This window comes from Helicoverpa zea, chromosome 2 (assembly GCF_022581195.2).
Source record: "Helicoverpa zea isolate HzStark_Cry1AcR chromosome 2, ilHelZeax1.1, whole genome shotgun sequence".
NCBI classification, from domain to species: Eukaryota; Metazoa; Arthropoda; class Insecta; order Lepidoptera; family Noctuidae; genus Helicoverpa; species Helicoverpa zea.
In genome coordinates, this window is record NC_061453.1 from 3,078,493 (window position 1) to 3,355,837 (window position 277,345).

General features: G+C 36.6%; 13 protein-coding genes and 2 long non-coding RNA genes across 17 annotated transcripts in view; 5 read left to right on the forward strand and 10 right to left on the reverse strand.

Annotated features, from left to right (window-relative positions):
• The window catches only part of LOC124643914, a 14,923-nt gene extending 9,626 nt beyond the window's left edge, over window positions 1–5,297 (forward strand). Inside the window, exon 3 of the long non-coding RNA XR_006985987.1 lies at window positions 5,051–5,297. This is a non-coding gene — a long non-coding RNA (uncharacterized LOC124643914). The remainder of the gene's footprint in view (window positions 1–5,050) is intronic.
• Window positions 5,298–12,440: 7,143 nt separating this feature from the next.
• On the forward strand, window positions 12,441–14,134 carry LOC124641569 (deoxynucleotidyltransferase terminal-interacting protein 2). Its single transcript, XM_047179685.1, has 4 exons — window positions 12,441–12,652; window positions 12,875–13,239; window positions 13,406–13,570; window positions 13,870–14,134. The coding sequence occupies exons 1-4, from the start codon at window positions 12,565–12,567 to the stop codon at window positions 14,110–14,112; spliced, it is 861 nt and encodes a 286-aa protein (XP_047035641.1). The 5' UTR covers window positions 12,441–12,564; the 3' UTR covers window positions 14,113–14,134.
• A 337-nt stretch (window positions 14,135–14,471) lies between these two features.
• LOC124641570 (estradiol 17-beta-dehydrogenase 8) lies at window positions 14,472–18,017 on the reverse strand. The gene is made up of 7 exons (XM_047179701.1): window positions 17,829–18,017; window positions 17,145–17,282; window positions 16,584–16,774; window positions 16,209–16,314; window positions 15,828–15,912; window positions 15,415–15,530; window positions 14,472–15,052 (listed from the first exon to the last, which is right to left on the reverse strand). Exons 1-7 carry the CDS (start codon window positions 17,869–17,871, stop codon window positions 14,967–14,969), a joined length of 765 nt encoding a protein of 254 aa, XP_047035657.1. The 5' UTR covers window positions 17,872–18,017; the 3' UTR covers window positions 14,472–14,966.
• Window positions 18,018–18,358: 341 nt separating this feature from the next.
• Window positions 18,359–20,167, reverse strand: LOC124643253 (mitochondrial cardiolipin hydrolase-like). The gene has a single exon (XM_047182152.1). It carries the CDS (start codon window positions 19,965–19,967, stop codon window positions 19,335–19,337), a length of 633 nt encoding a protein of 210 aa, XP_047038108.1. The 5' UTR covers window positions 19,968–20,167; the 3' UTR covers window positions 18,359–19,334.
• Window positions 20,168–20,467: 300 nt separating this feature from the next.
• LOC124642069 (paired box protein Pax-6-like) lies at window positions 20,468–23,817 on the reverse strand. The gene is made up of 3 exons (XM_047180370.1): window positions 23,700–23,817; window positions 21,280–21,788; window positions 20,468–21,007 (listed from the first exon to the last, which is right to left on the reverse strand). The coding sequence occupies exons 1-3, from the start codon at window positions 23,713–23,715 to the stop codon at window positions 20,534–20,536; spliced, it is 999 nt and encodes a 332-aa protein (XP_047036326.1). The 5' UTR covers window positions 23,716–23,817; the 3' UTR covers window positions 20,468–20,533.
• A 7,289-nt stretch (window positions 23,818–31,106) lies between these two features.
• LOC124640388 (seminal metalloprotease 1-like) lies at window positions 31,107–34,476 on the reverse strand. The gene is made up of 6 exons (XM_047178146.1): window positions 34,330–34,476; window positions 33,808–34,029; window positions 32,557–32,666; window positions 31,837–32,047; window positions 31,473–31,609; window positions 31,107–31,251 (listed from the first exon to the last, which is right to left on the reverse strand). The coding sequence occupies exons 1-6, from the start codon at window positions 34,445–34,447 to the stop codon at window positions 31,153–31,155; spliced, it is 897 nt and encodes a 298-aa protein (XP_047034102.1). The 5' UTR covers window positions 34,448–34,476; the 3' UTR covers window positions 31,107–31,152.
• Window positions 34,477–36,743: 2,267 nt separating this feature from the next.
• On the reverse strand, window positions 36,744–42,869 carry LOC124641209 (high choriolytic enzyme 2-like). The gene is made up of 6 exons (XM_047179225.1): window positions 42,718–42,869; window positions 40,784–40,993; window positions 40,166–40,275; window positions 38,936–39,146; window positions 38,102–38,238; window positions 36,744–37,038 (listed from the first exon to the last, which is right to left on the reverse strand). The coding sequence occupies exons 1-6, from the start codon at window positions 42,833–42,835 to the stop codon at window positions 36,784–36,786; spliced, it is 1,041 nt and encodes a 346-aa protein (XP_047035181.1). The 5' UTR covers window positions 42,836–42,869; the 3' UTR covers window positions 36,744–36,783.
• A 1,291-nt stretch (window positions 42,870–44,160) lies between these two features.
• On the reverse strand, window positions 44,161–49,831 carry LOC124643086 (low choriolytic enzyme-like). The gene is made up of 6 exons (XM_047181934.1): window positions 49,682–49,831; window positions 49,250–49,465; window positions 46,472–46,581; window positions 45,648–45,858; window positions 44,922–45,058; window positions 44,161–44,509 (listed from the first exon to the last, which is right to left on the reverse strand). Exons 1-6 carry the CDS (start codon window positions 49,827–49,829, stop codon window positions 44,237–44,239), a joined length of 1,095 nt encoding a protein of 364 aa, XP_047037890.1. The 5' UTR covers window positions 49,830–49,831; the 3' UTR covers window positions 44,161–44,236.
• Window positions 49,832–51,198: 1,367 nt separating this feature from the next.
• LOC124643092 (seminal metalloprotease 1-like) lies at window positions 51,199–54,200 on the forward strand. Its single transcript, XM_047181948.1, has 6 exons — window positions 51,199–51,947; window positions 52,232–52,447; window positions 52,726–52,835; window positions 52,924–53,134; window positions 53,381–53,517; window positions 53,860–54,200. The coding sequence occupies exons 1-6, from the start codon at window positions 51,830–51,832 to the stop codon at window positions 54,148–54,150; spliced, it is 1,083 nt and encodes a 360-aa protein (XP_047037904.1). The 5' UTR covers window positions 51,199–51,829; the 3' UTR covers window positions 54,151–54,200.
• Window positions 54,201–55,130: 930 nt separating this feature from the next.
• Window positions 55,131–58,662, reverse strand: LOC124639757 (zinc metalloproteinase nas-4-like). The gene is made up of 6 exons (XM_047177226.1): window positions 58,503–58,662; window positions 57,885–58,100; window positions 57,449–57,558; window positions 57,010–57,220; window positions 55,896–56,032; window positions 55,131–55,489 (listed from the first exon to the last, which is right to left on the reverse strand). Exons 1-6 carry the CDS (start codon window positions 58,618–58,620, stop codon window positions 55,211–55,213), a joined length of 1,071 nt encoding a protein of 356 aa, XP_047033182.1. The 5' UTR covers window positions 58,621–58,662; the 3' UTR covers window positions 55,131–55,210.
• An 873-nt stretch (window positions 58,663–59,535) lies between these two features.
• Window positions 59,536–98,232, reverse strand: LOC124638652 (nuclear hormone receptor FTZ-F1 beta). 3 transcript variants are annotated; one of them, XM_047175649.1, is made up of 17 exons: window positions 97,787–98,232; window positions 75,283–75,768; window positions 70,983–71,098; window positions 69,832–69,967; window positions 69,305–69,489; window positions 68,744–68,912; window positions 68,270–68,405; window positions 67,690–67,828; window positions 67,124–67,254; window positions 66,375–66,586; window positions 64,798–64,934; window positions 64,483–64,563; window positions 63,956–64,180; window positions 63,724–63,860; window positions 63,453–63,568; window positions 62,919–63,073; window positions 59,536–62,544 (listed from the first exon to the last, which is right to left on the reverse strand). In XM_047175649.1, exons 2-17 carry the CDS (start codon window positions 75,386–75,388, stop codon window positions 62,437–62,439), a joined length of 2,289 nt encoding a protein of 762 aa, XP_047031605.1. In that variant the 5' UTR covers window positions 75,389–75,768; window positions 97,787–98,232; the 3' UTR covers window positions 59,536–62,436. The 3 variants fall into 3 exon arrangements, with proteins under 3 accessions (XP_047031605.1, XP_047031620.1, XP_047031612.1); XM_047175664.1 differs by lacking the exon at window positions 97,787–98,232 and adding an exon at window positions 75,895–76,014; XM_047175656.1 differs by lacking the exon at window positions 97,787–98,232 and adding an exon at window positions 75,850–76,005.
• A 1,342-nt stretch (window positions 98,233–99,574) lies between these two features.
• Window positions 99,575–111,029, forward strand: LOC124637336 (ras-related protein Rab-9B). Its single transcript, XM_047173704.1, has 4 exons — window positions 99,575–100,251; window positions 102,308–102,508; window positions 107,076–107,218; window positions 107,595–111,029. The coding sequence occupies exons 1-4, from the start codon at window positions 100,042–100,044 to the stop codon at window positions 107,725–107,727; spliced, it is 687 nt and encodes a 228-aa protein (XP_047029660.1). The 5' UTR covers window positions 99,575–100,041; the 3' UTR covers window positions 107,728–111,029.
• A 289-nt stretch (window positions 111,030–111,318) lies between these two features.
• Window positions 111,319–118,620, reverse strand: LOC124637326 (retinol dehydrogenase 14-like). Its single transcript, XM_047173693.1, has 5 exons — window positions 118,196–118,620; window positions 116,274–116,509; window positions 113,814–114,053; window positions 113,461–113,533; window positions 111,319–112,127 (listed from the first exon to the last, which is right to left on the reverse strand). The coding sequence occupies exons 1-5, from the start codon at window positions 118,481–118,483 to the stop codon at window positions 111,957–111,959; spliced, it is 1,008 nt and encodes a 335-aa protein (XP_047029649.1). The 5' UTR covers window positions 118,484–118,620; the 3' UTR covers window positions 111,319–111,956.
• Window positions 118,621–119,092: 472 nt separating this feature from the next.
• On the reverse strand, window positions 119,093–226,878 carry LOC124641613 (serine/arginine repetitive matrix protein 2). The gene is made up of 11 exons (XM_047179768.1): window positions 226,585–226,878; window positions 175,408–175,551; window positions 173,186–174,942; window positions 131,079–131,176; window positions 128,458–128,668; window positions 127,457–127,608; window positions 126,632–126,840; window positions 125,788–125,892; window positions 123,380–123,558; window positions 123,094–123,217; window positions 119,093–122,700 (listed from the first exon to the last, which is right to left on the reverse strand). The coding sequence occupies exons 1-11, from the start codon at window positions 226,697–226,699 to the stop codon at window positions 121,484–121,486; spliced, it is 4,311 nt and encodes a 1,436-aa protein (XP_047035724.1). The 5' UTR covers window positions 226,700–226,878; the 3' UTR covers window positions 119,093–121,483.
• A 9,787-nt stretch (window positions 226,879–236,665) lies between these two features.
• Window positions 236,666–237,544, forward strand: LOC124640886. The gene is made up of 3 exons (XR_006985609.1): window positions 236,666–236,784; window positions 236,873–237,060; window positions 237,340–237,544. It is a non-coding gene; the product is annotated as an uncharacterized LOC124640886 (long non-coding RNA).
• Window positions 237,545–277,345: the final 39,801 nt, after the last annotated feature.

A 277,345-nucleotide genomic window follows, 5' to 3' on the forward strand; every position in this document is an offset into this window, starting at 1 on the left:
GGTACACCATACATACGGGTATGATGAACAACTGAACGGCTCTCGTGATTTTTGCAAATGAGACGGCATGGTAATGGCGTCTTCAGTTGGTTAAGTTATCTAAGGTTTCAGTTGGCGCTCGTTTAATGTAGTAATGAACACATGCATATTTGATGTTGCATGTTTTCTCGGTTTCAAATATTTTTTATTGACATCTAGGTTTTTAATTGTTTTATTTTTTCGTAGTTCGAGATTGCAAACCCATATTGGCTTAAATTTAAAAGAGAGTCTGGAGACTATGGACAGACCGGGTATGAGAATTAACTAAAGAAAGATGTTGCATTTAAATACGAAATACTTTTTTACAATCGTGAGTTCTACTTCCACTGTCTAATCTAAGGGTTAGACGGACAAACTTCTATACTTCTTCAATAGCTTAGAGTCTGAAAAGCCTGATAAGCAGTCCTTCTAGATTAGGCCTAGATATTCGTAAGTAACTTTATGACCCTATGTACCTACAGGCAATAAATTATCATACATTAAAATTCAATTGGGAAGCCAACCGATGATGTAGATTGCATTTTCTGACATAATTCGCCGAGTCAGTAAATGGCATGTGTCAAAATGTTGTTGAATAAGAACGTTTTGAATTTTATTTACGCCGATAATTTCGAAAATTGGAATTAACAGTTTATCGATTTTAATTTTCCTTTAATCAACTTCCAATATTTTATCGATATTAATTGGTGCGTAGATTTGGTCATTGACTTTTCTATCCATTGATATAGGACCAAATTGAGCTAGAAACTGCATGAAAAATTAACGCTGCATAGGCAGATTTTATTTTTACGTGGCGTATTGAAAAAGGACGACACTGGAAAACGTCCTTGACCTGTCTATTTATTTTTACCGCAACCTTGTCACAACCAGATCTCCAGCGTACCTGACAATGTAACGAGACCAGACGGGACAAACACATAGCTATACAGCTCGAGCCGCCCTTGTGTGCGATGCACACAGACGCCGAGGAAATAGGGAAAGAAAAAATGTTTCCCATAAATCTTAAAGTAGCTAAATAAGAGTAGGTAAGTACCTATTAGATTTTAGATTAAAGGTACGATATGTTAGTTTATAAGCATATAATAGTACCTACATATATAATAAAAAGTCGTGGTGGCCTAGTGGGTAAAGGACCAACCTCTCCAGTATGAGCGGGTTCGATCCCAGGTCAGGCAAGTACCAATGCAACTTTTCTAAGTTTGTATGTACTTTCTAAGTATATCTTAGACACCATTGGCTGTGTTTCGGATGGCACGTTAAACTGTAGGCCCCGGCTGTCATTGAACATCCTTGGCAGTCGTTACGGGTAGTTAGAAGCCAGCAAGTCTGACACCAGTCTAACCAAGGGGTATCGGGTTGCCCGGGTAACTGGGTTGAGGAGGTCAGATAGGCAGTCGCTTCTTGTAAAGCACTGGTACTCAGCTGAATCCGGTTAGACTGGAAGCCGACCCCAACATAGTTGGGAAAAAGGCTCGGAGGATGATGTTAGCTTATAAGCGTATCGCGAGTTGCGATACCTACTTCTGACGCCGGGATACGCAAGCCCGATTCTCGCCATTAAAATTGAGAAATCAATGACAAGTGTGAAATGCATATCGATTTTTACTTTTTATACTTAAGTACTGTTATTTTGTTTCATTCACCCCAGTAGTTTACGTTAACTTTTTCCGACGAGCATTTTGCACAAAAGGCTTTTTAAATGACGCTAATGAGCACTAAGAAGAGTTTCTGACTATCAAGGAAGTGAGGCCACAGCAAACATCTAGTCTTTCATAAAGTTTAAACAGCCATTTACTTGCGGTTAACTCGTATGAGTTGCTACCATGTTGCTACCCAGTTACTACTTGAGAACATTGCTCATTGTGGTGTTGCGTCTATTATCAACTTTGTTTAACACCCCTTTTGGGACTAATTTGGCAAGATCTTATATACTTTAATGAAACTATTGTACATAATGTGTGTTGTGTTGTTAATTAATGTTCGCTAGATATTATTTAGCTTTAGAATTTGACATACACATATTTTGTCATAAACATTTTGGTAAGTAGGTGTACTACTTAGTACCAAACTTAACGAAGTTTACGTTCACGCCCACGGAGTAAGGACTAAGGACCTATGCTTAGGGTCTTGTAGTGAAAATTCTGACGTGTATTAATTAGGTACAAAATAGAATAGAAACTACCAGGCCCGCCGTAAGCGTTCGTGCAAGGCGTGCACCGCACGCGGGCGGCATGACCTAGGGGGCGGCAAATCGAGCGACTTATCATATAATATTTAAATTATTATTAAAAAAACAAAATACCCGACTGCACACTAAAAAAAGAGTAAAACAAGCCCCACAATAATATTTAATTTATAAATATTGATGGAAAGCATCGCAGGCGGGGACCAACAGAGGCTTATTTATAGTCATTTCGGTTGTGCACCATTTAGCAGAATTTTCGTTGGTGGCGGTCAAGGTGGTCCCCGCCTGCGATGCTTTCCATCAATATTTATAAATTAAATATTATTGTGGGGCTTGTTTTACTCTTTTTTTAGTGTGCAGTCGGGTATTTTGTTTTTTTAATAATAATTCTTTTATTTATAACTTTTTAGCTGTTTTTATTTAACGAAAATGTTGTAGATGTAGAAGACTATGTATATGTAAGTACCATTTTAAATTATTTCGACGACATTTGGCTTTAGATTACGAGTGATGTTACTCCGCAACATAAATTTACCGCCAATCTGGACTGTTGGTAGTGAAGAAGAAAAAGAATTAGGTGAGTCATTACTGCTGAAGACCGTCAACGACGTGTGCCCTTATGCGTGTGCCCGCATTCGGGCTGTATACTCGAGCATATCCCCCTCCGCACCGCGCCGCGCGCCGCATGCCAGGCCACGCCCTATCTTTTTGCTTGCTAACGCATGAGTTGCTTTGCGTTGACGCAGAATTAACATGTTCCCGTGGGAATTTTGAGAAAAAACGTATCCTATATTAATTATTACTCCCGTGATTGAAATGAATCTAATGATACCGCATACATATTTTTTTAAAGGGAAATTTAGAAAAAATATCCCGTGGGACTTTTAGGATAAAATGTATCCTATGACACTCCCGTAATCAAGACAAATCTAACGATACCTCATACATCAAAATCCATCAAGCCGTTTAGGCTACAGGAGGTCACAAAGGAACAGACATACATACATACTTACATACACTCGAAAAACATTACCCTCCTTCTTTGGCAGTCGGGTAAAAATACAATATCTTTTTACCAATTATTTCATGTCATATTTCCGAACACAGCAATAGCGCTAAGAATATTACTTACACTGCCGGTTTCAGTGCATTTGTTGAAGGGCACGCCACCATCGTGGCGGTAACTCCCCTCTTTGAGGAGTGGCTCGGGAGGAGTCATGGCGCCCTCACGTACCGCATGACGCAGGTCCTCACCGGACACGGTTGTTTCGGTAGGTACCTGCACCGAATCGGTTGTGAGGAGGCGCCCGGGTGTCACCATTGTGCGGACAGCCCCGAGGACACGGTGGACCACACAGTCCAGGTGTGCCCCGCATGGGAGGGGCACCGCCGGGCCTCGTCGAGGCTTTGGGCGGCGGCGACCTCTCGCGTCCGGCCCTGGTTCAGGCCATGGTCCGGGGCGAGAGGGAATGGGATGCCGTCGCCTCCTTCTGCGAAGCGGTCATGCTCGAGAAGGAGGAGGCGGAACGCCAGAGAGTTGGCACCTCTCATCCCGGCCGCCGCGCTGGACCAGGTAGACACCATGGGCGCCGAGTGTCGCGAGATGACTCCCGGCCACCGTAGGCGTGGATCCGTGGGCGGTGAGTGCGGGTGGCTCATCGTCCCTCTGTCTACTTAGACGACAGACCCGTGTCGACGGCGCGCGTTGTTCCACGCGCTCCTCAAAGAGATGTCAGCAACCCACCACAACTGCAGGTTGTTCGAAAGAGATACCGCGGCCCTGGTACATAAAAGGCCTATGACGGAACACGACGGTTTTTAGTCAGTCAATTAATTACTGACGTTGCTACTGCTAGGCTCGTGTATTTTGCTTACTTCCATTGTATTATGTCCTACGGTATTTTATTGTGGGGGGCAGCGGCGGACGTAAATTCAATATTTGTACTCCAGAAAAGGGCAGTTCGTGCAATTTATGGCCTCGGCCCTCGCGAGTCACTGAGAGAATTATTTAAAGAAATTGAAATACTTACACTTCCTTCTCTTTATATTCTAGAAAATATAATGTTCGTACGCAAAAACTTAAATCAGTTTGCTGTTAAAAGTGATATACATTCCATTAATACAAGAAACAAGCACAAATTAGTAGTTCCGAGATTCAGATTAACGAAATCGAATAAATCGTTTTTAGGGAACTATGTCCGTTTTTACAACAAGCTGCCTAAGTGTGTAACCGATCTCACGGATATAAAATTTAAGAACACTGTGAAATCCACCCTAATTAAAAAAGCTTATTATAAAATTCAAGACTTCGTTGACGATAAAGATATTATATGAAATATAATAGAAAGTGTTGAATCAATGATAAAATTAAATAATACAACAAATTGCAAGTTTATCATCTGTGCCTTACCATATTCTAAAAATTTTACTATAGAACAAAATCAGTACATATTTAATTTAAACCTATTAATGTACAATATAACTAGGCAATACAATAATAGAATAATGTACTTTGATACAAATAAATTTATAAATAATTTTGTAGTGACAAATGATACAATGTATCTAAGTTTTTATTATAAACGACAAATTGCTATATTGATAGCAAATAATATACAAATTGACCCGGGTTCTACTACGGTAACCTCTTCTTTTAATAATATTAGTAGTTCTACTAATACAACTATTGATACACCTGATAGTTTAAACTACATGGTGCGACAAAGGGTGGGCCACATCAACTGAATGTTGTACATCAAAACATTCAGGGCCTTTCCGGCAAGGATTTAGAATTAAGTTTATTCATTGAACATTATATGGTACAAGTTGTAATGACCTGGGTTCTAGGTGGCTGGATGTTGGAAGATAAAGAAAAGTTCTACCGGAGATTTAACACAATTATTTCCTTTAATACAATAGAAATGGTGACCAATCAGGAAATTTTAACTTATAACAGAATTATTTAACTTACATGAACTAAAACTAAACATAAAAAAGTAAATAAAACAATAATAACAATATACTAACGATTTCACAAATTAAACTAAAGTGGCCACCACCAAGAAACAAAAAAGAAAAAAAGAATACATTAAAAATAAGTATCTCCAACTGAGACTCGAACTCGAGACCTGAGTTCGGCTGTCCGAGGCAATGCCGCTAGGCTAGCTAGCCAGTTGAAGACCGTGCCGAAAATGATGCTCTGTTTGTGAGTATTACTTCGAATCGAAGTGCCCTTTTATCTCTCTATCAACGCGGCCGGACAATAAGGGCGTTTCCTTAAGCTGAGAACAAAACGGGCATGGTCAGCATTGCAAAGTAAAACATCAACTGTCCAGCCTTCACTACGTAAAATATTTGCAAACACTTACCCCGTTTCTCACACTATTCGCACACACCTCACAATATTTCACCATGCAATTTTAATTGAACGTCATCGCGAGCCTTGTAACGCCATCTAGTCATAGACTCGCGAATCCATTATCGATCATTACAAAGTAATGTGCATAACTGAGCACTGGCACAGAAATAGTGAAATAATATTCCTTAATAACAGTAATTATTCAGTACCTACAAAGTTCATTCGTTAGAAAGGAAGCCATCCATGGTGGCTCTCTTATAATTGTAACTAATAATTTAAAGTGTAAGGAACGTTCAGAAATAGTAAAATTATCAGTCGAGCGCAATGTAGAATTATCATGTGTTGAACTGGAGCAGTTTGTTATAATTTGTGTATACAGGCCTCCTTCAGGTGATTTTAACACTTTTGAATCAGTAATGGAAAATTCTCTCTCTAAACTTAATTCCACTAGTAAATCACTTTTAGTTTGCGGTGACTTCAATGTTAATATTTTAGAATCATCTTCTTTAACTACAAGGTTGCTAAACTTATTTAAATCATTTAACTTAGTAAATTTATTTCTAGAACCAACTCGAATTACGGCAACCTCGTCAACCTGTTTAGATAATATATTTACTAATTGTAGCGCCACAGAGACTCTGATTACCAATGGCCTAACTTCCGATCATTGTGGTCAACTGGCACGGTTTCCTGATAAAAAGAATAAAATCCAGCGGGAAATAACATGTCGGCCCTTAACAACCAGTCGTTTTAATAGTTTTAAAAATAATATTAACGCGAAACTAGACAATGAAATATTAAATAAAAACAATCCCCATTTAATGTACGGAGCACTATTTGATATAATAAAATACGAATTTAATTCTAGTTTTAAAACCAAAACGCTCGTACTAAAAGAAACGGCTAACTTCAATGAGTGGGCTACCCCCGGCATTTACAAGAGTAGAGTTAAGCTGTATGAGTTGTATGAAATGAAAAATTATAATTTTGATGAAAATTTTATTAGATTTGTTAGGAATTATTCTAAATTGTTTAAAAAAGTTTGTCATGCGGCAAAATCAATGTATTTCAGTAATAAAATTAAGAATAGTAAGAGTATAATAAAAGCGACGTGGAATATTATAAATAGCGAGACCGGGAAAATCAAACAGCGTGATAATCAGTATAAAATCATTAATGAGAATCAAGTTTATGAGAAAGATTCTGATGTAGCTCGCGAATTTAACACATTCTTCTCTAATATTCCAATCAAGACCACTAGCGGCTTAGACTCCTCTGCCACCAACGCCGAAAAACTTTTACGTAGTAGTGTTAGTCAATGTGAAGCCACATTTACCTTTAGTTATATTTCACCTTATGACATAGTAAGAACCTTCAAGTCATTAAATTCAAAAAAGACAGGTGATTTATGGGGTATCTCTGTTAAAGTCTTAAACTGTATTATTGACGATATTGCGCCCTATTTAGCTCGTATATTTAATGAGTGCATTGACTCAGGTACCTTTCCTGAACTTATGAAATACAGTAAAGTTATACCTCTCTTTAAATCCGGGAGCAAGAACGATCTAGGCAACTTTAGACTGATTTCAATTCTGCCCGCGTTGAGCAAAATTTTCGAAAAGCTAATTTTAAATCAACTCCTCCGGCATTTTAATTCATACAATATTTTACATGCGGAACAATACGGTTTTACAAAGGGTCGCTCCACAACGGATGCCGGAGTTGCTCTACTGAAACATATATTCAGTGCGTGGGAGAAGTCACAGAATGCTATCGGGGTGTTCTGTGATCTCTCTAAGGCGTTCGACTGCGTCCAACATGAAACGCTTACCAAGAAGCTAAAGTACTATGGTATTAGAGACAGCGCACTTAGTGTTATTAGCTCATATTTAAGCGGTAGAATGCAATGTGTTGATGTTAATGGTGTCAAATCTTCCAATCTACCCGTTCATTTGGGCGTACCGCAAGGGTCGATTTTAGGTCCTTTTTTGTTTCTTGTATACATTAATGACTTGCCATATTATTTAAAATCATTGTGTGATGTAGTATTGTTTGCTGATGACACATCTCTAATTTTTAAAGTTGATAGGAATAGAGTAGATTTTGATGACGTGAATTCTTGTCTTTCACTAGTAACGCAATGGTTCACAGCCAATAATTTGGTTTTGAATGCGAAGAAAACCAAATGTATTAAATTTGCTTTGCCCAATGTAAAAAATCTCGGTCCCGGTGTAATTTTGAACAATGAGGAACTTGAAACGGTACATGCTACGACTTTTCTAGGGATAACAGTAGACTCCAAAATTCAATGGGGTGAGCATATAACTGGCATCACGGGTAAATTAAGCTCTGCTGCGTACGCTGTCAGGAAAGTAAGAGCTCTCACCGATGTAGCCACGGCGCGTTTAGTGTACTTTAGCTATTTTCACTGCATCATGTCCTACGGAATTCTTATGTGGGGCAATGCTGCCGATATCGAGAATGTTTTCGTACTACAGAAGCGCGCTGTCCGTGCTATATACAAACTTGGTGCTAGAGTCTCCCTTAGGGAAAGATTTAAGGATATTGGTATTCTGACTGTGGCGTCTCAATACATTTATGCCAATATAATATACGTAAGGCAAAACCTAGATTCATATAGTAAAAACAGCGACGTACATCATTTTAATACTAGAAATAAACATAAGTTAACCGCACCTAATTATCGTCTACATAAGGTGCACGGTTCATTTGTGGGGCTTTGTGTACGCGTTTATAACAGAATTCCGGTTCATCTGTTGGAATTAACGGACAGTTCTTTTAAAAACAAAATCAAAGAAATTCTTGTTAAAAAGGCATATTATAATGTTAATGATTATTTCACAGATAAACGCAGATGGCAGCTCTGAAGTGGAACAAAAGTGCTTTATTTTATTTTGTATTTTTCTGTGTTTTAAATTAATAATTGAGAAAATTGGATTGTATAATTGTAAAATAAATTAATAATAATTAAATTGTATAGACAGCTGTGTTGCTGGGAAGTTTGTTCTTCACCGCTTCTTCTTTCCAGCCATAACACTAGGAAGTGGTGAAAGGGGGGCGTTTTGGGGGTGCTGTCATTCTTGTAAAATCTTGACGTTAAAAAGTGCTAATCGTATTAGCCTATTTTAATAAATGATTTTGACTTTGACTTTGACTTGACTTTGACTTTGACTTTGACTATGGCGATAACTCATCTCTCCATGTGTGGCTTCCCTGGCAATTAAACGTCTTTTTCTTTTCTCTTTGGATTGTATTGATTCACTGTTATCTTTCAGTTGCATTGTATAATTTTATCAGCTTACTATTTTTATGTTTATTGTTGTGAGAATATTTGTGAAAATTTTACTTTTAAAAGAGTGTCTATGGAGTTTCTTGCCGGCTCTTCTCCATGAGACCAACTTTTTGGAACCGTGCAATTAATTAATTTGACGTTTCATAGGAGCCTGCAAAGGCCTATTTAAAATAAAAACAATTTGATTTTGATTTTGAGTAAGAGTCTGACACTCCCTCACCGCTGCTAACCCACAGCGGGAAGGGGTCATTTGATGATTTTTGACGTCGTTAAAAAAAAAAAATGAATTTGTTGAAAGACCATTTTCAAAATTAAACATTATTAAAAACTATTTAAGATCAACAATGCTCCAGCAGAGACTAAGTAACTTAGCTATAGTTTCAATCGCGGACGTCAGTAGCGGCGTAAGGGCGGAGGGGCCGGTCTGCCCCTGTACCATGTCTAGGGGGGTGCCATCTCGGTCGGTACATATCTGCACGACCAGGATGGCACGGGCAAAAGGGACCGTCCATGGAGGGTGCTTTTGTAATCTGCAAAGCCTAGGTTCACTAACAGTCGCAGTGCAGGCCCGAGACATGCATCGCCACGGGACTGAGAGAGGTGACACAGTCCGACTGTCACCCCTCTCTTTTCCACCCCCGTCCTTGCCGCACACCCGTTCGTGCCAAAACCACAATAAATTGACTGATTACTTAAACAAATTCCTTAATGTTAGAAATAAGCACATATTTTCATTTATTCTGCGCTTACTTTTGAGTCCTCAATCTAACAAAAAGTTGAGGCACCGAAGTGACAAAAATCACTGGTGCTCGCTTCAGTCACAGTTTCTTTTTATTGGTGCTTAATTTGAGGGTCCTGAAACCAACAATAAAAAAAATACGTTTTTTATAAGCGGTCCCGGTACTTTTGTGACCCAAAACTCAAAATTTCGCGCTTACTGAGTACTTACTTTTAACTGCTTTGGGTACTTTAGTGTCCCATAACTCAAAAAATTTCGCGCTCACGATTCTCGCGGCTTTTTCACTTTACAGTACTTTCTTTTAACTGCATTGGGTACTTTTGTGTCCCATAGCTCAAAAAATTTGGCTGGCAAAAAAAAAGCTGGATGGATAGGTACGAATACGGGGGGGGGACCTCCCTGGACCCCCTCCCCCCCTTATATACGTTTATGGTACATGTACCTAATTAAAAATCATATTTTTTTATAATCTTAACGTATTTTTCTTTTTTTGACAAAACCTGTTATTAATATGTAGTCGTAGGGCGGCATAATCAGTTTTGCACGCGGGCGGACAAACAGCTAGCGGCGGGCCTGGAAACTACTCGCAATAAATAGATAAGTAAATACATATCAAAAAATTATCTCATCATTTCATAAAAATTGAAAATTCCTTAAAAAGGGTTTAAGTTAGGAACGGAGACAGCAAGCTGTGACAAAACACAAAATGTCGAATGAAAAGCCCAGTTCTGCAAAAATAACGTCACATAGCTTAACAGGCAGGCCATTTTGTAGGTTAAAGATACCTAATTTGTTAAGTAGAATTCCTACTAATAGCTCCACCCAAACATAGTCATTATTCAATACAAATGGTGTGATAAATATAAGATTAATGGCGTCTCATAACGAAAATATTCCGCGTACTAAGCGTAGGTTGACCATTAAGGAGAACGGTTATTATACAATGGAATCCGTTTAGTACCTACGACATTGCCTACAAACGATCGTCTACTTTCAGTCTAAGGCTAAAAACTCACGGAGCGATTTTGAACCGTGCCCGCCGCGGTGGCGGAACTGCGTTTTTATTTCCAAACTCACGAGACCGGTTATTTGCGCGGTTACACAGCCGTCGCGGTTGAGATTATCGCCCGCAAACGTGGCGGGCGATGATCGCAAGACGCAAGGCGTGCAGCCTCTGCGCCACTGCGATCGCCGGCCAATCGACCGCGGAGCGTGCGGGCGCAACCCGCCGAGGCTGCGGGTGACCGCGGCTCGCGCGATTCTATTAGTTGCCCGCCGGTGCAGCGGGACCCGCAAACAAACGCGCAGACTGCGGGCGTAAAACGCGTCGTGAAATGTGCTTTAATTTTTTACATGTATATTTGCATTCTACAGAAGCTACGGGCCCGCAGCCGCGGTGGTCGCGGGTGAAAATCGCTTCGTGAGTTCTTAGCCTTAGCAGGGTTCCAAAGATTATGTTTTTATGGAAATGAAATATTTAATACTATGCACTTCTAAACGTACCTCCTTGCAATTTTCCCGCGGTACTGCCTGTACCGAGATAAAATATGGCCTATGTTACTTGCAGAGAATGTAGCTTTTTAATGGTGAAAGAATTTTAAAATCGATTAATTTTTTTTTGAGTTTCAAATAAACAAATCAAAATAAAACTTTTACCTAGATAGGTATACCTAGGAGAAGCGGATATTTTTATATAGGTAGCACTTCTAAATCAAAGGGTTTTATACTAAAAATACCTACCATCCACGTCCCTAAAAATTTTATCTGACATAATTTATAACTTTTATGAGAGTTATGAATTTTGCCAAAGAGGAAATGCGGTTATGATCAACACTTCTGCGAAATACGTTCGACAAAGTAAACCTTTCACAACATGTTTTCTTTGAAGTAATTTAAGTTCATTAAGGTCCAGCTTTGAAAATATGAATAGGAATATGAAAATATACTAGAAATATTAAAAAATAATTTATGAACACAATTCATACACATCAAAAAAATTATTCTGTGTAAAAAAAGTTGCCTCGTATTGTGTCAAACGTACAAAGAAACTAAAACTATTCCAAACAACTACAACAAAAGACGAATACATAACAAAAAGGGGTTATATTTGTCCAAGTGCTGCGTAAGGTCACAAAAGTTGCGAGGGCCACATTACTACCCACGTGGAAACTCAACGCGTTGTAACTCTGTACCCTCGGTTAAGGGTCATTGAGGTCCACTTCCGCGACAATAACGACCCTCCAACACGCCCTTAACGAGGACCCTCGAAAGTAGACCTTGAATAATTAATTCTATAAAGGAAAGTGACGAATGGCGTTTGCAGAAAAATTCGGTTTCATTTTAGATGTATGTTGCGGTGTGTGGGCGTTGGTGACCATTTTTCAGGCGAAAATTAATTATTGTCGTTAAATCTCTCTCCGTTACATACATTACATAAACGATGCGGTCCTTGGCTGCTGCGTGTCCTCGTTCAGGTCAGTATGATACAGCAAACGATATCCTGTGACGCAAAACTTCTGTAACACGTTCGAAATGCAACAAAAACGCACCCAAAAGATTAATTTGTGCAATTACTTAAATGTAAATTATTTTGCGATCGAAATGCAGAGCTCTTCTATTATAAACGATACTGCTCACAGATAGTCAAAATAATAATAATTCTTCAAAAGATTTTTTTAAATAAATAATTCAATAATCTTTTAAGTTTATGTAGAAAGACACATTTTTGAACGACACAACATATTTTTCAGAGTTGGTAACATTTTTTGCAAAACGTCAATCAAATTATCACTGTCAACGTCAAATGTCAAACAAAGTTAAAACTTCAAAATCAAACCACACGCTGTTCTGTTTACAATGGATTTCGAAAACGTGTGTTAAATACAATTTGTTTCTGTAATTCGTTAAAGAGAATCGAAAGTCCAGTCATAATGGACTTTATTGTTGATACTGTTGGAGATGATGATCTTCAGACGAAGACCGAACTTATTGACGAAGCTAACAAACCTTATTTTGTAGGTTAGTACCTGTGTTTATTATCTTCTAAACTTAAGTATTTATTGACTAAAGTTCTTAATATTAAATACACTGTAAATTAATGCCAACAATTCATATTTAATTTGTAGTATTTCGCCTACTTAATTCTGTATCTTAAAATTCCACATTCGTATTTTATGCTCTTTGTATTACTTATTTTGCTTACATTTAAGAGATTTGTCAACCAATATCTGTATCCCACAGACAAAGAAGACCGAGAAGCTGCAATTCTAGAATTATTCAACCAAAAGAAACAAGAATTAGACACAAAGGAAGCTGCAGAAGATGAAGTTACCTCAAAGCTGAAAAACTTAAAGATTGACGGTTTATTTGATGAGTTCTACCAAGATCTTGGATGGTCACAGTCTATAATCATCAAAAAGGAACAGAAAAAGAGGTTGTTCCACTTTGAACAGTTAGATTTGGAGACTGGCAAATTGAAATCCAACCTCGGCGGTGTAGACGTTGAGAAAGAGATGAAAAGCAGTGTTTTGCAGCCCGGTATTGAGAAGGAACATAAGTTGCCAAGTTATAATGTTAGCAAGAATAAACTGAAGGCTATGAGAAGGGTAGGTTTCTTTTAAATTAATTATTATTTGGAAATAACTTCTTTATTTGTTACTCAATGAATATGCCACCAAATTGACTACTACTCAAATTAGTTACATTATAAATATTTCTTACATCCCACAATAACAGTATTATTTATATTAATTTAACTGTAAAACATTACAGAAAGAGCGAGAGAAGACCAAAGGCCCCGGCTGGTTCAACTTGCCCGCACCAGAGGTCACCGAGGAGCTGAAGAATGACCTGCAAGTCCTGAAGATGAGATCCGCCCTGGATCCCAAGCACTTCTACAAGAAGAATGATATGGAAGTGCTGCCCAAGTACTTTCAGGTAAGATAAATAAGACCAACATCTCACTTTACACTAATATATAATCTTATACATTAGAAACTCAAATTCTTTATTGGCTTGTGAGGTCATAACTGATCTAAACAATATTAAGTACAGCTTAAAGGCCATTTTTAGGCTTAATGCATACTATAAATAAAAATCATACACTGGCTAAGCAAATCATAAGCTGTAGTAATATGAACAATTTTGACACATTTTCTATTTCTACAGTTATTACTGGCTATAAGTAGCATTCCTACCCACAAAGCAAGGCTAATGGTTATTTTTCACATTTCCAGGTTGGTCGCATCATGGATTCTCCATTAGACCATGTCAATGAAAGATTAACTAAAAAACAAAGAAAGAGGACCATGGTCGATGAACTGCTGGCCGATGCAGAGTTCCAGAAGTACAATAAGAAGAAATACAAAGAAATTGTTGACGAGAAGAGAAGGACAGAGTATAGGACATTCATGAGAGATAAAAGACAGAAGAATAAAGCTGAGTTAAAGAAGAATAAGTTAAAAGCGAGGAAAGCTTAGTTAATAAATAGTTTATAAAATCTATTTTCGTTTTAATTTAACAGTCACAATTCAAAATTCAAAATATTTGTTGAAAATAGACTCGTATTAACCTCTTGTATGCCGGTGCATAGATATATGCGAGACATAATTGATTTTCTATTGTTTTTTAATTAGCGGCATTCAAGAGGTTAAAGCTTCTTCAATGTGGCTTGAACTGAAACTAATCTCTATCAAACTTATTCACCATCCTTTAATTCAATAAATGTAAATTAAAATCTTAATTTGACTGAATTCTGAATTTGATTTCGTATGGTGATTGTGGGTATGTAAGTACAAAATAGGGAAGAAAAAGGGAACCACTTCATAAAATGAAACAATTTAGTCAACATGCAATCTTTTTTTTAATAACAACAATTTTATTGTATGTATATCTTAGCAATATTCGATATAAAACATTGTAACAGTGTATGTGTATCACAGGTGCAGAAGACAGATTTTCAATTTCATAATTTTGTATACAATTTTATGAAAATATTTTGACTAAACGTTCCAAAATTTTTTAAATTTAACTGAATAACAATATAGGCCTAGACTAGAACTATTGTATATTTTCATATTTGATAACTTTCAATAGCACAGGGTCACAAGGAATATTTATTTCATAATAATATATCACGCTAATTGGACATAGGTAAGTACCTAGAAAAAATCTTACTTAAGTACCAAAATATTTTACTCTTCTATTATTATCCTCTGTGCAATTAAGTTTTGTGCTCTTTGCCTTTCAGGACTCAAAAAACTAATAATGTTTATTATGCCAACCCATAAACCTATTTTTTATATTAATCGTTACCGAACGAAATTCTTCAAATTTAGAACCCGCCAGTGACGTCGACCGACGCTCCAGTCATGAACGAGCTCTTATCAGAACTCAGAAAAGCGATCACTTCTGCTAATTCTGAAAATAAAAATATAGGTAGGTGTTAGGTATATGATCAGGTGCATGTTATGAAAACCCATTTAATTTAGCTTTAGCAAAGTTATTTAGCCATTGTCTGCTACTTTGTACCACACGCAGGTGTAATAATTAATTTATAGTTTGTGCTTTCTTGCTCTTAAATTCCCTATTATGTATTTTCGAAAATTAATAAGTTGTCTGGGTTCAACTCAAATGCTATAAATACGACGCTAGTGTCTACGCCATTACTTTGCAATTACAAGAAAGATAAATTCTTAGTTCTACAATTTTCCGCTATAGTTGACCAATACTCAAGTCTGGCGCGCAATTCGCGGATGTTAACAAAACTTTTTCATACTAACCACTAGGTTGGCCCAGCCTGCCTAAAGGCACCTGTTTCAATATAGCTTGTTGGACTTTCTCGGGAACAGTTTTCACCATGGGAGTATCTATAAAACCAGGGAGCACCACGTTTACCCTGAAATTAAAAAAAAAATACTTTCAGTAATCTATACACTACACTGTAGGGGGAAATCTGCTGATTTTCTGAATCAATTTTGAAGACTATCTCATGGTGTATTATGTAATCTTATCCAGTCTAACGAAGAGGTATTGGGTCGCCCGCGTAACTGGGTAAGGAGGTCAGTTAGGCAGATACTCCTTGTAAAACACTGGTACTCTAGTGTATCTAGGAGCCGACCCCAACATTGTTGGGAAAAGGCTCGGAAGATGACTGCATTATGTTGGACTTGTACACCAAAGTAAGTATACTGACCTAATATTGTATTTCCCTAACTCCTTAGCAGCTGACTGTGTCATGGCAATCACTCCGGCTTTGCTTGCAGAGTAATTTGTTTGTCCTGTAATTTATTGAAATTACATTAAGTATAGGTACATAATGTAGATAAAATTGTTTTTATTAATGTTATCTGTACCCGTAAACTTGAAGCGACATGCTACAAATATATACAGCATAGGTACTTGTAGCATGTAGCTACAAGTTTGGCTTCTGTATGTATGCATGACAATGCAAAATAAACGGTTAAGCTTATTCGTAAAGATAAAGATAAATTATGAAAAAAACAATTTTATCTAGATTACACTTGAATCTTCAGTACTTTAAGCACTATATCAAGATCAATAAAACTTTAGTTACCCATGTTTCCATATTTGCCGATGATACTAGAAATATTTATAATGGAGCCAGGCAGCCCTGCCTCTGTCATCGCCCTTGAGAATGTTTGCATGACTAGAAAAGTACCCTGAAACATGAAAACTAAAAATCAATAAACAGCGAAATGTTATAGGAAGGTCTTTATTCTTCTGGCTTACCAGAAGATATGACTACCTAGTGCTTTTTTGGTATATTTAGGCCTTGATTGATCAATCAACATTGGAACTTTGTCCTGTACTTGGACAAAGTATAACTTAAGTTAATCCAGGTTTAAAACTGGTTTGGTTCTGTATGGAGTCTAGATAACAAACAAAAAAAAATACTCTTTGTTTATTGGTACAGATTAGTCCAAGCTACCTTCAAATTAATGTTAAGCACACTGTCATAATCTTCTTCTGACAGTTTCAGAAGCCAGTTGTCTCTGGTGATACCGGCCGAGTTCACAATTATTGTTGGAGGAGCTTTGTACTGTTTGATTGCAGTTTGCAGTATATTTTGCACTGACTTTGGGTTGGCTACATCTAATTCAACTGCCATATGATCAGCCTCTGAAATAAAGAATGAATATTGGCTGTTTAATTTTTAATTCTTTTCATGCACATTTATAAGTATGTATCCTACATAGATACAAAATGTTTTTAACTCAAAAAAATATGGCAGCATGTCAGTAATAGTTATTTTTCAATTCATATCTATACTAATATTATAAAGCTGAAGAGTTTGTTTGTTTGAACGCGCTAATCTCAGGAACTACTGGTCCGATTTGAACAATTCTTTCGGTGTTAGATAGCCCATTTATCGAGGAAGGCTATAGGCTAGTTTTTATCCAGGTTCGTGCAGAGATTCCCACGGGATGCGGGTGAAACCGCTGGCAGAAGCTAGTTCCACAATATTAAACCAAAACATTTAACAATTTACCATTACTCCCTGAGGCTAAAGCGGTGTGGGTCTTGATAGTTTCCACTGCGGCATCATAATTCCTGTCAGCGGCTATGACAATAGCACCTTCTCTGGACAAGATCTGACATGTTGCTCTACCTATGCCTGACCCAGCACCTAAGAACATAGTTGAAAACTAATTTGATGATAACTGCATCATATTTGAGTTGGAGGTATGACTTACTTCAGTTCGAGGGTATGTTTATTGATTTGTATTTAGTCCACCTGTTACAAAATTGACATGATGCCTTATATTAGAGTATACCAGTGTAACTTTGAAGATTTGGTAGGTACATGAGTATTTCAGCGGCGCCAAGACAAGGCTATGCCTGATTCTTGGGGGCGTGGAAGGTACCTGTGATTAACACTTCAAAAGGTGGTTTTAAAATATTTAGGCGAGTACCTACATGCTCATTATTATAACACTTGACCGCTAGGCATGCTTAGCTCGCTCAGGGTAATAAAGGTCGACTTCTACACATTGATAAGGCATCAGAAACTATAAACATTAGGTAAATCGTACGATTAGAAAACATCTCTAGAAAGTAGGTGAATAAGAGCTTTTATGTCATGAAATGTAATTAAATATGACTAAAATTCTAATCAATGAAGCTGACAATAATTACACTTCTAAAAAAAGAATGAGTTCAGAAATAATCTCACCAGTTACCAACGCCAGCCTTCCTGCAACCATGCCTGCCACCATTTTCGCTAAGTTTATTTAAGTAATTAAGTTTAACAGAAAAACAAACTACGATCGAGCGCTAACCCAGCTTGTGTTTAGAAAGTTTGACTTTGAACTTTCGTTTCTTATCAGTTATCAATACCTATCAAACAACCGTAAACCCTGTTATCATTTGACGTTTACAGATTCGTTCGAAAACGTTAAACACAAATGTTGGGAAAAGCAATAGTGCGTAATGTGGTCTCATGGTTAGTGGTTTATTATCTTACTTATCTCTCAGTTTAACGCAACAAAATACATTTATTTTGATGTAGAATGTGCTTCTATATATGATAAAGAAGAAACAGTTTTTTGCTTGCACCCTGAGAGCTCCGAAACTAATCAACCGATTTCAAATAAAAAACTGTCGGAACGGGAAAGCAAGACTTTTAACGAGTAACTTATAGGCGTAGTACCTAGTACCCATGGGACGTGGGTAAACTGCTATTGATGAAATAAAACAGTCATGAAAACTAAGTAATCATTTTATTCTTAACAACTAGGTAAAACACAGGTACTTACATGCAAACCTAATTAGCATTTTCTATTAATACCTACTTACAATTAAGAGTATTAATTAACGAATAATTTTAGATTCTTTGAATCCTTTATAATGTTACAAAAGGCCATGTTTTGCTTTCCATGAAGTTAGTAGGTACTTAATTTTTGCCTCTAGGTACATACTTGCCTACCACTAAAATTAATAAACTAAGTACCTATAACAATTGGTAATTTTATGTGCCATTAAAATATTAAAAAGTTATTTTTGGACAAGCAAACAAGACAGCTTTGTTTATGCTTAGACTGAGTTAATACTACAACACTGCTAAGCAGCATTTTTTTTTATAAAATATAAAATTTACTGATCACATTCAAAACATACATTATTTCAAAACAATTTGTCTCTTCTTTGAAAGGAACAGCAAAATAATGTTAGTCTGAATGAATTATAATTATTTACGTTATCTATCTATACTAATATAACATGGAAGAAAAAAATAATTCTCTATACCCAAAGGCTCTGAAATAACAGAGCTGATTTGATAAATGCTTTCACTGTAGGAATGCTACAATATTCCTGAGTAACATAGGGCTATATTTTACTAGGGTATGGGAAGAAAATCCCTGGAACAAAGGTGAAACGGCTGGTTATTGCTATAATGACACTTCTTGCTTACACCTAATAAATTAATGAAACAGAAACCAATAATTAATACTTAATTACTAAAAATAATTGAAATTCTAGCGAACTAACTTATTAATTATTACTTATATTACAGTGTTATAATAAATGTGCGCATTTAAAAGTACTGTTTTGTACACAACATTTAACAGAGGATCAACATACAGTCAACCAAGAAAGAAATTAAAAATATAACATGCATAATAAAAGTATGAACAACAGTTTTACTGTTATTTCAAGAAATTCCATGATATGGCAAACACTAATCAACAATTGGCTTGAATAAAATCCAAAGCCTTTCAAATTCTCTTCTGTATTGTTCTACCAATTCCTTTTGTGAAGTCACTAAGCAATCTTCAAAGTTGCCGCACAACGCTTGGTTAGTCCAGTTCAGGGAACCGGCCATCACAAATGGCAATACTGAGGGATCTTCACTTAACATGTCTGCTAAACAAAACTTGTGGTGCATCAAATTCGTCGACTTCATCCAACGTACCGGTATGCGCTGCTTTTCTAACCTTCTTACACTTGACCCAGATGAAAACGCCATATCAGCATCTAGTATCACCCTTATCCTAACTCCTCGATAGTGCAACTTTAGTACAGCGTTTGTTATGTCCATATTAGTCCATACATACATACAGATATCTAAAGTATGACGAGGCTGGTTCAAATAATACAATAATCTATCCATACTTTTTGATATCATGCAGCGCGAATATTTACTCTTTTTAACTTCTTCCACGCCGTAAGAGAACATTATTACTTCCTGGATTTCTTTTTTCTTGCATTTCTCCGCCTTTTTCTTCTTTGTCAAGTAATTGTATGTTACACGGGTAACGAATGCTAATGATAATAACAGAAACAAAGTTTGGCTGTAACTTTTCAGAGACATGTTTATATTTTCATATCATCTGAATTAAAAAACACATTGACACGTTAGATAACTTATTGAATCTTATTTACTTGAGATTCTTGGATGGTTATCTGTAACTTTATGTTATCAGATATCAAAGAAAATTAGGTTTTAATCGGCAATCAGATTTTGAGTTTTACCATTTGCCCAGCAGTTTTGCAATGTTTACGGCATGGTGACATTTGATTTGACAACGTCAAACTTTCGTTTGTCAGTAGTTCCCGCTTCGCCGTTTTGTTTTCTCGAAATCAAAAAGATTATTTTTCGTTACTATTGATAAATTAACGTAACCGGTATTCGTTGCTTTATAATTGTTTGCTGCATTATTAATTTTGCTGTTTATATAATTATATTTCTAAATGTGGAATGTACAGCTCAAATCAATGTCTTCGTAACAACTTCATAATATTAGTTTATCTATATGCTAGACGCATAAAACATAATATGCTACGGAACAGGTGAAAATAAAACGACGCATAATTCAATTAAAGTTTAATTTATAAAATATTATATTTACAAAATATTCAAAATACCTGTCTGCTTTTTCATAACGTTATGTTGTTGATAGTGAAATCATGAGGTCTTAATCTTAAGTTTAAATTATAAGAGCTGTGATGTGCTGGTTGCAGTGACCCACTATATCCACCTATGAGTCCACAGGATCCATACCCATTGTCGGTGGTACCTCCATACCCTACTACACTTTGTCCCATCAGGCCATTAGAGTTTGGAACGTACTGTCTATTGCCAACATTCTGCATCATTAGCGAATAATCATTTTGGTATAGCCCTGTGTTACTAATTGGGATCCCTAGGTTCAAGTTCAGATTGTTAGCTTGAAAGTGATGTAGCCAAGGCTCCTTGGAGTTGCGTGCAAAGTCTTGCCTGGGGTCTTGGTGGGGAATGCCAATTGGAACGGCGATAGGCTCTGGTGAACCCTGGCTAGTTGAGCTTCTATGTGTCGACATTGCTGATCTTTCGTTTCTTCGGAATTTCGCTCGACGATTTTGGAACCATACCTGTGAATGATATAACGAGAGTTATAAACTTGGGGATCACTTTTGGCATTATTTTTAATGTCAGGAAACTTTGACAAATGTCTTTGTTATTTCTAGGTGGGTAGAGCAATGCGAGATCTTGATACAAAAGGTTCTGATTTTGACAGACACTATAAATAATATGACAGGGCCGAGGTGTCGCGCTTAGCCAAACCGAGCGTAAACGCGCGGCAAAGTCTGCTAATGAAAGCGCTCTTATATACTTGTAACGTTTAAAACGTTGTTATATTTACCTGAACTCTAGCTTCAGTCAAATTGACCCTCGCAGCTAGATCTTCCCTAACAAACGCGTCTGGATAATGAGTCTTTTCGAACACCTTCTCCAAAGCCGCCAGCTGCTGACTGGTAAACGTAGTCCTATTCCTCCGAGGCTTCTTCCTATCATCAGATTTCACGTCCCTTTCTTCCTCAGACTCTTTTTGATCCCTCTCTTTGGTACCTTTGTCTTCGTACTTCCTCCTCATGTCTTCGTAAGCTAGGTAGTCGACTGGTTTCATGTATGGTCTTTGAAGGTCTTTTGGGTACCATGTTAAGTCATTTTGGTAGCTCGTGTCGTACGTGCTGTTTATCTGCCGTCCAGCTGTTAGGTGATGGAGTCTAAGGAGACTGTCCTCGTGGCACTTGATCATTTGGAACAGGTTGTGGTTGTTCTCAGGATAGCTTCCAGGGGTCACGTTGTAGGTAGGAGTCTGGGCTTTCGGATCGTAGTTTTTCGTGATTGGTTGCCGTGTGTTTGGAATATCTGTGAAAAAAGAGTGTTGTTAGATAAGTGCAACATCTGTGATTTGCAGGATTTAATCTGATTTATTTTTGAGTTGCCGATGATTCTTATGAAATGTTATTTTATATAAACCTGTCCATATACGTAATGACATGTTTATCTTCCAACAAAAAGCTTCAAGCTCCCGAAAACAATGTACCTAGGTATCTCTGTGTCCCAGAGTTTAAGTTTATTAGAATTACCCTTACCTACCCATAAGTAAAGGTAACTTTAATTGAAACTCAGTTCTTATTCAAGAACTGTAACAGATCCATGTTAAATAAAATTGATTTCGCTTTTAATACTTTAAGTAGGCATATTAATTGATCCTAAACCGATAAGGGCCTATCATTTCGCATCAAAATAACAGCAAAACAAACGTACAGTCGTCGTTTGTTTCACACACACACGCACACGCCCCGGCGGCTAACTTCTATAGGCTGTTGTTGTAGCCGGCGCTCGCGCAACCCTATCGGTTACTGCGCACGTGGAAACTGTTGCTCATGCTGAAGTGAACTTGTGAAGGTTAAGGAGGTACTCATGATAGGTACTAGGGTACTGTTGCTATAAGTTTGAAGTTGTGAAGTTAGAATGGACTACTCATAAGGTGGCAACGGGGAGCTAATAAAAAAAACTATAAAGTAAAGGCATCCGGCCGTGCGTGCTCTCGTTGTGGCGGCATATTGGGCTGACATAGTGTAGTCTCAATATATAACATGTCATCGACACGAAAGAAGAAGAAGAAGGCACCTAAATTTTCCTTCATCAATATCTACGATAATGAAAGGTTTTTTTTATCGGATAGGCTCCTGAATTACAGCACCGATTTAGATAATTCTTTCACTGTTAGGAAGCTACACTGTCTGCGCTGGACATGGGCTGTTTTATTCGGGTATGGTACTAAGTTTGCTTAGTAGGGACGCGGGGGAGATCGCGTGGAACACCTATGAAGATATGAAAGGATAATTATTCAGCGATTCGGGTGGAGCGATATTATCTACCTACTCTTCTTAGACGACAAGCCTCATTTGTGCGAATCGTCTACAATTTTTTTTAAATTAAAATCTCGATTCGCACTTTCATGCTAATTGGATTTACTAGGTACATAAAGAAAAGTGACTAACTACATAAAGAAAGACATTTCTCATAAAGAGTTTCCTCAGCCAAAGTTTAGTATAGGTAATTCTTAGTGGTGGCTGCCTGATAACAAGTAGGTATGCTCTTTTTCAAATCAAATCAAATCATTTATTTTGCAAACATGGGTGGTAAGTACATAGATGTTACAATAAAATATAAGTTCTCCATATTTTGCCGGCAATGGGCATGCAAATAATAAAACAATGGTTTTTATTATTAATAATTTCAATCAGAATAGGTATACCAAAGAAATGAAAGTCCCAACACTTCAAATTAAAATACACTAATAAATGTCATTAACGAATAAATAAATAAATAATAATACCAACCAATGTCAAAATTAAATTACATACAAAATTATTATTTATATAGGGTTCAATCAAGTCTTTGGTTTAGATGCAAACTTATCGATAGAAATATCCTAAATACACATTTTCGTACCTATTACTTATGTCTAACTCCTCTACCTAATACCCAATTGTGAATTTTAGAATACAAAAGCATATTTACAGTTCCCAAACTTTTACACCCGAAAATCGGGTCGTGCTCATTGAAGATGTGAATTATAAAACTGCTAAAAATAAATATAAGTATTTATTTTTACTGCACTGAGTATGCAACATATATCTTTAATTATTCAAGCAATATGTTTAATTATTAGGTTGTACTAAAATTAATCATTAAACTGAAATTTTGCTCAAGCGCTGTAAAACATCCTTCCATCTATTTCGATAACTGTAAGGCGTAGAAACTTACCTTTATTTTGCTCCATAACACACGTTTTTGGCACACCAAATTTTTAGAAAAATCGAATTTTAAATTAATTTACTCAAATATTTCGTAAACACTGTCACACTTGTTTTGTATCAAACCCCTCGCCGTCCACTCGGGCGCCGATCGAACGCGGCCAAACCGAATAATTGTTATTAATTCGCCCTCTTATTGAATTACTTTATTTAATTAAATAATTCGACTAACTCATACTAATGTGCGAACTAATGGAGTCTGTGCCGCGATCTGGCTGCTTTGCTACTTCATCTCAAAAACAACATGTGTGTTGAGACAAAAAAATACTGCAACGTCCCTCTTTTGAACACACCCATTGAAAAAGAAACCAGATTTTCACCTCTATGCCTTCAGGAATAGATTTCAAATCTTGAAACTGAAGATTTCATGGTGCCAAAGGAAATTAACACTTTATGATAACACCATGAAGATTAGTTTTGTATTGGTTGTCAAAAGTGGGAGTTTCACAAAGTTCTAATTTTGAATTTGTTGTAAAGGCCGCAAGGCGTGGTTAGCTATGGCCCGCCTGTTACGAAAAAAAAGTTAAATATTGAGAGCGGGAAACGATTCAGGCAATAATTGACACGTCAACGTATATTATTTATAGCGTTCGGGAGAAAATGAACATAAAGTTTTTAAGTAATTGGATGTGATAAGTTTATGTTGTTGAAATGTTGCGGTGCGGATGTGGAAATTGGGTTTTTATTACATGAACGGAAGCTTTGGGGGTCAGTCAACATAGTCTGTCTAGTCATCTACAATTCTTAGTAGATAAATAATACAAAACCTGGACAACAGCTTTATATGAGGTATGTATATCTTTTCAAGTGTTAGTATTTATTTATTTAGCCTACAGGTAGTATAGGTACATGTAGGTGTTCGTACTGCTTGCATAGTTTTCGCCTAGTCTGCCATTTTCATTTAAGCGATCCATTACAAATTGAAGGGTGTCAAGAAATTATACTGCCAATGCTCACCCATCTTGATTTTAGCATTTAATTGTCCACGTGTAGCCTCATCATCTCCACAAAATGATTGGAGCAGACAGCTTCTTGGCTTACACAGTTCTGGCATCAATTTGCAGCTATCTATTTGTTTCTAAACAATATATTGGTTATGACAATCCATTTTAGACGTAATGGCGTCCAGACCGATTATATTATCGGTCATGGCGGCTATTTTCGCTAGGACATATTATAGTGCACAAGCATTTGCACTCTGGTGTACTTTATTCCTTCACTCTCATAGCCCGATGGGAAACGACCGGACAGAGATTGGGCGCAGAATCCACATTAACAGGTACTGAACTTCCGACTATGCGCTGTTTCATAAAAGTTATTGAAAACATGAAAAAATATGAGTACTTAGATAGCCTATTGAGTAGAGGCCGGAGAATCATGCCAGAAGCTCAGTTGAGAGATCCATTGCACTGCTACGAACTATAATAGTTACTTTGTTAGTAATACCTACTCTTGGAAGTACCTACCTACTTATGATTAATGAACAATGTTTTTTTTTTTTCAAGTAAATTATTTTCCGACCTCTGCCCAAGTAAGTAGCTAACAGTAAGCTTTGAGTCCTCTAGTCATCAGGGTCTAAAAAAGAAGACTTAATAAATATAAATCGCAATCAATTTAAACATATAATTTCACTATTCTTCAAAATAATAAATTAAATTTATTTACATAAGTATTTGTACTAAATTCATGTGTAATTCCGTAGTCATCCCGGCGTACCTTCCTGTCTGCCCGGAATAGAACCGGCGACCCGTCGCTTCGAATTAGTGTGAAACGTTGAAAAACGCCCGAAGCGTACCGTAACGCACCACGGACGCTGCCAGATGCCATAGAGTAGTGTACAGCGTTTATTTTCTGAGAAAGACTAAAACATTATCAAAAACTTTATCATTTGAACCTGTTCTGAATTCCGTTCACTAAAACCAATAAAAGTCCTATACTGTTCTCTCGTGCGCAGCAACCTCGAATACGCTTCTGAAGTATGGAACCCACAATACGAAATATACAAATCTCGCATTGAATCTGTTCAGAAAAAATTTTTACTTTACTTAGATTACAAAGCCAAGCAATTTTCTGACGACTATGAGCACCGTTGTAAGCGATACCACTTTTTACCACTTGAATTAAGGCGTAATATTAATGACATATGTTATTTAACAAATATCGCAAATGGCTCTGTTGACTGCCCCGAACTGCTGAGCAAAATATTTATTCGTACCAATCAAAACAAATTACGAAAACGGCCTCTACTGCAGGCACCACACGCATCAACAAATTATAGGGGTAATGCCTTCTGCATACGCAGCGTTACAGCTTTTAATAAATTGCCATCTCACCTGGATATTGATCTATTCTGCACTAGCGCACAAAAGATAAGAAAATTTTTGAATACGGACTATTTTGATGGGAGACGCATGTAGTTCATTTACCTGTTTCCTGCTAAAATGTTCCCATCCTCCTATTCCTACTTGAATTAAGTATAAAAGTGAAGCAAGTGAAACACGTTTGTTTGTTAAAAATATGAACTTAATATAATTCTGTAAACATGTGGAAGCTTGTCATTAGCAATTATTTTATATACTTTGTTAAATAATTGGTGTAATTAGTCTGTAAGCTTTCTTTAAAACAAAATAAATAAATAAATAAATAAAACAGAAAAAAAAAACAAGAGAAAATGGAAATAACCCTTTGTTTTGGTAAGTACATGTAATAAAGTAAGTAATTATTTTCTTCAGACTTATCTAAGTACATACTTACAATGTATCAAATATTCAAAGTTGAAATCGCAGCGTAGAAGAATTTCACTGAAAAAGTTTCAAAGCAGTATAGACATTTTTCCCATTTTCCCAGCTAGATGATTGGTATCCGATGAAAGACGGTTTTGTACTTCATTATTAAAAAGAAAAGCCTGCATATATATTGATAAAGTAGGCTTGATAATTGAACAGGTGCGCTCACTCCATTCATAATTATAATCACGATTTTATGAAATAATACGATACGATCAATGGCACTCTATTCCTAGACCTCCAGATAATTCGAAACAGCAACGTTTTATGAATTTATATCAAAAATAAGTACCTAATAAAATAATTATTTTCACGACTTTACGAGTCGCGATTTCTTTGAATCTCTTGAAGTATTTACAATATGAAGACGTATTTAATTGATTATTTACAAGGAATACACATTCTGAAATCAAAAACAAAATATTAAAACGTGGATTCCTTTGAAGCAAACGTTCTATATTCAAATGCAAGCGCGCCAAGGTGTCATGGCGGCCATAATTGGGGATGACAGTTGTTGGCGGCGACTGGGAGCATGCGCGGTGCGGCCGAGACAGCTCGTTTGCGCCTGAGCATAACGAGACCGTACTAATCTCGTCTTGTTCTTCAGTAATATTATAACTGATCGACACTAAAGAGAAACGTAATTTAATTTAAGAATTTATTGCTGCTATTTCGCCTAGATTATTGTTTGTCAGAATAGTTTCGTTATTCATAACTTTGGCTATATTTCAGTCTTCATAACCTCGGATTTCTAAGAATTTGTTCACATTTATCCATTTTCAGAAAACTCTGTCACTTTGATCATCAAGTCTTACTGAAAACCTTAACAGAACTTCATCAATGCCATTTGCCACTCAATATCTATAAACAGCGGCCCGATTCTTCTAAGTTAATAATGTCAAAATTGAATAGAAATTGAATCGCAATAGCAGTTTTACATTATATTAGTAGTAAAAAATAGCGGAATGCCACATACGCTTCAATTGTGATTGGATCTCAGTCGAATGTGAATCGTATGTCGCTTAAGTAAAATTAGGAGAATCGGGCCCCTGATTATCAAACTCTTTCGATTTAACTTTAATTAGAAAAGGACAACACTACCTCTTTCTTTTTTCGCCCCAATTAAAACAGCGACCAAACCAAAAATAAACCACTTTGCCAATAAATCATAAACGCCGTTCATTTCTGAAAGCGCGACTCAGAACTGCAATAATAATTAATTTCGCCACGGTGTGGTCTAGCCTGACATATACGTGTTCATTTTAAAGGGATGGCGGCTCAATAACCCGTGAACAGAAACATTTGTCACCACATCATCCGGTGTGGTAGCCATGGTTGTACAAAAAGTTTGGACCTCCCCGTGAATGAGTATGTGGGACTATTTAGGGAATATTCAGAAATATGTCGATTGAGATTTTGCTAATTGATAAAAATCGCAACAAGTTTGGAATTTTGCTTTTATTGCAACATTTAATGTCTTTGTGCTTACCTACTGGCCAATGAGCACACTTGCCTTACCTGCAATGACCATTAAGTAGACAAATACTTTTACTTTCAGAATATTTTTGTCAAAGATTGCGATCACAATCAAAACTTCCATTTTAAACTTATACATCTCTAACGTTTCGTCCTAAACCATGGCCAAAATATGGCGCCTACAATGCGCGCGCGCATGACAATTACCTCAAATCAGTGGAGCCATTACTCACGTCGCTTCCACGCAACAGTTGGTCCCAACGATTAATTAACGATACAATTTTAGCACTTACACGAAAAATACTAAAACAATTAAACGTTGGACGCAAATAGAAATTTAATTGATGATGGATTACCGCTCCAATTTGAAGCGAGACTAAGCTTTGCTAAAATAAAAACAGCTATTTTGAGTATGTTTAGGAATGCTACTTTCTTTGTATGCTTTGTTCTAAAGCATGAAGCAAGTAATTTCTTAAGAACCGCTCTTGAGCTTTTGGTTTAAAAAAAATGCAGGTCGCTAGAAATGTATGTAGGTAAGTATGAACCTTAGCGAAACCTATTGCACTTTTTCAGCCAATGCATACAAGGCATCTGAAAACTCAAAAATATTTTGTCACAAAGTAATTTATCACCGAAACATAATTATTGGTTGCGGCCCATCGCCGACCACTCTACTGTTGACGTGTTCGCTAAATTAATGGGCTCCGGCGCTAACGAGTCGTGCGATTCGCTGCGTGTGCGCATCCGGAAGGATGCCTGGGAGGTAGGCGCCGGAGAAAAAAACATGTAGTCAAATAAGTTTAAAAAATATTTTAGCTAAATATGGTTATATTGTGTTATTGAAAACCAGCTGTATCAACCACTCATAGATATCAATTGGCAAAGCACTTTGGTCTCAAACTCTGGGAGAAAATCACTGTATAAAAAATGGACTACTTTTGAATGATATACATATGTTTTTTTTTAATCATTAAACTGGCCTCAGTAAAATTAAGTATGTAGGTTTACATAGTTTAGAAACGTAAAAAATCCTGAAAATCGTCGTAAACAGACTTATGATAAAGGAGAACCGCCTGGTCTTCAGATGTTAATGACATAGTAAGCAAGCAACAGGATAGTTATCTTAAACCGAATATTGTTTAACTGAAACCTGTCACAATACATTATCCCGCCAGTCCCGTAATGCTCGTAAACCTACAAATAATTTTCAAGATAAAAATAATAGATAATCAGATATTTCCTCAGGAAATTTGTAATTTGTGCCCGTAATTATAATTAGAAACATTCGTACGAAAATAGTTCGTTCTTTGACGGCTTTTAACTTTTTTACGTCGATGATGTCGTTAAACTTTGACACTTTTTTACGGACATACTTATCGTAGTTTTTTTCCTCTAAGTGCCTGTCAATGTATTTCGTAAAAATCTGGTAGTGTCTATCCGTTTGTTCGACGCCGATATCATTCTCCTGGGGTTTTAAGTCATCTTCGTTATTGACGTGCCCTTTTTTGGCAACTCCTGTATCGTTTTTTGTGGTAGTTTTATAAAGATAAAATTGTACCTACGTCTGAAAAAACTTAAACATGCCAAATAGTTTTTTGAGTACTGAACCGTTCTTTGCACTGCTTTTTTATAAAAAAAATTAAAATGATTAACTATTGAAGAGTCTTGTTATGGCAAATTAGCAACATCTGGCATCTGGCAACTAACTTTTTGCATATTATGGAATTTCGCACTGCGACTTACGGCCAGTTTCTTCATCAAAAGTTTAAGTTAAAGTAATGTCTAAAGTAAAAGTAACGGTCAAATACGTTTTTTCAAGGCTAAAGTGACAGCAAAAATAAATTGACTTTTAATTTGACCGTTACTTTTACTTTAGACATTACTTTGACTTTTACTTTGGCTTTAACTTTTGATGAAGAAACTGGCTGTTAGACGTATAAAAAGTCATACTTAGTATAAAAAAGTTGATAGTTGCCTCAACTTAAAGTTGTTCCGTGGCACTTTATGCATAGCAATGAATTCAAGACTCAGCAATCATCATTACAACTTAAAAAACTTTTTCATCCTAGTAACACAATCCTTCGGCATGTTCCGTCGGCTTTCCGCGAATCTTCGTAAATAGCCGACCACCGCCGCGCCTTCAGTGGCGGTATCGTAACGTATCAGTTTCCAACTCCTGCGCATCACTGACGGCGTCACAGCTGTCAACAGCCGCGTCACTAGACCGTGACCTGTCAAGGTTTCGTGTCTGGATAGGCTAATTTACGTAAATGAAAAATAATAAAAAGTAACAAAATATTCTACCTAAGTTGCGCGTCACAAAGAAATCACTTTTAAGCACCCTATGTTAAAAATAATGAAATACAATGAACTGATTCAACAAAATTCATTACAAAGGTTTGCTGTACTTTCTTGATACTGAAACCTAAATCAGCAATAACCGACATCCAAAGCAATTAAGTTCGCCATCAAAACATGAACATTATAGCCGACTTCAGCACTCATTCATTCTTGTAGTTAAAACCTAATAAATCTGATTAAATCAGCGCCCGTTGCGTTTAAATCTCAACAATTTCAAAGAGTCGAAATTTGTCCTGACAAAATTTAGTGCGACAGTGTTTGGCCGGCGCGAGCGCATGATTCGTCGAGATCAAAGCTTGAGACGCACCGTCATGTGTTCCCGACAACATGTAGGTCGCCGAAACCCCTCGGGGGCACTTACAAAAAGTTAGCTTGTATGTTTTGTAAATAATATCTTATTGGTCTGCGGGTTTCTTCTGCTTGTAAGGATCTCGTCATGAACGGCGGCTCCGTTATTTTTGTGCACTTTTTATTCAGTAGCTAGTAACTTAATAAACCCGTTTTTTTATCAAGTTTCTAGAGTGTGATGTGTTTTTTTCAAAATATTAATCAATGGTGGACTGTTTTAAATAACAAAAGAGTATTAAAAAAAAAAAAAAAACATTTTATTAAAAACGTAAAAACTGGTTAAGTATATTAAGGGTAAGTTGCACGATTTAACGATAACCAAATCATAACCATCAACTGAAATGTTTCCGTTATCGATTTAGTTAGATAAATGGTGTAACTCAGCGTTTAAGTTAAGATTATATTAGTTAAATTAGTCCGTTGTCTTGAAGTTCAGTCCCATGCGCCTGGGCAGTTGTAATATCTGTTGATGCGAAGCCAGTCCTTGTCAGTGATGTACTGTCGTTGACCCATGTCGTTCATAACGCTCCTCTGTAGGAAAGAAATAAAATAATGCAGTAATTCAGTAAAAACACATACACTTCAGTAGGTTTGGCTAGGATTATTAAAAAGGTCATGAAAAGAAAAAGAACACAAATATCCGCTTTTAGAATCTTCTCTTTTTTGGAGATAAAGTTATCAAAACCAAGTAAGTACAGAACGGTGCTGTAAGTATAGAAAAAAAACTAGTTGATAATTTTTTGAATACGAACCTCCCTTGGCACAATTGTAGGTGCACCGTTAGCCGTGAACGAGTAAGCTCCGTAGTGCATACAGCTCACGTAGTCGTAATCAACGCCCAAGTTATCCACTCTCGATTGGCCGTACAAATCGAAATTGTGTTCACTTCCTAAAAAGTAATAGAAATAGCATCATAGATGTGTATAGATGGAAAAGTAAAAAAAAAAGTAGATGGAAAGGTAATAAATATGTTTTTGTTTTTTCAATATGACATCAATCATGATAAAAAAACCTGTGGAATAAGCAATGTTCTAGAAAGATCTTCTAAGTTAAGGCTTGGGCAACAATAATTTTGTTAGAAAGTGAGTGTACGCCACAAGTAAATGCTGAACCTACCTGGTGTAATGTTCTGTTCATTGATCTGAACGTAATCATTCCTGTTGTAAGTGGTGTGCATATGCAAGAAGCCGAGGATGTGCATGAATTCGTGCACGATGGTCGCGTGTCTGAAGCAGCCGACGCCCACAGACTCGCGTGCAAGGTTCATCTGGTGAGCTCCTCGAGATGGCCTGTAGCCTACGTTTGCGTAGCAGCCGCTTGGTTCACCCTGGAAGAATTATGATGATATAGGTCGTGATAAACTTAATGACAGGTATAAACCGCAAGACACTGACTACGAAACCATTTTTAGTTATCAGCGGCCGACGGAAATCGACAAGAGTTAGGAGTATGGGCAACTTAGAATTTATGCATCATAAAGTTGTGGAATAACAAGGTACATATACCAAAAGTGATAAATGTTACGTTAACACCAATCAAACAGAGTGCAACAGAAGAGATTCGAATATCTAACGATGAAAGGTCAGATTCAATTAGTCCATCTTTTGTCATTCAATAATCTAATCCTTTTATGTGGTTTTTATTACTAGGATTGCATTAAACCTTATTTAATTCCAACTGATTCACTATCAACGTATCGTTAAATACATTAATCCTGTTTATATATTACTTAAGCTTGTATTTCATATTTGTGGATTTATGTCATTTCGTTTGGCTTACTTTTAATTCCTATTATCTCTAGCACTTGTGTATTCACTTACTATGATTTGTACTTACGGTAATTTTAGCGTAGACGGTGTCCGATGCAGTTTTATATCGGAATTTCACGCAAGTGTGTGCTTCAATGTCCCTAGCGGCATCCCAAATTGCTGCTTTCTGTGCATCATCTGCGAATTTCAATTTTAAGGTAAGTTTTTGCCTAATCAACAAACCGAGTTTCGAAGGGCACGATTAACTGTAGGTCCCGACTATCACTTGAACAATTTTGTCAGTCATTACTGGCTGTCAAATGTAAGTCCGGCGACCAGTCTTACCTAGGGTTATTGGGTTGCTCGTATAACTGGGTTGGGTAGGTCAGATAAGCAGTGGCTTCGTATAACATTGGTACTCAGCTTCATCCGGTTAGACTGGAAGCCGACCCAACGTAGTTGTGAAAAGGCTAGGCAGATGATGATGATCTTTGCCTAATCATGCATAGAATATCATCTGATCTCATAAATATGATAAAATGATCAATAGATTTACGGATAAAGGACGTTTTAATACCCGATAGCGAGATAGACTTGTCTAACAATGCATTTTATTTTAGGTATTTTTGATTCTCCTATTGAGTGCATTTTATCTAGCATATCATCTTCGATTGTATTTGTAGTTATAAATATATAGGTACGATTTTATCTCTATACTTTCTTTTGTTTATGAATTTAATATTGTCTGATCCTCGTTGATTCCTTTTGATAATCTTTTGACAATATGAATCAGTGACCTATTTATTGTGGTTACAACGACCTTTTGTTTTTATTTTTGATCTTGAACGAGTTTATTATGGAGGACTTGTGTTTTCGATGTATTGTTTGGTATTCTAATAAATAACCTTCCAATCTAATTGGGTTAAAGCTAGTTATTTCAATATCTTTGTCTATTTTATGACCCCGCTAGGATCATAAACTAAACACTCAACTATGACTAATTTAACTTGAAAAGGTAATAAACTATTTTGCAAGTTAGTCATGCATTCAAATCTAATGAAATTATGATGAAATTTTACTAACAATACCCAATAATTTTATTTCATTGCCCCAAAAAGACAGACACGACCAATATTAAGAAATTGCCAATACGGTGCCGTTTATTTCAAACGTTTTTTTATTTGTCGTAATTTATTTGGATTTAGGATACGGTGAAGAAGAACAAAGTGAGCAAACATGGACTTAAAATCTGAATCAGGCGTTGTGATAACCACTCAAACTTTCTCTTTACAAAAGAGGCTATTGCCCTACAGTAGAACACTAAAAAGGTTTTACTCACCGAACCATCCATCAGCAAATTCAAAAATGACCGTATTATCAGGCCAGCTAGTGATCGAAGAGGAACTATAGGCAGCCCTTCCAACTGCATACTCTTGCAGCATGACCTCATAGTCTTGCTCATCCAGGACTATATCTCCTTGGTACTTGCCGCTCAGTTCTTCATCATTTACGTTGGGTAGAGCCTTCTTTCTTGCTAGGAATTGCTCGCGATTTCCGTTACCTGTTCAATAAAATTACAAATCTTTTGAGAAAGTTAGTTATTTTTGTGAGTTACTTGGAAGTCTTGAAATTAGCCTGTAAGTTCTGGGTTATGAGATAAACAGTTTACAGGTGTCCGTATAATTTAATGAAAGGTCCTTAAAAAAATATGTATTTTGATCTGTATCTTTCAGTACAAGATGGAAATTCTTAATCCAAAAAAATATTTGCGTGTTTCTTTGTTTCATTTTTTTAGAATTGTAAGACAGTTCAGTTCAAAAATATTAAATAGTTAAAAACAAAAAAAAACATTTTGACTTACCTTTCCGAATCCCTTCCAGAAACTGCCTGAAATCTTCAATGTCCTTTCTGGTCCTTACAACGGCTGGACTGGCGGCAACCAGTCCTACCGCGACAAAAAACAATAACAATCGCAACATACTATGTGTAATGTTCCCGATACTATTGTACACAAACCTCCAGAAATACTAGCCTTATATTGAAACAATTATCTCCCTCTATATAGATAACATCTAGATTTTATCAGTTTACAACTCAAATATTGTTTGGTGACTCCGATTTTGAGGTGCAATAAAATCTATTATTTTTCGTGTTTATGGCGTTATTTTTATCTGCAACTGACTGGTTCATTAACCGAAATAATATTATTAAGAAACCATTTCATCGATAAATATTATTTTGGGTACTAAATATAATATTTATCTTACCTTTGACCCGGAAGCATAAATTTTTGTTTTGTAATGATGTCGTGTCCGAGACCGGAATAGTTGGAGTTCAGTTAAAGGTACATTGAGCAATAGTCGGTTAGAAACTCAACATTATGAAGATGATGAATGGGGCAATCTACTACCGAACTTTATCAACTAGTTAACCAACCGATTAATAATAACTTTCTCATGTAAATCGACAGGCTTTTAAAATATACAGAAGTATTATAATTAACAATCATTTATTTCAGAAAAAATAATATTTCCTATTCTTCTGACTTGAAGAAATATTTCCTTGATTTTGAGAATCTGTACCTTTTTGTTCATCTTTATTCGTTTAGGTATGTACATAATTTTGATCAAATCCCGAAAAACAAGTATTCAGATAATTTCACAGAAACCTGAACTAGTCACCAAATTATCTCGGCTTATTACGTTTCTGTTTATTTTTAGTCACTGGGAAATATAATGAAAACAATGCCTGTTGCCGTCGGCGTGCCAGCCGTACTTGAACCAAATGGTTTGGCACGCGACGATGGCAAGAGACCAGACGGCATGTCGCTATTTCCGTGGAAGATGGGTAGGACTTTAGTGTGGGACGCGACCTGCGTCGACACTCTTGCGCCATCCCATCTTCCTAGAACTGCGTGTTGTGTCGGCTCCGCCGCTTCACAAGCAGAAGACCTCAAACGGCGCAAATATAGTAGCCTTATCGGGAATTACATGTTTGAGCCGTTTGGGGTTGAAACTCTCGGGCCGTGGGGTCCGAGTGCTCACGCGCTTGCAAAGGAAATTTCTAAGCGCCTTGTTGACACTTCTCGTGACCCAAGGGCTGGCTTTTATTTCGCACAGAGGTTGAGCATTGCCATCCAACGTGGCAATGCTGCCAGCCTTCTGGGTACATTACCCGGTGACAGCGATGAGGAGCAATTTTTTGATGCTATGTATTAGTTTTAAGTTGTATATATAAGTTTATTTTTAATTTTTAAAATTAATGTAAATATTATGTAAATATTTGAATTAAATTCGTGCGAATATGAAAAATGAAAACAATAATGTTTGTTATTTTAGTAAATATTTATTTATAAATGTAGGTCATAGATTCTAAGATTATAATATCTAGATTGAGATTTAATGATTGATACAAATCTTTGCAATGCTTTATCGTGTCAACAGATATTAGATATTCTTTTTTTCAGCGGCTTCCCCGGTACCCGAGGGAATTACTCCGTGCGCCTGGATATAATTATAAAGTGGCCTAAAGAGAAACGACAGAATTTTCTAAATTCATCTAGTAGTCCCTGAGATTAGTGCGTTCAAACAAACCAATAGTCGCTTTGGTTACAACCAGTATGTATTGTAGTACACTACAATACATAATTTAACGATAGTTTACTTGACATAATTGGAATAGTTTGGAATTCATCATTATCTTCTTGCGTTTCAGGCTGTAAAAACGTATACCCTAATTTATCTCAATGATGACATATCATCCAGGAAAATGTCAGAATGCCTTCGACAGTCATCGTTACAACAACTATTCTCTTACATTGTAAATGACGAAAGTTTTTCCCGGAATCGACTATTTTGTACAGTTGTACAATAAATGTTATAACACAGATAAAGCCCTTGCTTTCAAAAATAGTTTTTAGGGCTGCCCGAATATTTATTCCTGCATTCCTGTACCGACTTTTTTAAAATTCACTATTAATCACTTTGTTTTTTAAATACCTTGTAGATTAGAATCTTTAGTGTTATTGATTTCATTAAACATATGTATATCGTTATGTATGTGTATTTTTGCCTAACTAACTTATGTGAGATGCATTGTATAGAGCTTTTTAACAAAACACCTTGATAAGATTGCTTTAAAATGTATTTGAAAATATAATGCGGTATGTAGTTTCATTTTGACACCTCACAAAACGAACACATACAGTCACAGCAGCATTAAACAAGAAATATATCTGATCAACAAAGATTTTCAGTAAATAAATGAAATACAAGGTTTTATGGAAAAATCAGTCTATTTATCGGTAGATCATAGTTTATTGGGCGATTTCAACGACGTTTACACTCTCAGGTATGATGTCTTCTTGAGGCAATTCCTCAACGGCTTCTTGTGGCAAGTCCTCAAGTGCAGCGTCCTCTTCAACCTTGTATTCATGCTCATAGGTTCCCTGGGAGAGTTCCTCAGCATTGATGGGAGTGCTCCAGGCTCCAGGACAGTTGTAGTGCCTGTTGGCCCTCAGCCAGTCCCAGCCGGTCACGAATTGCTGTTGACCCATGAGACCGTTGTCGTTCTGGAATAGACAAAAAAGGTAAATAAGATTTTTCTCACTATAAGAGAAAAATGTTTCTTCATTCTGCAACCTACAATTTTAGTAGTCTTACTAAAGGAAATCATCTCAGGTTGAGCAACTGGATCTTTTTGTTACAAAGGCAATAACTTTCATGTTATTCCTTGAAACTTGTGGTCTTGTTTACGAAAAGTTGCAAAGAGAAGTTGGGATAACAATATGATCTAAGTTCTATAACAGATCAATGTTTAATGTAGAACCTTTTTTACTGGACATAAGCTTTTCTGGCCCTTTTGTAGCCCTTCTGAGCCAGAAAAAGGGACTTTTTGTACCCTTTTTTTTTTTTAACGACGTCAAAAATCATCAAATGACCCCTTCCGCTGTGGGTTAGCAGCGGAGAGGGAGTGTCAGACTCTTACTGACTAAAAACCGTCGTGTTTCGTCATGGGCCTTTTATGTACCAGGGCCGCGGTATCTCTTTCGAAAAACCCGCAGCCCTTGGCCTTGCCCTGGCCCTGCTGGGCCCCGCTGGGGTTGCTGACATCTCTTTGAGGAGCGCGTGGAACAACGCGCGCCGTCGACACGGGTCTGTCGTCTAAGCAGACAGAGGGACGATGAGCCACCCGAACTCACCGCCCACAGACCCACGCCTACGGTGGCCGGGAGTCATCTCGCGACACCCGGCCTCATGGTGTCTACCTGGTCCAGCGCGGCGGCCGGGATGAGAGGTGCGAACTCTCTGGCGTTCCGCCTCCTCCTTCTCGAGCATGACCGCTTCGCAGAAGGAGGTGACGGCATCCCATTCCCTCTCGCCCCGGACCATGGCCTGAACCAGGGCCGGACGCGAGAGGTCGCTGCCGCCCAAAGCCACGACGAGGACCCGGCGGTGCCCTTCCCACGCAGGGCACTCCTGGACTGTGTGGTCCAGGCTGTCCGCACAGTGGTGACACCCGGGCGCCTCCTCACGACCGATTCGGTGCAGGTACCTCCCGAAACAGACTTTCAAGGCGCATTTGAAGTCTGTAGAACCTAGATCTCAAAAGTAGGCTTTAATAATGATACTTACGTAGATAGGCAGCATGGTAGGTTGTCCGTTGATGCTGAAACCGTATCTACCGTAGTGCATGTTGCTGGCATACTCGTAGGGCAGGCCCATGTTGTGAACGATGTTGGTTCCGTACTTCTCGAAGTTGTGTTCCATACCTGGCATAGAGAAATTAGGTTAAACATACTTTTTGATGAATTTTCTACACCTTAAAAATCTAATTCATTAAGTGTATTATTGGTCTCAATGAAGTTTGAATTACTTTATTATGAATGAGAAATTATTGGAAATAAAACTGTCATCACGCAAATATGGCAAAGGTTATCAATTTACGATCGAAAATACCAAAACTTATCAGTTATCTAAATTATTTTATTAGTTTAATCTATCTTAATCCGTATAGCATAATTCTATAAACTTTTGTTGTCTGCGGCTTTCTTTCAAAGTCTTTGATGTTTGAAATCGTTGCCAATTCAGGAAAGTACATTGTACTTAATCATTTTATAGGGTCGTCACCGCGCCAATTCGTCAGTGGTCATAAAAGGTTGATTCATAAATCAGCCCATTTCCGTAATGTTTCGTGACTGCTGATAAACAAATACATGAGTTTAGTGCAATGTCGTCTATAAAATAGTAGATTTACAGCAGAGACAGAAAGGTTCACTACCATCGGAAAAGTAAAGGAGTTTTATTTTGTGTTCCTGTGTCATAGGCGACTGTTCCATGTATGATCTAGTCAGTATCTGACACATTAGTAATTCATTATGCATCATAACCATTATTTCGTCTGTTATACTTTAAGACCGCAATTGTCTAAAATAAAGGAACAACTAAATAAAAAAGAAACATATTCACCTGGCCAAACATTCTGCCACAAAATGCGGACATAGTCGTCCCTATTGTAAGTGGACTGCATATGCATGAAGCCGACAACATGAAGCCATTCGTGGATGATGACGGTATGGGTGAAGCAGCCCTGGCCGGGGTTGGCACGAGCCAAGTTCAAGGTATGGACGCCCATGCTCGCCCAGTAGCCCACGTTGGCGTAGCAGCCGTCGGATCTGCCCTGCAATTGATAGAAAAAGGCTTAAAAAATGTGGCCAACATTTTAGGAGCGGAATTGACACAAAATCTGTGCTTTCATTCTTTTTGAGAGGCTTGTATCTCGAGTTGGAAGTGATATTCGAGCACTACGATTACGATCATGATAAATAGGTACCTAGTCCTTTTTTGAATAGCCTTTTCCTGTGGATGACAATATGCTATCCATCCGTTGTTTTTCAACTGGAGATTAATGGCAATCCATTAATGTTTATGAATGGTAAAATGTATTACATCGACCTCTTTCTTCATTTCTTTATGACAATGCTGACTGCTTTGTGTCGTGGTGATTAGGCAAAAATAAAAAAAAAATCATGACCGTTCTAGAATTTGCTAAATTTCAATAAGTACGTCAGTTTTGGATTTTATTGCGTTTGATCATTATGATAAAGACAATAAATAATTAAATAATAATTTATTGTCTTTATGTTCATATCTTAGGCACCCACACAACTCGGGTCAGTATGTACCAAGATTAACCACGTTACTTGATCGTTTGATAAATTCTGTTTATCATATTGTATCTAATCGTTTGCTAGCAAATAATCATAAACCTTCAAATTAAGATAATAAAGCAAATAAATTCTTTAGTTCAAATGAAACGTCATTATTATATTCACCAGTTTCTAGGTAATAAGGCACCTCGCAATCCATTCATTTTTTTTTTTACGAAAGTTACTCCCCTTTTGATTTTACGAGGATTATAATAATTACACTTTTCGGGCTTGAAACTACTTATCTACTGAAAAAAACGTAAAATGAACTCTGGATGTAGATATTAAGTAGGTATATTTCAAAACTGATTCTATTGTAAAAAGCCGATTGCTTTTTGTTTTCTTATACACTGTGGCTGAAGACCATGGCATAGAAAACAAAATGACGAGTGGAGATGTCATAAGGTAAAATCTCCTAAGAAAATAGCGTGACCAAAATGCTCCAAAGTGTTCGAAGAACGTCAATGAATATAATATTATTAATACTTACGGTGATCAGGACATATACATTCTCCCACCATTCCCTGCGGCGGAACCTCACGCAAGTCCTCGCTGAGATCTCCCTCATGGCAGCGTAGATGGCGTTAATTTGTGCGTTTGCTGAAAAATTACAAAAGAATTTTGTTAAGAAAAGTTTCTCTATCGCATCGTATTAACATAATTTACCTACACTTCGTGTATGACACAAAGTCTTAGATCGAGAGCCACTGACTGCCAGACCTTCGTTATTTTATAAAGGCTGAAACTTTGTGTGTGCATCTACCTTACAGCAGGTAGGAACGATAGACTACGGTTGCTTTGGAAGATTTTTAAAATTAACCTAACCTATCCCAACTTATAACTTTTTACTGTCTTAGTTTATATTTAAAATGACATCAATAAAGACCACGTTTACGTTTTCTATGACTGCTTAAGTTGTTTATATTGTTAGCGACATTAACGTTTTATCTGTATAATCTCACTTTGAAAAACTTCAATTTGAGACAGATTCATGGTAGTGCAAGTTTTAACCTTAGTGGTTTTTGGTTGTATTGTCAATGTGATAAATTAAAAAAATGCATATAAAACAGATAATAGAGTCGTAATGTTTGTAATACTAAAAACTTACTGAATTCATTGTTGAACTCGTAGACAATGGTATTGCCGGGCCACTTGGTGTTAGGCCAGATGTACGCGTTCCTGCCCTCAGCATACTGCTGCAGCATGAGCTCAGCCTGCTCATCATTGAGGAGGATGTCACCCTGGAACTTGCCGCTGTTCTCCCATACGGAAGCTTTGGGGTTGGCCAGCATACGGGACTCTATGCGGATTCCATCATCTGGAATTGAGAAAATTTTGTTCTATAGTTCTATCTACATTCTACCTACTATAGTTTTACCTACCAGCTGTTACATTCGCGTCTGTGAAAACTACTACCCGTACTCGGATAAAATATAGCCTACTATTGGGGTTACCCGCAATTTTTTTTCCTCTTCATTATGTTAGCATAGAAGTAAGTATTCATAGATTAGGAGACCATCAAAGCGGTAACACAATTTTCTAGGATAACTTTAGTCATTTAGGTAATGTATTTTTGTTTCGTTAAATACTAAGTAGATATATACGACTTTTTTTAATACACAAATACCCAATAACTTTATACAGACGGGATTAATGGCGCGTGCCTGAAAGACATGTGCCTAGTGCACAATTAATTAAGCACCTGCCAATCGTCTCGGATTATAATTTTGATTATTTTACGTCGCACGAAATTCTTATCTTCAAAGAGAAACCAATGCATATACAATGCATCACGTTTTTCATTATCAACATTAGGTAACTACTCTTGATTTTATTGTTTATCATTTTTAATATCATGATTAACTGCTCAAATCTGAGGAGGATTATGTGAAGTTAAATGAATATCTGTAGATAGGCAGAGGTCTCAAGATAATGGTTTTCAAAAATTATTGATAAGACCTTGATATGCATAGGTCCGTATGCAATTATTTTGAATTCTTCCGGATTTCTAAAAGTGTAACAGGGTTCTTGAAATCAAAATGTGATCAACAACTGAGCGGACGCAGTTTAGTTAAAACATTATGTACCAAGGACGTAAAAAATAGCAGTAGTAGTACTTAGTAACAATATAAGAAATATACGTTTCTAAGTTTATTTAGACACCGACACAGATATTTAATTATTAAGTAATTCAGCTCAATGCGCATCATCTAATTGCAAACATATACTTAAGTCAACAAAACATCGACATGCTAAATATGTCGACCTTAATTCTTATCTAGATTTATCTGAAGCGTTTTTTTACATATAAAATCCTCCAATCGCGTCTGTTCGTCTGTCAGTTTTAGCTATTCACACCTACAATATATTGTAAAGCTGAACAGTTTGTTTGCTTGCACACGCTCTCAGGAACTATGAGTCCTATTCGAAAAAAACGTTCATTGAAAGATAGCTCATTTAAATGCATTTACTGAGGAAAGTTTTAGGCTACTTTTTATCTCGGTACATGAACCTACAAACTTTTTGTCGGCCGATAGTTTTTTTGGGTTCATAACTCAGTATAGAGATGAATTTTTAGCCGGTATCAGACCGACTGAAAACTTCGATTGGAATCATCGACGGCTCCTAAGTATACTGAGTCAACTAACAAATTTTGCGAATTGCACTTTTTTGTGTATTAACACAAATAGCAATAACAATATTGTAAATACACAAAAAAATGCAATTCGCAAAATTTGTTAGTTGACTCAGTATACTTAGGAGCCGTCGCAATATTTTCTTTAAAATATTTTTGTTGAACACCATTGGGTTAATTGCCAGCCGACTGTTTAGTCTGCAGTGCGCTAAGTTCCCACGGGATTTATTAGGACTACAACGAATATATTTTTACAATGAGATTTGGATATACTTTGTCAATCAGTTTTATTTGCTTTAAATCGATTCTCTTTGATAGTCGTCCACTTTTAATACCTGTTGAACGGCAAAACCGCGAAATTAACAAAACTCGTAGGGCATGAACAGAAATTAAGAATGACCACAAACCTCGTCTGCTCCTTTCCAGGAAAGCCCTGAAGGATTCGATCTGATCCCTGGACCTGCTGACAGGAGGACCAGCCAGGGCACACCCTACCACTGACAACAGCACTATAGTAGACCACATTTTGGAATTTCCACATACCACACAAATCTGTTTTATATACGAAAATTACTATCTCAATAATTACCTAATTACCGATACTAGGAGATAATTTTGATAATTACAATTAATACATTGGGTTTTTGGTAGATAAGTTGTTTTGTTGATTATTAAGGGTTAAAGAGTATTTCCCAGGGTTATATGCACTTGAGCAGATAAAGGATTGTTTTTCACTAGGCTATCATTGAAGCCATGGAAATCATAGGAGTATGCAGCAATTTTAGCCTCAGGTTAGATATAGGTACATAGCAGATCATCCTATTAGCACAGCTATTAGGGGAATTGCATAGCTTATGCCACCGTTTATTGTCTTTGGTGTAAACCGTCATCTCGAACAAAGTTTGATGTTCTATATGCAGTACTAAACCTGGTATTTTTTAATGCCGAGTTTTTTAATAAGGTGGCTTATGATTTAACCAAGTAACAACGACGAACTTTTCCCTCATCAACTATTTTACACATTTTTTGGATAACCGTTAGATGGGCTAGGATAGCCAGTTTTAAGGATCTGACTGACTTCTGAACACTATTAAACTATTACAAATATTCACTATTTTTGATGCTCCTGACCATATCCCATTTTTATTTGCTGTCGGCGCAGCATGTTTTCTTCATCCATACTCTTCCGTCTGCCGTCATCTCACAAGTAATATTCTTTCTAGCTATGTCGACTTTCAGACAATCCACTTCACCATCTTCTTCACAAGTTTCCATTCGGTTTCAGTTATGCATTTGTATTTTTTTTTTTGACACAGTTACTACATTAATTATATTATCCTCTGTGTCTATACATAGGTATCATATTTATTTCTCTCATATATTTTCGTCAACGCAATATTTTCACAATTGAAAAAAATCTAAAAGCCGATTAAGATACTTAGGTTTTCTCATAAAAGCTGATAAAATTTTACAAAATGCCGAGGAATTCGCTAAATTTATTTTATAGACTTAATCAAATAAATATGACTTGAAACTGTGTTGAGAATTACCTACAACTATGCATAATATAATAAGCAGAAGTTATCTAGTATGTGTATTTAATTCTTTGTTTTGATACAGATAAATGGCTGATTAATTTTGTGGTAATTAATTTAAAATTATATCTTAATCTTAATATCCTGTTTTTTTTTATATATTGCTGGATACTACCCTAATTAGATTCCGTTTAAAGAACAATCAAATGCCATTTAATCCATATATTTGGGTTAAGTTGAGCATTTCATAAGGCATAAATTTTCCGCTTAAGTTTAGAAGGAGACAAAAATCACAGACGTCCAATAATAAAGGAGTGCCATTTTTGTATAAATATATTTTCAACATTTTGCTTCATAATTTAGTCAGTGAATCAATTCCTACAGCCTGTTTTTATTGGTCCTGAGGCGCTTCCTCGACTACAGATACTTTTTCAGCTTCAAAATCTTGAGGCATATCAGCAGCGAGTACTTCTTCTTGAGGTAAATCTTCATCAACATCTCCTTGTGACATTTTCTCGAGTGCAGCATGATTTGCTCTTCCCTGTGAGAGTTCATCAGCATATACGGGAGTTTCCCAGGCCCAGGGACAGTTGTAGTGCCTGTTAACTCTCAGCCAGTCCCACTCCGTCACGTAATCTACCTGACCCATGAGGCCGTCGTCATTCTAGAAGATTAGAAAGATCTAGAATTATTTGAGCACAGTCAACAAAGTACCGGTATGTAATTTATGTACATATTTATCCTCATCCCACTCATTCCAGTTACGTGGATGACACGGCACTCGTCGGAAAGAATGGTCAGTTGGTATACTTTTTATCACGTTGCTTCCATGCTTCAAACAGCTTGCTTTATGTAACTGTGACAGAATAGGCCAGACGATAAGCTCTTGAAGATCGGCACCGGCTACCAGCTTATAGCTTTCTTTCAGTACATGACGACGACGCGTCGACGGTTGCAGTTACCTCTGCCGTTGGGAATATGCCGTTCGTGTGTAAGAGCTCTTAGCTAGTATCATAAATTATATTGCCATAATAAAGTACACAGTCTGTGGTTAGTATAAAATTAACATAACTTACATAGATAGGCAACATTGTAGGTCTTCCGTTGGCGGTGAAGCCGTATCTATCATAGTGCATGGTGCTAGCGTACTCATAGGGCACTTCCATGTTATTTACCATGTCGGTGTCGAACTTTTCGTAATTGTAATCACCACCTGCAAGAGATCAGCATAGGTTATTTATTTATATTTATTTATTTGATTTTATAGAAAGTAGTAACGATATAGGTATAGTAACGATTTTGTGCAAAGGAACAATAGAGTCAAAAACTGGTCACTATATTTTTTTAAAGGTTAACTACTTATCAATTGAATCATGATTTACCTGGCAAAATTAAACAGATACTTTTAATTCTGTAATGGCTGTAATCTATACAACGTTTCTATGAACTGATGGCATTTTCTAACTTTGTGAATGGTTGACGTATGGCATACCTATAATCATAGAATACTACAAGTCTTAGTGCCCATGGGTTTAAATTATAGTTAGTTTCATTGTTGTTCAAGATAGATTATTTGCCGTTGCTTCTTTAGACATTTGAAATCAGAGCAAAACTAAACGATTGAAACGCAGCCGAGAAAATGTCATACAGTTAGGAACATTCATTTTCTGCAGTATATTTTGTTTTCATCATACACCACCATGATGTTTTCCCAAGATTTTGGCCTAAGTTTACCTAGTCATAAAATATTGGGAAAGATATTTTTTTTTGCAATCAAGTTAAGAACATCAATTTTCAATCACCTTCTACCATGTTCTCCCACAGTATATGAACGTAGTCGTCCCTATCGTGGGTAGAATGCAAGTGTAAGAAGCCGATGATATGGAGCCACTCGTGAATGATGATGGCGTTGATGAAGCAGCCCTCGCCAGGGTTGGCTTTGCCAATGTTCATGGTGTGCATGCCCATGTCCTCATGGTAACCCGCGGTGGCGTAGCAGCCGTCAGGTCTGCCCTGAAGATGATAAAAGAAGTAAAAATTAAAGAAAAAGAAGTAACTGTTTAATACAAAACGTCCCCCGACACGACAAAATTAAGTTTAGTCTGACATGCTTTAGTTGGTACTTACGTAGTGTTAAAAGTTATTTTTTGCTTTTATAGGGTTCAGCGTTTTTAACCTTTTGTCATAATAATTGCGTATTTTTTTTATTGGTCGGGGGATTTTTAAATTTATAATTTAATTTTTAGTATTTGATGTCATAGCGGCAACAGAAATACATCATCTCTGAAAATTTTAACAGTGTAGCTATCACGGTTCATAAGACATATAGAGACAGACAGACGGAAAGCGAAGTCTTAGTGAGAGGTCTCTTTGGGTACATAGCAAAATCGCTTTTTCAGTCCCTATATCCCTATGTCCCTTTGTATGCTTAAATATTCAAAACTACGCAACCGATTTTCATGCGGTTTTTTAAATAGTTAGAGTGACAAAAGAGGAAGGTTTATATGTATAATAACATACATTAAATTTATCTGTCCTTATAATTACATAGCACTTAATTGGTGGAAATACTCGTACTGTATCCCGTGCGAAACCAGGGAGGATCGCTAGTAATAAATAAACTTACAGTCACTAGAACGTAGTTGCGGTCGAAACGCGTTTTGCGTCGGAATCGAATGCAGGTATGCTCCTCGATCTCTGCCATCGAGGCGCGAATGGCTTGTACTTGGGCTTGAGCTGAAATAAAGCAGAAAACTATGGTTAGCAAAGTAGTGTATCCACTATAAGTCTGTCTTCAATAGATTTTCAACCTTATCACAATAGTGGAAGGTTAATGTTCAAATGGTTAAAGGACGATGGGCGTTTTGTCTCGACCTTCTCTCGTCTCCATCATCAGGTCAGCTCCAAATCTTCACCGTTGCATAGTGTTATCAGAGGTACACCTCATTTTTAAGTTTTTAACCTATGCATGCCTACAATTTTCGAAAGTTTCCCTCGATTTCTCAGGGTTTTCATGATCAGATCCTGACCTGATGGTTATGGGACCACCTGTGAGGTATACACTATCAAACAAAAAAAGAATTTTCCAAATCGGGCCAGGCGTCTTCGAGTCTTCGATGAACATATACAAAACAAAACAAAGATCCCGACGAATGAGAACCTCCTCCTTTTTGGGAAGTCGGTTAAAAAGAGGAATGCACTTTCTATAATTCTTTACGAAAAACTTGCTGTCGATTTTGAAAAAGCATATCCTGATCAAGACAACCACTGTTCCGGTTTTTATTCAGTGTATTTTTCAGATTTTTTATTGTAGGTTTAGAATGTATAGACCCGGTACGGAATGTATTAGTTGGAACACCTCAAAATCTCAAAATTCTGCTCGGATATGTGACATTGGCAAACTAGTACTATACTCCCGTATGTAGTCCAGTTAAATACTATTGCAAGCCTGGAGCCCTAGATACAAAGAAGGCGATAATTTTTCATAATGGATACCATGTTCTTTTACAAAGACGGACGTCGTCGTCACTATTCTTAAATAAAGTAATTTTTGATAACAATAATATTTAACTATGAAATGATCTTCTGATGGAAAATCAGTTGTAAACTATTCTTAATCAGACATATTTTTCTTTATGTTTTGTTAATAATATGTTTCTTTTTCTTATCGTGTGTTGTATTATTAACATCCACCATATTAGCAGCCAGCATCAGTCTTGTATAAAGGTTGAAAAGTCAGGAGACGATGTTAACATGGTACATATTACGACTCAATCTTGCTCCTCAAGAGGTGCTGAGATAATGATGAATTTCTTCTTAAAAAAAGATGAATAGAAATGTTTTGAACTTTTATCAAATCAGATGACGATTGTGTTTCCGTAGTATGACTCCATAGACTATTACAACAACCTTTAGATTATAATAAGTGTATCTCAAACAACGTAAGATGTCTATGAACTGAGTTTAAAATTATCACACTGACGACAAATCCCTCTTAATGAATTTGCATATATGGATGACATACTTGTTTCTATGTCGATTCAATTTTGTTCGTTACTCGGATCGGACAGCTAATTGAGGCAAGCCCCATAGTTTTTATTATTCTTCACGTAAATACCTTTCTAATGATATATCATACGTTACTGTTGGAGCGGGTACCAAATCCCATACAAAGTGCCCATTGTCCGGCAGATTCGGGTGGGTTGACCTGCTGTGTACTTACTGCATATCTAGACACACGGCAGTGTGTCCGCCAAGTTCGAGCAAAAAAAGCGACACACCGGCCGTGGGTTATATTACACGAACCATTTCGGGCCAAATTCGACCCCCCTGTAACTCAAAATCTATTTTATTTACGCATATCAAATTTCCAGTATCTATAGAGACCCCCTCACTTATCTAAAATACAAAATTTCATTAATATACCTATAGGTCTTGAGATATTGACGTCAGAAAATCGCTATTTTTACTATACACTCACTGACTGACTGACTGACTCACTCATCAAAAACCTAGACCACTTCCAATGGTCGTATTGACTTGAAATTTGGCATGGAGGTAGGTCTTTATGTCAAGGTAAAGGGAAAAATCTGAAAATGGCCAAGTGTGAGTCGGTTTCAAAATAATGAAGGTGTCTTATACCCGGTGTAAATTTATACCCCTAAGGAACTAAAACGAACTAAATTTATCTATATTTATATAATATAACTTCGAATGGTCGTACCGATCTGAAATTCGTTACAAAGGTTTTTATTTAGTCAAAGTAAAGTAAAAATCTGAAAACGGCCAAGTGTGAATCACTTTCGAAAATAACGAATGTGTAACTTTGATCCACGAACATAATATATATGATAACTTGTCATGTCAGTCAGTTGGTAAATCTAGTCCATTTAGTTAATCTAGTTCATTTCTTTGTAAGAAACATAGTGCATATTAAAAAATCTGAAAGATAGTATAAATGAGACATTTCTTTAACTAACTTCATCATAAGAAAAACATAAAATAAACAACCTTACAAAAATAAATGAAATCCCACCCAAAACAAAAATGTGAAAGACTGCCAAGTTCGATAATATGGGAATGCTTCGCCTATAAAAGAAGTGAGATCTGAATAAGTACCAAGTTCCATACACATACCTCAGTTAAAAATAGTTACTTTTTAATGATGTTACTTGGCAAGTTTTCATACACCTTGTTATAAACCTACTAAACGCAATGAATCGAGTATTTAATTTTCTATTAAAACTTGCCAAGTAATCATCATTAAAAAGTAACTATTTTTAACTGAGGTATGTGTATGGAACTTGGTACTTATTCAGATCTCACTTCTTTTATAGGCGAAGCATTCCCATATTATCGAACTTGGCAGTCTTTCACATTTTTGTTTTGGGTGGGTAATACTTACTGAACTCATTGTTGATCTCATAGACAACGGTATTGCGGGGCCACTTGGTGTTAGGCCACATGAAGGCGTTCCTGGCTCCAACTCCAGCATACTGCTGGATCAGAACTTCAGCTTGCTTATCAGTGAGGAGGATGTCACCCTGGAACTTGCCGCTGTTCTCCCACGCGGAGGCTTTAGGGTTGAGGAGCATACGGGATTCAAGGCGAAGTCCATCATCTGGAAGGTTTTATGAAAAAGTTATATCTTGTACTTCTAGCTCAATGGCTATAAATGAAGGAAAGGAAACTACTCACTTATCTCGTAAACAAAATAGATCAGCATCCAGTTTTTTGTTGAGGTTAAGGCAATATCACTAAGGAATATGCTCATGTCTAACAGGGGATCACTTTGACCAAACAAGGGAATGACTGAGCACTCTGAATAATTACAAACCTGTCCTGCTCCTCTCCAGATAAGCCCTGAACCCCTCAATGTCCTTCCTGGACCTGGTGACAGGAGGACCAGCCACCGCACACCCAACCAGCGACAGCACCACTATAGCGGACCACATCTTAATTATTGAATGAATTATGCCTATCATCGTCGGTTTATTTATAATGCTTTTATCTTATAATTAACTTAATATCGGATACTCAGATCTTCACTAGATAACGAGTTAAAAAATAATGGTGATAGTTTAAGGAAGGAAGAGCTCGTATTATTCTTAGGATTCCAAGAAATGATTCCAATTAATGACTAAAATTACAAATTCTAATGTGCGAATGTTTATTTATTGCGATTTGGTATGAACTGAAAAAAAAATCTTTTAATCATCCGAATTGAGAACTTGAGGAGGATCTGGAACTGTCTTCCCAAAATGGAAGGTTTTTGCGAGTCAGTTCAAAATGGGACGTCAATCAGAGGGACATCACTACGGAGGAAGTAAAAATGAGATCACCAGCTTTCAGATTCCATTCTACTTTGTGACCTGGGTTTGAAATTTTCTAGTAGCTAGAAAACTTCGAGCTAGAAAATTTCAAACCCAGGTCCTAGAATCCAGTCAAATCTAATTTGAGACCCCCTGCACAGTTATCGCGGTTTGCAACCACTAGACTACCAGGAAGTTTAAAACCATTTTACATAACAATAATCTTTTTACGCGACAGATGTTGTTTATTGGTTACGTAGGTGTATCAGTCACGCTAAATTTGAAAGCCTATCTGTATAAACGATCAAAATTCACAATGAAAATTGAATAAAAATTGTGTAACAAATTGCTTTATCACGATTGGAAAACCCTCAACAAGGAAAACGGATTTTAGGAAGTCAAAATAAATCTATAGATATAGATATAGTTGACGAGTTTGTTTTATTTGTATTTAAGAAAATTCTGGAGCGCTTTAAACACGTTTAGTGTTAGATAGCCCCTTTATGGGAATGTTATGGGAATATTGTATATGTGTGGGCGAAATAGCTCACAGGGAATGCGGTCAAAACCGTTTGCGAATATATAAAAGAAACTCGAGAAAGCTGAACGGATTTTCATGGTTTTTTAGATATTTTGGGTTTTTCTCGTACCCGAAAAGCAGACTATTAATGGAAACAGGAAAAAGTAAAATTCTGATTCCTTGCGGCTAGAGTCGCAATCAAAACTTATCAAGATAAAGTTAAGGTACCTATTGTGTAACAAGTAGCTACCGCCAGCGACTGAGCTTGCTTTCTTTTCGAACTTTCTGAGGTTACTACTTCCTGCACCCGGATACTTGTAGACTACATGTCGCATTGTATGTTCTTAAATTTTTCTTTTCTTCTCGGGTTTTAGTAACTTCCACAAAGCAGCCCAGAATCTAGAAGTAGGTGATTGATACCCTTGCATCGGAGAGCACGTAAATGTTGGTCTGCGCCTGATCTCTCTCCAGTCGTGTCGGATTGCCGTCCCATCGGGCTATGAGAGCGAAGGAATAGTGAGTGCACCTGTGTCTGCGTAAATGCTTGTGCACTATCTTATGTCCTGCGCAGCTCGCTGATCTTCCTTTGTGACAGCAACCACTTTGGCTGAAAATCTGATATTTGGCTGATAACCACCGGTGAAATTGTACGCAGAATTAGATATGTATCAAGACCAAACAAATAAAATTTCTTGGCCGCCAATAAAATGACTCTTTTTACATTGGGGGTAAAATAGATGTTATATTTTGCATTGGGGTTGTGATGAATTACGAAAAACCTGTCGCCGTACTCTATATATTATCTTTACAACTGAAAAAAGAAACTGTGTCTAGGTCCCCATTCACAGGTATAACACATACAGGACAGGGATTGGTGGCTCTTGGTCGACACTAGCGATACCAAAGCTCAGCCGTATTTATTGTTCGTAACAAACAAACACACACATTACAGTAACATTAAAATTTGTCACATGAGTCTGAGTCACTTCTTAGAATTCTTATGATAGTACGACCGAACTCTTCCCTAAACTATAATTACTTTTGTCAATCATTATCTAGTCAAGATCTGAATATCCGATATCGAGTTAATTATTAGATAAAAGCATTATAAATAACCTTAAAACGAGGATGATTGACGCAATTCAATATCGAGATGTGGTCCGCTTTAGTGGTGTTGTCACTGGTTGGATGTGCGGTGGCTGGTCCTCCTGTCACCAGGTCCAGGAAGGACATTGAAGCGTTCAGGGCTTACTTGGAGAGGAGCAGGACAGGTTTGTGTCTTATTCAGAATCTTGAGTCATTACCTCGTTTGTTTACATTGGTCCCCTGTTGGTCATGAGCCTCGCAAAATATTATTGTCATATTCCCTAGCCGTATCGCTTTGTCCTCAACAAAAAAGAGAATATGTCTGATCTATTTTGTTTACGAGATAAGAAAGTAGTTGAATAAAATGGAAACAACATATAATTTAGATCCCCCTACGATACTTTCCTTCGCCTTCAGCCATTGAATTTGACCTAAGGAGTCCAAGATTAATTTTTCAAATTCCTTTCAGATGATGGACTTCGCCTAGAGTCCCGTATGCTCGCCAACCCCAGAGCCTCCGCGTGGGAGAACAGCGGCAAGTTCCAGGGTGACATCCTCCTCAATGACAAGCAGGCTGAACTCCTGGAGTTGCAGTATGCTGGAGTAGCAGCCAGGAACGCGTACATCTGGCCTAACACCAAGTGGCCCCGCAATACCGTCGTCTATGATTTCAACAATGAGTTCAGTAAGTACACCTAATAATGACGTATAATCTTTAGGCATGGTACGTATGTACAATGAAACTAAACCTAAAAAATATTAATAACGCCTTTTATCACTGTTGTGAGATGACTTACATAATGGATGGTTTTATTTTCATCAGCAATTGTCCACAACGAGATGGAATGTGCAACAGTGAGAATGAGTTACTGAAACAAAGCTTAGAATTAACTCTACGCTCATCTTTAATTTTCTAATTCGTGGAATAATAAATTAAATACATACTTTTGTTCCTTATTTCAGCTCACGCCCAAATCATCTCCATTCACTCGGCGATGTTAGAGATTGAGGAGCATACTTGCATTAGATTCCGTCGCAGAACGATTCTGGACCGCCACTATGTTAGAATCACTGTAAGTTTCTTTATTACTACGTTTCCACTGGTTACTACTGGTTACTGGTAGTAAATTTGCATTACTCTTTGTCCGTTCTCCTCTTCAGGGCAAACCTGATGGCTGCTATGCCTCTTTGGGCTACTGGAAGGACATTCCCGTCCACATCCTGAACTTGGGTAAAGCCGCCCCCGGCGAGGGCTGCTTCATCAATTCCATCATCATCCACGAATGGTTCCATATCCTCGGCTTCCTGCACATGCATTCTACCTACAACAGGGACGACTACGTTCATTTACTATGGGAAAACATGAAACCAGGTGAGGCTATAAAAAAATTAGCCCAAGCAAAAATCTAGGATAACAACAATTTCTACTCAAATATACAATAACTAGCGTTCCTGTCTAAGTCAAAACTGTGGGCCCATTGAAAGTATTTAAAAGCTTAAAAGTCTGACCACCAGATTTACTAAGGACCGTCGTGTTACCTAACGTCTGTGTAATAGACATTAAAATACAGTCACTGTATGTAAAATAACCTAGCATAACCGATGATTTTCCTTGCAGGTTATGAATTCGAATTCGAAAGGTTCGAATCCGACGTGGCAGACAACTTGGACCTGCCCTATGAGTACGCTAGCACCATGCACTACGACAGATTCGCGTTCTCCAACAACGGAAGACCTACTATGTTGCCTATCCACGTAAGTTTTTAATTGTATTTCTGTACCAATTAAGGTATCAAAAGGATCTATTCATGGTTATTTTTTTAGTTTTAATGAATTTCCTCCCAGTTTTGTTAAATTGTCAGGACATAGTGGCGAAAGTTTTAGGCTCTTACCAGAATGGATCCGTAATGGCTAACAGCTTTCATCCTGTATAAGGCTTTGAGAACAATCTTTCTGACGAGTATCTTGTCATCCAGGTAACTGGTATGAGTGGTATGGGGAAGTCAGACCGGCAGCCTCTCCATATTAATTAGTGGTAGGTACTTGAATCAATTAACTGTACTCAAAATAATTCTGAACCTTTCCTTAATCTTCTAGACCGACTTCGGTCTCATGGGTCAGTTGGATTACGTGACCGGTTGGGACTGGCATAGGGTCAACAGGCACTACAACTGCCCCCATGCTTGGAGCAGTGAAGAGCACTCATATGAAAGCTATGAACATGAATACAAGGTTGAAGAGAACGCTGCACTCGAAGACGGACAAGAAGATTTAGCTGAAGATTTGCCTCAAGAAGAAGAAGTTGAAGATTTGCCACAAGAAGAAGTATTCGTTGCTGATATGTCTAAAGATTCTGAAGCTGACAAAGTATCTGTAGTTGACAACTAAACCGATCACTCTCAAGAACAACATTATTAAAATAAAGTGATGCATAAAAACTTTTGTTTCGATCTTATGAAGTTTGTAACCCAATCCTTTATTTAAAGACTACACTGATAGATTACGTCTCTTATGCAAAAAAATAAATTATGAAAAATAGGCTTATGATGGGTCGAGAATACAATTTGCTGACAGTACTTATACTACAATACCTCCTAAGTGCATCTGCGCTTTGTAGGCAGTAATCTGAAGGCAGTAATTGTTCAATTATGTATATATAAAATAGAAGCCAGAAAGAGAGAAAAATATACTCCACCCTGAAAATAATTCTCGAAATAAGTGTCTAATGCTATCAAGCATATAGCCATAAAACTATGCAGAAAGTTCTACTAAGCTCATTAACCACATCGTGCTGAAAAACAGGATGTGGCGGCCGAGTGGTGGCGGTGTAATCACCACACAGCACCCAAGGGGTATATTATATGCTTTGCTCCGAGATGGGTATTATAGCCAATTTGGATCCAGCACGCTCATCCATCCGATACAGCCAAAAATTCAAATGCTTTCACATTTTTTAAACTCTGGCTGTAACGACGATATTCAACATTATATGTAAATCCTTAGGTAGGTACACATTATCCCTATGTACCTCTTTATGTACCCCTTATGTATTACCCCTCTGTACGCCCGTATGTACTTCTTCGTATGAAAGTCATCATCTCCCGAGCCTTTTCACAACTATGTTGGGGTTGGCTTCCAGTCTAACCGGATGCAGCTGAGTACCAGCGCTTTACAAGGAGCGACTGCCTATCTGACCTCCTCAACTCGGTTACAAGGGCAACCCAATACCTCTTGGTTAGACTGGTGTCAGACTTTTTGGCTACTGAGTTCCTGTAACGACTGTCAAGGATGTTCAATGACAGCATTATGTACTACTTCTAAGTACTGTATGTTATTCCAGTTAAGTGGTCAAGAATAAAACAAGATATTTTTTATTTCAAGAAAGGTTTACAACATTTTAACGAAATTTTAACGTTAAATAAAAAAATATTTTTTTTTTTAGAAAGACTTAGTTTTCAACTACATATACTTTTTCCTCTTCAAAATCTTGGGGCATATCAGCAGCCAGTACTTCTTCTTGCGGCAAATCTTCAACTACATCTCCTTGAGGCAGATCCTCGAGTGCAGCGTCCTCTTTACCCTTGTACTCATGCAGATAGGTTCCCTTGGAGAGTTCCTCAGCATTGATGGGAGTGCTCCAGGCTCCGGGACAGTTGTAATGCCTGTTGACCCTCAGCCAGTCCCAGCCGGTCACGAACTGCAGTTGGCCCATTTGATTGTTGTCGTTCTAGAAGTTAATGGGAAAAAACAAATACATATATACTTATCTAATACAGAGGAGGACGTAAGGTACACGGTATTTAACTCTGCCGCGGTGAGCGGGAAAATGGATCTCTTGTTTTCTATCTTTATGATAATGACTGATGATGTAGGTATCCACTTAGTCCTTTCACACGAACACCACCCGTACAGTCCACGTGTAAAAAAGTAGTTTGAAATTATAGTTTGATAGTAAAGTTTGATATTCAAGAACTTATGTAAATTGAAGCAGTTTTCGAATTGTAAAACATTATTGTATTTTTGAGTACAAATAAACATAAAAAATAAAATCCTTGTGCGGTATTCGTGTGATCATGTTCGTCATAAAGATTGGCAATGAACAACCTGCTGTTATAGAGAGACTTCTAACTTACGAAGATAGGCAGCATAGTCGGTTGTCCGTTGCGACTGAACCCGAATCTATCGTAGTGCATGTTGCTGGCATACTCGTAAGGCAGACCCATGTTGTGCACGACATTGGTTCCGTACCTCTCAAATGCGTACTCCATACCTGCGAAAGAGATCTCAGCATCATAGTCTGCTCAAAGCCTTGCATTTGGGGCTGCGAGATTATTCGAAAGAGTTACCGCGGCCCTGGTACCTAAAAGGCCTACGACGGAAAATGACGGTTTTTAGTCAGTAACAGTCTGACACTCCCTCACCGCTGCTAAACCACAGCGGGAGGGGTCATTTGATGATTTTTGACGCCGTTAAAAAAAGAAAAACCTTGCATTTGCCACGTAGGGAGTGACTATTTGACATCTACTACCGGTCTCTGGCTTGTAAACCTACACTTTCAAAGATGTATCAATGCCAGCTAACAGCTCTGATCCATGGACCTGTATGACTGTTACCTAGCCACAAGCGCTTACTTATTGTTTTTTGTTCATGTTCTTGTATCTAGTATTCTAACCAAGTAGTAGTCTAACCAAGGGGTATCGGTTGCCCGGGTAACTGGGTTGAGGAGGTCAGATAGGCAGTCGCTTCTTGTAAAGCACTGGTACTCAGCTGAATCCGGTTAGACTGGAAGCCGACCCCAACATGATTGGGAAAAAGACTCGGAGGATGATGTTCTTGTATCTAGTATTACTATTTCCTCAAAAAAATATTGCACAATTTGAAAAGATATTCATCAAACCGATAATTTTAATCCTGTTATCTTTATCTACCACATTATTTCTGTATTTATTTCTGTGAACCGATGACGCCATCTAACCAATTCATGAATGGTTGAAGCACACTATGTATTTACAAACGCAATGTTTCATAAGTGCAATTATTCATTGATAGATCCATATTACAGGGCTTTTAAACAGAAAAAAAACTTCAGTTATGCTATTCATGACCTATTTATACCGCTGCGACTAATCAGGAACATTAAGTTAATGACGCTACGTTACAACTGTTATGTTATTCTTACTTATATGGTTATCAAAGTCCAACGATAACACTTATAATTTTCAAAATTTTCCTTGACCGTTAACTCACCTGGTATCATATTTTGCCACAGCAGACGAACGTAGGTGTCTCTGTTATGGGTAGAATGCATGTGCATGAACCCGATGACATGGATCCATTCGTGGATAATGATAGTATGGGTGAAGCAGCCCTGGCCGGGGTTGGCACGAGCCAAGTTCAGGGTGTGGACGCCCATGCTCGCCCAGTAGCCCACGTTGGCGTAGCAGCCGTCAGACCTTCCCTGGAAATGAGGCAAAAATAATGGTGGTAATTGAATATTTTGAAGAAGATATGAACAGGTACCTATTTTTAATGGGCCCGGCATAGTCCCACCGGGCTCAAAAATCAGGCCGATCAGGTATCGGGCCGATGAAATAATTTATCACGCTAAAGTTTAAATTAATTTGCCATGTAGCTATTTTGTCATTCACATTATACTTGATAAACTCGACAAGTTAATTAAACTTACAGTGACTAAAACGTAGTTACGGTCAGAAGCCGTTCTGCGACGGAACCTGATGCAAGTCCTTGCCGTGATCTCCCTCATCGCTGCGTAGATCGCGTTTATTTGGGCGGTTGCTGAAATAAACCAGAAAGGTACTCTTACACACAAACACATTAAGCGATCAGTCCATGTATAGAGTTTAAGAAGAGTGTAACGTTTTAGAATTCTTTTCTTGTTTGCCACATCTATTGATCCGTTGACTGAATATCAGCAGGCACCCACTACACCCTGCCATATATTAACAACGACTAAATTCAGATACTTACATGATGACAGAGAGGTACATAATACATAACAAGAAGTGGGACGTCTGAAGTAAACTGGGAGCATCCCCATAGTGGTCACAACACAAGATCCGCTATTACAATGATAGGTAGTAGATAAATCAGTTTCAACTTACTGAACTCATTGTTAAAGTCATAGACGATGGTGTTAGATGGCCACCTGGTGTTGGGCCAGATGTACGCGTTCCTGCCTCCTACTCCAGCATACTCCTGCATCAGGAGCTCAGCCTGCTCATCATTGAGGAGTATGTCGCCCTGGAACTTGCCACTGTTCTCCCACGCGGACGCTTTAGGGCTGATCAGCATACGTGAGTCTAGGCGCAGTCCATCATCTGAAAGGCATTTTTATAGGATAGGCTTTTTTTGGACTGTTGTGTGTGAAATTATATTTTTGCTATTGACCTTTGACAGTAATACTATTGGTGGTCATAGATTATAATTTCGTAAAGTGGGGCGGACCCAAAGTGACTAATGGAAATTCTCTTGGCTGTTTATCTAGGAACACTTCGTTAGCCAAACTTTTAATGATGTCCAGATTGCTACAGGCATGCAGGCACGTTGATGACGATACCAAATGCCAGTAACTGTCGCACCGATTTAAAAAATCCTGTCAATGTTGGATAACCTATTTATCAATCAAGCTTTTTGGATACTTTTTGTCCGGATGCGAGTTGTAGCTCCCTCGGGACACGGGTGAAACCTCTGGCGGAAATTAGTTCTGAATAATCACAAACCTGTCCTGCTCCTCTCCAAGTAAGCCCTGAACCCTTCAATGTCCTTCCTGGACCTGGTGACAGGAGGACCAGCCACCGCACACCCAACCAGCGACAACACCACTAAAGCGGACCACATCTTGATATGGAGCCATGTCAATCTTCCAAGGTTTATTTATAATGTTTTCGTGTGTATTATCATAATTAGTTATTTAGTATCGGATACTGAGATCTCTAGATATTAAATCAAAAGTAGGTAGGTAGTTAATTATTTGGGAGGGGCTTATGTACTTAATTGTTTTTGTGTTATAGTTTATACCTAAATTAGAGGTTCTAAGTTGTTATCCGGGTTATTCGGTAGCTCCTCCACAAATTATTTCCAAAGTGATCTAGGAAAAAAATATGAAAAGTATTCCTTAGCGAGCTCAAAAATGGAAATGCGAGTGGAATCTAAATGTCGGTCCTGCGCCTGATCTCTTTACGGTCGTGTCGGATTGCCGTCCCATCGGGTTACGAGAGTGAAGGAATATTGAGTGCACCTGTGTCTGCGCAAATGCTCGTGCACTATAATATGTTCTGCGCAGCTGGCTGATCTCCTTTAATGAGAATAGCCGCCGTGGCCGAAATCGGCCCTGGACGCCATTATATTATCTTGGGTAAAACTGCAGGTGGGTTAGCATTAAAATATCTTTAACATTATTTTTCAGGACCCCTTCCTGTGCTGTGATAATGTGCTACTTGTTTTTCAATACAATTAAATTATCTTAGTAAATATTGATTGATTATTGAGATATACACACAAAACACGCGACATTGCGATACACGAGTGCGATGCATAACCGATAAAGTTAATATCAGTCGCAGAAATAGGATTTTTGTGTGTGTTCATAAATTATCTTACTAAAGTTCAAAGAATTATTTTTTAGACTACTATCAAACACCGATGTTTCTTAATTTCTAATATCTAGAGGAATTTAGGTATGCAGATAATATGTTAAAAGGTACACCATCTGCTCTTCTGATATGTATCGAAGGTATAGAAAAAGGAAAAACATTTTTAAATCAAAATCATATTTATTCATTTTGCGCTATATATAAAAAAATCTTTATAATTCTACAAAATAAAGAAGAATACAATATCACTATAATACTTATGTAATAAAATAATAACAGTAAAACATGGACGCCATACCACTCTTACGCTCCTAGTAATTTTTAATATAAAAATTCTTCGGACCTCACAATCATAATATCTTCATGCCTCACGCACACCAGCTACTTTACTGAATATAAAAATATAATCTAACGTTCTACCATCTTAAATTTATCAGTTCAGTAAAGAGTCTACATAACTATAAATAGATGCCACTTATAAAACCGTATTTATTGGCAAAACATGAAAAGTACAATCACATAAAAAAATCTCAATGAATAAAATAATTTTAATTACATTTTCGAGTGGCACATTTTGACAACGTATTTCAATTCCAGAGTTAGAGCTCTGATATATAAACTAAACTATAATGAAGTACTTGTGCCCGTCTGATACTCTAAACCTATAAACTATGAAAATTATCTTTGTTTACGTCTTTCATGAAAACACAGTTATTGAGTGGAAACTTAGCACGAAAAACTTTCTACCCTATGACTAAGGCATAAGGTTGGAACTTTCAAGAATGGAAATTCATGCTGAGGAGTATTTTTTATGAATTTATAGTATTGTATATTTTTATGTTTTATAACTATAGACTCGAATATTGTTACGTTCGTGCTAACAATAACGTAGGGCTGCAAGGCCTAGACCACGCTAAGATTATCTATTTTCTTATTTCCATCGAAATATAACATTTTAAGCATATAACTTTTATATGGAATGTAAGGCTGCAATGTGACCTAGGCCTTAATAAAAATGTTTTATACTGAATTTATTTTAGACAAATGAAGGCAAGCCTTAAAATCTTTCGATCATTTTATTATTATGTAACCAATTGAAGGCATTTCTAGGCTTTATTTATAAACACTATGTACTATACTTTAATACTAAACTATGATAGACTTATTGAGAATATTTACTTTATAAAAATAATAAGTATTGCAGTAAAGAGAGTTTTGCTCATAGCAATGTCTTATTTTACAAATCGGCAGTGTATGACTGGTTTTACAAGGCTTTTTCAGCCCCGTCGAAAAATAGTGCGACGTAGCATAAAGGTAGCGAAAGAAATAAGTTTTTTTTTTTTTTCATTAAATTCAAAAAAGCATAGGACACTTTATGCTAAGTATTGCACCAACACCTTATTTTAAAAGCGAAGAATTAAAAGTAAACTAAAACTTTCAAACGAACAAAATTTATAACTTAAATACAAAAATGAGTTTTTCATAAAAACTTTCTAATCAATCTGATACCCTGAAGGTTTCACCCTCAGAGAATTCTAGAAAAATATCTACTTTTTAATTGTAAGCTGCACATATCAACAATACTATACACTAATATTAAGTAACATAATCAAAATGGCAATGATTACAAACACCCCGTGCCTTATTAACGGGTAATTATTCATAATAAATAATTATGAAGAAGTTATTAAAAAGTCGTCGTATCAAAACTTGCGTACAATGTTACATACCAAAATAGGTAATCGTTGTAATTTCTCTTAATTTTACCTAATAATATTCACTTGGCATTATCGAAAAATATTTATATCTCCTACAAAGTCCATTCAAATTTTATATTTTTATCAAAAATGCCGGAGGCAAGAGTCTGTACCAACCATAGAGTATAAACGGTTATTTTATGGCCCCTGTTCTTAGTTCAAAATTAACTAGCAAGGTTTATTTATGTACCCACATGAGTAGTAGACAATACCTAAGTACCTACACTTTACGGCCGCTCCCAATATTCAATCTACATATCTATCTAGAGATAGAATTTGTCATTAGCAAGTATTGTCAACCTTCCTATCCCTGGTTAGCAAAACGATACCGATACGATAACGATAACGATAGATACAATATTGGAAGCGATCTTCAGGCATTTTTTATGAATGCATACAAAAACAATTTGTATGAAGAACCAGCCTCACACCCTTTCTAAATTGTATTTATTTAGTAACTTACCTAATCATTGTTCCCTTGGCCTTACAGAGTAATATTTTACATAAATACATATAAAAGCAAACTGTGGCAGTGTGAACTTTATTTATGTCATGTAGTAGAAAAACATTTTAACTAACTGGCAACATTGTATGATGAAATCTACTATTTTTGTCTACCATTCTTGAAATAATGCAACTGAAATGAAAAGCTACTTCGTCATGAATATGAAATAAATAACAGTGTTGCCATGTATTTACATTACTTACTATAATAGTAGAAAAGTTTTGAGTAGTTTTTCTATATGGAGAGCTGAATAAAACGACATAAAAATAAATGCATTATTATAGCTAGATTGGCACTTATTTGATATAAAATGTCAGTTATAATGAAATGATTAATTACATTATTTTTTATCGAATATCATCAATCTGTATAATTAGGTACGTATGATGAATACTTTCCTTTTTTAATCAATTTTACTTAATTTAATAAAAATGATACATGATCTTACAAATTGTTGATGACTTTATAAAATACAGTCTTTTTTGTTTTTAAGGCCAAACAAGATTAGTTTTATGAGTAAGTTGTGTTGTTGACCGCCATTTTGAAAAGTTTTTTTTTATCATATTTTAAAAATATGCATTATTTTTTCAAGCTTTTTTACGGCGGTCACAGATAAAGAGAATAGACTAGCTTTTTTTTAAATATTGTATGGTATAAGAAGGTTAAAAATGTAGGATTGAAACCAACTCGAGCCTATGTCAATGTAGAGAGAATTCACTAATTTTATTGTTGAGCAATGTATGAAGTTGACCTTGGGTCGTTGTGAGGTGACCTTGGAGGTCAAGGTGAGGTGTCAAGGTCAGTGGTCACCGCGCAGCAGTTCCATGAGCAAGTTGAAGCTTGGTCCGTCACCATCTTTGCTTTTGTTGGCTGGGTTTAGCATTTCTTTGCCGACTTGCATGAAGAACTGTGAAAGGAGAAATATGCATCATTAAATGCAATGAAGTCTTTAATTTTTTAGTTGCATTTTTTTATAAAGTCCACTGTTACTTTTGGATTTTTTTGAGGTTATAATGTTATTGCAATTAGTTTCTTTTTACACTCTCAAACAATGGTAAATATTCTTCTTAACAATGTCGTTTTGCCTTTTTTAATATATTAACATTTTCGGGCGCCAGATTGGACCATAGAATGGGCGCCAGATTGGACCATAGAAGGGGCGCCAGATTGGAATCGGCGCCAAAAAGAGATATCCCTAAGTTGCAAAACATGGACGGCGCCTTTAAACAGGTTCGTTGTTAAGCCATATCGAACCTCATTATACAGGTTCTATGTTCTCACCTGACAAGTCCTCTGCAGCTCAGGTATACGCAGCAGTAGTTCTCCGAACTTAGCCGGAGTGCCGGGCGAGTGTGTCGCGATGTATGCCTGGAGAGCAGCTAACGCTTTCTCTTGGGAAGCTCGTACTTTCTCCACTTCGCGAAGATCGGGCGCGTCTGTGATTAGAAGTAAGTTATAATGTTAGTCAGAAAGTTAAGTGTAAATAAATGACAGGTGGATTGCATAGGATTAAAGTAAATAAAAAATATTTTAAGCCTGTCTTAAACATAGCAGTTCTTGGCACTCCGATTAGGAATAACATGTAATTTAACTTACATAACATATTTATATCCTGAAAAATCTGCCTAATCTGAATCGCCATTAGTTTTATAGCAATGCATTGGGCGCCAACATAGGAGGGCGCCGAAATGATTGAAAATCGAATACGAATTTGGGCACTGACTGGGCGTATAATTTAACCTTATTCACATCGTCATTTTGCATTAAATAAATGTTCATCATCTGTTTACATAAGGACAAAAATACTAATCTTACCTGAAGTGAGTAGTACGATGACTTTGAGGGCTACATATTCGTATCTGTCGACTCGAAGCCTTCTCAAGTGGTCGGTGAAGCTCAGCATGCGTTCTATACATGGTGTCAGGCCCAACCTGGAGAAAAAGACAAAAATGTTTGATGAAATCAGTAATTATTTTTTGCCTAAGTATTTGAGACAAGGTTTTGAAACGATGCTATTCATCATGCTTTTCAGGTTATTTTTGATTTTTGACTTATTAGCTGTCAGACTATTGGTCAGACAACTCACTTGGCACTCTGATGCAGCGTGATGCCGCGGCCTCCCCCCACGCGCACCTCGCCCGGCGTGCTGACGCCGCGGTAGCAGCACGACAGTACCAACAGTTCGCACCAGCTGTTGATTAGTAGGCAGATCTGGTCGTCGATCTAGAAGAAAAAAAAAATTATTCGACCCCCTAATTTTTCGAAAATTTAACCAGACCTTAGACACTTCTAAACCACAAAACACAACTAAAACTCACTGAAATATTCTTAAAAAGCGGCAGACTCTTGCACCACTTGACAATCTTGTACAGGCGATGATCAGCAATATTGCACAGGTCGGCTAAGAAGTCAGGGCTAGAGTTGTGTGCGGTGATGCCGCTCGCTGCCAGTAAGGGGTTGGCGGACGGAGACCCGGTGGACTTGCCCAGCCGGCTGAGTTCAGACTCGTTGTACTGCCATAGGTGTTCTACGTCCATTATTTCCTAGAAAATTGGGATGTTTTTTTTTGTGAAATTGAAGAGATAGGGAGATGCTAATGCCATAGGCCTAAGGCTAAAGGCCTATTGCCACCAGCCATTGAAGTCAGAGAAGCATTCAGTCGGATTTGAAAACTTAAGCACATAGCTAGATGCTTTAGCTAACCTTCGCGATAAAAAGAAGATTGGAGTGGAGAACGTTTTATTGTATTTTTATTTACAGGTCAAATAATATTCAAGTTACAGAGCTTCAGCTTGCCACTACATAGCCCACAGAATAAAGGTATATAGAGGTAAATAATAATTACCTGCAGTAATGGTGGTATATCGGGCGTAACTTGACTGTTACTGGATTCCCCTCTGCTACTGTATGATCCGGGACCGTTTACCTGTTAAACAGTATTGAGTTTTTAGTGCTATTTTTCAAGGTGAACAAACATCTGGAAATAAATAAAAAATCAGGGCGCCGGGATTTAACTCATATTTGGGCGCCAGGATGAACATTAATGGGCTCCAGGACGAACCTTAATGGACGCTAAGATGAACCCTAATGGGCGCCAGAAATGACTTTCTTATACACCTAAACTGGTGTCAAAAATTAAGGTTATCCTGGGACTACTTACACAGGTGAGGCTGGAGGCGTGGCGAAGCGTGGCGGGCGCGTGCGCAGACAGCAGTGAGCCTGTTGACGCGGCGCCCGACAGCGAGTACGAGCACTGGTATGTTGACCGACCGCCGCGAGTTCGGTCCTCGCGAATCGCTGGGAACGAAGATATAACATGTAGTGTGACAAAAATATTTTGAATTTAGTTAGGTTTGGTGGCTTATTAATGACACTTTAATATATCTTTAGCGTCAAAAAAACACTACTGAATTCAATTACGTCAAATCAGCCAATTGCCGTCCACTGCTGAACGCAGGCCTCTCATTAAGAACGCTAACCATCCCGGTCATTTAATTACTTGCACCGATTTAATTGTTCAACAAGGCGTCTGTCTATTCATAATAGGCATGATGACAGTAATCAAAAATCATTATAATAAAATAATATATTTATTAAATTAAACTTGAAGCTTGGAATATAAAACGCGCATTGTTTTCTTTATTAATAATGTGATTAATATGTATTTTTATAAAATAAAATTACGAAATTAGGCAATCCGCCATGATATCTTGAACACCAATCAGAGCTCGTGACGTCATTTCTCAAAACAACTCGCGCGAAAGCGCGCGAACGTCATATTTCGTTATTGTGAACTTCCACTGCGATCTTTGTTTTTAATTAATTAATTGTTTATAACACGAGTGGATGGAGCCCGGATTTATCAAGGCAAACAGCGCTAATTTTCCTAGAATTGATATCATAATGCTGGGAAAGTTTTTGGCATCAAATAAAGATTTTTGTTCAGCTGAATTTAGAAATGTTAAAACTTCCATGTAAGTATACTAGTTTAATTAAAAAACAATGAGAGATGAAACCTAACCTCGAAATAGTTATTTACATGATAAACTATGCTAGAATCTAGAGAACTATGTAATAACTTACATCAAAGTGATCTTCACAAAAATAAAGTTGTACCCTGGGCAATATTGCTTTTGAATCTCGCCTTGCAAGTTTAAGCCACTTGTTTCGTATTTTTTTATTGTGAGGAACGTACACAAATAACTTATCAGGAGTTGTTTTGGATGTGTTCTTACACTGGGGGACCCCACAACACCTATGCCCTTTCGAATTCATATTTAATAACACAAAAATCTTAATTATTGCACGAGCGTTGTTTACTTGCGTCTTGTAATTTCAGTCGTGACGTCACAAGTGACGACATGACACTGACAAGCGTTTTCGCGCCGGATTCAAAGTGGACAGAGAAAAATGCAATTATTTGATAAAAAAACTTCGCATTTTCTTAAAATTAATAATTTTTCATATAAAATAGACGTATACCTACATCATACAAAGGAATTTAAAAATTTGTCATCATGCCTATTAAATATCAGACAAGTAATTATCAGATTGACCCACATTTATTTATTTTCAGCTGAAATTGTCATTTTGCAATAATGAAACATCAGAATCTCTCTAATTATTCATACTACTTGGTCTCATTTATCCTCAAGTGAAATTGTTCTTAGAGACTTTAAAAATACAACATCTTTTGACATTAAATAAACTATATACAATTTTATATTTAAAACCTACCTTCCAACTTCATCCCGCATCCAAGGCACTTATCAAACCGACACGCAGGACACTTCTTCCTCGTAGTCACGGTAACGGGACAGTTACCGCCTCTCAAACACATGTAGTTCTTACGATTCTGAACCGTTCGCTTGAAGAAACCCTTGCAGGATTCACACGAGAATATGCCGTAGTGGAACCCACTGATTTTGTCGCCGCAGATTGGGCAGGGGCTGTGGAGGAAATTGAAAATTAATATCTGGGCTTGGCAAAGAAAATAAACTTATACATAATTATAACTCTTTATTAAAAAAAACATTAAAAATAAATAAATAAATCTTTATATAATCTTTGCAAGATTAAGATAAATAAGCTTTGAGACAGTATTCAAGAGTCCATTGTTATTAAATATTACAGTAAAACTTTTTTACTACTATATTGCAAAATAAAAGTGACATTGGGCATAAAGTAAGCCTTATCAACGATTTCTCTTTCTAGATATGCATAAGGCAGAAAATAAAACCCATTTTCTTAAGAACATAGTATGGGCAACTATGAATTACTCAGTAGTGGCTAAGTCGCCGAATCATTCAAAGAGACACGCACAAAATTACACAAGTATATCGATACCGGCTTTCGTGAGATAAAACATCTATGCATAATGTATGTGCCTATACATTTTGTTATATATATGATATGCGTATGTAATACCTATACCTATGTGATATGATAATTAAGTATGTGATGATATTAATTAAGTAGAATTTTACCTGTTAATAAGCTGTTGTCTGCTAATACCCTGGTGATGATGCAGCCGGTCGTCAGGCGCATCAGGCTCGTCGTCATGTGTACCGTCGTATGCAGCCGCCGCTTCACGGTACATTACGTGTGGGTGTCGACCCTGGACAAATAGAAGTTGTTATTTAAACAATTTTATATGGACATCAATTACAAAATATCAATATCATTTATTCAATTGAGAATGAAAATGATTGTTTTACCAAAAACAATCCGGATATTGTTATCGTAACATACATATTTATACGTACGTAATATATATTTGCATTTTAATAAAGAATTATTCAAGTTCAGAAGGATATCTTAATACTATAATGTCTTCAAAGATATCCTGGCGCCCTTGATATAATATCGGATCCCGTCTACGGCCCAATTCATTAGTTATTTTATGTAAAAAGTTACAGTTTTTAAATAATATATATTTATATTATTGTTTTTTAGTAATCTCCATTAAACATTTTACATTTGTGCTTTAAACATTTTGAATGCAATTTTTATCATTATACCAATCAATAAATATGCTATTTATTGCACATACCTGTACCGGAGAATGTGTAGGCGAGAACTCGGAGCTATACGAGTAGCATGAGGAATGCGACGCGTCGCTGTTGTTGCGCGACAACGACGGCGTGTAGTGACGCGACGCGCGAGGCGACGCTGACGGACTGCTGTATACACTGACACAAATATACGAGTTATTAGCTAAGATAGATCTTAAAGTTATGTCAAGTGTGTTTGGTTAGTTAGAAAAACAGGTGCTCGAGTTATGTGAAGGTGGCTTGCGCCAGGTCTGAACAAAGTTTTAGGGCTTTAGGGCCTGTACGCACTGTCGACTAGTCGCTGGTGACCGAGTCGCCAGCGACTGTGACTTTCATTAGTTTAAAAAAGGTGTTACGCACTTGGTCGCCGATTGTTGCCTACGTTTCGGTAGCCGAGGGACTGAGTCGCCGCCGACTAGTCGACAGTGCGTAATAGCCCTTAGGGTCCCGCGACAAGCGCGAATTTCTTCCAAGTCCAACTTTCCTCTGATAACTGATCAACTACACCCGTGCAGCGCGCCGATCAGCTTCTCCATGGCCACTGACTGCTCGTGTATAACTACACAGCACATAAGCTACCTGTGCGTGTACATGGAGTGCACGGCGGAGTCGGTGCTGGCGCTGGACTGCACGCGCGGCAGGCGGCCCAGCAGCGGCGACCCGTGCAGCGCGCCGATCAGCTTCTCCATGCCCACTGACTGCTCGCATTTTAGTTCTACGAAGAGAAAAAGTGTGATGTTGTTAGTCATAACCTAGGTTAAAATACGCCTACTTTTCTGCTTGATGTTTCCCTAAGAATGTCTAATATAATCGCCAAGAATCGCCCTGGAAGGCAGAAGCAGTAGAGGTAGTCAATATGAGATGAAAATCCTCGATTACTTGTATCACGCTTTCATTAGAATTAAATAATGCATTCATTAGAAAGATTCAGCTCTACTGATTTTAGATATGACTCTAAGTTAACTACATCTAAAATTGATTAAGACCGATGAGAAGAGAGAGAATTTAGTCACTGAGAGCTAAAATGCAATACAGTGGACCATGTAGACTCACCAGATAGCTGCGTCTCCTTCTTAATAGTCAGGTTGTGTACTTGATCGAGACCTGTGTGCGGCATATGAGTGGAACCCTGGTCGCTGAGAGCTAAAGACTTGGCACTACTGGTCGGTGAAGATGGCCGTCTCGCAAGAGAGAGGGATGTACCGTCTGTTAGCACTGATATCTGGAACAGGAATTAAGGTATGTTACTATTTGTATTCATTAAAAAATAATAATATTCTCAAGTGTTAGCCTAGTTATGTTAATATTGAGATAACAGTTTCTAGTGTCATCAGGTCAAAAAAAACGGATGTCTTTACGGCAGCGTAATACGAGGAATCGGACTGCAAATATCAGGATGCGTTTCAAAAGACCTTCGGCTTGGTTTACTTTCTGTTTGTTTCAAAGTAAATCATGATATCTAGGTGTGACATTAAGGAAACAAAATACGATAACGACTTTGACTGTTCGTGAAAACCAAAATCTTCAAAGAATAATGACATCATCACGAGCTGTAAGGACCAGAAATATTAACACCAGGACATAGGTCTTCCAAAGTATAATGCGACCTCTTACCCTATTCATGCTGAGACTTCTCTGATGCGGCTGCAAGGGCGCACTGTACTTGAGGTCCAATACTCTTTGCTCGTCTACTCCTTGGAAGCCCTCGGTCTTGACAGGCTCAGTCTTGATGCTCACGTTACGAAGAGTGTCGATGGAGTCCCTCGACGATTGTAGGTCGAGGGAACTGCTGTTGTCGTCTGTAAAATGGGGATTTGATAAGTTTTACGATCATACTTGGACGTCGACGAAATTGGAATTGCAAAGTCTTTTTTCCCAGGTAAGAAAACATGACCCTAATTATAGTGAAATTAATGTCCTAGCAAAAGAGTTCAAATTACTTTCTTATTTGTTTACATAGAACTACATGCATTGAGCAATTTTTAATTGGATATGTTACAAAAAATTTCTTCCTCTGTTACAAATCAACGGAGTATTTTTGGATGTATGAAGAATATAAGAAACTTGATCTATTTAATAAGAAGGAAGATAGATCGATAAACTTGGAAAATTATAATAAATATCTTCATAAAGCTACTGACCATTATTAACACTAGTGTCTATAACCATTTCGGAGTCAGACAGCTCGCCCTCCCAGGACATGGGTCGTTCGCGCTCATTGTTGGACACTTCAGGCGCACCGCTGGATGAACGCTTTTTCTTGTTACGCATGTTCACCTAAAATGAGCAAATGTAAGTCTTTATGTAGAAAAGAAGAACATGTTTGTATCATAAAGCTTTTATAGAACCCTGCTTTTAAATTGCTGGGCTGATGCAGTAGGGACTGCACTTTGCGGTATAGAAGATTTCACAATTGCAAGTCAGGAAAGGTCTACGTTATTTTGGTATGCTCGACTCTGAGAATTTGAAGTTCATTAAGTACTTCATGCGTTTCTTTATGTATGTGATTATGTCCATGTATTTTTCATGCAAATAATCCCTAATTTGTATATGAAAATCCAGTGGATAAGACGCGAGTTAGTCGCGAGCAAGCGCTACTTAATGCACAGACGTACAGAAGGGATCCTCAGTAATTCAATAGTCTGCAAAATAGAAGTGCTTTCGATCTCGTATAAGATGAAGGAGCAGTTAACATTGCCCCACTCGAGAATAAACACTGACTGACTGTATCCGATCCTTCAATGTTTGCAAGTAACAGTTTTATGTATTCCAAAGGCAAAGGTTATTGGAAATGTAAGTGCACTCCTTTTTAGCTTATTATTCAAAGATTGTTGCTTAGGGAGTGAAAAATCTGGATCAATCAATTAAATACTTTGTATTTTTAGGCAGACAAGAGACCACTTTCCTAAGACGAATTTAATATATTGTTAAAGCTATGGGGAATAAAGGCCTACCTCTAGCACTAGACTGGCATTATGCCGATGATATTCATGGATCCTAGCTTATACTGTCCCATTAGCAAAGTCACTGTTACTGTTACAGCCTTTTTATCGTCCCACTGCTGGGCACAGGCCTCCTCTCACACGGAGAAGGATTGAGCATTAATCACCACGCTTACTCAATGTGGGTTGGTTAAATTTATGAATAGCAAAGGCTCCCCCATATTCCGTTATATTTCCTTTTCTTCCCTATATTTTTCCCGAAGGATGCATGAATCTATGTGAATTTTTTGCGAACTTATTTTCTCAGGATAGACGTGTAAGGTTTGGCAAGAGTTAGTATGACATAGTACCTCGTATTGATGTTGTGTGAAATCGATCTTCGAGATCTCGGCGTCAGTGGAATCTTCATCATGAGGCACTGAGGACACACTGATGCGCACGCCGCTCGAACTGTACGAGAATTGACCTGGAAACAATCAATTTATAAATTAGGATATTATTGAGAAGGTTTTTTCGAAACTTCTTTGAGGATTTGGAGAAACTTAGAGGAAATTGGAGGTACAATCAGTAGTGGTGACAGAATGCCCTAATATTTAAATCTCATTATGTGAAACCGAAATTGTTGGAGGAGGCCTTTGCCAATAGGCACGCCGAAGTCAGGGATATATTATAAGAAAAACTCGATGTATATTAGTATTATTATCTTGGAAATAAAGGGCTTTAATATTATTATTATGTGAAACCGTTTACTGTTTGCAATTTATGCTAATATTGCCCATATTTTTTTAAATAGTGTCTAAATTATACCTCTACATATTACACAATGTACACAATTTACTGTTACACAATTTAAATTTTGCTTTACCTAATTGAAGGTCTATATTTTTAAAATTTACATAAAGTATTATAATTTTCGTTATTATTTAACCGCAAATACGCGCTAAATATATTTTTTTTTCATAAGTGAAAGCATTTTTGAGTTCAACTGTACAGACCATACCAAAGCTATAACACAAAGCTCACGTACTGGAATTGCCGAGAAATATATGCAAGCTTATGCTTATAGAACGTGCAGAGCTTTTAAAGTTCTTTGCAAGGGATAATGGAATTCTAAGAATGCAATTTTAAAGTGCGTTTGGCTGTAAGATTTCCGGCCCAGGACATTTCGTACGGGACATTTCTCAATTCTTCGTCGCGGATGGCTAAGGGGTTAAGATGCCTGTTCCTTAAATACGAATTTGCGGGTTTAAATCCCGACAAACTCTTACTATAATAAAACTACGTAGTTAACATCTACTGGAATAATAAATAAGTGAAGGAATTCGCTGATTAACGTGAAGGAATCTTGGATTTTAAATCAGAATTCGTCAATCATGTCTCGGCTCATTTGTGATATTAAAGAGGCCTTTGTCTTGCACTGGGATAATAGATACGACAATATTGATGATAAAAAGACTATTCTATATATATGTAACATGTTATGTTATTACATTGTAGTGCAAAATATTGCAGCAAAAACTAGACATGTTTTCCTCACATGAAAACTGGCAAAGCACTGATATTGCCAATCAGATTATAAAACCAATAATTTGAAAAATTTGCAATCCGGCTCCAGACGGGATATCCGGCTTTAATCATCTGAGGTAGAAAACTAAGAACAAATTGCCTGAAAATGTCCTTAAGCAAAGAATTTTTAAATGATGATCTTCTCCAGCTTTCGATTACCTACTTAATTATTTTTAAATCAATGTTTTAAAAATAATAGTTTTTATATGCTTTTTCACAATTTTCTTTTACAAAAAAAGTATATTTTTTATTTATGCAGTTATAGCTACTGTCCTTTATACCCATATATTTACAAAACAATATACCTACAGTTCTATGTACAATCACTGTTTTTACTTAAGTACATAATATATGTATTTGTTTACATACCTACACGTTTGTCGTCTAAACAAACATGAGTCATTTATACCTAACATATCATTAGCAACATTACTTACTAGTAGAAAAACATAAAAGTATAAAAGCTTTACCATTTTCACATAAACTAAGTTCTGGTTTCCGTAAGAGGGCAATGACCTCACTATCACAGCTTTTTATTATAATTTGTTGCGTGACATGAATAATATTATTGTGCCTAGCTTTACTTCTGTTTGTTGAGAATAAAGAAAAAGCCTTTTGAGGTTTACTGCAATAAGATTGGAAGAAAACTGTGTGTAAGACCTATCACAAAAGTTACACTTACAGTAAGAACTCTTTAAAGAGTTAATATTAATATTTATATATTCATAAGGCATAGTTAAATATTAATTACTTCAGTCAAAATTTAATGCATAATATGGATAGAATTATTATGTATTATTGCTAAAATTGAAAGAAATATTACATAAAAAACGGATTTTCTCGATATCATCATAATTACTTTAAAAATATTCGCATAAGTAAACAAAATTTGACTTCCACGTTTCCCCCTGTTTTAATAATACTGTGTGATAACATTATCTACGCACGTATTACATTGATGATGATGATGATGTCCTCCTAGCCGATTATCGGCTACGGCGGCTGTTCTCATGTAAGGAGATTAGCCAACTACGCAGGACATATTACAGTGCACGAGCATTTGCGCAGACACAGGTGCACTCCCTATTCCTTCACTCTCATAACCCGATGGGACGGCAATCCGACACGACCGGAAAGAGATCAGGCGCAGGACTGACATTTACGTGCTCTCCGATGCACGGGTGTATCAATCACCAGCTTCCAGGCTCCGGGCTGCTTTGTGAAAGTCTTCTAAAACCCACAAAGCGATTTCGGCCCGACCCGGGAATCGAACCCGAGCCGATTACATTACTTATGTAATGAGTTTGTTTGGTTGTAGGGGGTCATCTCCAAAACTACTGAACCGACTTGAAACATTCTCGACGCTTTGTCGTGAGGCAATTATCGAATGTCAAAGAGACGTCACTGTTATCATCAGATCTACTAATGTGTGATGAACTTTGGCTTTTCGTTACTAATTTCTACTTTCAGTAGATCATTACTCCAATTCATGATATTCAACGAATACTTTACGTATTTGTGTAAGCAGACTAAAGAAAACTAATTTCGCGATATTGTAAATAATCCAAGATTTCCTGTGTGCACAACCGAAAATTAAATATGTCACTATCGAGACCTTTTTTCTTCCAGTTTTTCCCAAGCAAAAACAATTAGGCGAGGATTTTGAGGGCTGCCTTTACTTTTTACATTCAAGAGCTTCTTTCTAGTGTAATAATATAATAAGTTTATTGACCAAGTGTAGTTTGATTACAAAATGTTTTCTACATACGAGTATATGCATTTTTTTTACAAGTCCCTCAGTTAAAGCACTTTATTTCGACGTATATAGAACGCGATCTAGTTAAGTTAGTTGGCTGTAACTAATTATAACGAGATCACACGATATCTGTATTTACGCAAGACACGTTGCTTTATCACTATGAAGAAACACGTGATGATACAGAAATAAATATACTAAGTGCAACTTAGGTTCACCACTGATTTCTATTTGTTATCCGTTTTCTATGCATCTTTACCTTCTTTTTTACCACAAGGTTACACACGACAAATAAATGTGTTTTTTTTTGGAATGGCATCTCGCAGTTCAGCCCAGGAGACTGTTGACTGCTCAACCGGACAAATCCCTGTGGATGCCTAGAATTTAAGGTCTCCAGCCAGGGGCACAAATGTGTGTACGGTATACTTTCTATATAAAGCGCTGACTTTTGGGTGTTGTGTCCTACTAGATATTCGATGTGAATAAAATGACTCCCACCGTCCGATGGTACGCCAATCCAAGACAAGAGATCAGGCGCGAGAACGACAATTACGAGTACCTATGAGCTGTCTGATGCTCGAGTGAATCATCACCAACATTCTGATTCCGGGCTGCTATTTAAAGCACATAAAATCGACAATGTGATTTTAGCCCGATCCGGGAATCACACCCGAGACCCCTTGCAGAGACACCTTAAAATATATGCAGGTACCTACCTACTGTACTAAATTGAAATCTTCCATCTATCTGTTTTAGATGTATTAAGACCCTATATTTCTTCTGTAGTTCTCCTTATATTATATCGATGATTTCTCTTATCCTGCTTAATTCTCGCTATGCAACCAATGTAGTGTTGTGGATTTAAAAAATTATTGCATATCGATAAAAAATTGGAAATGAGTCATTTAAGGAAAAAGTCCAAAGTTCAATTCGAATTTGCAAACAATAAATCATGTTACTAAATTAATTGACGGAAAATAATATGCATTATTTAATATTATCAAAAACACCTGATATGCAAGCTTAGATATACAGGTGAATATTGCAAATCAGTAAGATAAGATTTACTTAAACACACATACACACAAATATAATCTACAGAAAGTAATGGAAAAGTTTTTTTGTCGGTAAACAATAAGTTCATTGGCATTTAATCGGAAAGTTTCGCAAGCGGTTAGTAAATAATGTTACACAACGAATAGAAAATTATGTGTTTGGTTCATGAGACCAGTCTAGTTTTCTAGGAATTGCGTTTCTAATGGCAAAGAAGATAGAGCTTTAGAGATAGGTAAAACATTGATTGAGCTTCTTAATAAATCGAATCTTACCGTTGCTAGTCTCCGGGCCCGACATGCTGATAGTGGTGACAGACACGTGTCCCCCCTCCACCTTCACCGCGTCGCCCTCACTGCTCATCGCGCTACTCATCACCATCCAACCTCACACCATCACCACCGCTCACCTCACAACTATCGATATGTCTGTCCTTATCGATAACACTTCACTACACTATTATAGCACCACACTTAAGTTCGTCTATGGTAAATTCATAGAAAAATACTGTTCGAAAATTTTCAAAAACTATTTTGTCTTTTCCGCATAATGTTTCAATACAAAAATATTTCTGAAAGTTTCATCATCTCGCGTCGCCGCTCATTTTTAAGGCAACTTTTGAATTCAGTCTTGCAGTGTCAGTGTTCCTTTTACATAATTCCTTTAATGAATATTCTTCGAATGACCAAGATGTTCGCTTCACAATCAAATATGGATGCGGAGGATTACAGCCAGATGATAAAACCAGCATCTTGGGTAACCTGAAACAAAAATAAATAAGAATTACTTTTCACATTCTCTAATTCTATGAAGTTGAATCCTATTTGAATGTTAACACTGACCCAGGTCAAGATAAAATATCGTCAATTTGATTAAAAATAAAATACCATTGTTTGCTTGCTTGTATTGAAAAAAAAAAACAAAAATCGAATAAAATCGAGGCCAAAACGACGAAGCTCTATCCGCGCGTGGCTCAGTTCGAATTTGGAATAAAGTGTCGGACGTTTCGAAACAGTGTGTTTGTGTACACGCACGAGACGTGGACGCGTCGCGCGGCCTTGCGAGCGCACCCAGTGCTGCGCGATAGCGCGCGGTATTATTATCGATACGCCTCTCGACCCCTCGTGTCATTGGCATTCTGTTTACGAGGGCGAAGCACGGTCGCGATAGCGACCCAACGCGTCATACCCACTTACTGAATGAATTGCCGTTTTCAACAATGCAATGTATTTTTTGTAAGCTCACCTTCACATTGTTTCCAACAATGCTGCTAAACTGATTAACTAATAGCAATCTAATTACGCGGTGATCGAATGCGACTTATCGTAATCATTTGCGAATTTTAGGAAACAAACATTTTATCAGTAACAAATACCTGCCACCATTGTACGGATTACGCGGTTAGTTATCGATAAAACCAGTCACTAGCACAATTCAAAGGAGGGAGTGGGGGAGGGGCGTTGAGCGGCCTTCACGGAGCCGGTTGTAGCGACCGGCCGGCCGCGAGCATTTCGCCTTTCGCGCGCAGGACTGGTCCGCCGCTCCCAATACCGAGCCCAGCCAGCATACTGGATAATGTGTGAGATGAGTGATTATGTACAAGTTATTAAATACGAAACTATTGCAAATGCAGCGCAGACAAACATGACTCACGATAATTTACCGTTAACGTTAAAGTCAACTCAATACCGCTGTGTACACGATCCATTCAACTTCATAAATCATTGGTGCAGAATGTCGAAACGTTTATTTGATACTTGATACACATGTATAATGGAGGATAGATATCAGTCACTACCGTCTGGCGGGCCAATTAGCGTCCAATAAAGTCCCTTGCCCCCAGACATTTCTCAGTTATCGCTATCAGACACTCAGACAGGCTGCAGTGCAGTCGCCTTGGCAACGCAATTAACCGCCAATTACACAACGTATAACTTGTCTAGGTTGCACCATTACCGTAGTGTTTAGAAACAGTTATTGTCATACCCCTTCATTATTATTCAACCCTGCTTATTATTTAAGATTTATCACAAAAGACTGCATTTACCAGCTTTTGTTCCTTAGCAATCAAAGTTATCTTAGACAAAGACAACCACGAAATTCAAAAAAATCCTGATGTCTTTATCCTAATCTATAGCGCTTGACGTCTATCTTGGTCTATTATTAAATTTGATTGCGATCGAAATCATCTCTCTCTTTCTTTTGGGCAGCCATTTAGTGTTTCAAAGCGAGACGAGTATAATTTGGTGTACCAATAAAAGGAGTTCATCCGCACGCAAGATGGCGTCACCGTGGCCTAGACAAGGCCGAGCGGTCATTTGTACGATACGCCAGACGAGCTGCTTTGTCTGCCTCCTATTTATGGATTATCTTTCCAACACAACGTGGAGGATTTTTACAAGGCTCTACTAATATTTATTCAGACATGTCACCGAAAATAGTATGCCGTAAATTAAAAATCATAAGGTTATTAAACAAAAAGAAAAAGTGTGGTTTTCCTAAAATCTGAACCAGGATTTTCCGCGTCCAGACCGGTTTAAAATGTTCAGTTAATATATTGGTATAGAACCAGTTTTGGAACGTTGCATAAGTAACTAAAGATATCATGCACCAAGCCGAGATAATGATAATACTCTGACGGAAATATGCAGACATTTATCGCAGCTGTAAGTATAAGCTGGCATCAATTGCCCAACTGGAGGCAGTTAGTGGTCGTTGAAACACTTAACTAAGGAGGAAAAATCGTTGTGCATCAGATTACTTGGACTGGTATTTATAGGCTCGGCAAGTGATGTCCTTGCTTTGTTGTAGTCAGTTATCGATAAGGCTACGTGAGACGAGGCGTCGACCGATAATTATCTTAAGGTCACAGCACTATCTGTGACGTAAACATAGTGCCATGCATTGTGATAGTGATGGATGGGACACCGATACAGGTATACATAATTAGGTACTTACCTATATTTTTTCGATAACAGGACTTGCAAATAACAAAGTTAGATTGTATGTTTTTCTTCTCACCAGGGAGACTCCTTTCTTTTGCATCGAAATAGGTTTGAAAGATATACATAGAGGTATCCAATTCACCCCACTTTTACAGTCCAAAGTCTCATTCTAAACAGTAAGAATGTAAAAACAAAGCGAAAAAGACGAGCAAATCGTGACAAAGCAATACGAGTGACGGAATGAATACCGTTGAGGAAAATTGTGAACGTTAATTTCCTACATCCTTGACCCCGATAGAGTGAGGTCGTCTTGGAGGGCGACGCACCCTATCGCCCACGACGACGGAAATAGAAGAGGTTAATACCCCCTAGCACGCTCCTATTGCGAACAAAGAACTATGGGGTGGAATCATGGTGATTATGATTACAGGCTTTTCGTTAAAGTACAGTTTTGGGATAGTAGTAAGAGTAAATTTGCGTCTCTATAAGATGCTGATCTCGAAACTAAGTATTGCAATTCGATGCAAAACTCATATTCGAAGAACACGTAAAGTGACTTTCTATTCTTTCACAAGTTATATTCAATACTTTGATATATTAATCGCCGAATTTCATTAGAATTTCATTGCATTGCATCATGAAATGATGAATCAATGTGTTCGATTGCAAGAGTCATATATCCTGGAATAAGGCACAAAAATAGATAACAATAAAGATGAATAAACAAAAGCAGAGCAGAACTTGTAAAATTAACATTTTGGAACCATTATTCAGAAACTAGGCAAACATAAAAGTCTAGACAGCAAAAAGCGTGACTGCATTAGTCATAGAAGAAAGTAACGGAGGTGAATGTCTGATCTTTCGGTCGTGTGCCAACGAACTGCCCTGGTGCCATGCCAACAGGTGTCTTCCGTAGTAATTACACAGAATATTACACACCTAGGTTCTTACACTACATGTGAATGACTGCCAGTCGGGGTTTTCTTATTTCGACGGTCATAACCCGACACGTGAGAACATTATGCTACAACGATTGATTCGCCCCGTGTCAATTTAGGACCAATATATAAATGATTGTTAGCGACAAAAATGGGGCCTCAAATTATACTGAGTGCATTGTGTGATAAATGGGACTGTCCGATATCACTGGTTTGTAGAAGTGCATACGATAAAGTATAGGTGATTAAAGTAGGGTTTATATAAAAGGTTTTGCATTCGAATACTGAAAATAAACCAAAATAATGTGGCAATATGATAAAACATTTAACTGGAGTTTGGTGCCCATTAAAAAGATATTATGTAAGAATATCGATAATTTCATTATATTAAACTTTCCCATCCCTAACCTGTAAGGTATGAGTAAACCTAGGGACGTAATTTTTTTATTGTATTTAAATATTTTATTTAATTCTCACTGAATACTGTTAGTAATAATACCTACGTGCGTATGTAAATACAATTTTTGGTCGAAAAGTACTTCTAGCTTCTTCACCTTTAAAATCTCCATTTTGGCAATATTTCGTGAATAATTTTTCAAATACTATTATTTCTGGACATAAAGATTTACATAGATTTTTGTAATTAAAAACAGTGTAAACAAATTACAGTTCTAAGACCTTATGTCAACGACCTTTCTGGTGGCATGCCAACATGTCTAAATTCCTAAATATTTGCAACAGTATACGTCGATATGCTGATTCGGCTGCCTATGAAAACACAGGAGTTCAAAAAAGTAGATGGCCAACCATCAGGAATAAAGAGGCGCCAAAAATACACGATAGCGTTGTAGTTAATTTTGGTGATTTTGAATAAAATTATCACCTTTTCAATTAACTCACTCTGCAGTCTCACCATACAAGAATTCAAATAAAAAAAACAATTATAAAGACAATCCTGTCTTCTGTCTCCAGTCTATCTACCCTTGCAATAAAAGTTAATTTAGCAATTTCCGCACAAATCTCTTAAAGAGAAAGGTTTCCTGATCGTTTTACTCGTGCAATTTATTAAGAGGGCTCTAGAGTACAAGTTACATGTCTGCAATAAATATTAATACTGGCTGGCTTTATTGATTGCAGGCAAAGGTCATGCCCTCGGTGCAGCAGGTGGTTGCAGTGCCGCCCAAATTATATTTATTAACGTTCCAGACTGTCTGGTGAGCGGGAGAGATCGTTTCGATAGATGAGAACAATAAAAATATTAAGGACATAATCAAAAGTCGGATGGATATAGGAGAAGAGGTAAAAAATGATTTATGGATTGTGTGAAGATGCTGATGCAGTCATCATCTATGGTGTAAGATATAGTTAATAATTCCAATTTTTTTATGTATTGTATTGGGAGCCTGTGTAGTTCATAATTATAAGGAGCACTATGTCAATTTTCAAACAACGTCAAAAAAGTTTATAATGCTTAACTCTATTGTTACTCTTCAGTCAATTTCGAAAGGCAAAGGTAATCTGGTAAAAGCCGACAAAAAATACTCAATTCATTCCCGATAAGGTAAACGTAAAGTACACACACTTGTATGCAACAACCCATCTGCTTAAAAGTCAGCATGATAATTTATATTGTATTATTACATACATGTACATAGTTAAATATATGTTACAGTTTCCGCGTCACCCAACAGCTGAACAAACTCCTAAAGCAAATATACAGAATTCAGTTTAGTATTACAATAAGCACTTATGACGATAACCCATTATAATTTTAATAATTCAGATAGTATTTCATTCTATCGAAAATCTCTACCAATATTATACGGCAGAAGAGCTTGTTAGTTTGAAGACGCTAATCTTAGAAATTACTGGACCAATTTGAAAAAAAATATTTCAGTGTTTGATCCCGCTTATGAAGGAAGGCCACATTTTATATGGATGCGTCGAGAAGATCCCGTAACGTAGCTTGTCCACGTCAACATTCCAGTTGCGTTGCCAGGCTGCCTTCCTGATTCGTCACAGTTTGAGCAATTTTGCACCGATGCACAAGAGAATACATAGAACAAACACTTGACAAGATCATAGATTGTGTTAAAATGAAATTTGGAAAAAGAAAATCTAGTCTAAAACTTTCCTAAACAATATTCAGCAATAATTTTTCATCGCAGAATGTCTACACTAAGGGCCTGTACGCGCTGTCGACTAGTCGCTGGTGACTGTTACTTTCATTAGGTGATCTTCACACTGCCCCGCATCACGCTGCATCTTGCGTGTCGACGCACCTACGCGCGTTCCTGCGGGAGTGCAGATCTGCATCATCGTGCGGGTTTTTCACGCACTCACGCGCGTAGGTGCGTTTTGTAAATTCACGCACAGCGAGTTCCATTTTCAAATATACACGTCACGCCCATTCAAAATCACGCGCGGCATTGCGGGATTCAGTGTGCCATACCTTGCGTCTCGCCCCGCACCTACGCGCGGGGGTGCGTGTTTCTCCGCATGTATGTGCGTGATCCGCATGAACGCGCGTGGATGCATTTTCAGTGTGTTGGACTATGCGTGTTTTCCATACAAACGGAGATATTTCCATACAACGGAAAAAAACGCATCCACGCACTACGCTGCATCATGCGGGGCAGTGTGATAATCGCCTTAGTTTAAATAAGTTGTTACGCACTTGGTCGCCGGTTTTTGCCTATGTTTCGGTCGCCGAGGGAGTGAGTCGCCGCCGACTAGTCGACAGTGCGTAATAGCCCTAAATGAAGACTGTCTACATGTACTTTTGGGTACCAGAAGAAGATGAAATATACTCAACTATTATCAATAGCTGAACAGGAAAAGAGCTCGGTAGGGTCATGGCAATATACAATATACACATAGTTCATATTCAAACAATGCCTTCAGCAAATAACCATCAGTTGCTATCGTGAAAGATCTCTTTGAATACGGAAATAAAGAAAACTTATGTTAATATTTGCATTGACTTTTCTCTCCTACTAGCAATGGCCGTATTTAAACAAGAAGTAGTACATCATAAAGCCTTTACTTAAAAGCTCGAAAAACTAACTGCATATTCAAGAGCCATTTGGATGGGTATAGAGGAAGAGGACGACCAAGAAAACGATGGATGAATTGTGCGAAAGACGACGAGTGTAGATGACGGAGACTTACAGCGCCAATCCCAAATAAACTTTGGTTTAGGGCAGGAGGAACACGATGATGATAAACCAAGCACAACTTGATATTAGACGCACTTCGGCATGAGCCTATGTCTTTGAACTCCAATTTTTCCACCCACAAAAACCACAAAGTGAAATCAATCAAGTAGTTTATTACTACATACAATTAAACTGTAAATCCAGAATTACCAGCGAGACAAGTTGCTGCATAATGTGGAGGTTGGCACATAAATTATTTGGGCCCGACAGCCTATCTATTGTTTCTCGTTAGCTAACGAACTGTTGACATGGTTATTTATTAGGTAGGTATTTATTTGGTTAAATAAACTGTCAGGCACGGAATGGTGGCTTCAGGCTTCCGCATAGAAGCTAGGACCTTAGGGGTGAACAAGGAAATATAAAGTCAATTTTATTGTAACAGCCAAACTGAAAGTTTATATCACTTAAGCTCAGGGTTCATCTAGCATAAGAACTGGTATGAAGATGGTAAAGATTTTATTCAGAAACAAATGCAAAACACAGATGATAACACTGTACCGTTAATTAAGTTTAAAGATAGGCGTTATGATATCAGCTGGAAGCTGCAATTCCAAAGATTTTCCAATAGATACCGAACCATACTGAGCTCAAGATTGGATACACACGATACCCCAAATGCGCAAAGTTCTAATCGTTCCTAAGCTAAGCAAGATAAAATCTAGCACAATCTTAACTGTAAATACCTTAGAAATATTTAGATCCTAGACAATTTTCCGTGGAGCAACGCTGGTTAAATAATGCGATAATAATGTTGGCGGCGCAAGTAAACGTTGTACACCTTGATACTAACTACAAGTTATGTTATTGCGGTCGTGCGGATTTCTTGCTGTCTGTTGCTTATATTTGCTAAATGCATTTTGTAATATTGCTTGGCACAGTAAGCAAAATATAAACGCATTTGAAAATTATATATTAACGGCAGAATCTTACAACTGCCTTGGTTAAAACAATTGCCAAACCCATAAATTCGTTTTCGCAGACCAAGAAGGTCGCATTGATCAGCGTTCCTATTTTAAAAAGTCATCATTTCTCGCGACAGTATCAATAAGGCCAAGGTTCTTCGTCTAGCCGCACGCAAATATCTGGAGCTAGCGACCTCGGCGCTCTATCTAGCCACAAAATGCTGGCATTAAACATATCAATCATATTAATTTTGCAACCTGCAATAGTTGTTTGGGGTTTCCCAACTTTAATTGGTTTAGAAAGAAATAGCTCGATGTGTGGTCTAACTTAAGCTTCGGCACTTGAAATTGCATATTTCGCTGTTAGTGACGGCATGTAACTGGCATTTTAAATCATTGATATCAAGCCGCAGTACAACACGACAGGTGTTAAGCCTGACCATGAGTCAACATTTAGATTGTCCAAATCATAGACAAGTGCGTGACGTAGCGAAACTTTTTTTTGATTGCTACATTTTTAGCTTCGCGCCAATTCCGTGAGCGATGGCGAACAACTTCTGTGCTATTAATAAGCTGACATGTAGTTCTAGTAGGTCCTGAAAGATTTAAACCCAATAAATTCAGTTATCGAAAGGAATCGGTGAACGTAGGTTGTAGTCATCCTGACAAGATTACTTGAAATGATTGTATTTTTGACAGATTAGTGGTTCTAATTACAAGGAACATTAAAAACAGAAGATAATTACGTATTAAAAGTTATAAGTAACCTAACTGTTACCGCACAATAACTTAAGTTATAAAAACCTCCGATGAAACTTGATGATCTGGAAAAGTTTCGCTGTTATTAATAGAAATGTTTTTATTACTTCTTTTCTCACGATAGCAAAGGTCATTGTGTACTGGAGTATCTAATGAGTTTTATATTTTTTATTATAAATTCTACGTCATCGATGAATAAGGTAGGTTAACGAGAAGAAAAAAGGTTCTATTAGGTGCTCAGTGAATACGGTAAAATAACAGAGAAAAATCTTTGACTAAAAAGGTTCAGAAAAAATCTGTTAATCGAATTAAAAATAGTCTGTTGAATTGTTGATTTAATTAATCTTGCAGCTTGAAAAGTGGTGACAACCTTGCCAATACGGCACGGGTTTAATTTATAAATGGCGGTGAATGGAAATTCTTAGCATAGTTCCTTATGCCGTTACTTTGAAGCAATGTGAGATATATTTGTTAAAGCTACATTCTTTATATGCCCTTTAACCTAATATTTACATTGGTATTTTGGTCAATTATCAGCTTATGTACTGTTTACACAGTTAAGCTTATGTAAGTTACACACAGTTTGGGTGTGTTATCCCAAATTCTTCTTTTTTCATCATCAGCCTATAGCAGTCCACTGCTGGACATAGGCCTCTCCAAGTGCACGCCACTGAGATCGATTTTCGGCTGCTCGCATCCAGCTCCTGCCAGCCGTCTTGCGCAAGTCATCACTCCACCGTGCCTGAGGACGTCCTACACTACGTTTGCCGAGGCGTGGTCTCCACTCTAGAACTCGTTTACCCCAACGGTTATCGGTTCTTCGGCTAATATGGCCAGCCCACTGCCACTTCAGCTTGCTGATTCGGTGGGCTATGTCGATGACTTTGGTTCTCTGACGGATTACCTCATTTCTGATGCGATCCCTCAGAGAAATGCCATGAGTTGTTCGGAAATATGTATACCTCGGGCAGACATTGCAGTTAGGTAGAAACAACTTTGAGGACGAGGTGAATAGGAGAATTCAGTTGGGTTGGGCTGCATTTGGGAAGCTACGTCGAGTCCTAACATCGTCGATCCCACAGTGCCTAAAGACAAAAGTCTTCAATCAGTGCGTCCTACCTGTCATGACTTACGGAGCCGAAACGTGGACACTGTCGGTACGGCTGGTCCACAAGTTTAAAGTCGCTCAGCGGGCTATGGAAATTCTTCTTTTAATAAGTTTTAATTAAAGAGATGTTAAAAGAGTTGTGATTCTAAAGTTTTCGGCCATAAGTCTTTTAAGAAAAAAGCCAGATATACCGAATTCAATTTTCTTCTTTTTATGTAATTTTGAGTTTCGCACATAAATCAAAGAGTTTCAAAATCTTGTCAAAAATTGACACAGAATTAAAAAACTTACTGGATTTTAAATTAATTTCAAGCTATCCATGGAGCTAGCCATAAACACAAATTATAATTAGTATCCTTTACCGTGCTTGGCATGAATTCGCCCATGCATTCCGCACGCATCACTCCTCAAACACACGATGCACACGCATGCATGCACGATGCAGGCCGATGACACGTGTCATGCGTGCATCACGTGCATACCTATAGCCCTATCAGCTTAGCGTTACCTAGGTTTAATTAGTTCACGTAATATCAGTTCAGGTCTCGTGAGAACACTGAAAGGTCTTAAAAGTCTCGTCTTATCTAAAAGCTTCGGTACAATACAGTGGCTGAGGTGTACAAGCAAACTATAATGTGGCAAATGAGTATAACGTATAAATTGTCCAAATAATATTCCATAAATCAGGTGAAAAAATACTACCATAAATAAAGAACCCTAAAGCTTGAGATATGCAGCTTGAAGCAGAATACTGACATCTTTCGCTTAACAATATTTACGGCCCATTCGCACAGTTTGCAAAAGGACTACAGCTCACTCTTTCTCAGACCAAAATCCCAACAATGGGAATAGAATTAGCTGATTATTTACGCAATTAACAAACTACTACCAGAAAATCAATTAACCACTCAGACCTAAGCCATGGTCGAAAACGCAATCACGAGCTGATCGGGCAGTTGATCACGAATCTCTTGATTGATCGCAGTCCTGAAGGATACGTGACCAATCAGCGCAGGCATGCCTAATCTGAAATTAATCAGTTGATTAGAAACAACCACAATTTGCATTCTAACTGCCATGAGAATTTTATTTCCTATCTTGTAGCGTGATTCAAGTTGGGATGGCGGAAGAGAAGGTATCTAATCCAAAGGGACTGGATTTCATGAAAACATAGTCATATTTTGCATGTAAAATAGCTTTGGAGAAAACGGTTAAGTATTGATTTCTGACACTTACGCGAATATTAGACATTTAAATAAAACTACTTCTTCTCTACTACTACTTCTTTAGTCTGCCCGTGACCATGGATGCTGTAAAGGATCCGAAACGTCGGGATTAAATAATATTAATATAACGCGATAAAATCCGTAAAAGTAGTTTTATTTAAACGACTAAGTACTTCGCTACTATAAATATAGGAGCTGGATAGTTTCGAGAAAGTTCTATCGAACAAGTAAGCGTCAGGTTATCAAGCCCACGCGCATGCACATTTAGCATAAGCCAGGCTCACAGACAGCACTTATTCTAGTAATCCCATCGTCAGCAAGTTTACAACAGCTTCAAAGCAAAACTTACTTCACACGAGAGTTTCGCAACGCGGAATCAACGCATCGAGGGCACGCAGGACCGGTACCCACCCACCACTGGTCGGGGAGGTGAGGGTTGGAGGGGGGGTAAATGGGTCGCCGCAGCCGCATTCCGTGGCGGTTGACATTTCACAGGAAAGCAGAGCTCAGCGATGGTGTATTTGTGGGAAACAGCGGGTTATGTTAGATTTGAAGTAACGGTTTTTGCTGCTCATAGGGATGGAACGCGGGAATTTAAATTGGCAATATAAAGCGCAGGTAAGATGCGTCACTGTTCAAGGAATGTTGTAAGCAGATGCCCATGTAAAGACAAGGGCATCACTAAAATAGCTTTATCAATATGATGAATAAATAGTTTGTTCCTGTCCCAGTTACAAAGTTGCATATCAATGACACACCAAGGTTGTTCGTAGTAGGTATTGCTTAATGTTTTCTTAACGAAATTCTACCCTGTTGCAATAGGGATCATGCATATAGGTATAAGGCTATGTAAGTAAGTATAATGCGAGGGATCCACGGACTACGACGGCAAGATTAGTCACGCAATAACCTCATGTAACAAAGTTCACCTGTTTCGCAACAGACTTTCAGTGCAGTACAGTCGCTAAAGAAGGCCAAATAACTATACTTGTGAACGTAAAAAATATCCTTCGCACCAAATGCGTCTAGTCGGACCGGTTCAACCGTCACTGGCAGTTTTCCTGTGCCGAAATTAAAGCGACTTAATTGAAGCTCGAAGATCAAGAAAAAACACTCCGGAAATTACTATGAGATGCCTCATGCTGTAAGATTTGAATAAAGATTCATCCATTGACGCCTCTGTATAATAATCTCCGATATGCACGCTGTTTTAGTAAGTATTGTATCAGAGTCACCGACTTTTTTGCTTAACTGAGCGGTGTTGAATCCTGTACTCTCTCAAGATTTGGAAATGAGGTGAGGTATCAACAAAAACAGTTGACCAATGAGTCAAATATACCCAAGCGGGGCTACGGCTTAAGACCCGTTCCAGACAGAACCCTGCGCTGAGTCACGCAGTAATGGTTTCTCAGAATCATTCTGTATCGAGGCGACTTGCGAAACCTGCAAGGATGTCTCATGGTTTCGGCGCGCAATCACTTACGTGGGAACTGAGGTACACTGGAGAAAGTTCGAGGCTAGAATCACATTGAAAACGGTCCTCTGAAATGTCAAAGTCATTGTTGTAAAACCAATTAGACCGTCACAGAAGAATATTTAATAAATTCTTTAGTATTAATTAACGATTGTGGCAGTGACGATGCGTTGTCTAAAACGCAAAAACATGATAATCAAAGTTGAATAACAACGTGATTCTTATTAAATCCCTGTTAAATAACACATTCCGAACAGCATATATTTATAGCATGATGTTTTTAAATGAGGCTGCAAACCACAAAGCACGAGACATTCTAAAATTCGTCATTTACAGAAGAACAACAAAGAGTTGAAGATTTTAACAAGCCGTAGGGCCTCAAAAGCTTCATGAGTGCCAATTGAACAGTGAATATAATTTTGATTGAATAGCGTTTCGATTCAGATAATATTACCGGCTGGATTTATGGACGTTTTCAGAGCAATCAAATAGAAATGTTGCAAGAAGTATCATTGGTGAGTCACTCCATGACGAATAAAGCTTAGGCGCCTCATTTGCTGCCTTTATTTCTATATACGGACTTTTGTAATCGCAGACAATAAAATATGTGGTTAACTTTACTTGGAAATAAGATATCTTGGAATGAAGAGACGTGATATTTTTTTTTCATTCCCGGGATTCGGAATACTCTGAAATCATTTACAAAAATAATGGATAAACCACATCTAAGAGAGGAGATTTCAATTTGGCAAAGTCAGTAGATGCGACGCTTTCATTTCGTTTATGCTTTTATGCCTTTTAATTTTAATGTAAGCTATGCTCTGAACAGAACCAATTTCATAAGTAAAAGCCCAAGTTTCGTTCGAAACCGCTTCGTTCAAAAGTGTGAGGTCTATTCACCGTTCGCCGGCCATGCATCCAGCCATTTACTTCGTTCGTTGCGACACACGCGTCCCGGGGTCAAGTCGTTCTGAGTTCAAATTCAAATGTTAAATCACCTGCTGCTGGCTGGTTTGGAACTTTATTTAAATTATAGTTTTGTTTCTTATTGGAGTCGAAAGTTTTGTGTTGCTTTTGTTTATTAGGAACTTATTTATTTTATTTATCCTCGTGCTGGATTTCATATACAGGAACTTTATCTTTTGTTGCATTGACATATATTCTAACGATACATATATATCGATGTTTTGTTGCCTGTTAGCACTGTTTTCTAGGGAGAATAACCAATCTTATTGGTACACCTAGTTCTTTTTAGCATATTTGCATTACAACGTGGGCGTCACATCGGCACTGGCGCCTCAAAGCAGTTCTTGGACCATGAACCCTATAATTTCAAAATAAGTTACTGTCAAAAGCTCACACTTGTTCGTGTAACGATTTATCAAGATAATATTAAGTGTAGAGGTATTGGAAGGGTAACCTTGACGCGTGGGGCAAGCGCTGAATCGCGATCTTGTGATGTCACGAATTCTATCCAGTGTACCTGTAACGTAGTCTAACCACGGTCAACACCTGTCAGTTTAGGCGGACCTTTAAACTAATATTATATAGCTGGTGCTAATCAGTTACTAGCCTCGACAACGCTAATCTAATCCTTGCTAAAGTTTGTCAAGTTTTTGTAACGCTTTCACGCCTGAATCTGAAACCGTTGAGCAGATCGAAGTGGGTATGATGATACGCGACGAATATGAGCTACTTTTTTATCCAGGTGCAGGTGAAGTCAAGAAAGATGATTTCCTTGAATGGTAAACAATGAACTTTACATGCCTACTCTCATTTCCATACACTATCGTCTAATAGCGTCAACAAAGCACAACCTTTTCGAACCATTTCTAAGAAAATTCTTTGGCATGTCTTCTATTATCTACTCATTTATGGGAACAAAACCACATGTTCAGTAACTTTGGCTCTTAGTCACGCACGAAACAGTTAATAAGATATCTGTTGTATGGTTAATACTATCTAATGTCACCGTCAACCCATTTCTATTCTGTCATCTGTGAAGACTGATTCTGTCATCAGCTAAGCTTTTTTTTAACTATGCTGGGGTTGGTTTTCAGTCTAACCTGATGCAGCTAAGTACCAGGGTTTTACATGGAGTGACTGCGAATCTGAACTCCTCTACCTAGTTACGTGGACAACCCAATAGTTATTATAATTTCTGGCTTGTCATCTCTAAGTCCAACTGTATCAGGGATATTATGTTCTCCAGCTTTCAGTCTCGACACAAGAGCACTGAAAGCCCTCACTTGGGTAATTCCTTCGCCAGTAAGTTTACGATAACTTATTAATGTAATCTAGGTTTCAGGACAGCTAGCTGTGCAAGTAGGTGCAACCAACGAAATTCTTGCAAAATTCTGCGTCACAAAAACAAATGTTCTTGATAACCGAATGTAGGTACTTCTACTTCACCCACCTTTGTCTTATTTCCCAGGTGAATACTTTGTACGAAAAATAAATATCAGTCTACGGAACTCTACAATATATCGATAAGATATCAAGGGTATCGCGTAACGGTTAGGGAAGCGAATATCGTATGATCTTGGCTATATCTATGTCGTGAGGGAACTGTGTCACAGCACTACCGCTAGGGTCATAGTGATGTGCTCTATTACGCGCGTGAGATTGTCTATGATCTTCTTTTTGAACGTAAGATGAATAGTAATATTTTGGAAAGCTTGTGATGGAGAAAATTTATGGTAGATTATAAGAATTTCTTCTAGCTGTCATCGGTGGTCTGTAGTCGGTAGAGTCGAAGCATCACGACTTTAGTTTTTGGATATTTATGCTAGAATACTGTCCTAAATATCAGGTTTTCATAGTGACTGCATGTGGATGCTTGCAGCAACAGCTTTGCCAAATTAGAACATTGGGTTATTCGTAGTATTGCTCACGTTGTGATAATTTCTAGTTTCACGCCTATATTTCAGATTATAAGTCTAGATTCAGTCAAACCTGTTTAAATTCAATGGATTTAGTAGAATGACTAATTTTAAGACTAACTTGTTGGTATTTTCGTCACCTACATCTTTAACTTGGTTCAACTAATGTTACTTATGAACGAATGCATAATTTGTCTGCTAAGCTTTTTAGTAAGACAAAAGAAGAACTTACCTGTCTCTTTTTTTTTCAGAAAAAACATGTAATCAGATCTACCTATTACTCATCATTTTGTTAAATGACTGCAAATAAATTTGAACGCACATAAGTAAGCCCATGCGAGGTTATTTAAATAACTTAATTTCCATACACGTCATGGTTGCTACTTATCAAGGCTAAAGGCTTGTACAATAGGCACTTACAACACTGGAAGAAAGAGCCAGCCAGGTTGCCTGGGTGACGTCATTTAACAAAATGGCCGACAAGGAGTTGAAGGAGTCAATTTGAATATCGAACAAATTCGTAACTACGATGCGATGATATTTTGTTTTCTTGTCTATGAGTTTAACTTTCAGAAGGCTATGTGTGCTTTCGCCACATTGATGATACCAAACATAGGTAGATATAGGTAACAATTTTGATAAATATAAAAGTGTTCTATCCGTCGTTCATAATCATAAACAAAAATATTGGTACCAAAAAGAAACAGAAACATTCCCTCAGAGGAAAAAAAACGAACAAAGAAAACCTCTTTTTGGGTACACAATGGAACATACGACTGGCTGTTACATGATGCTTGTATTTACCAAACCAAAGAATAACCCTACTTATGATTTGACAACAATCTCAAAAAGGGTAAAACCTGAATCCAACAAAGTTTTTTTAACCCGACAAGACAGAACGAAAATAAAATGATAGTCAACGTCAACGAGTACAATATGTGTTCTCGATGACGCCACAAAGAATAATAGCTACCAAGTTTAAAAATCGAACAAAGGCAAAGGGGGCCGAAAAAACTCGTTGGCTTGGTACTCAATGGAACATGGTAGTATAGACGTTACGCGAAGGTCTGTGCTCCCTCGGCAGACGCGCGCTGACTCACGCGGCCGCGCGCTTCCGCCTGATAGCAAGGTCACCGGCCGAGACGCACACCACCAAACAACACTCACACAGCGACACGTGAAAGTAGTGAGAGTACACTCGCCACCAAACGGGCCTCTTATTTCTTTTTTTTTTTGTTCTACGAAACGTGACCTTTGAACTTTGCGATAACAAATCATAACAAGGTAGTGTACTTGAAACAATGTTGGTATTAATCATTTTTATTCACGTTGTTTAAAAATCATAAAGGAATAGATGCGTCATACGTACGTCTCACGCATTCCAGATAAAACATATGGTATTTTTATTATCTGCTAAATTAGATCCGTGTTTTTATTTGAATTTAGTAAAAAACATGCGATTGGCGTATTTTTAACCGACTTCCCAAAAAAGAGGAGGTTCTCAATTCGGCCGGTATGTTTTTTTTTTCTATGTATGTACATCGATTACTCCCAGGTTTATAGACCGATTTACGTGATTCTTTTTTTGTTCGACTCGGAATAGCTGCCAGTTGGTCCCATAGTCATCAGGTCAGGATCTGATGATGGAAACCCTGAGAAATCGAGGGCAACCTTCGAAAGTTGTAGGCATACATAGGGTAAAAACTTGACACTCAGGTGTACGCCTAAAAGCACTATTCAACTGTGAAGATTTGGAGCTGATCTGATGATGGAAACCAGAGAGGGTCGAGGGAACTCGACAACTGAATATGTAAACTACCTCGTGTTTGGGCTTAAATTATTTGTATTGACAAGACCTTTGCAACAGTGAAGGTTTGGAGCTGACCTGATGATGGAGACCAGAGAAAGTAAGTCGAGGGAACTCGACAACTGAATATGTAAAATACCTCGTATTTGGACTTATATTCTTTGTATTGATGAGAACTTCTCACTTGTATGGATAGTGACAACTATTCGTATCACTGAAAAGCTTTAAATAAAAAACTTTTTTACAAAAAAATTAAACCGACTTCCCAAAACACTAAAAAGCAAAAAAAAAACTATTTTTAGGTGCATCGGCCTAGAAGTCGGTGGCAAAATTAACTTAGTAACATCCATTAGACACCGACTTCTAGGCCGATGCACCTAAAAATAGTTTTTTTTTGCTTTTTAGTGTTTTGGGAAGTCGGTTTAATTTCTGTGCACTTAAATTGAGGTTCCGTAATTACAGTTGTATCATATTTGATTAGGCTTTAACATTACGTTATCTAATCATAATCATCAATTCTTTGAAATGAATTCAAATGTACTAATTATGTACTTGGTACTTGCAATTGGTAATTGTTATACTTTCTAATCTTTGTTTTTTTAGATTTATGAAAGTCTCGTTGATTTACGACATAAAGTCATCAAATTAATTACGTAAACACATTTGAAAGCCGCCTTTTAAATGTTCTCAGTTCAACTACGGAACACCAAAATGCTTGTGTGATTGCAATAATAAATTATGCAGTATTTTTTTATTTAGCCAACGATATCGTGGAACCTGTCGATGGAATAACAAGCGTGTATCTATTACACGAGCAACAAGCTGTTTTTGGAGCTAAAGACCAAACTCGAGGTCACTAACGTGATCTGCAATTCAAATGAAAAAGTTACGATGCAGTTTTGTACTGACGCTGTGGATTTTGCTTAAAATTATCTGAGGGCACGGCAGTGCCCCAGCCAAGACTCGAGCAAAGCGGGCACGGCCGTACCATCTTTTCTCGAAGCGTTTCGCGGCTATTTCAGTCCCCTGTATCTTCCATGTGAACAAAGCTAGGAGTTTAGGTTTTCGATGACCAAGAGTAAGTATTAGAACAAGCTCAGTCTCAAAATTACAAGACATTTGAATAAATAGTTTACCAGTTATGAGCGATCAAAGTTACACCATTTTGTCACTGACTCACTGACCGATCATCAAAAGTCTAAGGTACTTCTAGCAAACTTAGAACCTTCAAATTTGGCACCAAGGTAGGTTATTAGCTACATATAAAGGGAAAATTATAAAAACCTTAAAACTTAATAAAAAAATAGGAAACAAATTTATATTTGCGGTTTTTCAAGAACATTGTGTATGAATTTTGACTGCATTGATAACTTTGTTATTTATTTATGTACAAAATGTTACTATTTGTTTTATTGTGACGTAGTGGTATATTGTTATTATGTATTAAATATACAACATATGAATAAAAAAGCTAGGTTTAAATGAAATGAATAATGATAAAATCTTTCATATTAATGCAGTGCGATAAACACTGCATGCTCGCTCGATAGATGGCGTTGTCCTGGTCTAAATCGCGCTATGGTTTCGTTACATAGCTTAGTATAAGTAGTACTTAAAAAAAAATCAAATAATTTTATGTGATAGCGTCATCTACCTCTGAAATAAATCTCTTTTATTCTAAAAGCTATTCGATTAAAAAATTCGACAATTTCGAATTTTTTTAGGTTAAAAAAAATATTGTTTACGTGCTACTTTAGGTGTACATATTTAGTTTGTTATATATTTAGTTAGTTGCATGTAAGTTAATTTAATTTGTTATATACTTAGAGAAGAAAGAGACCTACAAAAAATAAATTAGATCCCACCAAAAACATTAAATGTAAAAAAAAGCCAATCCTCTACGCAATTCCTCCACCGTAAAAAGTTTTGAGATCGCATAGAAGCCAAGTCCTGTTCTACTTTATTTGTAATAATAAATCAATATTTTGTGACTATATCAATAGTTTTGTTCACATTACAATAATACTGTCTTGGCCATGAGCACAAGTTAAAAGTCGCTCCTTGAAATAATGTGCGTTGATAAATTCTATATGGACATGATTTTACGATTGGACTGATTATGGACTGATTGGAATTTGAGATCACCATGGACTAAACATGCGCCATAGTACATGTGCAGTTCATTGATGTTGGATGAAACTGACTGTCGGTCATTTAGTAACAATTGAATAAACTAAAAGTATTTAATTCTGTGATATTAAACTTCATGTTTGACTTTCACCTCTCCAAGATATGCTGTATTATATTTGCAGTTTATTGTGCTCATGGCCAAGTCAATATTATTGTAAAGTGAACGAAACTATTGATATAGTCACAAAATATTGATTTATTATTACAAATAAAGTAGAACAGGACTTGGCTTCTATGCGATCTCAAAACTTTTTACGGTGGAGGAATTGCGTAGAGGATTGGCTTTTTTTTACATTTAATGTTTTTGGTGGGATACAGTATTCGTGTATTTATTTAATAGACGATTATGTATTTTGAAATAAGAACCGGTAATTGGTAGATACATCCTGAACTACTATGTAATAACGTAAATCTGAAGTACCTTGTATCCGTTTGGTGTAAGTATAGGTTTGGATTTACAGTGTAACCGCTGAGCCCGGTTGATGAAATTTTGCACATGCGTAACTTAATTAGCTTACTTGTACCTATCTTCCGATGAGATTTTCTTAGTGATATTTTCTTTATTAATCCTATGCTCAAACTGAAACCTCCAGACATTTTAAAATATATTTGAATAACAAAGTGGTCTCTTTTCTATACTTAATTGTTATTTTCAGCGTTACAGCTGTCCAGTTTGGCTAAAAGTCAATAGCATTACCTCTATAAACAACTAGGCCTGACCGCTAACTGTAAAGTTAATGGTTAATTACTGCAGTAGTTCAGCGATTAATCAATTCCATCCGGCTTAGTACAAACAATGAGCCAGCTAAGATCCTATTTCGACATACATTTTGCAATTAAACAGGCAGTGTTGTCGGAGAACGGCTCGTAGTCCGTAGATGCAGACACGATAACAATAACTGTTGCCAAACAACCAGGACCACAATTTATGAACATTACCATAATAATAACATCGTCTGTAATGAATTATAATGTTTTACATTATTCATAATTATTACTCAGCTAGTTTATGCGTCTTATTAATTCAAATTATGTACAAGTCAATTTAGGTGATAGTGCATGATATTTTATTGATGAATGCTTTGTTTCTCAAGCTTATATTCGACTTCCAATATTAGAATAAATACTTGGAATATAGTACATATGTTTAGCTGATACATTTTAGTGCTACATGTTGTAAAAACTACAATCCCAAAGTAAACTCAATAGGTGTGTATTTTGTGATGATTCCAATGTCTGTTGTCAAGGTTTTTGTCTATATTAAACAACAAATTCATCTTTAATCAGCCTTTCCAACTCGAATTTCGTATTACATTAATTACATCGACGAAGGCGAATGCAATACCAATAAGTAATAACTAATTTAAATGCAGCGAGTTGCTTAACGTTCGGCCATGTACCGTAATACCGTTGTATTAATTAATGTAAATCTAACAGTATATAATATTTACTTAAACTGATACCGATCGCCAATACAATTACCTCCCACAGACTTGTGACGAAATCATTTGCGAAGGTGTGTCAGACTGAAATAGGTATACACCTTCAAGGTAAAGCATATGACAAATCGGAATCAGGTACCAACATTAAATTACTGAAGTGTTTTTTTTCGTTGTTAATACACAACATGTAGTTATTTTAATGTATCAAGGCTTTTGTTTTATGCTCGTTAATAAGGCATTCACCATTTAACTGAGGTTACATAACATAATATAATTACATAATAATATGTATAATATTTGCGGTTATACCTATATACCTGCGTTTTTTGTTCTGTAAATTGGATTCAACTAATTTTTAAATATTAAACCAGATTATTCATACGGAATCGAATGATTCGCATCGATTTAATAATACTAAGCTGAGTGTACATTAATGTATGCAAGTTTTTGTCGAGCATCGTGCACGCAGTCCTGTCGTGGGGCCCGGCTTTAGTGGCTTTCGTCGATCACGATTTGCTCAGCCAGTTTACAAAAAGATGCAGTTACTTCTAAACGTAGCTATACATATACCTACGCATTTAGCAACTGGCAAGGTCATCTCGATCTTAAAAGTTTCTTCGGTAGACGAAACAACGATAAAATGTACCTACGTGAATGATTAAAAATACAAAAAAAAAATGCATTCTTTAATCTTAATGCGCTTAAAAAAAAGTTATTTCGGATTCTCTATGAGAGGCAGACAGAGAAAAGAATTTTTGCTTGTTAATTTTTCAGGAAGTTTCGCGACTCTTGGTGAAAATTTTCCAAAGAAAAATAAACCATATGGTATGTAATTTCGGCACCTTCACTGCCTAGGTATTTCTTGTTTTTTATTATTGTCATAAAAGTAAAATACTCTGTTAAACATTCTGATAAATTAATAATCAGTGTCATATCCAAAGTACAAAGGATTTTTTTTGCATTATCAAAATTAAATAACTTATAATAATATGCAATGCAACTTATCATCAGCACATAAAATTCCGCGTTATCCATCAACAGTTTGTAGACATCAGACCAGATAAAAATCTTTGATAAAACACGCCAGCATACCTAAAAAATACCTACTTACCTACCTTTATCTAATATCAGGTTACTCGGCGAACGTTTATTTTTGCACGTATAGAAATATGAAACTGCAGATGTTACCCAAGTGTTTATATACCAGTGGCAGATTCATTTCACCAATATTACATAGTACCTAACGTATTATTTATCTATGGTAGGATGGCAGGTTCATAGATACCAAGCTACGTTCTATAACCCGTTAGATCAATGCATGCGACGCCGAAGCATGAGACAATGCGATTTAAAAATAGAAACAAGCGCCTACCTATTATTATTTGTAATTTAGTTAACAACCCCGTTATCTATGTGAGTACTATTTTTTTTTTATATCGAAATAGAATCTAATAGGAAGTCAGAAAACTAGGTGAAAACCTTGAAACTATGAATAACTTCGTGGATTCAGTTTGATTTTTTTTTTCGCTTTAATAGTGACCGCTGCGTTTTGTTTTTGGGTTTTTACAGTTTATTCATGCCTGTGCTTGCAACTGAATGAAAAAGTTAAAACAATTTCGATGTTTTGTGCAAAATATTGCAACTGCACTCAGTGAGTAAAAGCTAACACTTGTGTACGCGTCAGTCAACATAAACACACGTTAGGGGCGGCCGGCGCGAGGGGCGGGGGTGAGCACCCTCCGCGTCACGTGACGAGCGACCTTCAGGCGGCGCACCGACCTTGAGCGGCGCTCGCCCCGCGCGCGGGTCAGAGGTGAATGCACGCGCCCGCGCGCCCCGCGCCCCTTACCCACTACTCCATCGAAAACCACCAAACTTTACTACTCACCTCGATCCTATCTACGACTCCATGGCACTGACGAGCCGACCGCCGACAATTTAGCAGCCACTATCCCGGCCTCGAGCACCCACCCGCCGAGAACAGGTACCAGCGCGACGCGGCACACCTTTCCCATAAAATACAACCGACAAGTTTATTGACATCAAGTCTCACCAACGATTGCGCAAATGTAGCGATCTTTCGTCTACTCGAACACATGCACAGTCTTCGTTCGAATGTAATAGCACTATTTCTTCAATATTTTATGTCTATTCACTCAATAAATACTTTTTAATAAGAAAAACATTGAACACAACGCACAAACTCGAGCGACGGCTACACCATGTCCTCTCACCTCCGCAAAACAAAGCGGAATAAAGTTGTTGCTGTTGCGCGCGGCCGAGTGAGCGTGACATCTCGCGACTACTCGCGACTCGACCTCGTCAAAACAAAAGGTAAATATTATCGACACCTGGCGGTTACCAAACACAATGCCACCATTTTGTTTTTCAGTTTAGTATTTCATTTTAATTCATAAATATTATAAATAGATGTCGCTAGCACTGGATGATCTAACATTTTTATAAACAAATAAATGAGTGTTTTTTCTAATAGGAAAACGATAAACTTGTTGATACAATTATTATAAAACATTTACCTATTACGAGGATGTGAAATGTATTATAGTACCTAATGTGAATAAATAAATATTCAACAGAAATTAAGAGAAATGGATAAATAAGCGTCAAAGTTTAACTTGTGCGTCAATGTTTTACAAAAAAATATACAGATGGCTCTGATTAGAATGATGTTATGTTTCCTTGAAGCTTTACTATTAGCTCAAAATACCACATTTTTGAATGTTGATTACTATTACTTTGAGATTTATTACAATGATGAAATTATTAAAAACATTGCTTGAATATGGCTAAAACAGAAAACATTAAGTTCCGCCATCTTGGAACGGAATCCTTAGGGTTACTACGCTATAGAAAATGGATACCCTTAAAATGTTGTATTAAATTAGCATGCATATCTAATTATTTTCGTTTAATACGATTCGGAGTCAATTTATACGTGGAACAGAAAATATTTTCTGTCCGGCTGTTTAGTACAGAAACGGAATTAACACATGGTTCTTTAATGTTCATTGACTTTAGTCTGCTTTTAAAGCATCCACTACTTTACTAATCGATCTTCTAAAATAAATATAACGGTTCATAACGGTTGATAATATTATTTGTTAAAAAAATAATCATGCACTGTAAAAAAATATGTAATTTAATTTATTTTTTCCCGTAATTTGAGACAACATTAATTCATTGGTATTACTGATATGGAGCGTAGAGATGTCAGTAAAAAATCGACTATTTACGAAGTAGTATTAATTTTTAAAACCAATTATATAATCATGACTATATTGACTATGATATTCAGAAAATTGTTTTTAAGTCACCTGTGATAGTCAATTGGAGAGATAAAATGAATACTAATAAATTATGTATTAGCGCCTTGTTGACACTTCTCGTGACCCAAGGGCTGGCTTTTATTTCGCACAGAGGTTGAGCATTGCCATCCAACGTGGCAATGCTGCCAGCCTTCTGGGTACATTACCCGGTGACAGCGATGAGGAGCAATTTTTTGATGCTATGTATTAGTTTTAAGTTGTATATATAAGTTTATTTTTAATTTTTAAAATTAATGTAAATATTATGTAAATATTTGAGTAACTGATAAAAAATAAATTATGTTATAATCATTGTATCTTCATGGGTAGGTAACCAACATAAAACTATATTTCCATCAAAATTGAATGAAATGTAAACTGCCAATATATGTTTGTATTACATGGGTATTTTATATTCATATCTTCAATACAACACATTACTTGTTTAATTATATGTAGTCGATTTAAGAACTAACTGATTTAGTCATATTTTTCGGTACAGCACTAACTTACTATTCCGTTGACAACGTGCAAGCGATTGACATTTGATTTACAAATTCGTTGAAACAGCTGTGAACAATCGTCGTTCTCTGTTATTTACAAAATATAAATAATTCCTTGAGTTCTCGAATCGTTTTAATAACTTTTCTAATAATAACTGGCTGGTTTAGTTATTATTTAGTGACACATTCAGTTAAGGTTTAAGAAATGAGTTCGAATATGAGTCATTAATTAAACAGTGTTTTGCGCTGTTATTCAATTCAAGGCTGCGGCAATAAAGAAACGTTTTAGTGAATATAATGTGTAGTTCGACATAATGGTGGAAGATAATGATCGCGGTTACGGGAGGACCGCCAACAAGAGCACTTTATTGAAGATCGTGATTTTAGGAGAAGGTGGAGTGGGGAAATCATGTTTGATGAGCAGGTTTATATCGAACCACTTCGATGATCACAGTTTCCACACGATTGGAGTTGAGTTTATGAACAAAACTATCGAAGTTAATGGAAAACCATACACATTGCAGGTAATTTATCCTATCAGAATTAATTAGAACCCCAATGTTTGTATAAGTGATGCATTATTGTTAGTAAAAAAAAATACTGTTGTGGTTTCTTTAAATCTGGTGTCTTTCATACTTCTAAAGAGATCAAATTAGCTTCTAGCTGAGTAGCCCCTCAGAATAGTCTAGCTTATTAGTTCAGTCGAAATAAACCAATTAAATGCAAGCAGACATTTTTTTGTTGATAGGTGTCTAACTAGACAGTGATTAGAAGAAATAAATTCCATCAACTTGCTCACCTTGAATGATTCGAAAATAATTAATTTTGTTTCATTGTTGTGGATGTCTTATTCTTAATTTATTTTTAAACTAATTGTTTGTTCTGAACTAAAGTAAAAAATAACTATAGACTACTGCAGTATTTTTTTAAAAGAAAAGTTTTAAAGCAAAGGCATTCACTCATAAGTACTATGTGCAAACCTCTTTTGAGTGTGGGTTGAACTTAACAGAGTAATGAGGTCAGATTTAAACTCAGGCCTAATAGCTGGTAGATTAGTTTGACCTTCAAATAATATATTTTTGTTGAGAATCAAAGCTGTATCTTTCAGAATTTAAGAAATAAATTAAAAATACATGCTTACAGTCGTCACACATACAAATTACGTGTGAGATAAGTGCTCAATTATTTAAAAAAAGGTACAAACTCTTTGTTAAGTTTTTCCTTATGATATTTCCATAAAAAAAACATATCACCTTCAAACGCAAGGTTGTGATATTAACATGGAGGTGAACGAATAAGTTTGTGTAATACGAACTGATTTAGCACATCGGTGACATAAACCGCTATAGATTGTATAAAAAAATGTTTAACAAAAAAAAAAACAACTTCAATAACATCAAAATTAGTGAGGCGAAATGTGAGATAATCTCAAAAAAATATACATGACAGGTCAAACAGACTTTTTTTAAGTTGGTTAAAAGCGAATTGCATTGGGGGACCAAGAAAATTCTTCCTGTTCTAACAATTTATAGTATTGCATAAGCATCTAGGAAATACCAAGGTGGACTTGTATATTAAAAATGAATTAACTGATAAGAGTCAAAGCATCAGATAACAATGTAAGGTCACTGATTTTTATTACCGATGAGTCAAGTTTTAAATGTTAAATATTGTGCTCTTGTATGTTGTTAAGATTAACAATCTTGTGTCTGTGGTGGCATCACAGTTCATAAGAATTCTAACATTATTTAATGTAGGTTAAGTAATAAATAAATAATAAATAATAAATAAAATGTTTTTTATTGGCATAAAAAATAAAATACAATTACAAAGGAAGCCCTGGCTCCTGTGCTAGGTGAGACCTGTGTTACAGGAGCCAGCTAAGTAGCTTTAGAACCTTTTTGATGGAATCTAATCATTATAATATTAAAAGGTGAGCTTTAGTTTATCTAGAATAAGGTCACTAGATCTAATAATAAAGGAATGGCTAATCTATCTATTGTTAAATAAATTAAGTAAAGCTGCAGTTTGAATATCTGCACTGATAAAAAAAAATATAAAAGTCAAACTGTTTGCTTAGTGTCTAGTCTATCCACAATGTCTAGAACTGTAGGTTGCTCTATAGTAAATATAATGATCCTTTTTGAAATGACGCCATATGTCTGATCATTGCTTCATAAGTCTTACATCTTAGATGCACTATCTGGGATCTCGGAAAATTTATTTACTATTGAGATGACTAAGATTCTATATTTGATTTATTACAGAAATTTTTCTTTTATTGAGATACTTAACACCACACCAAATAAACCACAGGAAATAGTTACAGCATAGAGAATTTTTACAAGCTTATTTCTTCTGCCTTTAAATTCACCTATACCTCTATACTAATTTAATAAAGAGGAAAATTTTTTTGTGTTTGTAAAGTCCCTGAAACTATTGAACCAATTTTTCACTGTTGGAAAGTGACACTCTTCTTAATTAACATAGGCTACATTGTATCCCGGTATGGGCAGTAGTTCCCACGGGATGTGGGTAAAACCGCGGCAAAATGAGTTTTAAGAGTTCTTCAACAAACAGGTATGGGACACAGCCGGCCAGGAGCGCTTCAAGTCTCTCCGCACACCGTTCTACAGAGGTTCAGACATCTGCATACTAGCATACGCTATAGATGACCGCAGCTCCTTCAACAATATCAAGATGTGGCTCAACGAGTTCCTGCATTATGCGGGAGTCAAGAACGGCATTGATAGATACCCGTTCATGGTTGTTGGGAATAAGGTATGTGAAGATTATTAATATTATTTAGAAGTAAGGATTTAAAAAGAAATATTTATAGCTAGTTTCACCAGCTACTGTTACAGTCTCTGATAGCCTATCAGAAACTTATCTGTCAGATAAACTATAAGCAACTTTTGGTTTTACATGTTAGGGGTAGCAATATCTGGCTGTAATTATAAGCAGCCTTTTACATCAATTATCAGAAAATTCACTGACACTTTATCGGTAACCAGTGAAACAGTGCCTTAAAGCTATATAGGTAATCTTACAGCCAGTTTCTTCATCAAAAATCAAAGCCAAAGTAAAAGTAACTGTCAAATTCGTTTTTTCTATTAGTTTTGCTGTCACTTTAGCGTTGAAAAAACGAATTTGACCGTTACTTTTACTTTAGACATTACTTTGACTTTTACTTTTGATGAAGAAACTGGCCGTTAAACGTTAAATTGCGGGTCAACAGTAATTTATGTTATTTTCAAAAAGATGTATGTGCGTGTAACGTCTCAGTATCAAGTTTCTTTTTCCTAATGAATCCCTTATCTCCCAAAATATCGCTGTTAAGTTAAGGTCTCATATAATAGGGGCCAAAAACTTTTTCCTCCATGTAAGCTCAAATTGAGGTCAACAAATTCAAATAAAAAATATATCCCTCATTCAAGTGAATAAATATAGCCCATTGAACTAAATAATGCACAAAAGAAACACAATGATAAATGACAATGGCCCCAAATTCATTATTCATATATAAATCTGTGGTTTGTGTGTTTGTTGATCTAAATGTCACGGGCATTGAACACGATACGGCCAGCCTTTGCGGTAACATAACTGGTGCCCGATTCTCCTAAGTTAATAATATCAAAATTGAATAGAAATCGAATCGCAATATGATCGCAATGGCAGTTTTAACCATATCGGGCATTCTGCTACTAATATAAGACCAATCGTATTCCAACGACATTCGATTGGTTTGCGATTGGTCTGCTATTTTGGTGATTTTGGTCTATCTATACGGTAGTTTGCTCTACAATCATATTGCAATCGTAAAACATTTGCAGACAAAATTATTCATTATTGAATGACAGAAAAGGATAAAAACGTTTATTTCAAAGAAAAAATTGCGGAATGCCACATACGCTTCAATCGTAATTGAGTCGGGATTGGATCTCAGTCGAATGTGAACCGTATGTCGCTTAAGTAAAATTAGGAGAATCGAGCGCCTGTTTGTATCAGTGAATATGTTTGTTATTAATGAACTGTATCAATTGCCTACTTAAGTAATTGGATAGGCTTAGATTGCACGGTTCATTTCATAATGGTAGGAACTTTAATGGCTGCGTTGCGGTAGGTTGAATAATTTAATAGTTCTGATGTACCATAATTAGGGTGACGTTTGATAAATGCTACGTTTAGCCTGTGATAAGAGGAATGACAGCAAAAAAGTGTATAATCTATCTATACTAATATTAAGAGGAAACATTTTTTGTTTGCTTTTACCCTAAAGGCTCCGAAACTATTGAACCGATTTAAAAAAAATCACTGGAAATCTACATTCTTCCCCAGTAACGTAGACTATATTCAATATTGTATCCCGGTAAGGGTAGTAGTTCCACGGGACGCCAGTGAAACCACGAGAAAACAGCTAGAAAATTATGAAATAATATTTGATTGCAACAGAAAATAAACCGTTATAAAATATTTATTTAATTGCATGAATTATCAATCCTGTATTTGTATTTGCGCTAATTGTTATTCAATAAGCCAGGCTAAAGGGAAACCACAGGAACGATAATTCAATTAAGTACATTTATTATAATTACCAACTTATTAATTGGTGACTCACAAGTTACGAAGTATTAAATATATAAAGTATTTTTGCAGACCTTAGTTTGTTTTTGTGGTTTTCACTTGTTTGGGGATAAACCGTGGGATTTACCCTGAGCCTACTCACTGAATCTTGGGTAAAAAAATATTTGCACAAACTTCTTGTATAAAGAGAAGGAAAGAAAAGACGAACAGCAGCGAACGAAGCCACGTTTTTAACCATCAAACTTATTGGTTATAGGGGAAAGTTGGATGTTATTGTTTAAAGACTTTTCACTCGTCGTCTTCATATTGAATATTTTTTTAATTTATTAAACTATCTGTATATAAATCCGATCCTAAAAGTGAAACATACATTCTCAGTTATGACAACGCCAATACCATACATTAAGCCTCAGAAATCTCTTTCATAGTACTTTCTAATACCGCAATAACATTTTTATTCGCGGTTAGTGCAGGACGCCTACTAGTGCGGGGAAAACCGTAAGTAACGTAACAATCGTAACTATTGCTCGGACGTGTTATGAAATAACGCTGACTGGTGGCTTCGATCACGTCAAGTGACGTCACAATACATGTTTCTTTATTATGTAGTTGTGTTGTAAATGTCAAGGGTTATTAATAAGTTTTAGACCAGCTATTTTTCTATTTTGTGTGGGGAGGGAACTTCTTCCTGCCTGAACCTTCTTCGAGCCTGTTACTTGGGAGCAGTGTGGCTTCCCAACAGTGAAAGTTTTTTTCCATTCGGTTCAGTAGTTTTGGACCAAAGGGTCAACAAAAAAAAATGTTTTCCCTTTATTTTAATACTAGGTATATTGCTCAGTCTATTGGCATAGAATACTCAAAATAGAAGTAAAACAATCCTACTTATATTATAAATCCTACTTATATTATAAATGTGAAAGTTTGTGAGAATGTATGGATGTATGTTTGTTATTCAATCACGCAAAAACGGCTGGACCGATTTGATTGAAATTTGGTATGTAGATAGGTGATACCCTGGATTGACATATAGGCTACTTTTTATTAACACACCACGCGGGCGAAGTCGCTGGCGGAAGCTAGTGAGGCTATATTTATACGACTTAACCCGTGTTAAGTCGAAGTCAAAACGATTAGGCTAATTGGATTGGTAATTTGACGCGTCAAAATTACATCGAGACAGCGCTCCTGAAAGCGACTTTCACACATATGAGAGGGGAACAACAGATATAATGTAAAATGTTAATGCATACAATCTTAATTACTAATCTAGACATCTATTATGCAAAATTATCTGAATTATTAAATTAACTTAAATCTATCTTTGTAATCAGACAACTACCAGGTACAGAACGCTCAAAAACTCTACTAATATTGCGAAAGTAACTCTGTCTATCTATCACGCTTTCACGTCTAAACCACTGAACTGAATTTAATAAAATTTGGTACAGAGATAGAGTTGACCTTGAGAAAGAACATAGGATAGTTTTTATCCCGGACTTTTGAAGAATTCTCTTGGAAACGCGACATAACCGAACTATACGCGGGCGAAGCCGCGGGCGTAAGCTAATAAGTTATATTTTAGTTAGGTTTTCCCAATTTCTACACTACAATAAAAATATTATAAAATGCTATCGCGCTTTTTTTCTTACTTAACTGCACATAAAAATATCGATGAAACCGAATTTCTCAGTTGAATAACTTTTATGACGATTTGGCTAACAGTGTTGCAATCAGAATGTCGATCGACAGGTTTATTTATTATTCTTGTTCACGTAACTTTATATGACGTGTATTTCCGTAAATGATTATGAAGAGGTGTGCCCTGAGGGTTCCTTTATGAAATTACCAAAGTCTGACCCTCTGTACTGTACTCGGATGTAGTAACTCTTTGCAGTTTGTCGTCAAATAACTTTGCTCCCTCTAAAATCCGCCATTTATAGGAACTGTACGAACTAACCCGAACCCCTTGAGTAGCCCGTTACTTGATTTGCAAAGAACAGTACACATTGTGCCAGTTTTAAGAAGCTAGGCTTCAGTCGTGCTTAAATTATGGAATCAGGAATCATGAATCAGGTGTTACTTTGCGGAAATCTATGAGATAAAATGTTAGGAAAAATATGCACTGTTAATAAACGCTCGGGTGTGAATTCAACGTCTCCTGAAGATGACCCGTGATTTTCTTGCGGAATTAACGCGACATACATATTTTTCCAAACATAGTTATGCTTACTTTGCAGTTTTGCAATGTTTTATTAAAATCACTTCAATACCGAACATACTTTTGCATGGAAGCTACGCAGCGAAATCTGCAGATATCGAATAGAAAGTAGACTAGACTATTATTACCTACTTACTCATCAGTTACGCAACTTCTAGTCCCATTAAGCAGATTAAGCAAATCGTCATCAAATACATAATCACATTTTAACGTTCCTACTAGTATAGTAATTAAGACAATATTCCTTTTCACGATGACGCATGATGTACATGAATCATCCAAATTATAACTTTGTTTATACATATTTCCTTAATATTTTCCCGCGACTTCATCCGCGTCATAAGGAGACTGGGTCAGGCTGGTAGATAAAAATAAGCTTAAGCTTAGTTTTGCTATTTCTACTTTTATCCATACCAGGTGTAATTTAATGCGCAATATGCAAAATCGCCATCGAATTTAGAAATTAGTTTCAAAAAAGACCCTCTTCTTATTCATCATCTTTTCTATTTTGAGATAATTTCTGATTGTCCCCTACATTGGTTCCAGTCAGACGTATCGTCAAAAGACAGGGAGGTATCCTACGACCAGCTGAAGCAGTGGTGCGAGGAGAACAAGATCGCGACCTATATCGAGACTTCCGCGAAGAATGACAATAATGTCGTGGAAGCCTTCTCTATGGCTGTACAGAGGTGAGTTTCTCTAAGTTGGTATTTTAGCCAAGACTTGACGATGGTTTTAAATAATTATGTAATAAAAAAATACCCATAACGCTAGGTTCTTAGCTGAAAGCATCCAATTATATCTGGCATCCCTGGATCATAATTTTATGTCCTGCGAAACGTGCGTCTTGGACATCACACTTTTTCTAACTATGGTTGCCACTCAAGAGTTCGTTTAAACCGCGCTTGCTCAAGGCGGATTGGCGAGTTCATTCTTAGAAGTCAAGTTTTCCTCAAGATGTTTTCATTCGTCTTAACTTATTCATTGGTATTTTACGGCGTCAAAATTAAACAGTTGTTTATAATTTGAACGATGCAATTTAAATTTTCTCCACAATATTTCCAGATGGGTAGAACTAGAACAGAGAGCAGAGAAGGAGTTAGGCATGCTCCACCACCCTGACACGGTGACTCTTCACGGTTCCACCACAGCATCAAGCATTAGAACCACATGTTGCTCCCGATTCAGCGAGGTATGAGGCTAACGTGCTTATCTCAGGGTCTCATCAAATGTGAGTGATTGAGGTATGTTGATTATAGCGGATTTTTTGGTCATGTATTTTGGATACTTTTCATGTAAGGATTAAACTTAAAATGGATACTTGCTCCCGCCAAAGGTATCCACCCGCGTCCAGGATAAAAGTAGTGCAGAGTAATTCCCATACGATGCGGGTGGTACCCTTGGCAGATACTGGTTATGTTACGAGATAGAAATGGTTGTATTGACCTTCTATGTAGCTCTATCCGTATGTGATTTAGACTTTTTCTAATTCCCAATCAGGAATATTCCGTATTGATTTTAGCGCATGTCGAAAAAAATATATCTTAGTCTTGCCTTTATTGAAGTTTAGCGAGTTTCGAATTTATGTCTACCGCGACAATGTTGATATTTCCTTGGCAAGGAGTTTCAATGGACCCTTGTTTAGATTTATTAGAAACATGCATATTAAAATCAATTTGAGAAGTTGAATGGAGTTTTCAGTCAAAACCCTGCTTAAGGGTAGTTTATAATAAAGGCCTAAGTGCCTTTCTTGCTGTGAAAGATGTTTATAGTTATTGTACTGTAAAACAGTCATTTGGTGCAAAAAGTAAATGTTAAGCCAGGGATCTCCTTAAACATACTTTCTGTCCGTTATCAACATACCTCTTTCACGATAAAATCTAGTAATTTACGGTATTACGTAATTTTCTACTACGTCATGGCATGTGATAAACTATTCTAAATCTATAACGTTTTTCCATGTAAATAATGTTATTTTTTATTATTAATACATCGGATTGAATAGGAAGCAAAGGCACCAATGTTGAAACGTAGTTTAGTTTGCACTTAAAAGTTAATTTTTAGGCACTGTTTAAAAATATTTACTTAAAAATTTTGATGTTAAAAAGTATACTTAGATATGTTTCCCTTAATTCAAAGGATGTCTGGATAAATTGGACTTAAATTATATTTAAAGAAATAGTTTTAATTGCGTAGTTTAAACAGTTTTTTAAATATACTATACATACATAGTATACGTAAATTAAACAGATATCTAAATCTTATAACATTCAAAATTGTCATTTGGTTGTGGGATTGCTTTTGAAATGCAGAAATATGGAAAGAAAGAACATTCCAGTATATTTAAGTTACAATATATAATATATACATGTTTTAATTTGAGTTATATTGTATACAAAATCAAAAAATAATTGTTGGTTTTTGAGAAGAAGATACTTACGTTGAGTTTACACCATTTCACTATAACGATAACAGCATTTTCAGTTGTCAAATCACCGGTTTGACCAATAGGCGGCAAGTATAAGTCTGGTTATGGTTTGGTTATCGTTATAGTTAAATGTAGCAAATCACCCTTGAACTTTTTGTTTGGTTTTTAATCATAAAATACTTATTTTATTTTTGTTTTACCCTTAAAAGTGACCCTGTATGTAAGTACCCCTAAATAAAAAAAATAAAGTCAGGTTGTCAGTATATTTTCTAATTCCAACAGAAAACCAAAGATGTATCAAATGTGTTTTTTTAACTATAAATAAACCTAGAAATTGAATACTCTACTATTTAACTAACTTTGAAGCTTAAAAACGATGTTGTTAACTCGGCCTAAATTACTGTAAATACTTATTACTTAAATTTATCTGTAACCTAAAATAATAATGCTTTAGTATTACCAGAGTTGTGAATTGATTTTTTAATGCTTAAATATACTTACTATTTTCTCAGGAATAAAGACTTTTTGTAAAACTTGTTCTATTTGAAAAAAAAAAACTCATGTAGTTGCCGTCCTTTCTAGTGTTGAGTGAAATTGAAAAAATTGGTTTAGAGTTCACATAGCCGTAAAATATGGTATTTTGGTCAATGCAACGTCAGGGAAGTCCTAAGTACAATCGGAAGAGAAAATAGATGGTGTGAACACAGCCTTACAGTTTTGATACCATCGTATATTATGTATTTCATGCTTTGTCTACGTTTTTATTAAGCTTTTTAATATACTTATATGTACCTTAAAACATAAACTGTAAAATCTAACTATACTTTGAAATCTAGGACCTTTTCAAGCATATCCAAAGTAATTGTTATAGTATTTAATCACCATTCATATTTGCATCGTCATTGACTTTTTATGTAAAAGTGTATTTGTATATTTTTTAGAAGCATTTTAAAGGTTGTTTTAAACCCATACGTTATTTTCTCATGGTCATAAGTCAGATAGAACTTATATTAGATACTTTGAGTATATACTAAGATATATATGTTTTACTGATTTATATATTTTTTAAACCAAAGGAACTTTAAAATTTTGCTGTGTTAGTGCTTATACAAAAAGTATCGAATGTAAATTGCTGTTGACTTTGCTCTAGTATAATACATACAGTATTTCAATATTTTGTAGAATAAAAACTATATATTGTAGTAATTTTAACGCTGATTCTCACTAAGTGCCTAGCTTTCTGGTTACCATATTGTTAAGCGGTAATGTAATATAAATTATTGTTTTACAATCGATATTAAATTTCTCGATGACATGAATGTCTTATCGATAACAATTTATTTATTTTGGTGTTGTGAACATTTAAAAATCGTATTATACTATACGTGTAGTGTATACTTAAACTGAATTGGTAGCTAGCCTGAATTATTTTTCCATTGATATTAATTTTATTTAAAAAAACAATGTTGATCATTTATTAATCCACGAAAATGGAATTTAGAGCTTTAGTCATTCACTCATGTAAAATTAATTTATAAAATCCCTTACATAGTGTTGTTTGATGTACTTCTTTAAATTAAAATTTAGTATTGGTAGATAATATTGGCGTATAAGTCTCTGATTAATTTTGCCGTCTCGAAAGTCTACCTCAATGGGTGTTATTGAAGTAGGATTATTTATGTAAAGCTAGTTTTGATGGCCCAACCTTTGGAATGAAAACATTTATTGCAAAAATGCTAGGCAAAGCGGAATGTTTACTTACTTCTGTTTAATTTAAATTATTTACTTGTACTTGCCTAGAATGAAAAAAGCTATGAATCTCAATGATTATGTTTGAAAAATCATTATCGCTGGTCTCGTTAATATCTTATTCAGATGTATTTTATTCTCATTTTGAACTTTTAAGTCGCCATTGGATCGGGAGCCATGTTAATATTATAGTTTTAAAATAATGCACATAGAGAGGTGGCGTGCGTTTGTGAATAAGATTCACTTGTCAAAATGTAAAAGTTATTACAAGCTTGATATTTTACAGTCATGGTACCTATTACCTAATAAAGGGTTTGAAAGCATTTTATTTGTTTTATTTCTTCGTCATTAGGAGGTGGTAGCGCCATCTATATTTTTTAAACCTGTTTGCATAGCAGGCATAGCAGGTTCCAAACCAGGAGGCATAGGCGATAATGTCGGTATGTTTGGATAACTGCGAGAAGAACGACTGAATCCTTTTTTACTATATATAAGCAAATGTAACGGGCCTCTGACCGCCTTTGTTGTTAATTAAATAAATCCATCTGGGGATCATATAGTTGAGGGAAAGGACTGGAAAATTATAAACCAGTAAAAAAAAAACACCAAAAACCCATTTTAAAATTGTAATAAATATTTTACAAATATCCACATTTACTAAAGAACTAACCTACGAAGGAAATACACCTAATAATTGTTTTTAACAACGATATTATCCGAGTATCTTGAGATTATACATTGTTAGGAATTATTATGCTTTGTAACACAACCGTGGCCATGATTAAATAAAATTATTAAATATAATATGGAAAACTAAACCTAGTGTTTTAAGTAACAAGGTTGAAATTAAGTAATTGTGCTGTTTTACTATCGTTGATGAAAGTTTACGTAGATTGACAGCTTAAAAATATAAAGATACAAATATACCTAATTTTGGCAGATGTTGTACCTTCGTTCTACGTGTGGGGTAGCTAGAAAAGTTTTAAGACTCATTCTTTCATATTTCTGTTATCAGAATTTGGCACTTTTCGACATCGAAAATGTTATTAGTGACGACAAACAATATTAATATTTTTGCAGTTACCAACACGTTAACATTATGTGGAAAATCAGAAGGTAGAATATATAAGAACAGTAGAATCTTATTTTTTAAACCTATTTTGAAAAACCACACATAAAACGAAGATACACCACTAAAAACAACACAATTTGACATCGGATGGCACTATTCTACCTCATTTTTGACACATTCATAGTGGCTTCCTAGCCTTCACCAGTTCTTCGCTGACGGTCCACAACTTGGTTTCCACATCCTTATCGAAATTATACTTGGAGTTATACTCTGCACATTCGCGGTAAAACTTGCCTGTCTTACCTTCGATGCTGTGGTCTGTGGCGCAGAATATTACTGTCTCGCTTCCCTGAAATTTTTGAGTTATGATTAGTTTTGATTTTATGCTTATAATGTACTAGGTTCCGCTCATTTTTGCATTCGCATCTGTAGCCGATATCATTGATGTAATTATAAGCTATATTAATGACATGTTTCATTAAAATTCATTCGGTAGTTCTTGCACACATACGTACATCCATACTCCCTTAATTGTTTTTATATGAATGCGTACCTAGCCTTACAAACTATCCCTTTTATAATATTAATGGGATAGATCTCGCCAAACTTGTTCTCACATTACGCGAGTCGCTGCGCAGAAACCATTTTTAGGAACCTAGTGCCCATTTTCACCAACAATCTCTTAATCTAAGTGCCACTAGAATAAGGGCTCTCCCAATTTTGACATAAATAACTATGGATAAGGGATACCTAAACTTTGGTGAAAACGAAATTCTTATTAAGTGTTCCGTAAATGCTCTTAGGGGATCCCTTAATTTAGGTATTTGTTGGTGAAAATGGGTATAAGTATCAAGGGGTGAGTTTTTGCGTCTTTGCAATATTTTTATAACGCTTACATTTGTTGATTAAGCTTAACATTTTAAGTGCATTCTTCAAATATGAAGAAAACAGTGACAGCTGTTGCATCATCACAATTCGTAGGTACTTTAGATTGTTAAGCCTTTAAGATGTTCCTACGATAAGCTTATATCATGACTGATAGCAATAAACTTGTTTACTATATCAACAGATAAAAGTTATCAAATGGTAATATTGGATTAGCCTTAGCCCATCAATAAAAATGTATCTGATATTTTATGGAGATATCTATGCAAACAGATGGCGATTCATTTAAGTTTGTCTTAGCAAAAAAAAAAAATGGTAAACCGAGTATTTAGTTTTAGTGCAATGTTGGGCACAATTTTCTCGTTACATTACTTACGGTGAGCTGCACCATTTAACTAAAACGATAACCGAACAATTTTTTCAGTAGGCAATTCGCCGATTTGATCTTTCGCGGCTGGTCATGGTTTGGTTATCGTTATAGTTAAACTAGCTTCCGCCAGCGGCTTCGCCCGCGTGGTGTGTTGATAAAAAGTAGCCTATGTGTTAATCCAGGGTATCACCTATCTACATACCAAATTTCAATCAAATCGGTCCAGCCGTTTTTGCGTGATTGAATAACAAACATACATCCATACATTCTCACAAACTTTCACATTTTTAATATAAGTAAGAAGTAAGATGGTGCAACTGGGTCTTAGTATTAATATTAATCAGTCAAATCAGTTATATGTAATATAATGTATGTGTATATATGTTATGTTTATATATGTAATATAACATTATAAAGAATTACTTACTTGTTTAGCAGTCTTCATGAAAGCTAGCAATATAGGAGCCATTAAGATGTAGTGGTACCATTTTATTGAATGCCTGAAATGTTAAAGACTCATGTTAATAATCTGGAACTCTGCAAAATTATTTTGAAAACGTTTCAAAGGTCACAGAAACAAAACATACAAGATCCTTTTCCACTTTTTGAATAAAAAGTTCAGCTGTATAGGTACATTGATACGAATCAGAAGATATAATCAATTTTCAAATTTTCCATTAGGCAAATGTCGTCCTGGGGTACCACTATCGGGCCCTCACTTAAAAGAAAAAATATTTTACTACTGCTATATGCATAAATAAAAAAATCAAATCAGCTCACCTAAACAGATTAGTAGCACAAAATCCAGGGCAGACCAAATGAACATCGATGCCAGTGTTCCTCAAGTTACAAGCCAGCGCCCTTCCGAAGTACGCATTCATCAGCTTAGAGTTGCAATACCCTGGATTGTGACGGGCGTTCCCACCAGTCTTCTTAGCTTGCTCAATTTGCTGCCTTAAGTTCAAGTCATCAAAGTCGATATTGCCACGCTCGTGCAGTGTAGATGACAGCACTACTATTCTGTAATGAATATTAATTAAATGTAATAAAGAGGAGACATTTGTTTGTACCCTAAAAATCCTTCACAGTTGGAAAGCTACACTCTTCCCGAGAAACATAGGCTGTATTTTATCCTGTCACAGGCAGTAGTTTCCACTGGACGCGGTAGAAACCGCGGGAAATCGACTTGTAAATATTAAACAAGTTATGCTAGGTATCGAAAATAAATCGATTGTAAACTTGCTAGATTATAATTAGGTGCGCTAGTCTTTGCATATTACTTAATAGGGTGAAGTTTGTACTGTTGTTTTGATTTATTTGTGTAAATCGATTAGTCATGTCAACACTGTCTGGTAGTATTTTTCTGGAACTTATTTTCACACAATACCTAGAATTCAAGTCCAGATTTCAGAGTGTAAGAGGGATAAACATACATAACAATATGCAATAACAGTCACTCTTTTTAACTGTAATCCGAATGCCTCGCATTAAACCCTGTTCATATCAACTTGCATTATGTAGTAAGTAACCAACTATGCATGTATGTAAGTACCTACGTTTTTGTACAAACATTTTGGAAAATAACCGATTTTGGTATTCATTATTTGAATCAACAATGCTATTTGTTCCAACTGCGTATTTTTAGACCTACCTATAAGTACCTACTGAGTATCTGCAAGTTGTCAGCCCATAAAACCTCAAAAGAACCTAGGTACTTAGTATCTGCAACTCAGTCGATAAAAACTCAAAGTAATTGTTATATTGTGCAAAGATTCCTACTATCTCCCGGTCAATGCCTTGGCCTTATATAACATAATGCTATTTTTATACTGAGCGTATACGCGTTTAAGATAGGTATAAACCATTCGAATCTGTTTTGTCCGTTGTTTATACAGCACGCCACCTGGCCTAGTTTAATGTACGGGTTTGTTTGTTTATTTATTATTGCTACTGTTTAAACTGCTGGTTAGAGCTTCTGTTCATTAGTGATAGATGGAAAATGAAAGATGAAATTTATAATCCCAAACATTTTCATATTGTACTCGAGTTTAACTACTGCTTTATTCATCGTTAGCTGTTAGTTTTGCCCGTGTAATTTCTTCCCGTACCGGGATAATATATGGCCTAATGTTACTCAGGGGTCTAACTACAAAGTGAAAGCATATTTCAAATTGATTCAGTAGTATTAGAGCCTTTAGGCTACAATAAACAGAGACATCTTTCGTCTTTATTATATTAGTATAGAGTATATTAGTGAGTCGTGGTGGCCTAGTGGGCAAAGAACCAACCTCTCAATTATGAGGGCGCGGGTTCGATTCCAGGTCAGGCAAGTACCAATGCAACTTTTCCAAGTTTGTATGTACTTTCTAAGTACATCTTAGACGCCAATGGCTGATAAAAAGGTGAAGGAAAACATCTTGAGGAAACCTGGACTATAAAGTCTGAAATCGCCAACCCGCATTGAGCAAGCGTGGTGATTAATGCTCAATCCCTCTCCGTGTGAGAGGAGGCCTGTGCCCAGCAGTGGGACGATAAAAAGGCTGTAACAGTAACAGTAACAGAGTATATTAGTATCATTAATTTGTGCAAGTATTCTTCAAAATATTGGAATGTTATATCTATAACAGTAGGTTTTGTCTAGTTTTTTATCTATGCTAAGAGGCTTACTGAATTACCTACTGTTTGATAAAATAGTAGGGCACTACTACATTGTTTGTTAATTAGAGATTATAAACACTTTAGATTAAAGTTATTGATATCATACACCTATTGTTTATTTTATTTCTAAGCAAATAATATGTATTGAACATATATCTAGTCAGCGTTTTAAATAGGTATCAATATTTATCAGACGTATGTTATATGCTTACTCATCTATAGTTTAAAACGTAATTACCTATGAAAAAATACATCAATCATTCAGATAAATTCTTAATCAAGTAAATCATAAATGACCTAAAATCATTTTTCTAGTCATTGTGATAAATCAATTTAGCAAGGTGTAACAAATTGCAAAATGTAAGTAATGCTAAGTTTTGTTAAGATAAAATTAGGAAACTGTAAGAAAATACATACACATACCTATTTCTACACCCTAAGTTAAACTTAGAAGTTAATTAATCTAATTTTCACATCTTTCCCAATGATGAACAGAACATAGGTACTCCACCTTTATGCAAGCTATATGCAAGGCAAAGGTGTTAACAAGCAGCCAAATATTGTACTAATGAGGTTGCATACCTGCTTGGTGTTGCCCTCTTCAAAAGATCCAACAGTAAGTTTGTGAGGTAGAAATGGCCCAAATGGTTAACACCAAGGTGAATTTCAAATCCCTCCTTTGTTTTAAGATCTTCTTTCAACGGTACAACAACACCTGCATTGTTTATGAGTACATCGATCTTGTGGAAACCAGCCTTTACAACTTCTACAAAGTTCTCTATGGACTCAAATGATGAGAGGTCCAATTGCATGGGGATCTGAAAAAAAAATGGTTTAAAATAATCTCTGGTTTTAAATTTATTCATATTCTAAATATGAGACACAGAATTATTACATATCTACATATAATGAAGAATGATGCAATATCTTATTATGCAGTTGTATAACCAGTTATTTGATATTAAGATTAAGTTATATAGCTTTGTTTGGCTCAATTTACACAAAAAAATACATGTTTTACGTAATGAAGTCTTTTATACTGTAGGTTTTATTAAAAATTTTGAGATAATGTCATCACAGATAAGGCAGGAAGTATTTATTTATGCAAAACCATGTATTATTGACCAGAATTCTTACTAAACTAGTAAAGTTAGTATGATTTTTTGTGTAATTTCATGAGAAAACAACCAGATCAACATTATATTCTGGATATGGAGATTGGCTATTTGTTAGGGGCGTGGAACATTGTGTCTTCTGGTTGTCGTAGCAATCTACTGATATAGTACTCCACTTATAAATCATCATCATCATCATCTCAGCCATAGGAAGTCCACTGCTGAACATAGGCCCCCCCTTAGGTCTCCACAGATACCTTTTGGAGGTGACATATATATACAACATGTAACTTAATTAACGCACATCCTGAAATTAGTTTGTTCAGAATCGTTTAGTGAATCGATTTATATCATTTTTAATATAGGTAATTTTTTATCCCAAAAATAATTAAAACTACGGAAATTATTGTCATATTAACCCTGTACAGTCAAAACAAATTCAAAAAGACTGTAACTCAAAGTAATAAGACTTCGTGTATTGTCGGCTTTTTCCATAGTTTCGTTATGTTGCGCACGTGTGTAGTAGTATGACCAAAAAGTTCTCCAAGAATTGGTGTAACTAATTTAGTAAATAACAATGCATATAGATGTTAAATTAAAAATTCAGTGTACGTATTATGATTATAACATAATATTCTAATTAGGGTGTTTGAGGGTGTGCGTTAATTACGTTACATGTTGTATAAATGATTTTAATTTATAGTACCCCAATTAAAATTACGGTTTTCATATCATTAACATTGTTCACAAGATAGCTGTAGGTGCTACAAGTCAAATGTTGATAACCTGTTGGTTTGCCAACAATATTATATTTTCTCTCAACACTTGTGTTACAGTAGATAAGATTTCAAGTAATATAATAATTTATATAATTTTCAAAATCATTGTTAGTAAGCAAGATTATTTTGTCATGATGATTTCTATTTTTCATTTAAGCCTTTTGACTTATCTTTAGGTGCTTAAATTTTTTTGAGATACATTTTAAGATAAAAAATAATATTATGTTCATATTGATTGACTTCACATTGACATTACAAAAAAATCTTTATCTCAAGGAATATGAATTTTATTATAGTTATTGTCTTAAATATGTTAAGTAGTCAATACTATGTAAATTATTACTTTGTTGTTGCCTTTAAATAAACTACTAGTAAATGGTTTGATCACTCCTATGCAGCATGCTAAAAGATACTGAGAATTTAAATTTATCTCTTTTCGTCATAACTCGTAAATATCGATGGCATAATAATATAAAAAAGACTATGACATAAACAAATAACCAGTTGAACTTAAAAATGATGTCAGCTAATAAAAATAGTTTGTACTATTAATTATAAATGCCGACGAAAAATATTTGCTAAAAATAGTATTTATTTTGACTTGACTTACCATCTCACCCCCATTGGGTTGTTCTTTGCGGATGAGAGCTATAGCCTCCTTGGCTTTACCGATGTCTCTACAGGCGAATATCACGCGCCCCTTCCTCTTAACAATAGATTTAGCAGTTTCATAACCTATTCCACTGTTCGCTCCAGTAATTAGGAAGGTCTTCCCTCTCAAACATGTATTGCTGGCACAAGTAGCCCATTTCCTAGCTCTCCACTTCCGTAACAAGCCCAATGCGACGATCACTGAGATTGGAACCGCCGCTACATACACCACGGTCGACGGCACCATTATCAACAATTATTTTTGAAAAATAATAACACTATTAATTACGCGATAGTTCACTTTGATGCGATGAAAATTACAGCACGGTTTGATACCCGTCCGTCCGTATTGCTTGATTTCAATCCAACAAATGTCATAATAATGTCACTCGGTCAAAGGTCAAAGACTTGATTTCGTTCTGAAATCTAGTAGTGTAAAGCGATAAATCTATAACGTTTTCTTGCATTTATTTTATGAATTTTTCATAATTATACTATATAAATAGGTATTTACAAAATGCTGTGCTGTTTAATCATAAATTAATTCTTTTTTTTACTATTCTATTGTGAACCCATAGACAATCTATAGAAGTGGCGGCAACTTTGAAAACAAAGATACCTATACAAAAGGTAAAATTATACAAAGGTATTTATAAATACCTTTGTAGAATTTTTATTGTTCTATATATAGAACACTCATGATAATATTTTCCATACTCCATTCTAAGTCAACCAGTAGACTAAGATCAAGATATTAGAGCGCCTTCGCGTTTCTTGGCAATGATGTCTACTACGCTGTGCTGACATGAAAATCTCTCTTCTTTTTTGAGAAGGTGGGTAACGAAAGAAAACAAAATTAGTAGCTGGGCCGTTTATTTGAAATACATAAGGGACAACTAGATAAAAAATCTGGATTCCAGACTATGAAAAACAATTGATATGGCAACATTATGAATATAATAATGTATGAAAATCTTTATAGGCGTTTACAAGTAGGTAGTATAGTAGATTAGTTTTAAAAATGTCTAAATTATAATTTATTATAGAATTATATAGAAAAATGTTAATGAGCGTTAGTTTACAATACACAGGTCAAGACATTAATATTACTCGCATCGTCGTGGGCCATTTTTTTTTTTAGATAAGTGTAATAAAATATGTTTATTTAACACATTTTCTCAGGCATGATATAAAAATATAGATAGCGCCCGATACATGAATGAATCATTTTGGAGAATTTGATGATACAGTTTTTGTTTTCTTCGAGAGATGCGTTAGAACTTAATTTATGGATGAGGCATTTATATATCGACAGTTAAGGTTGGATACAGACAACACAACATTTATGGTATCTATTTCTAAGGGCTGATTCCATTTTGCGGTCAAGGAACTTCACAGTCTACATCCTTTATCATTATTTGATCAAAATCTAGCAATTCACACATTCACGCCGTTACCATGAGCGCAAAATGAAGCAGAACCCTAAACATTAAACATTATTTACTTTGTCTTTTAAGTTATATAACAACGATATAAATAAGTACACGTTACAGTTTAGTTACCACAGAGAATGCCCGTTTGGAAGAATTGTTGCCACCGCCGCAGCTGAGGGGAAAAATGGCGTATTTGTATGAAAGTTCAAATAAATAAAAACATGGCTTCTTAATATTTTTTGGGGACTTATATGTAATGCTTTCATTTCAGATTTTAGTCAATAGGTAAGCCCTCACCGTTTTTTATTATTCAAACTTTCATCAAAATACGCTTTGGTTCATGTTGTAATACATATATTTTCTGGAAGAGTCTGTAAAGAATATTGATACCTTTTAGTCAAGCGCGACCTCTCTTTAAGTCTTGGCACCGTATTAATTAAAACCTATTTATTTTGTGCCTTTCGGTTAAATGGAATGTAAAGGTTTAGGAATATTTGACACTTGCATATCCATACTGCACGTTCCGCTCCAGCCGATGAGTAAAATTCTAAAATTGTGCTGTGGCGTAGTACTGAACTGATGACACCTCCTAAAATCCTGGGTTGAGCATCAATAGGTAGATATGTAAATGTATAGTGAATCTGATTATTGTGGTATTTTCACATCTTGGGTAAAATTGATTTTCATCGCTGGCTCCGCACTCACTACGCCACATCAGTTGAAATGAGCCATGTTGTAGGACAACTAGACTCACACACAAAAATGTTTACTACAAATACCTAAATGTGTAAATTTTCCATTAAAAAAATCTTAATTGAATCATCTATCTAAAGACAAAACACTAGAATCGTTTTATATTTTGTATTAACTTTCACTAGTCGCTCGCATGCATAAGCTTACGTTTTGTATAAAAATCACTTTTCTGAATAATAAAAAGCATATTCCATCTCTTTTAAAAAAAATCTTAAATACATCCCTCTGTGCCAATATAGGCTTTGCAATAAATATAATTTTTAAATTTAAACTATTGTCAAATTGCTGAAACAATTTCTAAATCCTTAGAATAAAAAATGTACTTTTAACACACGTCACAACGTCGTATATTTCTCTTAAATTAAATATTTATCTAACATAAGTGCACATTCATAGTAACGGGGAAGTAACAAGAGGTAAATATAACTTATATATTGTGGATTTGTAAATTATTATAAGCTCTAACCAGGGCACGCTAATTATATCATGCGTCAGTTTTGATAACTTTGTTCAAAAAATCTGTTCAAATCTTCATTACTCGTTCAATTAGATCACACTTAAAATTTTATATCAATGAATTGATGACCGGTTTAAGTTTAAATTGTCGATTCATGAATATGTCGATATAAATATGAATAATTGTCTTTTGTACAAAGTTAGTAAAACTCGTATTATATTACACAAGGTGTTCAACAACATGCGTCCTAAATATATTGGGATTGCATGTTAGAATTTCTGAAACAGAACTTATAGAATTCTCAATTTATATATTATATTCTCTATGCGCGGTTTTAAGTCGCGTACATAGCGTATATTAGCAATAGTTATAGGTATCTAAAATAATAATCATAATACAATTTTAAGGGCACGTTAACTTTCATTTCACACACGAGATTCATAATCGGAGATTAAAATTTAAATAATAATATTTATTTAAGAAGAATTGGTATTGGGAAATACACATCACCAATAAACCACAATGTCTTTTCCACTACCTTCGTCGGTAGACGTTAACTGCCGAGCAAGGCAGCATATTCTATCGACCTACGTATAACATACTCTCACATGGGCGTAGACAGCTGGTGTCGCGACCGGTCTACTCCTACGTCTACTGTTGTCACCTTGCCGTCTACTGGCGTACCGCTCTCCACCTCACTGTCCGGCATGATCACGCACATAAATGACTTCCCACTCGTCACATCTTTCGGGTAAATGGTCATTGGGATGAACCTATCGCTCGTACCGTCTACATACGCTCCCAATCTCGAGTAGACTTCGGGGAAATGTTTCTTCAAATTCACCCCTCTACATTCTAGCTCCTTCGATATGTTCTGGAAACATATTTGTCTAAACTTGTGAGCCGTAGCTGCGTTCTTCTCTCCCGCGTTGCTTAATTTTGAAGTTAGTATTAGAGTTTCTCTATCTTCTGGCGTTGACTTGCTATCTCTTCTATGTCTCCTTCTATTCTGCTCCTGTATTGCAGCGGTTACTGTTTTACTGAGACGTAGTTTAGCACATCTCGACACCATCTGCCTCTCCCACTTGACGGCACCTTTAGTCGGCACTTCACTGATAATACACACAGCCACGTATAAAATTACTCTCGTCTCAGGGTTGTAAGCTTTACAAAGTTTCACCACTTCAGTGTATAATTCTACACCCATTTCGTTCGGCTGAAGAGACGTCCACTTCATAAATTCCGGCTCACTTAAATATTGATAACCGTGGGTGGTAAACTTTTCGGCCGCCTCGGGACTCGTAAAGAATACTTTGACAACGCCTCTCCCGAGGGCCAAGTAGCCTTTGTGAGCGATGGTGCTAATCTGATGCAGGGCATCGGCGTCTTCCTTGGCTGCTGATATGATCTGCCTGCACAGGGTGCTCGCTCGCGTGTGCAAGCACACTTTCCTGTGTTTCTCCCAGTGCGCCCTGCGGCATTCCTTTGAGCAATACATTGTGGTACAATTGTGACAAGTCTTGTAGTGTCGTTTGGCATCGGGTAAAGGGGCTCGGGAGGGACATTTTGGATATTTGCACTTGACGAAAGCTTCGTCTGTGCTATTTTCAGTCTGCAGAGAAGCTAGGGAAGTTCGGGAATCATGATGAGTTAAGTGACCATCGGAAGGGCGTAGGGCTGCGGCATCGAGGCTAGTGCGACGGTCGAGAGAGACACTCGTTTGGGCAAAAGGCTCACTTCTCCGGCGGGAGTGCTCGCCCTGCACCGAACGCGACCGTCGCGACTCTTGCATGGCGCCAAGATTATCAACTGTATCCTTGCCTGGAATAACATAAGGAATCGGTTAGTATGGATCAACAATAAGTTGATGGTGCGAATCTTAAATTAATGACATCAAGATACTTCGTAAGACTCAGAACCAACGTCGATAAACACCGGAAAATCAAAATAACAACCATGCCGCGGAGGACATTTCATGCTGCCTACTCGATAAACGACAAGGTAGGTAATATTGAAAAACCATTTACACAATACGCCTAGACATTAGAGCGGATACCTGATGAGTCCGTCAGACAGCGTAACAGATATTATAATGAATAACAAGCAAAAATAACTAGTGCTGAGTGTTAGACTACGTTTGGGCCTAGTCTTATGTGATGGTGTGGTAGTGTAATAGAAAAATTGGAACGGCTGAGACTTACATATCGTTCCTACCTGGTCGGTCGTGGTCGGGGCTGTCAGTGATGGAGCTGTGCCCCTCGCTGGGGGTGCCCGCGAACCTCGAGGCGGGGGACGCGCTGCTGTGCCCGCTACTAGCCAGTTGTTCGTACCGGGGGCTCTGAGAACGGTTATTGCGGACTGGTAGGAACCATTTGGGATGTACCAGTATTGTTTTTTTTGTTCTATCGACTGTGATTTATGTTTGATTTTTTAGAATTCAAACTTTAAGGTATTTATTTAGTACTGTTTAAAATAGTCATAAGTAAATAAACTTATGTACCTTGCCGCCCATCAAATAATAGGGGCTTGAAGCCTTCCTAGGGCTGGGCTGAGGCGTGGGGATCCTCGCCGGCTGCGACGGCAACCCCAAGAGCGAGTCCAGAACGTCTTCGAGAGTGGTGGAGCCAGGAGACGGCCGCGTTATACCTAAGTTGAGGGAACGTTGGGAATCTTGCCAGTCTGGAAGTCGGTATCAATGATTCATTAGAATGGACAAAGGATAGGCTTTTGAAGACGATTTTAAACTTTTTTTGTGATGGATGATTTTGTATTTGGAAACCTGCCTAATGATTTGTTTCTTGTAGAACTTACCTTACACCTATTAAATGCTGTGATGCTTAAATGAGGACATCCTTAGCAGGTTTAGATAATAGAGAAACAAGCGAGTGGTGTACTAAGATATATGTGATTTATCTATGGCCTGATTGGAGACTAACGGCCTTTTTTAATTTTGTCTATGTATTGTCGAGTAGCAAAAGCAAAATAAAAATGTAAAAAATAAAAGTGCAGTATAATTTAATAATTAGTCACGTAAAGCTGTGTAATTGCCACTAATTGTCGCTTGACTTTCTCTTAAAGCAATAATAAAATAACTGAATTCACATACACAAAAATAAAAAATAAAACAAAACATATAAAATAAAAATGAATATATTCAATAATCATTATGATTAAAACGTAACTAAAAGTACAATATTGAAATGATAATAAAGACAATATTTTGCCTTCTTATAACATGAACAAGGTACCGAGATTCTAACATACAAATATTATACCCTAAAACTACGTATTGATATTACATTTTCTTTTAGGTACTCATTATTTGGAATTTATTATATTGTAGAGAGCTGCTGTTAATATAAAAGTTAGGTACTTGATATTTGGCGCCATTTCAATGTTATAAAATCTAGGCGGCCATTACAATATGTCATAGACATTTTTTTTCTTTTATAACATTAAGTCGTCTAGTTCGTGACTCGTGACGCTTCGTAGTTCGGCTGAGCGAATTTTGAACGCAAAAATTATTTGTTAATTTTTCTAACCTAATCAGAACCTGTATAATTTACTTAGGAGCTTTGCCCCAACATAAATTACGAGGTGATTTAAGTAGAAGGAACTTGAAATTTTGTGGATTTCAGACTAATATCGTCACTTCTCACCACCACACCACATTATGGTTCTGATAACTGTTGGTAATATTTAAAAAAATATTTATAAAATATTATGTGAACAACATAATTTTTTACGCTATTCAAATATTTTGTGACATTTATTAAAGCCTGTATTTACGAATTTAGAACTGAAATGTTGGAAGCAGGTAGAACTGATTTAGCACCTAAAATAAAACATAGCAACATAATATTTTATTTACAAAACTATTTATATTAACTAGCAATTAAACTAATTACTAGAGATTTTCATTAAAATAAACACTCAAACAATAATAATTTAATCTGTACATCGGACGTAATTATTACTAAAGATATTACTGGTTCGAGTCAGATTACTATTGAAATTATAATTATGGCAATATCTATAAAACAAAAATAAATTCTTAACTATGACTATTTCATTTTATAATCATATATTTGATTTAGGTACCAGAATTATTGATGGAAAGTATATTTCCGTAACAATGATAATAAAATTAATAAGAATGAAACTTCTTAACAGAAATGCATCAAAAGTAAACATTGCATTATAATAATGTACCTTTTATAATTTTTATGTTGACGATATACTTGGCGGATTGTCATACCATACATATTATATTGGTAAGCTGCAACATTGAAAAAACTCATAGATCGACTCACCGCCAAGTTCAAATTAAATACAAAGCTGCGTGTGACAAACACATAAATGAAAAGGTAAGCGTCTACAAGCCAGTGCTTATTCCACAATGCAAAAACTTAAAAACATTTTTACACGACATATTTATCGGGAGTCCAAAAATAGTGCATAATTGACACAAATAATAATTAATAATATGATATAATAATGGTCCTGAGTCTTACACACAGTCTATAAAGCTCTATTACACATAGGTTTTCACAAAATGGAATCCTTCAGTACACATGGACTGAAGAATTTCATTTCACAAATAACTAAATACACAGAACAGCACAAAAATTAACGCACAGAGTATTAAACGTAACATAAAAATTAATAAAGTGGACACTGCAGGTTCGGTTTGATAAAACATATAAATGCAAATTTCATGATTTTTCGCAACTATCAAAATTTGGTTAAAATTGTGAAGTTTGGGCATGTGAAAACCATGCGTTGCGTTCGTCGGTCGAATGTCGTTGGGGGCGATATTTTTTACTATAGGATGGTACTTTTAAGGGAATGTGTGGTGTTTGTGGGGAACCTGCAGTGTGTTTGGTGGAGGTGGTCACGCTCGCTCACCGGGCGCGGCGCGGTGCTCCAATCGCAGCGAGGACGGCGGCCGAGGTGTCGACAAAGACTCCGACACCACCAGCGGCGTCTGCGGGGAATCTAGCGGCTTCGTTCCTGGAAGACCAACATTCGAAAATGAGCACAAAACATTCAAAGACGATAGAAGATACTACCCGGAAAAGAAGTCGGAGGAAGCAAATTACGGGTCAGACTTTTGTCATATCCATTAGAATTGTTACACATGTATTTAAGGAACAATATACAAAATATTGTCGCTTTGTTGCTGCGTGCTGCGTGACAGAAGGTCACACCAATAAAAGCGCTTAAGCATATTTATAAATGTAACAGTTATTAGAGAATAAAAGGTCCATACCGCCAGAGTTGATCATAATCAGAAAATCAATAATGGAGTTTGTTCAAGTCGTGATTGAAAAGCTAAATGTCAAGATAACTTGATCTATTATAATGACATTAGACAGTCATTGCCAATGTTTAAACTGAAGGTTTTTAAAAGTAATGTTTGACAAAAACGGGGGTAGACATCGTATTTTTTGCATTTAAGTGAAATTGCTCACGAAAGGCAAGTTGGCACAGAACGTAGACATGAACTTATAAATAAATGGATTCCTTGCACTTCAATTTGCTAATGGAGGAAGCCTTTGCATAGAACTCTTGGTTTATTCTTTTACTTTTGGAGTGAAAAAAACCAAGCGATTTGAAACTTGTAATTCTAACCAATTCTTTCAGTCTTGGAGCATAGATTACAAATTATCATCAGCGTTTTTCCCATTCCACTCCATTTTCCCGTACGAAGAAATGAGTACACCATATTTCGAAATTCGAATAGACTTACCAACAAAGGAGCTCTCCAGCCAGTACAGCTTCTGACTGGACCTCGGAGAAGGTTGTCTATCGATGTCACCATTCGCTGGCTCCAATCCTGACACGTAGTGCACTATCGCGGACGTCACTTCCTTGATCGATGTTTGGATCTCTTCTGACGCTTTCGACGCTTCTGACGCCTCTGATTTTGGTGTCGACTGAAGTAGTGATGATGCTAGCCTGGAAAATTACACAAAAGAACTGAAAATTCATGTTCATAACATATTCAAAAAATATTTCACTTGAATGGACCCTGGATTTGGCCAGCGAAGACAAAATACGCCGTTGTGAAAGTAAAACAGACTCTTGGGAAAGAAACTTGGCCTGACTGTGAATATTTCAAAATTGCCAGATCTTGCCAAAGATAGGTGTAGCACTGTTTTCCTCCTTAATAAATGCCAGACAACGAACTCTTCTGTTTATATTCCCTTAATTAGCTGATTAATTGCACAATTAAGCGCCTAATTTCTCCACAAATTATCACAGACATAAGGCCCTGTTTTTGTAAGCCAACAAAGAAGTTATTTGGAATAAATATCTTATACTTCCGACAAAAGGATGGTCTTATTTTGCTTATTGTGATGAGTTAGATATAGGCCTTCTCTTACGTACGCCAAATGTACTTTTATTTATTGCAAACAGCAGTTGTTACTTCTGATAAGTAAAAGTCTCTATTGAGAACACATCTATCCCAGTTGTCTGTTTTCAACAGAAATGGTCAATGCCACTATAATTCTTCAATTCTTTGATGTATGAATATCGAGAGATTCCTCCAGTACTGTCAAGTTTCCCTTACCTCTCATGTGGCGTTCTCGGCGTGCTGTTCAGTCGCTCCTGACTCCTCCAGCCGAGGTAGGGCTGACGCGCACTGAACGAGGACCTCGCTGAGGGTGAACATAAAGGACTGGTGCCTCTGATGCTGCTGCGGGTTGAGGAGCACGGTGACGTCTGTAAAGTACCAAGGAGTTATCATAATGAAGTTGAGAATTTATGGTTCTACTTAATGAAACTTAGCTGAAGGGGTACTGGTACAATAGAGATAGTAGTTACCCTATTGTGATTAAGTATAAAGCAGTATCATTGATCACGAAGCTCGTAACATCGATAGCTTAATTGAACGTGATCCTAATGAAGATAAACCAGTATCTCAATCAAATTAACCGGCAATAAATCAGTAGTTTCAGCAAGGAAGTGCCTTCACGGTTCATTACCTCTAAATTTTTCCTCAAACATTAAGAACTGGTCATTTTACGGTCGATTGGCCGTACACCATTAAAAATTCTAACAACACAATCAACTAGAAGCACAATAGAGTATTTTACATAACAAGAATAAATCGGTGAATGAACCGTTACGAAGGAAGTGACGAGAGAAGCCGTATGAAGGTGCCTAGCTGACGCTTCGAAGGAATGTAATGTCTAAGAATTAGATTGCCTACGCTAGATAGGGTTGAATGAACTCGAAAACAATTACAACGATGCTAGGCTTTAGTTTTTTAGAAGGCAATTTCAAAACGTAATTGAAAAAGCGTGACCATAACTTATTGATAGAAAGAACTTCTAGGAATATTGTTCTGATATGAAGAAATAGACGGCCTCTAGATTAAATGAAACTTAGTGAAGTAAGTATACAGATAAAAATATGAGACATTGCAAAGGTGATATTCTGATTGATGCCAGCAGGCGCTTACTTGACACTTCAAGATTCAAACAATGAATATTTTGTACTTCAGTCACTTAAATGTAACAAATAAATAAACAGGACAAAAAACAGCCTGATATCCCAAAAATCACTCACTTGGTTAGAATTAAGCCGGCTAGTAGACCATCGGCCGAAGCTGGTGGTGTGTGGGGACAGTTGTGGCGGTGGCGGCTGCTGGTTGCCTCCCAGGCTGCCCAGCGACGTGGTCTTCGAGTTGAGGCCACTCCAGCGGGCGGCCGAAGCTGACGCGTCAGACAATCTCTTGCGGAGAAGGAAACCCTCTCGGGGCGCGGGTGCGTTTTTGTACCTGGAAATTTTGGAGAATTTAATAAAGATTTAAATATCGTTAGTGTGTATATGGTAAGTTTTGTAAAGGAAGACCGATTTTCATCATTATCAGCTTTTGTAATTGCCATTACGCGATGTAGGTGTTTGCACATGGAAGATGGCCATTTCCTGCTCGCTGCATTAAGAATTATTAAGATAATATCACAGGACCTCTAATCAGGTCTCTAATAAGAGTCCTGCTGACCTAGCCACCTTGTTTTCGGATTTATTTCAGTCAAGATTCATCTGCCAGCTTTTTGCTCAGATATTGATATAGTCCTGAATACATTCCTAAACTGATCACCGAAACGTACCTACTTATACATAAAGCTTATGCCAGGTATGAAGATATTCGAGTAAGAAAGGCAGGTAATCAATGCAAGGAAATCTGATTTCCTCTCGAACGAAATCCTAAATGTATCAATATCGGTAGAATCCCTACAAATTGTCGACCATTTGAACATTTTATATTTCTCTCAAAGATTTACGTATATACCGATGTATCGGAATCTTCGAGAAAATGCATAACAGGATTTGTGACTAAGCAAAGATAAGTTACAAAGTTAATTAGCTAATAAACAAAACACGTTTCTAGATGATCAATTAAAACCTTTGAATTAAGTAACGGAGTCAATAGGTTAATTACCACATTATTAATTGTCGGAAACCAAACGGTGATAATGCTCAGCTAAGCAAATGAGAGAAAAACATTAAACATAAATTCACGTGACTTAAATGCGACAACAAAATGTTATTGATCTATTAAATAAAATACTACAAAACAGGTTAGATGCACTGGAAGATTGAATAAGTTACTTCATATTTATCAGTCTGAACAGAAACTTGCGTATACTTCAGTCGTAGACGCAATAAAGACAACTTAGCCATTACAGACACAAATCAGGATAGATAAATATTCTAACATGTATAATCCAAAAATACGTGAACATTTTACGTGTATTTTTGAGGTCAATAACTGTGAAGAAAAGGCCGTTTTTCCAGTGGCAACGTAAAAGACTGTGGTAACGTAAGAGACTCGCAATCAACTAAACTGACGTCGCGACACGGAGACAAGATGCTCGTTTTTTAGAGTCCTAGCTAATTTTCTCGTGTAAAGTCTTGTTCATAATGTATTCGCCTGAAGACATGATTCAGACTGATATAAGTACAAAAGAAGTTGCTGATTTTGATGAGAAATTCGTTGGACGAACCCTAGCCTGTGAAACTTCACTAAATATACCTCTACAGAGCAGTGTAGATAAGTAACTGTTTCCTGCGGTTTCAACTGCATCCCGAGGGAACTATTTTGTACATCCAGACAAAAAGTAGATATCTCAATATCCATTTTTATCACAATCGGTTCAGTTGTATTACAGTGAGGGTCTAAAAAATCATCCTTTATCATCGGCAAAATTAAGCAAGGATCAGGAAGTAAGCATAGTAGTTAATGCCTATAAAGCATAAAGTATGAAAGGTTAGCTTAGGTCACTTGTAGTCTATCGAGACGAGATGCAATTAGGGCATCGTTAATTACAATAAAGACCGACCAGCTGTTCATTATCGTGAGCCTGGGAGACAGTTATGAGAATTAAGCATGAAACCTGGCCATTATCGTGTATGAACACCTTTTATAACACGAGAGATTATGAGAATGGCTCGTGAAAATAAACGGTGTATCAAAATTGTAATTTAAACTTAGCACTGGTTTAACAAGTTTTAAAAATTATGAGTATCTTATTTAAAACAAATTAACCATGTTGAGCATAGTGACAAAACAATTAGAAAAACCCAAGTTTTTGTCACTTATAAGTGATTGGACCTAAACAAGAACCTTGCAGCATAATTAACAGAACATGACTCAGATTCGATTGCTAATTCATTCTATTCCTAATAGAATGCTATTCCTTTAATACCTTATCTATAAATCTCAAGTACTCTATAAAAGTTTAAGAACATATGTCGGAACTTTGTAAAAGTAGTCCGGATAGAGTCGTGCTATAATCCATCGAACGCCTTTCTTAAAGCCTTGACATGATTGCTAGTGAAGCGAAACGTGCCTGCTCTAATGCTCATGTCACAAGATATATCTAGGAAGAAAAATATTACTCTAACTTTAATATGCTTTGTTATTATTCGTAACATCGTAAGGATGTAATAGTTACCTAACCCTTTATGCAACGCAAACACACGGAACATATTTTACTATTAAATAAATACTGTAAGTAATTATAGGCCGTTAGAAAGCCGTGACTAATCTAGTATAAAATCAAAGTGCAGGTTATATTTGTCATTACCCTACATAGCTCGGCTGGATGTTGATTGGCCTTTCGATAACCTACAGCGGTCTGGCCTATATGTCAGAAGATATGATACGTTAGTTTCACACTCACCATTCCGGAACATTGAGCTTCTGCAACGATCTCTGGACTCGCAATTCGTGCTCAGAAAGCACGCGATCTGAATTCTTCTGTAGTTCGTTCTCTGGAGGCTGTAACAAATTAAATGATATCACAAATCTGGTCACGTATCTACAGTTTGTTATTACAACGGTACTAAGAAAATAAGTTCTATTTAAAAAGCGCAGTCTTCACAAAGGCACCAGTAACATCTATGAGTATAAAAATAGGATTCAAAATTGAAAAGAACGACTACTTAAACATAATCTTTATTTAGTTTAAATACAAAATGATCATTACTATAGGGTTCACGTACTTGACGCTCTATTATTTACCAATTCTTCAATATCTTCAAATGAATTGGGAGCTAAACGATACACTGCTCCGAAAAAGGAAGGATCTTTTGGCTTTTTATCAGTAAGATTACAATCATCTTCACTTAAATCCTTCATTGGCGACGAATCCATCATAGGTCCTTGAATCTTCATTGTTTGATGTATTTTGTAAATGGCAAATCTTGCATAGCATGTCTCTTCATCACTGATATCGCCAGATCCCAAATCCGTTATCTGAGCATCAACACAATGAGATTTACTGATGACCTCTTCAGTAGAATCTTGGCTTCTCACAATACTATCATTTACTTCACATTCCATCAGTATTTCTGACCAAGACGGAAAATTATCTTGATCACCAGTATTAAGGCTGGCATTAAAAGAATCCGAATCTCTAATTATATTTTCTCCTGAAGCCGACAGCATCAAATCAGATATTCCGTAGATAGAATCGTACCACGACTCATTACTTTCGAATTCAGTTCTAGATGTATTTAAATTAAAGCTGACTCTCCGCTGAGATTTCTTCAGCGTTGAAGTGGCCGGTAATAAGCTGTGTCCGCGCTCAGTTTGTAGAATTTTATCATTTTCAAAATCTGCATATCCGGGTATTTCAATCTCATCAAATGCAACCAATTCTTTTGGTGGTTCTACGATTGAACAAGCATTTATGTCGTCTGATGAATCTTGTAAGTCCTCTATTGGTGGCGGAGGCACACTTTCTAACAAACGGTTTAAAAAATCTCTCACTTTTTCATCATTATTTATTGAAGGTATTGATTCTGTATTTGCATTGTGCCTTGTAGTGGATGGTACAATATCACTACAATGTTGTTCTGACCAAGAAGTAGCTCTTCTAGTTTCCTTATTGAAAGAAGCGCTGTTTCTAGCTTTAACTTCATTAAAACTTAAATACGATTGTCTTGAATTACGTCGTTGCGCATCAAATCTCTTCAGGCAGACCTTAGATTTCCACTCGGAATGTTTACTTTGAAATCCGCTCAAAGTCAATGAATGTTCATCTTCCGATTCACTTCGCGGTATTTCAGGATATTTTGCGTAATAGTAGTCCCTTGACAACGGTTTTATGTACAAATGTTCTGGTTTAACTTCTTCAAAAGGTTCTAACTCTTCTGTAATCCATACAGTATCCAGACAGGACCAATATCCATTTCTTTGAAGAACTTCTTCTGTTGTTAAAAGCACTATTGACACCATTTTCACTGAACACTTCACAAGGCGCGAGTTCTAACGTAACTGGAACTTTTACACAAACTCGTTAAGAAAGTCATTATTAAAAACCCATTATTTTTCAAAACAAATCCCTAATTAGTTAATCACACTTGTTAATACAAAAGCAAACAAAAACATTTGTTTCCTACGTAAAGGATTAAAAATCTCAGTGACCTTTTATTAAATTCGTACAACATCGACATCGACATCAACAACTTTTGTAAACGAAGGGATTCATTGAATTAGAAAATTACATCTACAACAATTTCAAGGGTCAGTTGAGCTTTTGATACGGGACTTTTGTTAAAGGATGTTGGCTTTACAATGGACAGATCGGATATATTAATCCCGGAAGAGGAACATTAGGCGACAATGATTTCGGTGGGGTACGAACTCACCCTGACGTCTGACGAGGCGAGGAGCGCACATGGCCCCAGCAGTCCTACGCTCTCCCAGCAAGTCATGTCCACTAAGTGTTGCACTCACATCCAGTGCCCGCTCAACTCTACACTCGTGTGCGATCTTATAATCGCATCGTGATGCACCAGTGACTCCGTAATACTAAGTTACGTAAGTCGTCATATCACATTAGATATCAAACTAAATTGTTCCGATACATATAAAGCGGCTACACTTAAAGCTACGAGAGTCTCTCGGGGAAGTGAAAGAAGCAAGCTGCAATATCGAAGCGGAAAGCGTTCGCCAATCAAATCAGAATAACGTTGCTTATCGAACGACAAAATCCAATTACAAGACTGAATCGGAGCGACCGCGGGGCTTCCGAGCTTAAGGTCGCTCTGCGGGCCGGTGCCGGGTCTCGGGCTGGGTCTGGCATGCGGTGTTCGGGTCGGACTTACGCGTCGGCCACTGCGGCACTCCGCATCGTGGGACATGGAGGTGGTGTCCGAGAGGGCAGGCGGCCGCGGCGCTGCCTCCCGCCAGACTGAGGCGCGGCGCGTGTCCTTGGCCAGCGCGCATGCTCCGTTCACACACCCTTACTATCAGATTCTAGTGGCTTCAACAATCATTTTTGTTACGATGACACATTTCTTCTTTGCTCTATTCGAGTTTCGCTTACTCAGATGAAAATGTTTATAGTAAGCATGACTTTCATGAAAGTTGTTAGAATTTTGGATTGTTGTGATCCATTGCTGGGTCGGGGGTTATTTGTTTGTGTTATCTGATTGAGAAGGGGCGATGGACGTGTTCCTTGTCGATAGGCTCGGGGAGGCTGAACAGCTGACATGCACTTGTTCGAAGTTCGATGAAGTGGATTTGTTTGGATGTGGGTGTGGCACGGCGTGACAGGTTGGTCCTAGTTACCGCTGTCACTTGTCACTCGACTTTATTGTTGATTAGTCTTCATTGATATTAATAGCAACGAGGAATTACTCAATTTATTTTTTCAATTATTTCAGCTGTTTTATGAGTATTAAACTATATAGAATTAGACAGAACTTGTATCGTTTACGTAACTATTTACCCACGAGTACACTAAGCATTCGTACAATGACATCATTACGTAGAGACACCAAAAAATATTTACTAAATAATCGATTGTTCAAGCTTTCATATTAATTGTAGTCACGCACACATTTTACAACATACCCGAACTTTTTGTACGCAATAACATACCTCATGAAACATGCCTGAATTTGCACAACTTTAATATTGCCCATGAAACGTGGGGAGACGAAACCGTGACCCAATTTGAGGACAGGGAACGTCCTCATGTGAGTACAGGTTACAAATGGGACAATATTTCGCGTCTCTGAAGAGTTACGACGAATGTAAAAGGAGGTATGTATTCTATGTATCTAAGTACGCCAGCAATCAGGGATTTGAAGGATGTTTCAGTCAGAGAGCATGGATATGGCCCATTAGATCTTTAGTGTCAGGAATGTCTTATCTAAGTCTCCATGAAGGAAGGTAGCAAATTGTTTCCTTCACTTGATGATGATGATGTGCAGGATGAATGCATTGAAATGCTATTTTTAAACTATGTACTTCAAGGTGATTGATTGCCATAATTATTTTACCATTATAACGAAGACGCTTCAATGACAAAAATACGATCATTTAAGTAACAAATGACAGTTTAAATTTTAAAAGGGGTTATTTCAAGCCCGTGCAAACAGCCAGTTCGGTATGCCAGTTTGAATTTCGAATAACAATGCGTCACAGACACAATTTTTGAAAATAGAATAATAGGCAATATGGATGGCCTTCTTGATAACGCAACCAAAAGAGTTCCCGAACCGCGGAGGTCGAATCGAATAAATGAATTTGCTTATATAAATAATAATGTTCGTGACATGCTATTTACACATTAATGCTCTAAATTCTAAATACTCGAGGGTGTTTTGTTATCGTTATTATTAATACCGGTAATAGGGCATTTATTGTGTTTCAAAATTAGCATACACGCGTAAGGGTGCTCCAATTTGTGTTTACGTAATAATTAGTTGCGTTATTAATCATTCCAGTACAGAATTAACCACAGCATACGTTTTTATGTTGGAAACTTGCTAAAATAAATGTTTTCTTTTCGAGGAAAGTGTTTTAATTTTTAAAGAAGAATAAAGAAGCTGACTCAGCATTATACTTATCCTTTCACTGACAAAAAATAAACTTTGTGCTGAAAGACAGCCAATGATTGGTAAGATTCCCAAATGCGGTGAAAAATAAAATTCGAAATACGAATGTCAAGTTCAAATTCGAACACTACCCAATTCAAACCGCACAATAGCCAGCGAACTGATTATATGACTGGCTGATTTAAATGCATAACCTCAAGATAATCTGTGGCAATTTCCATGAATGTACCTACATACATAGAGTAGCAACATATCGTACAGCGAACGCGTGATAATGACAGTACATTTACGTGTTCCTCCCGCTAATAGGTAGACTGTGGCTCCTAATTGGCATTGCTCGCACCTCGTCACATTAGCGTCTCCGTATGAAAAGAAAATTTAGGTCAGGTTCAGACAGATATCGGATTAGTGAAGAAATTGCTCAGGGAATCGAGATTTGTCTCGAGATCTCGAGGGCGCTGTTGCTAATCACGACGCGACGGCCCGTGTCGTATAAATGAAGATAAATTGCGACTGTCAAATGGGATTTTGTTCTGGTGCGTTTTCTTTTCCGGGGAATTGTTGTTTCGATAGCTTGTACGGAGCAGAGTGGATGTGGGTGTGTAGATTAGTAGAATTTACAAAAACATTAACATATATTATCTCTTTTACTTCTTGATATTATTTTGAACTAAAATAACTCTAACTGAATTGATTATTGAACCATCACCACATACAACACAAAAAATTACTCAGAGCTGGCCACTTTATAAAAAAAAAACACGCAAAGACTACAAATTCAAGTTTGAAATTCGAATTCTTTTTTCCAATTGTCAACGATTTAAATCTATACATTGTTTATTTATTTTCGTTCACTCACTTACATAGATGTTCAGCTAAAGGAAAGTGCTGAATAAACTAGACTATCTGAAAACAAGCTCGGCTCCCAGCTAAGATGACGTCAGTCTGAGACTTATCTCAAACCGTTCTACTGAAAGCTGCACATATTAAATTATCTTTTAAAGGAATATGAAACAAGATGAAAGTATACAGATTTGCTGTAAAAGAGAGATTTAAATAAATAAGATTTTCTCTGTAAACGGATTATCGTTGATAAGTATTAACAGACGCAAGCATTGTAAGCTGAGTCGAAGGGATTAACAAGCCTCCTAGTAGTAATGTGCAAAAAGAATAGTTTTTTTTAAGCTTTTCAATTAAACAGAAAAGGAAATCCCAACTTATAGATACTTATTTGTATCAAGTTTTTCTCAATAGCAACAAACCAGAGATAGCGACGACAGAATTTTCCACCGTTTTCGCTAAGCATATATTACAATGATAAATTCTAAAATATTCCGTTTCCTATATTTCCATATAACGGAACCATTATCTGAGCAATCCTTTATAAGCAGTACCGTATTGTGGCTGAACCTATGAAGATACATCAAAGAACGTTTGTGCAGAGAGGAACGTATTTCGTATTTAATTGCCGCCATATTGCATTTAGCTCCCTATATGATTCTGAGGTTGCAGGATTGCTTTATGCCTTATGCATTTGTAGCTTAGAGCATTTAACCAAACGGAAGCGCTACGAGCATTTCTGTGCGAAAAGGACTGCCAATTTACTGGGCGAGGTAATGCAACAAATTGTGATAACTCACTTAAGCCTTTAAGTGAATTATTGCACAAGGATTTTATGTACAAGAAGTTGTAGGTACAAAATCCTTAAACACATTCATCCACATTTCGTCGTAAGTACCTATATACAATATTGCCTGAACATTAAAAAGAGACCGTGACCCTTGCGTTTGTTTCAGTGATTCTTCTTAAAGTATCATCATCCACCGGTCGGGTCCGGTCGGCTTCTTAAAGTATGTATTTATCATTTATAAACACCGGCCTCATCTAGTTTAAAATATTGACGCGTTAAAGTGATTTTACCTATTAACCGAAATAATGAATTAATTAACAGAAATGATTTACGATTGACGATGAAATCGTTACGCACGCATGCGACTAAATTGACAAACTCATAATAAAACTTCATGCACGCATAAGTTACAAAAAGTTTTACGTACTTTGCATGTTCAACACAATATCTAACGTACCTATTACCTACATAAATAGTTCTAATGAAATCTCTCCGGTTAACAAATTCAAGAAAACAATTGATTACAGAATAAAAAGCCTATAATAAAGTCTGTAAGTAATAAATTATGTTGGCCTTACTACAAAAACTTTAAACCCTGTTTTACACTTGTCTAAAAAAATTTTGGCTGCAAAATGAACCATATGTCAACGTCATAATTTGACACTTTTTTAGACAAGGCATAAACTGACGTTTAAAAGTTTTTGTGGTAAGGCGGTGTGTCTTTAAAAATTCTATTTTGTTTTACAATTGTCAATATTACCTTTAACTTAATCGTCTTTAGTAGAATTTCTGAGACAATTTATCAACTACTTCGTTCGAAATTTTTTTTCCGAAAATACTGTGACCTTATGTTCGAGTGGCCACAACGTAAGTGAAAAGGGGTTACTTATTGGAAAAACGTTATAAAAGGAATTGAAGGTCAAGGGTTTAAGGGTAAGAGAGAACATACTGCAGACTTTTTAGTTGGCCCGGCCCATGGGTGGAAAATATATATTTTTTCAAGAAAATCCTGAATTCAATCAAAGTAACCCGGCCAAATACAATATCGTTGTTGTATGCGTTCTACCATTAATTTCTATACCTACTTATCAAGTGCCGAATCAAACTGTCGGCCGACTAAAAAGTCTGCAGTGTGCGGGAAGGGTAAGAATGGCGAATATTGCAATTAACCCTTAAGAGGGCACTAGATTTCCCTTTATAGCTATCTCCCTTATTTCGGGGACAGTCCTGCTGTAAATTAAATTCCGATAGGTTAAGCTGTACCTATTAATGCTTGGATGATTGATTTTTAAAAGTCAAGGATGTTTGGTAAAGAGGTCTTAATGTTGATTACCTAAATATTTATTTACCTAATTCTTAAGTAACTTGTTGTGTAGGTGTGCTTACAGGCCCGCCGTAAGCGGGCGTGCAAGGCGTGCACCGCACGCGGGCGGCACATCCTAGGGGGCGGCAAATCGAGCGACTTATCACGTTATATTTAAAAAATACATATCTTTTTACCAATTATTTGATTTCAATATTTCCGAATACAGCAATAGCGCTAAGAATATAACTTACACTGCCGGTTTCAGTTGCATCTGTTGAAAGATCATTTAAGATTTAAGATTTAAGATCAACCAGTAGCGTAGCATGAGGCGGGGGGGGGGGGGGGGGGGAATGCCCCGGGCGGCACGATTTAGGGGGCGGCAAAATTAAACCATAATTAGGTAATAAAAATATGATTACATTAGCAATAAAATTTCATAAAAAGCCGCCTTCGCTTTCGCTTTGTTCGTGTCCTGTCAATTTTGACGGGTTTACCCTTTGCATCCCCAAAAAATATCGCGCTCGCTACGCTCGCGGCTCCATGTCAGACAAGTATCACAAATAATCTTTGTATAATTATATTCCGAAAAAACATTTTTCGCGCACGTCCGTTATGGCTTTTTGTTCACTTTGGCTTTTTATGACATGTTTACTTCATGAAAACTTTAAGAAAAAAATCGAGCTCTCTTCGCTCGCGGCTCCGTATACATAGGCGCTTCATTTCTGTACATATCTTACTATTTGATTTTGCTTTGTTACTTTATAGTGGTTTTTATTTGTTTTGTGACCTTACACCGAAAAATTTTCGCGCTCGCTTCGCTCGCGCTCCCTTACCTACTTATAAAATGTGTCTTATGCGTTGACTTTTTCAACGGGAAACCCACCAAAAACCATAAAGAATATATTTTACTGAATTTAAATATTGTTATAGATGTTTATTTCGTTTGAGTTAGGTACCCATAATCGGTTCTAAGCACTTTGATATACATATGTTGGTACCTTGCTTGATTGCACAAGGGCGCTACATAAACTCATTTATGGACATTAGCTAGATACACCTTTGGCTCCAAAAAATTTTCGCGCTCGCTTCGCTCGCGCTTATTTCCGATTGCTTCTCTCTTCTTCGCACCAGGCGCACTACACAGAAGAGTTCAGTTTTTGTAATGATTATGTGGCTTAGTTTTACACTTCAGTAAACAAATATAATTATTGTACCTAATTAAAATACATATTTCATAATCTTAACGATTTTTTCTTTTTTTGACAAAACCCAGTATAATATGTAGTCGTAGGGCGGCATAATCAGTTTTGCACGCGGGCGATCTAACAGCTAGCGGCGGGCCTGTGTGCTTATATCTAATGTGTACTGTTCACGGGTCTGGATATCGAATTTTCAATTCACAGCTGTCAATTTTCAAAGGAGTTTAGCATTTTTGTACTGACTGACAGAATTGTCAACTGCACCAAGAAACGGTCAGACTATACCTACATACATTATGTAGTTTTCCCTTAAGATGTGTCATATTTTTGCCTAACACTTTGTAGCTAACCTAATTAACACCAAAACAAAATTTAGTATACGTCATGTTACTAAGCGGATGGTCTGAAATCTCTAAGTAATATGATTAGCAACCTACCTAAAACATAACCAGATAATAAGCTGTGAGGTTTTACCAAACTTTGGACGTAATACGTATTAGTGTCGACCTGTGGGTAACCACAACGGTTTAGTGTGGCAACACTGTTATGTGAGACCGGCTAACTTCCACAGATAAGTGTCAAAATGCACGTTAGTTTTGGTTTGAAATTCGAACGCTGTATAAGTTGGACTGCGGAAATCGATATTTTTACAGAAGAAGATCAGGAAGGTTTTATGGCTGATAGCTTTTCAATAAGTTTTAATTTATTTCTTCAATTTACGTACCTACATCCGTTAAGAAACTAAAAATTTCCTGAATGGATATAATAATAATTATATTCCTTATAATAGCTAATTTATATATTAAAACTAACTAATTACCTCCCACCCCGTAACTACCTATAATCTTGAAACAGTAGCTGAAGTCGCCAACTGACACGAGTTAGTTCGACCTTACGTACACAGATGGCGCTACTGTGGCTGATTAAATAAACCGGCTCTATCTTCGTTAGGAAAATAGGAAAATCTGACGTTGTCACGAGGAAAAGCGTTTATTTAATTCTTTATAAATGTATAGATAAAATATTAAGACACTATTTTGACGTCTTGAAACAAGCTTCAAAATAAAATTGTTCCAATAAAACAACGAGAAAACTTTTCGAATATAAAATGGAAAACTTAACAATACCGTTCGTGACATGCTTATTTGTTTACCAATCAAACTGTCAGCGAAGCTTGGCGCCTGTATGTAAACAACTAATATTTATTTTTATCTAGCCCTACTTCGTAACGGTAATTTTGATTTTCCTCCATTCAAATGCGCTGGCTGCATGCCAAGCTTACCCGTGCACTTTTCTTTATTTTTATTTATTCATACCGACAGTTTGTCTATGCGCGGAAGATAGATGGCTGGTTTGTTATGCGATGAAGTATTCTATTTTTGAATTTCGAATTATGCTTTTTTACGGTGTCGTTCTTTTTAATCATTGGGGAAAGGCCTTTCCATGCGGCTTGTCCTTGTGATAAAAAATAGCTTAAATATTAGTTGAAAATTTCATAATTAACAAAAGCATGATCTCAGATACTGTACATACCTACCGATGACACAGTGCTAGTGCAGTGATAAAAATCAGAATTTAAACGATCAAGGTTCGTCGAAATCTAGAACGGTTAACATGTGCTCGTAGTAGCGATAATGTCACTATTTACAAAAAAAAAAACAAAACAATATAAGTACTTTATGTTCATTCAAAAAGCAGCACATTCATTTCACAAAGTGAGTATTTTAGTTTTATCTACCAACCACATTCATTCGTTCTTGTGAACTTTAAACGTACTTACCTGAACACTGCAAACTTTTAGTCGGCCGATAGTTTGTATGGGCTCGTAAATCAGTATGAAGATGAAAGAACGCACATTACAAAGATCAGGTATTTGTTTGGTATCAGACCGACTGAAAACGATATAAATAAGAAGGAGTGTATGGTATTATGACGTCTGATAGAGAAAAATGGGAGAAAAGTACATATTGCACCGACCCCAAATGACTTGGGATCAGGGCAGTGAGAAGAAAAAGAAGACCGGCTGAAAAACTGAGTAAAATCAAGTTTTTTTTTTAATTTTACCATCTACATTTCGCGTTAAGTGTCAGCCGACTGTCTAGTTTGCAGTATGCGGGTACTCTAAACGCTGTTTTAGCTTATCACACGCAACCCATTGAGCTACACAGCTAAACTGCAATTAAATTAAACGAAACGTAAACCGGCTATTGTTTAATTAAGAGGGTTCATTGAACGTTTATTATCATCATGTTATTAAGAGTTCGATTACCTGAGTACCAATTGTCATTTGCGTTTTTTTGACTGAAGTACTTTGTACGTATTTTGTCCCAGCATTCATTTAGATGGGAATAAAACCTCCACAGTACCTGCTTTCTTTATTTTCTTTTCAATGTTTGCAGAGTTATTTGTTATGAATAATTCTCATAAATCTAAATCCGAAATAAGATAATACATACATACTTCGTTTTCTTTGTCTACCTTAAGATTTTTCTTTAGTTGAATGCTACGAAAACCGTAGCATTGTAGTTACTTCATTTTCGTAGCACCTCCGCGTTTTTTTTTTACCTAAAGCCGTATACTGCTACTGTTTGTAAGTTACCTATGTTTTGACAAACTTTTGGAGAACTTAGATATTTATCCAATTCCCAAACTGCAGAAAACAGAAAGTTTTACTCAACAAAACAAACGAATAAACTACATAAACACATTCACAGTTACCTAACGCACCTAATCCTCACACATCCTGCCATCTGTCGGCACCAATAGGCTACAAGTGGTCTATATCGCATAAATTGGACAAAATTGACCGCTAGCTATACAAGCCAACAATTTGTTAACTAAATCCTTTAGCCTAACGATGACGGATGGCTATTGGACGAGAATAACAGACCTATCTAATAGATTCGGACTTGACTGTTTGTCTGCCCCTATAGGGTTCAAGGTGGTCCCTTTAGTATTAATAAAAAATATGACGATTGAAATTCTTTGGATTATTGTGAGTCCAAGGAGGTTGACTCGTTTATTCAATTCTAAGTTTGAAAGACTGTCTGAGGACCTTCTTTGAACTCCATTGGAATGTTTGCGTTTTATTTGTCTACCTTTGCGAAATGCGTTTTGATTGTGCTGACTTTAAAGAATAAGTAGAGAAAAGATGCTTCATTGTAAATGTCCGATCAAGTCCCATGTAATGTTGGTATTATTTGTCCACAATGTCAGTCCATCCTCTTCAATTAAACTCGTATTGTATTTTAATCTGAGATTAATTGCAGAGCGACAAATAAAGTACGTATTAGCAGCTAAGCATTACGTTCCTGACAATAACATCCATGTAAAATAAAAACCTAATGGTTAAACATAACTTATCTCAAATTATGATGTTCAGATAACAGTAAGTACTATATAAATAAACAAATTACGAATATAACGCGCCTAAAAGCTTTTAAAAGGTAAACGATAGAAATAGCATTGTTAATAAATACGTTCCGTTTATCGGTCCATTAACGTAATCATCTGTCATCGCAACAACACCCTTGGGAAGTTATTAAAAAGTTTATACAAACATGGCGGCCTTGTTGGGAATATGCGGGAATTTTGTTTTTATATTTTAATATTGGAATTCTTTTGAATATTTGATGTTTGATTTCTGTATTATCTCGTTTTAGAAATATTAAATTTAATATTCAGGTACTTAGTTCATTTTTTAAATAAAATGAAAATGTATCCTATGTAAACGATGATTTTATTTTGTGAAGCAGTCTTAAGTCGATCTAGAAATGTAAATTCGAGTTATGATTAAAGTAACTTACGTACATATTCCAAGAGCATTTTGCACGGACCACGTGCATAAAAATTTTTGAATTTAAGCATGTCTTCTTAATATTATTTATTTGCTAAACGGAAAATGTTCAACAAAATTACAATAAGTAAAGAGATATTTGTATGTTACTTCAATGTTCTTAGAGTTTGACCAACAGTAGGTAAATATTGAAGCCAATACCACAGATTAATAAATAGTTACTACGCCAATACATCATGTCAATATTAATGGCCTGGAACTGGAAAACCGAGTTATTTTTGGGCGCAAAATGCACTTTGGCACGGTTACCGTCAGTATGCAGATGTAAACGTTAAGACTGTCTGGTATGTACATTTAGTTTCACATTGACAGTATAAGCAAAAGAATTGAATAAGTAAAATACTAATACTTAAGTTACAAAGGTGTAAATATAATTTGTTGTGACGGTTTACGCTTTTCACACATAAGTAAGTGTTAATAGCCACTAGCCACGTGTTAATGTGATAAAATGTGTCAACTTTTAATGTGCTGTGCTTAATAATATTTAAAATACGATAAATGATAAACCCTTTTGTTCTAGCCTTTTGTCAATCCTACATAACTCAAAGTTGACTTCAAAAAATAACATTTAAAAAGGCCTCAAAGCAGATTAACAGGCAACAATACGTATTATACAGTTGTCGCAGGAAAGCCAGCTTTCCCACAGACTCATGCGAACTCCTTTCTCCTCGTCTATGGCAGATTGAAAAGCGTATCCTTTCAACGCAGCCTTTGCCGAGGAATGAAAGAACGATGAAATGAACGCTCCTGAATGGCTAATGCTTCACTCGGATGAATGGAACGTGCAGGGTTGGCGTTCTATTTTCAAAACATGGAAGATATTATTTTAATTATGAATGTGTGTATTCTATGTAGTGAGTGATGTTCAAAGAGGTTGCATGTCCTTTTACTGGTGAAACGTATGATCTGTCATAAATAAATGTTTACTTAGGTAAAAGCTTATGTTTTATTGTAAGTACACTCTTTAATAACCAGGTTATGGTAGCCTGTCATTGATTTACTTATAGTGTATCCTAAGTTTTATTTTATTCAGTCTCTATCTCTTCAAAATCATAAACATCTCTAAGAAAATATCCCGTAACCCTACAACCATTTTGTAAGAAGGATATCATCAAGCTGAAGTGTGGCTGACCTCTTTCTGGCTTCAAATATAACTCAACGTGATAATTTTGCGGATTTGTGCGTCCAAGAGAATTGCAGCGTCAATTGCACAATTCGATGCACGTGGGTGAAAATTTCAAGCGTTCTGACCTGGTTTTGTTGATGAAAATACATCCTCAAAATACCTGTTTATGAAAAACTGACAGCTCTATTTTCGAAGAAATAATGAGTAGGCGAAATTCTCGTCGAAAAGTACCCGTCTTTTTTTTCACTTTCGATTTTTCTGTAACGTTTGTATTAAATCGATATTATGAGTTCAAAAAGCTTTTTAGAACACGCAAAGCCGTGTGTTCTGCAAAAATATGACCCATATCGACGCATGTCTAAATGAATTTCCGTTTAGGATCACGGACGGGTAAATTGAATTTATAACCAAGCATTATTGATACGTCGTCGGTAACCTATAGGTACCTACATATGCGGTCAAATAAACCTCCTCGGTCGTTGGTTAAAGGTATCAGTTTGATGTTACAGTTAATATTACCTGTTCCCTGTGCGTTCTAATCGAATTAAAGAGCACTCAATAATGAGCTAATTCAATTATTTGTTTGCTCGTTCGCTGTGACTGGTGAATTAGAATAAAAATTCACCCGAGTTGTTGTGGAGAGCAAATTGAAGGATTGTTTGTTTACCTGTAACAAATAGAAATGACACGTTATTATTTTGTTTTATTGGAAAAATATTTTCTTATTTTAAAGACACTCAAAATTCAAAAAAAGTTTGGTGTAAGAATTGGCGCCATTTTATTTTAAAAGTATATCTTTGTTATCAAATCTGAATTCATCGAGATAATCGTAAAAAAATATAGCTTTTAATTACATCAGTTATCGTTTATTGACTATTTATTTTCTATATCTTTAGTATTTATCGTATATTTATCAATCTAGACACACAGCAGTGTGTCCGCCAAGTTCGAGCAAAAAAAAGCGACACACCGGCCGTGGGTTATATTACACGAACCATTTCGGGCCAAATTCGACCCCCCTATAACTCAAAATCTATTTTATTTACGCATAATAAATTTCTAGTATCTGTTAAGACCCCCTCACTTATCTAAAATACACATTAATATACCTAGGTGGTGGTAGGTAATATACCTGTAGGTGTTGAGATATTGACGTCAGAAAATCGCTATTTTTACTATACACTCACTGACTGACTGACTGCCTGACTCACACATCAAAAACCACTTCCAATGGTCGTATTGACTTGAAATTTGGCTGGAGGTAGGTCTTTATGTCAAGGTAGAGGGAAAAATCTGAAAATGGCCAAGTGTGAGTCAGTTTCAAAATAATGAAGGTGTAAATTTATACCCGGTGTAAATTTATACCCCTAAGGAACTAAAACGAACTAAGTTTATCTATATTTATATAATATATCTTCGAATGGTCGTATCGATCTGAAATTCGTTACAAAGGTTTGTACAGTAAAGTAAAAATCTGAAAACGGCCAAGTGTGAGTAACTTTTGAAAATAACGAATGTGTAACTTTGATCCACGAACATAATAATATATTATGATAACATGTCATGTTAGTCAGTCGGTAAATCTATTCCATTCAGTTAATCTAGTTCATTTCTTTGTAAGAAGCATAGTGCATATTCAAAAATCTGAAAGATAGTATAAATGAGACATTTCCTTAACTGACTTAATCATAAGAAAAAAAATAAAATAAACAACTTACAAAAATAAATGAAATCCCACCCAAAACAAAAATGTTTTAATAGAAAATTATATACTTGATTCATTGCGTTTAGTAGGTTTATAACAAGGTGTGTGAAAACTTGCCAAGTAACATCATTAAAAAGTAACTATTTTTAACTGAGGTATGTGTATGGAACTTGGTTGGTACTTATTCAGATCTCACATCTTTTATAGGCGAAGCATTCCCATATTATCGAACTTGGCAGCCTTTCACATTTTTGTTTTGGGTGGGATTATATGTACACCCTAAACTACCCATTTTCAAACTATTCTCCAGATAAACTCCACCCAAAGGTTGTCTGGAAGAAATTGCTGATTAGCGATAAGACCGCCATTTGTACTCTTCTTCGTGTATTGTGATGTCCTGTGTTGTAAATTTTCTTTTTTCTTGGTGTACAATAAAGCATACTAATCTAATCTAATCTACAAATTATGACAGCTACGAAAACTGAACTAAACCATGCACACAGTTTTTATCTTAGAAATCATAGAATATCTATTAAAATAAGGAAATACAAGATACAAATCGAGTTCTGAATGACTCGAGTCGAGCCGCTGATGATACCACGAAAGTAATCGAATACTTCCTTTCTCGTCGGATCATTTACTGTGCTGCTAATGAGTTATGATGCTCTCAACTACAAATACATATCATATTGTATACTTGTATACTTATATATACGTCGGTTAAACGTATGTAGGCATTTCCTACTTGAAGAGTTTTCTTGTTTTCCTGAGTAATATTGGCGGACTTATAGCATTACTTTGATTTATGTAAAATATGTGCAAAATAGACGTCTCTAATATTACATTTTATTATCTATCGAGTAATTGCATTCCTTACTAAGTAATGAATATTTTGAAATAATTACTAAGTAATATCAGCCTTACTTATAAACGCGAATTAAATAATAATACTTAAGGGCTGTTTAAGAAAATTCTTACTTATAAACGTTGCTTAAGCAAGTCTTAAATAACGTTTAATCACTACTTACTACTTTAAGTAGTGATTAGTTAAAATGTTGCTTAGAAGGTGATTAGAGGTTTTTATAAGTAAGGGGGTATATTTATTGAAATATTTTAGTGTTCATTCTAGATACTATCTAATGTAAGAAAGAGAAAACCATTTTTTGTGTGTTCACCCTAAAGTCTCCGTAACTACTGATACAATTACAAAATTCTGTAAGTAGTGTAGAAAAACTACACTATTCTATAAGCTATTTTTTGTCCGAAGAAATTCTCTTGGGACGTGGTTATAAAATATGCGTAAAATAGACGCCTTACGCTGTCGCACATTTCCAGACAATATTTTAGTGTAAATTGTTCATATTTTAACACAAACTAAACTAGTGAAGTCCAAAGCACATCAAACCAGGTCCGTTCAAGTTTGATCGAGCACCGTAGTTTAAGATCCAGTTTCCATTCCATACAAAGTTTCTAACTATTTGCAAGTCTGAGATAAGCTCAACATTGAACATTATCTACGGTTAGAAATAGAATTATTATCATTATCTTTATCCACGATTATCTATACTGTTAAGGAGAAGGCTTTTAACAATCAAATATTATTAACCTTTTCACTTTAGACATAGACAATGCAGAGACAACAGTTAAAAACTATTGGTGTGTATCACATAATAATATAACTTATGCGACAGGGAAGTTATTAAGGCCCGGGTGGGCTTTCAGGACATTGTAATGTCAAAGAAAAGCATTGAAATAGTTTATGTAGAGATTATGACTTTCTTTCAGTCTTTGATGATTGACTTACTGTGAATTTCTTTTCCTATCTCTATAATATTGTCTTGCGAATAGACATAGAATTAGCTCCATACAAAGTATGTCAAATCATTGACGGATAGATACTTAGGTTATAATATATTCGCCATTAGTGACAGAAGGAATAAAAACAAACAAATGACATGTAAGCGAACGGCACTATCGCAAATCACTTAACCAAATAGAAAATCTAAAGAGAAATGTTGGCAGCCATTAAGCCGTAAGTATATCCAATTGGAAAACGGTGTCCCACTCAATTAGCACATAGTTTTCTCACTAACTTCTTAGTACTTAATACTAAGAACTGATGAGTCCTGTCCGCCCTTTGTAAGTCTTAATTAATTCATTAAGAACGACCCCGTGTCTGTTTTCAGCGTTCATTTGTCTTCACTGTAAGACCGTAAAGAGGAGTATTTTATGTGCTCAAATGAGCGGGAAGTCGGCTAAATGATGACGCTAATCGTAGGACATTAATTTGAAGAATAAGTGCGATGGGTGATGTCAATGTTGCAAGAATAGAGAGTAAAGATCAGACAGTGTAGCTATTAGCTCATATTTACTTCAACTTTTTGTCTCTTAGTAACCAGATAGGGTTACCTGGCTAATTGGATTGGGAAGATCAGACAGGCAGTCGCTCCATGTGAAACACTGGAATTCAGATGGATCCGGAAAGACTGGAAGCCGACGCCAATATAGTTGGGAAAAGGCTGGGCAGACAATTCAAGGAAAAACGTCTTCATAAGATTGGAATTAAAATTGAATTCCAACGCAGTTGCCAAGGACATTCGGGAGACAAATCGGTCCTTTCATAAAAAAGAAGACGTATTTGGCATATCATTAAACTTAAGAATAAAAATAAGCTCGTTTACAATTACGCAATGTCTCATTGAGGCCACATCTGCAAGTCTTGAAAGCGCATACAACGAGCCGGAAAATAACATCTGCCGGAATCAAGAAGCATTGAAATAGATAGAGAATTTATCTTAACAATATTTCATATCTGTGGTATTAATTTATAATGTGCATAGCACCGGTGCGCACCATATGGCTTGATTGCGAAATAGTTTGTCGGCGTTGCAAGCCATAGAACAACGTGGGAAGTCACGCTTATGACTGTGAATAAATATGGGCAGGTTTAGGCGAGCATGCCTTAGCAAAAAGGATGGATGTCATTACTCTTTGCAGCCAGTATCATCATTCGTTTTTCAAGTTTGACAGTCGTAGAAAAAGTTTCGAAATGTTTTACTTCGGATTTCAATCTCTATTCGAAAAACAACGAATGGATCAGTTATTGAAATCCGAAGTTTGATGCTGTTTTCAGTGATCTGGCCATGTCTGTATTTTCAAACATTAGGTAATATAAGAGGGTGAAAACAGTCTTTTGTTTCACGAGTGACGTCACAGTGAGGTTAAGTTTGAGGCAGTATATACGATCGGGGTAGGGCTAGACATTGGACAAGGAAGAGGTGTGTCTTGACAAATTGGAGCTGTATCGATGTAGGTCTCAATAATGGCCCTAAACCAATTCGTTTTTAGATAATCCATTATTAGACGGGCCAGAGAACTTAGGATTCATGAACTAGGGAAAATAACATTAATTTAAGACATCATAAAATAATGTATAGATAGTTCTATAATTTTTAACCAGTTCCGTCCAAAATAAATATGTTGCCTCTTTCAAACCCTATCTTCATTTACAATCCATTCCAAAGGCATAATTTACATCTTCACTACACATACTAGATCTAAAGACAAGATTCTAACATCACAATTACATCCTACACTTGTAACTTAGCTCTACTGCCTCATTATGCAGTGGCAGCCTAAGATTTACAACGCCTATTTACAACGATGTATATGCAAATCCGATGATATTATCGGCTCTAGATAAATTGTTACACTATCAAGTTACCGCAATGTGAAACAGAACACTGAATCAATCAATTTCGTGTCGAATTTAGGCTTATCGGGATTTTGGTGGGCTTGACGCTAATTTGTATTGAAATTGTATACGCTGAATTGTTACTGTAAAATTAATGATTTATTTATAACTAGCCGATTTCCCACATCCCATGGAAACTGCTACCTACCCATACCGGGATAAAATATAGCCTATACTATTCGGGAAGAGTGTAGCTCTCCAATAGTGAAAGAATTTTTCTTTCTTTCTTTCTCTTTCTTTCTTTTGGGTACAAACAAACAAACAATATTTCCTCTTTATTACATTACACAATTTTCACCAAAAGATTAAAAAGAAATATCCTTTAAAAATCACTTTAAAGCCAACAAAAATATTGGAAGCGCTTTCGTTGTTCAGAATAACAATAAGTACCTAACCTACGTTTCAGCTCTGCAGCTACCATTTTTGCTATCGTCGTTCAATACTTGGAATACCCATCAGACATTCACTTTGTCTATCGTTTTTGGCTGGTTGCCAAAACCTAGCTAGCAGTTTGTACAAAATGCAGAAGTTACATGTTCATAATTGAGGTCGTGAACTCCTGCAAACGCTATTTTGGGTAATCCATTTTGTTTTAAGCTGTCTAGGCTTTATTTATTTATTTGAGCTTGTGGCCTGAGGCTAAATTCGGCTGCCTTTGTGAATTCTGTTCGTGGATTTATTTTTAACGTCTAGACTACGTAGGTATAACTGTAAAAGAACTGATCAAGGATTATCATCCCTTGTACCTTACTGCGATCATGTGCCAGTAAACTAATTAAGCTATCTATCCGTACTAACATTGTAAACGTTTGCACTCTTGGAAAGCTACTTCTCCCAAGTAATATAGGCTATATTTTAAACCGGCAATGTAGCTTCCATGGGACTCGGGTGAATCCGCGAGAAAAAGACTAGTCTAAAACAATAAACAATAAACATTGAGAGATGTACTGGAAAGTGACTTTAACCCAGTAAGAGACACAACACAGTAATAAAACATTAATACAAAGCTACTAAAGTCATATACACACTCACGATGTGCCATACAAAACTGCATAATGGAATAAACATGATCTTCAAGACCTTGAAATCTGTACCCATATACTTCGTCACGTCGGCTTTTATTTGTGACAAACAATAGAATATTTACAATGGATTAAAATGTCATGCGATAATTATGACAGTGGGTTTTATGAGTATGAAAATGGAACGCAATTTTCACGATATTATTTTGTTTTTACGGTAAATCATAAGAGATAGCGAAGTAATAATATAAAAATAAAGGTATATAAAATGTATAAAAATACGCTGAAACAGCATTTATTTTCAAAATGAAGTTTGTATTTTCTGATGTTTCATGTTTAACGCAAAAGTATTAAAAAACTCAGGTCTTCATATTTTTATTTTTCGTATCCGTATTGCAAAACCATGAACTCATTTTTAAATAGTTTTTTCCAGTTCGATGAGAGCTACATTATATTTTTGAATTATTGCCAAAAGACTTTAAAGCGAATGACCGAGCGAGAAAAGTTATAGAGTAAAAGCTGTAAGTGGACATATTGGTTTGTTTTGTTTACATACAATTTTGTACAATAGTGAAACTAGCCGTCCACAGCTTCCCCCGTGTTCATTGAAGACTTTTGCACACCAGGATAAAAAGTCGCCTTTTATTTTAAAGACTAAAAGACTTCTTAGCTTTATAATACCTATCGCATATTTTTTGAGCTATGTATATCCAAACTAAAATCTCACTTTGTTATAAACCTCAATCAACTGCAACTTAATATACATATTAATTAATGCCTACATTAAATCTCCTTTGCCTGTCAAGCGAGATACAGCCAGTATGTTAGCAATGCGATTACGTCACGGTAAACTTGAGGCATCCAATCCGGAATGCATTGATAAGCATGGGAGGTCTTGCGAGCGCTGAGTTAAATCTGTTGGAGGATTAAGTGTTTGTAAGAGGTAATTGAGTAATCGTAAGAAGATGGTTTTCTGTTGTTTTATTTATAAGTAGGTTTGTTTTGTTTTTAGTGGTAATATAAATTGTTAAAGGAATACAATACATACAACATGTAACTTAATTAACGCACATCCTGAAATTAGTTTGTTCAGAATCGTTTACTGAATCGATTTATATCATTTTTAATATAGGTAATTTTTTATCCCAAAAATAATTAAAACTATGTACAGTCAAAACAAATTCAAATAGACCGTAACTCAAAGTAATAAGACTTCGTGTATTGTCGGCTTTTTCCGTAGTTTCGTTATGTTGTGTCGAGTCGAGCGGCGCGCGGCGCGATATTTGCGTGCGTAGTAGTATGACCAAAAAGTTCTCCAAGAATTGGTATAACTAATTTAGTAAATAACAATGCATATACAGGTTAAATTAAAAATTCAGTCTATGTATTATGATTATAACATAATATTCTAATTGGCGTGTTTGAGGATGTGCGTTAATTACGTTACATGTTGTATATCGTATGCATATGCAATAGTTTTTTTTTAGAAGCGTGCTTTTAAAATATTCTATTTAAGATGGAAAAATGTTTTATTTACCTTAAGATTTAATGGGTAAGAAACTAGGCTTTCGCTCATTACGTAGGCTATTTGTTTTATATTTAAATGTACAACATATTAAAATTCTAAGTAGCTACATAACATAAACTGCGTAGGCGTAACCAAATCCAAAAATATACAGCCACAACCTTTAAAGGGTAAATCGATACTCGAAAATGACACCGAGCAGAATCGAATTAGAATCGCACCGTATCGAGATGAGCTCGCATTTCACGTAACTACATCAAAGCGAATACGTGATGTTAACGTAACGTGATTGATTCATAAAACGATACTCGTGTATCGATTTGACACGATATTGTTCGTGTATTTTTGGATGCATCACCAGATTCACACGATTTATAAAACTAGAGTATTAAAAGACTAGGATTGGTACCGAATGTTTTGTGCAGTAGACAGCAGTCCATTTTCAAGGAAAAATAAATTTCATTTTTTGTACGGACTTACAAAATTGTCAACTGCATCAATAGACAACGGTGGCAGTTGGCATTAAAGATAAAATACTTGATCTGAAGTCATGGTAAGAAATCTGTATTATTCGTTTAATCTTTAATGAAAAACAACCCTTTACTTATAAATAAACGATTTTTGATTAGAAAAATCACACACGTTAAGAAGAATAAACTTTTCTGTTAAAACTTTCTTACCAGTACGCCAGTTTTGCTTACATTTATCACACACAATATTTATGTGTAAATTTCAGTCATTTGACATCCCTGTACCCTTTTCAGAAGTTCGTTCGTCTGTCCTTTGGGAAACACCTTCATATCATGTCCTTTTATTGAAAGGGAAATTGCTTACAAATCTATTATAAGTTCGAGGCGACCTTTTGGCTTTCCAAAGAGTATTTATATGTTGGAAAAGGATTTTCGTGTAGGTAATAAATACAGGAGTATTTTCATAATTCGAACGTTAGCGTTGCGTAGTAAAAAGGTTTTCTGTGTAGCTGATGTATAATGTATAATTATGAAATAATCCGTAATCGTTGCATAAAATTTGCTACATACAAGTTATTTAATATACGAAAAAAATGTTCCATAGCTACCTATATGTATTTCCAAACAGAAAAATGAAACCGTAAGTAAATAAAATAAAAACTGAAAGCTACGTGACAACGTTTTGTGTAGGTAGGTAAAAAAATATGAAACTCATATTTTTTATCGACGCTGGTAACACAGAAGGGTTTAATTGGACAGGATTTTTAATCAAAGCCGTCCATGTTGGCTGAGCTAACAATCTGCAAACAAAACCAGACGTTTCAGACAAAAGGCTGGATGTGTCCTAAATCCGCAACGAAACTGGTATAATAAAACGTGACGTAGTACTGAAAACCAGATTCTACGTATAATATGCTAGGTGTTTCACCGCAGTTTTAATCGTGTTCCGTGGGAACTACTGCCCGTACCCGGATAAAGTATAGCCGATCTAAGGCGGGAATAGTGTAGCTACTCAACAGTGAAAGAATTTTTTAAATCGTTGCAGTAGTTTCGGAGCCTTTATGGTACAAAGAACAAACAAATAAAAACATATTTTCCTCTTATTGTATCAATACCTCACAGAAATATAGGCTAGAGTTTGCACTTAGCAGTCTGTGCCTAGTTCCTATAGTGAGAAATGTTTCCTTTTGCTCTCGAATGGTTTTTCACATAAATAAGCCTTGGAAAAACGTCCAAGTTTCCCTCGGTAAACAAAACGAATAGCTTCTTGTTTATGGGATATGACGCACATGTTGTCTATGCTTGGTAGACTTCTCAAACCATCGGTGAATAAAATTGGCGGGCTGTCAAAATAATGGCGCGCTTGAACTATGCTTGCGTGTGGTCGAGTAGGAATCGCATAGCATAGACAATTTCTTAGTTAGAAAGACCGTAACTTTATTTTAGTGTTCCAAATCTTAGTATTCGCTGTGACAAAACAACAATATTTTTTTAAATTACAAGACTTACATTTTGTTTGTAAAATTGCCTATCCTCTTTGATTCCCAACTTTCTACTCTGGCATTCCTAATAACCATGTAATTTGATGTACGTACGTACGTTTTATTTGATGAGATGGGAGATCAAAGTAAAATCAACGAAACAATACGATTAATCAGCGACAAAATCACACATAAATCTTACAATTTACCAGCATTTTAGTGCGGAAACCGCAGATCATTGCGGGCGACTGACTATTTATACCTCACACGTGTGGATGCTCCATATAGGTCAGTCAAGTCATAAGTTCGGTGGGCCGATATCAGATGTTAAATGTTAGTGCTCGCTATGCATCAGTGACTTCCTTGTATAGTAGGTAGAAAGGTGATGTCCTGTCTTCGCGTTAGATGGTCGTTGGTGATTGGTGTTGTAATTTTTGATCACACTACGGTTTGTTAATATTATAAGTGCAACAAACTCTGTCTGTATGTCTTGTTTACAGCCCAAAACCAGCCTGAGAAAGGACATAATGCTACTTTTTACCCGGGGCGCGGCGAGTGCGGTACGTTGTCTTCTAGCGACGAGGATAAAATCGTGGGCAACAACTATTTTGCAAATTGAAGAATGAAGATACTTACATCAATGTAGAATTATTGTTATAAAGACAATAAATTAACAAATTTATTACTTATACGTACAAATTAATATAAACTTCAAATACCCATTGTTAGGAAGGTTATTTATTGTTCAAAATATGTATGATGAATTAACTCTATTGTTTTGGTAATTCTCACAGTTTGTGACATTCGTTAGGTAGTAATTATGTTGGTTTTATATCTTTAATTAGTTGTAATTTACCGCCTGGTTCATAAATTTTATCAGAAGGGAGTGACGAACTGTCCAAAACACTTAAAGAATGTACCGATTTATGAATCATCGCACACTAGTAGAAAAAATATTTAGCAATAATTGTCAATTTATGGTAATCAAGACTGCCACTCCCGCGGTATATTCGATGTCAACTCGATCATAAATCGATTTATAATTAATCGAATAGGTGTAACTTATCATACTTAATGATTATGACACGAGTACACGTGAGACGATACAAAAACAAATGAATATTATACACAACCTTAACCTTTGTTCATATCTCATACATATTTCTTAATAACATTGTTAGACACAAATCTACAGATAAATTCAAATTTATACACTACTATGTTCCAACCTTGGTTTCGCCCGCGTCTCGAGATGAATGCTCCCCGTATACATATGGTGACAAAAACTATCCTATGGCCCGGGTCTAAGCTACCTCCTCTCTTAATTTCAGCTGTAACAGTTCAGCCATTCTTGATTTACAAGTAATGTAACTAACTCGACTTTATTTTATATGTTACAGCTACTTCCATGAAAAAAAAAGAATTTAATTAAACAAGATGAAGACGAGACTGCGTTTAATTAATATTTTTCCGCTTTTAATAAACTGGAATTACGGAAGAAAGAGGGAATGTAGCAGCTAATGCTAATTTAATAGCTAATTATTATATTCTGCATAAGAATTCTAAGCTTTTATAATTGAAGCTGTCGATGCACTGCATTACACAGAAGAAAAAAATAATTAACTTAATGAACTCGTCCATTATCGTAATTCATATTTTTATATTAAAAGAAAATTGACAAAATAAAAGGGAACCAAAATCTCACACGTTCAACCACACCTGTCCATAAATAAGCTATTTCGAATTCCAATATCAGAATCGAGTTGATTCGATTGAATGGTATTCGATCATTAATCGAGAGAGAGCGTGCCGGCCGCAAATAGATGAACTCGCGATCAAGGTGGCCATCCAATCGATTGAAGGCCGAAACTTTGGCAAACACTGCGTATATACTGTATATATTGATAAATATATAAAGACAGGTTGAATGGAGTTAACTAGTGCATTTAATTGCATTGTATAGTACATATTACAGCTCTTTGAAGATTCAAGATGGGGTCGAGCATTGTCAATTACTGACAGACAGAGAACGCATGCCACATAAGAAAAAATAGTTAGGTAATCGTCATTGGGTAACACAAAAGGTGGGGAATGACAGAAAAAAAAGGTCGGAAAAAATATATTTTAGATATGTACAATCGAGAATTAATCAAAAGATTTTTGGTTACTGCATCATAAAATGTTTCTTAGTTATGTAGCTACCCCATAAAAAATCTTAAAGATGAGTACAACTTATTTTACGTATGTATATTTCTAATAATAGTATTGGAATTTGGAATGTAATTGGTGGAAAATTTAGGTGGAGTAGTTTTATATTACTCAACACCTCAGCTATTATGAGATTTATCGAAAGTGGTTTGTATGCTTCATCATATTTTATTTCGAGTAGTCTTGAGTGGGTATATGGTCCTATAAAATATAGAGGTGTATGAAATTTTATACATAGGCAGCCTACCTCTATAACATATTGGAAATCATGCGGAAGTTTTGGCATTTAGCTGGCATTTTACTTGAGTTTGACATATTTAGTTTACAGAAGCATAACACATAATAAATATTACAAAAAGCAAAAACAATTTATAAATAAAAACAAACGAAACACAGACAGATTGAATTCGAAGAGCCAAGCAATTGAAAGCGTTTCCGCGTACGATTTCAATTTTGGAACGTGTTTGTCTATGGCTAAGCACCGTAAAAGCTGCGTTCAAAAGAAATGGCCAGCAGTAAACGCGGCTTTCTCCACAAATACTGGCCGTAAACAGTAAGCAGTCAGTGGCTGTATTATCTGTGCTTGAGTTTGATTGCTTGGATTATCAAATTGAAGACTATGAAGAAAGGAAAGGGATTAAAGGAATACTTATTGAATTCAAGTTGCTTTCTGTGGTTTTACTTCCTGAGTACTCTGCTATTGGTACAGAAAAATATACTTTATTAAAATTTTAGAGGATCCTGAACGAAAATAACTGTTACGTAATTGTTGACTACTTCAATACATTCCACTAAAATATTTACAAATTGTAACGGACATAAAATTTAACCAAGTCTTAACTAAAATCAATAGCATTGCAATTGACGTGAATAATTAATTCGTCGACCAACATTTCAATAACTCAGACAGCAGCCATTTTAAGCCCACAACCAAATTATTTGAATTTCGAATGCCAAACTGCCATTTTGTACGCGGTCTTCGATAAAATTCCAGTAGAGTAGTTAAAATGTAAGTAACATTGATTTGCTTTTCAGTGATAATGAATACCTACTAATTGAATACAAAATACTTTGAATAATTAACAGTTAAAAATCTTTTATTTAAATATTCACATGTATGGGCCAAATCGATGCTACTACAGATAATAAAAGACTATAACTTGATTGTTATTTTAACACCAACTCTCTTTCATTTTTATGAGCAATTATTTCAGCCTAGTTAAATATCATTTAAGACTGTTGCATGTCCATAATACAATTGATTCACTGATTACTCTTACACATTGCTGATCCAACTTCGACGTTATGTCATTTTAACCCGCCTTAAGAATACCATACCCCGAAGTGCGCTTGCAATATTGCATAAACCCTTTCTTCGCTCACCGATTCTACATCAAAAGGGTTCACGCATGTGCGGGCAATTCCCCCGGATGGCTGCGAAGCCACCGAAGTGGACGCTACACGAAAGCCATTAGCTTTTCTTCTTATAACCCGTAAATAGCTCACTGTTTCTGATCCAATGACTTTTTGGACGAGCGCAGGGTTATTTTTGGATGAGGCCATTAAGTAAATGTTGGGAACTTTTTGGATTGTCGTGTGTCTCTTGAATAATGTTCAGGTGTTTCCTATTCGTCTTTTGAGGAGATACTTCAAACTTGCCTTATTTATTTGGAAAATGACATTCGATCTACATTTTTCTTAGCCTCATTAGTAGCCCAAATTGTTCCTCTAATTTGTACCTCCCACTTTCGTATTCGAATATCATTAGAAAGTAGACAAATTGCAACACAGAGTACTCGTTCATTGAATACGATGCATCTAACACCTACCTCACGTTCGGAAATGCCTATGTTAATATGGCGGGCAAACAGCCGGTGTTGGAATGCGACCGATCCGACGTTTAAACTATTTTTGGACGAACACGGAACTGCAATGTTTGGCGTTTAAAATCTATGGCGGCGCGGAATTGTTGCGTCGAATTTTGTATTTTATTACATTTTTGGGAATCTGGGCCATTGCGTTTAGTGAGATAATTTGTTAATGTCTTGTGTGGCGATTAAAGCGAACACAAACTCGCTTACTTATTTGCGATTACGAGAGTCCTATGGTTTCGCAGTAAGATCTTTTCCACGTAATTTTACTTTCATAGAAAAGTTTCAAAAAAAAGTTGACTTTAGTAATCTGGTCTCTTTTTACGATTTCTTTTTAACGCAAAAAGCCATATAACGAGCCAGCATCATGTTCCTAATGACTAGTGTCCTTTTATGTGAAGATGTAAAAAGTAAGACAAAGGAAATAAAAAGTGCCGAGGATTAGCCATTAAGCCCTTTAGTCCTAGAAAAGTCGTGAAAGTTATTGTTTTAATGCCTTTTACATCAAAGTGCGGCGGCCATTGTGCGACTTGTGTGGGACTGTAAAATTGCAAAGATTAGGGATAAATAAGTTTCCATTGACTGGTTGCCTGGAATACTAGTTTATGTACCTGGGTAAGCTGATAATGTATTCAAATAGGAATTGTAATTTAACCGTACCCGTGTTAAAGGTTTAATTCATATTTCTATTCAGGCCATGTTTGCCTTACATTCATAGACCCCAAAATGTCGAATACATTTTTTATGCCTCCTCACCTTTTGTGCCTGAATAGATACTTTATTATTTTCGTTCGGTCAAGTTGGTGAACCGCCTAAAATCCGTAGCCAACATAATAAAACAAACAAAAAGGTCGAGATCCACAATGGAGCTCATTAAAACGTACAACTCACGTTAATGAAAGCTTCATGTTGTACAATGGCTGCCTGTTCGTTAGCCGATATATTATTAATTTGAACTGGAAGCCCGCCAGGTAACTGCGTGTTTATAATTAAATGATTGATTGCTATCTTTGAAGTCGTATTTGATTTATTTACTTTCATTTAGACGTACATTTTAATAGCGGCAGATTTAAATTGTTCGGCGGACAAGTCAATCACATTTCATTTCATTCGAGATTCCTTTTTTGCGCGCAGCGGGCTGTAGACACGAAATGCGATTTATATTTTGTTTTTTATTGTCAAACTGAAACAAACGTAAGAGGTGGGTTTATGAAGACTTTATTCTGAAATCTACTCTTGCTTGTTGACTTTATAATAATAGATCTTAATTGTTTATATTAATATTTCCTGTGTTGTTTGAGTCACAAGTCTCCCTTGTAAATGCATAATACATATCTATAAGCACGACTCTTTTCGAAAGGGTTCCAATTTCGAGGTGAGAACGGGAAGTCTGATTTATTTATAGAAACTTTTTCCCAGAATCTTTCTTTCAAAATAAAAATATTGACGAACCATAAATTAAAAAATGTATACGATCAAATTCATAATAAGCTTAAGGAATATTTTCATCAAAATATTTTGTTCCGCCCACTATTTTAATATCGAAATGCCGTTGGCGATAGACGGGAGCCATGATTGTTTTTCCAAATAACGTATTAATATCATAACTGACATCCTTATTCTGGAATGCTCGCAGCATTTTAATTAGAATCCATCACGTTATGAAACGTGAAACTCCTGTTAATATGTATAAGTATACATAGGTATATATTGTATGTACCTACTTCCAATATTTTCCATTATAGTATGGGTATCTGTATGACAAACGGGTACGTAATAATTGCGCATGTAGTTTTTCTGCGCAAGTTTAATATCAGTCTTAAAATCCAGAATTGGATGTTGAAAAGAAGCCCAGAAAAATAAGTTCAAAATTAGAATGAAACGGTCCGATAAATAAACTCTGACATATTTTTTTATTACATTAACTGGCACAGGCTACTTACATATACAGCCTACCATCCAACCTCATTATTAATTCTCCTCATTACTCGCGGTAGTCCTACCCTTACAGTCAAGTGCTTGCAACTGGAAAATTGGGACCGAAATGCATTGGAGTGCACTCGCAGCCGAATCCAAATTTCCTCTTTGGAAAATTGCCAGAATTCTGTGGAGCATCTCTCCAACACCTAACAGGGTTCGTTAGATTCGTGACCAACCATTTCATGTTCCACTCGTATTTGTATTAATCTTTTAAGTTGTGTAATCTAATCTGTGTTTCGTGGCTTTGCAGTTACCTTATTATGGTTTTTAATCTTACGTCTATATTCCGTGGCAAATGTTTATGTACTTTGTAATCTTTCTCATTTATTTTTAACGTTTTCAACTGTTGCTCAAAAAAAATCGTAACTTTTCTGTTTTCATTTGAAACTGCAACAGATTAAAAATACCAGCTCCATTTAGTTGCGTTCCATTTCACGATGAACGCTAAACTTTTATCTACCGTTTATGGAATACGCTTTAGCTCAGCAAGTGAACATTCCGTGAAGAGAAACAAGGTGACCTAGAAACAAACACGAACTCTGATATCTGTTATGAAAGGGTTGTTTAATTTGCGTATATCGGAATATTTTTTGCTTACGTCACGGGAATAATAACTCCTTTTACGAGATTCAGGGACGCATTTTCAGGAATGTAATATTTTACGTGAGACATCTTTGCTTTTTCAGGATTAAAAATATGTAAAAACACTTGTTTTATGCATGATCAGGGTAAAGGCTTATGAACCGTCAGGATCATTGTAAATTTCATGGCTTTCTATCTATGTATACCCGTCAGCCACACACCGTCCGTCCAGCCATTTTGCAATTTGGTTGTGGTTTTGGCTTTCAGTCTTCCTAGACTCACGTCTACGCAGTCACCTGCATATCGAAAAATATAACAGGCAACCAACAATTCATTGTTTTTTTAAGTTTTCCGTGCAGTTGTCAATTCTGTCAGTCAGTACAAAAAATGCTATCTTCCTTTTAAAAACTGACAGCTGTCAACTGTACAAAACATTTAGTTTTAAAAGATTCTTATAACCATTACCACCATGTGCTTAATAATTACTTCACCGCTCCTGCGTGCGACGTAAAATCTTTAATAACTATTTTTATGATGTAACAGGAATATTCTTGCCGATTAAATACAGGAGAGCCACGAGTAGCCATTACTTTTTTATTGCTCTCCTAACAGCTGACTCAAGATTCGCACAGATTGTAAAGAGCTATGACTCAACGATTTTGGCAGACTGCAATATCTTCTAGTCTATGGCTTGTTAAATAAACCTCCTTCGGTAAATCTTACGTCAATCATGAAGGTCAGAGTTTTATAAGAGTTACGAGTTACTCCAGAGTTAGATTTTGTATCGTCTTAAAATAGTGGTGATCAGAATAGTTGAAATGATTTTAGTTTTTTAATCAAATCATATCCAGTAGCTTTTTATGTTTGCAAGGTCTTGTGGAAGCAAAGTATTACATCGATGAATTCGTTTATAGTGTATAGTTCTCTACCTGTTTTAAAAGTGTGTTTGTAATGTCCAAGCTCGTTGCTGGTTATTTTCATCATGAGAATATTCCTTCCTCCTTGAAACATTGACAGGAAAGAAAATCTCAGTTTTAAGCCTATACTAATATACAATCTTCACTTGTTTTTCCCGCTCTCCGCAAGTCAACACTAAGCTCAACCCATTTCCTTATTAGCATATAGACATGACTTTCGCAAAGGAACAGTTTAAGACCAAATTATAGCCAGTTACTGAATTAACTGTCGCTAAGTAACCGTAACTGGATCCCGGTTCATCCCACAACGATGTGACTATTGTGAATGCAATTTGAAATGGACGACGGCTAAATTGAAAAATGGCTGCCTCTCGCTAAGCCGTTCGGAGATAGTGAACACGAATAAAAATGTCGACAAAGAGTTGTGGGGGCTTTTGAAATTTAATTCAATGATGGTTTAAGTAGAAGGATATAACGGTAGTCTGTTTACAGTAATAAAATAAGTAATGACTGTTAAATATTTACGACAGGCTATTCAAATGAGCTATTGGAAATTGAAATTTTCTAGCGGCGTTTTTGAACATACGTACTTGTTTACTGAAAAATATGTTGCTTTTAATCTAATTTGATCGCTTGACCGTTCATAAAGGTATTTATGCGATCGATGAACAACCTAAAAAACGCTTAAAAACAAACGAAAACACATATTTTTTTAATTTAGAATAAAACCTTTCACAATATCTCCTTACAAAGAGTATCGCTCATCGGGAACGTTCCAAATTCAAATGGGATAGTTGTGGAATTAGCATTCGACGATCGTCTGCGTGGATACGATGTTATTCCAAATTTAAACCGAGCTTCCGCTTAGGTTACTGAATATGGCAGCCGACATTCCGCTAGTGAAGTAACCCATGCTTGTTATAAACGTTATGTGGTAACTTTTTAACTGCACAAAATATCATTTAATTATTTTTTAAACAAACTGAGCAATATATTTCTGGAAATCTACCATCATCTTTTGATACAAGACTTCATTTGACAGAGTATTGCAAGAGTGTTTCTTTTGTATTTTTTTCTTTGATCTCTTCTCCATTTTGTCGCTAAAACATAAAAGAAATGCTGTCTTTCTTTCTACCACGCAACATTTTGTATCATCATTATCATTTCACACGACCGATTGTTTGTAAGACAAAGAATGTTTTTGTACAAGCATAAGTATTATAATACATGGGTATAATTATCTCGTCTCATCAATGTGTAATCTCACTTTCTACACACGTAAAGCTGTCGGAATAATTTGGTGGAGCTTCAAAGTTTAAATTAGAGATGTGTACCTTGCCTTTTTAATGAAACCTTTTTGGAATTATGGGTACCTATTGGGTGGTATTAATCCTCTTTCGTTTAAAACGCCAAGTCAATAGAGATATTTTTTTTTAGAATGGAATTAATATTGCTTATCGGTAGTGTATAAATGAGGATTTGTTGTGATTTATCTTATTCATGAAATAATATACTCCTTACTAAGTACTTACTAGGGACTTTACATAATTTAATAATAATGCAATGTCCACGAATAGAGACAAAAGATGCTTAATTAATTCTCTGTTCATTTAGATTTTCTTCTATAAAAATACGCCTGTATTGACGCAAAAGTATAAGGAAAATAGACCACAAAAAACAATAACAACGTTAGACAATAGCGTGAGATAACACCAATATTGGTCATATTGTAAACTATAGTTCGGCCATTCAGAGAATGCGTTCCTGACACGTCGCGATTGAACTGACGACGTAACTTTGCAATGGCGTTGCAGTTACGATAAAAATATTTTTGCTGGTTGTTTACCGTTTTAACAATTGAGGAGCATTAAAACAACATTATTATATCAATAATCAATGAATGTTATAATTTTGTGCCAAACTGAGTGTCAAATAACTTGGTAAATAAATTTTTCTAAATCTATACTGCGCTATTACAAGGTTATGTCAGCGGTTTATATTTTGTAGTGCTGTGCTAAAAATAACAGGCAAGTATCGTAATCTGTTCTTATACAGTTATAATATAAAATAATACGTTTTGATTTTCTTTTTAAGAATTGGAAAATAATGGACTATAAGACTTAATTATAACTTTTGTGAAATATAAAAATAAAACTATGACCAAACCGCATTTTTATACTTAGATTAAAAATGGTAACCCCAAATGGCGTTATGGGCCGCCATTTTGTGACGCTAAAACAGTCGTCCGTTGTCGTTTCGTGCGCATAGACCACGTTTTTCAAGTATTTTCGATCTGTTTTTATTTGATTACCCGGCTTTTGTTAGACCGAGATATCAGGATTGATTCTGTTATTGATAATAATATAATTATACATGTAGGCGAAGATGATGATGAAGACACCACCTCCTCAAGCAAATCGGAGTCTGATTAATATTCTGTTCGCACATTCAATTCAATGTACTTGTAACAAAGAATAAATAAAACAATTTTATTATATGAATATTACCTTTTTTTGGTTTCCACTTAAATAACTAAAATATAAAACAAATGATTCCGCCAATTTAAAACGAAAATAATCTTAAAATAATGCGGCGGTTCATTTTGAAGGAACGGTAACGAACTCAGTGTTATGTTGTGCCCATCACTAGTCGTGACTAACTGATAGGTGTCAGGAACGCATTCTCTGAACGGCCGAAGTATAACAGGAAATTAACTCAATTCCCTACAAATTGACAGGTGACGATCGGCTTCCCGCCATTCTTATTGGCTGTCAAACGACATGTCACGAAATGGCGCGTAATCGTCAGCGAGCGGAAAACGTTTACGGCACTGATAGCAGAAACAAAAGCCATTCAAAATCAAACATTAGGTCCATTGTCACAAAGTCAAAATTCCCTTAACACGATGCCCAATAGTATTCCACGTTCAAATACTGTTAAAAAGACATAGTACGTCAAAAGAGGTGGAAGTTACGCGTAAAGCAAGCTCTTATCGATATTTATGGCGTAATATTTACTTCTCCGGTTTTGAATTACAATGAAGCAGGCAATTGAGCTTTCAAAAGACTTCCCACGCTCCTTTGACTTGATATTTATGGGCCAAACAAGAATATTATTAGGAAATGCCTACGATATCCTTAAGAAGTTGGCAGTTTAGGATAACGTGGGTGCTCTCCTATTCAAATGCAAAATTGAGAGCGGAAAATATAAACTTGTACGTTGAGTGAAGTTAAACGCTTCGGGGAATATTTTTGAACAAATTCTTTAGAAAGTTTACGTTACTTTTAACATGCTAATCAAACATAACATTCCTTGGAAGCCAAGGATAAATAGCAAGCACGCTGGATATGTTTACTTTGCGGTCAGAAATAGAAATTGTTCAGAGCTTTGATACGCTGAAGTTGTGCGCTAAATTCATAAGGCTAAGCTCTTCCAGTAACGATGATATATTATGTCAGAGGGCTTTCAGATATAATTCTTTGAAGAGCTTAGTGTAATTAAGATTTTCATAACAAAATGGAAGGAAGAGTTATTATTTACGTTGTTTCGTTGAGTTCCTTATCATGAAAGGTAATTAAGGGATTAAGTTTGTAGGTTTGCATAGTTTGTACCCACTCCTTTCTATAAAGATACTTAGGGGCACAATTTCGTGTTTCGAATTTATGATAGTCACCATTTTCTTCGTAAAATAAATTACTAAGAAAAGTCGTCTGTATTTTAGTTAAATATCGCTAAGTATATATTTTTGTGTTCAAATGAAAAAGTGCATATCTTCCAAACCTTGATCTTCTCATAGGTTCTATGGTACCTACTCGTTTACAAATCCCATGGCATTCGACCCAATAAAAAACTAATTTCCCTAGCAATTTTTTTATAACAAACACTGACCTACCATCAGCCTGAATATTTCAATACCCGTCCATCCTACTAGACATGCGCCAGATATCAGATAACTAGGCCCGGATAACCGGCTCACTAGCCCGCCCGGATAAGCCGGTCATGTCAGAAAGTAGGCCGGACGCGTTCTCTATTTCATTGTATCCATTTTCATTATCATATTAACTAATGGAAACCTTAATTGGATTGGTTTGTTTTTAATTAATAGGGTATGAAGGGTAGATAGAAGTCACGAAGGGGTTTGTAGGGTTGTCGAATAAATTGTGGGTTTGTTACATGGTTCATAGCGTTTTGACAGTCTAGTTGTAGTGACAAAATGATGGACTAATGCAGACACAAGTGCACTCTCTATTCCATCACTCTCATAGCTCGATGGGACGGCAATCCGACACGACCGGAGAGAGATCAGGCGCAGAACCGCCAGCTATAAGTGCTCTCCGAGAAACGGAAAAATAATGACTGACTACATTATAACTATTGTATTACTGTGTCATTTTCTATGTTTAATAAACAGGAAGAAGTAAACTTTTCGACTCTAAAAACGTACCTACTTACATCTGTTTGTTACAAAGTTGAAAAACAAATGATTACGCTCATTTACTTGCGTACAACAATGACAATAACGTAAAAACATCTGCCATCGTAATTCCCACACAGTCATGGCTTATCAATGACGTCAAAACCCCGTGGTTATATTGTCAAGCGCTACTATAGTGCCAACTAAAGACATTCTTACAAACGGTCGGAAGTAAGCCATTTGATACCCCGTGTATTAACTATAATGTTCTTCATTCATTTTCACTGGCGTTCAGTCAATGTGGCCGAGATAAAAATATTTGTGCTTAACTCTGCTTGACACGCTCTTTCGGCCAAACCACTGAACCTACAAAGATGCTACTTGGTATGGAGACTCTGAAAAGGGAATAGTATAATCCTTATCCAGGATCGAGGAGTAGTTTCCTCATAACATGACCCAAACCACAGGACCAAAATCAGCTAAAAGATGATCCTTTAAGAATGCTACGAGTATGAGTAATGGTAACATGGTGTTTTGCGGTGAGTCGGGATGACTGGCTTATGTGAGTCATTCTGTATCCCGATTACAACATGTGGTTAGCTCTTCCAAGATGTATACAGTGAATACTTGTATAAAGTGCTAGTAATACATATAAACTATATCTATGTGTGTTTGGTACAGTCGCACATGGGCTAAAGATCATTTGCTTGCATCTGTGTTGGCTATAAGGAAAAGCGAGCTGTTCTTAATGTTTTTAATTGATCTGAGGTTTACATTAATAATTTACATTGTACTTACATAGGTTCCTTCTACATTGCATTATATTTAATGGATGACTCAATAAATAACACATAAGTAATCGATCGAATTAAGCTTTGAATAAGCTCTAAACCGTAGCCCGGTTGCTTAGCTCTTTATTCAGAAAATAGAAAAAGAGACGTCAAAAATTCCCTTACAAACACTAGTAATTTCTTTCATTTAAAAACTACCGATATACCTAAATCTTATTACTTAAACAATTCGTCCCATCAAAACATGTCAACTTCGTCCAAATCGGTTCCATAACTTCATAGAGTTATTACTTCCTTACTCCTCTCATTTGTAACATCTGTGCGAGTTAGTGCAGGGGACAGGATATTGCGGATATCATTTAACCGCCACCGTCCGCAGGTAGCCGGATATCTGCAGAATGTTCGGACATATCCGCAATAGGAATCTGGGTGAATAGATTTTATGTTTTGGGTCTTTTGGCAGATATGAAAGGAAAAAAACTGGGGACAAACTAATAGAATGGTACTCATTTGCATCCGGCTGGAAGCCGACCCCAGCATATGTAGTTGGGAAAAGGCTAGGCAGATGATGAAGTTATAAAATGGTTTGAGACAACACCATACACACTTTCTGCTGTGCAAAGAATGATGGCATGTGTGAAAAGAAAGTGCAATTAAAGTCATATTATTTACTCGTAAAACCTACAACATAACAATGTATAAACACAAATTAAGGACTATATCTACAATTAAAACTGGCAAGAAAAAAAACAAGCGTAAATTTCTACGTTCGAAAACAGATCGGCATTTGTTTTTCATACCATTTCCAAACAAACCACCCCCGGGGAATATTTCGAAAAAAAATAGGTCAAATCAATACATTGATGAATGCCAGTAACACAAACATGATACTTTCATGAGAACAACCGAGCTTGCACACTACAGACTAAAGAGTCGGCCGACAGTTGATCTTGATTCAAATCAGTTTTCAGTCGGTATAATACTTACCGGCCTATTACCTGATCCTTGTAATGTGGGTACTACCAATACCAATCATCTTTATACTGATTTATGGCCCAAACCAACTACAGGCCGACTAAAAGTTTGCAGTGTACTCTAAATATTGTTTATTCGCAGAATCTGTTCTAGATTCGTTTATTATGAAATAACAAAGCTTACTCATAGTTTTGTTATTGAAATAACAATAACTTCTATGAAAATTCAACAGGTGGTTATTACTAAACGTAAACTTATTGAGGTTTATTGTACCATTCTGTTATTCGTTGCAGGTATTTGAGGTATATTTTTGAGTTGCAAATAATTTTACAAAAAACATCTGAGAATAAATAAGAAGAGTTTGGAAGAATTTCTTGCACATGCTGCGCCGACTCCAAATAAAAAAATGGGGCAAGAGGATGATGATGATCTAAGAGCAGATAAGTAATATACAAAAAATATTAACGCAGTCGAATTGAGAAAGAGAGAGTCTTTTGTTTTGAAATCGGTTAATATAAGAGCTATGCCTCATTAGGACGCCATGGCAACGTCGCCAGCGGCTCAAGTCTGGTTACTTCTGGCATCCAAATGTCGCCAAGTCGAGTGACCATGGCGTCTCGACTGTCCATTGTTTACGTCGTCGCTGAAGAAATCGCACGCTGACTGGCGACCACATTGGCGACTGAGTGAGGGAAATGCACTGCACCGTATACAATATAGTGGCAACCGTGGCATCGTCGCCAAGCTGCCAGAGTAGCCAGAAGCCACGTAGGGAACTGTAGCTCGTGGCCACGCTTCCAATTTGGCGACGTTGCCATACCGTCGCCATGTGAGTTAGGCACCATACGTTTCAATACTAATTACTTGGATACGTAGCCGGCGACGTCGCCATTGGCGTCCTAATGAGGCATAGCTCTTAATCAGCAGAAAGTTAGCCAACATGTTATAAAGGAACAAAGGTATCGTATTATTTTGCCCAAAATAGCTCGATAAACTCATTTTACTTTCAATTAGGGACAATACATTCATTATATTGGTGTACCTTTCATGTACCGTTTACGTATTTTAATACACTTACCGTTCAGTAATTTTATCGATGTTTAATCGAATTTGATGTCGTATCCAAACAATATGGTTTTCATGTGAGTAATCGATTTAATTTACTTTCGAAAATGTTTGTTATAGGATACCCTCAATTTCCATATGTATAACATTTCAAATACTCATACAATCAATACAGTTAATTTCTATTAATTTTGCCGTGGGCGAAATAAATGGCAAGCACATTTCGGCCCCCCACAGTGTACTTTCTCAAAACAATGTGCCCCACAAATTCTTTAATTAGCCACCCGACTGTACCCATAACATCACGCACAATGTATGCCAAAGTATTCCTTGAGCATGAATGTATGCATGACTAACATACACTACATACATTCATGCATAATCACTGGCTGTTCCGAATGACGATAATGTTGACCTCTGACGGGTCGTCAGTCATTTCTTGCGTTACTTTTGACGTTCTTAAGTGGCGTCTGTTTTTTTTTGCTGACTGAGTCTGCAGTTGATTTGAAGATAAACACATTTGTGTGTTTTTTTTGCAAGTTTATGTGCAACTGTTGGATAAATATGTGCATTTAAGGCGAGGATTTTTTGGTTTCCATTTATGGTGCCAAATTACACGCTATTTATAGCTATAAAACTCCAAAAAAACGTATAATTTTACAGTACAAAATCTAATCTCAAATCAAAAGTTACTTAATACCAACGCAATGTAAAATGTAAGCTATTGTTTCAAGCGACATAATGATTGCCACATCTCTATCTGTTGGTATCTCACGGCTATGTCAGTTGCAACAAGGTCGCTAAATAAAAACCGTGATGTGACCTAACCGGTTTTGATACATAGTCCTAGCCTAGGTTGACATAAACAGCTTTGCTATGTCTGGTGCATCCTGGGAAATTGTTTGCAAAGATTCGTGGTATTTATTGGTCCTTTGTATCCCGTAGAGGGTTTTAGAAGACACTAGTACCTAAGTAGGATAAGATTGAAGTCTCTTCTGATCCGATTTGAAATATTCTTTCACTGTTGTGAAGATACAATATCCCCGGTTCATCATCATCATCATCAGCCTATCGCAGTCCACTGCTGGACATAGGCCTCTTCAAGTGCACGCCACTGAGATCGATTTTCGGCTGCTATACAATATCCCCGGTTACAAAGACTATATTTTATCAGAAGAAGTTGCCCTGGGATGCGGGTGAAACCACATGAAATAGCAAGTAGTCTTCGATTTACTATAGCGTAACAAGCATCTAACGACTTGAAATGCTGAATATTACCAACATCATAATATCTAGTCGATTATAAACTCTGAAAAATATCATGAAAGAGGTACCATATCTACTGAGCTGAAACGGTACAATTCAGCTTTGAAAGATGCAATATTCCTGAAAGATGAATCGTAACATCGCCAGCCAAGCAAATCCAGACGCTATTTTACCAATATTGCATACATAATTTTGTCTAGCTCAGGTAATAAAATGCTTTGCAATATATTTGAAAATTCACGTTCGTATGTGAAATTCAAATATTATATTGGTTCTTTTAAGCTTTAAGGGCCAATTTTGTAGAATTTATAAGTCCTTTGCAGAATTTAGGCTATAACCGTCTTACCACAAAAACTTTTTAACGTCAGTTTAAGACTTGTCTAAAAAAATGTCAAATTATGACGTTGACATAAGGTTCATTTTGGAGCCACATTTTTTTTAGACAAGTGTAAAACAGTTGTTAAAGTTTTTGTAGTAAGGCCATTAGGGTTTAATGAAATAATAGAAAATATGGGCGCTGTAAGTAATTTTAAGAACGGTCTTGAATTCATAATTACGTAGAATTTATAAATTAGTATTTTGTAAATAATTAGTTCGGACTTAACAAAAATTCTAAATGAGAATCAGGATAATGCATTGAATTATCATTCACCAACAGAACAGCATGCATATTTGCCAAAAATTAGCAAAATAATTTTTGGAGGTCCAATAGCTGATTATACTTGCACAAATACTTATTGACACCGGTGTGCGAGGTCGGATTTGGAAGTCGGACAAGGCCAATAGAAATTTGTTTGAAATTCTCATGAATGGCCAAGAATGTCAAAGGCCCTCCGACATTATCCCCATTTACGGTGTTGAAAACAGAGCTGAGTTTCGTTTTTCGGCCGTGTGACTGACTTATTTACCAGTAATTGGGATAATAGGATTTAGGGGGTCATTGTGTCGTTTGTGTTTTGTCTTTTTTTACATCGTCTTTTGTTTCTTGTGTGCGGCTATCTGTTCTATGAACGGAATCGGTGTGGTATCGGTGGTATGTTCAGCGAATAATATTATATGTCTGTTACGTTAACATCTACGACATCATTGGCGTCTTTAGATATAGGCAGTTCCGCAAGTAATAAAAATAGTCTCCGGATGATCTCGCAATTTCCCTTCTAATACAGTAAAGATTTCGTCAATATATTATTACGCCGTAATCCAGATTTTATATTAGTTTCGTAAATCTGGGTGTGGTTGATGATACATTCAATTACAATCTCGTCATTATTGATCGAATTGCGTTGTTCGACAAGAACACCTCAACTGCGTATTACGCTCAAGAAGGTCTCATGAATAACAACATAATAAACAAGAATTGACATAACACAACACCACACGATGACTAGGACACTCAAACCTCTCGAGACGTTTGTACATAATATAACCTCAAGGAAATAAAGTGTTATAATGCAAGAGGAATTATTCAAGACGGCGAACACTGACATCATACACAATACGATTACTGTGTCATGGGCAGAAATTACCTAAGTGTTCGAACAGAACTCGTTACTAGATAGTAAAGTGCAACGGTGCATTTGCGCCCTCAATTTCCTACTAAGCGACACCGTGTCACTTCTGCGGAATAAGTTAGGCTCGTGACGTGATTATGTCATGTGTTATTAAGTGGGGCCAAATTACCGTTGATTGTCGTGAGAAGCATGTACAATAGTTTTTGTGGAATTTGATGCCGTCTGGTATTGTGTAGATGCGGTAGCGAATTGTAAGGAAGACACATAGAAAACCTTTGCCGTACTCTAAAGTTACAATAGGAGTTGTGTGTCTATTGATTCTATTTTACGTGTCGTGCGAAACGCTCGTGTGTGTTATTTAATACTATGCAATATAAACGCAATATGCGAAAGCGCTGTGACACGATATTTTTAATACAAACACATTTATACGGCATCGTTGCATCTTTCTTATGCTGTCATTTATGTAATAGGAGATTCTTGTTTATATGTTTGTCTTGTGACGGGCCTATACAAACTAATTCCAGAAAGTTGCTGTCATCCGCTCCCTTTGTTCCTTTGTTATCTTATCTAAAGCCGAACTCGGGAGCTTTATGGATCTACTTCGGGTCATTATCTCGGCGAAAGGGGTGATGGATTGCGGAAGGAAACACGTAGACGAGTTATTGACGGACACTAACCGATTAGTGGGCACGGCTGCGGATATCCAGCGCGTGTCAGATTTTGATACATTTCCATGTGAGTACGCCCACCGTTGTTATTGCGACGGATATGGAGTGTGCACATAATGCCTAGCGACAGCGTGCAGATGTGCGCACTTTCACCTCCGCCCTGTTCAAATGTATCGCGTGTGAGCACGACCCGCATAGTGTCGTAATGTCCCTCCGGGGATAGCGCCCGCCGGTAATTTATTTATTACGCAGTTAACGGACTTGATGCATTGTGCTTATTAAGTCGCTCGGCCAGGAACTCGGCTCTTTTTGTAAGGGTTTTGAATAGACATTTGGAGACAGTTTCTACGCTCGATCCGGCCTACATTATTGAGGTTTCAGAAGCACGTAGCGACATGGCACGTGCCGCTACGCTTTCGCTACCCGTGTCAGAACTAAGCCAATAATGTTTAAATAAATTATGCGTATAGAAGATATAAAGCTGTCATACGATATTACGCCAAGGAGGGGAGGCGTCGCCGGTCGTCGCCCGGCATCGATCGCGCTGTTTGTAAACATTGCAGCTCGAGCGATCGCGAGACATACGTTGGGGTGTGAAGTGTGGGACTCACCTGTACTATCTGCACGTTGTCCTTGTCGAGCAGGAACTCCATGGACTTGTGCGGGCGCGGAGTGCGCTGGTCAGGCGGCGCCAGGGCCAGCAGCGAGCGCGCGTGCAGCACGGTGCGCTGCGTGTCCACGTCGGTCTCCAGCACGCCGGCCGGCGGCGCGGGCGGCGGGCGCGGCCGCGGCGGCTTGTGCGCCACGCCGCCCGCCACCGGGGGTGCCGCCGCCCGCGACACACCCTCCTCCTTCAGCGGGATACGCACATACTGCGGCCCGGCGGCCGCCCCGCGCGGTCCCTGCCCCGCATCTGCCGCTGTCGCCGGACCGTTCGTAGAGGGTCGTATGTTCGCGCCTGCGCCCCTTGTTTTTTTCTCTTTGCGCCCCGAGAATCGGAAGTTTGCGAATCGCGAGAGGAAGCCGGCGATGCGGCTGCGCGGCGCACGCGCGCCCGCTTCCGTCATGGCGGCAGCGCGCTCTGCGGCCGGCGCGCGCGGCTCCTCGCCTCCCCCCTCCACCACTACCACTTCGGCGTCATCCGCGTCGTCGCTCGCGGTCGTTTCGCTCTCTGTGGTGCTCGTACTTGTCTCTCGCCAGCTGACTTCTGCCACTACCGGCGAGAACGTCACTCCCTTCGAGCCGGCAGACACGGAGCGCACCGGTGGCGCCGCGTCTGGAGGGGGCGGCGCTACTAGTTGTAGTGAGGCGCGAAGTTCCTCCGGGGTTTCGCGATGTGGGGTAGCACGCGCACGCAATTCTGGTGTTGATCTCACTCTAGCGTCGCACGTTGATCTTAGTGGAGTAGATGTGAACACTGGTTCCCGAATAGGATCGGGGGAGGGCGTCCGCGGCGGGGAGGGGGAGGGGGAGTGGGCATCCATGCGGCGGCGCAGCTCGTCGAGCACGTCGTCCCAGGCGCCCCACGAGTCGTGTAGTCGTCTCGCTGTCATAACTGATAGTTCTCGGTCGTAGTTTTCGCTTTCAGCGAGCGCCCGCCGCGCCGTCTCGTCCAGACGACGCGCCGTCGCTTCCATTTCTCTGGCGAAAGCTCGTTCCGACTCGGTGGTAGAATCACTGCTGGCACTAGGTTCCCGCGCGGGGGATTCGGTAGGTTGTCGCACGACCACCTCCACCGGGGGTGGTGGTGGCGGTACATTTCTAGGCGTTCGCGGGGGTGGCGGCGGGGGCGGCAGGCGCGGGCGCCGCGGGCCGCCCCGGTAGTCGAGCGCGGTGAGGTCGGCCACGCTGACGGTGAGGCTGTCCGACACCTCGAAGGTCTGTCGGAAGCGCGCGCGGTGCGCGACGTGGCGGCGCGGCTCGGCGCACACGTCGAGCTCGGCGGGGAGCGACAGCGAGCGCGCGGCGCGGGCCGGCCGGCGCTCCGCACTGGGCGACGCGACAAGGCACGGCGCGCTGCCGGCCGCCGCGCGGTGCGCTATTTCGGGAGGCCGGCACGCTGCCGGCGGGGGCGGCCGCCGCGACCGCTCGCTGTAGCCGCTGTCTTCGCTGAGGTTTTCGGCAGACAGGTGGGTCCGTGTAGCCGGCACACGGGTCGGCGGTGGGGAAGGTGGCGGTGACTCCAGCGAGTCCGGCGAGAGGCTGGGCGAGGCGGGCGCGGCGCAGGACCGCTCCAGCGACTCGAACTGCGCGAGGCTGGAGGAGCGCGAGAGGGAGCCCGAGCTGGCGGGCGAGGTGGCGCGCTCGCGCCGCCTCCGCTTCGCCGGGCACGCCCACTCGCGCTCTGACTCGCTGTCGCACTCCGACCCTGGTGACAGGAAACTCAGTCAGGATCTGAACACGTTGCACCAAAATTTTCCCGAATCGCGGCACGTCGCCACGTCCAGACGCTAGACGGCGACAATGACAATGACAGCGAAATTCAAATTACTATTCTTTTTACTAGTTGGACATAGTCCAAGAGATATGTAGGATAACATTCTATGTACTTGCCAAAGCCGGTCTAGACACAATGAAGGACTACACTATAATTATGTTTTGCAATGAATGAAATATAGTACAGTGTGAAGTTACCCTAATTTGAATTTATTTATGATACTGCCATCTGCCTTCTAAAGCAAGCAACTGTTGCAACGTTCAGCAATTGGAAGGAGTTTGTAGCGCTGTTAAATGGTTCATACTATTGCCCGATAGATGGCGTTAAATGCAGTAGAAAGTAATAAGGTTCAATCAAGATCTAGATACGAAACGAGTAAAAAGTATGGATCAATACCTTGTGTACCCCGCACATGGATGACGGAATCTGCATCTGAATCTGAGAGCCATGTCGCAGCAGAAGAACGTTCGGAGCGCAAGTCATCGCTCGTTTCCTCGACTATCGTTTCGAGGTATAAAGCGTGAGTGCTGCCATTGTCACCTGTAGAAACAAATAAAAACACGAGTTTAACAATAAATAAATAATCGTTGAAATAGCACAAAACTCGTTCATAAAAAAACCATTAATGCTACTCGACACTAGATGGCGCTGTACGTAACTCCAGAGCCAATCTCATTTGAAAATGTGATTATGCGATATGCATAAGTAGGTCCCAATCACCTTTTATTGAAATGGCACAATTGTAATTCTATTTACGTCATATTGTATTCCTGATTACAAATGTAACAAACAAATGCTTATATAGTTAGATATAACATCAGTGTAAAGTACAGTTGGTATAAAATATGTAGAGATTTTCATGCTCCAATTCAATTCTGTTCCAGTAAATTGAAATTATTGGATTATTATTGTTGGATGAAAATCTTATCGGTGAATATAATAATTCATATGCGTTGTTTTTGTATTGGGTACTTATACTTTGACTTTTTCATTCATTTTCCAATATTTATTATGTGAATCCCTGCTGTAGCCACAACAATAACTTGTTTCTTTGATAACTTTATGTCTAATATTTTTCAGTGTTTTGGTGGCTTACGTCCTTTTACAAAACAAACGTCGATAACCGTTACCTATATGTTTTTTATCCTTTTCTACTTTGTTTATTCTAGTATATGAATAAAAAAATATTTCGCCATCTTATACAAATGCAGATTGCGAAGTATATTGACAAGATCAACGCACTTACCTAAAAAAACTAGTTAACTTATTTATACACTTTGGTATTCCCGTTTGCATGCTTGTCAGAAATTAGTGTTTAGTAACGGCTGACAAAACAATACAACTAAGTATTTAAATTATTCATAGTGTTTAAATCACACTCAGTAACTGAATTTGTGGTCGATTTATTAACATCTTTTTGAATAATTATTTTCTTTTGTAACTGGCTTCCATGACAACTATAGGTATGTATGTAGAGGCTCCGATTTATAACACTATCAGCCTTACTTATAAACGTGAATTAAATATAAGTAATACTTAAGGACTGTTTAAGAAAATTCTTACTTATAAACGTTGCTTAATCATGTCTTAACTAACATTTAATCACTACTTAATACGTTAAGTGGTGATTAGTTAAAATGTTGCTTAGAAGGTGATTAGAGATTTTATAAGTAAGGGGGTATATTGTCAACTAGTATTATGAAGAGAAAAGTTTTGATAGTCACTTTTGCTTGATACACACTCCAAAACTACAAAACCGATTTGAAAAATTCTTTCACTGTTGGAAAGCTACAGTAGCTGTTGGAAGTCGTGGTGGCCTATTGGGCAAAGAACCAACCTCTCGAGTATGAGGTCGCGGGTTCGATTCCAGGTCAGGCAAGTACCAATGCAACTTTTCTAAGTTTGTATGTACTTTCTAAGTATATCTTAGACACCAATGACTGTGTTTCGGATGGCACGTTAAACTGTAGGTCCCGGCTGTCATTGAACATCCTTGGCAGTCGTTACGGGTAGTCAGAAGCCAGTAAATCTGACACCAGTCTAACCAAGGGGTATCGGGTTGCCCGGGTAACTGGGTTGAGGAGGTCAGGTCAGGTCACTGGTACTCAGCTGAATCCGGTTAGACTGGAAGCCGACCCCAACATGATTGGGAAAAAGGCTCGGAGGATGATGTTCGAAAGCTACACTTTTCCCGAGTAACATATGCTATATATTACTCCGGTAGTTCCCAAGGGTTGCGGGGAAAACCGCGAGAAAACGGCTAGTGTATAATATTAATACTTAGTATAAACTTAAGTGTCATGTGTAACAATGAAACTTTCTCTAGTCGCCTCATTTGAGTGATGTAACTATTTTGATACAACAGTTTATTGTTACTTAGTCATATCATACATAACAGCACTAAACATGATAGGTATTATGGTAGTGTTTTAGACATTTTCTATTAACGGCCAGTTTCTTCATCAAAAGTTAAAGTTAAAGTTATGGCTAAAGTAATGTCTAAAGTAAAAGTTACGGTAAAATTCAATTATTCTATTAGTTTTGCTGTCACTTTAGCCTTGAAAAAACAAATTTGACCGTTACTTTTACTTTAGACATTACTTTAACTTTAACTTTTGATGAAGAAACTGGCCGTAAGTGACTAACTAAAATCTCTACATAGGTACTGTTCTTAAGTTAGTTACTTAGGGTTGGTAGTGACTTCATGATAGTGAAAATGTACGAAGAAAAAGTGCTATGGCAAATTAATTTAACAATTGTGTGAAATAATCTTAAAAATCCGTTCATCATCATCATCATCATCAGCCTATCGCAGTCCACTGCTGGACATAGGCCTCTCCAAGTGCACGCCACTGAGATCGTAAAATCCGTTGCAAACTTGCAAATAGGTAAATTGTTATGGGATGATTTACTTAGATAGATCGAATCAAACACGTTAATATCATTATATTCTAAGAAAAGTTTATCAACCACCTCATGGAATATGGAATGCTTATGAAGAATTGAGTATTGAGCATATTGAAACCACATTGCAGGTTTTTCTTGCTTTATATCTTTTTAGCCAAGCCAATTATATTATATGCAAACAAACTTAACCATCTTCAAAGAGTGTAAATGTGAGTACACAAAACGTACCATTGTATTTCACGAGGTCATCGTTGCCAACTTAGTACATTCATTTGTTTAGACTTGGTGCCCTGAGGCTAAGAGCTTTGCAAGGAATTAGGTAATGCTTCCGTCTATCAAAAGTTATTGTGGTTTTGACAGATACAAGGATTATTTTTATATTTTAACACGTCTTCCAATTAACCTTTATAAAAATCTATACTTGTGATTTTATGAAGCTGTAGAATTTGTTTGCTTTACCACGTTTATCTCAATAACTAAGGGTCCGATTCCGAGAAATTCTTTTATTAGGTATTAGATGGCCCATTTATCGGTTTCACCCGCATCCCGTGGGAACCTCTGCACGAACCCGGATAAAAAGTAGCCTATAGCCTTCCTCGATAAATGGGCTATCTAACACTGATAGAATTGTTCAAATCGGACCAGTAGTTCCTGAGATTAGCGCGTTCAAACAAACAAACTCTTTAGTTTTATAATATTAAGTATAGATGGTACAGAACACTTCGCGCGCGACCCCGACTCACTCTTGGCCGGTTTTTTCAGTAAAGTGATTAAAGATTACCAAAAAGGGTAAAAAATACAAGCAATCAGGGAGGCGGTCTAGACAATAGTCTTGAGTCTTGAATCTAGATAATCTAGCAAATCGATTCTTTGTAAAAAACAAAAACAATTGAAACAGTTAATAGCGTTCTTTAATTGAACGTTTAGCGGTGATTAGCTGGTTATTTTATTTGAAGCATTTTTTTTTGCTTTTCACAAAGTACTAGCCGTTGTCCTGTGGGAACTACTGCTCGTACCGGGATAAGAATGTAGCTTTCCAACAGTTTTTTTTAATCGGTTTTGAAGGTTTTTAGATCATCCATTAAACAAACAAAAATATAAGTTGTACAAGTACAGAATATAAGTTAGAAAATGAATGTAGGAATAGATTTTACTGGTAAATTAGTTCATTAATTGGTCCTCATCGCTGTCACACGGCAGTGTACCCAAAAGGCTGGCTGCATTGCCACGGGCGAAATAAAAGCCAGCCCTTGGATCACGAGAAGTCTCAAGAAGGCGCTTTTTCGACGCCCTTTATTAGTTTTAAGGTGCTTTTTCAAATGTAAATACATATAGTCTAGTTTTTTAAAAAATGTACAGATTTGAAATTGTTCATTAATTAGTGTCAAATAATTACAGATGTGTTCAAATGGCCATGATTGTATAAAGATCTAGTATTCAGATTTAGCATTGAGTTAAGGATAAATGTATTCAAATATTTGAAGAACAAAAACTAAAACCTTTGTTTGTTAAACAATAACCTGTTTTTGTGTGGAGACCATCTTTTTATGTGAACCTTTTTGTTAAAATAAGACTGAAGTTATCATTTATCAGAATCGTGTACTTACTAAGTCTTTATGTATTTTGTAACTCAACAATCCTTAAGTGTTTATTTAGTAAAACATTTAAGAAACTTTTTAGGAATACATTTAATTAATCGTTAATGTACACAGTTAATGAGACAAGAAAAATATTGTACAGTCAAGTACAAACGCAATGCTCATTCCTAAGAAATCACTTCCTCCTGCTATGGGAGAGATAAAAAGAGATATGGATAGACTGTGTAAAATGAAAATAATAATATTTAAACAGCATAAATAAATATAATTGTAAGAAGTCCGATATTTTTGTCAAGTTTCAAAATTCAGTTTCAAAACAAAGCCTGATTAAGTTATTTTGTCATTGACTTTGAAAATAAAGATAGCAGTAACATGTGTCAATATCTTTGTAATTACACACACCTCATATTTAAAAATACAGTGTTATCATTTTGACCATATGCGAACTTTACAATGCCTAGAACATTATCTTTGAGGTCAAGAACTCAAAAAGAAATAAAAATTTAAATTGTGTAATAGAAGTTGAGTTACATTTACATAATTTTAATTTGTTAACTGATAAGATCGTTTTTACAATGTTTATCTACCTAAACAATACATATTTTCGGAAATATTGCCATTTTTAATTTAATTCTACTAGAACTAAAACTTGTCATAAATTGACGTTAAACTGCTTTTTACCCTGCTATTGCTACGAATTATTTTTACCATTTTATTTATATTTTGCATTAAAAAAATACACTTTACAAAGACTTTCTCTTTTCTTAATTTCTCCCCGATAGACCCTTATTTAAGTTCCTTTCAACCCTTTATAATATTTATTTGTTTGTGGAAATCAGCTTGGGCAGCACATGTCATGCCGAGGTCAATGGCCGGCAGGTGGCGCTCAGCTGACGCGGTCTCACTGACGGAACTGCGCATGCGTGGTCACACACTATAGTGAGTACCTACTATAGTTGTTGTTTTGAGGAGTATTAAAAACTAAATAGTGATTTATGTATTATTTATAAGCTTACTAAGTTGTCTATATTAATTTGGATTTGTTGCTTCTGTAAAGCTAAGATTTTACAGAACTTTTTGGCGCGAAAAAAATAACGAAAGTTTTACTTGATATTTCTGAAGAGTTATCTCTCATTTTAAACGCACTAACAAAGGAAACATACGCAATAAATTCTGCGAAAGCAACTCAATAAAATGTCTTTTCCAAAATTATAATGTCGGCGACTAGGCATCTATTAATAAATAATATTCACTTTTTTTTCTATCATACGAAACCTAACTTTACACCACTCCCACAACCGACCTACAAGTTCCCACACCACTACAAAACAAAAGCTTAGGTCACACAGTGTAGGTCAAACGTGTACGACCACACCTGACGGACACATGTTATAACGGTCGACCCTAGGGCTCCGATTCTAAACACGTTGTCCGAGAATCCGTATTACTGTACCCGTGAATTGATAGACGTAATCGGCCCATGAGTTCATAGCTTTATTTGTGCTGATTTCGAACAGCCTTTGAGTTCTAAATACAAAATGGCTGCGGCTGCTTTTGTATTTAGAACATTGATTTCAAATTTGAACTTGGAACTGTGAGGTCATAAGAACGATGTACCTATTTTGTTTTTTTACTGACCTTAAAAAAGATTTTTGACTATTATTTTCAATATTTATAAGTATTTTAGGAGAGCACCTAAAAAGTGTACAAATTGGTACAAAATTAAAAATAACCAAACAAGCTGTATGAAACTGTTTCAATAAACCCATTTATATACGGATTAAATAATAATTTAAGATTAATAAACATTTATTGCAGATACCAAACAAGAGTGGAACGGATAAGGCCTAGTTACAACGATTAAACCGTAAATAACGTAAAACCGGTTTTCAATCACGTACGGTTTTTATTTGTAATTTCGAGTCGTGATTTAGAACGGGCTAAGTTAGTGATATTTATGATACGCGATTGTACCGAAAATTTAATTAATTTTAGTAAGAGATTTCTGCCCATTTGAATTAATTTAGGTAATACAATTAACTGCTACTCGTTTAGTATTATCTATGTATAGATAATACTATATTTATGTTAAATGAAAGGTTCTCATCGGTAATGCCAAGATACAAAATTCATGCTGAAAGGGTACTTTGACCTACGATTATTTTTTAATAATCTCCATAACCTGCTTTTATCGGTAGGTACTGCCACTATTTAGTAATCTGTGGTACAGCCTTGTTTCATTTTACAATACAATTCAATTTCAATAAAAATAACAATCACAACAGATTATAAAAAAAGAGTCCGGCGCAACTAAGTACTGAACATTTCATGGAGTTTTTACTGATAGAAAGATTAATGGGGAAACCTTAAGTAGGTATAATAGGTATGAGTACCTACATACATATCAGGTAAATTGGCGGGTCGCTAGTCTAGTATAAAAAGATCTTATCAAGGCTAGACAATTGTGTTTGTGTCAACAAATCATACGTATTACGGTAATCCTAAGATTAGTAGACGGATATTATTGTTTGTTTATAAATACGTGATAATCACTTGTCTAGTCGCGTTATCAATATCATAGACCATTTATTGTTGGTTCCTGAGAACCTTTATAATTTATCTATGAATATTGAAGATATAATTAATGATAGATAAATCGAGGATAAGATTGCTAGAATCCGTGCATAAGTACTTCATCATCATCATCAGCCTATAGCAGTCCACTGCTGGACATAAGCCTCTCCAAGTGCACGCCACTGAGTAAAAAGTACTTGCCAGTCTCGATGTTTTTTTTTTTCAGGATGAGCATAAACCAAACTATTTTAAAGAAAAAAACAAAATACCCGACTGCACACTAAAAAAAGAGTAAAACAAGTCCCACAATAATATTTAATTTATAAATATTGATGGAAAGCATCGCAGGCGGGGACCAACAGAGGCTTATTTATAGTCATTTCGGTTGTGCACCATTTAGCAGAATTTTCGTTGGTGGCGGTCAAGGTGGTCCCCGCCTGCGATGCTTTCCATCAATATTTATAAATTAAATATTATTGTGGGACTTGTTTTACTCTTTTTTTAGTGTGCAGTCGGGTATTTTGTTTTTTTAATAATAATTCTTTTATTTATAACTTTTTAGCTGTTTTTATTTAACGAAAATGTTGTAGATGTAGAAGACTATGTATATGTAAGTACCATTTTAAATTATTTCGACGACATTTGGCTTTAGATTACGAGTGATGTTACTCCGCAACATAAATTTACCGCCAATCTGGACTGTTGGTAGTGAAGAAGAAAAAGAATTAGGTGAGTCATTACTGCTGAAGACCGTCAACGACGTGTGCCCTTATGCGTGTGCCCGCATTCGGGCTGTATACTCGAGCATATCCCCCTCCGCACCGCGCCGCGCGCCGCATGCCAGGCCACGCCCTATCTTTTTGCTTGCTAACGCATGAGTTGCTTTGCGTTGACGCAGAATTAACATGTTCCCGTGGGAATTTTGAGAAAAAACGTATCCTATATTATTATAATTATTACTCCCGTGATTGAAATGAATCTAATGATACCGCATACATATTTTTTTAAAGGGAAATTTAGAAAAAATATCCCGTGGGACTTTTAGGATAAAATGTATCCTATGACACTCCCGTAATCAAGACAAATCTAACGATACCTCATACATCAAAATCCATCAAGCCGTTTAGGCTACAGGAGGTCACAAAGGAACAGACATACATACATACTTACATACACTCGAAAAACATTACCCTCCTTCTTTGGCAGTCGGGTAAAAACAACGAAAGTAGGCAATTATTGCGTTTTGGGTACATTAAAAGAATTTGCTGAAGAAATGCTAGAATACTGTAGGAGAATGCTCTTGCACTAGTTCTTTGCTCATATGGTCCAAACGCAGCTCTGGGTGATAGTATTTTACAACAATCATGATTTGGAAGACAAAAATGGCACCTAATAAAGGCGGATATCAAAATAATGATTATCTTTCAGGCGCCAATCATCCAATCACGTGTCTTTATCAGCAAATCCTTTGATGATTTAGTATTAATATACTTTCTCCGTATTAATCATATTTGCATAAAGATATAAAAGATTGGAGAACGATTATCATCGGCTTAGATGACGTCAATACTGATTTCTTTATCTAGATTTAAATATGATTTAACTTTATCATGTCAATCACTTTGTTATCCGACCGACTGCAGTAAAATATATCTACTTATATAATGCATTTGTCAATGAATTATTCAGTACCTACTTCTACCTGAACATGGATATAGTTTACCTATGCATCAGAGTAATATATATGTATAGGCTACTTTCAAGACAGTCAGGGAAGAAGTTCCATAGTGCTACTACGTGGATCAGGTAATTAAGAAAGGAGAAGGTAAGTTCCAACTTTCCAAGCAACAAAAACGTCGAAAGAGATGATGCACCGAGCAAAATGAGAGCAAGTTCGTATATCTAATAGGTTAGTAACCTAGTCCATTTCTATCTTCCTATGAAAATACATAATGTATTATTGTTATGATCAAATTATAAGTAAGTATAAAAAATGCATTTCAACTCTATCTTCACAATGATATGATATGGAACAGGTTTCGTTGCGCTTCGACGGCACCTTCATCCAATGATTAGTTCACAGCTCAAACAGGATGTGTGACGATCACTGAACACCCCACAATACATTAAGTATATTCACAACCAAGCCGTACGTTGGAAAAACAATGTTGTTAAGAGTTGGAGCCAATAATCATGCCGCTTGGCGTTACTGAATTCGCCTTTTTGACTGACCCTGCAGGGCACAGGCTTTCTCCCATGTGCTTTCAAACTTTTAAGTCTGGGTGTGCAACGATTTTTTACTTCACTGTAAGTAATTTGCTAAGCAAGGCGCTTGCCCAGCGATAAGAGTGTAGGCAAGTCCTCCCTAGTTTGGGGGAAGCCTTGGTCCAGTACTAGACGTTTTAGGTTGTAACAACGTAAGTCAATGGTGTCCCTTGAATTCGAACTTTCACACTGGGCAATCACCACTTTCTTCCATAAAAATCCCGCCAAAGTTGTTTCACATTTATATTACCAAGTTCAATGTTTGGCCAATATTCGTAACTGGCTCACACTACCACAATGTTTGGCAAATGTTTGTAAACTCCCAGTAGGAGCATAACATGGTAAACGTCACGGTTCGTGATTTCCGAAGGGAATCTGCAATGGAGCCGTGTTAAAAGTAAAAAGGTTATAACTACATGTTTGTATGTAAGCTGATACGTTCTTTTTCTGAGCTAAGAGCATGTCCAATCATGAGTAAAGTTTACATGCATTTTGTAATGGTTAGAAGATGATTATGCAAATCTCAGTTCCCAATTAGGTGTGTTGGAGTCGGCTTACAATCTAATCAGATGCAGCTAAGTGTCAGTCTCTTTCATTTAGCGACTATCTTTCTAACATCTTCACCCGAATTACCAGGGCGATACCCCTTGGCAAGATTGGTGGTTGGCCATTCTGGCTTTTGATTGGCAAAGATGTTCAAAAGACAGCTGGGACTTACGAGGTATCGTGTCTCCCATTAGAAATTCTCATATTCCTGAATATACCTTGAATAATTGCGCAAAAGGCGTCGTAATTAGGGTCAGAAGGAATGTAAGCCGTGTCGCTGGCTGCCCACTAATTAGTTCAATAAGCAGCTTCACGTGTGACGGATTACGTTAACGATAAATACCGCGGTTTTTATAGACTTCAATTATATTAGTCCAGTACTAGTGTGGAGAAATCATCGGTTATAACTTATAATTATCGAATGAAATATGGATGACCAGACAAGTGTTATTTACCTAAATTCGTGTGTTTGGTACTATGAGCGCTTGTACCTGAACAAATATGTAGCCAGACGTAGGACACACAAATCGTTATGATTAACCAAGAATTTGAAAAAATGGTAGTAAACCTGTGGAGCATAAAAGATTTTTACGCAGCTCAAGTGATCTTTGGAATATGGCAACGGATTTGCATGTACGGAAACGAATAAGTAGGTTCATTTAAACTTTTTGCTACTTCATCAGCCTATTTTTTACTTTCTTTTGATGATATATCGAGATTAGCAAAGCAAAAATTTATTATTAAGAGACCTATTTTTAAGAGAGGTGACCTAAAATAAGAAAATACTCAGCTATGTAAACATTTGTGACCACTGTCCAAACATAACTATTTGTTGGCATACATTACATGAAGTATTTCAATAACGTAGCGTTAAATTAACTATTTTCACATCAGAACCACTTTACTCGTTTATTTGCTGTGAAATTATGTTTGACATCATAATCTGTTTTTCGTTAGTGAGAACTTACTGTACTCTATATGCGGTGAAAACTATTTATTTTGGAAACTACTTATATTTATGCCTGTCTATTTACATTTCAAATCCGTGATAATAGGATAGATTCCGTCAGCGGCAGTCCTGTGGGAACTACTCCACGCAACCACCGGTTAAAAAGTAGCCTACCTTGATAAATTAAATGGATATTCTTTCTAATTGGTTCAGTAAGGTAAACGTACCAATACTCGTCGGATTTCGGAAATCACCGACTTTGAAGCGCCACTGTGTGTTAAATATTCAATAGAAAATGAAATTTTTTGCATGACGTGATAGAGTATTTATTCGTTATTCTAAGTAACTAATGTTTTTTTAATAATTTTCATGGGTTTATGTACTTATTAAGGCAAAAGTAAAAAAAGGGCGATTTGTACCAATAGTCGTCTGATTTGTACGGATACTCGTCAAATATTCCCAGTACTCGTCAACTTTTAATGCTAATGTAAACTCTCTGCTCTTGAACATAAGGTTCAAGTTATTTTCATTTTTTTTTGTGCTTGAATTTGTTAAGCATACTTATGCCTTTGAAACATTAGGTAGATAGATAGAAAACCAAATCCCTATTTAGAATAGCAGGTAGAATTTGTTAGAAGAGCAGGTATTCAATAAAACAGATACATAGTTGCATTTTAATTAATATTCCTATCTATCAAACGCTTGGAATCACAAAATCAGTCTATAAATAAAATATATTTCATAATCAATCATATAACCATGCAGTCATGTGCATATGTAGCACGAGTAAAATTATTACTATTAAAATATTTAAGAAAGAGTTTACTTATACTGTCCCCCACCTCCGGCCGGCCGGAGTGAAGCATGACGGGGGATAGGTCTCCCGCCTCTTGGCTTGCCTTCATTGGCCAACCAGAGTGGAGTCGCTAGAATAGGGTTAGCAGCCCTGCTCGGAGATTAGGTGCCTCGTGGTAAGTGACGAGTGGGCCGGTGGTGCTGGACCCACTGGGAGCGCGTGATCTGCATTTAAAGTCCGCCGCGGTATCCTCACCCTTCAGCCGCTCATGTACCTGTTGCCCTCTTCTTGCGATTTAGCGACTGATTCCAGGAGGCCCAGAAAGTGAGGTGGCGAGTCTCCACCTGCCATTTTTACATGTTTTTAATACATTGTCATCGGCAGGTGCCATAGTTCCCGTAGTTTCCCCATTCCTAGTCCATTATATTAGCATCCCATCACAATAAAGGGCTTCAGCGTGTTGGCTTCGGCCCCACGTTCGCATTCCAAAAATCCGGAACTCTGTAGTCCCGAGGTCTGGAAGAGATATCTAATAATAATCTTAATTAGCCCCGCAGGACATCTGAGGCGGATGACGGGGAGTAGCGACCCCGCGGGGCTATATATACCGAGTACTATAGGGAGAGTATACTGTCCCTGTCCTGCTTCACTCCGGCTGGCCGGAGTGAAGCATGACGGGGGATAGGTCTTCCGCCTCTAGCTTGCCTTCATTGGCCGTCCAGAGTGGAGTCGCTAGAGCAGGGTTAGTAGCCCGGCTCGGAGGGTAGGTGCCTCGTGGTAAGTGACGAATGGGCCGGTGATGCTGGACACGCAGGGAGCGCGTGATCTGCGTTCAAAGTCCGCCGAGGTATCCTTACCCTTCAGCCGCTCATGTATTACCCTCTTGTTGCTATTAAGTGACTGATTCCCGGGGGCCCAGTAAGTGAGCTGGCGAGCCTCCACCTGCCTTTTAACATATATTTTATACATTGTCATCGGCAGGTGCCATAGTTCCTATAGTTTCCTATATCCTAATCCAATAACATCTCAACGCAATAGCCTTGTCCTTCGGTTTATTTCTATAGTATATGTATACAGGGATAATCATCGGTTTTGTGTCACCATTTCATTAAAGTTGTCTTAAAAGGGCGTTTTAAATTTTCTTGCTGCATCTGATGTTGTGGCCCTTTGATTTACGGCTTCTATGACTTTTGAAAGGCCCTCTTGCTTGTAGTTTCTTTCAGTCATGATCTGCTATTAAAATTACGATCATGCAATGACTAGGTACATACAATTTTAAATATAAAAATCTTACCTAAGATTACTCTTTACCCTAATCAATATCGAATCGAAATCAAAACGACAAGCAAAGAAGTGACAGAGATGGAAGCTATGTCTTAGTTTTAAAACTGATTTTAATATTTTTTGCGTCCAAACTAGTTGAATGACATAATTTTTATACAGGCGCTATTAAGGCACGTTAGGGAGACGCGGTACAATACGCGTGACGACATGCAGTTATTTCGAATAAAAAGCGTAGTGTAAGAACAGTCAATTTTTGCTTGCCACAAATTGTAATCCAAGCGTAGTAGAAACAAAGGCTAGTGGTAGTTGTACCCAAAGCGGTAGATGTGTATCGCGTGTCCTTAATCGAATGGCGGAGGCCTACAGCGGCCAATATATACCTAAAAAAAACACTCGTAGAAAGTGCAATCTTATAGAAAACAGAGGATTTAGCCATTAAGAAACATATGAATTGAATCGAATAACATGACTGTGTACGTGCATCTAGAACCAGCAGAGTAAAATGTACCCCTAAGAAAAAGCTTAAAGAAACGCAGTTTTATCAACAAATGTAGTCTAAACCTTAAATATGTTTGTTCTAGAGAGTTAACAATTTTGTAAAAGTACCGATATTAGCTATTTATTCGCATTTTGTACTGTAAAACACAAAATATCCTCATTATGACGAGTTTAGGTGCAATTTTTGAGCATGTCCCAGTAGTCGTCATAATAATTCTAAAATTGACGGGTTTTGGGTCAAATGGGAGTTGTAAAGTACCAATAGATGTCACATTAAAAAAATATATCTTCTATGTTAAAAGTATTCCAAATTGCATATTACATCGTTAGCAAATAAACTTATCTATCTAATTAAACAAAGAAACATACCACAGACCCCACTGGAGTTATGTAAATCAAAACACAAAACCAAGTGCTGATTTTCACTTTTGACAGCTGAACTTCACGAAAAAACTTTTTTGTTAGGGCACACTCGTTTCGAATAACATATCTTGGACGCCATGACCGTTAAAACCCCGTATTGTCATTTCAATTGTGCAATATATTATCAACAATATGTTGACATATAAACCGGCCCATTTTAAGCTCAGTAGAAATAATAAATAAAAGTTTTTAGATTAATTGACGACTATTGGGGCATGACGACTTCACCCGCGTTTACCTTAGTTCCCAATATTATCGCGTTCAAATAAACTCTTCAGTTTAATAAGTATATAGATCAAAAACCATATAAAAATCTGATTACATAAACAAACAACAACATAATGTATGCAGATCCCACACGGAAGCATTACCAAGTTATTTATTACTGTTACAAGTTACAACATAATGTTTAATGGCCGAATAACGCGTGGATATGGATCAGTCGGATGTCCGCGTATTACGTTCCTGCATAGCTGATCGATCCAAACTGTGAAGGAAATACGTAATACTTCCACCTTTGAGGTACATAGCAACAAACCCCAGTGGGGTCCACTAGGGCCAAAGCCTGATGGGCTGCGAGATTGTTCGAAAGAGTTAGGTACCACGGCCTTGGTACATAAAGGGATTCAGAAGGAACATGATGGTTTCTCTTTTAATGTAGAATATAAAGGTGGGCGCCGACCCTAAATGACTTGGGAACAGGGCAGGAAGAAGAAGATGCAAAGGTGGGTATGGGTAGATACCACAGACAGGTAGGTCAGGCGCCTTCTTTTAGGTCAAATGACGTAAGTTGGACAGGAGCGTTTTGCTCAGTTCCGAGTGAATCTGGAAACTTGCCGAATTTTTTTGAATTTACAGAAAATGAACGGGTTCCAAAGAAGGCGTATGAGAGCGGAACCAGTAAGTCCGTTATGACATCTCCGCTCGTGTTCTTCATTGTAGTTACTTATTTACATACAGCCACAGTATAAGACAAGTTTAGAGACAATGATACCTACATTTTCCATTGGCAGTCGCGCTTACTAAGTACGCGTTGTTCTCAATAAACTTTACTAATCTAAACTTAGCCTCGCTCATGGCAGTAGGTCACTTGCAAAGTACACTGTGTCATTTGTAGTTAAACTCAGACAAGCAAAACTATTCAACTGTAGGTACTACCCAGGTAGAGAAGTTTCAGAATGTACATGGAAATTGCAGAAAAGAAGATTATTTTGGGTCAGTAAGTTAGAGTCAAGTAACCAATCGAAAGCAATAGTCATTTTCGTCACACATACTTTAAAATTCCCATCTTAAATTGTTATAAATATAAGACCAGCGCTGAATTATTAAGCCATTGCATAGCTTCTATCGCAGGCCTTGAGCGCGGGGACCAAATCCAGAAATTCCGTAACGAAAAAACCTCACGCTCCCCACTCCGACGGGCACGGAGGCAGAACCACAAAAGTAAAGTACTAGGACAGCATAATTCACCTTAGTAAAGTAGGTATACCAATAACGAAATTTCGATGCAACTGCTCACCATGTACCAGGGTAGCATAACTTATATGAGTATACCAATACCAAGTGTAGGTAGACGCTACTGCTCCCATGTACCAGAGCGGCAAAAAATACACCGGGCGCGGGTAATATCGCGGGGAACGGCTAGTAATTAATAATTATAATTGCATAAGTTGATACAGAATGCTATGCAATAGCTTTACCGCGGCAGTCCCCGAGTGCCACACGTATTTTTTGTTTTAAGTTAGTGTTTACAAATGAGTCAAACGCCCGCCGTTAAAAAAATCCTTTTAGCATTTAATAAAGAGGAAGTCAAAACATGGTTGTGGTTACTCTATGTCTAGTCTATTATAATAACTGTGCCTACGAGGAAATGGCTGAGAAAATTGGCACGACACCAAGGATTATTATAGCTATATACTTCCTAAGCAGGAATAGATATGTCTAAGAGCTTTATAAAATCACTTGTGAGATTATAATCAAAATTTTAAACATGCAGAGGGCCAATTAAGTGGTAGCCCAAGTTTCTTAATAAGGTATTAAAAAAATGTTCCTACTGTTTAGCTATGACCGAAGAAAATCGATACTTTTTTGAATATTCTATCATCAAAATTAAATCACAAAGATTTTAACCAACGTTTTTATGTCATTACGTAGTTAATTACAGCGAAAATTTCTGTTGAAGCTGTGCAAAATATACAAATGTCTAAATTAGAAGACATGTGAAAATTCCAAGTGATAAGATCTGTTGTTGTATTATACAAGCAATGCTTAAGATCTTTTACATAATTACTTTCCTACATAACAGATGTAAAACAACCATAGACACTGACCTACCAATTAAATTGTCTAAAAAGTTTCATAATCAGATACCATAGACAACAACTATCTCAAACAAAATGGCTGCTCGCATCAACACGTTATTTAAAACTCCACGGTGTGAATCCGAAACATAAGAAATTATGGTGATAGACGCGAAAGTTATGGCGGGTTCCGTAGATAGATTTTAATTATAGCTGACACCAGAATTGTTTTGGCCTGTCCTATCATAGAGTATTAAGTTTTATAACATGTTGGTTATTTTAGTTTCATGAGAGATCAAAGCGGAACAAAAGATTTTGATGAGCGTCGGAAATATGTTCAAACAAAGAAGTGAATTTACTGTATGTGCGTGGCTTCAAAAAAAAAAGAAATAGGAAATTCCATGGGCATTGCATTTTCAGAAAAGTGCTCGGATATTTGGAGACTTCGAATCAAAAATGCATCACACGGAAACAAAAGAAGAACAATCGAATCCCTTATAAATTAACAGCCGCTAGTCTCTTCAAAACTTCTCATGTAGTTTTTCATTGAAAAGTATATTTCTCTTTTATCGTATTCTAAACAAACTAAAGAACCCTAATTTTCTTTCCCACTACGTTTGCCAAGAATACTATTACGAAATATCCCTTAACCTACATTATAGACGCGTTCATTTTATTAAAGAGTTTGTTGTGAGAGTTTTTATAGCTTCCTTGTTTGAAAGACGATGGAACGCACCTTTTGCTGCAAGAATTCCAAATTTAAAATTTTGAATGCAATTCTGGAATGTTTGTATTGTAAAGAATGCTGAATCATGGTTTTAATTTGAAAAATTAAGGAATAATGGAGTGTTTTAATTTATAATTTTGAAAATAGAGGTATATCGTCTTAGTAAAAGCTGCATTGGTAGTAAAATTAATTATAAGAATATAATTTAGGTTGTTTTGGTTTGTTATTAAAATGGTATCACGATGATTTTATTCTGAAATTTACCTAGGTATATGTAGGTATAGTTTCTTAGTTCTCTATGCGAAAAAGACGCAACTTCCTTTATAAGTTGAAACCAGATTATCAGGCTACTTCCTTCAATAGAACAATGTCCACGTAAATTTTCCGCGTAAAAAATAAAAACAAAAACTTTCATTAGTCATTCAAGCAGGTGTTGCATTTCATGACATAACCCTCTCGACGCCGGCGGTTAAAACAATGAATGTTTACATAACACAGAACAAATCAATCACTACTGGATGTTGATAAATTTGAAAATCGAAAGTGAACAATGTCCATAGATAATTGAGTTTTAGACAAGGAGGTCGTGTACTTACAGCTTTTTTTGACATTAGGTTCTGTGTAACCATAAATCATGTCTTTAGATTTTAAATTGAGCTTTTATTTTTAAAGCGAACTGGACTAATAAATGAGCATGAATAATAGCCATTCTTTGTATTTAGCTCGTTAAGAAATGCAAGATATGCTTTCTTATAATTTGAGCGCGGCAAAATAAAACCAGTAGAAACCAAATATGCGCCGCACGTGCGCCACACAAAGAGTATAAAAAATCCTTTCAAATCAAGACATAAAAATTCAGCACATGCTAGTACTTAGCATTGAATTGACGTGCGTTAACACTGAGTGATTGAATCAATTGATGGTTATCAAGCGTTCATTCTTTCGTTCACAAAATCAGTCCGTAGCCAAGTGAATGATATAATATCGTCTGAACAGTGCTTATTTTACCGGTCTACGAGCAACCGCTATACGGTCACGGTTGGCGGCAGTCTTACGGTTTGCGGTAACCGCGTCAACCCCGACACAGCGCAAACGAGCGCAAAAGGTTATGGTTTTTTCTCGAGCAACCAGCAGCGTTCGACGGGTTAATGAGCTAGCTAGAACAATTGTTTGTTATGAAGTTTATGATCATTAACTAAGCAAGCGACGAGGAAAGTAGGATATTTTTTCTTTGTGAGAAAAAATGGTGTGTTGAATTTCATTATTGTGTAAACTGGAAGGCGTTGTGTGGGCTCGACCGTGACTAGACCACCCACTTTACTTGAATGGTGTAAAATCGTTTAGATACTGACTTCGGATGACGTCTCCGCTTGCAAGCTCTAATAAATTGGGTCTGGTTTCCGGAAAAAAACGTGTTCATCTATAACCCAGAGCATAATTAGACTTCTGTCATGTGTATATGAATGGAGAAGGAGAGCCAGAACAAAGAAACGATGGGATGGGTTGTCCGAAAGATGACGGGTCACAGAGGGAATTAAACCGCAGAATATATTACCTGAAATAGACCCCTGCGAACAGGACATGAAGAAGATATTTAGACATCTGTCTGTGTACACTACATTTCTCAATTATAGATTTTCCCAAATCTATTCAATTCATTTTATTTCCATACGATGTGCCAATATGGTTGACATCTTACATCTCACATCATGTGAGTCGCATCCAGTCGAATTGTATTCACCTTGAATCGATCAGTAAGTCAATCGGGTGCGCAGGCGCAAGTTGTCCGTGAAATACGTCAGCCATTTTAATTGTAGCCGTTTCGTGACGCTAGTGGTTTTGATCTGAACCGATTCGGGCAATAAATCGTTGAACTATTTATGAAACTGTACCATTGTTGCCGCATACGATAAAATGAATGTGTGAACATGCCTATCTATACTAATACAAAAAAGAGGAAATAAGTAAAAAGTAAGGAACTGATTAGAAAAATTATTTCACTGTTGGAAGGACTCTTCCCGTATAGCATACATATCCTGATACGTTCCCAAGAACGACTAGTTATCTATAAGTAGGTACATCTCTTATGGATGCAAACTGTTTTAGTTTTCTCTTTTGATGTAATTGATAACCAAAGATTAACAACAATTTGCAATAAACAATTTACTTAATAAACACTAATCGCTAAAAGAGAGATTGTTTCAAATTGAAAATGTCACGTGAATGCAATACAATATGATTGATGTTATTTTAATTTATAACTATTATTACAATTAAACCAACGCAATTTTCACATTATGTACGAAATGTTTATTGTTTCCAATTATTTCATTGAAAGATATAATAACCGGTTATTGAAATAATTAACACATAATTTGATAACTGGCTGGAAATTCTTGTTTATTACTTTTTTTCGTCATTTTTTGAAATTCGAGCGTAATAGGGTTAATATTTCAAACTGTCATTAGTTTGATGTCGAAACTATCGAATGTATAACAGAATAAAATATTTCAGTTAAAAATTATTTGTTTTTATTTTAAGCTTCATTAATTTCTGTTTTATTGTTTCTTTTCGTCTACCTCTATCATATTTTTTGTTTTATTCATTACTGTACCTAGGTATTTGTCGCTGTTGCAGAGTTTGAACATGTTTAGGTATTTAATTTTATGTAAAATAAGCATAATATTACATCCTTATTTACTCATTAATCAATCATCAATACATAGTTACTGTGAAATTAAAAAAAACAGTCCGAAGTATTGAGAAGCTCCTTGTTTTTTATCCCAAACCAAAAGAGATTATAGTACCTAGAGTTTTATACCTGGGTAACCAAGTACATGCATTTACAAGTTCCAATTCCCATTTAGGCATAGTGATGTGCAAAGTGTAACCCTAATCTGCAGTTACAACTCTAGGAAATGCGGAGTTGCGTGCTCGATATGACCTCTCGATAACCTTACCAGTCTCGCAATATTTCAATAATAGTCTAATCATAAATGTTCTGCGAAGCTTCGGTTACATCAAATAAGGAACTTTTGACTTCTCGGAATATTACTTAGCATTTCGCCGAATAATAAATCAATAAATAGGTATCTATTATTGTACTGAAATTGCATTTCACATGTTGACATATAAAAGTATTAAAGGATTTTTGCCGGATTTTTAGAATCCGTACGCCATATTCGTTTTCAATATGTTCCAACTTTTACGCGCGCATATTGCGTCATAGACAAAAATGCCTTCCATAGACAACAGTGATATAAAACCTAGACTCTTCAAAGCAATTAAAAACACCAGTCAATAAATCAACTGTTAGCAGTTATATTAAATGAGAGTAATTAAGAAGCTGTGCTGTTGCAAGCTACGTTCTCATCAAGTTCCCATCCACGGAGTATGGAAGCGGCGGAGATTCCATAATGCAGGTAGGTCAGGCGTCTTCTTTTGGTCTTAAACGTACGGTGGGCATGACTAAAACGATCAGTTGCGAGTGAACTGACGAGGTGTTCGGGTTCTTTGGAACATCTGTCAATGATTTTTGGTATAAGAAAAAATGGGCGGGTTCCAAAGGCGTAAAAAGGAGGAGGTAGTTTTGGGGCACTACTTTCTTAGGAGATTATCCGTAGGTATGGCACCTTTTTTTTATTGGAAATCATAAAATAACTCCTCCTGCTGTGGGTCAGCAGCAGTGAGAGAGTGTCAGACTCTTACTGACTAAAACCCATTATGTTCCTTCGTAGGCCTTTTATGTACTAGGGCCGCGGTAACTCTTTCGAACAATCCCGCAGCCCCATCCGTGTGGCACCTCCGCTAGTAATTTTGTTCATCGAGTTCCCATACGATTCGCCATGCCACTTCAGTTTAATGGCGGCTGGGTGTTAACGAGCTTCTTTAACCACTATTTCTTAGTTATAAATTATCTATATGATGTTCAGTGGAGTTGTTACTTGAAAGTGTTGTATCTTTGGTTCTTCGTGTGTGTAGAACAACGTTGGAATTATGTGATTACATACAAGTTTAAAAAAACAGTCTATGAAGTCTTAGTTGTTTCCGTAAGTGTATGATTTACAAACTATGTAGATAAAATGCAAGGTCTATAAGAGTTTCCCATTTCGTTACTCATCAGAAAGCGCCTAAGACCACCTTTCATCAACAAGCCAATATTATGGCTACAACCACCTTCCTCAAATCGAGAAAACATTTCGAAATGTGCAATTTCATCGATAATGAAAACATTTATCGATCAATCAACGTCATATCGATATACGTCGAAATTCTCCTGCATAAGCAATAATATTACAAAGGAAAAATTCGTAATTAGCCAGCATTGACTGCACGATCATATTTCGTTAATAAATTGACGAACAAAGGCGTGTTTCTGTTCACATCCGCGTTTGTGGACCACTCAGGAAGTTTGTTCTCGCTACCAATAATATCAATCATAATCTGACAATGTTGCGCTTGCGTTTCGTTCACAGACGTCTTTTGTAGATGCTATTTGCTGTGTTGTGTGTTATAGTTATTTTATTGAATCTAATAACTGATTTCATAAAACGTTTTGACCATGAAATTAAATTAATCTTCTTGATTTACCAACAATTGACTCAATATGTCACCATGGTCCATCGTTGACAGACTAATAATTTCAATAAAAAGTTCAATTGTACTTTTTGTCGCAGTAATCGATATCATTCATCACTCCACTGCAATTAAAGTACATGGAACTCTCTAACAGCCATGACAAAAAAGGCGGTACCATTTGAAAATCGAACGCTAGCCGCAACCAATCAAGGATGACGGTTGCAGCTGCGTTCAGGAATTCGTTGAGAAATCGCCGCGCTTTGAATAATTTATCATTAGAACGTCAACGCGTCTAGCGCTCAGTCAACGGGTTCAATGAGCATTTGTTATGAGTTTATGACTATTGCTTATGAATATTAAGTTGTAACCATCTAAGAACCAGTCATTGGACTCACTGGCAACTTTTCAAGCTTCCTTTTAAATTAGATGTCAATTTTATTCATAGACTTCAAGATTGCAGTGTTGGACGTGGTCGATGACATAAACAATAAACATAAGGATCATCAAGTTAGTTTTTTTTTTTTTAATTATTTATTTATTCCTTTATCACGGAACATTGCCCGAGTTAGCGACTCGAAACCAAGTATGAGCTTTCCGTCAGGAGGTGCGGAAGTGTGCTCTGAATATAGTTGCATACCGCCATCGTGTGTTGCGATAACCAGCATTGTCTTGGACATAGGGCATTACAAAAAAGTTTGCATATTTGTAAACCTTTTATCAATGTAAGAGACTGAGCCAAATCCTTATAAAAGTAGTTTAATTTTTACTCTGTTCAAGATAAGACCCGAATTTGGCAACAAGTCGTGGTCTTGAAAACAATGTTCTTATTAGTGGTGCGTCACCAAATTTGGCTGGATGACCTTAATGGAATAATCTTGCAGCCGGTTACTCGGCACGAAATTTTGAACTGCACCGCATCGCATACATAGGTATAAAAGTTTATGAAGTCACAATTTAAGAGGTATCAGGTCTGATTCTGAATTTTAGTCAGATGATCCTTTAAGGCTATAAGCATGTATTATTTCGAAGATAGTTGTGTTACTTGAAGTGAAAAGTAAAATACTATTGAAGTATGCTTTTGAATTCATTGTGATTGACTATTACATGGTAAGTATTCCTTTCGATAACCGAAATGGTTTGCCAGCTCTTTATGCATCTTTGGGACCTTCCCTGAATAATCGATAATTTCTGATATTTTAAATCAAAATAAGTAGATACCTATAATATGTGGTCGTCGAAATTTAGAATCTAAGGGATCACGAGCGGCTATCTCCTCATTATTATTCTCAGCATTATTATCGATATTATATGCAAAACAATCATCTTTAAATTCAAGGTTTAAAAGTACGTGATGATCACAAAGCCGATTCCATACTCCTTTTGTACTCGAGGTCGAATTATTATCACTTGGCAACCAATATTTGGCTTACAATTATTTGGTAAGGGAATAGCTGTTTGTTCTTGTTATTTGAGTTTATTGTGCAGAATACGAACAAGCTCTTTTACTTCTCTTACGTCTTAAATGATGTTCCAAAATAACTCAAGATGGGGTGAAGTTTTGGTGTAAACAGTTTCTATATATTTTGTTTCATTGTTTTGCTATATTTGTTATACCTATATTTATAAAGCAAGCAGCGGCACCGTCACCTACATCTCACACGAACCGAGCTCTACTCAAGGAAAGTTTCGCCATAACTTTTTAACGGTCTAGGTCAACATGCCGACTGGTCCGGTCAGTTCTGTTCTTCATAGTAAACCTTAAAATTAACATCTCACTTGATATAGAAAATTAACTCATAGTTTATTTGAATTCGTTCAAAACAGCTTTCACTTTCCCGCCAATCCAATCCCGCCATCTTGACTAAATGTCATTTTGACTTTTGTAGTTTGCACTTCAGGCAAAGACAACACCGTACTCATCCAAGGTATGTAAAAAAAGGATCTTTCACAAACCGGCAAAAGTATTCCATACAAAACATACAAACAAAGACACGGCCTCAAAGGATGTAGAACCGGTTCCTTATATGTAATGGCAACTGATTCGTGATACCGCCCGGCATCCGAGGAATGCCGACGGGCAATGCTGGCCGCTTTATGATTAGAACGGATAATAACAACACGACTGCATTTTTGCATTTTAAGATAACGATTGTGTTTTTGTATAATCGATAAGAATTAGCCATTCGATTTTTTTTAATCGATGCTCGCTTTTTATGATTTTGCGTGAGCGGTGTGGAATTTTTGTTGAACCAATAAGGTTTTAAGCCGGACGTTTTAGATGTAAACTTCAGCACCGCCTATTAAGGTGTGTTTAAGGTTAATTAATTATTCAGAAATAATTATGTGTACATTTTATACAGTAGGTACGCTTTCTTCTTACATCTTAAAAGGAAAAGGTTCCTTTAGTGTTCAGAATAGTTTACAGTATGCAGGAAGATAAAAAGTTTTACATATGTAGTTGTACTTATTTTGCGCTGGCCTGGCTGGACAATCAAATGGCAAAGCACCATACAGTCACGTCGTGTATAGGTCACAGACGATGCTTCCTTTATCTATCGGACGCTGCTAGTGAATAATTGTCTACTACAATATTAAAAATAAATTAAACTAAGACTTGCCTAATCTCCGCCGGCCAGACATTTATCATCACCAATCACAGCACTTCACATCACTAAAACGCGCGAAAACCTACATCGTATTCGATTTTTGAATTTATTTTTCGAATTATGATTTGGAGACAAAAGACGCGCGTTCCTAGTCATACCTCGCGTTCGACTCATAAAGTAAATGGTTGAACTAAAGTGATGTGAATTGTGAATCACTTTAGTCTATTAATATGCGTAGCGAGTGACCGATGTCAAGAGCAAGGATCGCTGTTTGTATACTAGTGTTCCGACGCCCCTCACTAATGGTTCTTATGTAAATATTTCGTATGTTATACATATGTCAGATTATGTAAGCTATTTATTATTTAATAAAAGCAACACGTGCTTCTTGACAGCAAAAACGTGAGAAATAATTATTTTATTATGTGTTAAAGAAGAAGTATTGATTACATGACTTTAGGAAGCAAGAACTGTTAACCAATTTTATTAGGTAGGTACATTGTTATAATACGATATTAGAAAATATACATATAGGTACCTACTTGATTGAATTAATTAACAGCTTGCTTGTATTTTTTGTAGAACTGGACTAAGGAATCGATTAGAAGTGTTAACCATTATGGAATATGATAGAGTACCAAATACAAATGCACTACAACAGTAGAATTTTTGATTTGATAAGGTAATTAGTTGGTTCTATTCCAATTTCGCAGCATCGTGAAATTGCTCATTTACCCCAAGCCAGACTCTTACAGAGATTATATTATATTTAAATATACAGTATAAAAATAATATTTATTTTAACAATAATAATAAAAAAAGAACAGTTATTTGTATCTGGCGCGTAACTGTTACTCCGCGAACGCTTGCAAAATAACCGCAGACACAGATCACGTAGTTACTTCATACCTGTTATTTTGTATCAGTTATATTTTGTCATCGCTGTTATTATTGGTAGTAATCACGAGTTGTAATGAACGTAGATTGTGTTCTAATGTTGACCAATCAATTTATGTGAAAAATTAACTTTTGATACAAATGCAGTTTCTATTGCTTCATTTTGATACGGAAGTGTTATAGCATAGAGGAGAAAGAATTGAGAGAAAAATTACTCTAACCGAATCCCTTCTTTAATTGAAAAAAAAAAACAGTATTTGCACAGCTTAGCCGTTTTCAATAGTCCAGTCGGAACTATTGCACCTACCGGGATAAACCTTTGTTACTTCGGCAGCTTGCCAGCAGTGAAATATTTCCTGGAAGCAGACCCCAACACAGTTGGAAAAAGGCTAGGCAGATGATGATAATATTGATGTTATCTTTTATAACATTGCTAAAAGAAACATAAATATTTCAAATTCGTAAGTACTCTCAATGGCTTATTATTTAACATCTTGTAAGACATGTAACATCATCAACAAAAGTGCAATCTCAATAATTCGTGTAATGTCAAGGAGTTCATTGACCCCACTTTCTCCCGCCATAGGTACACACTTTCTGAATTAAATGCGGTATTAAACTTAACATTATATGCTTGCTTTTGCTTCAAACAAATAATTTTTTTTTAATTGTGTTATTAACAGTCTTTTATAGTGACGATGTTTTAAAATGATAAGAAAGGTAAAAATAAAATTTCTTTGTAAGTAACTTAGACCAAAGAAGAACTACAAATTGGATTCTTCCTAGTGTTGTGTAAAATTTTAAAGTTATAGCTAGTACAAATCACATAATCAATGACATTATGAATTACTTGATTGTATTTGACAGAATTAATTGATTGTATTTGACAGAATTAATTGATTGTATTTGACAGAATTAATTGATTGTATTCACTAAATTGATTGTTAAAACCAACCTTATTAATATCGTAACTTCAACATTTCATTCTTGAATTACACTACAAGCCACAAAAAACGACCACACCGTTTTTCACGAAAGTGTAATGCTCAGCGCACATTAGTAATTTGTAACGCATTCATAAGCTAGTGAACGCACCATTAGGCGTGTTTCCTAACTTATCGATTCAATCGATTGGTAAGTTAAGCAACTGAGAATAAAGATTTATTACATTGCTAATATCATCAGATATGTACTGTTTTTAAAACAAAAGTGAATTTGTTCTCGTTGGCATTTGAATTGGCGATTTCTTATAAATTGCGTACCTATTGCTTTTTTATGTAATAAAAGATTTTACAAGTAAGTAGTGAAGAGATCATCATAATGGTTTATTAAGTAAATAATTCTGCTTATTTAGGAAGATAATTCAACTTCAACCTAGCACACGAATTTTCATCATGTGTCCTGACACATGCACAAAATAGCATCTACAAGCCAAGCAAAGCTTTTCATATGGGCTCTAGACAGCTAATAAAAATTATTACATCCTATCTCGTACCTCATTTACCAATCCTAGAAGCAGGCTCAATACTTTTTTATAGAAACCAATAACTTGCCCGCCCACGCTCAGGATTTAAATGGCAAGCCATAGAAACCACATACAATACTAGTTTACTAGACCATACATTCTGTATACTTAGACCCTTTAACCAACCGGAGACACCAGAACCAAAAACCTCTGCACAAAAAACTGAAGACGCCTTCAGCATACTTAACTCTCTTTACGAAATCTGTCAAATTACGCGCGAGGCATGAACGCAACTAATAGTGCTCACTCATGCATTTTTGATCACATCGTTCCGTATAGACACGACCAAATAACAAAAGAAAAGATAATAAGTTATTTAGTCAAAGTACGCTGAAAATAAGATTGAAGTAGAGGCACACATACTAGCATGAGCGGCGATCTTTCACCTTTTGGCAGACCATATAGACACGGCTGTCGCGTCTCCAGTTGGTTACATGTTCTAAGACCATATTCTATGTATATCCTACAGGCTACAAGGCGAACGATAATATAAACAAAGTTAATTTAATTCTCGGATCTGGTTTTATTACTTCGCGTATACTACTTTCATTCATATCTGTTTGCAGACTTTCAGACTGATATTTTTAGCAATTTGGCGATTTAATTTTATGTTCTATTTAGTGGTCTCGTTAGAATTATAGTAGTCTGCCTTTTGGTAGCCCGTGGTAAGTATTTTAATAAGTGAGCACCTTCATTTAAATACACTAGTCGCCAAAAAATCCACCTAGTTAACTATCAATAATAATTAAAACAAAATAAAAATTCTCTAATTATTTAAAAAAAAAGAATACGACGGAAAAATCGCAGCTTTCTTTAAAAAATACCGAGTTCCTACCATAGACAGGATAGAAATCCGTTTCGTCAAACGTAACGCCAGGACGTTGTGAAATGGAGAAAAATGTGTCAGCCTGCTTAGGAGCACGGGCGAGCGGAGACGAGGGAAAGCTAGATTATCTTAAAATAACTCACATGCACTCATGTCGATTAGCCGTTTATAGCTCATTGATATGTTTGTTTTAGCACGAGTTAATTATTTTGTAAAATGCTCTAAGATAAAATAAGTTTCTGAAAGTAGCCGGTACGGTCGGTAGAGGGTGGCCGAAAGAAAAGTAAAAAATAAGATAACTTGACTTTTTTGAGAAATTACAGTAAAAGTTGCTTAGAATAAAATCTTTATTAAAATGATTTCACGAATTTCATGAATTATAGGCGTCCAACAATATATTTTGTTATTTCTTGCTTCGCTTCGTTCAGACTAGAAATGCTAGCTTAAATCGTAAATCAGACAATCGATATTTTGGAGAGTCATCCAAAACCAGACTTCTAAAATCGAATGAAAAGAAAGTTACTTTTATTTCTATCTATAGAAATTCGTAGTCTAACAAGAAATGCAGTTTCGAATTCGATATGTTACACCAATACGTGGTAAGCTGCGCCGACGCACCTTTCATAGAAATTACATAAAAGTAAAAGTGACTTGTACTTAAGTGTCATTCTTGCATTTATATTTGTTATCAACTGACTTTTGAAGACAATTTAATTGTGAAGGAGTTCAAAAAGTAATCGCTTGTAAAACCAAGCTGACGTCGTCAAGATATCTGATAGATTATTTGTAAACTACAAACTCTACTCAGACTTCCAAATACAAAATGTGTCTTATTGTCTTCATTTTTGCATTTTCAGGATTCACAATAGGTACTATATCGGTACTTCACGCGAAAATTGCCCTATTTTTATCCAGCTACAGGAAATAATTTTCTCAGGACGCGTGTAACAGCCAGTTTTTCATACCGCAGCAAGAACAAGTTCCATAGTTAAGAGACATTCTCTTGCATAATAGAGAGAAAATGATGAATATCTCGGATCTACTGGTTGCCATGGGAACAGTCACGCAAACCGCACACAATGCCGGGAGGTTGGGAACTTAGAAACTGTATCTTGCGCTTGCACATCCTATAGTCTTTCGACTGATAGATTTAATTTTATGATCGGATATGAATTGAACTATTGTTTTTGTATTGTACTGTTATTTTTCTTTGGTTATGTAATTTAAGAGTTGTTAGATTTCCTTTTTAACACGCTTATAGTAGTGGAAGTGAAGAAGGAATGTGATTTTTTATTCGTTTTTTTTTGTCCTGTTCGTTTCCACGCTTCGATGTTTTGTTATAATATTTCATGTTATAATGGAAAGCGATTCAAATAAAAAAAATAAAAAATAAAGTAGGACTAGCATGTACAAAATTCAAGAACAAATACGTAATGTTACTAAAAACAAGTTCATAAAGGTTCTTAAATATGCAAAACACCAGACGCGACGCTTTTTGGCGAGCTCGTTCTCGTATGTGATGGCTTGACCTCTTAATAAATAGACAGAGCAATTCTTTTCTGAAAAAAAAGTATAAATTTCCTTACCGTTTTTAGTAGGCTTCACCAAAATCAGTGGCACCGGGGTTTCCATATTGTTACAATACTCTGATGCTTTAATACTTCATAGATCTATACGTTTTTTTGCACTTTAGTTTACACACACATTTATTTTGATAATCTTTTGTTTTTTTACCGAACTTTTTGTTTCATTTATGGAGTCACTGACCGTAAGGGATGCAAGGTATTAATTAAAACGTTTTAAGTGAAGATAAACATCTCAGCAAAATCATAATTGTTAGTGCAAACAACTTTTCATGCTAAAGCATTTTTTGTATGCGATTTTGTAAAACTTTAAGCTTCGCGTGCTCTTAATAAAAAAATGTGAAACTCTTCAAGGTATGTTTAATTACCTTTGACGAAACGTTTATTCCGAAATTCCGATAATAGTAACATGTACTAACCTACGCAAAAGATTATGAGCATAGGTATGAATACCTGCTGCCTATCCCAAATAAAATTGGGATAAGGGCAGGGGGATGATGATGATGAATACCTAATGATCAGTAACCATGGCTTCGTTTACATATCTTAAGAACTTCATAGTAGTTAAAACGTCATTTTTTTAACTATAGAAGTTTGACATTCATAATGCCAGTCTTATATTGCCCTTGAGAAGTCATTGTCCTGTAGTGATGTTTTCATCTGACTTCATTTATTTTGATCTAAAGTCATTGTTTATATTTAATAACTTACCTACTCATCGCACTGTGTTTACGATCGCCATTAATCATAAAAAAATACATTCAAAACAATATTAAAACTTTTCAAATAAACCTTCTTTTAATAAAAAATAAAAAAATCACGCAAATAAATTAAGGTCCATACCCACTGCAACGTAACATGTTATCATAGTGTTTGGCACGCGCAAAATATCTTCTAGATTTATTACTACGCCTACGGCCACATTAATGGTATCTTTGGCCTTTTCGTGTCGAATGGAAATAAAATCAAATCAATGAAGCGTTATGAATACAAGTTCTTGTCTGTGAATATATTTTTAGGGTGGCAAAGGAAATAATAAATTAATTGAGCCTTACCGTGACTAATGGGCACGACCAACATTATTGTGCCGTGAAGAAACCCGTTACCTTTAAGTATATTAAATTATTATGTTTATTTTTAGTTCTTACCAAAATAATTTTATCCCAGACATAAACACGTTTTTATCTTTTAATGTCAAATAAGGTCAAGTGTTGGGAATTTTATGTCACAGCTAAGTTACAATTTTAGTAGACGCTATGCTTAGCTTAAAAACAAATGCCATCATATCGACAAGAATCTCAACTAATATCTACAGGAAATCCGTGTAAATTACCATAGCTATTATTATTATAATAATTGCATCTGGTACTTAAATGCTTGTATTGCAGTAGTGCATGTCCATTATATGACTCACGGTATTAGATCTTAATAAAAGCTATCTTACTATACTATTGCTTTGGCTATTTCAGTACAATTATGATGAAAACTAACTGTTTTGCCGCGGTTTCACCCGCGTTATGGAGGAACTTCTTCCCGTATACGGGTAAAGTATAGCCTGTGTTACTCAGGAATAGTGAAGCTTTCCAACACTGAAGGAATTTTTAAATCGGTTCAGTAGTTTTCGAGTCTTTCATCATCTTCCTAAGTCATTTGGTTTCGAGTCTTAATGAATAAAAAAAATATTTATTTGTTCCTAATTAAGTTATTGATGACAGCTTGTCATATCAGCATAGATGACAGCTATTTCTGTTTTCAAGTAAAAAAGGAAAATATTTCATCTCTAAAAAGATTCCATCTAGCCATTGGAACATTTTGTTTAGGAAGACAATCCAAGCATTGTTTCGCCCACTCAAGTAAACATACGTGTGCGAACTTTCCACGACCGCATGCTAATTCGCTAATTCGAACAATTTCGAGTTTATAGGCCGAGCCGATTCGCGATTTCGAACAAAGGCTCGCCCACGTGTGTTTCTAGCTTTGTAATTAGTCGAAAGTGGGCCGTTTATACGAGCCTGAACGTACCTTAAGTTTACGCTCAGACGCCGCTGACTATCATGGTTAACAATTGCTGCAGATACTCTTTATTTTGATTGATGAACGACAGAAAAATAATCTTTAATCGATTCGACAATCTATCAAACATATAGATAGAGCAAAATACGTATGTATTTTGAAACATCTGCAACATAACCAAATATACAATGGCATAATGCATTAGAAATTTTCTCAATTGAATCAAAACTCTTCATTTATTTATTCCTAAATGCGAACCTTAAAATGAATTAGAAATTATTCGTTGCAAACGACGACACTGACCTGTCAAAATGCATGATATCGTGTTCAAATATTGGAGAATTATGTCCGAGACGTTGAAGTATTCTAGTGTGTGGCTTGGTTTATGTAGAAGCGACGCTTTCATTGCGCGGGAGTCTCCCAATAGACTTGATGTGTTTTTGATGTGACAGCCATTGTTTCCGACTTGTGAAACAACTGTGATATCTGATGTACTAGATCATGTAGGTACCTATATAATGTGAATGTGCATGTTAATACGCTCACGACATATCATCGTAAAGGACTTTTGTAGAAAGTACCTAATCATTTCAGTTGTTAAATAAGAGTTATATGTATATAAGATCATGTTATTGCAGTAATGTACCAATACTGTATCTTGTGTATTCCTTGGAATTTGTAGCTTCGTATGCTGAACCGGTTTAATCCGATTTGAATTGATTCTGATCCAGATTTTCGTCGACCGGCTTTTGTTGCGTACTTCTTGCCAAAAATATACCATTCGGTTTAAAGCCGCATAGATTTCATATGAATGGTTATATTCATTGAAAATTGTGTCTTAACAGCAATATATTGTTCTTCTACATATTATACTTATAGTTATCGGCACGGATATTGAGCTCTCAGCGGAAGAGTGGGGATAAGGCAATAAACCGATAAATCGCTTCTGCGCAGGTGAAGGTCAGGGCTCAATATCCGTGCCGATAACTATACTAGAATAAACTATAATAAAGAGGAAACATTTTGTTTCTTTGTACCTACCCTAAATGCTTCGATTTGACAAATTCTTTAAAGTTTGGGAAGCTACTTTATCCCCGAGAAACATAGACTGTACCTATTTAATCCCCATACGGGCAGTAGTTTCCACTGGACGCGAGTGAAACCGCGGAAAAACAGCCACAGCTAGGTACTCGTACATAAATTGACTGCTACTAAAATTAAAATGCGTCTAACCAGCCATTCACATAACAATTTTGCGAACGTTCACGACGGCGACGTCCGTACAATGCGTAAGCGCAAAATATCCGTGAAATTAATTGTTCTGCGCACAATTGTTTTTGAGTCGGTCAGTGGTCGAAATGTTTCTGTTCACTCACTGAACGAATAACTGTTCATGGTCTTTCATATTTGTTGATGAGTATTGTGTTCCGTATGCTCTTACAATCAGTGAATCGTTTAGTTCATTCATTCGTTCATTGAACTTTGATGTGTACTTAGATACTCATTTAAATGATGATTTAATTAATTTCCTTTATATCTTTCTTCCCATAAAGAGCTTTGTTTTGATCTACTGTGTTGCCAAAGCCTGCCGGGGCTGCAGGATTGTTCGAAAGAGTTACCGCGGCCCTGGTATATAAAGGGCTGGAGAAGGGTCATTAGATGACTTCCAAAAAAAAAAATGTCTTCCAACTATCGTCCGACAGCTAAGTCTCTCAGCTTAGCTGTAAATCTTATAGGCCCTGAAAATAGCCGCCTGAAAGAATTGATCAGTGAAAGCGCAATGCTTGGCAAACGTATTGGTTAAAATAATTTGGCAGAGCATCTTTTCTTTTACAAACTTTGAACCAGCTTTGTTAATTGTCTTCTGTTCATTTATTTTAACAAACGTATTTATACTGTGATAGACGTTTTATTTTTCAGTGTTAGATTTTTCATATTTTCAAATAAGTACAACCACAATGGGAATTTTGCTCCAAAATGAATCAAAATAAATCCTAAGCTTCCCCGGGTCTTCAAATAAAGGTACCTGCAATAATAATTAATGCATAGGCACATGAACCCATTATAATAGTAATCGGTATTTAAATAATTACTCATAATGAAACTAGCACAGTTTCCTTCACTTCATAAATATTCCATCTCGGTTTTGACAGGATGTCGGCCATATACCAGGACGACAGAACGCGACGAAGTATAGTCGGATAATTAAGAAAATGTCTTACTTCCCGTAATTTCCCGGTTAACTTGGCAATTACATTAATTACTGTTATCTGATGAAACTGGACGATACCTGGTTAAATCTTGACGTTAATGGTGTTACTAGTTGATTGGTAACGAAATGATTAACTGCGATTGAAGTTATAAGTTCTGCAATGAAAATGAGGAAAGACTAAAGGTCCTTCAATTTATCATTATTGATCATTTTCCCACAGTATCGATATAAACGATGGATGAATTATGAGAAAGACGATATGGCGGCAAAGAACATCGCTTGTGAGATAACTTCAGGCTTCAGGCAGTGCAGTAAGAAAGGAGACGACTGTTGCGTTTACTCCAAATAAAATTGCTTGACTCAATTTTGAACAGGAGGATGAAGAGGATGTTTCCACAGTTTTTATGGAAGAGAAAGTACTCCAAAATAATCTTAAAAGTGGTTGTCACAGGTAAGACACGAAAGGTCATTACCATTTCTCATACTTACTAAAATTACCAAATGACCGATGGGAGATTAAGAACTTAGCTGAGAAGCCTTTAGAACATCGCATTTAAATAATTCAAATTAATGATAATCTATCAATAGATCAATGTGCCAGTGACAGTCAATTTTTTTTCTCTAAATCCGCTTCCCAGGTTCGGCCTTAACAAAAAAGCATCTCATGCATATTAATTGAATTTCGAACGATCTTGTTCGAGTTCACAATCGTTAAGCCTTGAGCTGTCTCCAGTCCACATACTATGTTGTACTGACTTGTCACGATTTCTTACTTGTAATCTATGTACCATTGTACTATATTCTTTGTTCTGCAACCCTGAGAAGGACAGACAGACTTAGTAACGTATTAATTTTCAATAGATGTGTTATCTGTTACTTCATTCTTCCTCAGTTATCAGCCAAGGAGACGGAGACGTGGGGACGTCTTTTGTGATGTCGTGTGTTTAAAAATGTACTTTATTTTAATGGGAGAAGGTTACAAATCAAATCAAATCAAATCAAATCAAAAGTCATTTATTCAAAGTAGGCTGAAAATCAGCACTTTTTGAACGTCAAATCTACAAAAGACAGCCCCCAAAACGCCCGCCCTTCACCACTTCCTATGTGTTTTTGCTGGGAAGAAGAAGTGGTGGAACAAACTCCCCAGCAACACAATTCTGTCTGTATGGTTTGAAGAACCGTATACAAAAAAATAAATAAAAATATCACTCAAAATTATACACATAAATTGGTATAAAAAAAAAAAACAAGTAAACATGTAATCATGTTAGCTAGTACACACCTTTCCCATACCTATTACTCAAGCAGCTACAAAAAAAAAAAAATGTCGGAAAAAAAAAGAGAGAACATAATGCCTCCATTCAGTGAAAATAGGTATAGTTTTAGGGCGTACTCAGCGACATGCGAAACACGACGTGTTTTTATATATATAATATATATAAAAAAAAAAAAAAAAAAAAAAACAAATTTACAACATAAACAGTGAAAACGGTGAACTAGGACTACTGTTCAAATCAAAAGTCATACACATTATATTACGAGTCAAGAAAATATGTAGTCAGCAAGACGACCTGGTACCACAAGCAGCACCCGTTCACGAGCATAACGCGAGGATCAGCCATCGCCCCCCTCGCACATTTTTGAGGGAGGGAGGCAACCCGACCACCGACGCTACCGCAAGCAATACCGTCTAAGGGAGCATGACGACTTGCAACCACATAACAAGAAAACAGTTAATACTAATAGTTTTACAGTCGCTAGTAAACCATTTACAAAATTGCGAAACAACTCATCGTGAAAACAGTACGATGGTGATAATCTGTCTGTATACATACAAAATGGAAAATGTCACGTATAAAATAAAAGTAAATCACATCAACTATCAATGATAACTCTTGAAGCTGTCCGGTGTTTAACATGAGGACCAACTACTCTTATCGTTTATGTAATCATTTACAGTATAGTAGGCTTTCTTCGACAGAATAGATTTGACTTGGACTTTAAATTTATCAAATGGCAATTCTAGTAACGACTGAGGAAGTTTATTATAAAATCGTATACCTAGCCCCTTAAATGTTCCATGCACCTTGTGAAGCCTGTGAATGGGTACGCACAGTTTATGCTTGTTCCTAGTGTTGATACTGTGGACATCACTTTTCTTAGTGTAGAGATGAATATTCTGCCTAATATATAGTATGTTAGCAAGGATGAATTGAGATGCCACAGTAAGAATACCTATTTCTTTGAAAAGCTCCCTTAAGGAATGCTTGCTACCTAACTGATATATTGCACGAACGGCTCGTTTCTGTAGTACGAAAATGTTTTCGATATCTGCAGCTTTGCCCCACAGTAGAATACCATAGGACATAACGCAATGAAAGTAACTAAAATAGACTAGTCGAGCTGTGTCTACGTCAGTGAATTGTCTTACTTTTCTGACGGCGTAGGCAGCAGAACTAAGCCTTCCCGCGAGGCTAGATATATGCGAGCCCCACTGTAGCTTTGCATCAACTGTTATTCCCAGAAACACTGTTGACTTCACAGTTTCAAGAACTTCATTATTTAGGATAATATTAGGTCCTAAGTGTTTCACATTAGGCAAGGTGAACTTAACACATTTAGTTTTTTTAGCATTAAGAACTAAATTATTTGTTGTGAACCAGTGCGTAACTAAGGAGAGTGCACTATTCACTTCATCAAATTGCTCTCTATTCCTATCAACTTTGAAAATGAGAGATGTATCGTCTGCAAATAATACTATATCACATATATTTTTCAAATGGAACGGTAAATCATTTATATATACTAAGAATAAGAAAGGACCTAAAATAGAACCCTGCGGCACGCCTAATTGTACTGGTAGGCCTGAAGATTTGACACCGTTGATGTCTACGCATTGCAATCTATTATTTAAATATGATTCTATGACGTTCAAAGCTCCGTTTTGAACGCCGTAATAACGTAACTTGCGTAAAAGTGTGTCATGTTGAACGCAATCAAAAGCTTTGGAGAGGTCGCAAAAGACTCCTATTGCGTTTTGAGAGTTTTCCCATGCATTAAAAATATGTTTTAAAAGAGCAACACCAGCATCAGTGGTCGAACGACCTCGAGTAAAGCCATATTGTTCACTATGGAGGAGGCAATTTACATTAAAATAACTGAGCAACTGCTTGAGTATTAACTTTTCAAATATTTTACTAAACGCAGGTAGAATTGAAATTGGTCTAAAATTACCAATATCCGACTTGGTTCCTGATTTAAACAAGGGAACGACTTTACTTTGTTTCATGAGGTCGGGAAATACACCAGCATCAACGCATTTATTGAATGTGACAGCTAGATAAGGGGCAACAATGTCAATTATATGACTTAAAAGTTTAATGGAAATACCCCAGTAATCACCGGTGTTTTTTGCCTTGAGAGTTTTGAAGACATTGATGACGTCTTGCGGCGTTACATGCTCAAACTTGAATAAGAAGTCACACTTGGGTACACAACTACGCAAAAGCTTCTCAGCATCAGTCGAAGAAGAATTTAAGGAGCGAGTTGTAGCTATGGGTATATCGGCAAAGAACTCGTTAAAGGCTTTTGCTACGTCGTCCGCATGACTAACAAGTTTGTTATCGATTAAGATCTCCAACTTCTTTTCATGCCTGACCGATTTACCAGTTTCGTTATTTATTATTTTCCATGTAGTTTTAATTTTGTTATTTGACTTTTTAATTGTATCGCTTAAGAATTTAGATTTTGCGATATTACAAACCTTTTTAAATAATTTAGAATATTGTTTAACATAACTAACAAATGCATCATCAAATTGATACGTTTTTATTTCATACAGCTCATACAGCCTCGCTCTACTTTTATAAATACCTGTGGTGGCCCATTGATTAAAGTTGGCCGAGGTACTTTTAATTTCCAAAGTTTTGGTTTTAAATGTGGAATCAAATTCTTTCTGAACAATACCGAAAAGTGATCCATAGATGGCATTAGGATCCTCGTTGTTAATAATGTTGGGTTTAATTTTTTTAACTATATTACATTTAAATCTGTTACAACGACTAGCTGAATGGGGCCTGCATTCAATTTTAAGTGGACTCGTATGAATTACCATGGGAAAACTCACTTTTTGGCCACAGTGGTCGGACGTGAGGTCGTTAAAGACTAAAGTATTATTTGATTCAACAGAATCGGTAAATACATTATCGAGGCAAGTAGAAGAAGACTCCGTTATTCTCGTTGGTTCATAAAATAAATTCACTAAATTGAAAGACTTAAATAAGTTCAAAATTCTAGTAGTTAATGGAGAAGCCTCCAAGATATTAACATTGAAATCACCACATATAATTTTACATTTCTGACTTGATTTTAATTTATTAAGTGAATCTTCAATTACCGATTCAAATATACTGAAATCTCCCTGAGGGGGGCGGTAAACGCAGATTATAATATAACGCTCAAGTTCCACACAGGACAACTCTATAGTGCGCTCGATAGAAAGTTTAACTATATCCGGGCGTTGTTTACATTTTAAATTATTTGAAACTAGAATCAAGGAACCGCCTCGAATAGCCTTACTTCTTACAAACGCACTTTGTATTGTGTAATAGTTATCATTAATAAACAGTAATTCATGCTCTTTTAACCAATGTTCGGTTAAACACAAAACATGAACATTATCCGTCTTACCACAAAAACTTTTTAACGTCAGTTTAAGCCTTGTCTATAAAAATGTCAAATTATGACGTTGACATAAGGTTCATTTTGGAGCCACAATTTTTTTAGACAGGTGTAAAACAGCCGTTTAAGTTTTTGTAGTAAGGCCATATGGGTCTCCATAAATAAACTTAACTCTAACTCCTTGCCAGATAAGCCCTGCATGTTTTGATGTACAACATTCAAAACATTTGACTCACCTGTTGTCGTGCCTAATAGTTTAAACTAGTAGGCGTATCAATAGTAATGTTAGTAGTATTACTAACAATATCCGAAGATACATGACAAGTACCTGTGTCAGTGTGTATATTATATGCTAAAAGATTAGCAATATGTCGTTTACAGCTAGGTGGCAAATACATAGAATGTTCAGTTAGTTTAAATCTATTGTCGAATTGATTAACATCAAAAACTGAAATAGATTCAAGACGATTAATCCTATTGTACATTAACATATTTAGGTCGAAAATGTGCCTATTTTGTTCCTCAGTCAAACTGTAAGAGTAAGGTAAGGCACCTATTATGAATTTACATTTATTTATTTCACTTAAATGTAGAACAAGACTAACGCATTCTATAATATCTTTTTTTGTAACATTAAAGCTATCTCCATAAAGTAATATTATAGTAGAATAGGGGATTAGCTTTGTCAATTTAATAGTATTTATTAAGTGGCTAAAACTGGCACCAGGTAAACAATTGTTAATTACACATTGTTGCGAACACTGATTAAATATACTACCTAATCCTTGACCAAATTTGTCTGAAAAAATGTATGTAACACTTTTATTTATAACTGTAACAGAATCAGAATTATGGGTAACAGCCACTTGAGTCACCTGTGGTGCAGGGGTAACAGACTGGGGCTCAGGTGTCGGGGAGCAAGTACAACTACAGGAAAGGTTATTTGTCAATGACTCATACCTCTCTGCATTGCACCTCACTATGTCTGCCAACTCACAGGCCTCCTGCATGCGCACACTCAAATCCTGTTGTGAAGCTTCATATTTGTGGAAAATATCCCTAAGACACATTTCTTTAACATGAAGCTCCTCCTGTAAGCGCTGTATTTCAGTGTCATGAAATGACCTACATACGTCCAATTCTGATTGACAAAGTCCTAAATCACTAATTAAACTAATGTTCTTTTTTCTAAGGAAATTATTTGATTTATACACTTTTTGTTTCTTTAAAGATTTTCTAATTTTACCTATTATTCTATTTAGTTTTAAATATTTTTTTATTTTATTATGTGATGTAAATGTTCTACTTTTAATTAAAGTGTCATTGGTCAAGTCAATTGTTACAACTGGCTCATTACAAGAGGGTCCGGACAAACTACCAACTAACTCATTGAAAAGACTGCAGGTGTTCGCAGACTGTTCACTGGATTGAGCAGCTTCCAACTGTGTGATGGTGTTGTGGGCCTTGCTTAGCTCAATTTCCAGTTCTGAGATCCGCCTTAATGCCAGTTCATGTGTGTCATTACATTCTTGAAAATTTGACACAAGTTGACGGAGGTGACTATGTTGATCAAGTATGTCCATATGCTGGATATGTAATTCTGCCAGTTGGTTCTTAAGGTCAGTGTTCTTGTACATTTACTTTGTCGTTGATATGTTTTGCGTGCGTAATATTTTCAGCGGCTATTAAAGAATATACTTCGGATTGTGTTATCGGTCTCGTTATTTATTTCAGATTACATTTTAATGGCTAACCTAGCAAAGTTTTTGTTTTATGAAAGCCATGAAACATGAGTAGCCTTATTTTAATAAAAACCGGCCAAGTGCGAGTCGGACTCGTGCACGAAGGGTTCCGTAAATTACAGTTAAATCAACCTTTCTCAAAAACTATAAGAGATACTTTGATCAAACCAAAAATCGTTGAAAGAGTTAATTAGCATGCATCACCTCTATTTTTTTTAGAATTTTATACCCCGTAGTTATAAAAATAGAGGGGGGGGACATACTTTTTACGACTTTGAGAGCTGATATCTCAAAAACCGTTCACTTTAAGAAAAATGTTTTTTAGAAAACTTTATATCATTTTAAAAGACCTTTCCATTGATACCCCACACGGGTATGTACATCGAAAAAAAAAATTTCATCCCTCAGTTACATGTATGGGGGGCCCCACCCCCAATTCTTTTTTTTACTATTTAGTGTCATATTTTTGTAGCGGTTCATACAACACATATTCCCATCAAATTTCATCACTGTAGTACTTATAGTTTCCGAGTAAATCGGCTGTGACAGACGGACAGACGGACAGACGGACAGACGGACATGACGAAACTATAAGGGTTCCGTTTTTGCCATTTTGGCTACGGAACCCTAAAAAGTAACGACTACTGAGCGAATTACCTATTTACGCGTCACTAGGGTAAAACCGCTAAAAGTAGGTATTCATTAAATAGGGTCACAATTAGTCACAAAACAAAACCTGGGGAATAGAAAAGAATAAAATATTCTTTATTGTACATCAATTGAAAATGGTAGAATAAAACAAACATAATTCTGCAGTAGTACAATGGTGTGGTAGTCTTATCCCTAAAAAGCATTTTTTTTTTCAGACAACCTTTGGATGAGGAAGACTTAAGAAATGTGTACCTAAGGCGTAGCCAAGAATTCGTATTTAAAAGAAGGAAATGTATAGTCTGTGGCTTACGTAGAGTCGCTAAGACCGTGGAAATCTCAAAGCCTTAAAACAAAATATCGCAACGGTCATCTAACCAACACTATTTTGCAAATAAAACAGCCAACTACATTAAGAGAGATAAAATCAGTAGCATGTTCACGGCACTGTAATCTGCACAGCCTTATTTTTATCCTCATTGTGGTGGTCATAAGGCTTCTTGCACGTGAAGCATCGATGTCTGCCCTTCATGGTAATGGACTAAGGTTTAACCTATTTCACGCTAGCACACTGCAGACTTTTAGTCGGCCGATAGTTGGTTTGGGCTCACAAATCAGTAGATGAATGGTAGTATGCACATTACAACATCAGCCGGTATCAGACAGATTGAAAACTTTGATTTTAATAAAAGGACATTTTTTTTGCAGGTGTAATGTTTTGTGAGTTTGTTTTCATGAAATTCTGCATTCGTAGAAAGTACGGTAAGTATTGAAATCCAAAAATGATATGTTGAAGGATAAGCATGATAATTTTGAGCACTTATAAAGGGTTTGACAGATCCAAATTCGAATTGGATGAAGATAATACGATGAATTCAGAGGAAGACGACTTTTATGATGTAACAAAATTGCAGATACACGTGTCATTATATCGTGATTTTCAAACCGTGACGGAAACAATACAATTCATAAAGATTTATAAGCAAAGATAACTTACAGTTAAGATATTACTATGATATAATGTATGCGTGTAGAAGGCTAGGCAGACAATGATTGATATGTAACTTGTATTTACATACATACATATCCTAAAACGGATCACGACTTATATAAAAAACACAGAAGTGATAAAACATATGAAGTAGAATTTGATTTTATTTTGAAAGTTGCAAATAGCACTAATTTAAATAAAAGATAAGATGAAGAAGCAAATAAGGAAGCAATAAAAATCTAATTCCATAATACGATACATGCTATTCTAAGAATAATAAAACTTGGGACAATTTTAAATGAAAAGAACCAGACAGAACAATTCTTCAAATAACAGTATCTAAAAATAATAAACTTATCTAGGTTGATGTCTATTTAATGATAGTAATGTCATTAAAATAGATCTGACCTTGAATGCTACAATGATACCCAATGAAAACAAATAAAACATGGTTATCATAAGAAACAAGCTTTACGTCATCAGGTCAATGACTTCAGATAGAACTATGAGCAATAGTGAAATAAATAGAGATACAAATTCTATAGTTGTATTTACAATCGGATTTTTTATTTTATCATCCCATTGATGCCCTGGTAGCTGATTGTCGGCCATATTATAGTGCACAAGTATTTGCGCAGACACAGGTGCATTTTCTATTATTTTACTCTCAAACCGACCGGAGAGATCAGACGCAGGTTCGACATTCTATTGCTCTCCGATGCTCAACAGCCGTCATCCCATTACATATTCTAGCTTAGCCTAGCTTCTTACAAACTTTGTTGGGGTAGGCATAATTATATATAGGCTGAGTATGCCCAATACTCATATGTTATATGAAGCGACTGACTACCTCTTGGCAAGACTGGCTGTTTCTGACTGTTGAAGATCTTCTACTTCCGAGCCATTTTTCCCAACTATGTTGGGTCGGCTTTCATGTCTGACTGTTGATAACATACTGAAATGACACTCTTTTATAGGCACATGTTATTTTTTTTTTTCAAAATTAACTTTTTGGTTCATCAATGTCTTTCTAGTCTCTAGACGTATTATTTTTTCTACGCTGATGCTGTTGCTACTCGTATTTCTGAGAAAAAGTGAGTTTTTTTGTCATCCCAGCGGGCCGTTCTGAGTGGCCTTTTTTTTTTTAACGACGTCAAAAATCATCAAATGACCCCTCCCACTGTGGGTTAGCAGCGGTGAGGGAGTGTCAGACTCTTACTGACTAAAAACCGTCGTGTTCCGTCATAGGCCTTTTGTGTACCAGGGCCGCGGTATCTCTTTCGAACAACCCGCAGCCCCTCGAACAACCCGCAGCCCCGTTCTGAGTGGCCTGAATGCGAAACATCTGCTACCTTCTTAGACACGTGGCATTGACAAACAGAAGCCAAAAAATCACTAACGAGAAGAACTCCTCAATCTGCTTTATCTCATAGTTCATCGTTCTCTATTTCATAACGCATTGTTATAATTATTATCAAAAGCTACGTGATTATCTATTACTCATTGGTTATCATCGTCATCATAATGCTTACTTGTTACTCCATTTGACGCTAGACCTTCACCTGTTAACAAAACAACATCGTTGGTTCTCACATTCCTAGAATCAAGTGCTACCGTACCTTATACGTGATTCATAAGTTGCGGTATTTTGTACTTTACATTCGGATCTCGTGCTTAGTGACATCCTTTCTCTTGTAATATATAAGCTTTATATTGTAATGTACTTGTGCTGTGTTCAAAGTGGGTTTTATCCGAATTTGGAATTATGCTAGGCTTGCCTATCAAAGATCTAGCGATGTAATGTTTGATAAACATACTACAGAGAGTTGTCACTTACATTCAAATTTCAAATACCTGTTATAGAAAAGTTTTCTTCAATTCTATAACGGTATTGAAATAGGAAATTATATTTCCGTCAATAAATTCATGAATGAAAATATCTCCATCAGATCTTCCTTGTTTGTTTTATCCGGCCATTTCCCATTTGTTGCTATCACGTGAATATTAACCATCTGCTATTTAGCAATCAGCACCAAACTCTTTATTTTTAAATATTCCACCGTATCTACTTACGTCATAGATAACATCATCATTAACAATATCAAGGCTAGATTAGTCATTTAAGATATCACTTGCACTTACAATAAGGTTATTGTCTGCTGACTTTTCTTTATCCTTATCTTTTTCCTTTCTATTGCTAAAGTTATCTTTGCGAACTTGTCGTGAAATGTTCTTTGCTCTTTCATCCGTGATGTCTATTATCTGCAATATCTCGATGATTTCATCGAACTATTGAGCAATAGTAACTTCTGAATGAGGCAATATTTGTCTGTCATTTACTTTAATTGATTTTTTCAAGACTTTACTATGATTGAGGAAGTTTTTTGTTCTAACTGCATTGAGGTTTATGCAACATTACGTTTTCTTTTCAAACATTTGAATATGCCAAGGCTTTCAGTGATTGAAATTATTAAAAAAAAACTGAAAAAGTAATGGCATTGCCACTGCGGATGGTTGAAATGAAACTGTTCGTAAAATCTAGAGAATATTTTAGACTCAAATGCTAATACTGGAAGTTTTATACACTGATAAAGGGTAATGCGCTTACATACGGTAGATAAGCGGAAATCTGATAAATATTCCATTGTTAGATTGAGTGACCGCTTGATATATTTGGATTCAAATTTTCCTCTGACTTTAGAACAATCTTATTTAAAACAGCAGTATGTAAACGCTAATGTAAAATGGATAATTGGGAATCTCCGTCACATGCAAAATGTAAATTAGTTTGATCTGCATCTGCTCTAGTTTTATCTCATTAATTATTATTTATAAACCACTAACATGTAGTGAACATTGTTGTTTTGCATGATATTATACTAAAAGCATATTCCACAGCTATCGATTCCAACACACTTGATCAAAACAATCGAGTATCAGTTTAATTGCGTATTGGACCAAAACAATTTTCATTGCAACAATTTGTATCGCATAGCACAATTATTCGTGATTGATGTAATTTACTGGCCTAAATATTTACAATATTGTCACGATAGGTAATTTCTTCACGCAGAAATGTACCTTTGATTCGATTTTTTATGGACGAGTGAATCGATTAATTTTGCAACCGATGAAATTCCGCTTTCAAGTTTTTGGAATCGACTTGCGTCAACTGTTTTGATTCGAGTCATAAATGTGCGTATGTGAGCCAAAGGTAGGTAAAGTTGTGTGATTTTCATTGTGCATTATAAAATACTCATGGTATTGAATAGTATGTCAAGGGCTACGCTAATATACGCGCAATGTATATGGGTTTCAACAATAAGGCCAAATTAAAATTACTGACAAGTATGAAAATGTAGTGCATGCATATTTCACGTGAATGATTAAGTATCTGTAATTTAGAGAGCGTTGAAATGAAATCATCATATAAAATAATTGAAGAAATAAAGCTATGTATTCATAACTTTCTTTATATTATTATCAGTCAATTATCGATTATTTGAATCCGATATGATCACTTAATCATGAGATGTCTGCATGTGAATAACAAATGATTCTTACGTTCTGAATAATTTTTAAAGTCATTTGTTCACGTGGATACATTTGTACGGTATGTATATTTAATTTCCTTATGTTTATTAACGAATCTTCAATACAATTGACGTACATTTCAAGTACAATACACTCCAATACTGTACATACATAGTTATTAGAAAAATAAAGCAATTATTTACCGATACGATTCTGACAAAAGAAAATCTGAATTTCGTTCTCAGATAAGCGTTTGAACAACAACAGCACACACGTAAACACAACAGATATTTTAATGAGAATACTTATTTATTGGCAATAAAACAACTTCTAGCGCATTCACCTGTCGGCAAAGTATCAACCGACTAAATTGTAAACCAGACTCGTTAGATTTAAATGCTCAGTTTGACAAGCCAATCATATTTGGTTGTGTTATCCCAAATTATCTTGCTGGCGTTCTATCTTGCAGCGAGAGACAGTTTCAAGGCCTACAATAATCTTGGCAAAGTTTAACCGAGCGTTAACACTATCCGACAAATAAAAATAATCAAGACAATCTAACGTTGCTATTCGCCAATATTGACACAAATGTTTGAGCAGCGAACGTAGCCCTGGCATTGAAAATATAAACAGAAAAATGTACTACAAGAATTCAAAGAAAATGAATTATTGTTCTACACATTCTTTTGAAGTTCAATTACAATGTTCTACAATTATTGTTTATTGCGTTGATAATGGTGTTATCTACGGTCAATACCGAAGTAATAAACCTTCATTAAAATATCATGCGAGGTACACTACAGGAATTGGCAAGTACCAATTAAAGCTTTTAATAGCCAACTCTTCTCACACGACCTTACATTCAAGTATTATAAACACAACTGTAAATAAAGCTATGGCTTTAGTAAATATAAATGTAGGAATCAAAACAATATAATAATTCACAGCGACATTCGCAGAGTTCAGTTAGGTCCGAGAACGCATCCCTGTGGTATCCCTGAGTTCTTAGAAGCGGCTGCGCGTGTCCCTTCGTCCAGCATACTCACCATGGAATCCTGATATTTCATGAATGTCAAAAAACTGTTCTGAAATAGTGCTAAATAGTGCCCAAAGGAAAAAAATAGTGCTCTTGTACTTGCGAAGATATAGCCATAGTTCGATGAGTATGCTGGACGAAGGTTTCGCCCAGCATACTCACCTCCGTCCGGAGAATCTGTATACGCTTCAAACATAATTCATACTTCAAAAAATAGTTCCCAAATAGTGCCAAACGGTGCCCAAAAAGAAAAAACAGTGCTCGAATAACTTCGGAGTTATAGGCTTCGTTCAGTGAGTATGCTGGGCGTAGGTTCTACGCCCAGCATACTCACCTCAGTGCGCGAATATCGAACGAGCTATAGGTACAATTTACGTCTCAAAAAATTGTGCTTGAAATAGTGCCCAATATCAGTCCAATTTTTGCTTGACTTTTGACCTAGAAAACCATTAAATTTGATTGTAAACTTCTACATACATTACATTGAGTACAGTCGAATACAATATTATTAACTTTCTTTCTAACAATTTTTGTCTTGTGTAAATTATTAATTGTCTATGTAAGGGAGTATTTACTTTAGAATCGCAATATTATTAATTACACATTATTTTAATAATACTTTATAATAATATGATTAAGCCTTCGCGCGTCGCATGGGACCCCGGTAGCTAGGAACAATGATTTTATATATTTTGTCTAGATCACGGCGCTTGAAGGATTAAGATATCAAATGAAGTAAATCATGCATGAAAAATAAAGTTGCTGTTATTAATGCTTACATTATAACTGACAAAATTATTCAAAATAATCATTTTCCGGATCAAGGACGGTACCACAACGTTTACGGAATTGACCTGTATTCCTCATGTGATAAAGTTCAATATAGTGTGGCAGTAATGGATGCACGTACGGTCAATAGGTATGGGGCTTACGACGCGCGGCGCCCGCGACGCAAATGAATATGTTTATGTTTAAATACTAGATGGCGCTGCCCTAACATCTTACGATTATTAGACAAGACTGATCTGTATTTTGAAGGTGATAAGGGTCCATTTTGTGTCACAAAGCGAAGTGCGAGTTAACTAGAATTCTGATTACTTTGGCCCTTTAAATAGTAATAAATAACGTAAGTAATTAAAAATGTTTTTTATTGCTAAACCTTTCATTGATGAAACTATTGGAAAGAGTTTTAAAAATTTGTATAACTATGTCACAGTACTAGTTTTGACTGGTTATAAGTTTTGCCTGCAACATATATACAAAAAGAAACTGTATAATTTCCTTTTTTCAATTTTTCAAGATATTAATTTTATTGGCTGCAAATGACTGTTTTTAGTCAGACAAACACACAATGCAATGAAGTAATAGACTTCATTTACGCTTAAAGTTTCATTCATTTATTATTATTTATAAAATATATAATAATGCATTTAATCGAAAGTTTTTGACATGTGAGAAAATACCATAATTATTTCCAATAACATGAAGTCTACAATTAGAAAGTTTAATATTTTTGTCCAAAAACATGTGTCGACGACTGTACCCCATTTTACGTTAGTATGTAGAAGTTTACAATCAAATTTAATGGTTTTCTAGGTCAAAAGTCAAGCAAAAATTGGACTGATATTGGGCACTATTTCAAGCACAATTTTTTGAGACGTAAATTGTACCTATAGCTCGTTCGATATTCGCGCACTGAGTTGAGTATGCTGGGCGTAGAACCTACGCCCAGCATACTCACTGAACGAAGCCTATAACTCCGAAGTTATTCGAGCACTGTTTTTTCTTTTTGGGCACCGTTTGGCACTATTTGGGAACTATTTTTTGAAGTATGAATTATGTTTGAAGCGTATACAGATTCTCCGGACGGAGGTGAGTATGCTGGGCGAAACCTTCGTCCAGCATACTCATCGAACTATGGCTATAACTTCGCAAGTACAAGAGCACTATTTTTTTCCTTTGGGCACTATTTAGCACTATTTCAGAACAGTTTTTTGACATTCATGAAATATCAGGATTCCATGGTGAGTATGCTGGACGAAGGGACACGGCTGCGCTGTCCCAAGCATGCGATTCGCCTACGGATAAGAAATGACCTTTAGGGCGGGAGACTGGTCCGACCGCATGCTTCTACACTCGGTCCCATGTGGAATTTATAACGCGACGGGGCCGGCTTGCCGTCATAAAAATTCAACGTAAAATGTTGCTTTATGTTTTAATTGAAATTCTCGTTGTATTGTGCATGACTGTTTCATGTTGTTTGACATCTTATTGTAGGTTTTTGTGTTTCTAGGTTATATTTGAAACGAATTCGTCCTAAAAACAGTGCAACATATTTCCGAAGGTATTCGTGGTATGCGCTCAGTGGCATTTTATTGCAATTAAGGTAATGTAATTATTGATCGGAATTTCTAGTCCCAGGATAAGGTTAATCACCTAATATTTTGCATTACAGACTTCATTTACTTGTGGCAGAACGCAGCTTACCAAATAATTTTGAATGCTATTCTGTATAGTGTAGAGTCTAAATTGCTTGTCCATGTAGTCGAAGCAATTAACATGGATACTTAATTTCTAGGATTGGAGATCCGAAGTATGGAAATTAAGCTGTCAGCTTATTTATTATTCCTGTAATTAAAGGAACATCATTATATCGAATGTTTTGTAACCAATTTCAATGCTGGATACGAATATGAAAGTGATACTAATATGAGACTGATTTTCAATAAACATTATTTCTTCTAATTTAACTTATAGGAATATATTAATGATCTAAGGCAGTGGTTCTTAACCGGTGGTCCGCGGACCACTGGTGGTCCCTGGAGACATACAAGTGGTCCGCGAAGCTTTGCTTCGCGACGTTGCTGTTAGTTATCTAACTTTATTTTTATCGACTTATCTATGCGCGCGCGGGTTTTCGCAACATTTTACGTAATTTTGGTTTTGAGTCTTAAAAAATAATTAAAATTTCGCGCTCGCTTCGCTCGCGTATTCAGAAACTTTATGCCCTTATTTTTGCATTTCAACAAACAAAAAGTTAAGTACATTTGGGCTAAATTTTACGTAATATTTGGTTTAAGCCCGATAAAAATTCCGCGCTCGCTTCGCTCGCGCATTTATCAAAGAGCTCTCAGTTCAGGTGAACCGATGGGGTGGTCCCCGGCAAGACAAACTTTAGTCAAAGTGGTCCCTCATGTCAAAAAGGTTAAGAACCACTGATCTAAGGCTATATTTTGTAGCAGTGAAGGGCATTTTAAGTTCTAAGCAGGTTCACTTAGAACAACTTTGGTTGGTATAACTATTAACGTGGGTATACATTAATAATGGTTCTTGTTAGTTCACAAGGATTTCTAGATTGCAAGGTTCGGCGCAGTAATTATAAGCTGGCGTAAAAATAATATCTGTAGGTCATAGTGTTTTACATTCTTTATAAGCTTTGGTTTAAATCGAATTGTTGCTAGAGGAAGTATGTTAGGAAAATATTTTTTTGCCATTCCCCAGTGCTTTGCTCTATTCAGACAAACTTTTCTAATTACAGTATTTTTTAAATTTTATCTAATTGTTGATACTTATTTCCGTGACTTTTCCTTCGGCTCAACTTCTATCACAGAATTTTCGAGACTATCTCAGTAACTGAGTAATAGTTAGAAGAGAACATTAAATGAAACTACGTTACTGCTTTCACGCAAACTTTTGATTCAGTAGCATCAACATCAATTTCTTTGGTATTTACTGTAAAAAAGTATTTCACTACTCAACCAACCAAGAGAGTCTTAAATACTCAAGATCAAGTAAAAGAGATATTTCTCGATGTACAAGAAAATGCTATAAAACTGTCTTAGTACCATATTAACTGTGAATAACATGAATAATATTGTGGAAAGTTGAGCGGTGACGTCACTGTAATCTCAGTTGTGGGCGATGTTTGAATATCTTATGAGGACATTGACCAAATGGCGGATTTTTTGACTTTTTTACACGATATAAACATAAAGGATAAACACGTGTATTTGCAAGATTTTATCGCTTAATTGAGGAATTGGAATAGGTGTAAAAATCATTAAAAAAACAAACATCCGAATTGAGAACCTCCACCTTTTGGGAAGGTGGTTAGAAATAAGAAATCTCTAGACGAAGAAAGATTAAGAATTTGACACAGTTCTGTGGATACGATGTAAAATGAAGGAATACAAATTGATGATGGACGAAATTTCAACTTCAAGTCAAGGAGACTTGAATGAGATTCAATCCAAGAAAACAATAAATACGAACGAAAAGAATAAACTTGAATTAGATTCTTCAAAATACCGCTTTCATCTTATTATAAACGTTTCAAAGAGATTTGCGATATCAATTGAACTGTCTGAAGTTACTTTTACGAAACATCGAAAGTAAAGAAAGATGATATCCCTTCAAGTAATTAAAGAAGCGTATAAAACCAATGATTTGTAATAAAACTTCATACATCTTAGTTACTAATTACATACTTTCTCCGATTTTCTCTGCAAAGAGATTGGAATAAAAATGCGATCTACGATTAAATTGAATGATTGCTGTTTCCCTCGAATTTTACAAACGCTCTCTCTGGTCGCTCTGATATTTTCGAAAAGATCATTGTTCTACGTTGATACAGTAGGACTGTATTATTGGAAAGTAGGTCTGTGGGAAAAAACTTCTCTTAAGTAATGTTAAGTTTGTGTTTATTAGAAAAAACATCCTTCGGTATCGATTCAGCCCTATCTTGGAAAGTTAATTTTAATTGTCTGTTTAATAAAAGTTACCCTGGCCTACAGTCTCTTGTGGTGCATATTCCTATTTTAAGAAAAGAATGCCATAATTTCCTTAGAGCAAATTGTAACCGGCAACGGTGTAAATGATTTTTAATTTTCTTTTTCTAGTTCATACGAGCGATATCTATTCAGACTTGAATATTAATGTCTCCCCATTCACGTTACATTTTACAAATGTTTATTTTATACGACAGTCGACAACTTTCGGTCTAATCCACATTGTTTACTATTTTATTGATATCTTTCTTTGTGGTTGTGTGGGAACCACGAAATTTTCACATCGTTTACTTTTTGGTTGCGTCAGGTCAGCAAGAAGACCATTGTTGCTTTAATACGCATCATTATAATTATTATTTTCGTTAACAATACTTTAATCTGCAATCAACCCAACAATGAATTACTTAATATAGTTTATTCACGTATGTATTGTTTTTGCCCAACAAAGAGTCGCTTAATTATACTTTTTACCACCTCAAAACAGCAAAATGTTCATGTAACTCTGCGACCGACAACATTATTTGTCTAACTGTAACACGGACGTAGAAAAAGTAAACACTTCCTTACTTTGGACAGTGATGGACAGTTAATTTGTTAGTTAGGAAGAACAACATTTGACATTGTACTTTCTGCATAATGCAAGTGAGTCAACATGGACACAAAAACGTTGCGTTCAAACGAAGCCATTTTTTGCACCGACCGCCAGTTACAACAACACCGGTCAGTTAACTGACTTAACTAACAACTGTTTTGGTAAAGAATGGGTCAGCAGCAGATCTGATAACGATCCAATTTAATTGAAGGAAACGAGTTGCGAAACCTGCACGTACGTAAACGTGTGTTCTTAAAGTGGTTCTGGCCAGTTAATGACTGAAATGACTTCGTCTGTACAGTTAAAAGTCACAAACAAAGCAATCTGCCAAGCAGTTTAGCAAATCAAACAGCCTGTTTCATCACAACAGAGTCACGACTGTGCCGAACTTAACGACACGACATTCAGATTCCAAGTTTCGAATGCACCTAAAGGTCTAGGCTGCACGGCACTCACCGTTGGTGCCATAATAGTCATCCTTATCCATTAAGTCATGCTGGAAACCATAAGCAGGGAGCCATGCATGGGAGCCCGGCGGCTCGGGCCAATCCGAAATCCGGACCTCCTCCATTTGGACATCAACACAACACTGCACTCCACCAGCTAGTTCACACTGTTAGCACAATCATGCATGGACTACCTCTTCGTTCGTCCATTAGTTGGTCATTTAGGGCGATAACGGTTGGTCGTGCGGTACACGGCAGGTGTCGTGTCCTTCGGCATACGCGCGCGCGCGGCGGGGAGCGGCGGCTGACTGGCGGCCGGCCGCGGTGGCGCGCGCGCTGCGATCTCTCCGTCTCCGATATCTATTGCTGTAAAAAACGCCAGACGCCATCGCCGCGCCTCAGCTGTGCTTTTGCCTGCTGCCCCTTGAACGGAAACTGAATCGACAAACGCGAAACTAGATTTACGGGCTGGGAACCAGTTGTACGTGCATTGGCTCATTTGGTAACAATTAAGAGGACATTCCTATGTCCAAATAGGAAACTTTGGAACCTGTTCAGACAGATGTCTTGCAGCCTGCTTACCTGTTGTCTTTAAGGTATTTTGGGTGCATGCCAGTGAACAAATATTACCTATGCGGTTCTGAGATGACTAGATAGGTATGTAAATATTTTTATTTCGCGTCATAGGTACATATAGTAGGTTCCGGATACATTGTGGCTTCTGAATCATACCTGTTGTCATACACACGTAAGCATAATTCCATAATATCAGTTTAAGATCGTTTTGAATCATGAAACTTCCCAAACGGGGTTCAAAATATTGAATTCTGTATTACCTATTTCTGTTCAGAGATGCTATGCAAAATTATCTTCGAGTACTACCAATTTTTGGGATTTCACTCAAGCAAAATATCATTCGCCATTGGCACCAATACATCACCAACCTTATCTAATATATCTTCTCAGCTCGACAATGTTATGATTGCCACAATCGATATCATAACTGCTTATGATAACAAAAACTCTCTGAACAATATTCTTTAGATTACAGCAGAGCCATAACATATCAAATCGGTGACCTTTGACCGTTATTCAGGTATAATACAGTTACTCAAAACATTCTCTCCATTAACGGTATTACTGCCGAATTTATTGTTAAGCCAGATCACGATTACCTTACTTACGTAGAATTACAGCACGCCATAGTAAACAGAGAAAGTATGGCAAGGCACAGAAAAAGTAGTGCGTGAGTCTATGCCCAAATTAGATTATTGAAAAAAAAAAAACAAACTTGTGGATCACGTAGGAACGCTTTTACTCGTAATAACAATTTCATACTTTTGATTGACGATTTCAAACGTGAAATATTGTAATAGTTTCTACTGTTTCGTTTGTTTTGTAATATTCAACATTTTCATGGATATTAGCTACATTGCTTGGTAAAGTTTTTACCTGTTCTCTTGTGTCTGTACTATCATTTCAATTTCGATGATTGAAATGTTCACTATTTACATTTATTGCTTCATTTACAACAATAAAAGATTTCTCTTTCCTTAACATACCTATCATAGCAAAGATTGAAAGTTTAACAAAAGATATCTGCAGTGCTTCCTCCGTTCTATGCAATTGAACGTTTCTTCAAGCCTTTTAGAAATTCATTCACATACATTATAATTCCCGATTGGACGCGTCGTCATTAGATAGACATTAAATGATTCTACAATCAAGTTGTGCGATTATAAAAACAGCATTTCCATTGTAAAAGTTAATGTAAAAATAATGCGCTGTAGAGGTTTCTTGTCTATGCGTTCTGTTGTCGCTGCTAACGGATCTTGAGCGATAAACTTACTGCTTTTAACCTTTGTGAATAGTTCATGGTCCTATTTTTTCGCTTCAGTATTTAGATTCTTCGTTCTGATAACAATTCTTAGTGAGATCGCACTGATAGTAAAACCACGTGAGCTCTATTTTTATTCTAATGTAATTCAGATCATTAGCAAGGACATGTGATTCAAATTGAGCTGAAATAGGTGTCGTAAATAGTGAGCATGTCTTCAAAGGTATCAATGATTGAAGAGTGTGAGTAAAAGATGAAATGAGCCAAACTGCAAGTGCGTCAGCTCCTAACAGAAATATTAAAGGTTACTAGGACACGAATGATAAATATCATAATTTGAGCAAAGTGTCGTATGATGTAACTCGTAAATAGATATCTGCTATTATTAGAATTGTAAATATACATTTAGATCACCTAAGTATCAACGCTGCCACTAAAATAAAGCATACTAATTAGCCTTACAAATTAAAATGTCATAATGTTCGATGGATGTTCCACCTCTGAATTAATTTATGCTGAATCTCATAGACAAATCATGAAATCCTAACACTACAGAATCTATTTTTCTTTTGCGTAACATTAACAGCTCCTTAAATTCATTGTGAAAAGTGATGTAAGAATATAAACAGCTTTCTGGCTGTTGGCCAGTATTATAATTTATTGTTCTAGTTTTAGGGACTTCATATCAATATCTGTATCATCATAAATCGTCTTTTGTTCTAATATTCCATCAATTTGTGAATTTGGATCAGGTATTTGGAAATTCCTTTCAAATCTGGCACTGAATCTTTGCTCGTGCTTTATTTATCTTCTGTATGAAATATCTTTTGTGTTTGAGTGAACTGTTTACGTTTTATTTGGGACTGTTGAAATAGAGGCTTATTGGACGATTCGCACGAATTTAACTCGCACAAAACGTGCGAATCGACTCCTTTAAAACATATTATTTTTTCTGTAGTCGATTCGCACGAATTTCATTTATTGGCGTGCGAATCGACACCCTCACAAATATGTAGTAGGCTATTCGCACACATGTTGTTTTTTTATGAAATGCAGTTACGATAAAGTACACTTGAGCACAGAAGTAGTAAGGTCAAATATGTTTTACTCGTAACAGAGAGAAAATAGAAACACAATCTATAATCAACAATTTACAAGAGTATGGTCAGACCTGCTGTCTTGTATGGATCAGAGTGCTGGCCCACAAAAGCGACGAATGAAAGACAATTGCATGCGGCAGAGATGAGAATATTAAGAGGTCTATGTGGCGTTACGCGAATGGATAGAGTGAGGAATGAGTATATAAGAGGAAGTTTGAAAGTAGCGCCGGTATCAGAAAAACTGAGTGGAAACAGGCTGTCATGGTATGGGCATGTGATGCGGAGGAATGAGAATCATGTAGTGAGAAAGATGATGAGTATGAATGTGGACGGATATAGTGGAAGAGGAAGACCAAAGAAACGATGGATGGATTATGTGAAAGTAGATATGGTAAGAAAGAATGTTACTTGTGAGAAGACGGCAGACAGAAGAGTATGGAAGGAGAAAACTTGCTGCACCGACCCCAAATAAAATTGGGATAAGGGCAGGAGGATGATGATCTGTATTAAAATTAAAACTACTGAATTAAGTACTGAACATCTTGTAAGCTCGTGGTTTGAGGATTAAAAATGAGCAAATATCGAACACAGAATAATAAATAAGTGTCACTAACAAACTGCTACTCCACTAACCGCGTAATCCATAGGTACTAATATTATAAAGCTGAAGAGTTTGCTTGTTTGAACGCGCTAATCTCAGGAGCTACTGGTCCGATTTGAAAAATTCTTTCAGTGTTAGATAGCCCATTTATCGAGGAAGGCTATAGCCTATATATTCACATGCTAAGACCAAAGGTAAAAATTTACATATACCACGTTTTAAGTAATTATTATTATCACTTATTCCATACAGATCTTTCTTACTTTCAAATAAATATCTGCTGTTTAAACTTCGATTTTTTTTTATTATTTCAGTGATGGCTGAACACGACTGTACTTTAATTTTTTAAAACCTTAAAATGAAACGTGTGCGAATAGCCTACTACATATTTGTGAGGGTGTCGATTCGCACGCCAATAAATGAAATTCGTGCGAATCGACTACAGAAAAAATAAATTATGTTTTAAAGGAGTCGATTCGCACGTTTTGTGCGAGTTAAATTCGTGCGAATCGTCCAATAAGCCGAAATAGAGTGTCAGAGTATGATTGATCGCGGGGAACATTTTCGCGAAACTATTATTTGCTGCAATCTCAAGCCAATGACGTTCAAACAAAACGTCATCTAGTTTATCTGTTCCAAACAGTTGTTTGTATGATTTATTTGTAGGATTGTGTATTTCTTCTATGACCTTGATTGTGATCGTGTGTTTGCTTTGACTGTTGTCATTTCAGGACACTGCAACAGATTTTTGCTAGCATCTAGAAACTAAAGTTGTTTCAATATCGAACGGAATGGGTATAGGAAGGAAATTGAAGAATACATACTACAGGAGAAAGTTAAGTACATATAGATGATGATACACAAACCGCAACTTAAGTAGTAAATCATTGGAACCACTCCATAAAAATAAAACAAATTGTATTTCGGAAGCAATATAGTAAGGAAACTAGCTAAAACAATGATGCATTCCAACACAGCCGTTTTTGGCCTGATGCCAGTCAAACCCACAAGGAATTTTGTGGTATGTTTTAAAGTGATCTTAGGGCCATTCAACAGAATGCTATTCCAGGGATTTGTGTAGGCATATACTGCATGCTTACGTTAGCACCTTAACGGTAATTTGAATCGAAGCTGTTAACTTCGTTGCTGCAGCCAAAATGATCTTGCGATTTTAGGAGATTTGGAAATAATCTGAAACTTAATATCGTGGACTTTCTTGTTGAATTTTGTCTCTAGCTGTACATAAAGTTTTTTTTTTCCAAAACAAATGATCGGTCAAATGTGTAAGCTTCGTTCTGCGAAGGATTTGTATGTAGAGTCCCTTTTAAGTTTATCGACATCAAACTTCTTCTATAGTTCGTTATTTAGTGAGCGGTGCTTGGACTTTACTATCTTATTCATAGACCTACATACTTTCTCTATCATAACCTTTTTATTTTTGCAGCATTTATTAATTCTCCTGATTCAGAATCATATTCCTTTACATCCTTATCGAGAGTCCTCCTCTCACTTGACTTGCAAGAAGCAACCACCTCATACAAATTTCACATCACAATGCTCCTTTTATTAGTCGTCATCTCAACTGCATTATTGCAGAATATGCAATGTTACCTCACAATTCGCTGAAACAGTGTTAGCCGCGTTAAGGAAATTGCTTTGTCAATTAAGACTTATTTTATAAGATTGTGTTGTGTTGAAATATGTTGCATTTGTAGTAGGTAATCTTTGAAACTTTAATGTTTGTTAGATTTTTACTTTTTCTTGTTGGATTTGATTTATATGCAAACTTATATCTGTATGTTTCTTGTTCTAATTAATTAGTTTCATTTTATAGTAAATAAATGAATATACCAAGAGAAAATAGCACGAGCACAGTTTGAAATAAGTGACACAGCCTAAAATGTATTCTTCACTATTCTCATAATCTTTATGCCACGGATCAATCTATTCAATGGTGTAGGTACCCGTATTGTAAACGTCGCTTCTCGTTTGCGGTATCTAACATTATTAGCTATAGATTAAGGCAGCGGTTCCCGAATTCTTTTAGCTTCGGAACCCTTTTCGTTTCACCATTTTTCGGCGGAACCTTACCTTAAGTAAGAAGTAAACTAAAAACGTAAATACACTTAGGTACGGCTCGTGGCGTGTGGTAGCGCACCAAATGGTTATATGGTTAGAGACATATTCATTAAACTCAGGCGTAGCAGGGTAGCCCTGCTGCCACAAGGGCCAGAAAACAATTTAGCCGCCCTTGACTTTGTGTATTATGTGAATAGTTTTCAGTTTGAAGACTGACAAAGTAAACGCAAAAAGAAATAGATTGGGTTTGTACAGGTGCGAGGCAAGCGAGCGCGATTTTTTTTAACTAAAAGAAGAAATTCCAAGCACCCGCTAGCATTGAAAGACATTCAGTGGTAGCCGGTATCGCGAGCGAAGCGAGCGCGAATTTTTTTTAGTTTAAGTACCTACACAAAATAAACAAAACCACTGTAAATTAATAAGGTCTCAAAAAGTACAATCCACAAAAAAAGCAAATGCAAATGAATAAGCAGCTAGCGAAGAAAGCGCTATTGCTTTTTCTGAACCAGAGGAATAATAAATAAACATCAAAGGAAAACTCGACGCAAGAGCGCGAAATTTTTTCGGTGTTGGATACTTGAGCAATGAAACGAACCTAAAAGCATCACACGTAACATGGAGTCGCGAGCGAAGCGAGCGCGAAATTTTCGGATTCGCGGAGGTGCAAAAATTGGAAATAATGTCACACTTTGATTCATGGTAAAAATAGCCACTGGAAATACTCGTATGCCGTTTCATTTCACGTCCTGTCAAATGTATGAAAACGTATAATCCTGGCGATGAAATAAGCCTCGCTACCTACTTTTGCCAATTGCCGAAGACCTGGAGTTATTAAGTTAATCTACAATTTGTTAAAAAACGGAATTTAATTATCTGCTGCCGTGGCCTTCCCCCGCCACTTGTCGCGAAAGTACGAGACTTACACTCCCGAGTGGTACCAACCTACATGGTGCCAAAATGGAATTTTGGAATGCAATATTTAAAACAATTTAATTGAAAATGAATAATAATATAATATTGTCAAAAGTGAAACGATTTACCATATGGAAATCTTGAATTTTCCACGGAACCCCTGAGGGCCTGTCACGGAACCTCAGGGTTCCGCGGAACCCCATTTGGGAACGGCTGGATTAAGGCATTGTTCTCGTGGAAACCTGCATAAACGGCATAAACCCACAAATGTGCTGCATTACCGGTAAAGCCTAGAAACGCTGCGGTCGCGAATCACGCGGGAAAGTCAAGCGTACTTATTCTGGACTAGATAATGCTGTTAGTGTTTGTGAGACGATTCACTACTTACAGCCCACCATCCTGGCCAACCTCTGTGGAATCCACGAATTCGACAGGTTCGCCGTGCGGTCGGGCATTGTTCGTATGTTAAATGTTCGTGCGGATTTAATAGAAGTTATAAACCGCCTAACGCATACCACGATGCTATGTTCTTCATATAAGTGTCATCAACATAAAAAAAAGACCTGAATTTCGCACTGTGAGACAAAAACCCCACACAAAACAAAATAATGACATGACTGTCTCAAATCTTGCTGACAAAGTGTGAACCAAAACTAGTTCACGAGTTCAAATCAAACAAACACACACTATATTCGATCATATCACATTACAGCTCTCTAATCCTCTTCACACGTTTCCCCTAATCCGTGAACAAATAGTTAAAGTATCATTTGTCGAATACGCGCGGAATGTTACACGTTACAGAATAAGGCGGTCAGCGTTTAACTCATATCGTAAGGTTTCCGTAGACCGAGGAAAAAACTAAGCTAACGGGAAAATGAGGAAATGGCTCCACTTTCGTTACGAAATCTACGGCGAATCAGAATAAGTGTAATTTTAATATTAGAGCATATAACTAGCGGAGACGCCATGAATACGAATCTCTATGAAATTCTGCTACTTAATTTATGCGCGGGTGCGAGATGAAGGAAAAAATAGTGATAGCTCTCGTGCACTTTCGATCATTGTTATGCTAGATCTCTCATGTAGTTTTTATCATATTATTCACGCAAGTTACAAGTTCCCCTTAAGTTGACACACACACACAAACATTTCAAATATGAAACGCTCTGGTACCATCATTTAGCAGAAAGGAATGTACGGCAATGGCGTCTCCAGCTAGTTAAATGCTCCAAGCTTTTAATTTGTAATTAAACACACTCGTTGGTATGTTCAGCATGTATCTGGATCATTAAATGGGTATTTAAGTGAACGCGTTCAATCTGTTGTGATTTAGCTGCGCCGGCGCATTCATGTGGCTTTTAATAGAGTCGTAAATAAATGCGAAATATTGGAATTGGCTGCTTTGCGGTTCAGTTGGAAATAAGTATAGATATATACATTTTATGTATTCGACTAGGTGCATTTAGCAGTATAGTTAAGTTACCAAAGTTAAAAATGTGTTACAACTTTCAAAATGAAAACTCCGATCTATCACACTGACACTCCTAAAAACATTAGACACAGAACAAATCGAATCACGGAGCTCAAACTAGTTTTAGAAAAAGAAACATCCAACAGATATTTAGATGGATATCACCAATAAATCTTATTAAGAGTACCCGTACACTGCAAACTTTTAGTCGGCCGATAGTTTTTTCAGGCTCATAAATGAGTATGGAAATGAATGGTAGTACACACTATTACGATTCTCCTAAGTTAATAATGTCAAAATTGAATAGAAATTGAATCGCAATAGCAGTTTTAACCATATCGGGCATTTTGTTCTGTCTGCTACAGGTATTTTGCCGGTATCAGACCGACTAAAAACTGATTGAATTCACGATTTTTTTTAGAAACCAAATCTTTTCAAACATCGTGTCAACTGTCGGGCGACTGTTTACTCTGCGGTGTGCGGACTCTTATTATACTGATTATTATTATATACTTATTATACTGACACATTGTACGTCAAATAAAAACAATCGTTGATCATTTCGCTAACAGGCTCAGGGCACTTTCTCATAGATAAGACATTCCAAAATCAACTTTTTGACAGTTGAAGTTCTCTTTTAGAACAATGGAAGAAAGATTTACTCTCCTGTCAAATGGGCTTTTGTTTTTGAAGCAATGAAATAGTATCTACAGAGTATGGCGTTTGTTAAGACGATTCATAATTCTGACAAGTTAAGCAGTACAGCCAGCTACAGTGAGAATAATCATGGGTGACATGTGCTAAATAGAGACACGATCTTTCGAGCTTCACAGGCTATTTCCGAGTACATACTTCTTGAAGATATTTTTGTCTAGTACTTACCAAATTAATCATAACCTATCTCCACACTAGACACTATCTTATCTCAAATTGGTAAACAATCAATAAATAAAATGTGGAATATTACTACCGAACTCTTCCTGACACAATAAGAAGTAAAAGTCGCTTAAAGGTCGTCTACTTAGAGTAGACACACTTAAAATACTTACAGTAGACAAACTTAAAAAACTTGATTTATATTGTTGACAAAAATATGTTTTTAGTAAAATCTTAAGTCCATTCAGAGTTATCAGTAGGTCTGATAACGGCTAAATACTTGATCTTTCTAATGTGCATACTACCATACATCTTCCTTCATACTGGGTTTGTGAGCTCAATGTAGCTATCGGCCGACTTAAGGTCTGCAGTGTGGACTCTATGATAAGTAATTTGAACAAAGCATGATTCTTAGCGATATAATAAACAGCCGATCATAGCTATCAGCCATGCGATTCTGTAACAAACACATCATCGATGCTAACAACGACGAGTTCACAGATGTCGCATCGTAGACATCGCTTTTAAAAACAACGTTGATAAAAACCGTATTCGCTAAGCAAAAAAACTCGTCGACGATCTGACGAACAACGATGATGGCTAAGATGTTTATAGTGTTGCCGAAATTCCATTTAAAGTATAATCGAGAAAATCTCGACTAACGTTTTTTGGCGTTATTTCGACATTTTAAATCAATGTAAATGCATAATATGTATGTTTAAACCACATTTTATTCGTTATGCAACGAATATTTAATTAATTATATCATTTTCGATATAGAAAATAATAAATATAAATAAATAAATATAAATAAATATTGTTGGGACACCTTTTTCACACACGGTCGGTTAGCCCCATGGTAAGTTATTTATTAACTTGTGTTATGGGTGCTAACACAACTGATAAACTACATATAGCTACATATATACATATTTATAAATACATATCTTAACACCCAGACCACGGCCAACAAGCATGCTCATCACACAAATGTTGACCGAACCGGGAATTGAACCCGGGACCTCAGGTTCGGCGGTCCGGCATGATGACCATTGCGCCATCGAGGTCGTAATAATGACTCAAATCTTTGACATTTGTTATGGTTATGTAGTATAATATATAGTCTGTGTCATTTCAAAACTTCAAAACCAAAACAAACATTTTGCTCATAACTATAATAGATTGTATGTTTATTTATTTAAATACGAGAATCGAGATTTCAAAGCTCTAAATGGCTTTAAGCGGTCAAGTGGACTTTAAAAAAAGTTGTACCCATAGCCAACGGCATTCTACTTGTCCTGTGTTTTAGTTTGGGTGCAAAACTATCGAAAGTAAGTACACAATACGTAACATTTATATTTTAATATACAATACAGTCTTTGTGAACTACGTCTATTAACTAAAATATTTATCTTTTAGTATCTCGCAACGCACTGCCTTCGTTGAGTCAGCTGGAAGAGCTAGTAAGCTTTTTGGAAAGCAAACCATGTTTGATTATGATGGGCCATGCTCGTACTGCGAATGCGAGCATGCATGCATGATCCGAAAACAACAGCCCTAAACAGTGAAGTAGTGGGTGTATGAAAATATTGGAGCAGTGGTGTAAGGTTAGTAAACAATAATCATTTATGAACCTATATAGTGTGTGTTTACCGTTACATTGAATCATGGTAAGTATAGTAGGTACTCTTCTACATTATGTTTTGTATGTATTAGGTACTAAATTAGTATTAACAGCAGGCAAATACAATGACTTTACTCTATCCTTCAAATTCAATCATAAAGGCATTTGAAATTACAACTGAGAGTTAAACCACACCAAGCAAATAGTTGTTCTATTTATTTTATATATTAGGTACACCATATAATTTTTGCTTGTGTTACAGTACTGGAAGGACAAAAAGGAGCAGTTCAGAGGAAGTCCAGTTCTACTGCAGCTGCGAGCCAACATGAAGAATTTGCCAGAACTCGGTGTAATCAAGTTAAAAATACATTCTATTATGCAAGGAGAATGTTTTGGAATCTGAATTTAGAAATAAATGCATGTTCATTATAAAATACAAAATAATAAAAAGACATGATGAATTAAAATACTGTTTTATTAATTCACTAGCTGTTGCCCGCAACTTCGTCTGCGTGGGCAATATAGAATCGTCAAAATACTACTTATCCAGTAGGTGCATTCTTTCACGTGACAGTATAATTAGGATTAGGACTTAGCAGTCGCATAGATTCATTGATCAAGGTTGTGTTGTGGATGTGACCATTTATCTAAACAAAAGGAGTAAAGTTTGTGTCGTTATTGAGCCAATTTGGAAAATTATTACGTATGGTGCGTAAGTAATTTTCACAGGAAACAGCTATAATCTATGTCTACATGCTTTGAGTCTGACAAAGCTGTCATTTGTACATTTTCTGCAGCTGCTGCGACTAATCAGAAGCCAGAAAGTCTGTCAGTCTTACCATAATATGGATATCGTCTTGTGTAGTTGACTGGATTGTAGATAGGTAGTCGCTCCAAGCAAAATATTGGTACTCAAACAGATTCGGTGGCTGGAAGCCAACACCAACATAGTTGGGGAATAGCTGGATGGATGATAAAATGAGTCATCATCATCAGCAGGCGCATAGGGTAGGATAGTTTCACTTACTCATGGTAAGGCTGACCCCAGATTAGGCGTGCGCGATCCTCGGGCGTGTAAGTAGCGCGGGCGTCGCGAGCGCGCTGCGTGAACGTCGCGTTTTGCTGCCCTGCGGCATGTGTGAAGAGTGCAAGCGACGCGCTCGCGGCAAGCACGCGGCGCTCGAGTTGCGTTCTTACCCCTTCGCCTGCTAACCCCGCCGCCCGCTAAACGCCTTAGCAGTTAAACGTCAAGGAGAGCGGCGCGTGCGCGCCGCGAGCGCGCTGCAAATGCCGCAGGGCAGCAAAACGCGACGCTCACGCAACGCGCTCGCGACGCACGCGCGGCGCCCGCGCTACTCACACGCCCGAGGATCGCGCACGCCTAATGTGGGGGAGGCCTAAGCCGGGACTCCACCGAAATGTTTGCATTAGTTCACGAATAGGCAAAATGTACGTATCTGTGAGAGTCCACTTCATGTGTTCGTACTTGAAACCTGTAGTTTTGCCAAGATTTTCAGAATGTACGCTCGCAATTTGTCATTTCTTGGTGGAGCCAGCAAATCAAAAGAAACATAAGTGTTGTATACTGTGCGTCACTACCGCACACCGGAAAAATTTCGCTCTTGCGGAAGACGTTTATATACCATATTTTGTGTCACACGTAAACAGGACGACAGTAAGTATCCACCGAAACACTTTCAAAGATCTGATGAACGAACAAATCAGACCTGACTTGGTCACCTGGGGCCAATCAGAGCTCTATGAAGCGATAATACGCTTTGGCTCCTACTGTTATTGTGGTTTCTGAAAATTTATTCACCTCATTCAACGATGAATGTAATTCTGATGGTACTATTAAGAACACTTGCTTAGCGCAGAAGCTGACGTTGGCAGGTCAACTCTTTTGACTTCTCGAATAGGATACCATTGGTTTTTGTGCAATGCACACCTGCAATGCATTCTGGATTAGGATAGGATATAGGTGGATAGGATTTGCAACAGAGAACAATTCTGTCTTTGTGATTAAATGACATCAAACGTAGTTTTATATAAAAGGTGTTTTTTAGGGTTTTTAGACTTGGCTCGGGTCTTACTGAGACTGTTCGTAATCGTGAACAGTGTATTTGCGATCAGAAGTTGAAAGTAAGCATGTCTCTGGTATGCGGCGCATAATTTGTACGTTTTCAGACGCATAAAGCATTTTACGTGTGTATGGTATTAAATAGAGAGAGCTCCAATTTCTTATCTGCACTTTGTATCTGGGCTTGTTTTTAAAGCTACAGAATCCTACATTACCTTCCTCACGCTTAGCAGCGCTTGCTAGAGATAGATCCTCATTTCTTCTAGGATTAAGTTTACATATTTTGTATCAGAAAAAATAATTAAGGTCTACTTAATACTACTCACTCAAAGTAATTTGTTTTAAGGCCACCACATTAGTGGAAGATAAGCTAAACTATGTTTATGAAAAAATCCTGATATGAACTCCATCTGTAACTTTAAATGATAATTAATTGTTCCACTAAAGTCATCATTTTTGACATAATGTTCAAAAAATAATTTAGATGGCACCGTTTTAAATTTGGCTGAGAACTATTAATTTTCTTTTCATCAAGGTAATAATTATAGTTGGATTTTGATGTGCAGGGCAAACTGACAAACACTATTGAAATGTCTATCGAAAAATTACACTTCGTGTTAAAATATGGTGAATTACGGAAAATACACAACTTTATCTGTTGAAATAATAATCCTCTATAAAGAATGTATGGTAATATTGTCATTTACCACCTCGCTCCTTTGACAAATTGATGATGTATTTTATTTACCACAGATGGAGCTACTTTAACCTTGGCTAAACAAAATTTTCATTTTTTTTTTCTTCCGAAGTTACTTATAAAGGTGTGATTTTCTGTGTAAATATTAATAATAGGCCGATCAACTAATATAAGTACAACATTCAAATGTACAGTTTTGACAAATAGATTGCGTGTCGTAATATTTTACATCTTGAATTCACAAAATTAATCATATCTTTTGATAGAGTGAATCGATTTCGATGAAACAAAAACTAAGTAATACCCCAAGTTACGTAGAATTTTTGTATATAAGCATTGTCTGCATTTAATTCGTAGATTTTACGTGAATCCCGAACAAACAAACAGATAAACAGACAAACAGACAAAAATGACAAAAATGATGGAAATGGGTTCTGTTAGTTATCCTTTAACATGCTGGCTATTTTTTTTGTCAATTTCTTCAATGTACAAAAATTACTTTTCTACAGATTTATTATATGTATAGATGATTACAGAAAAGTTCAGTATTTTTATAAAAATTACTTTGATACCTGCACACTATTGTGTAATGTTAAAAATGTTTATATTACTATTTAACATACACAGGTAAAATACATATGTATTGTTAGAAGGTGTCTACATAGTATTGTTTATTAAATAACTTCTAGCATGACATCCAATGTCCAAGTCACAAGTCACTGCCAGAGTCCGGCTTGCTTATCAACCGGGTCACAGTTGCTTCTTACCTACCTCGTACTTATCAATAATATCTGGATGGTTGATGGCATCTAATGTATATTGTTGAGTCCTTGAAGCAGATGCTTGTGAGACATTGTTCTTGCAATGTCACATCATGTACTTAAATCCCACTAACAAAAAATTTGTCAGTACCTGCAAAAGGTGGATGGACAGTAAGTTTTAGGCACCTATCCACTGTACCGTATGATGATTTATATTATATTGATTAAGTGTAATATATTGGTGCGGTTGCTAATTCCTCCTCGACGATTCGCCTTTGTTAGGAAAGGGGAAATCTCAGGAAATCTTTCAACTGTCGAATCTGTTCTTCAGTCAATCTTATTATAGTTTCTATCAGTAATTAGTGTTAGTAAATCCATAATACGTATCACGGAGGCCTGACTTCTTATTTATTTAATTATCATGATGTTTAGTTTCTTCCAACGAAAAATCATACAGGAAAGACGAACTGCCATCTAAAACATTAAAAATAGGCGCAAATGTTTCAGGGATTAAAGTACGATAAACAAATCATCATAAAAACATATTTTCACATTGCAATTTATTAAATAACTTGTTTTACTTACATTTTAATCGCCTTCATCCAAGAAAACATCCACAATTTACAAGCTTTTCGGTTTGACAGATAAAATCGAAGGCGAAGGCGAGGTTGTCGTTGCAGGCGAGGATGTTTCGTGTTGCTGAATACCGATTTTCATACATTTGGCACCAAATGTTAGTTCTATGTCACGCCGTCAACATCGTTGAGGCGCTACGATCGCGCAATTTTAACTAATGAATACCGCCGAGTTTTCATCTGATGTTACAACGATGATTTCTTGGTTGTAAAGATGTTTTGCCTTAGTGAATCGCACCCCAGGAAGCCATTATTATATACTTACGATGATGTCTTTTAGAATATATCTTTATGAACATGTATGAAGGAAATCGATTGGTAATGTTATGTGCATTACACAAACGCAGTCCAGAATGAGTTTCCAAGAGCATTTTATAAAATAAAACGTATATAAAGTAAGTATTACTTATGTTAAATTGATAGAGTAAATTCAGTTTTCAACGCAAACTGCTGTCAAACGGACGACTTGGGATGCTTCTTTCGAGAGGTTTCAAATGTCAATACATAGGCTTAATTTTGTTGTATAAAAAGAAATTGTTCATTTCTTCTCCATCATAATTACCGACATATTAAATTCTTAAATAATGAGCTTTACACACCTACATTTCTATAATTGGAACTACAAAATTTTAAGCCTATCATCTGCTATCACAAAAACTCGATCTGTCCTAATCCAAAAAGGCTGTACTTGTCAAAAAGAGAAAGGACCCGTTCCAATAATTCGCTGTAACTCCCTTATTATCCGGCGGTGACAGCTGTCTTCAGATAAACGGGAAAACAATGCATGATTCGAAAATATCGCGGTATCTAGATAGAGAGATAATGTCGTTGGTAGAATGGGTTCCGCACTTCATAAAAAATATTATGTTAAGACGAGGGGTTCTTTAGAGTTTGACTTTGAAAGTTAGGTTTATGAGTTTTAGACTCTATGGATCTACATTCATGGATCTATTGAAAATTTTACTATGGCACTCACTATGGATAGGGAACTGATGCAGATAGGTAATATGGGAACAAGAAAGAGGTGCTCTCTTAATACAGTAAGTAATGGAAAGCTTTTTTACAAAGTTCCTAAAAATAGGGTCGAGTTGCATAAATTGGACCGGCTCGTAAATTGTACTACTACATAATTAATATTCAAATCTATTTGAATAATATTTTTCATAAACATGTTTGTACTTTTAGTTAGTAAGAATCACTTTAATCTCATTTAGAATATGTAGTACAATTTAGGAAACCTATGGTACAACTAAGGAAACCGCTTTCCTAAATTGTTCTCTTTAAGACTTTTTTAAAAACTTTAATTTTCATATTTATGTTTAAATTCATCATTTTCTTTCAATACAAAATTATTGCTAATAGAACAACCTTTTTATTTATAGTAATATATTCCTTTAAAATTAAGTAGTTTCTGTGATAGCTTATGAAGTTTGTTAACTGGTACAATATAGGCAACTCTCCTATTTCCAAACTCATTTGCCTCATGGATTTAATCGAGATATTTTTTTTCATAATCATGGCAAGTCATCATTATCTTTAATCTCCCAAAATAAAAAAGCAGCCATATCATGGGCTACATGAGTCAGAAATACGGAATCCTAAAAATAGTACAGTATTATGATCTAACACAAAAGTGATCCATTTTGATATAGATAATCTAAATATGTTTCATAAATAAGATTAACGTAATGCATACCGGGTGAAAGTATATTTTTTGTTGAAAGTGTAATAACCCCACTTCTAGAGACAGTCGTGAATATAAGTGAAGATAGGTGTTGAGTTTTGTGCTGACAGGTTTTATTATTAATTTGTCTACAATAGGATGGATGATAAATTAGATAAAAAGCAGTGTTGCAGTATAATTTATGCCCCTATAGATTTTTCTTACACAATGGCAGCTTTTGTTGATTTTAATTTGTTAGCGTTTTTTTTTCATTTTAATCAAAAGTAATCACTTATAAATAACATTTAAATAAAGCTTAAACTAAAGAAGCTTAAACTATCTTAGATAGTGATACTTGGAATAAGTTTTTTAAAACAGCGTGAAAAAAAATCTAAAACCGAAAATGCAATAATCAAAATAAGGAAATTGATAATTGCATCCAAAATCCTTTAATATATCAAATCACCTGTATCAAAAATTACAATAATCGTGCAATCTTCCAAATTATGTGTCATACAATATATTTATTGCAATACAATTTGGACATTGCATATCTTAGTCACGTTGTCGTTGCACGCGAGTTTAGTACAATTGGTAATGTATCGAATACCTAAAATACTGCAGACTATTTAGTTGACCTACTGTCGACCCAATGGTTGGTATTTTTTGTTTTTGTAAGTAAATCTTGAATCCAATCAAGGTTTTCAGTCGGATTGGTACCGACTAAATACCTGATCTTTGTAATTTCCATACTACCCATCTTCATACTGATTTCAGAGCCCAAACAAACTATCTTCATCTTCATACTGATGTACCTATGTGCCCAAACAAACTATCAGCCGACTAAAAGTTTGCAGTATGCGGGTACTCTAAGACCTAAGCGTCATAGTTTCACTTTACGAGGAAAATCAGATCACATGAAGGGGCTATTTGGCTGTAGTTTCCAATTTTACGTGGTGATCTAGATCAGTTCCAGGGCATAAGTGTCATTGTTATACATTTTATGGTAAGTTTAAGTGACGAAAGGGACTCACCTAGAGTATTAAGGAAAACACGACATTAGGGTATATTTCTTTATCCCAAATTGCATGTTAGTATGAGAAATAACTGACGAAAGAATGTCTCATAGTGAAAAAGGTGTTAATGGGGACTAGCAAGTTAATCTTGAATCATTTCTTGTACATAAACTTATGAATGTATTGTTAAAAAATACTGTTAACTGCAATAAAAATCGGTGGAGCAATTCTATTTCTGAAAAATATCCGCAAATTTGAAACCTCTTCATAAACATTTACAATCCGTCAAAATTTCGGCTTTATACAAAAGTCCCGTACGAATAGAATGGAGCATCATCTCAGATGATCCACTTGAGCGTCCTTAAAACATAATTTCGATATCTTATCGAGTTCTCGTGATGTCGTGACCGTCGACAGTATACATTTCAATCATCTGGTGTTTTTATCGATGATCTCATTCCAACAGGTGCCTTATGCCTATTGTGAATGCAGTTAGCTTTCGTGGGTAGTCTGTTATTCTGTGCTACTTTGCCTGCAATTACATGGCCTGTGTGTGGGGAGCAAAATAGAAGAAATGAAACAGATTTGCTGTTTTCCATAAAACATTTCAAGGATAAAAGATAAAAAGTTAGGAAGAGTAGGCTGAAAATCAGCACATCTTGAAGGTCAAGTTTACAAAAGACAGCCTCCAAAAACGCCCGTACATCAATCACACCAATTAGCGGTATGGCAATACCTTTATAAACTTTTGGAGTACGATTTTCATGATTTTATTGCTGGAAATGCCCGGACAAGATTGTATCCAGATAGACTGGAAACCGAGCCCAACTAGAAAAAAGGTTAGACAGACGATGTTGCTAAAAATGAAGATAAGGCAATCCCAATTTCAATTAGACAAATCAAAACTTTGTAAATCATTTCTCGTAGAATCAAACATCCTCAGAGGTACTTTACAAGCAACTATTGCCACATAAAAACCGTAAAACTTTCATGCAAGTACCTACATATATTCAGGGTATCTTAACGCCTCTATAAACACCATGCTTGCAACACACATATTGGGGGCAGTTTGTCACCTACTTGCGCAAGCGCTTGTGAATCAAGATGGTGTTCTAATTAGCTAAGTAGACCGTTGGGAAACTGAGATTTTCGGAATGGTTCTTTAATGGCGTTTTGTAGTGATGGTGTTTTTCTGTAATCAATCAAAATGTTCGTAATTGTTAGGATGTTGTGAAGGCACCTACTTCTTACTTCATCTACCTTGCTTTTAACGTTTTTGTGGAGGGGAAAATAGCTGATATTCTTCAGAATCTTGACTTAATGGATATTTTAGGAAATGACATGACAGACATTTCTTTGGGAACAGCTTTCATTTGCCTTTTATGTTTCTAGCAACATCTATACATATAATAAATCTGTAGAAAAGTAATTTTTGTACATTGAAGAAATTGACAAAAAAAATAGCCAGCATGTTAAAGGATAACTAACAGAACCCATTTCCATCATTTTTGTCATTTTTGTCTGTTTGTCTGTTTATCTGTTTGTTTGTTCGGGATTCACGTAAAATCTACGAATTAAATGCAGACAATGCTTATATACAAAAATTCTACGTAACTTGGGGTATTACTTAGTTTTTGTTTCATCGAAATCGATTCACTCTATCAAAAGATATGATTAATTTTGTGAATTCAAGATGTAAAATATTACGACACGCAATCTATTTGTCAAAACTGTACATTTGAATGTTGTACTTATATTAGTTGATCGGCCTATTATTAATATTTACACAGAAAATCACACCTTTATAAGTAACTTCGGAAGAAAAAAAAAATGAAAATTTTGTTTAGCCAAGGTTAAAGTAGCTCCATCTGTGGTAAATAAAATACATCATCAATTTGTCAAAGGAGCGAGGTGGTAAATGACAATATTACCATACATTCTTTATAGAGGATTATTATTTCAACAGATAAAGTTGTGTATTTTCCGTAATTCACCATATTTTAACACGAAGTGTAATTTTTCGATAGACATTTCAATAGTGTTTGTCAGTTTGCCCTGCACATCAAAATCCAACTATAATTATTACCTTGATGAAAAGAAAATTAATAGTTCTCAGCCAAATTTAAAACGGTGCCATCTAAATTATTTTTTGAACATTATGTCAAAAATGATGACTTTAGTGGAACAATTAATTATCATTTAAAGTTACAGATGGAGTTCATATCAGGATTTTTTCATAAACATAGTTTAGCTTATCTTCCACTAATGTGGTGGCCTTAAAACAAATTACTTTGAGTGAGTAGTATTAAGTAGACCTTAATTATTTTTTCTGATACAAAATATGTAAACTTAATCCTAGAAGAAATGAGGATCTATCTCTAGCAAGCGCTGCTAAGCGTGAGGAAGGTAATGTAGGATTCTGTAGCTTTAAAAACAAGCCCAGATACAAAGTGCAGATAAGAAATTGGAGCTCTCTCTATTTAATACCATACACACGTAAAATGCTTTATGCGTCTGAAAACGTACAAATTATGCGCCGCATACCAGAGACATGCTTACTTTCAACTTCTGATCGCAAATACACTGTTCACGATTACGAACAGTCTCAGTAAGACCCGAGCCAAGTCTAAAAACCCTAAAAAACACCTTTTATATAAAACTACGTTTGATGTCATTTAATCACAAAGACAGAATTGTTCTCTGTTGCAAATCCTATCCACCTATATCCTATCCTAATCCAGAATGCATTGCAGGTGTGCATTGCACAAAAACCAATGGTATCCTATTCGAGAAGTCAAAAGAGTTGACCTGCCAACGTCAGCTTCTGCGCTAAGCAAGTGTTCTTAATAGTACCATCAGAATTACATTCATCGTTGAATGAGGTGAATAAATTTTCAGAAACCACAATAACAGTAGGAGCCAAAGCGTATTATCGCTTCATAGAGCTCTGATTGGCCCCAGGTGACCAAGTCAGGTCTGATTTGTTCGTTCATCAGATCTTTGAAAGTGTTTCGGTGGATACTTACTGTCGTCCTGTTTACGTGTGACACAAAATATGGTATATAAACGTCTTCCGCAAGAGCGAAATTTTTCCGGTGTGCGGTAGTGACGCACAGTATACAACACTTATGTTTCTTTTGATTTGCTGGCTCCACCAAGAAATGACAAATTGCGAGCGTACATTCTGAAAATCTTGGCAAAACTACAGGTTTCAAGTACGAACACATGAAGTGGACTCTCACAGATACGTACATTTTGCCTATTCGTGAACTAATGCAAACATTTCGGTGGAGTCCCGGCTTAGGCCTCCCCCACATTAGGCGTGCGCGATCCTCGGGCGTGTGAGTAGCGCGGGCGCCGCGCGTGCGTCGCGAGCGCGTTGCGTGAGCGTCGCGTTTTGCTGCCCTGCGGCATTTGCAGCGCGCTCGCGGCGCGCACGCGCCGCTCTCCTTGACGTTTAACTGCTAAGGCGTTTAGCGGGCGGCGGGGTTAGCAGGCGAAGGGGTAAGAACGCAACTCGAGCGCCGCGTGCTTGCCGCGAGCGCGTCGCTTGCACTCTTCACACATGCCGCAGGGCAGCAAAACGCGACGTTCACGCAGCGCGCTCGCGACGCCCGCGCTACTTACACGCCCGAGGATCGCGCACGCCTAATCTGGGGTCAGCCTTACCATGAGTAAGTGAAACTATCCTACCCTATGCGCCTGCTGATGATGATGACTCATTTTATCATCCATCCAGCTATTCCCCAACTATGTTGGTGTTGGCTTCCAGCCACCGAATCTGTTTGAGTACCAATATTTTGCTTGGAGCGACTACCTATCTACAATCCAGTCAACTACACAAGACGATATCCATATTATGGTAAGACTGACAGACTTTCTGGCTTCTGATTAGTCGCAGCAGCTGCAGAAAATGTACAAATGACAGCTTTGTCAGACTCAAAGCATGTAGACATAGATTATAGCTGTTTCCTGTGAAAATTACTTACGCACCATACGTAATAATTTTCCAAATTGGCTCAATAACGACACAAACTTTACTCCTTTTGTTTAGATAAATGGTCACATCCACAACACAACCTTGATCAATGAATCTATGCGACTGCTAAGTCCTAATCCTAATTATACTGTCACGTGAAAGAATGCACCTACTGGATAAGTAGTATTTTGACGATTCTATATTGCCCACGCAGACGAAGTTGCGGGCAACAGCTAGTTTATAATACGCATGAAGTTATTTACACTCATTAATTCACACACGGATAGGAATCTTGATAGAGTCGAGTAAAATTTCTCAGGTTGACATTATTTTCACCCGATAGCTTCCCAAGATTAGATGCGGAAAGTAATAGACTCTTTGACAAGACGCACATTCAATGTAAGAAACATTCACCCACTGTGACAGCGACAATCCACATAGCCCTTTCAACTACTATCATTAGTGATGATAAATCTATGCGAGTACTTGAAAGTACGAAGCCCATCATGAGAAGAAAGCGTGAGCGACCTTTTGGTACACTACTTAAACATAATTATGTTGAGCAATCCTACCATTAAGAAGAGAGATTTAACCAGTGTCTTAGCAAGTGTACATGTTATTAGGTCCAATAAATTAAGGTCAACATTGCTTTAAAGCTAGAAATGGATAGAAAGTAAGAAATGTTATGAACCAGAAATACCTTTATTGAGTTCGAAATAAGAGAAAGAATAAAGGTAAACTTTCTTTTGAAAATTACTAGGAGCGCAACACAATGCAGTGGTTATGTGTAGTAATTAGTGTGTGAAAGGCCACATATGTCACTGAGCATTGTTGAAGCGTACACTACCTACGATTGTATGATCGCCTGGTAACGCCACAGAAACTTTTATCGAAACAAAAAAGTAATGGTCTCTTTCTTGTTGAAGAGATAAATGAGAATACAATGATCTTGTGTGTCTTTCATTGATAAGACAATGACATCTGAAGAAGTTCCGAATAAATGAAAGCTTACTTTGTAGACAAACAGTAGGATGTCCAAATATAACTCAAAGACTCATTGTTCCTTGTCGAGTTTATACATATTATTGCTAGAAAAATAAACACATTAAGTAGAAACTATTAAACGTACATAAATCACACGAACTTAATTATGATCCTATCATAATGTTTAATACTCATCAATCTGCAAGAATATTTACGAAACGATCAGCTTAACTGCTAATTGAAGCTATTACGTATCGTCATAAAAGCCAAAACTATCAAAGGTCAGTCACTGCAACATACGTTGAGCAGGAGAGTGCAGTAGCACATAATTACTGGTGAAATGGTAACATGGACGGTACAATGGGCATTGTTCCCGCGTCACACAGTCGCAGGAAGAGGTAACCGCTGCCCATTGTCTGCGCCCCTGGTACCTGGCCGAGTTGGTACCTCTTTTTGTATGAGAATGTTATTGAGTAATCTAGTGTTATCTAATTGGTGATTAAGTTTATCTTAATCGGTGGCTTCTTTGTTAATGGTGATGAGAATAGGTAGCTACTGTCAAGAGAAAATGATATCATAACATCAGGTCTGTTTTACGTTCAGTTTGGCTTATTGCCGCCTCCATATGCAAGCGTATTTAGTTATTGCCTACTTTTTAAATCAATAAGAGCAATTGAAGCGGACATAGCTATTGAAGACCAAAACTCTGCCATTTTTGGCTAGAGCAGAATGAATTAAGTTTTAAATTTGATCCTAATATAACAAAACATCCTCAAGTTAATCTTCAATAACGAATTTCATATCACCGATTATTCTGCTAATGATGTCATCTATAAACTAATCACAAGTGAAGTGTAGGTGTAGCATTTCCCTAATCGATTACTCCTTGCCATATTAGTCGACATTCAGTAAAACCGCTTCCAAATCCATATCAAAATTAATTCGATAGCGTAAATTCTCGGAATCGGTTGTCAACATAATCCATTGACCACGTGCATTGTACGGAGAATCGATGTATTAGGCTGCAACTCGATACATTGTATCGAGTATTCATGGGGATCATTGCACTCGATTGACACAAGCAATCGGATTGTTTGTGACATCGACAGGCGATCTGTTTAACGTTGGACGTTAGGCGTAGAATGTTATGCAAAAATGTTTGTAGTATGATTCACAGGGTGTTGCCAAGTGTGTAGTACGAGTAGAAAGCATGCAGCCATGAGCCGATTGCGTGCCAACTTTGTTGAGTACATCGATGTACTGTTAGGAAAGTGTTTAGTAAACAACATACAGTTTGCCGCAACGATGAGGTTTGTTATGTGAACTTTTTGGTGTGATTCCTTTTCCTAATCTTACGGAATTATAAACTTTGCCGGAGTATAAGTATTTCATCATTCTAATTTGTAATCTTCAGTCTGTAATGTTATACCTATATAAGTACGATAAATAATTCCCATTATGGACTCCGCCTTCAGTAATGTTAGGACTTCGTTTTTCAAAGAGCTGTTCCATTTTAACTTATTCACATGCTGAATGTAATCTTCACATACCCCGACGTGACGCAGTTCCCACGATTCATCATTCAAGAAGCAAACATCACAAAATGATGTTACAATATCATTTAAGTTGACCAAACTTTCCCTACCAAACTCATAACATACTAAACCTTATTCGTTCATTCAGTCTAACATCACATAAAACAGTGACTCAGTAGATTTCAACTTCCGAACTTTTCCTTTTTGCTATTCTGTGTTACTCACTGTTTGGACTAGACGTAAGAGTAAAAAGTAAAAAGGGAATGGTAACAAAATGGCGGAGGCGCTTGTCAACGCCCACTGATGTCTCGGGTGCAGAGTACACCTAACCATAATAAGGAATTTAGCTATAAACATCCGCCAGACGCCGTTAATAACGCTATAGGAGCTGCAGGGCTGGCAGCACGTGAAATAAGAATATTAAGATCCGACAACATTTTCCGTATAATCTAGTTATTAATTTATGTACACTCTGCAAAATAATTAGCTGGGCAGGCAAGTGGCTCCACCCGGCGCGGCGCGGTGGTATTAAGAGAAACATACATGTTAGTGTGCGTAAAGTTCACGCGTGTATTACTTCGCCTGTTTATTAATGTGCGTACACAACGGGTTATTGGATACAAACCTCAATAACCCGTTGTGCACGCACACACTTGCAATTTCTTTTCACTATTATGCTGATGAGAATATGAAGTTAAAATTTAATGACAAGACTATGAAGGCTCGTAGCCGAGGCGTAGAAGCGTTCGTCTAGCGATTCGGAAGTTTTATGTTCGAGTCTCACATCTGCATAGACTTTTTTCATAACTAAAACCATTTTTTATTTTCATTATGTATTTTTTTATTATTGTAAATAAAATACGAATATTAATCTAGATTTTAATAAGGAAGTATAAATTAAACAACAACATTTGTATTAAGAAAGCAACAATATTTATTGACTAGGTTTATTTATATTATAATCACAAATTAATAAGTTTTATGTATGACAAAACTATTCTAAGTCGGACAAGAATTAGCGTTATTTTTCATATTCAGTGGGTAATTATTAATTTATTAGTGATATGAATAAACATGTTAGTAAGTTAGATAATTATTAAGATGCAAGTATCTTAAATTGTAATCTTACTAACAATAACATCACTCACATAAAACAAATTTCATTACCCCCTGATATTTTTATTAATAGCCAATTGGTGCGCCACTAGACCTGTATGGAAGAAAATTTTTTGAGTTATAGCGGTCACCATCCTTTCGCCAAAGTATTTTGCGACCATCCTTGTCCGACTTATAACATTTTTCATCGCTAAATATATTATTGCACCAATCAAAATCCAAATATTCTTTTGCGAAGCGTACCCGGTTTTGTTTGTGAATGTCGGATAGTAAAATTTTCTTAGCTGGCCTACGACATTTCACACCAGCTGCATGCAAGTGGTTCCTTATAGTTTGTAGTGTCACATCATGTTTAGTCGCCATGGAACGAGTGCTGAGGAAAGGCTCAGCCATATGCGCAGAAACTATATCACGGTGCCGCGCATTGGCTTCTGTGTATGCAAATCCAGCCTTCGGTCCCGGTCGGCGAGGATCAATGTTTCCCGTATCGGCATATCGATGAACCCACAATTGCACAGTACTTCTCTGTGAACAATAATTAAATATTGATATAAATAACAGCAATCGATTACATTACATACAAATCTAAATCAAAGTAACATAATATTATATATATATATAATAATATATATATTATATGTATATAATATATATAATGGTCATTGTATATATATATTACATATATATAATATGTAAGTTAATAATATTAAACTTCATATTATAATCACATAACAATAATCACAGTATATATAAATATATTATGTTAATATGACATTTAATATTATTAAATTACATATTAGTATAATAATAAAATAAAATTACTCACCGATAACTTTAAACGTCTCGCAATTTCACTATATAATTGAAACGTTTTGCTCATGCAAAACAATGATTTCTGCTCTTAAAAGTGTAGTCAAATGATTCATGTTGATTTGACAAACAAAAGCACTCCTCTCTCAATAAACGCAAAGTATAATCACAGATTATTATAATAGTTGGTATAATGTCTAAAAACGTATCGAAAGCCCGCTAGTCAATAGCATTATGAATTTATGACGGTGAACTTAAACTAATAATTAGCTTAGATATGGTTTGTTATTTTTAGAGGGTAGACGGTAAATATATTCCATCCAAAATACAACGCAGACTTACTATTACTTAAAGCAATGAATTCAACAAACAAATGTAAAATATTTATTTTTAAAACATACAAAAATCGCTGTGCCGTAAGCGAGATACGATCCTACGGCCCCAGCGGCGTAGAATTTTAATTTCTGTCCGCTCGACCAACGCGCTATAGAAACGATAGTTATGAACGCCAAATTTATGCGTCATATTCCCTGCATCATTAGAGGCATAAGATATTGCAAATGTTTGAGTGGGGACACCGTGTTATTGTGAAGCAAAACTATTGAGTCACATACTCAATATCACCACGCCGCGCCGGGTGGAGCCACTGGCGCGGCGACTTATGAATAGGCGAAGTTAAACACGTTTTGCTTTACGCACACTAACATGTATGTTTTTCTCAATATCACCGCGCCGCGCCGGGTGGAGCCACTTGCCTGCCCAGCTAATTATTTTGCCGTGTGTACATACATGCTATTCAGTTAGGTGCATACTGCAGTTTAAATTGGCAAGTAAAATAATAAACTCAGTAAGTGCGAGTAAAATAGATAAAGAATGTAATCTATTAATTTCAGGCTTAAGAATGTCTGCGTACCCGTTTCGTCGTCGTCGTTTCAACCGAAAGATGTCCAATCCATTGCTGATCAAAGGCCTTTCCCAAAGTTCGCTATTTTTTTAGCAGAGGGGAAAATCCTCATGGACTTCCCTTCACCTGGGGTCGGTGGAGGGGGTGTGCCGGACTCTTACTGGCTAAAAACCCTCCCAGTGTTGCCTCCAATTACCTTTCGTCGAGGGCAAGGGTATCGCCAAAGCATTCTTCCGCAAAAAAGTTCACTATTTTGCTCAATCTTCAGCGACCAGTATCCACTGCTTACCTTTAAATAGGTTCAATAATAATGGGGTGAAAGCCGCACAGACTGAATGAGTTACTATTATTTAACTTGTTGCCAGCCCTCTGTACCCGAAGCATCAAGTTATGCCTAACACTCTCACCGGCTACCCGTTGTTTCAACAAGATCGCTATCTTATCATAGATTCACGAGAATCTACTACATTAGGTTACATCAGCGTTACGGTATACCGACGTTATTTACTGCTTATAGTACGCGAATCATAAATCTATTACAATAGTTTAGTGGCTATAAAAATGGATTACTTAGTTATTTTCCGGGGAAAGGTGTTATGTAAGAAAAAATCTACTTTTATACCTGACGCTGGTATTCAAGTTATGATATTTTCACTGTTGTTGCTGTTCTAGTATTTATGCTTCTTCTTATCGAATAAACTGCAGGATATTTTTTTTTTTCGGGGGGAAATCCTCATGGACTTCCTCCGCCTGGGGAGAGGCGGAGGGGTGTGCCAGACTCTTACCGGCTAATACCCCCCTGTGCACGCGTGCCCCCTGTGCATGGATTCCCGCGACCTCGAACCCAGCGAGGTCGCGGGAATCCAAATTCTTAACCTAACTAACAAGCTCTGATGTTAGAGTTTATACATATAGAATTAATGCTAGTCATAGCTGAGCTAGGTTCTATAAATATTTCAGTAATCTATTTAGCCCATAACCCGTTATTCAATTACCATATTGAAACTGTGCCTGAAACTATAATATGTAACGCATATCTATAAGCCGCTTCACCGTCGCACGCGCATCGCTAATCGCTGATTGATAGATCAAAGGCGGCGAGCGCGATAGTGTCCTTATTTAAACTGTAGCTGCACTGTGTAGTGTATGTACATATAAGATAATCATTTCCAAGTACTTTCGTAGTTTTAGTTATGGTAATCATTCTTGTCTTATATTATGAATGCATTTCAGAATGTTAGTGTTGTATGTAGTACTAGCCGTTTTCCCGCGTCCCGTGGGAGCTACTGCTCGCACCGGGATAAAATATAGCCTATGTTACTCGCAGATAATATAGCTTTCTAATGGTGAAAGAATATTAAAATCGATCCAGTAGTTTTTGAGTTTATCCATTACAACCAAACAAACAAAGTTTTCCTCTTTATACTACGTATTAGTATAGATTTGTGTAGTGTTTAGGCTGTATTTCAACCGTAGTAGGGCTTATGTAGTTATATACTTTTCCATAGCTAAGCCCAGATAAAATTCTTGAAATATGTAATTTAGGTTAACAACGTAATATCACTATTTTCTCCTTCACACATGATATTAGAAAAAAATGAGCCAGTGTCTGGAGATCATGTATGTATATGCTAAATAAAATATTTTTTCTAGCAGCCAACTCCAGTGTTTTATCAACTTTATCAAGAACACTTTACTGTGAACCTCTAAACTATTTCAAGTTATCGATATCGAGATATCTAAGACCTTATCTGAACGAGATGGCCTTTACTACAGAACACTTGCATACTTCTACGACTTTCGTGACAATAATAGAAACTCCGCTACTTATAAGGTTGTAATATTTTCTGTTGCTACTCTCATTACTCATGTTCTCGACTAATTATCTTAAACACATACATAAACAATCACTTCACAAGAAGTAGAATCACTCTCACACGATATATCAGCCATTATTCAGACCATGGTAATGTCAAGTGTAATCTTCAAACTTATGCTGCAAGGGATTGGGAACCTTATGACCGTGAAGATAGAGCTCTGATTGTGTTGGAGGCTCGTAGCGTGGTAAACGATTCTTTTGAAGAGCATCATGCTCACGATTGGTATAAGGAGTTGTTAGAGGGAATAAAAAACTGCAGTTAGTCAAGTGTTTATGACCTTTTATGAAGAACTGCTAATGTTCTGCTTTTAGTGGCAAATCTGAGGAAGTCATTATGAGAACCTACAAACGTAGGTAATAGTTTTGAGCAATGAGTTCGGTAAGTACCAATTAAGAGTGCATTACACTTTAAAAATTCTCTAGTTTCTTGTGGCATTTGTCAAGGCCCATCTTCCTTTTAAAAGTCTCTTTCTTTTGCCGTGTAGACACACATAAAATGCCATTATTTTATCTAGATTTACTGCAAACAACAAAATTGTGGCGTGTTCGTGAAATGTCTCACGCGGTAAGATGACGCGCCGATAGGAAACGACTTGAGAGACGGATGACGGGACAAATTGGCCATCTGCAGATCTGCAAAGTATTGTGTCATCTTCAAATTGTCGCGCTTTCTATGACACTTTCTTAAAAGAAGGTTAAATAGAGAATTTGACTTCTTCGTGTGATTTTTTCGGTTCTTGGTTTATGTTAGGATGAAATCATCACTTTCGTATTGATGACAATCTCTGTATAAGGTGATTTTATGTTTGCTTAAAGATATATTTTTACAAATCAAAAGTACCGATGTACCTTTTTAATATTTCTTACGTTTGAACTAAACGTGAGACATATACATTTAACTGGGTCCAACACGACCTCTGTAGTCAAATTACCTAATTTTGAGTAACCAGATTAAACTGCTCATATCTTCTAATCGACTCAGTGCAACTCGAATCAATGAGCAGCAATTAGATTGTTGACTTGCATGACCTCCTATTAACTAATTACACATTTCCCGTACTCTGTCAGTTCTAAAACTTTAACGATCTGTCTACGTAAATGGCTGAATGCTTTTTCATCTTCATTAGTTCATCATTACCTACAGAGCGGGTAAACTTGCCTATGCAAATAGATTGAATCATTTTGTGCTTCCTATTACAGCATGGTTAATCCAACGTGATTAGTTATGCAAGTGCACTACATTTTCGTTCGTCACACGGACAAAGTAAAGCCAGACAAGACTCCAACTCAAAGGTCACACAAAGGGTTGCAGTTTTTTTGCATGAAAACATAATAATTAATAAATTAAGAAAATCACTTTCGCATTTCTTATATCAGCAAGGATTGCAATTCTTATATCAGCCTTTTATCGTTCCACAGGTGGGCACAGGCCTCCTCTCACACAAAGAAGGATTGAGCGTTGATCATCACGCTTGCCCAATACCAGTTTCATGTAGATTGCTATGGTTTTTAGAAAGGTGCCATATCATATTGTTGCAATTCTTTGCTATCATGGATCAACTGATCAACTTTCTGCTCGTTGTATAAGCCATGGATATTATTTATAAATAACAGTCTTCAAATCAGGGCTGTCGGATTAGAGCGCCGTCCATTCTCTCGTAGATACACATCTTACAGAGAGTGTAATATTATCGACCGAGAGATTGGTTTAATGTTATAATAGCTATAATTCCCTCTTTGTTAGATCGCTGATGGATTGTGATAGAAAGACTGTCTTGGCCTAGTAGTGGTGACCGATCAAGCTTGGCGTGAGATCAGTCAATAACAGGGGGTACATTATTGTTATGCCAATAGGAGTCCCGATTTGTAAGACGAAATTCTTGATCAAAGGACTCAGCTGATGACGATGATGATGATGACTTAGCAATCGTTTGATAAGACAAGTGATGCGGGTTCAGCACTTTACAGCATGAAGTTATGTGTTAAATTTCGGTATGTTTGCGCGTGAAAGAAAAATTCCTATGCCAGAACAAAATTTATGCAACAACCTGAATATTAGCTCTCAATAATAACTCCACCACTGGTAGGTCACGATAAAACAAAATACTATTACCTACTCCCACTTAATGAGAAACTGTTATCGCCACCACAAGAAATGGAACAACCGTACCATTTCTAAGAACAATTGTACCAATTGTACCACTGGTTGCTTACGATTGCTTCTTACGGTCGGTTACGATAACCGGTGTTCCGCTCTCGATTCTTTGTTCTGAAGTAGACGTGGTCTAATTAACGGTGTAATGAAAACTATCGCTTTGCTTTTTATCTGTTGGGTTTAATTAAGCGAGCGTGAGTTCCTGGTGCCATTTGAAGTTCTAATGGTAAGCTTAGACTATGGTAGCTTACATCACTCATTATATGTACGATAGGTGCCTCTGCATGTCATTCGATCAACAATCTCTTACACCTAATTATTATTGGGGTCGGCGCAGTGTCTTCTTCCATACCTTCCTATTTTACATCATCTCACAATCTTTGCAGCCATATTGTTTTCATACAATCCATACATGGTTTCTTGATAGCATGGCATTCAATGTGGTACTATAATAAGTATCTGGACAGCTGCAAAGTTAGTAGCATTCATGCCTGAAATTTGCTTAATGATGTCTGTCAAAGACAAAACACAGCTTTAGAAGTTAATTAGCAAGTTACATAGGTAGCATGACTTTTATTCTACCTAAACGTGCAAACCTAAGCAGTATACTGTGCCCTATACATTCAGCCATGAGCCGAACCAAGTCGTGAAACACGCAGCTAGGTTAGCATCTAGCTACAATAACAAAACACTATTGTAGTAATAGACGTCAGTGCTTGACAACAACTGATTTATTCATATAAAAACTCATTACACAACAACTCCCCTTTTAAGAACATAACACACATACACTTCCCCCCTTAAAATAACATAAATCTTTAAATAACATAAATCTTAAAATAACATAAATCTTAAAATTCTCAGGGAACAAAAACCTAACACAATTAATTGAAAGAAAATTAAAATGAAACAAGACTCTAAAATAAAGATTCAATACTAGTAAATAGTTTAGCTTTTGCCCTAGTCAATGGACCAGGCGGGATTCCGCTCGAGGTTACTGAAGGACCTGCTGCATCTTTCTCATTAGGTTGAATACCTCTTTCCTGATCAGAGGAAGCAGGTGCCACATCGATTGCCACCGGGATTGGCTCACATTTTATCAAATGTCGTCGGTTGCGCCTTACTTTATTGCCACAGCTTGTCTCAACAAAATAAGAACGAGGAAATCCCGCTTGCCCTATAACTTTACATCTTGTTCTTTTATTTTTCCCATTTAAACAAATAGCTTCGTCTCCACATTTTAGTTCCGGAAGAACTTTAGTGTTTCTATCGAACCACCTTTTAGAAATAATTTGCTTCTGCAACATTGTTTCATGTTCCTCAACTACTTTTGGTTTTAACATATTAACACTAACTGGTAACTTACATCTTAACTGACGGCTCATTAGTAACTGTGATGGGGAACTAAGACCATCTCTTGGAGTATTCCTATAATTAAGTAAGGCCAGCTGAAAGTCACTGTTATCTCTTAAACATTTAATCAGCATTGACTTGACAGTCTGAACTGCGCGCTCACTTTTCCCATTTGATTGAGGATAGTTAGGAGATGATGTTATGTGAGTAAACCCCCACTCCCCTGCAAATCGTCTAAACTCGCGACTGCAGTACTGTGTGCCATTATCTGTGACAAGTAGTTCAGGAATGCCATGCCTCGCAAATATTTGCTTAATTTCTTTTATAATGCTTGCCGACGTTATATTCGGTAACTCACAAACTTCCACATAGCTAGAATAATAATCCACAATCAAAAGAAAATACTTTCTCTTCCATTCAAAAATATCAGATGCAACTTTATTCCACGGAATCGATGGAATCTCCACAGGTAATAATGGTTCCTTGGCAGGCGAATTTAAACATTCCTGGCATATAGAACAACGTTTAACAAATAACTCAATGTCACGAGAAATGTTTGGCCAAAATATTGCTTGGCGCGCTCGGCGCTTACAGCGGTCTATACCCTGGTGGCCCTCATGAACGACCCGTAACATTTCACCCCGTAAAGAAGAAGGTATTAAAATTATATCGTTTTTAAACACCACACCATCAACTTCATACAATTCATCTTTCATAGACCAAAAGGGCTTAACAACATCCTCTACTTTACATTTGTGCTCCGGCCAACCCGAGTTAATGCACTTGATAAGCTCGCTTATTTCTCTATCATCGCGAGATGCCTTTTTTATTTCACATAGTTTATTGCATGAAATAGGAATGTTATTAACAATCATCGCTACCTGATACATTATATTTTTACTCATTATATTATCCTCATATAAATCAGGCAACGGTGCACGCGACAGTGTATCGGGAATAAACATGTACTTTCCCGGTTTATAGCTCACAATTAAATCATACCCTTGTATTCTTAACATCATTCTTTGTAAGCGTGCTGGAACGGACATCAACGGCTTTTTAAAAATACTCTCCAATGGCTTATGATCGGATTCAACAACAACACGTTTCTTCCCAAAAATATATTGATGGAACCTCTCACATGCAAACACAATGGCAAGGAGCTCCTTCTCAACCTGCGCGTACCGGCGCTGCGTGTCGGTGAGCGTGCGTGACGCGAACTCGACGGGGCGGCCCGCCTGCATGAGCACTGCGCCCAGCGCCTGCGCGCTCGCGTCCACCGACACCAGCACCGGCGCGCTCACGTCGTACAGCGCCAGCACCGGCGCGCTGCTCACCGCTCGACACAAACTCTGAAATGCACTGCGCTCAGCGCACTCCCACAACCACTCCGTGTCTTTACGAAGGAGGTTAGTTAGTGGTAATGCCAATTCAGAATATTTTGGTATAAACTTAGACAAGTAATTGACGGCACCCAAAAACCGTTCTAAACTTTTTCTGTCCGTAGGCTCTGGCATTTCCGTTATAGCCTTTACTTTATTGGAATCCGGCCTCATGCCGTTCCGATCAAATATATGCCCTAAATATGTTACCTCCCGAACTCCTATCTTACACTTAGCTTTATTAAATTTTAAATTTATCTCACGAGCCCTATTTAATAAAGCATCAAGTCTTCTGTCGTGCTCCTCTTTATCTTTTCCCCAGACTATAATATCATCAATAAAACTGTCAACGCCCTCCAAATCTTCTAGAAGCTGGCGTATCTTACCATGAAACACTTCCGAAGCGCAATTTATTCCGAATGGTAAGCGTAAGAACTGGTACCTCCCGAATGGGCTGATAAACGTGCATAAGTCAGCACTCTCCTGATCAAGCTGCACCGCCCAGAAACCGGAGTTAGCGTCCAGCACGGAGAAGTGCGTGGCGCCGTGCAGGCGTGCCGCCAGCTCGGTCACGGTGGGCAGCTGAAAGTGTGCGCGCCGAACTGCGCGATTCAGCTCCCGCGGGTCTAGACAAACACGAATGGTATTATTTTTCTTAGCGACTATGACCAAAGGATGCACCCAGTCAGTTGGATGTGTGACCTTTCTGATCACCCCATATCTTTCCATTCGCTTGAGCTCTTCCGCCAACTGGTCCCGTAAACTCAGTGGTGTCGCCACCGTTTCCACGCCTCTGCGCGGCTTGCAGGACCGCCGTCCAAACTCAACTCGGATGGTGGGCGAGCGTGTTCCATTATTTTTGTCGATAAAATTGCACCAAAATACGTATTTTATAATAAATTTTGAAAAAATTTTCATCACCGCTGTCACCATGTAGTAATAGACGTCAGTGCTTGACAACAACTGATTTATTCATATAAAAACTCATTACACAACAACTATCTAATAGTGCGTAATGTACTAAATACACTCAGCGGCACGGAATCTGGCCCAAGCACATTTGGGCCTTATTACCGTTATTTAAATGGAAAATCAGAATTTTTATTTTAAAATTGTTTAATTTACTCATTTTCCAAGAGCAAATGACTAACAGACAGTTTCATTGAGTTAGAAAACAGAGTCCTTTACCGCAATAATCACCATAAACTTTTAAATTCAACATTTTTAACAAAACAGAAAGTTATCGAATTTTAATAATGGGTGTTTCTTCCTCTTGATCTGATGACTGCCTGCATACGATCTGGCATGTTCTGGATGATGTTTTTATCTCCACCTGAGAGATCTCCTCCCAGGCAGCTACCTGCGCGGTTTTCAGTTCACTGAGAGTCCGTGGCGGGTTACGACTTGCTCGGACCTGTCTTTTAAGCGTGTTCCAGAAATGTTCTACAGGATTCATGGCTGGGTTTCCTGCAGGCCAGTCCAATTTTTGAATACCGACCTTGAACAAGTAATCGGTTACGAAAGAGCTGTGTGCGGTCGAGTATTGTCCTGCATTATAAAAAATTCTTCACTTCCTATGAATCCCTGACAGGGTAAAACATAATTTTGAAGGATCTCTTCAATATACCGAACTATTGTCAGACGACTTTCGACAACCAATAATTCAGTACGGGCTTCTGAACCTATGCCTCGCCAAACCAAGATGGACCCACCATGAAAAACGACTGTTTGCTTGATAGTGGTAGAAAAAAACCATTCTCCGCGCTTTCTCCATTCACGTTCACGGCCGTCTGGAGCTCTTAAGATGACTCTGCATTCATCGGTCCATAAAATTTTACTCCATTGGCCATGCGTCCAATTTGCATGTTCTCTTGCAAACCTAAGTCTGGCTATGCGATGGTGTAAGAGAAGTTCCGGGCCTCGAGTTGGTCTTCGAGCACGCAGATCCCGTTCCTCCATCCTTCTTCTTATTGTGCACTAACGGACGTTGACTTCTCTTGCTGTTTGCAAAGGCTGGCGTATCTCTAACGCAGTGAGAAACCGATTTTTCATTTATGCACGTACGATAAATCGGTCGTCGGGCGCCGACGAACACCTTACACCCCCACTTTTTGGTCTTCTTGTGTAAAGGCCAGCCTGGTCATGCATTTTCTATGCATATCTTTAACTTGTACGCGGTGCACTTAAAGTTTCAACCATCTTTCGCTGTGTACGCCCTTGACGTCTTAACATCACTGCTTAAGCAACTTGAGCTGCAGGAAGGGTAATTTTCAGACAAATTCTGAAAAAAAGAGAAACAAAAAACGATCATAATCATTATTTTTTTTTGGAACGTGCTTAGTACTTGGGCAATTTCTATCTGAATTTAAACTTAACTTTCTGCTTTGTGTTCCAACAACGGAATCTGTTTCTAGTGTTATAAAAGTTAAACAGACACACATTTTTTTGTATTTTAATTAACAATTACGAAAGTACTGACAAAATGTCATATAAAATTAGAATTTACAACAGCTATCTGGGCTGATATCTACTTGTGTTTGTTTGGGCCAAATTCCGTGCCGCTGATCAGGGAATGACTGACACTAACTCAACCAGTTATTAATGACTAGCTGTTCCCCGTGGTTCCACCTGTTTACCGAAGCGACTACTTCCTGTACTAGGATTAAAATTTGCCTCAGTCCGTTCTCAGGCTCGAATCTTTCTGTGTACACATTTTAAGCGGTTGAGTAGTTTTGGCGTGAAAACGCGACGAGCAGGCAGTTTCTTTGGCATTTATAACATTGCTTAGGATTAGATTATTTTACATAATTAGTTTTCATGAGCTTGAACTTCATTGAACACATTTACTTACTAGAATAAGAACAGAAGCTTTTTACAAGTTACACACTCAACAATACAAAAAAAAATCACAAATCATTATCGAACTTAACCATAGTCTCCTACCATACTTTTCACGTAACATCTTAAGTAAGCTACCACAACAATCTATGGTGATTGCACATCCCAGCCCCCCGTAGCTATGGAAATATGATAAAATTGAACAACATTCCTTCCTGATATTACGAAATCGGAACAAGTGCAATTCGTTTCTCGACAAGACTATTGTAATTACGATTATATACCGTGAATCGAACACTAAAATATTTCGCAAGTTGTATAAATTCGAATGATTTTTATCTTAAATCGATTGTCAGTCTTCGGTTTTTAGTATGGGAAATATGTTGTGTAAGTTCCATGTTTTAGGTGTCTTATTAATATTATACAGTGAGTACATATTTAAAACAATAAGTAATTACGTGTATCTGTTCCAAGTAGGTACCTTCAGGCCCGCCGTAAGCGGGCGTGCAAGGCGTGCACCGCACGCGGGCGGCACGTCCTAGGGGGCGGCAAATCAAGCGACTTATCAATTAATATTAAAAAAATACAACATCTTTTTACCAATGATTTGATTTCAATATTTTCGAGCACAGCAATAGTGCTAAGAATATTACTTACACTGCCGGTTTCAGTTACATCTGTTGGAAGATCTTTTTCAAAATTAAAAATTATTAAAACGATTTAAGATCAACCATTAGCGTAGCGTGGGGGGGAGGGCTGGAGAGGCAAATTCCCCGGGCAGCACTATTTAAGGGGCGGCAAAATTAAACCACAATTACGTAATAAAAATATTTTTACTAAAAATAGATGAGTAGTCTATATAAATAAAAATGAACTGTTGTTCGTTAGTCTGATTAAAACTCGAGAACGGCTGGGCCGATTGAGCTGATTTTGGTTTTAAAATGTCTGTTGAGGTCCAGGGAAGGTTTGAACGGTACGAAGTTCGCGGGATCAGCTAGTTAGTAATAAAATTTCAGAAAAAGCCGCCCTAGCTTTGGTCGTCTCCTATCAATTTTGACGGGTTCTCCCTTTGAATCCCCAAAAAAATTCGCGTGTCCTCCATGTCAGATATCACAATTTATCTTTGTTTAATAGTTGAGGCATTCAATTCCGAAAAATCTTTTTTCGCGTACGTCCGTTATAGCTTTTTGAACACTTTGGCTTTTCATGATATGTTTACTTCATGAAAAATCTAAGGAAAAAATCGCGCTCGCTTCGCTCGCGACTTCATACACATTTGCACTTCATTTCTGTATATGATGAAAAAATCGGGCTCGCTTCGCTCGCGACTTGATATACATTTGCACTTCATTTCTGTACGTATCTTACTTTTTGACTTTGCTTTGTTAATTTACAGTGGTTTTTATTTGTTTTGTGCCCTTAGACTTTCGCGCTCGCTTCGCTCGCGCATTCTTTACATATGGAGAGTGTCTTATGCGTTGACTTTTTCAACGGGAAACCGTAAATAAATAACATTTTTACTGAATTTAAAAATTGTTATTGATATTTAAGTTCGTTAGTTTAAGTTACCCATAATCTATTCTAAGCACTTTGATATACATATGTTGGTACCTACCTATTAATCACAATCTTTCAAAACATAGGGGCCACTTCTTTCAAAACATATTCCGGATCCCCTGGACCTCCCGCCCCCTATATATTTTTTGACAAAACATGTAGTCTTAGGGCGGCATAATCAGTTTTGCACGCGGGCGAACAAACAGCTAGCGGCGGGCCTGGGTACCTTCTACTTTCAACATCAGCAGCTTCTAGTTGAAAAATAACTAATTGCCGAAAATCGAGGATGTCCTCGAGACCGATTTTCGGCGATTCCGATTTCTCAAAGAAGACGTAACTATGAAGATTTTTTGACATCGGTCCAGATTCAAAACCAAGGACATGCAATTTTACACTTATAGCATATGTATAAATAATTTACTAGTGTAATATATGCCTATTCGTAAATAATGATAACCTTGTAAATCGAACTAAATCCAGCAATCGGCTCATAAACATTGCATTTGAGTCATAAGCCAATTACAGAGCAAAATAATGATTATTGAAACCTTACAAACAGACAGAATCGAGATTGTAGTACTATTTGCATGCTTAAATATATCGCGGTGCGCACTGGCTCAAACGCCTTGATAATATGGGTAATAATGAGGAAGGTCTTGACAACATTCTGGTGGTACCTGATAGAACTAAGAGCAGGGAACTTAAAGTAAAAGGTGCTAGCAATAAGACTGACCAACCTTTGTAGGCTGGTTAAGTGGGCCTCTACTTGTATAGAAATATGGATGGAGGGAGAGGAGAATCGAAGAATACGATGGATGAATTGTCTGAGAGATGACATAAATAGGAAGATTGAATTTGAGTATGACGAGTGAGAGGAAGGAATGGAAGCGGCAAACATATTGCGCCGACCCCAAGAAGAATTTAAGAAGATTATATCTACTAAAGAAAATAATTATATATTTAAGGCATTTCAAATCTTCAAAGCAATAAAATTCCAGCGTTCCTTTGTCCCTCATTAAGGCAAACGAACCTAATTAGGGCCGCCAAACCTAGACTCACGCAAGTCCTTAAATGTCATATCTTCGCGTGCTATAACCAAATACGTAACTAACCAAGTGTTCACGACCTCTGAACTACGGAATGCATATCTGACACCATAAGCGCCGATCATAGAAACAAATGACAAGCGGAGGTGCCATAATGGAAAATCTCCTAGGAAAGTAGAGCGCTAAAATGCGGGTGTGTGGGGAACGAGGAACGTTACTAGCTCCACCCTTTTGGAACTGGCCCATTATTTTCAAATAAAATCACCAATCGCTTAAGACCAATCTTGGTTTGATTTGACAAGGAACCCGAACGTCTCGTTAGTTCCAGAATAGAATAGATAGAATAGATTTATTTATTTGCATAAAATGTAGGTAATTTTACAATTAAGTCTTACAATTTTATTTGACCCGTGTACATTCTGCCTAAATGGCATGCAAAAAATATGACTTATGCTGTAAAAAACTATAATCTAGGTAGGTATCACTTATTACTATATTAATTTAACCTAGTAACTGAAGACCTACCATAAGTTGCTTGACCTAAAAGAAGGCGCCTTACCTACCTTTTTTTTTTTTTTTTAGCGACGTAAAATCATCAAATGATTTACCTCCCGCTGTGGGTTAGCAGCGGTGAGGGAGTGTCAGACTCTTACTGACTAAAATCGTCGTGTTCCGTCATAGACCTTTTATGTACCAGGGCCGCGGTATCTCTTTCGAACAACCCGCAGCCCCGCCTTACCTACCTGCTACTGGCATCTCCGCTCATCTTTACCTACTCTGTGGAGCCGATTGCAAACACGATTAATTTGCATAGGTACCACATTGTCTCTTTCTAACCTTTACTTAAACTTGCCGTAGAAAAGAGATGGACATAGTAAAGTTGGTCAAAGTCGTATTGTACATTAGGGATAATGTTGATCGTATCCGCCCAATTTGATGATCAAGTTCTTGATGTACCTACGTTGCAGTTTTGTTTGTTTGTCATGCTTTCTATTAGAAGAGAGGATGAGTGCTAAGTTCGTACTTGCTAAGTATAGGTATTTTGGCCACCAAATACTGATTGAAGGTGAAAACATCTCGAGTAAACCTGGATTTCTATAGGTCAGACAGAAATCACCAACGTTAACGTTAAATCCTTCTCGGTGTTATTATCATTATCCTTTCTGAAATGATTCTAACAACTTTCAATGATGATGTTCATACAGGAAAGGAATAAATAAGAAATTTCAACTCAAAGCCGGATCTGTAAGCTGAGATCCCTGATCTAGATCGTCACTATGGATCTTAGTTCACATAATTAGCAAAATAATCGCCCTTTGTCGTCGCCTCGTCACACAAACTCGTATAATCAAATGAACACAATGGGTGAACAATCCAACATTATAACGACCTTCAGTGTGTATCGTGTCTTCAATCTTCACATTCCCTCTTATGAAATTCGCCATTTGTGTCTGACTGTCATTTGTTTTGTGCAAAAGTATACGAGTAGTTAAAACTGGAGTTGATACTGCTGGAGGTGTTAACTTGGTTGTAAAACTACTTAGCTGCCTTGCTAGTAACAAGAAATATAATTCCCTGAATAAAATATGCTGATCCTGTCCTCTACACGTAAGCTTTTTAACTGCGGATGTCAATAAAAAATCGAACCGTTGTGTTGAAATTTGACATTATTTATTTGGAGCTAGTATCAAAGTTCAAACTACATACAATCGCAAATCAATCAAAAGATAGGAAAAAAAAATGGGCAGTAGCACACAGCTACAACCTTCTTAACATTTTTATTCACAAACAATACACTAACAGCGTTCTAATTCTAAAAAACCAAAACAAATGAAGTTCCCATTTGCAAATGCAATGCCAATCAAGATTCAGTTCATTCTAATTAGTTTAATTCTCCGTTGATAAACCTCGAGTGCCATTGAGCAAGCATTCACCTCGCAGACGAACAGATTTAGGAAACCCATCACAAATAAAACAGTAAACGTCTGTCTGGCTATTCACGGAGTCATACTAATAAGTGAGATCAAAACGATTTGACTTGGCTCCCTTTGAACGAGAGTTAATATTTGTAAGGAAATGTTTTAAGTGGAAGTGAAATAAATACAGAAATAATCTTGTAGACATGAGCCATAGTTGCTGTATGAAGGAGCAGAGAATAGATAATGAAGATTTTATACTAAAATTCATTCCAGTTACACCTAATACTGATCAAAACACATCGATAGAAATAAGGTAGAGGCATGTTAATTTATGGAAAAGAATAAAAAAGAAAAACAGAAGTTCATAACGATGCAGCGTAATTAATTATTTAGTATTTATTAGTATTACTTAAATATTAATAAAAATGTCGATGATGATGATGAAGATACACACTGGGTACATTACATTTAATACTCAAATTAATGCAATCAACGCATGAACGTTGAAATCACGAACCAAGAAGTTCTAGCAGTAACAAAACACGCAAACACATTTGGACATAATAATGACAGCACACAGTCAAACTGCAAATTAAAATGATTCACCCGTCAAAAGGTTCTCATTGTTTCAAAATAAAGACGGGTTCATTTAACAGGTGTTAATACGCGAACGTGAGAGTTACCCACAATTATACAACATGTGACAACGGTTTCACTCGTGCGAACAACTGGTGAAAATACTCTAAGACCAGTGTATCTTGACCTGTGGCTGGCTAGAGAACTACAAGGAATGTACTGTGGTGTTCTATGTTGCCTTGACAACCAGCGCCACGATAAAAGGTCAAGATATACTGGTATCTCAGCTCCAGAAGACTCAACAGTGGTGTATCATTATGTGAGGTTGCTAATTTGCTTTACATAGAAGCCGTCCACATGTCGATAGAGAAATGCAGTCACGCTAACATGGTTATAGTACTTATATGCTCGCGTTCTCTCCGAACTCATTATTACACATTTCCAATATTTTTTTTCCAATTATTGGAACGTTTGTTTACAATACATGTTGAAAAGCACGTGTTTTCCACGTGGGTAATCGAAGTATCGCCAATCGTCGATAATGGTAGCCCGATCGGAAAGTACTAGGGCAGCATGAACGCCAGGTAGTGAACCGAACCGATCGATACTCCAATATCCCATGTCTGTGTGCCGATAGAGCGCACACATGCAAGGTGCAGTGTGTGCGTGACTGAACGATTCTCCTCTCTTTCATGGATAGGTTGGGGCTTGTAGATGTAGGTAGGTACATATATTTTCAGTGTTTCCCTCTCGCTTCAGTGATGTACGTAGCTGTTATTAGATATGGGCCGTACAGCTGAAACAGCTTGCACCCGCCTCAGTACGGGCACTATGACACAAACGAAAGTTTTGTACGTTATACCAAAGAGCCAATAACTATGATATTCGACTCATTACTTGCTTTATAGAGCTCTACAAATTACGGTTTATAAAAATGCAATACGTTAAATACTTAGACTATTAACTAACTTGTGGTTAAAAACCCGCGTAATAGGGTACCATTAATACTTTCCTTTTTTATTAATTTCATGAATAAATAAATATGCTATTTACCTTTATAAAACATTTATGTAAAACATTAACATATAAATCCAATCCAATGTTCTAAGAGATTTTTAAAAAGAATATTAAGTTATGTTTTTACATTATGCAATAATAACATCGTTAAAGGTTTTCTTCTACTTTCATTGTGTTCAAAAAAACCCAATTAACATTAATTAAAAGGAAGATAATAATAAGTTCAGAGTTCAAGCAATACAATAATAAAGATCATTAAGTACATTGCTGGTCACTGGAATTAACAAAAACAATGTTTAATTTTATTATTTTTATCATTCTGCTAAGGTCATGCTGCGACTGCAACTAAACGACTGAACTACTATATATCGTGACCTCACTTGTCAACTAAAAATATTTTGTTTCATTGAGAAAGCAGCGAAAATCTAACTGAAGCATAAAACTAGAAAACTGAGGTAAAAGTATCTGAGCTTAACTTTGGATTTTAGATATTTACGGCCAGTTTCTTCATCAAAAGTTAAAGTTAAAGTAATGTCTAAAGTAAAAGTAACGGTCAAATACGTTTTTTCAAGGCTAAAGTGACAGCAAAACTAATAGAAAAATTGAATTTGACCGTTACTTTTACTTTAGTCATTACTTTGACTTTTACTTTGGCTTTAACTTTTGATGAAGAAACCGGCTGTTAGTCACATAAAAATCCGATATTATTTTTACAGTTTGTTTTTCGCGAAAAGTACTAGTGACGTGTACTGACCACTAGTCCTTTCAAATAGGGTCTGAGTCTGGCTATAAGTACTTATTAATTTGATCTCTTTGATCACCATTCCGGTCTCTGAGTACTTACCAAGTAAGAAAAAGACTTGATGTCGTAAAAAAAATCTTAAGTAATATACTTAGGGCGAGGAATTGGTCAACAATCCAAACTAATATTATAAATGCGAAAGTAACTCTGTCTGTCTGTCTGTCTGTCTTTCTGTCTGTCTGTCTGTCTTTTCTTCACGCCTAAACTACTGAACCGATTTGTGTGAAATTTGGTACAGACATAGTTTGAAACTTGAGAAAGGACATGGGATAGTTTTTATTACAAAAAATTAAAATAAAAAATAAAATTTATTACGGACATACAGTGCCATCTATTGGTCAAATGTCGAGCTGTTCCTATGCTCCGTAGATAGATGGCGTTAATCGCGTAATGGTGTCATTACACACAAATCTGCCGGAAGTCACTATTCCACGCGAACGAAGTCGCGGGCAAAAGCTAGTAATTCCATAACCGGCACGCGCATCTAAGGCGCTAAAAGGGGTCGGAGCGTCTGAGCGGGGCGAGGATAACAATACGCGCTCTAGCTTATAACTAAAAGTCGTAAGCGACAAAATGGTTTTGTAATTTTATTATTTAGAAATGATAATTTGATAAAAATTCCTTCTACAATTTTAAAGAGTATGTACATACTCAACTACGAAAAAAGTTAAGAGGCTTAAATCGGTCCCGTATGCCCATAATATGTGAATCTCTTTTTAAAAAGAGGTATGTTTGATATATTTTTCTCTGTTATAAAAGTTACCTAATCATGTTTCTACGTCTAACAAAATAAGGTTATCATGAACTTTCAGGTAACCAAGTTGTATTTTGATTCGTTTTGTATTTACTGAGAAAAATTGAAATCCTTGGCGCCAAAAATTCCAATTCGTCCTCTTAATAAAGAAGTGCCTACTTACATTATGTAACTAAATCGATCATAAAGTACAAATCTACCATCTTACTTCTGTAATAGACAAGTACATTATTATCCAATAGAGAAGAGAATGGAATGAATTTATTGGAAATGTTCTTTATAGATAATTACGTAAGTTGAAGTGTATTAAATCGTAAAGTTTATTACGCAGTGTGAAACAAAGAGACAATATAAAATAGAAAGTGAAATTGTTGGAATTGAAATAGTTTTTTTTTTTTACTTTTTAGATCCCCATCTGAATCGCACAAGTTCTTCTTATTTTGGCAATGTAAGTTTCGAGAAGTGTGGAGGCAAAATGGGGAGGCCTTTGCCCAGCAGTGACTGTGGGACAATACATACGGGCTAAGAAAAAAATAGAAAAGTTTGGTTTGAACTCATGATGGATTTTCCTTTGCGTTTCAAGGAGTACCTATGAAAAGCTAAAAAGATCTATGAAAAAATCCAGTACGTTAAGACAGTTTACTAATGTATCATACAGTGCCGGTTTTAACTCTACCAGCGCTCTGGGCGAGATCTCTACGGCGCCCTCCAACTGCAATTCAAACCCATACGAAAAACAGAGACTTATGTAGTTACTGATTGCGCGAGCGAAGCGAGCCCGAATTTTTTTTTATAGTTAACTAGCCGTTTTCCCGCGGTTTTACTCGCGTCCCGTGGTAACTACTGCCCGTACCGGGATAAAATATAGCCTATGTTACTCGTGGATAATGTAGCTTTCGAATGGTGAAAGAATTTAAAAAAACGGTCCAGTAGTTTTTGAGCCTATTCATTACAACCAAACAAACAAACAAAGTTTTCCTCTTTATAATATTACTATAGACAAGTCAAAGAAAAAATAACGCAAAATGTACCCCAATCGTACATAAGTTATTGCTGGATGGTGAAAGCAAACCATGGGAACATAGTTTCTGATTGCGCGAGCGAAGCGAGCGCGAAATTTTTTGTTATATTTTGGAACTCAAAACAAAAATTACTTAAAATGTAGCTTTGGGCTACATTACCTACATAACTCTTTGTTGGTGTTGGCGCCTATGTATTAAAATTTTGGAACTTAAAGTAGGTTGTAAATAAGAAAATTCATATGGGAACTAGAGTTTACTAACTTATTAATAAAAGGACTTAAAAACCTTTTTGCTAGGGACTAAAAAATGTTGAAAAATGAAAACAACTGTAAAGTGAAGCAAGCCCGAAAATATTTGAGTATTGGATCACTAAAAGTCCTAAACATATATAATAGAAGGCAACTCTGTGAAGTGAAGAAACCGCGAGCGAAGCGAGCGCGAAAATTTTTGAGTTTTGGGACATAAAAGTAGTGTTTGTTCGAGAATTTCTCAAATTAAACGCGAAATTAAACACAAATGAAAAGAAACCGTGACTGGATCAACAGTCAGCTTTTTGTTAAATTGAGAACTCTAAAAGTAAACGCAGAATAAATCTTACTTATATTATAAATGTGAAAGTTTGTGAGAATGTATGGATGTATGTTTGTTATTCAATCACGCAAAAACGGCTGGACCGATTTGATTTAAATTCGGTATGTAGATAGGTGATACCCTGGATTAACACATAGGCTACTTTTTATCAACACACCACGCGGGCGAAGCCGCTGGCGGAAGCTAGTTAGAAATAAAGAAGAAACCGCGATCGAAGTGAGCGCTTTTTATTTCTTCGACGTCTGCAGCTTTGCTTGACTATTTGACATTTTACAAGGCTAAACTTCCATATAACGCAAGCAATCCCATGCATCCATTATTATTTTTACTGGCTAGGAATTGACTTGGTTGGTGGTTTTAAAGATTGTTATTGAAAAACCTATTTGGCTCCTAATCCTCTCAAATCGAGTGATCGTCTTCTGGAATCTCATGTCCTAGGCCTGTATGGCCTTTGGACAAATCTAACGCGCCCGGCATTATACGACAATACATTAATTTAATTGAAATTTCTTGGTCCAGGAGCGTACCGCGGCGCCCCTGAGCCCGCGGCGCCCGGGTTATTCGCACACTCTGCACCATAGGTTAAGACGGCCCTGATGCTATCCATACATTTGGATACAGTTCTTGTAGGTTGCGATCTTTGATGTTTAAAACAAAAATAGTAGTAACATTCTGATCAAGGATTGTGTGTGGCGCCCCTTACATCCGGCGCCCTGGGCCGTCGCCCAAACGCGCCCTACCCTAAAGCCGCTACTGGTATCATAGTAAATACTTAGTGGTTGCTAATGCTACGCGAATCTGATATAGAGCGAAAAGATTTTAGAGCATTGGGCACATAGAAGTTATTTAAGAACTTCCAGCGCAAGAATTTAAATGAACCCAAACTAATTAACTTGACATACCTATACACAACTATATAACGTTTACGCAAGACTTGTTCTCGATTCTACAAACGATTCGATTCTCGCAGGCTCGAGCTTGCAAGTTTAATGTTAGTACAAAAATACTGCAAGGCCGTCTGCATTCATTGTCAACAACAATTGCGACAAAAAAGAAATAAGATGACCTGATTCCGTTTTCGAAATTAGAATGATAACAGACGGTAGAAGTGAAGAGTGTGCTCGCTTTCTTTACAACATTTTAAAAATGTCTACCTAAGTAAGAAAATTGTCTGAATTCGGCCTCTTTCGCCAAAAACAAGAATTTGGACAAGGTGGTTTACCTATGTAATTTGAATTATGAACTTGTAAATTACCAATATTACCGCTCAGTATTCTTTTCAGTGCAAGACAATCAATGTTTATCACCAAAGCTTATTATTATTATACTTTTTGCACACACAAATATGTTAATTAAATGTAGGCATGTGCCTTTTGGCTTAAATTGTATTTACTAAAACAATAACCGTCTTACCACAAAAACTTTTAAACGTCAGTTTAAGAATTGTCTAAAAAAATGTCAGATTATGACGTTGACATATGGTTCATTTTGCTGCCACGACTTCTTTGAACGAGTGTAAAACAGATGTTTAAGTTTTTGTAGTAAGGCCGTATCCACTAAGTTTCAAGTACCAACTTTCAACAGTCTAGCACAAAAATATATAGGTGCCTACCTACGACAAAAATAGATACCTATCCAAATTGTAAAAAATAAACGATTTCAGTGCAATTGACTTCGTCCTTCAAACTAGTAGAATTAAGTTCTATTTAGATAAGCATTCACTTAAGCATGTAGATAAAGTCGTTAAAACAAAAGAGAAACGCAATCAAGTGCGGATCAAACCTTGTAATTAGACTATTCTATTTTTAAGACTACTTTGTTTAAATGTTTCTTTCAATTGTGTTGCTGTAGACTCATGAAAAGATGCTGCAACTTTTGAGACGGGTCAGCATTATCATAAACCAAGTTCGCATAACCAGGTAAGTTACGATTTTTCATTTTTCAGTACCCCATTATAAACCAATTAACAAACTATTTGAACACTTTTTTCAGTGTTACCTAGGGCCCATTAAAATTTGTATTTGAAGTACTAAGAGCCTTTAGCCATTTTTTTAAATTATCGTTTTTCATAAAACTACAATTTCAATAGTTATTTCAAAAAATAAGAATAAAAAATAAAACAGATCAATAATTTGAATACATTTCCTAATATCCTATCCCCATTAATTTAGGCAAGTTATACTAATAATAACTTAGCAATCCCCTCGATACATTTTCATAAGTAAAGTACACCACCCGGAACGGTTTCCGTTCACACGACTAACCGAAGGGAACTCTATAAACACATCTGTTCTTACCTAGCCACGAGCCACCTGCCTTTGCTTTTTACGTAAACAAGTAAAAACGCACGCTTCGACAACTATGCATATTTCTCACGCGAAATAAAGGTCATATAAAAAGGTCCGGTGTATTTTATTTTTAATTATATACTTGGCTGTATATTTTTCGTGTTTCTTGCGTAAGTTTTGAAGACCATGTAGAATTTAAGAATTATAAGCTACAATTATTTTTCTCGCAACAATCGGATCAACAATGGTAATCTCTTATGTTCCTTATTATACAATTAATTTAGTTTTGTTTTGATTTAAATTTGTAATCACCCCCGCTGTCCAAGTCTTGCCACGGGTGGACCATGGAAGTGTTGCTAACCAGCTGGCCTGGCTGTTACCTCATTTTATTTCAAACAACTGAAGAACGTATTCGAAATTTCAAACTAAACCAAAGCATGCAGAAACTCTTGAAGCTTTAAGCGATTAATCAGACATGCCTCGATTCTCGATTCGAGTGCTGACCGAAAATAATCGTAATGTTTATTATTAACAATCGATTTGCGTCAGACACGCTGGCTGGCGTACTGCGAACCCACGTATGATGAGTACGTAAAAAGCATATTTGTATCTATTTTTTGTGGCTTTTTTATAGGTGGCTACAGTGGCGGCCCTAGGGGTGTGCGAACTGTGCCATCGCACAGGGCCTCGCGCTTGGGGGGGCCTCGCGCTACAACCCACACTAATATAAAAAAATATAATGTGCATATACATCTGGTCCAAGAAAAAAAAATTGAATTTTTCTTTATTTCTAATTCATTCTGCGTTTACTTTTTAAGTCCTCAATTTAACAAAAACTTGAAACACCAAAGTAACAAAAACAACTGGCTCTCGGTCCAGTCACGGATTCTTTTATTTTTTTAATTTGAGAGTCCTTAAACAAACTATTTAAAAAAATTCGCGCTCGCTACGCTCGCGGTTGTTCACTTGACCGTATCAGACCTTTTCTTCTAACTTGATTAGACTACTTTTATGTCCCAAAACTCAAAAATTTTCGCGCTCGCTACGCTCGCGACTTCACCCTGCACTGTTGTTTATTGTACAACTTTAGGTGGTTTAGTGACCCAAAGCTCAAAAATTTTTGCGGTCGCTATGCTCGCGGGCGGGCAGTAGCGGCGTAAGGGCGGAGGGGGCGGTCCGGCTGTCACCCATCTCTTTCTTGTTTATTTTTGTTTTTATATGATTACTTAAATTAACTCTTCAAAGTTTTTTAAAAAAAACCGCTAGCTTCGCTCGCGGTTTTTTCATAATTTCTCATTTATTCTGCGCTTACTCTTTGAGTCCTCAAGCTAATAAAAAGTTAAAGCACCGAACTTTCCACGGGTTTTTTTCAAACTTGTTTGAGTATTTTTGTGTTCCAAGACTCAAAAATTTTGCGCTCGCTGCGCTCGCGCTTTTCAGTAACTTTTTTCTTCAATCTTTAGGTATCATTGCGTCCCAAAATATGTATTTTCGCGCTCGCTACGCTCGCGCCTTTTTTCTTTACCTACGGCGGCCTCTTTTAAATTCGTTTTGGTACTTTAGATACTGTTCCAAAACTCAAAAATTACGGGCTCGCTTCGCTAGCGCTTTAAAAGTTTGCAGTGATCTGTCTCCGGTTTCTTTATGGTAAACCAAGAAAAAAGCATCATGAATCATATGTACACGATTTTTAAGTACTTTAATTTATTTTGTCGGCCCTGAATCAGAAATACGAAGAGCTGAATATTATCTCGGTGCTGAAATATATATTAGAAAATAATTTAACTGAAATTTATCCCACTACCGAAATAGTCTTGAGAATTCGAATAATAAAATAATAATATCGAAAAAGCAGTTCTTCGAGGCTTAAAAATATTACAACATGTTTAAGGAATTCGATGACACAAGAATATAAACTGTAGTAAAAATAAAATTGTATTAATTTGTTTAACTTGAGCATTTCTCCTCAAACATGACGTTTAGCTAAATCAAAACACCAGCTTACTCTCGCAACACATACTTTTCACGTAAGACAAAGGGCCTCGCATAGACCTGCCGCACGTAGCCTCGCAATGGCTAGGGCCGCCGCTGGGTGGCTAAATCGTAGGTGTTGGAAAGTTTTGAAACCGCAAATTGTGCTCTGTTTATTGCATTCGTTTTCTTTTTAATACTGTATATTATGGTTTGCGTTAATAATCGCTCAAATTAGATGAAATTACAATAGGTAATTATTACCAACAATTATGTAATTAATAATTATATGTTAAGTAGCAAAATTTACCGAATTTAAGAACGGTGGATTTCTGCAGAGGGCTGATAAGTATGAACACAACTACCAACTTCCAGACTGACTAATGTTTGCTAGCTGAACGATTGAAAAACTGACAGCTTGAAGGTGAGCCCGTAAGATAGTCGGAATTCAATCCTACCCGCAAAATAATTTTATATCGAAAATGCCGCAACCCTGTAATTTACCTCAAACTGTCAAGTACAACTATCTATCTGTAAAAATACCACAGTGTTACGACTACCGTTATAAATATGAATCACAAAGCATAATAAACATTGTCTTACGTCTAATAGTAAGCGGAAACCGTGGTAGTAAGTTCTTCCGTAATAAAACGAAAGTGGCCGCCTCTTGGCACCATTCGTTCCATATCGTGGGTGTACAGTGACACTTATCTACATAATTTTCGCATATTTCGACTGTGAGAGCTAATTGTTATTGTTATCGTGTAGGTAGTGGGAATTTAATTAAGCAAAATAAAAAGGCTTATGAGCATTAACAAAGTTGTAATAAGTTGGTACTGTCCTATAGAATTCTGCGGAAAACCCCCCTAGGTAATGTTTCTTCCCGATCAACAAATGTAGTTTAGTTTCTAATAACAACATTTTAGCTCTATTTCAAT

Coding starts and splice junctions, on each gene's coding strand:
- LOC124641569 (XM_047179685.1), top strand. CDS start 12,565: ATGGACTTTATTGTTGATACTGTTGGAGATGATGATCTTCAGACGAAG. Junction 12,653..12,874: donor TAACAAACCTTATTTTGTAG/GTTAGTACCTGT, acceptor TGTATCCCACAG/ACAAAGAAGACCGAGAAGCT. Junction 13,571..13,869: donor TGCTGCCCAAGTACTTTCAG/GTAAGATAAATA, acceptor TCACATTTCCAG/GTTGGTCGCATCATGGATTC.
- LOC124641570 (XM_047179701.1), bottom strand. CDS start 17,871: ATGGTGGCAGGCATGGTTGCAGGAAGGCTGGCGTTGGTAACTG. Junction 16,775..17,144: donor TTTAGCCTCAGGGAGTAATG/GTAAATTGTTAA, acceptor TCTTTATTTCAG/AGGCTGATCATATGGCAGTT. Junction 15,913..16,208: donor CGGCAAATATGGAAACATGG/GTAACTAAAGTT, acceptor AATAAATTACAG/GACAAACAAATTACTCTGCA.
- LOC124643253 (XM_047182152.1), bottom strand. CDS start 19,967: ATGTCTCTGAAAAGTTACAGCCAAACTTTGTTTCTGTTATTATCATTA.
- LOC124642069 (XM_047180370.1), bottom strand. Junction 21,008..21,279: donor TGACTGAAGCTAGAGTTCAG/GTAAATATAACA, acceptor TATCATTCACAG/GTATGGTTCCAAAATCGTCG.
- LOC124640388 (XM_047178146.1), bottom strand. CDS start 34,447: ATGTTGCGATTGTTATTGTTTTTTGTCGCGGTAGGACTGGTTGCCGCC. Junction 32,667..33,807: donor ATTTGCTGATGGATGGTTCG/GTGAGTAAAACC, acceptor TGAAATTCGCAG/ATGATGCACAGAAAGCAGCA. Junction 31,252..31,472: donor CTACAATTGTGCCAAGGGAG/GTTCGTATTCAA, acceptor TCTTTCCTACAG/AGGAGCGTTATGAACGACAT.
- LOC124641209 (XM_047179225.1), bottom strand. CDS start 42,835: ATGTGGTCTACTATAGTGCTGTTGTCAGTGGTAGGGTGTGCCCTGGCT. Junction 40,276..40,783: donor CGAGTTCAACAATGAATTCA/GTAAGTTTTTAG, acceptor GTAATTTTTCAG/CAAACGCACAAATTAACGCC. Junction 37,039..38,101: donor CTACCATGCTGCCTATCTAC/GTAAGTATCATT, acceptor TGTCTATTCCAG/AACGACAACGGTCTCATGGG.
- LOC124643086 (XM_047181934.1), bottom strand. CDS start 49,829: ATGATAGGCATAATTCATTCAATAATTAAGATGTGGTCCGCTATAGTG. Junction 49,466..49,681: donor TCTGGAGAGGAGCAGGACAG/GTTTGTAATTAT, acceptor AAAACCTTCCAG/ATGATGGACTTCGCCTTGAA. Junction 46,582..49,249: donor TGAGATCAACAATGAGTTCA/GTAAGTATTACC, acceptor GCTTTATTTCAG/CTCAAGCCCAAGTACAAGCC.
- LOC124643092 (XM_047181948.1), top strand. CDS start 51,830: ATGTGGTCCGCTTTAGTGGTGTTGTCACTGGTTGGATGTGCGGTGGCT. Junction 51,948..52,231: donor CTTGGAGAGGAGCAGGACAG/GTTTGTGTCTTA, acceptor AATTCCTTTCAG/ATGATGGACTTCGCCTAGAG. Junction 53,135..53,380: donor ATGGGAAAACATGAAACCAG/GTGAGGCTATAA, acceptor TTTTCCTTGCAG/GTTATGAATTCGAATTCGAA.
- LOC124639757 (XM_047177226.1), bottom strand. CDS start 58,620: ATGTGGTCCGCTTTAGTGGTGTTGTCGCTGGTTGGGTGTGCGGTGGCT. Junction 57,221..57,448: donor GTAACTACGTTTTAGTCACT/GTAAGTTTAATT, acceptor CCTCATTTCCAG/GGAAGGTCTGACGGCTGCTA. Junction 55,490..55,895: donor CGACTATGCTGCCTATCTTC/GTAAGTTAGAAG, acceptor ATTAACTTCTAG/AACGACAACAATCAAATGGG.
- LOC124638652 (XM_047175649.1), bottom strand. CDS start 75,388: ATGGTGATGAGTAGCGCGATGAGCAGTGAGGGCGACGCGGTGAAGGTG. Junction 67,829..68,269: donor CACTCCATGTACACGCACAG/GTAGCTTATGTG, acceptor TATTTGTGTCAG/TGTATACAGCAGTCCGTCAG. Junction 62,545..62,918: donor AGCTGCAGAGGACTTGTCAG/GTGAGAACATAG, acceptor CTCCTTTCACAG/TTCTTCATGCAAGTCGGCAA.
- LOC124637336 (XM_047173704.1), top strand. CDS start 100,042: ATGGTGGAAGATAATGATCGCGGTTACGGGAGGACCGCCAACAAGAGC. Junction 100,252..102,307: donor GAAAACCATACACATTGCAG/GTAATTTATCCT, acceptor TTCAACAAACAG/GTATGGGACACAGCCGGCCA. Junction 102,509..107,075: donor TCATGGTTGTTGGGAATAAG/GTATGTGAAGAT, acceptor CATTGGTTCCAG/TCAGACGTATCGTCAAAAGA.
- LOC124637326 (XM_047173693.1), bottom strand. CDS start 118,483: ATGGTGCCGTCGACCGTGGTGTATGTAGCGGCGGTTCCAATCTCAGTG. Junction 116,510..118,195: donor AACCCAATGGGGGTGAGATG/GTAAGTCAAGTC, acceptor TTTTTTTTTCAG/ATCCCCATGCAATTGGACCT. Junction 112,128..113,460: donor TCATGAAGACTGCTAAACAA/GTAAGTAATTCT, acceptor CAAAAATTTCAG/GGAAGCGAGACAGTAATATT.
- LOC124641613 (XM_047179768.1), bottom strand. CDS start 226,699: ATGGAGGAGGTCCGGATTTCGGATTGGCCCGAGCCGCCGGGCTCCCAT. Junction 128,669..131,078: donor AAGCTCAATGTTCCGGAATG/GTGAGTGTGAAA, acceptor CAAAATTTCCAG/GTACAAAAACGCACCCGCGC. Junction 125,893..126,631: donor GCTGGAGAGCTCCTTTGTTG/GTAAGTCTATTC, acceptor TTGGTCTTCCAG/GAACGAAGCCGCTAGATTCC.